At 41.5% G+C, this 230,882-nt stretch overlaps 3 protein-coding genes and 1 pseudogene across 14 annotated transcripts; 2 read left to right on the plus strand and 2 right to left on the minus strand.

Annotated features, from left to right (window-relative positions):
• Nucleotides 1–50,654: 50,654 nt before the first annotated feature.
• ZNF133 (zinc finger protein 133) lies at nucleotides 50,655–99,025 on the plus strand. 9 transcript variants are annotated; one of them, XM_049870003.1, is made up of 7 exons: nucleotides 50,655–50,816; nucleotides 61,103–61,208; nucleotides 68,533–68,947; nucleotides 77,692–77,770; nucleotides 80,230–80,356; nucleotides 80,852–80,947; nucleotides 97,096–99,024. In XM_049870003.1, exons 4-7 carry the CDS (start codon nucleotides 77,738–77,740, stop codon nucleotides 98,841–98,843), a joined length of 2,004 nt encoding a protein of 667 aa, XP_049725960.1. In that variant the 5' UTR covers nucleotides 50,655–50,816; nucleotides 61,103–61,208; nucleotides 68,533–68,947; nucleotides 77,692–77,737; the 3' UTR covers nucleotides 98,844–99,024. The 9 variants fall into 9 exon arrangements, with proteins under 9 accessions (XP_049725960.1, XP_049725962.1, XP_049725964.1 ...); XM_049870005.1 differs by lacking the exon at nucleotides 68,533–68,947; XM_049870007.1 differs by lacking the exons at nucleotides 61,103–61,208; nucleotides 68,533–68,947 and having other exon boundaries at nucleotides 97,099–99,025.
• Nucleotides 82,308–199,783, minus strand: DZANK1 (double zinc ribbon and ankyrin repeat domains 1). Of its 3 annotated transcripts, none has more exons than XM_049869997.1 (21): nucleotides 197,855–199,692; nucleotides 195,589–195,742; nucleotides 185,244–185,358; nucleotides 183,703–183,799; nucleotides 182,628–182,743; nucleotides 171,600–171,685; nucleotides 158,840–158,957; nucleotides 150,842–150,955; nucleotides 149,163–149,255; nucleotides 142,120–142,242; nucleotides 141,172–141,336; nucleotides 137,736–137,943; nucleotides 133,358–133,461; nucleotides 131,341–131,415; nucleotides 129,421–129,517; nucleotides 128,920–129,020; nucleotides 123,563–123,643; nucleotides 122,678–122,805; nucleotides 116,504–116,578; nucleotides 115,923–116,106; nucleotides 82,308–82,570 (listed from the first exon to the last, which is right to left on the minus strand). In XM_049869997.1, exons 1-20 carry the CDS (start codon nucleotides 197,961–197,963, stop codon nucleotides 115,941–115,943), a joined length of 2,325 nt encoding a protein of 774 aa, XP_049725954.1. In that variant the 5' UTR covers nucleotides 197,964–199,692; the 3' UTR covers nucleotides 82,308–82,570; nucleotides 115,923–115,940. The 3 variants fall into 3 exon arrangements, with proteins under 3 accessions (XP_049725954.1, XP_049725952.1, XP_049725953.1); XM_049869995.1 differs by lacking the exon at nucleotides 82,308–82,570 and adding an exon at nucleotides 199,734–199,783 and having other exon boundaries at nucleotides 114,786–116,106; nucleotides 197,855–197,974; XM_049869996.1 differs by lacking the exon at nucleotides 82,308–82,570 and having other exon boundaries at nucleotides 114,786–116,106; nucleotides 197,855–197,974; nucleotides 199,566–199,692.
• On the minus strand, nucleotides 108,915–109,541 carry LOC126067779 (peptidyl-prolyl cis-trans isomerase A-like; annotated as a pseudogene).
• Nucleotides 199,784–200,021: 238 nt separating the features above from the next.
• On the plus strand, nucleotides 200,022–218,925 carry POLR3F (RNA polymerase III subunit F). Of its 2 annotated transcripts, none has more exons than XM_049870013.1 (9): nucleotides 200,022–200,310; nucleotides 201,291–201,408; nucleotides 207,921–207,988; nucleotides 208,412–208,479; nucleotides 209,694–209,806; nucleotides 215,488–215,631; nucleotides 215,863–215,970; nucleotides 216,858–217,049; nucleotides 218,177–218,925. In XM_049870013.1, exons 1-9 carry the CDS (start codon nucleotides 200,249–200,251, stop codon nucleotides 218,252–218,254), a joined length of 951 nt encoding a protein of 316 aa, XP_049725970.1. In that variant the 5' UTR covers nucleotides 200,022–200,248; the 3' UTR covers nucleotides 218,255–218,925. The 2 variants fall into 2 exon arrangements, with proteins under 2 accessions (XP_049725970.1, XP_049725969.1); XM_049870012.1 differs by having other exon boundaries at nucleotides 200,217–200,649.
• The last annotated feature ends 11,957 nt before the right edge of the window (nucleotides 218,926–230,882 follow it).

Here is a 230,882-nt window from a genome sequence, read left to right on the forward strand (position 1 = left end):
AGTGCTACAGCTGCTAGCCAAAAGGCTGGCAGTTTGAATCCACCAGGTGCTCCTTGGAAACTCTATGGGGCGGTTCTACTCTGTCCTATAGGATGACTATGAGTTGGAATCAACTTGACAGCAATGGGTAATGGCCCATCCTTAATATTCCTCTTTTATTTTCCTGTACTTTTCATCTGGAATGGATTCTGAACTTCTCATTTACTTTTAAATTCACTTTTATTCCTTATACGTAAGCAGGCGTAACTATCTAGCTCCTACATATAGTTGCAAGCATTTGCTCTTGTATTATGTTTTCTAGTGTAGTCATGCCTGAGCAATTACATTTTATCACATTATTTCTTTATTAATTACTTTTCTTCTAATTCACCTTTATATTACACTTTGGATTATATATATCTATATCATACATGCATATATATAATGTGTGTGTGTATTAAAAATTATACATGTGTAGGTAGATTATAAGAAGAAGCCATTGTGGTGCAACAGTTTGAGTGCTTGGCTGCTAACTGAAAGGTTGACAGTTTGAACCCATTTAGTGGCTCCAAGGAGAAAGACCTGGTGATCTGCTTCCATAAAGATTACAGCCAAGAAAACCTTATAGGTCAGTTCTACTGTGTCAAGTGAGTCACTACGAGTTGGAACTGACTCGACAGCACCCAACAACAACAGGTAGGTTATGTTATCTTGAATTTCATTTCCAGACAGTAAAGGGGCTATATATAATATTAAGTATAATATTAAGTTGTTGCTGGGTCTGATACGGTCAAGGACTTCTGATATAAGATAAGAGCTCTCCAATATTTGAAAAAGATTTAACAAGGCCTCCTTCATGAGGTTGGCATCGACTACTCCCCAGACTCCTTAAGCAACCAGTATGATTTTGTACCGTCAGAGACTGGCAGTCAATCAACCTACAGAAAGGACTATCAAGCGTTAGAAGTTTTCATGTGAGCCCCTTCCCCCTCAAATGGTCCAGAAGCATGGCAGGAATTCTGAAACCCACATGACCATCAGGAAGTCTCAGAATTCCTCAAGGTTTTGAAGCCAAAGTTTCATTCTTTGGATAGAAATGGACAAACAATAATGGCTTCCTTGGCCCACAGTTACTTATCCTGTCCTCCACTTCCCAACACATTGGAAATATGTGCTGACCCAGGCTACAGTTGGATCAATGTCCTGAGGCGCCCTCTTAAATAGGGGTTTCATTGCTGACCACAGGAATGTGCCAGCGCCTCTTGGAGAATACCAGAATGTTAAAAGATGGTTGTAAACAGAGTGCTTCACTATAATACCCCACCCTGTACATTGACTGATATTCTTAATTCTTTTATCCTTCTGTGTCTTCATAAAATACTCCATCGTGACTTCCTTTGAAGACTTCTGGCTATAATGAAACAAAACAAAGAGACAAAGTGCACTAGAGCAGTTGCAGTGCAGTGAATTACTTTATATGGCCCTTCTAGCCATAGCCTTTACAACTTCCACCAAATGGCTGGGTGGGACTATGCAAATGAGGTGCTTGTGACCTACCAAGGGGACTGGATAGTTTGCTGATAATGTAAATAAGTTGCATGGCACCATTGTGGGGGTGGGACCATGCAAATAAAGTATAGAGAACCCTAACAAGGAGATTGGTCAGTTTTGCCATTCCACTAGGCTTAAAATGAGCCATCCCAGAGCCGGAAAGGGGGACTTCATGACCACCAAGAAAGAACAGCCAGGAGTGGATTATGTCCTTTGGACCTGGGATCCCTGCCTTGAGAACCTCCTAGACAGAGAAGGCAGAGAGAGAGCGCTGTAACAATGGAGATGGCTAGAGACAGTGAGAAGTGGAGGCAGAGAAACAGCAGCAGAAAAGGCAGCAGAACCAGGAGACCAGCAGGAGATGGATTGGTGGGATTCCCAGCTCACGGAGAGAGAAAGCTGAGCACCTTCAGGCAGGAGGCTTGCTGGCAGATAGGGTGTCTCCGGGCACTTACTGATGGAACTAAAGAGCTTTGTAATACTTGTCTGAGCAGCATAGAGGCTGAGGGACTGCGGGGCCTAGAGGCCAAGGGCTGGAGAGAGGCTGTGGGCATAGCTGAGAAGAAGCTATCCTAACCAAAGAACTGTATCCTGAGTCATTTCTGATCCTGCTGTTACTTCCCTAGTGTCATGGATTGAATTGTGTCCCCCAAAATATCTTTCAGGGACCACGGTTTCAGGGGACATCTAAGTCAATTGGCAAAATAAATTCTATTATGAAAACATTCTGCATCCCACTTTGAAGAGTGGCGTCTGGGGTCTTAAATGCTAGAAAGCGGCCATCTAAGATGCATTGATGAGTCTCAACCCACCTGGATCAAAGGAGAATGAAGAACACCAAGGACACAAGGTAATTATGAGCAAAAGAGACAGAAAGGGCCACATGAACCAGAGACTTACATCACCCTGAGACCAGAAGAACTAGATAGTGCCTGGCCACAACCGATGACTGCCCTGGCAGGGAACATGACAGAGAACCCCTGAGGGAGCAGGAGAACAGTGGGATGCAGACCCCAAATTCTCATAAAAAGACCAGGCTTAATGGTCTGACTGAGACTAGAAGGACCCCGGCAGTCATGGTCCCCAAACCTTCTGTTGGCCCAGGACAGAAACCATTCCTGGAGCCAACTCATAAGACATGGATTGGACTAGACAATGTGTTGGAGAGAGATGTTGACAAGGAGTGAGCTACTTGCATCAGGTCGACACTTGAGACTATGTTGGCATCTCCTGTCTGGAGGGGAAATGAGAGGGTAGAGGGGGTTAGAAGCTGGCAAAATGATCATGAAAAGAGTGACTGGAAGGAGGGAGCAGGCTGTCTCATTCGGGGGAGAGTAATTGGGAGTATGTAGTAAGATGTATGTAAATTTTTATGTGAGAGACTGACTTGATTTGTAAACTTTCACTTAAAGCACAATAAAAATTATTATATATATAAAAAAGAATGGATTGCGATAAACCTCACAATTACCAACAAACAGAAATAAATACTATGAGTGATAGTTAATGTTATGTGTCATTTTGGCTAGGCCGAGATTCTCAGTATTATGTACTTATCCTCCATTTAGTGATCTGACGTAGGGGAGTTTCCTTGGAGATGTGGTCTAAATCCAACATATATGGATGTTCTAGCAAAGCTCTCTCTCTCTCTCTCCCTCTCTCGATCATGCATCTGACTGGTCATCATCTGACCTCCAGTTCTTGGGATGTGAGCCAGCACCCTGCCACCTGACCTGTAGATTTTGGGATTCGCCAGCCCCTGCAACCACATGAGTCAGGAGAAGCCTCCAACCTGACACCTCACCCATAGATTTGGGACTTGCTATCCTCTAGGCAGTTATGTTGATGAGATTTATAAGGTTAGATAGTGTCTTAAGCCAATCTCTTTTGAGACTGGCTTAAGACACTATCTAATCTTGTAAATTTAAAGAGAGAAGCAGGCAGAGACATGGGAACCTCATACTACCAAGAAAGCAGTGCCAGGAGCAGAGCGTGTCCTTGGAACTCAGGGCTCCTGCACAGAGAAGCTCCTAGTTCAGGGGAAGACTGATGACAAGGACCGTTCTCTAGAGCCAACAGAGAAAGCCTTCCCCTGGAGCTGACACCCTGATTTTGGACCTCTAGCCTACTACATTGTGAGAAAATAAATTTCCCTTTGTTAAAGACATCCACTTGTGATATTTCTGTTAGAGCAGCACTAGATAGCTGAGATACCCCATAATTGAGTATTGTCTGTGAGTTCTAGGTGGTCATTGCAATGAATTATCAAACCCAGCAGAGAAGTAGAGAGTGCCATGGGAGGGAGTGTTGATGTCAAAATTGGTAAAAAGGTTGGAGAGAGGAGGTATGTCAGACTTCCTGCTCATAGGAATCAGCCTTAGACTGTTGATCTTGATTCTCCTCCCCCCTTGTGAAGTTAGAGGAGGTCAGACGCCCTTGTTGTGCCATTTTGACAGCTTGTTGCTGTTATTAGGTGCCATCAAGTCAGTTCCAACTCATAGCGACTCTGCGTACAACAGAATGAAACACTGCCTGGTCCTGTGCCATCCTCACGATTATTGCTGTGCTTGAGCTCATCATTGCAGCCATTGTGTCATTCCATCTCATTGTGGGTCTTACTCTTTTTCATCGACCCTCTACTTTACCAAGCATGATATCCTTCTCCAGGGACTGGTCCCTCCTGATAACATGTCTGAAGCACATGACATGAAGTCTCACCATCCTCACTTCTAAGGAGCATTCTAGCTGTACTTCTTCTATGACAGATTTTTTCATCCTTCTGGCAGTCCAAGGCATATTTGATATTCTTTTCCAGCTCCATCATTCAAAGGCACTGATACTTCTTTGGTCTTCCTTATTCATTGTCCAGCTTTGCATGCATATGAAGCAATTAAAAATACCACAGCTTGGGTCAGGCACACCTTAGTCCTCAAAGTGACATCCTTGCTTTTCAATACTTTAAAGAGGTCTTTTGCAGTAGATTTGCCCAATGCAATACATTGTTTATTTTTTACAATGGTGCTCACTAAAAACAATTAGATTCTCAACTGCTGTAATCATATGGCTCCATAATATCATCTCCTTCCCAGAACTAAGAATAACGTGTAGACATGATCTCATTTATCTATTCAACAAGACCATAGGTAGGTGGAGTATTATCAAACCCATTATCCCCTAGGCAGTTAAGACTGTCTCAGGATAACAAGAAAACTGACCATAAAGACGAGATCAGAAATGTAGTCCTGGAGTTTTCAGTTTTGCTCTAGACCTACTAGAACTTGTTGTCACTGGCTGCCAGCCAAATCAGACATTTATAAAAATGCATGTACACATTGCAGTCCTAATGGAAAGACAGCAATATCAATGTCTACAAAACCTAGGTGCTGGGTCACTCTCCAAAAGAAGAAGAGAGAGAAAGACTCTAATGCATTGCTACAATAGCTATGGCTAACATACATGCCAAAGCACTTTGGTTTTTCAAGCGTCACACAATGAAAATAAAAGAAAAAAAAGAAATATTAGTTTAAAATGAACAGAAGAAATCAAGAAATAGTCCTTTTCAACAAAATGGTGCAGATAAGAGAAAGAGTCTCCTTCAGGAGCCGTCTACCACCAGAGGTCTGTCAATACTTACACGTGAGCTGAAGTCAAAAGGGAAGAAATAAATTTAAATAATTTGCTTTTTAAAGACATCATATTTAATCTCTAATTAAGTGCAATCTTTTTCCCAATTGGTTCATTGTTCAGTGAGGATCAAGCAATCTGAAGTATCTGAGAGTCTTCACAGTTAACACATATACAACCACTACATGCGGTGTACTCATGATCCTATGTAATTGTCATAACTCTCTGTCCTTAATGGGAAAACATCTCAGCCTATTGTTAATCTGAGTGGGAAAGTGGTTCAGTGGTAGAATCGTCACCTTCCATACAGGAGACCTGGATTCAACTGCCAGCCATTGCACCTCACTCTCACCCATCACCTGTCTATCGTTGGAGGCTTGTGTGTTTCTATGATGCTGAACAGGTTTCAGCAGAGTTTACAGACTAAGGCAGACTAGGAAGAAAGGCCTAGGGATCTACTTCCAAAAAGTCAGCCAATGAAAACCCTATGGATCACAGTGGTCTGATCTGCAATCAATCATGGAGATGGTACAGGACCAGGCAGCTTTTTTCCATTGCGCATGGGGTCCCCGTGAGTCAAATTAGCAACATTGTTATTTTCAGGCTTATTTCCTAAATCACAAATGTTAATTAATTGAAACTATAATAGAAACATAGTTTCAAAATAAATCGAAGCCATTGCTCTAACACATTAATTTTAGTTTGGTTTCCACCTGGCCCAGTAATGCAAAGCTTTCCTAGCATATCCTTCAAGACTTTGGAGCATCTTGTGGAAAGTGAAGGAGTACTATATTGCAATAGACCACTGTTATAAAAACTCAAGAAAAAGTTTACACACAGAAAAAAATCAATCGGTGATGGTTATGAAGGAGGGAGGGGGAAACCACTAAATAGATAGTAGACAAGTGTTAACTTCAGTGAAGGGAAAGACAACACACAACGTAGAGGAAGTCAGCACAACTTCACCAAGGCAAAGGAAGACACTTAGAGGAACACAAGGACAAAAAACAAAAAAAGAGGCAACCACAGTTCTATAGCATATACAATCCTATAACAACAGTAAAAAACAAATAATAACTTACAGGCCGATACGGATGCTGAATAGAGGAAGGAGGGCATATAGGAGTATACCCGTGTACATATATGTTAGGCTGCAGATATTTTTACATACATATTTCTATGTACAGCATGTATATTCACATATTTAAGACAGCACAAAAGGGGAACAGTTATAGAAGCTTCCTAGACACATCCAAACACCTTGGGCGACAAGTTACTGGGGCTGAGGGCTGGGGACCATAGTCTTGGGGGACATCTAAGTCAACTGTCATAACGTAGTTTATAAAGAAAACATTTTACATCCTACTTTGGTGAGTAGCGTCTGGGGACTTAAAAGCTTGCGAGCGGCCATCTAAGATACATCTATTAGTACCATCCCGTCTGGAGCAAAGGAGAATAAAGAAAACCAAAGACACAAGGAAAACATTAGTCCAAAGGACTAATGGCCCATGTGAACCACAGCCTGAGCCAAGAAGAACTAGCTGGTGCCCGGCTACGACCACTGACCATTCTAACAGGGATCACAACAGAGGGTCCTGGACAGAGTGGGAGAAAATTCAATTTCACAAAAAAGACCGGACTTGCTGATCTGATAGAGACTGGAGGAACACCCAAGATTATGGCCCCCAGACACCCTTCTAACTCACAACTGAAGCCACTCCTGAAGTTCGCCTTTCAGCCGAAGATTAGGCAGGCCTATAAAACAAACACACATGAGGAACATGCTTCTTAGTTCAATCAAGTATCCAAGACCAAATGGGTAACACCTGCCCAAAAGCAAAGACAAGGCAGAAAGGGACAGGAAAATTGGACGAATGGACACAGGGGACTCAGGGTAGAAAAAGGGGAGTGCTGACACATTGCAGTTGTTGTTGTTCGGTGCCATTGAGTCGGTTCCAACTCCCAGCTACCCTATGCACAACAGAATCAAACACTGCCCAGTCCTGAGCCATCTTCACAATCGTTGTTCTGCTTGAGCTCATTGTTGCAGCCACTATGTCAATCCACCTCGTTGAGGGTCTTCCTCTTTTCCCCTGACCCTATACTCTGCCAAGCATGATATCCTTCTTCAGAGACTGATCCCTCCTGACAACATGTCCAAAGTATGTAAGATGCAGTCTCGTCATCCTTGCTTCCAAGGAGCATTCTGGTTTTACTTCTTCTAAGACAGATTTTTTCGTTCTTTTGGCAGTCCATGGTATACTCAATATTCTTCTCCAAAACCACAATTCAAAGGTGTCAATTCTTCTTCGGTCTTCCTTATTCATTGTCCAGCTTTCACATGCATATGATGTGATTGAAAATACCATGGCTTGGGTCAGGCGCAACTTAGTCTTCAGGGTGACATCTTTGCTCTTCAACACTTTAAAGAGGTCCTTTGCAGTCGATTTGCCCAATGCAATGCGCCCTTTGATTTCTTGACTGCTGCTTCCACGGCTGTTGATTGTGGATCCAAGTAAAATGAATCCCTTGACAACTTTAATCTTTTCCCCATTTATCATGATGTTGCTCATTGGTCCAGTTGTGAGGATTTTTGTTTTCTTTATGTTGAGGTGCAATCCATACTGAAGGCTGTGGTCTTTGATCTTCATTAGTAAGTGCTTCAAGTCCTCTTCACTTTCAGCAAGAAAGATTGTGTTATCTGCATAACGCAGGTTGTTAATGAGTCTTCCTCCAATCCTGATTCCCCGTTCTTCTTCACATAGTCCAGCTTTTCGGATTATTTGCTCAGCATGCAGACTGAATAGGTATGGTGAAAGAATACAACCCTGACGCACACCTTTCCTGGCTTTAAACCAATCAGTATCCCTTTGTTCAGTCTGAACAACTGCCTCTTGATCTATGTACAGGTTCCTCATGAGCACAATTAAGTGTTCTGGAATTCCCATTCTTCACAATGTTATCCATAATTTATTATGATCCACACAGTCCAGTGCCTTTGCATAGTCAATAAAACACAGGTAAACATCCTTTTGGCATTCTCTGCTTTCAGCCAGGATCCATCTGACATCAGCAATGATATCCCTGGTTCCATGTCCTCTTCTGAAACCTGCCTGAATTTCTAGCAGTTCCCTGTCGATATACTGCTGCAGCCATTTTTGAATGATCTTCAGCAAAATTTTCTTTGTGTGTGATATTAATGATATTGTTCTATAATTTCCATATCCAGTTGGACCACCTTTCTTGGGAATGGGCGTAAATATGGATCTCTTCCAGTCACTTGGCCAGGAAGCTGTCCTCCATATTTCTTGGCATAGACGAGTGAGCACCTCCAGCACTGCTTCTGTTTGTTGAAACATCTCAACTGATTTTCCATCAATTCCTGCAGCCTTGTTTTTCGCCAATGCCTTGCGAGTAGCTTGGACTTCTTCCTTCAGTACCATCAGTTCCTGATCATATGCCATCTCTTGAAATGGTTGAACATTGACTAATTCTTTTTGGTATAATGACTCTGTGTATTCCTTCCATCTTCTTTTGATGCTTCTTGTGCCATTTAATATTTTCCCCATACAATCCTTCACCATTGCAGCTAGACGCTTGAATTTATCTTCAGTTCTTTCAGCTTGAGAAACGCCAAGCGTGTTCTTCTCTTTTCATTTTCCATCTCCAGGTCTTTGCACGTGTCATTATAATACTTTACTTTGTCTTCTCAAGACACCCTTTGAAATCTTCTGTTCAGATCTTTTCCTTCATCAATTCTTCCTTTTGCTTTGGCTGCTCGATGTTTGAGAGCAAGTTTCAGAGTCTCCTCTGACATCCAACTTGGACTTTTCTTTCCTGTCTTTTCAATGACCTCTTGCTTTCTTCATATATGATGTCCTTGATGTCATTCCACAACTTGTCCGGTCTTCAGTCACTAGTGTTCAATGCATCAAATCTACTCTTCAGATGGTCTCTAAATTCAGGTGGGATATGCTCAAGGTCATATTTTGTCTCTCATGGACTTGCTCTGATTTTCTTCAGTTTCAGCTTGAATTTGCATAGGAGCAATTGATGGTCTGTTCCACAATCGGCCCCTGGCCTCGTTCTGACTGATGATATTGAGCTTTTCCATCATCTCTTTCCACAGATGTAGTCAATTTGATTTCTGGGTGTTCCATCTGGCGAGGTCCACGTGTATAGTTGCCATTTATGTTGGTGAAAGAAGGTATTTGCAATGAAGAAGTCATTGGTCTTGCAAAATTCTACCATTCAATCTCCAGCATTGTTTCTATCACCAAGACCATATTTTCCAACTATTGTGTTATGTCTGTCAGTTTTTTGTACTGTGGGGGCATGTGTGTTGCTGTGAAGCTGGAAGCTATGCCACCGGTATTCAGATACCAGCAGGGTAACCCATGGAGGACAGGTTTCAGCTGAGCTTCCAGACTAAGACAGACGAGGAAGAAGGACCCTGCAGTCTATTTCTGAAAAGCATCAGCCAGTGAAAACCTTTATGAATAGCAGTGGAATATTGTCTGATATTGTGCTGGAAGATGAGTCCCCCAGGTTGGAAGGCACTCGAAAGATGACTGGGGAAGAGCTGCCTCCTCAAAGTAGAGTCAACCTTAATGACATGGATGGAGTGAAGCTTTCGGGACCTTCATTTGCTGATGTGGCACGACTCAAAATGAGAAGAAATAGCTGCAAACATCCATTAATAACTGGAACCTGGAATGTACAAAGTATGAATCTAGGAAAATTGGAAATCGTCAAAAATGAAATGGAACACATAAACATCAATATCCTAGGCATTAGTGAGCTGAAGTGGACTGGTATTGGCCATTTTGAATCAGACAATCATATAGTCTACTATGCTGGGAATGACAGCTTGAAGGGGAATGGTGTTGCATTCATTGTCAAAAAGAGCATTTCAAGATCTATCCTGAAGTACAGCGCTGTCAGTGATAGGATAATATCAATACGCCTACAAGGAAAACCAGTTAATATGACTATTACTCAAATTTACTCACCAACCACTAGGGCCAAAGATGAAGAAATAGAAGATTTTTATCAGCGGCTGCAGTCTGAAATTGATTGAACATGCAACCAAGATGCATTGATACTTACTGGTGGTTGGAATGCGAAAGTTGGAAACAAAGAAGAAGGATCAGTAGTTGGAAAATATGGCCTTGGTGATAGAAACAATGCTGGAGATCGAATGATAGAATTTTGCAAGACACATTGCAGGGGCTGCAAAAAATGCCAGGAAACAATTTGTGTACAAATGTTTGGCAGAGAAACTAATTTGGTCTGTAAACTTTCACCTATAGCACAATAAAATTATATATATATATATATAGAAATTAAAAAAAGAAAGTGAAGGAATGCTAGTCCAGGAGTCAGGGACCTGGCTTCGAGGGCTGGCACTGTGAGATTACCTGGGTGGCTTTGTATAAATCGCAGTCCCTGTGCCTCAATTCACCATCATAAAGGAACAGGCCAAACCATTTGGACTTCTGGGGCCCCTTTCTTGAGCTTCCACCGGCTTATATGTGCATTTGCTTGATGAGACAAGAGGTAATCACTGTACGCTTTTGTTGGCCACACGTGGGGCCAGCTTGTGCCCCTCTTTGTGACGTGTACCCTAGCATCGCCAGAGAATGATCTGATTGTATGCCAACGGATTGATACCTTTCAACATCCACCACATGGCTTTGTGAATATTTCTTTGCTTAGTCTTTAGCCCAGTGAGACCATGAGTATATTGTGAGCAGGAGTGATTTCTTCCCCTTTGAGTCTGATCGGTTCAGCTAAGCAGGACCCAGTAAAGCCAGTTGCTGTCAAATCTATTCTGACTTATAACGACCCTATGTGTGTCAGAGTAGAGAACTATCCTCCATGGGGTTTTCAATGGCTGATTTTTCAGAAGTAAATTGCCAGGCATTTCTTCTGAGGCACCTCTGGGTGGACTTTAACTTCCAACCTTTCTTCCAAGGTGCCTCTAGGTGGATGTGAACCACCAACCTTCTGGTTAGCAGCTGAGTGTGTTAACCATTTGCAGCACCCAGGAACTCCAAATAGGACACAGTAAGAACCCAATAAATAGCTATTAGCTGTCTGTACATTATAGCATGTTACTGAACTAATACAAATGAACACATTTGGAGGAGCACATGTTCATCATGTTAGATGACCTTTTTTGTTTCTTAAAAAAGAAGAAAGTTCTGGAAAAAATAAATCTGTTTCCAAGCAAACAGAAAATGACTTTGACATTGCATCAATGAATTTAAGCAAGCAAAATATTTTCAGTAGAAACTTGACCTCTAAGGAGTTCAAAGTATATCTTATAAGCAAGACTAAATTAACTTTTGTAGCAATTCTGGACAAAAAAATTGAAAGAAGATATAAAATATAACTATTTAATATCTGATCCATTGTTGTGCCCATAAATCAGTACTGGAACTCTAGACTTTCAAGTAATTTAATTAGTGATTTTTTTTTCTTACTGTTTGTCTTTCTAAAGGTGATCACTTTATAGTCAAGTACAGATTCTCTTATTTTATTTTGCAAAGCCCCAGTCCAATAAAAGCCCAGAATGTCAAGTGTATAAAACAGGAAAGACTCTGGTGAATGTTTTGATTTTCAATGATCTGAGTTTTCTAGCTCTCTAAACAGTTAGTGGCCTACCAGGTGGCAGACATCTCCTCCCTTTTATCCTTAAAGCTCATCAAGTGTTGCTCAATAGTCCATGGAGTCACCTACCTACCACCTTGTTCTTATTTTTCCATTTCAAGGTCAACCAACCCTTGAGTACTTACTGTCTACTCCAGGAGCATTAGAGGATGAAATGAGACTTGTTACCTCCCCTATGGGAGCTCTTTCCCAAGGAGGGAGAAAACATATTGCAACACACTGTGAGGGGGTGGGGAAGCTTCACTTGAGCTGGACCTTGAAGAATAAGTAAGAGTTTGCCAGGGAAAGATTGGGGGTGGGGGGGAGAGGTGGTATTCTATCCACAGAGAATAAATAGGAAGGTCAGGGGCTTAAAGCTTAGTGTTTGAGGGGAATTCTACGTAGCACGAAACAGCAGGGAATACCATGGGGTGGGAGGGGAAGCAGAGAGGAAGGCGGCAGATAGTGCTTGAAACTAGGGGTGATTTGGGGTGGCCTGGAATGAAGCTGAGATTATTTTATTGGGAAGACAGTAAGGCACCACCAGAGGTTTTTAAGCAGCACCGGTAAATGGACAGAGCTTTGTTAGAATAACAGATGTGCAGAAAATTGAAAAGAGGTGAGTGAGGGGCCCTCAGAGTGGCCAGTTCCCTAGATGAGAAGCTGTTGCAGAGTTCCAGGAAGAAAGGACAAGGACCTCGTGCTTCATCCAAAGCTGTGAGGCAATGGCAACAGGGAGAACCTGGCAGATGTAAGAATCGAGAGCAGGCAGCAACGCTTGGTAACTGATTTGATGAGGGGGTTACAGGTAAGGGAGACTTCAGAACAGGCTCTAAGAAGGTGGTTAATCATTTGTGAGACTGAGAGAAGAGTAAGGAAATCGATTGAGATGGGGGGACAACAGGAGGGAGAAGAGGACTGGCAAGGCAAAGAATGGGGTGAGCTTGATACATGCTGAGTTCGTGGTGCCTTTTGGACATTCCAGCAGAGGTGTCCACCTGGCATTGGAAGACGAGTATGGAGCTCCAGAAAATTTATATGGACTGATCTTGTACTCTCCCACATATGCAGACAAATATTGGTTTTGACTCAAGAAATGGCAGAACCACTGTAATTATAAAACAATGGGGCAATACTCATTCAACAGATAGGATAAAAGCACGAAGGCTAATCTGGCACCTGAAAAAGATAGGCCCATGCCAAGCCAACTAGTGATGCTTCCTGTTGTTGTGTTTTGTGGGTGGAGGGTGGGCATTTTGTTTGCTTGTTTGTTTGGTGCAGTAATCTAGATATTAGGTGACTGTCTCCTCCCAAGAACGTACTTAATTCCTTTGGACCTGGTATAGACTTACAATCACTGGCATGAATCTCCACATCCACCTCAAGGCGAGAAGAATATGTTTTGTCACACTGGTGACAAAAGGAACGGGTTAAAAAAACAAAAAAGCAATTACAAAATAAAGTTATGCAATAGGTTGCTCTTCTGCTTCTCTCTTCTCAGAACCTGATTAGGCTGATCAGGAGGGTTATTTGATACAGTTATGCAGGGTGTACACTGAACAAAGCTAGGAGGTACAATTCACACCTTAGGCTTTGTAAAAATGAATATTATGAAAAATCTCAGGCAGAGGGTAGCAGAATGCCTTATGGAAGGGGCATCTTTTTCTAATTCACACAAAGATGCTGTCTGGGCTAGTATAAGTTCTCCCTCCTTATTAGCAAAGAGAAGGATTTTGCTGAAGACGGTTGGTTGGTGTGAAAGAACAAGAACATAATATATATTCACTTCACCCAGAAATTAAAAGGCTGACAGGAAAGGCAATCGATTCATTCTTCAGTTGCTGGAACCACACTGCAAATATCAACCTGGAATGTCTTTAGTCAAAATAAACACAATTCAAGATAAAATCAGGCTTAAAATCTTGTTGCAGTCAAATGCAATGTTCTTTTACTAAAAGAGAGTTTGTAGCATCTCCAGTTTGTGCTTACATCTTGTGGAAATGAAGAAAAAAAGCCAGAAGATATACTGCCTTGACCAGTTATTTGCCAGGATTTGTGTATCAGTTCTTGAGTAGAAGATATTCTCTTACAGGAACTTATATAACCACGAATGGCACAAATAATATTTTAATGTTGTTAAAATTCATTCCAAAAGAGTAATGAAATTCTGAAGGAGCTCTGGTGACACACTGGTTAAGTGCTTGGCTGCTAACTGGTTCAAACCCACCAGCCTCTGCAGGAGAAAGTTATGGCAAGCTGCTTCCATAAAGATTACAGCTTTGGAACCTCTATAGGGCAGTTCTACTCTGTTCTATAGGGTCACTATGAGTTGGAATTGACTCGCCAGCAACAGGTCAGGTAATGAAATATTGATAGATATTACAACATGAATGAACCTTGAAAACATTAAAAGAAAAAAAAAAAAACCTTTGCTGTAGAGTAGATTCCGACTCATAGCGACCCTACAGGACACAGTAGAACTGCCCCATAGAGTTCCCAAGGAGCAGCTGGTGGATTCAAACTGCCGACCTTTTGGTTGGCAGCGAAGCTCTTAACCACTACAACATGAGGGCTGCTTGAAAACATTATGCTGAATGAAATAGGTCAGACACAAAAGGAAAAAATATTGTACGGTGCCACATACATGAAACATCTACAATAGGCAAATGCACGGAGACCAAAGTTTATGAGTGGCTACTAGTGGTTGGGGCAGTGAGGGAATGGGAGTTATTGCTGATTGGACACTGAGTTTCCATTTGAGGTAATGTAAAACTTTTAGACATGGACAGTGGTGATGATACCACAACATTGTTGTTGTCGTTAGGTGCTGTTGAGTCAGTTCCGACTCATAGTGGCCCTGTGTTCAACAGAACGAAACACTGCTTGGTCCTGCTCCACCCTCACAATCGATTCCGTGTTTGAGACCATTGTTGTCGCCACCATGTCAATCCATCTTACTGAGGATTTTCCTGTTTTTAACTGACCCTCTACCAAATGTGATGTCCTTCTCCAGGGACTTGTACCTCCTGATAACATGTCCAAAGTATGTGAGGTGAAGTCACGCCATCCTCTCTTCTAAGGAGCATTCTGGCTGTACTTCTGCCAAGACAGATTTGTTCCTTCCTCTGGAAGTTCATGTCATATTCAATACTCTTCACCAACACCATAATTCAAAGGCATCGATTCTTCTTTGGTCTTCCTTATTCATTGTCCGGCTTTCATAGGCATATGAAGCAACCAAAACACCATGGCTTGGGTCAGGTGCACCTTAGTCCTCAGGGTGACATCTTTGCTTTTCAACACTTGAAAGAGGTCTTTTGCAGTAGATTTGTCCAGTGCAATACTTCATTTGATTTCCCAACTGCCGTTTCCATGGATGTTGACTGTGGATCCAAGTAAAATGAAATCCTTGATAACTTCAATCTTTTCTCCGTTTATCGTGATGTTGCTTATTGGTCCAGTTGTGAGGATTTAGTTTTCTTTATGTTGAAGTATAATTAATATTGAAGGCCCTAGTCTTTTATCCTCATCAGTAAGTGCTTCAAATCCTCTTCAATTTCAGTAAGCAAGGTTGTGTCATCCGCATAACGCAGGTTGTTACCAAGTCTTCCTCCAATCCTCATGCCATGTTCTTCTTCATATAGTCCAACTTCTTGGATTATTTGCTCAGCATACAGATTAAGTACGTATGGTGAAAGGATACAACCCTGACACACACCCTTCCTGATTTTAAACCACACAGTATCCCCTTGTTCAGTTGGAATGACTGCCTCTTGATTCATGTACAGGTTCCACATGAGCACAATTAAGTTTTCTGGAATTCCCATTCTTTGCAATGTTATCCATTGTTTGTTATGATCCACACAGTCAAATGCCTTTGACAGTCAACAAAACACAGGTAAACATCTTTCTCGCATTCTCAGCTTTCAGCCAGGATCCACCTGACATCAGCAGTGATATCCTGGGTTCCATATCCTCCTGAATCCTGCTTGAATTTCTGGCAGTTCCCTGTTGATATACTGCTGCAACTACTTTTGAATTATCTTCAGCAAAATTTTACTTACATATGATATTAATACTATTGTTTGACAGTTTCTACATTCTGTTGGATCACCTTTCTTTGGAATGGGCACAAATATGGATTATGCATCTCTTCCAGTCAGTTGGCCAGGTAGCTATGTTCCAAATTTCTTGGCATAGACAAGTGACCACCTCCAATGCTGTATCCATTTGTTGAAACATCTCAGCTGGTATTCTGTCAATTCCTGGAGCCTTGTTTTTTGCCAATGCCTTCAGTGAAGCTCGACTTCTTCACTCAGTGCCATTGGTTCTTGATCATATGCTACCGGTTCTTGATCATATGCTACCCCCTGAAATAACTGAACGTCAACCAGTTCTTTTTGGTACAGTGACTCTGTGTATTCCTTCCATCTTGTTTTGATGCTTCTTGTGTCATTCGATATTTTGCCCATAAAAACCAACCAAGCCCATTGCCATCGAGTCGATTCCAACTCATAGCGACTCTATAGGACAAAGTAGAACTGCCCCGTAGGGTTTCCAAGGAGCGCCTGGTGATTTGAACTGCCCACCTTCTGGTCAGCAACCGTAGCACTTAAACGCTATGCCACCAGGGTTTGTATTTTGCCTATAGAATCCTTCAATATTGCGACTTGAGGCTTGAATTTTTCCTTCAGTTCTTTCAGCCTGAGAAATGTCAACTGCATTCCTCCCGTTTGGTTTTCTAACTCCAGGCCTTTGCACACTTCATTATAAAATGTGAATGGAATTAACGTCACTGAATTGTACACTTAAAAATGGTTAAGATGGCAAACTTTTTGTTATATTTATTTTACCACAACAAAACTTTAAAAAGTTAATTCTAAAAGAAACAATAGTACTTACATTCATAATACCTGAACTTATTTATTTACTTTTAAACGTAATTACTGTCCATTGTCCTCCCTGGAAAACATAAGCTCCTGAAAGTAGAAGCTCTATCTTGTTCACTGTCAAATCCTTAGTGCCTAGAACAATGCCAAGCACATATGTAGGTGCTCAACTAATACTCATTGACTGACTGACTAAGCAAATTTACTTAGGTTCAAAAGAATTAATCAGATGAAACGAAATCAGGAACAGGGACAATCTAAAACTATAATGACAATCACTTTAATGAGGGTGACAAACATTTATTGAGTAACTACTATGTGCCAGGCTATTATTCTAATGGCCTAAATATATGGACCCACCGAATCCTCACACGACCTCATGAGACTCAGACAAACGGAGAAACTTACCCGAATCAGCCAGGTTGCAAGCAGCAGATGCAGCATTCAAACCTGGGCAGCCTGATTTTAGAACTTCTGCTGTTCACCCCAAAACATGTTTTTAGCTGCCACGATTAGTCTGAACCCTAATGTCCTTCCATCCAATTTACTACTGTGAGATTACTAAATACAGACAAACTGAGGTGGCTTTTTAATCTAACTTTCTTTTGAGAACAACGTTTATCTGTAAAAGAAAAAAAATAAAGAATGTTGTATCTGTACATTTAATTCATTTGATATGATCAGTCATTTTCTCAATTACTCCATTTTGCTGGTGGAAAAACTTCTAAACAAATAAGCAGATTCCTGCCCCGCTGAGCCACTGTTCTAGTAGTTTCATTTGATACAATAAGGTTTTAGCAAGGGAAGCATTCTTGATTAGTTCAAACATGGTGGGCGAGCATGTATTCCAAGCCTGGACTGCATTTCTGTTCCCCATCTTGAAATGCTCATACCATGCAAGCTCCAACTGGGGCAGGGCTGTGGTTTGTTAATGCTACGAACAAACAGTGGTTGGCACATAGCAGTCATTTGGTAAATATTGAACCAATGAATGAGTTTGTGCTCTGAAAATTCTGTGACAATATACATAACTTCTCTCCCCCCACACACAAAAAAGAGAGTAGTTATTTTACTCTTCCGTGTTTGATTTTAGAGCAGTAAATTTACAACGGAATTATAAGAATATGTGTTACTATTTCCATCTTCTTCAATGATATTTATACTTAAAATACAATGAAATGTTTCAATCTCACAAATATTTGCAAAGATGCAAAATTAACTGAGTCCTCGGAGTTCTTGGTTACCCATATCATCCAGGGAAAATGCTAGGCTCTAGATAAATGAACCCTGATTGTTGAGAAGGCTACCTGCTCTGGCTCCCTACCTGGAATGGGAGAAAGGACCTACAAGGAAGGGAATGGAACAATTTGTTTAGGGCGCCCTCTGCTGTTCAATTGAGATGAGGCTGTGTGGAGGACAGGGGAGAGTTTTCCAAAAGTCAAGCAGAGAGCCATAAACTTGCATCCCTGGAAAGGACCTTACAGATGGGAAAACTGAAGCTCAAAGAGGTCAAATGCTTCATCCATGGTCACATACCTGACTAAATCTCAAAAGTCGAAGAAGCTTAATTCCCCGACTCACACCTTCCATCAACAAGGTGAAGCTGAACTTGTAACCCAGTCTTTCCCACCTATTTAAAAGTTAAAAATGATTAATCATAAACCTGTTGTACCCATTTATTATGATTTATGTCTTCAACTTCCTATAATGAACTATTCACATTTGCAATACATTTTAAAAATCATTCATTGGATTTGTATCCCAAAGGCTTCCCAGGAATCAATTTCCTTAAGAACAAAAATAGTCTGGTCATTTCTTTATTTTTCTCCATAGGGCCTCATATTTTGAAGGTTTTGGTGTTCAAACAGAGCACACATTTACAGTAAAAATGTGTTTTCTCATTTGTAAAAGACACAACTGCCATGTATGCCATTGACTGATTTATTATGTGTAATTGAGGTACCTTTGTCATCTAGAGGTCTCTAGACAAGACCTGAGAGTTTACACTCATGAGGTGACTGAGGTGGGGGCTGACCAGGCCAGAAAAACCATCTCATGATATCAGCCGACCTCAGGGGAGGTGATGCCTAATAGAAAAACCCACCACTGTCGAGTCGATTCTGACTCATGGTGACCCTATAGGACAGAGAACTGGCCGATAGAGTTTCCAACGAGTGCCTGGCGGATTTGAACTGCCGACCACTTGGTTAGCGGTCGTAGCACTTAACCACTACACCACCAGGGTTTCCCATGCCTAAATAAGGAGGCCTCAGTAAAGACTCGGAACACGGAAGCTCCATGGGCTTCCTGGTTGGTGAAAGACATCAATGCATGTGGGAGGCCAGCACATCCTATGAAACATGGAAGCTTTGCTTTAGGACCTTCCCAGACCTCGCTGTATGCATCTCTTCATTTGTATTCTTTTTCCTATAATAAAACTGTAACCATAAGTGTAGCACTTTCTATGAGTTCTATCAGTTGTTCTAGAGAATTATCAAACCCAAGGGATTAGCCAGCAGGTCAGAAGTGACAGGGGCCTTGGGACCCCTGAGCTCAGAGCTGGGATCCTGGAGGTGTAGAAGGAATCCTGAATTTGTAGCCAGCAGGTCAAAGGTGAGGGTGTTATGGGGACTCCCAAGCCTGTGACAGGTATCGGAGGTCTTGGGTGAACTTGGCAGTCTGAAGGACTGTGCCCTTTACCTTGTGGGCTCTGACCCAGCTCCGGGTGGCTGGGGTCAGAGGAAATGCTGCATTGTGTAGCTGGTGTCAGAACAGAAGAGGCAGAGAAGTAAAAAGTGGGAATTTGATATTTTTCCACTCAACATGCATGCTGAAGTGTTTAGGGGTGAAATGTACTGATTCTGCAATTTACTTTGAAATACATCAAAAAATCTGAGAGGGGTGACAGGTGGCGAGGTGTGTGATCAAACAAATACATTAAAATGTTAACTGTGTGTGTGGTGGACATCTGGCTGTTCACTGTACAATTTTTTAAACTTTTCTCCTGAGTTAGCAAATTTTTATAATAAAATGTAGGCATGAAAGGATTAAGCTAGTTACAGTTGGTTATTATCTTTAAATATAACGCTATCCCATCTTATTCAACTTAACAAAGTTTGCTTTTCAATTGCCTCATATGCACGTAAAAGCCGGACAATGACAAAAGAAGACTGAAGAATTGATAGATTTGATTTTTGGTATTGGTAAAGAATACTGAATATACCAGAAGAACGGACAAATCGGTCTTAGAAGAAATAAAGCTGGAATGTTCCTTAGAAGTGAGGATGGTGAAACCACACCTGTCCTACTTTGGTCACATCATTAGGAAGACCAGTCTCCAGAAAAGGACATCTTGTTTAGTAGAGTGTCAGCGAAAACAAGGGAAACCCTCAAAGAGATGGATTTACGCAACAGCCGCAACAGTGCCATTGAGGGCAGGAAGTATGTTCATTAATTCAATAAGCCCTGTGCATGGAGTGTGGTGGGCGCTTAATTAACACGTGGTAAGAGCAGGGTCTTGAATCCAGATGGGTTCAGATTTGGGTTCTACAGCTTCCTAGCTGCATGGCCTTGGGCAAATTACGCATCAGCTCCCAGCTTTCATTTCCTCATCCATCAAAAGGGGATAATCTTCAATGGCTCTACTGAGGTCAGTGAGACAGTGTGGGTAAAACACAGTATGCTGCTATTGTTAGCTGCCGTCAAGTTGGCACAGACTCACGGTGACCCCAGGCACAGCGAGATTGGACTGTTGTGATCCGTAGGGCTTTCAGTGGCTGATTTTAGGAAGCCGATCACCAGACCTTCCTTCCTCATCTGTCTTAGTCTGGAAGCTCCTCTGAAACCTGTTCTCCGTCACAGCAACACACAAGTCTCGGGCTGTGGCTGTGCTTAAGGTGCATTGGCAGGGAATCGAATCCTGGTCTCCCACATAGAAAGCAAGAATTGTATCACTGAGCCACCAATGCCCTCAAAACAGTACATTACTCCTAAAAAGAGCTTGAAAATAGTAACCCATACCCGAGGTTGAGTCACACCTGGGTCATCAGGCCCTCTCAGAACTACTAACCCACTGCCATCAAGTCACTTCTGACTCGTAGTGACCCCATGGGGTTTCCAAAGCTGTAAATCTCTACGGAAGCAGACCGCCCTCAGAACCACTAGTGAACAAAATCTCCAAAGAATCGTTAGGTGATGACTGTTCGTTCATATCAAGACTGAGGCATCATGTCAACCCACTTCCAAGACAAACCTCGCTTGACTGCTCCTTCTGTGTGTCACTTTATCCACACCCTGAGTGTCATTTACAATGTGCTCCTGGAAGCTAACAACTCGGAGCATGGTCCCGGGAGCTCAGGCCCACTGAGTTGGAACGTGCGTTATAACAAGATGCTCGGAATATTCGTGGTTGAGAACCTCTTGTCTAGATTAGACGGTTTTTCTGGCACTTCCAGCTCTCCACTGATGATAATAAACCTTATTTGTCACCTAGAGTTACCACCTGTCTTTGACTGTCTTTTTATCTTTTGCTACAAACTACTTATTGCCCCTAATCTCTTCATTTGTCAGGATCTGATCCTCACTACTGCCAGTGTTATCATTTTAAAAAATATTTCATCATGATGCTCAGTCTTAATTATGAATATGGTCAGAAAGTTAACTTACTAAGGGACCATCTGGTGTTCTGAAAACATCAAATACATGGGTGCATGAATGCATTATTTGAATTTAAAAATTAATACATCAGTAAAATCCATTTCTCAGCAATTAGATTTTGTTATGATTTCATAAGCTCACCAATGTGCAGGATTGAGCCCAGCACCTCAACGAGGCAGGTGAGGACATTCATGTAGCTCCAATCTACCTTACTGGCCTTGTCTCCTGGCACTCCGGCCCGCCCCATCCTCCCAGCTCACGGTTCTCTACACCTGAGTAGCCCCAGTGACACTGTGATTAGCAGTTTGCACATCTGTCTCTTACTGTTACCTGGAGATGTTGTATTTTCTCTTTTAAAATAGCATTCTACTTGAATGCCAAGTGCTGAATGGAAGATGTAGAGGGAGTGCCGGAGGTAGGAAATCATAACTTTGTAACCATCACAGTAAAGGGTGATTGAGGCAAGAATCGTTAATGGGTGCCTGGTCTTAAATGTCTACCCACAGACGGTCGTAGTTACAAGGGAAAAAAACAGTAACCGTACAAGGCAGAAATCAGGCAACACTGAATGTGAGACCCTAAGAAGGACACAATTCCCCTCATGTAAGTAGTCTGACTGGGAAAACTTAATCTGAATCTAATCATGTCGAAACATCAGGCAGGCCCCAAATGAGAAACGATCAGTTATAGAAAAGAATGACCCTGTTCTTCAAAATTGTTATTGTCGTTGCATCAGTCAGGTTTCTTCAGAAAAACAGAACTAATAGTGTGTGTGTGTGTCTTACTCTGGGTTCTCTAGAGGACCAAACCAGTAAAGCATATATATAAATATATAGAAATTTACTTCGAGGAAATGGCTCCTGCAATTGTGGGGTTTGGCAAGTCCCAAACCCAAGGGCCAGGCAACAGGCTGAGGTCTTCTACTGGTTCATGTGTTTGCAACGGATGATGAACCCAAAATCTGCAGGTCAGGTGGCAGGCTGAAGGCTTCTGTTGACTCATGTCCCAAGAACCAGACATTAGGCAACAAGACACGTGGAGGATCGAGAGAGTGAAGGAGAGAGAGAGAGGGAAACAGAGAGAGAGAGACCGTTGCCAGAACGTCCATTTATATACTGGAGGTAGGCTCCACTACCAAGTGAACTCCCCTTTCAATTGATTAGCCATCAGATCACGGAATGGAAGGTGATTACATAGTATTTGCCAAACCTTTGGGAATCATGGCCTAGCCAAGTTGACACATAACATTAACCATCACAATGTGTGTGTATTTATTAGAAAAAAATGCACACACACACACACAAATACATAGATAAACAGAGATTTAAGGAATTGGCTCACAAGACTGTGGGTGTTGACAAGTCCAAAATTTGTAGGGCAGGCCAGCAGCCTAGAAACTCAGAGTTTGCTCTTTGCATCTTCCAGCTGCTTGGATGAGGACCAACCACGTTATTGAAGGTAATCTTCTTTAGCTAAAGTCAGTTGACTGTAGGAGTAAACCACATTGACAAAATACCTTCACAGCAACACCAAGATTAGAGCATTTGACTAAATTATTGGCCTCAGGTTAGTTAGCTGACACATAAAACTAACCGTCATTAGTCATAAAAGGCAAAGGAAAACTGAGGAAATGCTCCAGATTAAAGGACACTATAGACATGACAACTAAATCTGATCCTAGACTGAGCCATGTACTGAATGAGTCTTATTTACGAATTTTATCTATTCTTACTCGGGCTCTTGGTGTCATATCTAAGAATCCACTGCCAAAAGCAGGGTCATGAAGCTTTACTCCTATATTTTCTCCTAAGAGTTTTATAGTTTCAGTTCTTTTTTAAAAATAATTTATTTTATTTTTGTTGTTGCTGTTGAGAATATACACAGCAGAACATACACCAATTCAAGAGTTTCTACATGTACAACTCAGTGACAGTGATCACGTTCTTCAAGTTGTGCAGCCATTCTCACCCTCTTTTTCCAAGTTCTTTCTCTCCTTTTAACATAAACTCACTGCTTCCTAAGGTTCCCACCTCATCTTTCAAGTTACTGTTGTCAATTTGATCCCATATAGATAGATCTTAAAAGAGCATAATGCTCAAGCCATATATTCTTTACTAGCTAAGCTAAACTATCGTTTGGCTTAACTAGGGGATATTCTTGGTTTAAGGCTTAAAGATTATCTCCGGACAACAGTTTCAGGGGTTCATTCATCCTCCAAGCCTCCAGGAAATCTGGATTCCATGAGAATTTGAAATTCTGTTCTATGTTTTCCCCTTTTTGAACAGGATTCTTCTATGAGATCTTTGATCAAAATATTCAGTAATGGAAGCTGGGCATCATCAAGTTCTTCTGGACTCATGACAAATGAGGCAGTTGTTCATGGAGGCCATTAGCAACACATTCCATTTCTTCCTCCTATTCCTGACTCTCCTTTTTCCTCTGTTGCTCTAGGTGAATACAGACCTATTACTGTATTTTGGGTGGCTGCTTGCAAGCTTTTATGAGCCTAGACACCACTCAACGAACTAGGAGGTAGGGCAGAAGCACTACACATTATTAGGTCAGTTAACTGGGATGTCCCATGAAACCATGACCCTAAACCTCCAAACCAAGGAAAATCCCATGAGGAGTCTGGTTGTACGTAAGCAGCCTCAGCACCTACTCTCTTTTTCTTTTTTTTTGGTGGGGGGAGGGAGTCATTGTTGTAAATATATCTATCACACAACCTTTGCCAATTCAACTTCTTACAGGTGTACAACTTATTAACATCACTTAAAATAATCAGCCATGCAACCCTACCCTTAATCAGTGTGATTTTCCATCACTGTAAACTAAAACTCAGTACTCCATAAGCAATAACCCTCCCTCACACCACTGGTAACCATTAATAAACTTTGGTCTCTATAAATTGGCTTGTCTTTGTCCTTTTGTATAAGTGAAGTCATACAATATTTGTCCATTTGTGGTTGACTTATTTCACTGAGCATAATGTTGTCAAGCTCCATCCATACTGTAGCTTGTGTCAAGACTTCATTTCTCCTACTGGCTGGGTAGTATTCCATTGTGTGTATGTACCAGATTTTGTTTATTCGTTCATCTGTTGATGGGTACTTAGGTTGTTCCCACCTTTTGGCTATTGTGCATAGTGCTCTGTCTGAGTCTCTGCTTTCAAGTGGAATTGCTGGGCCATATGGTAGTTCTATTTTTAGTTTTTTGAGGACCTGCCATGCTGTTTTCCACAACTGTACCATTTTGCATCCCCACCAGCAATAAATAAGCATTCCAATTTCCCCACATCCTCACCAACATTTGTTATTTTCCGTTTTTTTAACTTAGACATCCTAATGGGAGTGAAATGGTATCTCACTGTGTTTTGTTTTTTATTGCAGTTTTAATTTGCAACTTTCTGGTGGCTAATGATATTGAGCATCTTTGCATGTGGTTGGTGGCCATTTGAATGTCCTCTTTGGTGAAATGTCTATTCATTTGCCCATTTTATGATTGGGTTGTCTTTTTGTTGTTAAGTTGTCTAAGTTTTATATGCAGTTTGGTTTTTAGATTCTTATTGAATATATAGTTTTTGAACATATTCTCCTAGTTGGTAGCTTTTCACTTTCTTGGTAAAGTCTTTTGATGGATAAAATTTTTTAATTTTTTTGAGGTCCCATTTTCATACTATGTCTTTTACTGTTTGTGCTTTTGTTATTACATTAGACAAGCCATTGTTAAAAGCTAGGCCCAACAGCCTTGCCCCTGCATTTTCTTCTAAGAATTTTATGGTTTTAGTTTTCACATTTAGGTCTTCAATACATTTTTAATTCGTTTTTCGTATGGCGTGAGTTATGGGTCCTGTTTCGTTTTTCTGCATGGGGAAATCCAATTTTCCCAACATCATTTATTGAAGAGACTCTTTTTTCATCATTGAATGGACTTAGCACCTATCATGGATTGAATTGTGTCCCCCCAAAATCTGTGTCAACTTGGTTAGGCCATGATTCTCAGTTTTGTGTGGTTTTCTTCCATTTTGTGATTGTAATTTTATGTTAAAGAGGATTAGGGTGGGATTGTAACACCCTGACCCAGGTCACATCCCTGATCCAATGTAGAGTGAGTTTCCCTGGGGTGTGGCCTGCACCACCTTTTATCTCTCAAGAGATAAAAAAAATACAGAAGTGAGGGGGGGCCCTTATACCACCATGAAAGCAGTGCCAGGAGCAGAGCGCATCCTTTGGACCCGGGGTCCCTGCACAGAGAAGCTCCTAGTCCTGGGGAAGATTGATGAGAAAGCTGACAGAGAGAGAAAGCCTTCCCCTGGAGCAGATACCCTGAATTTGGACTTTCAGCCTACTGTGAGGAAATAAACTTCTTTGTTAAAGCCATCCACTTGTGGTATTTCTGTTATAGCAGCACTAGATAACTAGGACGGCATCCTTGTCAAAAACCAGTTGACCGCAGATTATTTCTGGACTTTCAGTTCTATTCCATTGGTCTATGTGTCTATTGTCATATATTCTTGTGTATATATCAATGACACCTGAGATATAGTTTTAGCAGAAGTTCATGCTAGAGATGGGATGCATGCTGCAGATGCTCCTCTTGCATCTCCTTGTGATTTGTGGAAATAGTTAGGTGTTTTGAGTTCACGGGCCAGACAAGCTTTTTTGTCAGTACTGGGCTGTTTTGATTACTGCAGCTGTATCACATGTTTTAAAATCAGGAAGTGTGGCTCCTCCTACTTTGTTCTTCTCTTTCGATATTGCTTTAGCTATTTGGGGACTCTTGCCATTCCATACGAAGTTGAGGATTGGTTTTTTCCATTTCTGTACAAAAATTCTTAACTTAGACCCAAGAAGCTTTGGCCTACTGGGATCATTTAAAACGCATGGTTCTTTAACAGATTTGGCTTCAGAGAGACAACATTCAATTTAATCATCTTTTTTTTGTAAACAAGTGCTGTTGTAAATGAAAATGGTTTTCTTTGATTTTCCTTCTGTTTGGTCCTTTCTTTTCCCAAAATGATGGGATGACAAGATAAATGATAGCTAAATCATCAGGTTTTCAGTACTATACCTCCATAGGGATTTTTTATGTCATCTTCATAGGATTTTTCTTTGTTTGTATCAGAGTTGCTTCAGTTTCTTCTTGATATAGAATCATCTGGTTTGAACTGATGGGTTGGTAGCTTGCCAAATACTTAACACCCTCTTAACAATACATTTGACAGCAGCAATAATTAGGAACAGGGACAAAAGTAGTATAACTAACATTTGTAGAGAATCCTTCAACCAGCTTTTTATTTGGCCAAACCATGTCATATAAAAGAAAACTCATGATTGAATTTGTCCTACTCAGGACAACCAATTGGCTTGTTATTGAACTTTATTATTCAGAAGCATTTATCCAAATACAACAAAAGATAATAGCCAGCACACACCTTCCTGATCATTGTACAGGGCAGTGGGGCCAAACAGAGCATACTGTTCCCACTAAGCTGATGAAGCAGTTGAATTTTGTACGGCAGATCTTGGAGAGGAGGCAGCTGTGCAGAGAGGGGTTTCTATAAGTCTTTGGCTGAGGATGGGCTTGGCCTGTACAAGAAAAAACATTCAAGGATAATCAGAGAACAGCTGCTATGGTGTCTAGAGCTGCCATAACAAATTATCATAAAAAGGGTGGCTTTAAAGAACAAAGATTTATTTTCTCACAGTTCTGGAGGCTAGAAATCCATAATAGGGTCTTGGTCATGTCAATTCTTTCTGGGGACTTTGAGAAAGGAACAGTTCCATGTCTCTCTCCTGGTAGCTGCCAGAAATCTTTGCCATTCTTCTGCTGCTTATTGAAGTATCTGTCATCACATAGTATCTTTTCCCTCTGGGTTTGACTCTCTTCATATCTGCTCTCCTTTTTTGTAAGACACTACGCAGAAGGGGTTAGGATTAGGACCCGCTCTACTCCAGTGTGACCTCCTTTAACTTAACTGATAACAAAATAAAAAATGTATTTCCAAACAAGGCCAAGTTTACAGATACAGGGGTTAGGACATCAACATATCTTCTTGGGGATACAATTCAACCCATAACATAGGGGGTTCAAAAGAGAAAGCAGTGCAGGCAGTTGTAAGTTTTATGGCCCAACCAGAACATTATTAATACTTTGTCATTCAGCTGAGAAGCCAGTCCATAGGAGTAAAGACCACATTTACAGTAAGGTCTTCTCTAGATACACTGTAATAGAAACTAAAATCAAACCTTAACAATATCTGCACGGATTTAAAAACTTGGAGTCTGAGTCCTGCCAAGTTACAGGGGATTGGTGAACACTTGGAACTTCTCAAAGATCTATCCTACCAAAGCATAAAATGAAACCTACACACATTCAAAATGAGCAGCCACTAATTAAACTGCCTGACAGCAACAATAACAACAAACATACTTCAGAGGAATATCAGAGAATCCAGAGTCTTGTATCAACAATGCCCAGTATAAAAATTTTTTTTAATTACTAGATGTGTAAAAAAAAAAAAAAAAAGATGTGTAGAGAAACAGAAAAGCATGAACCATAGTTAAGTAAAAAGGCAGTCAACGGAAACAAACTCTAAAATGGCCCAGAACTGAAGAAAAAATTCAAGCTTCGAGTTGCAATATTGATGGATTCTATGGGCAAAATACCGAACGACACAGGAAACATCAAAAGATGTTGGAAGGAATCACAGAGTCACTATATCAAAAAGAATTGGTCAACGTTCAGCCATTTCAGTAGGTAGCATATGATCAAGGACCGATGGTATTAAAGGAAGAAGTCTAAGCTATACTGAAGGCATTGGCAAAAAACAAGTCTCCAGGAAATGACAGAATACCAGTTGAGATGTTTCAACAAACAGATGCAGTGCTGTAGGTGCTCATTCATCTATGCCAAGAAATTTGGAAGACAGCTACCTGGCCAACCAACTGGAAAAGATCCGTATTTGTGCCCATTCCAAAGAAAGGTGATCCAACTGAATGTGGAAACTATCAAACAATATTATTAACATCATGTGCAAGTAAAATTTTGCTGAAGATAATTCAAAAGTGGTTGCAGCAGCATATCAACAGGGAACTGCCAGAAATTCAAGTCAGATTCAGAAGAAGATGTAAAATGAGGGATATCACTGCTGATGTCAGATGGATCTTGGCTGAAAGCAGAGAATACCAGAAAAATGTTTACCTGTGTTTTATTCACTATCAAAGGAATTTGACTGTGTGAATCATAAGAAATTACAGATAACATTGTGAAGAATGGGTATTCAAGAACACTTAATTGTGCTCATGTGGAACCTACACATTAACCAAGAGGCAGTTGTTGCAAAAGAATAAGGGAACACTATGTGGTTTAAAATCAGGAAAGATGTGCTTCAAGATTGTATTCTAAATGAATAATTTATTTTATAAGGACAAGGACAAAGCTGGTTCCTATGAGGTGGAGGTTAAATATCCAACTTCTCCAAATTGCTGTACCACTCCATCATCTCTAACATCAACTACTCCTCCTTCCCCTCAGTACTCTCCCTACCATTTTTGGGTTCCACAATTCACTGCAACATCTCACAGAACTCACGGACCATATCAAGGAAATGGCTCACGTGGTTGTGGATACTGGTAAGTCCCAAATCTGTGGGTCAGGTATAGGCTTCTCCTGACCCACCTGGCTACAGAGGCTGACGAACCTAAATCAGCAGGTTGGACCACAGGATGCTGGCTCACAAGACTGTGGAAGCTGGCAAATCGGGTCAGATGATAGGCTGCCAGCCCACGGGGCTCTAGAAGCCAGCAAATCCCAGAAATCAGCAGGTCAGATGGCAGGCCTCTGGCTCAAGTCCCAAGAACTGAGGGTCAGATGATCATGAACTGGACATGGAATCCAAAGTGAGAGAGAAAGAGAGCCCCACCAGGACACCCACATATATGCCTTGGGTACAGGTCACATCCCAAGGAGGGGCATAACTTGAGTAAGGGTGGGACTTGAGTCATGCCCTCCTGCAGGCTGAGGCTCAAGATACACTCCATATCAATCTTGCCTCATTAACATGTAGAGGTTACGATTTACAATACATAAAATGAAGGATACTTAGGATAATTACATCAGATCACAAAATGGAGGACAACCATACAATACTGGGAATCATGGCCTAGCCAAGTTGACACATAACTCCAACCATCACAGACAGGATCCATATATCTTATTCACATAGTCCCCCACAATCATTGCTTGTGAGTCACAAAGACCATGCCTGGAAGGACCACATTAAGTAATTCATTGCACCTTAATCCTTTTACCATACTTATTCAATCTGTATGCTGAGCGAATAATCTGAGAAGCTGGGCTATATGAACAAGAAAGCAGCATCAGCATTGAACAAAGACTAATTAACAACTTGCGTTATGCTGACGACACAACCTTTCTTGCTGAAAGTGAAGAGGGCATGAAGCACTAAATGATGAAGATCAAAGACTACAACCTTCAGTATGGATTACACCTCAACATACAGAAAGCAAAAATCATCACAACTGAACCAATAAGAAACATCGTGATAAATAGAAGATTTAGGTTATCAGAGATCTCATTTTACTTGGGTCCACAATCAACACCCATGGAAGCAGCAGTCAAGAAATCAAATCATACATTTCATTGGGCAAATCTGCTGCAAAAGACTTCTTTAAAGTGTTAAAAAGCAAAGATGTCATCTTGAGGACTAAGGTGCACCTGACCCAAGCTATGGTGTTTTTAATTGCCTCGTATGCATATGAAAGCTGGACAAAGAATAAGGAAGACCAGAAAAGAATTGACACCTTTGAATTATGGTGTTAGTGAAGAATATTGAATATACCATGGACTGCCAGCCAAGAATGAACAAGTCTGTCTTGGAAGAAGTACAGCCAGAATGCTTCTAGAAGTGAGGATGGCAAGACTTCATCTCAGGTACTTTGCACATGTCATCAGGAGAGACAAGTCCCTGGGGCAGAAAATGTCCTTATGCTGGGTAAGGTAGAGAGAGGGTCAGCAAAAGAGAGGAAGACCCTTAACAAGATGGATTGACACAGTGGCTGCAACAATGGGCTCAAGATAGGAACAATTGTGAGGATGGTGCTCAACCTGGCAGTGTTTTGTTCTATTGTCTATCGGGTCACTATGAGTTGGAACCGACTCAACGGGACCTAACAACAAAAACAACACCACCCAACAAATGTAGGATACAGTCTTTTTTACTATTATTATTACTGTGCTTTAAGTGAGTTTACAGTTCAAGTTAGTTTCTCATACAAAAATTTATACCCACATTGTTATGTGACCCTAGTTGCTCTCCCTATAACGTAACAGGACACTCCCTTCCACCTCAGATTTCCACTGTCCTTTCAACCAGCTCCTATTCCTTTTTCCTTCTCATCTCGCCTCCGGACAGGAGCTGCTCATTTAGTCTCATTCATCTATTTGAGCTAAGAAGCACTTTCTTCGCAAATACCATTTTATATCTTGTAGTACAGTCCAATCTTTGTCTGAAGAGTTGGTTTCAGGAATGATTTCAGTTCTGGGCTACTAGAGAGTCCAGGGGCCATATCTTCTGGGGTCTCTCCAGTCTCAGTCAGACCATTATGTCTGGTCTTTTTACGAGAATTTGAGTTCTGCACCCCGCTTTTCTCCTGCTCCATCAGGGACTCTCTATTTTGTTTCCTGCCGGGGTAGTCATTGGTGGTACCCCGGAACGATCTAGTTCTTCTGGTCTCAGGCTGATGGAGTATCTGGTTTATGTGGCCCTTTCTTTCTCTTGGGCTCATATTTTCCTTGTGTCTTTGGTGTTCTTCATTCTCCTTTTCTCCAGGTGGTTTGGGACTAATTGATGTATCTTAGATGGCCACTTGCTACCTTTTAAAACAGCACTCACCAAAGTGGGATGCAGAACATTTTCCTAATAAATTTTGTTATGCCAATTGACCTAGATGTCCTCTGAAACCATGGTCCCCAGACCCCTGCCCCTGCTACTCAGTTCCTCAAAGTCTTTGGTTGTATTCAGGAAACATCTTAGATTTTGGTTTAGTCCAGTTGTGCTAACTTCCCCTGTATTGTGTTTTGTCCTTCCCTTCACCTAAGATACTTCTTATCTACTACCCTCATAACCATCAAAGAATGTCTTCTTCAGTATTTAAACCATTTCTTGAGCTCTTATAACAGTAGTCTCATACAATGATTTCTCCTTTTGCACTGACTAATTTCACTCAGCATAATGCCTTCCAGATTCACCCATGTTATGTTTCGCAGATTCATGGTTGTTCTTTATTGTTATATAGTATTCCGTTGTGTGAATATACCATAATTTGTTTATCTATGGGTACTTAGGTTGTTTCCATCTTTTTGCTATCGCGAACAGTGCTGCAGCAAACGTGGGTGCACATATATCAATTCATGTGACGGCTCTTATTCCTCTAGGATATATTCCAAGGAGTGGGATTGCTGGATCCTACAGTAGTTGTATTACTAGCTTTTTAAGGAAGCGTCAAATTGATTTCCAAAGTAGTTATGCCATTTTACATTCCCACCAGCAGTGTTCCAGACTCTCCACAATCTCTCCAACATTTATTATTTTGTTTTTTGGATTAATGCCAGCCTTGTTCGGGTGAGATGATATCTCATTGTAGTTTTGATATGCATTTCTCTAAGGGCTAATGATCCTGAGCTTTTCCTCATGTATCTATCTCTTAGCCACCTGAATGTCTTCTTTGGTGGAGTGTCTGTTCATATCTTTTGCCCATTTTTAAATTGGGTTATTTGTCTTTTTGTTGTTGAGGTTTTGCAGTATCATGTAGATTTTAGAGATCAGACGCTGATCAAATTTGTCATAGCCAAAAAATTTTCCCCAAACTGTAGGTTGTTTTTCACTCTTTTTTTTGCTTTTTACTCTTTTGGTGAAATCTTTTGATGAGCATTTTTGATTTTTAGAAGTCCCAGTTATCTAGTTTCTCTTCTAGTGTTTCTGCATTGTTAGCAATGCTTTGTATTCTGTTTATGCCACGTATTCGGGCTCCTAACATTGTCCCTATTTTTCTTCCATGATCTTTATCGTTTTAGATTTTACATTTAGGTCTTTGATCCATTTCGAGTTAGTTTTTGTGCATGGTGTGAAGTATGGGTCTTGTTTCATTTTTTTGCAGATGGATATTCAGTTATGCTGGCACCATTTGTTAAAGAGACTATCTTTTCACCAATTAACAGACTTTGGGCCTTTGTTAAAAATCAGCTGCTCATAGGTGGTTGAATTTACATCTGGATTCTCAGTTCTGTTCCATTGGTCTGTGTATCTGTTATTGTACCAGCACCAGGCTGTTTTGACTACTATGGTGGTATAATAGGTTCTAAAACCAGGTCATGTGAGGCCTCCCACTTTGTTCTTCTTCTTCAGTACTGCTTTACTTATCCAGGGCCTCTTCCTTTTCCATATTAAGTTGGTGATTTGTTTCTCCATCTCATTAAAAAATGCCATTGGAATTTGCATCGGGATTGCATCGTATCTGAAGATGGCTTTGGGTAGAATAGAAGTTTTCACACTGTTGAGTGTTCCTATCCATGAGCAAGGCACATTTTTCCACTTATGTAGCCTCTTTTGGTTTCTTGTTGTAATGTCTTGTAGTTTTCTTTGTATAGGTCTTTTACGTCTCTGGTTAGATTTATTCTAAGTATTTTCTCTTCTTGGGGGCTATTGTAAATGGTATTGATTTGGTGATTTCCTCTTTGAAGTTCTCTTTGTTGGAGTAGAGAAATCCAACTGATTTTTGTATGTTTGTCATGAATCCTGATACTTTGCTGAACTTTTCTATAGTTCCAGTAGTTTTCTTATGGATTCTTTGGGGTTTTCTGTGTATAAGATCATCATCCACAAATAGAGATGCTTTTACTTCTTCCTTACCAGTTTGGATGCCCTTTATTTTTCTTCCCTAATTGCTCTGGCTAGGACCTCCAGTACAATGTTGAATAAGAGTGGTGATAAAGGGCATCCTTGTCTGGTTCCCATTCGCAAGGAGAATGCTTTCAGGCTCTCTCCACTTTGGATGATGTTTCCTGTTGGCTTTGTATAAATGCCCTTTATTACGTTGAGGAATTTTCTTTCTATTCCTATTTTGCTGAGAATATTTATCATGAATGGATGTTGGACTTTGTCAAATGCCTTTTCTGTGTCAATTGATAAGATCATGTGGTTCTCATAATTTGTTTTAGTTATGTGATGGTTTACATTGTTTTTCTAATATTGAACCATCCCTGCATACCTGGTATGAATCCCACTTGGTCATGGTGAATTATTTTTTTGATATGTTGTTGAATTCTGTTAGCTAGAATTTTGTTGAGGATTTTTCCCTCTACGTTCACTATATTGGTCTGCAATTTTCTTTCTTTTTTTTTTCTGGTGCCTTTACCTCGTTTTGGTATCAGGGTTATGCTGGCTTCATAGAACGAGTTTGGAAGTATTCCATCCTTTTTTATGCTCTGAAATACCTTTAGTAGTAGTGGTATTAACTCTTCTTTGAAAGTTTGGTAGAATTCTCAGTGAAACTGTCAGGGCCCAGGTTTTTTTTTGTTGCGAGTTTTTAAATTACCTTTTAATCTCTTCTCTTGTTATAAGTTTATTTAGTTGTTCTACCTCTGTTTGTGTTAGTTTAGGTAGGTAATGTGTTTCTAGAAATTTGTCCATTTCCTCTAGGTTTTCAAAGTTTTCAGAGTACAATTTGTCATAGTATTCTGTTATGATTCTTTTAATTTCAGTTGTGTCTGTTGTGATGTCACCCATCTCGTTTCTTTTTTGGGCTATTTGCTTCCTCTCTTGTTTTTCTTTTGTTTAGCCAATGGTTTATCAATTTTATTGATTTTTTTTAAAGAACCAGCTTTTAGGCTGGTTAACTCTTTCCTTTGTTTTTCTGTTCTCTATTTAATTCTGCTCTAGTTTTTATTATTTGCTTTCTTTTGGTGCCTGAGGGCTTCTTTTGCTGCTGTTTGTTCTAGTTGTAGGGTTAATGTTTTGATTTTGGCCTTTTCTTCTTTTTGGATGTGTGCATTTATTGCTATAAATTGACCTCTGAGCACTGCTTTTGCTCTGTCTGAAAGGTTCTGGTAGGATGTGTTTTCATTATCATTTGATTCTGTGAATTTTATTCCATCCTTAATTTCTTCTATAACCCAGTAGTTTTTGAGCAAGGTATTGTTCAGTTTCCATGTGTTTGAGTTTTTTTTTTTTTCCTTGCTTTTTCTGCTATTGATTTCTACTTTTATGGCTTTATGGTCAGAGAAGATGCTTTGTAATATTTCGATGCTTTGGGTTCTGTTAAGGCTTACTTTATGGCCTAATACTTGGTCTACTCTGGAGAACATTCCATGTGTGTTGGAAAATAAAGTACACTTGGCTGCTGTTGAGTGGAGTGTTCTGTATATGTCTTTGAAATCGAGTTAGTTGATTGCAGCATTTAGATCTTCCATATCTTTATTGAGCTTCTTTCTGGATGTTCTGTCCTTCACCTAAAGTGGTGTGTTGAAGTATCCTACTATAATTGTGGAGCTGTCTATCTCTCTTTTCAATGCTGTTAGAGTTTATGTATTTTGGAGCCCTGTCATTGGGTGTGTAAATATTTATTATAGTTATGTCCTCCTGGTGTAAAACCCTTTAATCATTATATAGTGTCCTTCCTTATCCTTTGTGGTGGATTTTACCTTAAAGTCTATTTTGTCAGAGATTAATATTGCCACTCCTACTCTTTTTTTGATTGTTGTTTGCTTGCTATATTTTTTTCCATCCTTTGAGTTTTAGTTTGTTTTTGTCTTTAAGTCTAAGGTGTGTCTCTTATAGGCAGCATATAGGAGGATCGTGATTTTTATCCATTCTGCCACTCTCTCTTTATTGATGCATTTAGTCTATTTACATTCAGCATAATTATTGATAGGTATGAGTTTAGTGCTGTCATTTTGATGTCTTTTTTGTGCGTGTTTTGTTGACAGTTTCTTTGTTCCACTTAATTTTCTGTGCTGAGTTGCTTTATGTATTTTCATCTTTTTCACTGTTGTTGATTATGTATTTGCTGAGTCTTTATGTTTTTCTTTTTTTTATTTTGATGAGTAGGATTGTTAGTTTCCTCTGTGGTTACCTTAATATTTACCCTTATTTTTCTAAGTTTAAACCAATCTTTTATTTCTTTATATCGCCTTGACTTCCTCTCCATATAAAAGATCTCTGACTACATTTTTTAGTACGTTTTTTATTTTAATGTTGTCATCTTTTACATATTGACGTTTCTGTTTCCCTATCTTCAATGTTCTAGCTTTGATTTATTTTTGTGACTTCCCTATCTGGGTTGATATCTGGTTGCTCTGTCTTGTGTTCTAATCTTGCGTTGTTACCTGATGTTATTTTCTAACCAGAGGACTTCCTTTAGTACTTTTTGTAATTTTGGTTTGGTTTTTGCAAATTCCCTAAACTTCTCTTTATCTGGAAATGCCCTAATTTCACCATCGTATTTGAGAGACAGTTTTGCTGGACATATAAATCCTGGCTGGCAATTTTTTTTCCTTCAAGGCTTTATATATGTCATCCCATTGCCTTCTTGCCCGCATGGTTTCTGCTGGGTAGTTCAAGCTTATTCTTATTGACTGTCCTTTGTAGATGACTTTTCATTTATTCCTAGCTGATCTTAAAATTCTCTTTTTATCTTTGGTTTTGCCAAGTTTGATTATGTCTTGGTGACTTGGGATCTACCTTGTGTGGGGTTCGATGAGCATCTTGGATAGATATCTTTTCATCTTTCTCGATATCATGGAATTTTTCTGCCAACAATTCTCTCTGTATTTTCTGTTATCCGCCACCCCACCCCCCATTCTGGTACTCCAATCACTCGTAGGTTATTCCTCTTGATAGAGTCCCACATAGTTCTTAGAGTTTCTCCATTTTTTAAAATTCTTTTATCTGATTTGTCTTCAAATAAGTTGGTGTCAAGTGCTTTATCTTCAAACTCACTAATTCTGACTTCCATTGCCTCAATTCTCTCCTATGACTTTCTGTTGAGTTGTCCAGTTCTGATATTTTATTGTTAATCTTTTGGATTTCTGTTTGCTCTCTATGAATTCTTGCAGCCTGTTAATTTTTAAAAATTTTTATTGTATTCTAGACGAAGGTTTACATAACAAACTAGTTTCTCATTAAAGTTAGTACACATATTGCTGTATGACATTGGTTAACCATCCCACAACATGTCAACACTCTCCCTTCTCAACCTTACGTTCCCTATTACCAGCTTTGTTGTCTTATCTGGCCTTCTAGTCCTTGCACCGGGGGGGGTGGTGTGCCCCTTTAGTCTTGTTTTATTTTATGGGCCTGTCCAATCTTTGGCTGAAGCGTGAACCTGATGAGTGTAGCCTGCTAAATTTGTCATTGTGCTCTTCTATAATCTTCTTAAGTTCCTCTGTCGCTTTGTCTTTGTGTTCCTTGGCTTGTTCTACGTTTTGTGTGATCTCCTTCCTGATCTCTTGAAGAGTTCCTTATATTAATCTTTTGTAATCTTTTGTTACTTCCGGTAATTCCAGGAAGTTATCTTCCTCTGGAAGATTTCTTGATTCTTTGTTTTGGGAGCTTGCTGAAGCCATCATGGTCTGTCTCTTTATGTGATTTGATATTGACTGTTTTCTCTGAGCTGTCACTAAGGTATGACATTTATTTAATGTTTGCTTACTGTGTCCTTGCTTCTTGTTTTGTTTTGATATGCCCAAATAGCCTGCTTGTATGAGCTAGTTTGATTAATGGTGCCTTTGAAGCTCTGACATTCTATCATCCGGTAGTTAGATTTGTTACTAGGTATGTAAGCCCAGGAGTCCATTTACTTTTCTAGTATGGATTCAGCTCAGGCATCCTGACAGTCAGTCAGCAGGTGTGTGGTGCAGGCTCCTACTTACCGTCCTAGACAGGAAAGGGTGATTGGAGTAGGCACAGGTATCTGGGTGCAGTAGGGGGTCACACGCTGAGCAAGGCAGGGGGCTGACGGCTGTTCCTGAGTATCTGGGAGGAAATCGTGTCCTTGTTCCCTAGCCTGCATAGGTGGGTAGGTTTTTCAGCCAGAGTATGGGCACCCAGTGTGGTTGGCTGTAAGGAGTGGGAGGCACCACTTATTCCTGGATCCCTGTTGCAGGTGGCTAGGTGATGTGTGTGTAGCCATCAGTCCTCAGACCCGATGTGGGTAGGTGAGGACCCTGCTTAATGGGCAGAGCGGTGCCAAATATCACAAACCTGTCACTCTACCATATAGCTGATACAGTGAAGTTAGGCCTCAGGTATATAACCTGTTGTACTGTGCTAAAGAGGGCCTACTCTGTTGAAATGGGCCCACATAGGTCTGTGCAGGGGTGAAAGGCATTCAAAGTTCATGGACCCTTTTGCCTGTGCCTAGGCAAAAGAGCTGTACTTGCCCTGAGTTCTTGGTTTAGGGGAGCTGGCAGATTATTTTTTCCTGTTTGTTAATTTGTTCCCTCACTCTCCCAGGCTGGCCCAGGGGCCTACTTCCAGCCCAGGGGACGCACCAGTCGGTAATCACTGAAGCCTGCCCGGGACCCAGTTCAGAGTAGGGAGGGAGCTAAGAGAGAGGTTCTTCCTAAACAGAGTGTTTTTTGATCCACAGTAGGTTAGACACATGTACTTATCTTTTGTCAGTTGGGGACCACTTCTTGCTGGTTCTGGAGGGTTGAGCAGGCTCTCCGCTGCTCGGTCTCCCCCTACGTAGAAAACATGTCCCAGGCGCCACTGCTTGCCTGACTGAACTTGTCAGCCGGTCCGGCCTACAGGGTGCCAGTTCCCCCCAGGTCAAGTCTGGCAACTCCTCACTGTTTCTAAACTGTCTCTCCCTCCCCTGCCACTTGATATGACTCCTCATATTGCCTTTGATGCTCAGGGCATCTACATTGTCATATATAATCGATTCACCTGTTTTGGGGGTCTTTGTTGTAACAGGGACCACTGGAAGCATCTGACTATTCTGCCTCCTTGGCCCCACCTCTACACAGTCTTTTAAAAATGCATCTACTATGTTAATCAATACAGACCATATGCGAGGTCATCAAACAAGTCTCAATAGATTTCAAAAGACTGAAATCTTACTCAGTATGTTCTCTGAGCACATAAATGTTAAATTAGCAATTCCCATATAGTTGAATATTAACATTTTTAAGCAACTCAAGGGTCAAATAACATATCACATTGAAAGTGGAAATAATTTGAATTGAGTGAGAATGAAAATACATCAAAATCTTTGGCATGTAACTAAAAACCTGCTTAGAGGTGAACCTATCATCTTTTTAACAGAATAGAATTGGATGTCTGTACGGAGAAAAATGAACCTCAACCTTGCACCATACACAAAAATTTGAGATAGATCATAGACCTAAATATAAATGTAAAAGCTAAGAAATCTCTAAAAGATGATAACACAGAAATCTCTTTAAAAAAAAAAAAATAGAAGACATTCTTTGCACGCACACACATCTGCTGCCATCCGTCGATTCCAACTTACAGTGACTCTATAGGACGGAGCAGAACTGCTCCATAGGGTTTCCAAGGAGTAGCTGTTGGATTAGAACGGCCAACCTTTTGGTTAGAAATCAAATGTTTAAGCACTATGCAACCATGTAAGCAAAAATTTCTCAGGATAAAAATAAAGCACTAATCATAAAAGAGACGGTTTCCTAGGTGATGCAGTTTGCACTCAAAAGGTCAGCAGTTCAGATCTGCCAGGTGCTCCTTGGAAACTCTATGGGGCAGTTCTTTTCCGTCCTACAGGGTCGCTATGAGTCGGAATCAACTCGACGGCAGTGGGTGTGGCTAACCTAAGGTTGGTGGTTTGAACCCATCCAGTGGTACCATGGAAAAAAGCCCTGGTCAACTCTATGGGGCAGTTCTACTCTGTTCTATAGGGTTGCTATGAGTCGGAATTGACTCGATGACAAGGGGTTTGGTTTTTGGTTTTTAGATAAGGCCTTAGAAGAGTCCCACAAAGTGGGAGGAGTTGACCATTGAGGGTATTAGGTATTCAGCGTTATTTGGTAAATAACAGGGTAACTCCTAGGTAAGGCCTTAGAAGAGTCCCAAGAAGTAGGAGGAATTGACTGCTGAGGGCATAAAAGGCTCTAGGTTGGTGTACTAAATTAGGTTGTGTGAGTGAGTAAGGTATGTGTGTGTCTGAAGAATGGGAAATGTTCAAGGGATCCCCGATTGCAGCCCCTTAGGGATGCATCCTCACAAACTGAAAATATTTCAGGCCAAGCCCCATGAAAAAGAAAATAATTTTCCTTTGCAACACTGCCTGGCCACAATATAAATTAATAGAGGCTGACAGATGCTACAAAGTGCAGGCAGTAAATCAGCCAGGGGGAAAGACTTTCCCTGTGGGGGACTCTAGTTGGGATCAGAATACAGCCAAAGAAGGAACCACCTTGCTTATCACAGGAAGTGCCCTTTAGAAAGGTTGAAGAGGGGGTGCCTGAACAACAACAACAACAAAAACCTTAGCAAAATATATGGAATCAAACAGGAACTAACCGAAGATCCCTCAAAACTTCTGAAAAGAATTTATGAGGCTTTTAGACAGTTCACAGACATGGACCCTGAGAGTTCTGAAGACACTCGCACAGTGAATATGATTTTTATCAGGCTAAGTAAAAAAAAAAAAAAAAAAAAAGTGCCCCGGATATACAGAGAAAACTTCAAAAACTTGAGGGAGATGTGGAATTAGGGATCTCATGGCTTGTTGAGCTTGCCTACCAGGTATATTCCAATCAGGACCAGGAACAGGAACAGAGAAAAGCCCATGGATCAGAAGAGATAGCCTGCATTTCTGGCTGCCACCTTGCAGGGAAATGACTCATCTCCCAGTGGTGCAAGAAAAGGAGGGTCCCTGAGGAGAGAGAGAGACGTGAGAGGCTCCAACCCCCATTAAGCCAAGACCAGTATGCCTGGTACAAAGAGAAAGGACACTGGAAGAGAGAGCGCCCTAAATTCCTACCCAGAGGTAAGAAAAAGCCTGGGGCTGCCCAGGGCACCATGATGCTGCTGGGTGAAGACTCAGATTGAGGAGGACTGGAGGCAAGTCCCCCACCTCAGCTGCTGGTTAAAAAGAAGGTGGGGGTGGGGAACCTGTATGGTTTGTAGTAGACACCAGAGCAACCCACTCTGTCCTGACCCAGAGAAAGACAGCCTTGACGAAACAAACTGTGTTGTTCGTGAGAGTTTCAGGTAAGAGGGAGAATCCTCCCTCCCTCCAGCCTCTAACATGCTCCATACAAGGGAACACATTCTTTTCTCTACATGCCCAAGTGTCCCATTCCCCTGCTGGTAAGAGACCTGTTGTGCAAACTGCAAGGACACATTTCTTTTGATAAAGGGACCATGCAGATGCAGGTATGACAAGAGAATGGATGGCGACTATAGATGGCCCTTACCGCTGAACCACCAATTATAGCACAGAAGGACACTATCAGGGATTACTAGGGCCAGACATCAAGGATGCAGTGGTCCCACAGGTATGAGCCAAAGGTGCCAGGATGCACCAAAAACGTTCCCCCAGTGACAGTCAAGCTCCTACCCAGCATAGTTCCCCTCCCCCCTGACTTAAGCAATACCCCATCTGGGTGGAGGCCCAACAGGTACTGGAAAAAATCATCACCAGATACCTGAAACGTGGACTGCTGAGACCATCTCAGTCACAGTTCAACACTCCCATCCTGCTGGTGAAGAAGAAAAATGGAGAATACTGGTTCAGCCAGGATGTGCAAGCCATCAACAGGTAACAGCTATGGTCCACACTGTAGTTTCCAACCTGTATACCCTGCTGTCAACCTTGTCACCCACCTTCTCCAGGTTCACTGTGCTAGACCTGAGGGAAGCCTTCATTTGCATCCGAGTGGAAAAGTCAGGAAATCTTCACCTTCGAGTAGGAGGACCCAGGAGCAGGAAATAAAATAGCAGCTGTGCTGACAAGTCCTCCCACAAGATTTTAAAAATAGTTCTACTCTTTTTAGATAAGCTTTGGCCCAAGAACTGAGACAACTGACCCTGACCAATGGTGTCCTCCTCCAATACGTGGATGACCTACTTATTGCCAGTAACGGTGAGTATGACTGTCCAGAACACCACAGAAGTTTTGAATTTCTGGGAAACGCAGGGTATCAGGCGTCACAAGAAAAAGCTCAGGTCAACAAAAGGAGGTGATTTATCTGGGTTTTAAAATCAGACAGGGAGAGCGAGAACTCCTCCCCACCTGAAAAGATGCTATGTGTAGACTGGCAGCCCCTACCAAGTGGAGACAGCTCCAAGGTTTTTTTTGGAATGGCTGATTTTTGCCACATCTGGATCCCATATTTCAGACTTATTGCTAAGCTTTTATATGGAGCCTCAGATGGAAAAGACACAGACCCCTTAGAATGGACTGGGACAGAGCAACAGGCTTTCGATACCATTAAAAGAAGTTGATAGAGGCCCTGGCCTTAGGACTCCCCACCATGAATAAATCTTTTTCTTTATTTATTCTACACGAGTCCACCAAAGGGGCAGCTCGGGACTTGGAAGTGGCTGGTGGTGTACTTCTCAAAGCAGACCTGGTCACCGGAGGATGGCTGGCATGCCTTTGGACAGTAGCAGCAGCCATATTAATCATCAAAGAAGCTGAGAAACTCACCCTGGGCCAACTTCTCCAGGTAACTGTGCCCCACTCAGCTCTGACCATCTTAGATCAGAGAGGGTCACACTGGATCTCCACAGGGCAAATGGTTCAGTACCAAGTGATACTGTTTAGACAACCGAGCCAACACCCTAGAAGAAACTACCAGTTTAAACCCAGCCACCCTACTGTCTACCTTGCCAAAGCAAGAAAAGGAACATGATTGCCTAAAGACCATTGACCTGGTGTATGCCAGCTGGCCTGACCTCACTGACCAGCTGCTCCAAAACCCAGACCTTGAACTGTACACCAATGGAAGCAGTTACATGGAACTAGGAGTAAGAAAAGCTGGATATGCAGTGGTCACTTTAGAGGAGGTTCTAGAGGCTAATGTGCTTCTCCCAGGTAACTTTGCCCAGAAGGCCAAGCTCATTGCCATGCTGCAGGCCCTTAAAATCACCAAAGGTAAGGGAGTAACTATTTATACTGATTCCAAGTACACATTTGGGGTATTGTACACACATGGGACAATCTGGAAGGAAACAGAGCTCTTAACAGCAGGTGATAAAGACATTCAATATTCCAAAGACATTTTACAACTTTTACAAGCCATTCTCCTACCCACCCAAGTAGCAGTAGTACACTGCAAAGGGCATCAGAAAGGGGACACCACAGTGGCCAAGGGTAATGACAGAGCAAATGTAGCAGCAAAGAAAGCTGCAATCTAACAGAAACCTATAATAGTAGCCCTGCTAATTCCCCATTTGGAGTTACCACCACCTGACTTCCGCCCAGACTATTCTTAACAAGATAAAGACATTGCCAAGACTGGGGGTGGGAGGGCACTCTAAACAAGGCTGGTTGGCTGTACACCACCCATGGAAAGATTTTCATTCCAACAAAACTCATGCACCCTATCCTACAGAGAGCCAACCAGTCCACCCATTATGTAGTCGATGGATTATATGATTGGGTTAAGAGACATTTAACTGGACCAAAGGCCCACACTAGCATTTCAGCAGTGGTAAACAGCTGTCCCACCTACACAAAAAATAATCCCCAAAACACTGCTGAAGCACCCCAGGGGTCTACTGAACTGGGGTAATGCCTGGAGATGACTGTCAGGTAGATTTCACCAAGATGCCTCAAGATCCCAGGAATTACAAATATCTGTTAGTTTCTATTGACACCTTCACTAACTGGGTTGAAACTTTTCTTTGTGGGACTGAATAGACCACTGAGGTTGTGAAACACCTCCTGAAAGAAGTTATTCCTTGATTCGGGCTTCTCGTCTCCATTGGCAGTAACAATGGGCCTTATTTTGTGGCCTTGGAGGTGCAATTGGTGGCAACCACTCTAGACATTAACTGGAACTTACACACAGCCTGGAAACCCCAGTCCAGCAGTAAAGTAGAGCAGGCTGACAAGGCTGTAAAGAGACACCTAGCAAAGCTGTGCCAAGAGACCAAGTTGGTATGGACAAAAGTACTGCCTATAGCCTTCCTGAGAGTTCGCTCCACCTCTAGAGGCAAACCAAAACTTACTCCATTTAAGCTACTATATTCGGTTGGATCACGTTTCTTGAGAATAGGCATAAACATGGGTCTCTTCCATAGGAGCAGTTCTGCTCTGGCCTATAGGGTCACTATGAGTCAAAATCGACTCGACGACACCGGATCTGGGTTTTTTCCAGTCAGCTGGCCAGGAAGTTGTCTTCCATATTTCTCGGCATAGATGAATGAGCACCTCTAGTGCTGCATCTGTTTGTTGAAACATCTCAATTGATAGTCCATCAATTCCTGGTGCCTTGTTTTTCACCAATGCCTTCAGAGCAGCTTGGACTTCTTCCTTCAGTACCATCGGTTCCTGATCCTATGTCACCTCCTGAAATGGTTGAATATCGACTCATTCTTTTTGGTATAATGACTCTGTGTATTCCTTCCATCTTCTTTTGATGCTTCCTGCATAATTTAGTATTTTCCCCATGGAATCCTTCACTATTGCAACTCGAGGCTTGAATTTTTTCTTCAGTCCTTTCAGCTTGAGAAACACCGAGCATGTTCTTCCCTTTTGGTTTTCCATCTCCAGCTCTTTGCACACATCATTATAATACTTTACTTTGTCTTCTCAAGACACCCTTTGAAATCTTCTCTTCAGTTCTTTTACTTTATCAATTGTTCCTTTTACTTTAGCTGCTCGACGCTCAAGAGCAAGTTTCAGAGTCTCCTCTGACATCCATTTTGGTCTTTTCTTTCTTTCCTGTCTTTTCAGTGACCTCTTGCTTTCTTCATGGATGATGTCCTTGATGTCATTCCACAACTCGCCTGGTCTTCGGTCACTAGTGTTCAATGCGTCAAATCTATTCCTGAGATGGTCTCTAAATTCAGGTGGGATATACTCAAGGTCATATTTTGGCTCTCGTGGACTTATTCTGATTTTCTTCACTTTCAGCTTGAACTCGCATAGGAGCAATTGAGGGTCTGTTCCATAGTTGGCCCCTCGCCTTCATCTGACTGATATTGAGTTTTTCATTGTCTCTTTCCACAGATGTAGTCAATTTGATTTCTGTGTGTTCCATCTGGCGAGGTCCATGTGTATAGTCACTGTTTATGTTGGTGAAAGTATTTGCAATGCAGAAGTCGTTGGTCTTGCAAAATTCTATCATTTGATCTCCAGCATCATTTCTATCACCAAGGCCACATTTCCCAACTACTGATCCTTCTTCTTTGTTTCCAACTTTCGCGTTCAAATCACCAGTAATTATCAATGCATCTTGGTTGCATGTTCGATCAATTTCAGACTACAGCTGCTGACAAAAATCTTCTATTTGTTCATCTTTGGCCCTAGGGGCTGGTGCATAAATTTGAATAATGGTCATATTAACTAGTCTTCCTTGTAAAAAAAGAATTTTTTTTACAAGGATTATGGATATTATCCTAGCACCGACAGCGTTGTACTTCAGGACAGATCTTGAAACGTTCTTTCTGACGATGAATGCAACACCATTCCTCTTTGAGTTGTCATTCCCAGCATAGTAGACTAAATGATTGTCCGATTCAAAATGGCCAGTACCAGTCCATGTCAGTTCAGCAATGTCTAGGATATCTGTTTATGCATTCCATTTCATTTTTGACGATTTCCAATTTTCCTAGATTCATACTTCGTACATTCCAGGTTCCGATTATTAATGGATGTTTGCAGCTGTTTCTTCTCATTTTGAGGGAATTATATTTATGTCTATTCCCAAGAAAGGTGATCCAACCGAAAGTGGAAATTATAGAACAATATCATTAATATCACACACAAAGAAAATTTTGCTGAAGATCATTCAAAAACAGCTGCAGCAGTATATTGACAGGGAACTGCCAGAAATTCAGGCCGGTTTCAGAAGAGGACGTGGAACCAGGGATGTCATTGCTGATGTCAGATGGATCCTGGCTGAAAGCAGAGAATACCAGAAGGATGTTTACCTGTGTTTTATTGACTATGCAAAGGCATTTGACTGTGTGAATAATAACAAACTATGGATAACACTGCGAAGAATGGGAATTCCAGAACACTTAATTGTGCTCGTGAGGAACCTTTACATAGATCAAGAGGCAGTTGTTCGGACAGAACAAGGGGATAGCGATTGGTTTAAAGTCAGGAAAGGTGTATGTCAGGGTTGTATTCTTCCACCATACCTACTTAATCTGTATGCTGAACAAATAATCTGAGAAGCTGGACTGTATGAAGAAGAACAGGGCATCAGGATTGGAGGAAGGCTCATTAACAACCTGTGTTATGCAGATGACACAATCATGCTTGTTGAAAGTGAAGAGGACTTGAAGCACTTACTAATGAAGATCAAAGACCACAGCCTTCAGTATGGATTACACCTCAACATAAAGAAAACAAAAATCCTCACAACTGGACCAGTGAGCAACATCATGATAAACGGAGAAAAGACTGAAGTTGTCAAGGATTTCATTTTACTTGGATCCACAATCAACACCCACAGAAACAGCAATCAAGATATCAACAGACACATTGCATTGGGTAAATTGGCTGCAAAGGACCTCTTCAAAGTGTTGAAGAGCAAAGATGTCACCCTGAAGACTAAGGTGCGCCTGACCCAAGCCATGGTATTTTCAGTCACATCATATGCATGTGAAAGCTGGACAATGAGTAAGGAAGACCGAAGAAGAGTTGATGCTTTTGAATTGTGGTGCTAGCAAAGAATATTGAATATACCATGGACTGACAAAAGAACGAACAAATCTGTCTTGGAAGAAGTGTGGCCAGAATGCTCCCTAGAGGTAAGGATGGCGAGACTGCGTCTTACATACTTTGGACATGTTGTCAGGAAGGATCAGTCCCTGGAGAAGGACATCATGTTTCACAGAGTACAGGGTCAGCGGAAAATGCTCAACGAGGTGGATTGACACAGTGGCTGCAACGATGAGCTCAAGCATAACAACGATTGTAAGGATGGCACAGGACCGGGCAGTGTTTCGTTCTGTTGTGCATAGGGTGCTATGAGTCGGAACTGACTTGACGGCACCTAACGACAACATGGGTACCCTTTATTAAAGAACTCGAAAATGCCCAACATAGCTTGCCTTAATGATCACCAACCTCCCTCCCTCCACAAGGTTGGAGATGTTCAAGTTACCAAATACTCGCAGTCCCTTTGGGCAACACTGTCTTCTCTCTACAGATGTGCTCACCTAAGGAGCCCACCTGAGCCAGAGGTACCCCTCCATCTGTTACATCCTGGTGATTGGGTCCTTCTCACATCATGGAAAGCCAATCCCCTTCAGCAGAAGTCCTCTTGGCTACGCTGACGTCTGTCAAACTCAACCTACTCAAAGCTGGATCCACCGTACTTAAAGAAAACCACCCCACTGGATGCCAAGGAACAAAGTCGCCAGAACTATGAGAACTGGACTTATGAGCCAGTCAAGGACCTTAAGTACTTGTTTTCCCAACATCCTCCTGCATGGGTGAGATCCCCCAAATACTTTTAACACTTCTAATAACCTTGGTGTTAGTATTACATTTCCTATACCTGTATACTCTACTTGAACAAGTTAGATTGCTACAGACATTTCAGCGAGCAGAATCAACCACTAACAGGGTGATGTGATTATTCCTAGGAGCTGGCCTATGTGTAAATGCTGGATGGGATTTCAATGTTCTTAATAGGTTACACCGGGCACATACTGCAGGGGCTAACAATTGCTGGATTTGTTCACATTCCCCTTTGTATGTAGGGCAAGGTTTACCCACAATCCCTGTACCTCTTCAGCCCTTTTACTGGCTAAAAGAGGGAGCACAATTAATAAATAAAAACAAAACCCTAGACAGAGTCTAATACACCACTGTGAGGCCTGACTATCCAGCAGCTTAGTGCGTAGAGTCGCATCCTACCCATAATGCAACAGTAGGACGGTGGCCACCATGCAGTAGTACCTGTGTCTATGCTAACCAAACATGGACTAAATTCAATATTAACATCTCTTTTAAATGGGACAGCACTAGCACAGTTATGTCAGAAAAACTAGGGGACGATATAACTGATCAATGCATTACAAAAGCAGTCTTCCAATTTCCCCCTACAGCCTATTCCTTAAGACACCAAGAACTTTACTGGTTCTGTGGGCATTCAGCCTATAAGACATGGGCAGATAATCATACTGGCACATGTATGCTGGACGGGGTATGGGCAGGAGGCATACATTTACTCCCCCTAGAAGAGATTCTGTATTCCTCCAGAAGCATCCATATGTTTAAACTACAAACTATAGCTGCTACTAAGAGTGCTTGGGAAAAGATACAGAGGGTGCTACTCCCAACAATGCTTGGAGTTGGGAACAACTATGAGGACATTCACACCCTGTATCAGTTCATTAAGAATGTATCTCTGTCACTTGAGACAGTAGCCAATACCATCAAAAGCTTGACCCAGACTTTGCAGTCTGAAGTAGACTCCATTGAAATCGTGGTTCTATAAAATCAGGTTGCCTTAGATCTAGTGTTAACTTCTTACGGAGAATTTTGTATATATATATATCTCAATGCTAGCTGTTGCTCTTTAGTCAATGCATCTAGACAGACTGAACATGATCAAGTAAAGCTTAGTTCAGTAGTTAGACAACTACACAAGATCATGCAACTGCCGAACAATTAACGATGCCTTCAGATCCTAATTTTAGCTGGCTGACATCATGGTTACCCAAACTAGGGTGGTTAAAATCATTGGTTGCTTTTACAGTGTTAATAATGATCAAAGGTATATGCTCCTGCTGTTGCATACAAGGTATCCCTGCCTGTGTGTCCTGGTTTAAAAGGCCAACCGTTCAAGCCTATCTCCAATATTTGCCCCCTCCCAGAGAACATGCCAAACAATTCTGGGCCAGGCTGTATGTTCAGGATGGACACTGGCCCTGAATGACCAATGTCCAAAAAAGAAAGGGAGGAAGTAAGACACAGCCTCAAGCAGCTTGCTTGGCTCGCCCCATAACTATGCATTAGAGTCCGGGTTCCTTTGCTTGGCATGCCCCATAACTTTGCATTAGAATCCTGGTGAGGCATGAAGTTATATGTAAACCCCATTGCACCTGCATAGTAGGATTAAGAATGTTGCTGATATAACTTGCACAAACTTTCTACTTGTAAACTGCTTAAAAGTAACCTTTCCCCTTGCTCTTAAGGTACAGACTTGGTGGCAGTAGCCCCGACTGTCTACTTTCCTTGCACAATGAAATAAAGGTACCTTTCTGCTCTCCCACTTTGTTCTCTCATTTGGCTGATACAAGTGACGCCGAGCAGAACCTGGTGTTTCCACCCAGCAACAGATGGAAAGGATTTAGAAGATCCAAGTAAAGAGGAGTGGGCAACAGTATTCCAGATGAGATATGGGGTACGGGAGGTGGGAGGGAAGTACCATAAGCAAAAAAAGAGATCAAGAAAGGGACAAGGAAGAATGTTTTCAGAAAGCAGGCAATCCAGATTTCTAGGTGGAAACTCCCAATTATTAAATGCCAAGAACTCTTTCAAACATAAAACAGGAGGCTGACCAAACCAAACACATCTGTCACATGTGGACAGCTAGATGGCATCCTTGCCTATAACCCATAAAAACCCATTGTCGTCGAGTCGATTCTGACTCATAGCGACCCTAAAGGACAGAGCAGAACTGCCCCATAGGGTTTCCAAGGAGCACCTGGTGGATTCAAACTGTCAGCCTTTTGGTTAGCAGCTGTAGCACTTAACCACTACACCACCAGAGTTTCCTCCTTGCCTATATGCATGGAAAATCAGCCTAAGTGTAAGGCTGAAAACTTCCATTACTGTGGCCGGGGCAGTCTGAGACTCTGCTTTCTGCCTCGTTCAGCTCTTCATTTTGCCAACTCCCTCAGGGCAGCTCAGGCAGCCCCTCGTCCTGGAAGTCTTCCCTGGTCTCTTATCTTCAGGCCTCTGAGATTCAGCCTTCTGTGCCTTTCACCTACACCAGTCATCACTGGACACTTAAAAATGGGCATCCCTGCATTGTTACTTTGATTCTTCCATGTGTGTTAATAGTTAACTTACTGGTGAATGACTGAGTGATGGGTGGAGCAGAGAGGAATGTTCAGGAGAGGCCATTTCTCCTGGGCCAAAGCTGGGCTGAACCTACTTCGGAACAAGGCAGCCTCAGGGCAAGAGAAGGAAATGGATTTATCCTCCAACATCTAGAAAAGAATTTCAGGAAATTCTCATTCTCCCTAGCTCTCCGGGCCACGAGGACATTTTCGTGGCGTTTGAGAGGGCAAAGTTTCAGAAGGCAGACCTGAGAAAGATAAAGAGAAGTGAGACGGTGCCCAGGTGTAAACGCTCTTCCCACGAGCGAAGTGGGGCTTGCTCTCCAGCCCCCTAATTGGGGCGATCCAGAAGGCACCAGCGCAGTCCCGTTCTCAACCAGCGGCCCTAAACCAGAGAGCCAAGCTGTCAACGGGCTCGCCCCCAAGCTCTCATCTGGGGGCGAGGATCCTGTCCCCCAGGAGATGGATGAGAATTTGCCCTTAACTTTGCGGACTCCAGGGCATCCGCAGGCCGGGGCTCAGGTTGAGAGCGTGGGGTCAGAATACAGACCATGGGAGGGCTGCTCTGCCTCTCCCAGTCTCAGTCTCTCCATGGGTTTAGAGTTTACAGGATATGTGAGCTGGACGAGGCCATGCTTGCCCGGCGCTCACCCAAAGAGGGGCGCAGGTTTCCACCTCTGAAGCTGAAGACCGGGAGAACCGACACCACCGCAACTGGAACCACCGGGGTAAGGAGCGGGGTCCTGCCTCCTACGCCAGGATCCGACCCCAGAAGCCGAACAAACGCTCCCCTGTACGTCATCTTCGCGCGCCGAAGGGGTGGATCCAGCGCCGGATTCAGAAGCCACCGCAGGGCGTTCTGGGGAGTGTAGTCTTCGAGGTGGAGGCGTCAGCGGGGCACGGCAAGGAGCTTCACCCGACACCCTCTACGTGTCTTATATAGGAAGTTTAAAGAAAAAAGAGGGGACTCCTGGGGCCACAGTAGCCACTGGCCAGGAGACCGGTGCAGGTTACCCACCCCGCTCCTGAGACGGCCAATGGAACCGCCGGCCAGCAGCGCGCAGCCGCCCCCACCCAGCATCCCGGGAGGTGTGGTCCCGGCGCCCCGCGGAGGATTCTGGGTAGGGTAGTCCCGCGGCGCTGCTGGAGCAGGTCCCCAGCTGATGGCTGGACCGACCCCTTGTTCTTTGGTGGCGCTGGTGAGTGAGAGTCCCGCGGGACCCTGCCTGTAGCCCTGCCCCTCCCCGCGCGGGAAGGACGATCCTAAAGACTGGGCTGGGGGCTGAGGCTGGGGAGGGTGCGGATGGCGCGGGGTGCGGTTGGGGGGCAGTGGTGGGGACGCGCTGTCGTGGCTCAGGCCGTGCTCTCCCGGACGCCTCGTCTTGGCTGTGTGGGCGCGCCTCTCCGACGGACTGCTGGGACCGTGACGCCAGGTGCGGATGGAAGCCGGACTCCGCCCTTCCTTCTGGAGTTTTTGTGGGTTGGGAGCTGGTTTGGTTGGTCCGAAATCGCGGAACTGGGGGGTCATGTGATAAGCCCTCAGGTTTTGTGGGGTTGGTTAAGTAGGCTTTTTGGGGTCTGGTATTTCCCCGGCTAGCGGGGTCGAGGCCACCCCAAAGGCAGTGGGCCTCCGGGGTTTTAGTGGATGGGGGCTAGTAGTCTTAGTTCGGACCCAACTGTCCCCAGGGTTTGCTAGGACGGGGTGAGGGGCGTACCGGATTGGCTGAACTTGCCCTAGTTGGGCTGGGTGTGGGGTAGCCATTTTGGTTCCTGGGGTGTAAGTACTGTTAAAAATAACTAAACCTCAAAGAAATGGAAAGTTAAGGTTTATTCTGAGCAGTTCTATATGCATATAGGGAGACCATCCTGATTCCCGCCCACCACCAAAAAAAAAAATCTGGAAGTAGGCTGGTTACAATGAGGCTTATAGAGGGGAGGGAGAATAGAACGTCAACCATTGGCTAAACTTAATGTGGTTGAACCACGCCCTCCCCCTTTTACTGAGAGCTACTGATAACAGGTCGTAAGGTGGTCTCTGGCCTTCCACCCACCTGTAGCCACTATACCTTTTGAAATTTAAGGGACCTTGGCTTTGAACAGGAAAGAAAAGATAGCAACTTTGGTGAAAAAAAGCCAATGGCAGGATTGATTTTTGGTCAGGATTTTTTTACAGTTAATATTTGGTTTTGCGGGTAAGAAAAACCTTAAAATCAAAATAAGACGTCTGCTACTAATTTTTCTCTTTGACAATACTGATCTTGACCATCTCAGTCTGGCTGAGGCCTTGGAGGAGAAGGTCAGGCTTGCGGTCACTGGGCAAGTTTTTCAAAGGTCCCAGGGGCTGTCATTGAACGTAGGAGTCATAGATTTCCATATTTCTGGTGTAGCTAAGCTTTGGGGTTTTCAGTCTCATTTTAACTTATTATTTTGGAGAAATTTCAGACAGACAGAAATAGGTAGAACTCCATAGACCCATCACCTAGATTCCACACTTAACCACCTCGTGGTCAATCCTGATTCCTCTCAAAATGGGTGCACTTTGAGAATCTTTTTTTTTTTTTAATCTTTAGATGAAGGTTTACAGAACAAACTAGTATCTCATTAAATAGTACACACATTGTTGTATGACACTGGTTAACAACCGCACGACATGTCATCACTCTCCCTTCTCAACCCTGGGTTCCCTATTACCAGCTTTCCTGTTCCCTCCTGCCTCAGTCCCTGCCCCAGGGTTGCACCCCTTTAGTCTTGGTTTGTTCTATGGACCTGTTCAATCTTTGGCTGAGGGGCAAACCTCAGGAGTGGCCTCATTACTGAGCTGAAATGGTGTCCGGGGGCCGTACTCTCAGAGTTTCTCCCGTCTCTGTCAGGCCAGCAAGTCTGGTCTTTCTTTTTGAGTTAGAATTTTGTTCTACATTTTTCTCCAGCTCTGTCCGAGACCCTCTATTGTGATCCTTGTCAGAGCAGTCAGTGGTGGTAGCTGGGCACCGTCTAGTTGTACTGGACTCAGTCTGGTGGAGGCCATGGTAGATGTGGTCTGTTAGTCCTTTGGACTAATCTTTCCCATGTGTCTCTAGTTTTCTTCATTTTTCCTTGCTCCCAAAGGGGTGAGACCACTGGAGTATCCTAGATCACTGCTCACTGGCTTTTAAGACGCTACTCATCAAAGTAGAATGTAGAACATTTTTTTTATAAACTCTCTTATGCCAATTGAGCTAGATGTTCCCTGAGACCTCAGCCTAGCAATTCGGTCCCTCAGGGAGTTTGGATGTGTCTATGGAGCTACCAAGGGCTTGGTTCCCCAGTATTGTGTACTGTCTTACTCTTCACCAAAGTTACCACTTATCTTTTGTCTATTGTTTTTCCATCCCCACCCCTCCCTTCCCTTGTAACCATCAAATATTGTTTCTTTTTGTATGTAAACCTTTTCGTGAGTTTTTATAGTAGTCATCTCATACAATATTTGTCCTTTCGCCTTTGACTTATTTCACTCAGCATGATGTCCTCTAGATGCATCCATGTTATGAAATGCTTCACAGATTCATCATTGTTTTTTTATTGTTAGATAATACTCCATGGTGTGTATGTACCACAGTTTGTTTATCCGTTCATCTGTTGATTTCATCTTTTTGCTATTGTGAGCAATACTGCAGTGAACACGGGTGTACATATATCTATTCGCATGATGACTCTTATTTCTCTAGGATATATTCCTAGGAGTGGGATTGCTGGATCATATTGTTGCTGGCGCCTCTACGCCTGTAATTAAATAAAGTTCTTGTCTCTCCCTGGTCAAGAATGAGCCGGTAAAAACAGAGAATTTTCCACATGAGCAAAGCATTATTAAAGAGGCTTGCAAGCGGAGATAAGGAGGGCCTAGGTAACACTTATCCCTGTCTTGCAGAAAAGAGTACTTGCATGGGTTTTTAAAAATTCTTGAGGTGGAGGGGTGAAGATTCATGTTTATTCAGCGTCATAGGCAGGGTTTTCCAGCAAGTGGCCTGTTTTGGGCAGGGATAGGTTAACTAAGATGCACGCAAAGCAGCTTTTTTAAGATGGCTTTAAGACGACTCCCGGAGGCCTCTGGAATCTGTAACAGGATTTATTATGGGGTGTTGCACCTGTGCAGTCGCCTGTTCCCCGAGTTCAATTCCCCAGCTGCGGCTGCAGCACCTCACTGCCCCTGGTGGAAGGTCACATAGCTGTCACAGGTGGATGTTCAATGCATGTCCCTGGGGCTAGTTTCATCGGGCTCCTTCTGAAAGACAACCTTCATCTGGCTGCTTCTGAAAGACAAGTTTCCGGGCTGTCTTCTGATACCCTGCCCCATTGTCCTGGGGAATGGCTTTGTTTCTGTGCGCTGGCCCATTTCCTGTTACTTTATTACTTTAATTTGTTTATGTGAATTGCAGGTTTGGGGCCCCGTCTGTACCCTGTCTTACTCCCCACTGAGAGACTTGAAACTCATAAATCTTTATGGGAATGTTGATTGAGGTCTCTGCTTCTGTAACTTCTTCATGCTGGACTGGGGCATTATTCCTGCCTAACTGAGTAGAAGTCTCTCGCTACCTGATCTTAGTGCGCACTGTCAGGACCCTTTCTTGGGGAATCAGTTGGTAGCCTTGCACGACCAGGAGCTTGGCCCGAAATTGTTGTAATCTGGCGGATATGAACTTTACCAGAAGTTTAAACAGGCAGGGGCCAAACGTAAGTAGTAAAAAGATTGCTACCAAGGGTCTCAGGAAGGGGAGAAACCAAGCTATTGATGGGAGGTGTTGTTTTACCTGTTCCCTCATAGTTAGGGCTAACTTAGGTCGGTTATCTTGTAACTAATTTGCTTGAGCCAGCAATTCCCGAGCTTGAAGTTCTACTTCTTCTGAGGTATTAATATAGAAGGAGCAAGAGGTATTTACTATTGTGCGTACCCCTGCTTACTCATCCAGAATATGGTTCAGGGCTTGACGGTTATTGAGGACCATATTGGCTAAAGAGTCTATTGAGGTTTTTAAAGCCAAAAGGCTTTGGTCTGACTTTTCAACTACTCTTTCCAGAATAGCTGAGGTATTTTGGGCTGTGGCTGCATTGTATATTCCCCTGGTCAAGGCTCCAGACACTACAGTGGTTACCCCCACTGCTAGAGGTGCCACTGGTACCCGCCTTTTCCGGTATAAGACTCCACTGGTGCCCTGGGTAGGACTGGCTAAAGAAAGATGAGACTTGGGGTGAGCAGGCCAAGGTTATAGATGGAGGTTTTCCACAGATTCTCTTCCAGCTTGATTGCTGGAGCAACTTATTGAGTGCTACTACTGCTGTGGTGTTAAGGAGCTGTTGGATGGCATTTTTAGCTTCTGGTTTTGCATGGAGAAGACCACAGGTGGTTTTTTGTTTTTTGTTTTTCGCCCAGAGGGCAGGGCTTCCTCTGCTACATAGACTAGAGACTTAGCTGGGGCACAGTACCCTGGCGCCGGCTGAGGGGCTTGCGAGGAGATGACGATAAGTCCTCGCAAGTAAAGGGAAAAGCCAAAACGGAGGTTCGGCAGCCCAGGGTCAACTGTCTCTAGAGCAGGGATGGGCCTAGTGGGGTAGAATTGTGTAAGAGCGTTAGACGGGGCCTGGGAGAGGAACTAGGGTCGTCCAGGTGAAGAGGAACAGGCTGCTTATCTGCAGCACACCCCTGTTCGGTGGCGTCCTCTTCTGACGGGGAGCTTGGGGCCTGGGAGAGGAACTAGGGTTGTCCAGGTAGAGAGGAACAGGCTGCTCCTCTGCAGCACACCCCCGTTCGGTGGCGTCCTCTTCTGACGGGGAGCTTGGGGCCTGGGAGAGGCACGAGGGTCGTCCAGGTGAAGAGGAACAGGCTGCTTCTCTGTAGCACACCCCCGTTCGGTGGCGTCCTCTTCTGAAGGGGAGCTTTAGGGTTTCCTGTGGTTCACAGGAATGTGCTTGCCTCTCTTCTGGTGCTTCTGATGAGGTTTCTTGTCACGTGGCAGCCGTCTTTTTGAAGAGAAGCTTCTAGGCTTCTGTTGGTTCACAGGTGTGGGTGATGTTTCCTTGTCTGTCAGCTCTGTCGGCCAGCTCCTGTGGGGTACAAAGCTTAATTCTGGAATTACGAGTCCATGGAGTGATTCCTTTAAGTTTGACTGCTCACAGGGTGGTCAGCATGACCTGGAAGGGCCCCTTCCATTTCTCAGACAGCAGATCTTCAGGTCATCCTTCTTTCCAGGCTTTAAGGAGGACAGTATCTCCTGGCTTAACAGGACTAGGGGCTCCATTTTCTGGTGTGGGGAGCACATTATTACCATATTCTCTTCGGGCCTTCCGCACTTGTCCCAGGTGGGTAACATATTTAAGAAGGTGACGTCGTTCGGGATCCAGTAGTAGATCTGGTGTTAAAAAGGGCCTTCTAGACAGCATTTCATACAGACTGAGTTTTAAATCTCCCCTAGTGGCAGCCCTAATTCTCATGAGGCCTATGGGTAATAACTTAACCCAAGTTTCCTGGGTTTCTTGGCACGGCTTTGCCAGTGTCCTTTGTAGAGTCTGATTCATCTTTTCTGCTTTTCCTGAGGACTGAGGATACCAGGCTGTATGTAACTTATAATTTATGCCTAAGGCTGCGGAGAGAGCCTGGGTTATTTTTGCTACAAGTGCTGGGCCATTGTCAGATTATAAAGACCTTGGTTGTCCAAATCAGGGAATTATTTCTTTTGAAAGGAACTTTCCCACTTCTAAAGCCTTTCTGTTCTAGTGGGATAGGCTTCTACCCAGCCAGTGAAGCTATGTACAAACACCAACAGGTATCTTAGTCCTTGCTTGATGGTGTAACAGTGAAATCTTAGTCCTCCCCTGGGTACATACCCGATGTTGGACAGGTCTAGCCAGAGGTGGGGATATATGATGGCTTTGTGGGTTATTCCTCAGACAGATCTCATAACTATTGGTAATTTGTTTAACTACTTTGTGTAACCCTTTTCTGTTTATACATTTAGACAATAGTCCAAGAAGGGTGTCCCTGCCATAGTGTGTGGCACTATGAAAGGCTTTTACTATTTTCCATAATAAATACTCAGGCATGTATAATACTCCCTCATCATTCTTCATCCATTCTGTCTCATCATAAGAAAAACCCCTTTCTTTCCCTTCCTCTTCTTTTGGGTATATTTTGGCTCTAACTGGTTTAATCTGTAAGGAATGAGGGCCATTAATTCTGATGTCTCTGCCATCCTTGCAGCAGCTTTAGCGGCCAGATCAGCCTTGTGATTCCCCATTGCTTCTAGGGAGCTGTCTTTCTGGTGTCCCTTGCAATGAATTACTGCTAACTCTTCAGGCTTATTATGTACTGCTTCTAGCAGTTCTGGGATTAACTCTTTATATTTTATAGGGGAATTTCGAGCTGTTAACATTACCCTTTCTTTCCATATGGCAGCATGTGCATGAAGAACGCGGTACACAAATTTTGAATCCGTGTACACGTTCAGAGTTTTTCCTTCTCCTAATTGGAGGGCACGCACCAGGGCAGTTAGCTTAGCTTTTTGGGCTGATGTTCCTGGTGGTAAAGCCCTTGCCTCAGTAACACCAGTCTGGCTGACAATTGCATAACCTGCTTTATGGATGCCTTGTTCGACAAAGCTGCTCCCATCCATATACCACTCATCCTCTGGGTTTCCTGGGGGTTTTGCTTGGAGGTCCAGACAACTAGACTAAAAAAAAAAAAACCCATTAACTACTTCTGTGCAGTTATGAATAGGCTCAGATGCTTTCAGGTGTGGTAAAAGGGTGGCAGGGTTCAAAGTTTGGCACACCTTTAAGTTTAACCCGGGGGTATCTAGGAGGAGGGCCTCTATTGATTGAGGAATCCTGCCACCTAATAGCCAGTGACTTCCCTTGACTTCCAAGACTGCCCGTACCTAGTGGGGGGTATATACTTCAGTGAATTGTCCCAGAGTAAACTTAGAGGATTCTTTGACTAGGAGAGCAGTTGCAGCTACTGGTCGTAGGCATGCTGGCTAGCCCTTGGCCACCAAGTCTAATGGTTTGGAGAAACAGGCCACAGCTCAGGTGACCGGCCTTACACCCTGAGGAAGAACTCCTGGCCCCACCCCCTGTTTCTCATGCACATCTGGTTTGAACAACTTCGTTACATCAGGCAGTCGTAAGGCTGGGGCTTGCCCAACATTACTTTTCAGACTCTCAAATGCTTGCCAGCATTCGACTGTCAGTTCTAGGGGTGACCTCTCTTCTCCTCTTAGGGCCTTATATAATGCTTTTGCTATAAGGCCAAAGTTGTTGTTGTTGTTAGGTGCCGTTGAGTCGGTTCAGACTCGTAGTGACCCTATGCACAACAGAATGAAACACTGCCTGGTCCTGCGCCATCCTTACAATTGTTGTTATGCTTGAGCTCATTGTTGCAGCCACTGTGTCAGTCCACCTCGTTGAGGGTCTTCCTCTTTTCCGCTGACCCTGTACTCTGCCAAACATGATGCCCTTCTCCAGGGACTAATCCCTCCTGACAACATGTCCAAAGTACGTAAGACGCAGTCTCGCCATCCTTACCTCTAAGGAGCATTCTGGCCGCACTTCTTCCAAGACAGATTTGTTCATTCTTTTGGCAGTCCATGGTATATTCAATATTCTTCGCCAACAATTCAACGGCGTCAGCTCTTCTTCGGTCTTCCTTATTCATTGTCCAGCTTTCACATGCATATGATGTGACTGAAAATACCATGGCTTGGGTCAGGCGCACCTTAGTCTTCAAGGTGACATCTTTGCTCTTCAACCCTTCGAAGAGGTCCTTTGCAGCCGATTCGCCCAATGCAATGCGTCTTTTGATCTCTTGAGTGCTCCTTCCATGGCTGTTGATTGTGGATCCAAGTAAAATGAAATCCTTGACAACTTCAGTCTTTTCTCTGTTTATCATGATGTTGCTCATTGGTCCAGTTGTGAGGGTTTTTGTTTTCATTATGTTGAGGTGTAATCCATACAGATGGCTGTGGTCTTTGATCTTCATTAGTAAGTGCTTCAAGTCCTCTTCACTTTCAGCGAGCAACGTTGTGTCATCTGCATAACGCAGGTCGTTAATGAGTCTTCCTCCAATCCTGATGCCCTGTTCTTCTTCATACAGTCCAGCTTCTCGGATTATTTGTTCAGCATACAGATTAAATAGGTATGGTGAAAGAATACAACCCTGACGCACACCTTTCCTGACTTTAAACCAATCAGTATCCCCTTTTTTGGACAGAACAAGGGGATACTGAGGCCAAAGTTAGGAATCCAAATTCTGCAAAATCCAGCCATCCCCAAGTACCCCAGAAATTGTCTCCTGGTTTTGGGGGGGGGATACTTAGTGGTCACCCTCTTCTTGTCAGGGGCCAGCATTTGCTTTCCAGGCGTCAGGATAAATCCAAGATAATGCACCTGGGTTTGCAAAATTTGTGCCTTTTTCAGGGCTACCCAATATCCCCTCTTTCCCAAGAAATGTAATAAAAGGATGGTATTTGTATCTGAGGCATCTTTGGTCCTGCTGGCCAATAATAAATCATCAACATACTGTAATAATGTGCTTTCTGGCAAAGATATTTCCCTTAATTCTTTTGCCAAGGCATTTCCAAATAAATGGGATGAATCTTGGAAACCCTGGGGTAACCGAGTCCAGGAGTATTGTGTATTTTCTTGTGTGTCTGGGTCCTTCCATTCAAAGGTGAAGAGAAATTGGCATTCAGGATATAAAGGTATGCCAAAGAAGGCATCCTTCAGATCTAAGACTGTAAAATATTGGGTGTCTCCTGGGACTTGTGTTAGAAGGATGTAGGGATTGGAGACCATGGGGTGTATAAGAACTACTGCTTCATTAACTGCCCTTAAGTCTTGTACAAACCTATAGGTGCCATCCAGTTTCTTTACTGGAGGTATTGGAGCATTACAGGGTGATTGACAAGGCCTGATTAACCCATGCAGTAGGTAATGTTCTAACAAAGGTTGGATGCCAACTTGAGCTTTGGGCTTCAGTGGGTATTGTTTCCTCCGGGGGTAAGGCACTCCTGGGTTTAGTTTAATGAGTACTGGTTCTATAGCTTTTGCCTTCCCTAGTGTGGTTGTATCCCATACTGTTGGGGTCACCTGACTTAGAATGTCTAGTGGTATCTGGTCTCTCGGTTGGGGTACATTAGTTAATAACATAAGTAACTCTAGGTTCTCACTTTTGACACTTATTAAATCTGTCTCTAAATGTATTTTTGCCCCAACCTTATTCATTAGGTCCCATCCCAACAAAGCGACTGGGCATTCTGGGACATAGAGGAAAGAGTGTGTTAGGGAGTATGGTCCCATCAGACACAAGAGGAGACAAGTGAATTTCCTAATTCTGGGCTTCCCGTCTAGGCCAGTAATTACACAGTCCCACCCAGAAAGAGGGGCTATCAAGTAATTCAAAGTAGAGAAGGTGGCTCCCATGTCCAAAACAAATTCAGTCTCCTTACCTTCCACGTTGAGTATAACCCTGGGCTCTCCCATGGAGATATTGACGGTACAGTTGGGAGCTAGGCAAACTTAGGGCCCCGTCAGTGTTCGGCCTCTTCAAGACCTTCTTCTGAGAATGTTATCATTCTCCGAATGGGAGTTGTCGGTCCAGACCTTTGAAGGGGGTCAGCCGGGCATCCTGCTTTAGGGCACTCGGGACACTCCGCCTTCCAGTGGCCTCGCTTTTGACAGAACCCACACTGGTCAGGGTATATATACTTACTGGCCGCCAGGGTGGCCCAAATCCAGGCTGTCAGGGTCCTCTGGGGTTACCTCGAGGTGGGTGGCCTCGGAGAGCAATTGCCAACAAACAGGCTTTTCTCTTCATTTTTTCTTCAGATTCCTTTTTCACTTTCTCCTCGGCAGCCACGTCCCTGTTATTGAATACCTTAAAAGCCTCCTCCACCAGATGGGAGAGTGAGGTCTGGGGCCCCACTTCCAATTTTTGTAACTTCCGTCTTTTGTCTGATGAGGACTGGGAGATAAAATGCATGGCCATTAAGGCTCTCCCTTCCCTACTTTCAGGGTCAGTGTTGGTATATTTCCTAAAAGATTCAGTAAGCCTGATGAGGAATACAGCTGGATTCTCTTCTAATCCCTGAGTGACTTCTCTGTCTTTGTCATGGTTAACAGGCTTAGTGATGCACTTTTAAATCCCCTCTAATACACAAGTAACTAGATGTTTGGCTTTTTCTGATCCCACATCTGTATTGTAATCCCACCCTGGGTCTACCTCGGGAACTGCTTCCCCTCCTGGTTTAAAAATTTCATGAGTGAGATGGGGTCAATGGACACCAGCTACATACTCTCTGGCCTTTGTCAGAATTCTAGCCTTTTCATCAGAGGAACAACAATGAGTAAGTATAACCGTAACATCTCCCCAAGTTAGACTAAAGTTCAGACTACGTTTTGTGAATTCGTCTCTACGTTTTTCGGGATTTTCAAAGACACTCCGCAATTTTTCTTTACATAGGCTAAGGTCAGACACCGAGAAGGGGACATGTATCCGTGTGTTCCCCCATTCCCATCAGCTACCTGTCTTAAGGAGTACATCCCGGGGCCTTGTGTAGGAGGCAAAGGTGGGTACAATTTATTTCCCAACCTCAATCCCATAGGACAAGGTTGGCAAATTAAAGGGTTAGGTTCTGTTGGAACTGGGGTCAGTGAAGGGGATAGTTGAGTACATGTTGACGAAGGGGCGTTTTCATGAGTCCCTCGGTGTGGAGCCTTTAAATTAACTGAATTACCAGTTGAAAGGATATATGGTGGAGGCTCCAAGTTTACAGCCCCAGGGGGATCGGAAGAGGAACTCACAGTGGGTACCTCCTCCTCCACATTTGGAGGTGCAGTAGGTTTATTTGGGGTCTGGAAAGGGGGGTCCAAAAGTAAATCTCCCCCCTCTTCTGACTTTAGTAAGAAGAGTTTAATGGATTTCTCTACTTCTCTTTTAAATTTACATTTGGCTCTAAGATATGGGTCTTGATAAAGAGCCGTGAAGGCTTGTACATAAGGGATATCTCCATATTTTCCTCCTCTCCTACAAAATAGGTTCAGCTGATGGAAGGTATTATAGGAAAGACTCCCATCCCTATAGGAAAGACTCCCATCCCTAGGCCAAGTCTGCTGATCTCCTAGAGGATATTGTGGCCAAATTGTATTACAAAAAAAGATAAACTTCTTTTTCATTAATACATCTAAAGCAAAAGACCAATTGCTCAATAAGCAGCCAAGGGGTGAGTCGTGGGGGATAATAGAACCTGTACCCATCCTGTATTATGTCCTATCATTAAAGATCCTGGGGCTGGATGGAGGCCCCTAGAACAGCATCCTGGTGATTATAAGATCTGATTTGACAACCTTAGGAGCCCTAATACAAGGCATAAACAGAATGCAAAACATTACCAAAAATGATGAAGAGAAACCAGATAACTGGGAGCTCCTAAAAACCAAACACCTATGCTCATCTAAAGACTTCACCAAAAGAGTAAAAAGACCACCTACAGATTGGAAAAGAATTTTCAGCTATGACATCTCCGACTAGCGCCTGATCTCTCAAATCTATATGATTCTGTTAAAACTCAACCACAAAAAGACAAACAAACCAGTCAAGAAGTGGGCAAAGGATATGAACACGCATTTCACTAAAGAAGATAATCAGGCAGCTAACAGATACATGAGAAAATGCTCTCGATCATTAGCCATTAGAGAAATGGAAATTAAAACTACGATGAGATTCCATCTCACTCCAACAAGGCTGGCATTAATCCAAAAAACACAAAATAATAAATGTTGGAGAGGCTGCGGAGAGATTGGAACTCTTATACACTGTTGGTGGGAATGTAAAATGGTACAACCACTTTGGAAATCTATCTGGTGTTTTCTTAAAAAGTTAGAAATAGAACTACCATACAGCCCAGAAATCCCACTCCTCGGAATATACCCTAGAGAAATAAGAGCCTTCACACGAACAGATATATGCACATCCATGTTTATTGCAGCTCTGTTTACAATAGCAAAAAGCTGGAAGCAACCAAGGTGTCCATCAACGGATGAATGGTTAAATAAATTGTGGTATATTCACACAATGGAATACTACGCATCAATAAAGAACAGTGACGAATCTCTGAAACGTTTCATAACATGGAGGAACCTGGAAGGCATTATGCTGAGTGAAATTAGAGGCAAAAGGACAAATATTGTATAAGACCGCTATTATAAGATGTTGAGAAATAGTATAAACTGAGAAGAAGACATACTTTTGTGGTTACGGGGGGGGGGGGGGGAAGGAGGGAGGGAGAGGGTTTTTTACTGATTAATTAGCTGAAAAGAACTGCTTTAGGTGAAGAGAAGGACAATACTCAATACACGGAAGGTCAGCTCAACTGGACTGGACCAAAAGCAAAGAAGTTTCTGGGATAAAATGAATGCTTCAAAGGTCAGCGGACCAAGGGTGGGGGTTTGGGGACTATGGCTTAAGGGGACTTCTAAGTCAATTGGCAAAATAATTCTATTATGAAAACACTCTGCATCCCACTTTGAAATGTGGCGTCTGGGGTCTTAAATGCTAACAAGCGGCCATCTAAGATGCATCAATTGGTCTCAACCCACCTGGATCAAAGGTGAAGGAAGAACACCAAGGTCACACGATAACTGTGAGCCCAAGAGACAGAAAGGGCCACATGAACCAGAGACTTACATCATCCTGAGACCAGAAGAACTAGATGGTGCCCGGCCACAACCGATGACTGCCCTGACAGGAAGCACAACAGAGAACCCCTGAGGGAGCAGCAGATCAGTGGGATGCAGACCCCAAATTCTCATAAAAAGACCAGACTTCATGGTCTGACTGAGACTAGAGGAATCCCGGTGGACATGGTCCCCAAACCTTCTGTTGGCCCAGGACAGAAACCATTCCTGCAGACAACTCATCAGACATGGAAGGGACTGGACAGTGGGTAGGAGAGAGATGCTGATGAAGAGTGAGCTGCTTGTATCAGGTGGACACTTGAGACTGTGTTGGCATCTCCTGTCTGGAGGGGAGATAGGAGGGTAGGGAGGGTTAGAAACTGGCAAAATTGTCATGAAAGGAGAGACTGGAAGGGCTGACTCATTAGGGGGGAGTAAGTGGGAGTATGGAGTAAGGTGTATATAAGCTTATATGTGACAGACTGACTTGATTTGTAAACGTTCACTTAAAGCTCAATAAAAATTATTAAAAAAAAAAAAAAAAAAGATCTGGTCTGATCAACTCTACCCTGCTGGGTCAAGATTTTAAGCAGTTGGAGGCAAGCAGTTTTATGAAGCTACCGAGAGCTTCTAAGTCTCTTACCAAGAGCTTCTAAGTCTCTGAGGATGAGTTTTGCCCTGCGAATGGGTTATCTTTTCCAGAAAATCAAGTTTGTACCAGGTCAAAGTAGGACTGGTGGCTCTCTCCCTTTGATAGGAAATCTTAAGACAAAGACAGAGGTGGCAGATGAGACAACAAAAAGGAAGAACAAGATCTGGGAAGGAGTCAGTAAGACCTTCTGCACAAGGCTGAATACTCTGGGGCTCACACAGACAACAAGTATCAGCATGGCAAACGAGACACACTTTTTCCGAAATTTTCCACAAATAGTTACAGATCTGGGGGCCCCAGAGACAAACAGAAATTTCCGGAAAATAGTGAAGGGTTGGAAAACAAGTGGCTGGATAAAACGCCAGCTAGAGAGGAAAGGAAAGAGGAGGAAAAGGGATGGGCTGCAGTTCCCGTCAAGAGTGCACTACCAGCTGTCCAGAAATTCCCTACTCCCTGGGGTCAAAAAGAATGCTTCCCTTGGTCCCCAGGGTCAGAAAACCCATCGCACTGGGGACCCTCCATAGACCTCTCAGCATTAATTCTGGTGTGGAGCCCCCTAGTCCCTGAGGCTTAAGAAGGCGTCCCTTGGTCCCTAGGGTCGGAAAACCCATCACACTGGGGACCCTTCACCCTTCACTATTGTCTCCGGCCCCCACGGAACAAGACACCTGTCCATGGGGGATTCCCGGGTGACCTGACCGGAGCAAGTGACTCTTAATCCATCACTGGGATATCTAAGTCCTCGTTATTACGTTCCACGTTTCCAAGGAAAAACAGACAGAATAGAAAGGAAAGTTTGCTTGGGAGGAAAATGAAACTAAGATCGAGCCACAAGAAGTAAGGGGAAGAGAAGTCCTTACCAGGCAGAGAAACACGAGAAAAAATAAGTCTCGGCAGCTGCTCATTCGTCCACCGGGGTCAGGCAGTTTTCCTCTCCACTCTGCCTCAGGTCCGAAAATGAGACGCAAAGGGTCCCCTCACGTATCTCCTGGAATCTTCTGGCTGGCTTGCTTACCTCCATCTCCACTTGTGAGTCTCTTTAATAAAGCTTTCCTTGTGTGGAAAATTCTCCATGCCTTACCTGCTCATTCTTGACCACTGAGAGGCAAGAACCTTATTTAATTAGAGCTGTAGAGGTGCTGGCAACAATATGGTATTTCTGTTTCTAGCTTTCCAAGGAACCACCATATCGTTTTCCAAAAAGCTGGTATCATTTTGCATTCCCACCAGCACTGCATAAGAGTTCTGATCTCCCTGCAGCCTCTCCAACATTTGTTACTTTCTGTTTTATTGATTCATGCCAGTAATGCCAGGGTGAGATGGTATCTCATTGTGTTTTTGATTTGCATTTCTCTGATGGCTTAAGATCGTGAGCATTTCCTCATGTGCCTGTTAGCCACTTGAATGTCTTCTTTGGTGAAGTGTCTGTTCATTTCCTTTGCCCATTTTTTAATTGGATTATTTGTCTTTTTGTTGTAGAGGTGTTAGATTTTCTTGTAGATTTTAGAGATTAGGCCTTTGTCTGATTTGTAGTAGCCAAAAATTTTTTCCCAGTCTATAGGTTCTCTTTTAGCGGAGTCTTTTGTTGAGCATAAGTGTTTAATTTTTAGAAGATCCCAGTTACCTAGCTTATCCTCTGGAGCTTATGTGTTGTTGTGATTTATATCCTGTTAATGCCGTGTATTAGGGCCTCTAGTGTTGATCCTATTTTTTCTTCTATGAACTTCATAGTTTTTGGCTTTATATTTAGGTCTTTGATCCATTTTGAGTTAGTTTTTGTATGTGGTGTGACGTATGGGTCCTGTTTCATTTCTTTTGCAAATGGGCATCCAGTTTTGCCAGCACTATTTGTTAAAAAGACTGTCTTCTCCCCATTTGATGGACTTTGGGCCTTTGTCGAAGATCAGGGGACCGTAGGTGGATGGATTCACATCTGTCATTGTAACAGTACCAGGCTGTTTCGACTACCGTAGCTGTATAGTAGGTTCTGAGGTCAGGTAGTGCAAGCCTTCCTACTGTATTCTTCTTCAGTAGTGCTTTACTTATTCAGGGTCTCTTCCCTTTCCGTGTAAAATTAATGATAAGTTTTTCCTTCTCTTTAAAGAATGTTCTTGATATTTGGATCGGTATTGTATTTGTAGATTGCTTTGGGTAGAATTGTCATTTTCACAATGTTGAGTCTACCTATCTATGAGCATGGTATGTTTTTCCATTTATGTAGATCTCTTTTGGTTTCTTGCAGTAGTGTTTTGAAGTTTTCTTTGTTTAGGTCTTTTACATCCCTAGTTAGATTTGTTCCCAAGTATTTTATTTTTTTAGGTGCTGTTATAAATCATATTGTTTTCCTGATTTCCTTTTCATTGTTCTCTTTATTGGAGTATAGGAATCCAACTGATTTTTGTGTTTTATCTTGTATCCTGCTACTCTGCTGAACCTTTCTATTAGTTCCAGTAGTTTTCTCGTGCAGTCTTCTGGATTTTCTTAGTATCATCTTGTTGTTGTTGGGGGCTGTCGAGTCAGTTCGAACTCATAGCGACCCTGTGCACAACAGAACAAAACACTGCCTGGTCCTGCTCCATCCTTACAATTGTTGTTCTGCTCATTGTTGCAGCTACTGTGTCAGTCCACCTCATTGGGGGTCTTCCTCTTTTCCGCTGACCCTATACTTTGCCAAGCATGATGTCCTTCTTCAGGGACTGATCCCTCCTGACAATGTGTCCAAAGTATGTAAGATGCAGTCTTACCATCCTTGCTTCTAAGGAGCATTCTTGTACTTCTTCCAAGACAGATTTGTTCGTTCTTTTGACAGTCCATGGTATATTTAGTATTCTTTGCCAGCACCACAATTCAAAGGCATCAGTTCTTCAGTCTTCCTTATTGATTGTCCAGCTTTCACATGCATATGATGGGATTGAAAATACCTTGGCTTGGGTCAGGCGCACCTTAGTCTTCAAGGTGACGTCTTCAAGGTGACATCTTTGGTTTTCAACACTTTAAAGAGATCCTTTGCAGCAGATTTGCCCAATGCAGTGCTTTGTTTGATTTCTTGACTGCTGCTTCCATGGCTGTTGACTGTGGATCGAAGTAAAATGAAATCCTTGACAACGTCAATCTTTTCTCAGTTTATCATGATGTTGCTCATTGGTCCAGTTGTGAGGATTTTTGTTTTCTTTATGTTGTAGTGCAATCTATACTGAAGGCTGTGGTCTTTGATCTTCATTAGTAAATGCTTCAAGTCTTTTTCACTTTCAGCAATCAAGGTTGTGTCACCTGCATATTGCAGGTTGCTAATGAGCTTCCCTCCAAACCTGATGCCCCGTTCTTCAGATAGTCCAGCTTCTCATACTATTTGCTCAGCATACAGATTGAATAGGTATGGTGAAAGGATACAACCCTGATGCATACCTTTCCTGACTTTAAACCACTCAGTATCCCCTTGTTCTGTCTGAACAACTGCCTCTTGATCTATTTAAATGTTCCTCATGAGCACAATTAAGTGTTCTGGAGTTTCCATTTTTCACAGTGTTTTCTTTAATTTGTCATGATCCACACAGTCGAATGTCTTTCCAAGTATAATATCATATCATCCACAAATAGGGACAGTTTAACTTATTCCTCATCAGTTTGGATCCCCTTTATTTCTGTTTCTTGCCTTATTGCTCTGCTTAGGACTTCCAACACAATGTTAAATAGGAGTGGTGAACAGCCTTGTTCTGGTTTTCAAGGGGAACGTGCACTTTGAGAATCTTGACAGCCCACGCAGGTTTGCCATCACTGCCCTTACTATTTAAGAGCGTGGCCTTCCACAGCGAGATTTTGTCTAGGCTCTGTCACTTTATAGTTGTGTCGCCATGAGTGTTTTTCTTCAATTTTCTCATCTGTAAACTGAGAAGAGTAAATAATACCTACTTCATCTGGCTGTTGTGAGGACAGAATGAGATAAAACTCGCACAGCGTTTGGAATAGTCCCCCGTATATACTGTCGTCAGGTAAAAACATCACAAAGTTGAGTAAAGCAAAAAGAGTTTTATTCAGCATATATTCAAAAAGGCAAAAGTGGGAAGTGGACAAGCATGCTGCCGGAGCCTAATGTCTGCCCGAATCTGAGGAACGTTACAGAATCATCAGTGTATATTAACATCACAAATGGGTAAAATCACTGAAATCTTCACCTTTTCACAGATTGGCTAAAAACTGTGAGATGAATGTGATTCTACATTACTGAAGCCTGTACCAATGATTATGAAGAAAGATGAATGTCTTTCTTCATAATCATTGGTACAGGCTTCAGTAATAACAGTCAGGAGGGTCTTCGTTGGTCCAGCAAATCTTACTGTTTACTAAAAGCTAATAAAAAAAAATTAAGTGTGGGAAGTATGTAGGTCATTTTTGCTGTGTTATGATTTGTTTATGTAAAAAGTTCCCTAAAAGATGTTTTCCAAGATTGTCCTAGCTCTTGTCTTTGTACCTCAGGGCCCAGTTGATGTGTCCTTGTGGGTCCAGCTCCAGCTGGGTCACATTTTAGGACAGGGAATAATGGCTCCATATTCTACTCTGTCCTACAGGGTCACTATGAGTCGGAATCGACTCGACGGCAGTAGGAGTGGTATTATTTCCTGAATCAATACTAAGTGCTCAGCAAGTATTAACTGTTATCATTAACAACAAACCTCAAGACCCAGAGGTAAAGAGAGGATCAGCTTCGTGCTCAGTGTCAGCAGCGTGTCACCGCAGGCTGTGTTCACACCCTACACCCCAGATATCTATTCCCAGGAAGCTGCCAGCCATTTTTCTGTGGCAGGTCCATTCCTGATGTCTTTAAGGAAGAAGAACACCCACCCTGCGGTAGCTTGAGGATCTCCAGTGGCATTCCTGAACGTTTTTTTGTTGTTGTTCTGCCTCCTGTGGCCTCGCCCTGCTCAGAGAAGACTCCTGGTGGGGAAAGGGAGCACTCCTGGGCTCCTGACAGCCCGGGCTTGGGTGGGTGCCACTTACCTTGTGGGTTTCCTTTGCTGATTTTGACATCTTGTGTCCCACACTGTGCCGTCTGGGGATCACAGCCCCAGCAGGTCCCCCAGGAAACTAGACCGCTAGCGTGACAATTTTCACCGAGAATACTCCTCAGCCCTGGTGCCCTCATGCAGAAAGCCTCCATCCTTGCCCCAGCATTCCTTCTCTCAGAATTTGTTCAGAACTGTTCACTCTCAGGACTTGTCAGGTACTGAGAAAACAAAAATGGCAATAACTGCCCTTTACCGGATGATTGTTCTGTGCCAGGTGCAGGGCTTTAGAAGCGCTGCTGTATTTTATTCCTTCAACCAGCCTGCAAGAGAGGACTTGAAATCCTCATTTTACAGGGGAGGAAGCAGAACATTGGATTATATAGTTTGTACTTTTATTTGGAGAAGCCAGGAGCTAGCTGATTGTTTTGTTTTTGTTCCCCCCCTCCCCGCTTCAAAGTTTTAAGACACTTTAAAAAAACAAACCCGTTGCCGAGTCATTTCCGACTCATGATGACCCCATGTGTTACAGAGTAGAGCTGCTCCACAGTGTCTTCTTTATGGACGCTCTTGATGTTTTCTGTGAAAAATACTCAGACATACACCTTACTCAATTTTTGTTCTTACTTCATCCAGTGCCCCCGCTTACTTGTTTTCCCTGTGAGTTTGCAGCAAATCCCAAATATATCCTTTCATCTGCTAATATTTCAGTAGGCATCTCTAACTTTAAGGAGACCACAATTTAATTTTTATACCTAGCAAAATTAAGAATATTATGTTTTTTTTTAATACCTACTCCACATTTAATTTTTCCCACTTGTTAAGTCTTGATTTTTATTTTATATTATTTTTTGAATTTTCAGTCAGAACAGCCCTGGTCAGAGGCAGGAGAGGAGAAAAATCTGGAATTCGGTATGGTGATTTTCCCTGCTCCTGTCTCTCTTCTCATTTCTTCTGACCGTGCTGATGTTTGTTAATAGCTGCCACTTCCACCCCTTGGTACAAGTTGGGCCTCTGAGCTTTCCTTGCCTCTTCTTTCCACCCTCAGCACCGATTTGATTGGCTATTTTGTCCTCTCATTTCCACCTGTGTGGTACCCCTTGATTCCCTCCCTTCCCTTTGTCTCCACTCCTGTACCGCCCCAGCTTCTTGTCTCTTCTCCACCTTCCTGTCCCTCCTCGCCCCCACCTCCTGAGTTGGGCTCCTGGTATGTGAGTAATGGTCTCAGCCTGCTAGAAAGGCCACTTTCTGCTTGCCCATCTGCCTCTGTCCAAACCCCAAAGTCAGACTGCCCAGGTTCAAATGTCAGCTTCGCCATGTTCTAGCTGTGTGACTGTGAGCACACTACTTCACCTTTCCGAGTCTTTCCTCATCTGTAAAATGGGGGTCATAATGTTGTCTACCTCATAGGGATGTTGGGAGAGCTGGTTTAATGCTTGTGGTGCAGTTTGAGTGCCTGGTTCATAGTGAGTACTCGGTGAGTGTTAGCTAGGATTGTTATTACTGCTTCTAACTTTTCCACTAACCTGCCTTTCAGTGTCACCGTCTACCACCCATCCCATCACACCGTGTTTTACAGCCTCATGGAAATATATTCCAGTTTGTGCTGTTTTATTTCTCCATGCCTTTCTGCTTCAGTGTGAAGTCCTGTTGGTTGAGTTCAGATGTGATCCCATTTCAAAGTGTTCCTAGATTTCCCCAGGCTGAATTATTCTGTCTCCCTGTTAGCAGCAGAACACCTTTCAAATGATGACCTTAGAAATGCGGCCCTCAGGCTGCATCATGACTGTCCAGCTGTCCCACTGGACTGTGAAGTGGCTCTTTGAGGGTCTGAGCTTGCTCCTCTTGGGTCACTGATACAGTGCTTGGCACCCCACTCAATCAAATGAGTAGGTGATGCACTGTGAAAACACATCGTCGTCCTTGCTGATTGCGAAGGGAGATTCACAGGAGTCTACTGCAGAGTGGTGGTAGGGGAGGTGCTTGGCATTATTAAGGTAGGCCCTAAGCGCCAGGTTGGTGGATGTGGACTTGATCTGAACGCAGGGCCAACCGCCAAAGGCTTTTCAGCAGAACAGTGGCAGAATTTCCCCCTTTAGCTGCTGCCATGTATCTGCTCTAGAAAGAATTCTATAAACTGTGTCCATTACTGTCCTTTCATTTTCTTTTAAACATTGTTATAAGATTTTTTCAGCTCTCCCCACCAAAAAGTATTTTTGTCAAGGTAACCAGTGATCTCCCTGTGACCAAATGTCATGGTCAGTTCTCAGCAGTATTTTACATAGTTGCAGACTTTCTCCTTCTTAAAACATCCTTTCACTTGGTTGCTCTTGGTGTCTAGATTTTCCTTCTGTCTCATGGGCTACTCCTGTCTCCTTTGCTGGCTTCTCCTTCTCTTTCTGACTTCTCTTCCACTCCACTGTGAAAGGCCCATGTTTTTCTCCAGCTGTAATCTTTCTCTTGGTGATCCTGTCTACTCTCAAGGCTTTAAGTACCATTTTTCTGAGGTCTGCAGTTATGTATATTAAATGCATGCCATTAGTTCTTTTGCTGAAGTTTCCCGTCATGTCTTAGTTAAATGATAGTCACCTTCTAGTAGAGTCTTCACTATGAGTCAGAATTGACTCGACGGCACTGGGTTTGGTTTTTGGTTAGTAGAGTCTTCACAAAGGCCTCATGGCTGCACAATTCCCCAAGCCCTCATGTGGTGTAAAACATTCTCTCTAGCCCTTTTTACTTGAAGGATCCCTTGTCTAGATATAAAATCTTCATTTCACAATATTTTTCCTTAAGTTTCTTGTAAATGTGACTGTATTGTCGTCTTGCTTTGATTGCTGTTTTGAGGAAATCTGATGTTTTTTCTGCTAGAATTCTTTGGGTTTTGTTTATTTTCCTTTTAAAGCCTGATAAAGTTTTTATAGTTTATGTCTTAGAGTTGGAGCCCTGGTGGCACAGTGGTTAAGAGCTCGGCTGCTAATCAGAAATTGTTGAGCGTGTTTGAATCCACCAGTGATCCTTGGAAACCCTATGGAGCAGTTCTGCTCTGTCCTGTAGGGTTGCTATGAGTTGGAATCGACTCCACGGCAAAAAGTTTGGTTTTTTGGTCTTGGAGTTAATGGTTGTGTGTCAGTTTTTCCCTGGTACCCTGTGGGCCCTTTCATATTTAGATTCAGATCTTCTATTTCCAAAAAGATTCCTCGAATTATAGTTTTAAATATTCACTCCGTTCCATTGTTTTGTTTTTTTCTTCTTCAGGAACAGCAATTATATGCATTTTTTTTTTTTTTTTTTTGCCTGTTTTCTATTTCAACCACTTTGTCCTTTTATTTCTTTCTTTATCTCATTTTCATTCTCTTAAGTCGTCTTTCTGCCTTGTTTTAGTGCCCGTTATGACTCTGTTCTTCCTTGGGTATCTTGTAATTAAATGCTCATTTCTGGTACCATTTTTTCTTTTATTTCTTTCTAAAGTTCAGTGAACTCTCATTTTATTTCTTCTTCTTTTTTTTTTTTTTTTTATATATTTCCATTCCTAGTTTTTGATTCAACATGATTTTTTCGTATCCCTGAATGCTTATTTGAGGGTATGTGATTCAGCTCGGAGAGTTTTTTTATGGCTTTTTGTCACTGTGTGTGTGTGTGTGTGTGTGTGGTTTTCTTTAGCTGAATTGATTGGATTCTCATTTTCCGATTTATTTTTATATTGGTTTTTTTATGATGAAGACTACAAGTCTGCATTTCCTTGGACAGAACCATCAGGTTCCAGTGTTTTTGAGATTCTTTAGTTCAAGAACACTCTTTTGTCAACGTAGCAAAGTATGGTTTCTTTAACTGGATTGGAGAGGGAGAAGGGATTATATGACTTTTTTTTTTCCCCCTTGTTTTGCAGGATCTTGAATTTCCCCCTCTGGCTTGTTTTTCCCTTCACCTTGCAGTTTCCAAGGTTTGTCTCTCTTGCTTGTAACCCCTTTTCCCCTGAGCATTATCTTTCCAAGACTTTCAGCTCTTATCCTGCGTGCGCACTTAAGTCTATTCCCTGCAGTAAGTAAGTGGTCTGACCTATCAGTACTCCTTTTCAGTGTTTTCTCACGTAGGGTGGCCTTTTTTTTCTGATGGTTGTTTTTGATCCATTTTAAGTCTGCAATTAGTGCCCCTCTTTTCCCTTATATGTAGTCTCTCCCTCCCCCAGAGGGCCTTGTACTCCCCAAAGTTACTGCGAGGAATATGGGAGATAGCTCACTGGTTTAGGTTTTTACTTACAGGTCGTTTGAAGCTATGACGTTCTCTAGTTATGCTGAAGGTGTATGTTTCGTGTCATTCACTTCTTATGTTCCGAAGCCTAAGGTGTTTAGTGATGCTGTCTTACTTGATTGGACTCAAGCTCCTGTGGCGAGCAGTTGCTGAAATCTCTGCATCGTTTGTTCAAGCTTTCAGCTGTTATTGTTCATCTGAGTTCCTTCTTGTCTCACATTATGCTTGCATAATTCAGGATTCAGTCAAAGATTTTAGGGGGAGTTCTAAACCTGTATGTAGATTTTGGGTCTCCATCCTTTCTTGCTCCCACTTTCCTAGGTTTTTTTCATATAATTTCCAGGCATTCTGGCAGCCACTGGGACTGGGAAGTGCCCTCAGATGAAAAGCCAGTTAAGTACAGGTCTGTGCATCCCTTCTTTCAAGGGTCATATCCTCTCCAGTTTCTGACTGCTTTTGGTTGCAGTGCCTTCAGATACTTGCTTTTTATATTTTATTTAGGGTTTATAGTTATTACCAGGGGGGTTAGTTTGATAGAAGCTGGTCTGCCAGTATCAAGTGCAGTGGTTAAGTGTTCAGCTGCTCACCAAAAGGTCGGTGGTTCATATCTACCAGCCACTCCTTGGAAACCCTATGAGGCAGTTCTCTTCTGTCCTATAGGGTCGCTCAATGGGTTTGGGTTTTTTTTGTTTGTTTGGTTGTTTTTTAAAATTTTTTAATATTTTTTTTTCTAAAAACATAACTGTCTTTTCTTTCCCTCAGTTTCTGCTTTTGTTTTCTTTCTGCTTTCTATAGTTGAATGCAAATGAAAACCATGAGTTTTTGCTTATTTTTTAACCCAATACATTGGTAATTAAAAAAACTGATAGAATCACAAGTATTGTAAAAAATGTGGGAAAGAGGTACTTTCATACATGGTAGTTAGGACTGAGTCGGTATGCCCTTGAAAGGGCAGTTTGGCAGTGTAAATGTGTGGTCAGTATTAGGCCTAGTAATTCCGCTCCCTTGTGACTCATACAAAAAATACTGACGTGCAAAAAGGTGTTTTGTGTAACCTTGTTGGTAATAGAGAGACACTCTAATCTCAGTGTCAGCTGATAGAGGTATACTTGGTTAAAGAAAAATATGGTCTGCTCATAGAAACAGTACAACAGCTTTAAAAAGAATGGAGTTAGGTCTGTGAGTGTGACATGCAAATAGTCCTGAGACAGTAAATGAAAACAAGCTATAGAACAACACGGATGTTTTCCATTTGTGGGGAAATAACATTATTTGCACACATACCTAAGTATAAATGAAAATAAATAGACAAGGGTATAACTCAAAGAGCGCTAGCTAAACAGGTCACAGCAGTTACCGTGGGAAAGGGTGTGGATCTGGAACAGGGTGCAGAAAGAGAACTAAACCTCTTACTTTATAATCTTCTGCCTTCTCTGAATTCCTTCCAGGACTAACTAACCTGTTAACTACCAAAAAAAAAAAAAAACCTGTTGCCGTCATAGCGACCCTATAGGACAGAGTAGAACTGCCCCATTGGGTTTCCAAGGAGCGCCTGGTGGATTCAAACTGCTGACCTTTTGGTTAGCAGCTATAGCTCTTAACCACTACATCACCAGAGATGTTAACTACATGGGTAATTAAATACAATGAAATTAAGCAACAAAAATAAATTTCTTTTAAAAAAAAATGTCTTTTGACTTCCTTATAGATGATTTGCAGTTTTATTTTATTTCTGACCACTTCATCCTAATCATAGTATTTATTCATTTACCCTGAATTCATTATTTCAAAATTAATAAGTCAGTCTTCTGGCCGGTGTTTGCGCAGATTATTGCTCTAGGTTTCACTGGTTTTGTACTTACTACAGTGTTTTCTCTGTCCTGACTATGAATAAAAATTATATACCTTTCACTTTTCTTTTTTAGTATTTTATTATATCTTTGATGGAAGTATATACAGCAAAACATTCCCATTCAACAGTTTCTGCACACATTATTCAGCGACATTGGTTACATTCTTCACATTGCATCAGGTGATATTTTAAGAGCCACTCTGTCTTTTGGCTGATGAATGACTTCCGGGAGTGGTTTGAGTTGCAAGTTTAAAGGGTATCCTAGGGCGATAGTCTCTACTGGTCCAGTAATCTGGTATTTTTTAGGATTTTGAGTTTTGTTCTACCTTTTTTTCCCACTCGATCCAGGACCATCTATTGTGTCCCAGGTTGGAACAGTTAGTAGTGGTAGCTGGGCACCATGTAGTTCTTCTGGTCTCAAGGTAGGTGAGGCCATGGTTCTAGTAGCCTGTTAGTGCTGTAGACTAGTTTCTTCTTGAGTCTTTAATTTCCTTCTTTCCTCTTTGCTACAGATGCATAGAGGCTGTATCTTATATGGCCGTTCACAAGCTTTTAAGACCCTAGGTGCCGCCCACCAAACTAGGATGTATAACATTGTGAGCTGTGTTATGCCAATTGACCAAGTTGCCCTCCGAGACTATGGTCCTTAATCCTCAAACCCAGTAACCCTGTCCGGTGAGGTGTTTGGTTATGTCTAGGAAGCACTTATAACCATGCCCCCTATGTGCTTTTATTTTACCGTATTTTTACGCAAATAACGCGTGTCTTCTATTGCTTCTATGGTTGTTTGCCAACTGTGCCCTCCCCCGAGGAGGTATTTGCATAAGAGCTGCTATGCCAATTTTTTTAACATGTTGCTGTAAAGAAGTTAGCATAGCATGCTTACAAAAATACTTCATGGGGGGAGGGCGTGGTTGGCAAACGTACAAGGCACGCATTATTTGTGTAAAAATATGATGTATATATATACGCAGCACACGCAAAACGTGTATACATTTGCATACAGAAATACCTCTACATGCACACCCATATATTCGTATGCACTTACCAAAACCAAATGTGTTGCCCTCGAGTCGATTCAGACTCATAGCAACCCTGTAGGACAGAGTAGAACTGCCCCATGGGGTTTCCAAGTAGCAGCTGGTGGATTTGAACTGCCAACCTTTTGATTAGCAGCCGAGCTCTCAATCACTGCGCCACCGGGGCTCCCATATGTGCTTACCTATACATATATAGGAGCCCCAGTGGCTCAGTGGTTAAGTGTTCAGCTGCTAACCAAAAGGTTGGCAGTTTGAATTCAACAGCTGCTCCTTGGAAACCTATGGGACAGTTCTGCTCTGTCTTGTCGGGTTACTGTGAGTCAAAATCGACTCAACGGCAACAGGTTTGGTTTGGTTTTGGTTTACATATATGAACATACGTATCTACCTGTATAACTTCACACATATTTGCTGGTTATTACTGCAAAATTGTGTATGTTGTGGCTTTTACCAAAATTGTCCTTTATTCTTGTGTACTTCTTAGTGTCATCTTTTAACTTGGTCAAGCTGTGCTGACTTTACTCTTATTCACTATTGCCTTATGCAAGTGCCTACTATCTAGAAAGTGATTCTTCTTCCCTCTCCCTCCCATCCCTGGTAACCACCAAAGAGTGTTGCTCTCTTTATGTATATTTATTCTTGTCTTCTTTATAATACAAGATTATATAGCAGTTGTCCTTTTGTAATTGATTTATTTTACTCAGCATAATGTCCTCTAGGTTCATCCACATTATATTTTGAGAACTCATCATTATTCTTTCTGGCTGCATAGTATTCCATTGTGTATATGTACCACGGTTTGTTTATCCATTCATCTGTTGATGGGCACTTAGGTTGTTTCCATCTTTTTGCTATTGTGTCTAATGCTGCAATGAACATAACTGTCCGTATATCTGTTCATTTCAGTAGTTTAGTTCTCTAGCATATATACTTAGGAGTGAGATTGCTGGATCATAGCTTTCTTTTTCTAGCTTTTTGAGGACGTGCCATACCATTTTCCATAGTGGTTGAAGGTACTTAAGAATTTTTAAATATTTTTTTTTGTTAATGGACAATTTTCAGACGTATTCAGAAGTAAAAATAGTGTGATAAACTCATACCCAGCTTTAACAGTCATTACTGTATGATGATCTTTGTTTCATTTTTCTTTGCCCCATTTTTTTCTGAACTGTTTTTAAAGCAAATCCCATAAATCATTTTCACCCATAAATACTTCAGTATGCATTTCTTTTAAAAAAAAAAATACAGTACCATTTTTACAACAGCCAAAGTAATAATGCTACATTAATATAATTTATTGTGGAGTTACTTTTCATGTTTCCCCGACAACCTGGAAAACATCCTCTACGTTTGGTTCGTTAGGATCAGGAGAGCTTAGGGCTGAACCTGTCAAAGGCCTGGCTCTCTGGACCCTTTTCCAGGTTGCTATAAGTCGGAATTGACTCGATGGCAACAGGTTTGGTTTTGGGTTTTGGTAGAGAACAGTACTGTTACAGCCCCAAATGTGGGATGGAAAGCAGGCCTTGCTTCCCTCACAGGAGAGCATTTCCACCTGACACTCTTGTTTCTGTTTTCTTTTCACAGATCTGGCTTCTGAAATATCCTCTTTCTTTGGGGAGACCAGGAAAAAATGACCACAGGGCCCTGGAAAGCCAGGGGAGAGGTGAGTGTTTCCTGAGTTTCCATACCATCACAGGATGGACGCGTTCCTTTCTCTTGCCGTGACTACCCTTGGTACCTGGCAGAGTCCAGCTCCAGTACTTGAGGTGTGACATATCTTAACCTGCGGCCCTCCCTCAGCTTCCCTCTCTGCTCTACCTGTCACCTGGCCTTTCACCAAGGAGTTCACTGCACAACACACAGTTCCACACTGCAGCATAGAGTCTGCATGCACTTATTCATCTTCAAGACAGGTAAAGGTTGCTGCACTTCCAGCCCCCATCCTTTATTCTGCCCCTAGGTACCTTTTACCTTTTATTCCTCCCAGGTGGTCCCTCCCTGTCCTCATTGCAGGCTTCCTGTCTTCCTTTGCTAATGGCTCGCCTTTCCTGCTGCTCACAGGCCTCAGCTGGAATGCCTAGTTCTTCCATCTTCTCTTGATTCCCGCCCATCCTTCAAGACCAAGTTCCCAGGCCTTTCTAGTGAAACCTTCCCTGATATATTATAGTGACCTCTCCATTTTGAAATCCCTTGATAGAGTGATTGAAAACCCTGGCAGTACTTGGGAACTTAAAAAAAAAACTGATTTTCTGGCCCCCTCCAGAGATTGTAATATAACTGATTTGGGCTAGGGCCTAGGTTACCTGTGATTAAAAAAAAAATGTACAAGTGGTTCATATCTGCTATAAGAACAGTGGTGGGAACCACTGTCACTCTTGTTTTTGCTTTTCCATTTATGATTGTGTGTATGTTGGGCTTGGCTGGGCCTTTTGACTGCTGGTAGTGTTGGCAGGGGTGGTGTTTTAAAGCCATTCCCAAGACCACCCAGGTTAGGAAAAGGGAGCTGGCAGGTGATTTGACAGTAATGTGATGGAAGGCTGCCAAGCGGAGGGTCCCTCAGGAAGGCACACCAAAGGCTTAGTGTGAGAATCCCAGGGTCTGATACTCAAGGAGTGGTGGTGTCCTTGAGTTGCGATTACCAGAGCAAATCCCTGTGGTAACCTGAGAGACCAAGGCTGAGCAGGAAGGCTGGGCTTGGTGTGCTTGAGGAGCGATTACCAGAGCAAATCCCTGTGGTAACCTGAGAGACTGAGGCCGAGCAGGAAGGCTGGGCTTGGTGTGCGTGAGGATCGATTACCAGTGCAAATCCCTGTGGTAACCTGAGAGACTGAGGCTGAGCAGGAAGGCTGGGCTTGGTGTCCTTGAGGACCGGTTACCAGCGCAAATCCCTGTGGTAACCTGAGAGACTGAGGCTGAGCAGGAAGGCTGGGCTTGGTGTGCATGAGGACCGATTACCAGAGCAAACCCCTGTGGTAACCTGAGAGACCGAGGCTGAGCAGGAAGGCTGGGCTTGGTGTGCGTGAGGACCGATTACCTGAGCAAATCCCTGTGGTAACCTGAGAGACTGAGGCTGAGCAGGAAGGCTGGGCTTGGTGTGCGTGAGGACCGGTTACCAGCACAAATCCCTGTGGTAACCTGAGAGACTGAGGCTGAGCAGGAAGGCTAGGCTAACAGGCCAGCAGCCAGGCCTCACCACCAACCAGTTGTGGCCCTGCAGCATTTGCCTGGCGTGGTCAGATCTCTGGATTTTTCAACAGGAGCCAGGCAGCAAGTCAGGGTTTTCATGAGACACCTGCCAGCGTTTGAATGATTTAAAAAACAAAAAGTTTTAATGCACCATGAGTCAAAACAAAAGCCTATTTATGGACTGCTGGTTTTGCTGTACTTTTAAGTCAGAATGAGGATTAGGCTGACAAGGATCTTGTAATTGGGTCACCAGGATTATGTAAGTTTTGCATCTGTACCCTGTCTCAGCCAGGACACCTTACTACAGGATTCTCAACGCTGGGATTTTTATCTAGCATCACCTTCCAAAGCAGGGGTCAGCAAACTTTTTCTATAAAAGGCCAAATGATAATTATTTTAGGTGCTGTGGTCCATATCATCTCTTGCAACCACTGAACTGTGTCATTACAACGCAAAAGAAGAAGGCAGTGCGTACACAAATCGGTTTGACTGTATTCCAATAAAACTCTATTTACCAAAACAGGTGGTGGGCCAGACTTAGCCCTTTGGCCAGAATTTGTTGACCCCTATTCTAGAGTCTGGATTTCCAGGTAGCACAGAGTTTTCGTTTTATTTCTTTACTCTTGCTAAAAAATTTTTATATGTTGTTTGTTCTTCTCTCTGCCTAGGTTTTGCCCCCCAAAGTTAGGGACTCTAATTTTTACATGTATACCCCAAAATAGCCCATTCAGGACCTTGAATATAGAGGTCCACGAATGCTGAAGGCTGGATAGAGATAGACATTTAAAGGTTTTGGGACACGTGGCACTAGGGTCACAGTCAAAGGCAGAATCTAGGTATCTCACCTTCCTCCCTCAAGGCAGCCTTCTTGCCCCTCACCCTAGCCTGTGGCCAACCCTGGCTCCTGGGTGAGCAGGGCCGTGTTTTGTGTTACAGGCACACATGGCATTCAGGGATGTGGCTGTGGATTTCACTCAGGAGGAGTGGAGGCTGTTGAGCTCTGCTCAGAGGACCCTGTACAGGGAAGTAATGCTGGACAACTACAGCAACCTGGTCTCCCTGGGTAAGCATGGCTTCTCTCAGGACGCACAGTCCTGCTGCTTTGTATCTTAGCCTACGCTCGACGCTGCCATCTGGCCTTTTTGACTTTGCCTTTGCATGAGGCCCCAGAACAAAGACATTCTGTTTCTTGTTTTCCCAGGGAAGGTTAGGATCCTGTAGAGTGAAAAATGAGATAGTGTGTGTGTGTGTGCGTGTGTGCGTGCGTGCGTGCGTGTGTGTGTGTAAGTAATACTCTGCATTTCTAGGCCTCTGGGCCTCTCTTCCTAGGGTATCTTCTAAACAAAGGAGGTGTGTATCCACTCAGCATGGAATAGAATCAGTCTGCTCTCTCTTATTCTGTTCACCTTCTCCACTTATCCCTTCCACTGCTGAGAGCTTACTATTCTCAGGTCTCTCATTTCACCTTTTGAAGTTCCCGCCCAGTTTGGCTCTGAGTTCTGGAATGGGCCCTTAAGCATATAACTTACAGTCACCTTATTTTCTTTTTTGTGAGCAGGAATTCCATTTTCTAAACCAAAACTCATCACCCAGCTAGAGCAAGGAAAAGAGACCTGGAGAGAGGAGAAAAAGTGTCGACCAGCCATCTGTCCAGGTGAGTGGGGAACTCTAGAGAGATGGACACAGAGCTGTTAGCTGCTCATCTGGGAGGGAGGAGGCCTCGCTCAGGGCTAGGGAGGAAGGTGTTTAGATTGCCTGGCACTGCCTACCTTCATCCTCACTCAAGTGAGGGCTTCCCTGGTTTCTCTGGTCTCCTTTCTCCCCTGTGAAGCCTTTCGTCTTCTTGCTGGGTTTGCCTTCTCTAGCTTACTCAGTTCTTTTCCATATTTTGGGGTTCTTTTGTTGATACTATTTAAAAAAAAAACAAACAGGTAAGAATTTGGGAAAAAACTGAGTGAGCTAGAGAAAGAAGGCAAGCTCAGTGAGAGGAAGGAAGGCTAAAAAGTCAATTGAGAAGTTGAAATGGAATTCTAAAAAATTTGGGAGCTGAGGATGGTTTTTACATTTTTGAATGGTTGCATTTTAAATTGTGAACAGATAACTCTATTACTATAACTTTGACTATAAGAATCACCATGAAGCTGGTTCCTATCAGGCAGAGGTTCCGTATATCTCCACTTATTTCTGACATCAACCATCCAAGAGTACTCTTTCTCTTTACTGGGTTGGATAATTCATGGCAATGCCCACAAAACTGAGAATCACCACACCTGTAATGACAACTTTGATACAGTAGAGAAAGATACAAGCAAAGAATATAGATAGAAACGAACCTGTGCATGGGGCAGGTCTGGGAGGGGCTCTAGCACAGTGGACCTGCTTACAGCGCTCCACGACGTCTCCCCCGGCAGAAATACCTCCTGCTCCAGCAGCTCTTGATCTCCGCTCTCCTCCACTCTCCAGGTCTGCTCATTGTCTCCACCGCTTCTGACACCATCACTGCCATCCTCTACAGCTCTAAGCGTGTTACAGCTCCTTGATCCAGGTCTGGGAGGGTTTCCGGCACAGAGCTTTAATGGACGCTTTACCTTCTCGGCCAAGAAGCTCCCTGCTTAGGTCGGGCCCTAATGTTTCCATTGGTCCCTGAACTCCAGGTGGGCCTGTGCCACTCTTCTGCTGGGCCTCTTCTTCCCCACACTGCTGCCTCTGGGTCTGTTCTGGTCTTCACTCTTTCTGGTGACTTTGCAGCCCTAAGAGGGTATGGCTCGTTCCCGGGTCTCGGAGGGGTCTCAGCGCAGGGCTCCCTTGCAGGCACTTGTCAGCCAGGCTCCCCTCTATACTGTCGTCAACCAGGTGGCCCTGAAACCTCTGTTCCAGGGCTTTTTATAAGCCATTACAAGGTTGGGCCTACCTAGCCAGGTGGAGTCCAGTTGGTTCCTTCCCCAGCATCCTTTGTTCTGTAGCTGTCATTGGTATTGTTACATCTGCAGACATCATTAGCTCCCGAATATGATATTAAAATATTTGCTTTTATCACTCACATGTATTTTAAAGAAATTAAGAGGAAAAAATGTACTTCTGTATTCATCCTGTGTGTGCTCTTCATTTTTTTCCTGAATGTTTGGCTTTTCACCGGATAATCGTTTTCCTTCAGCCTGAAGGACTTCACTTAGCATTGCTTTAGGCGCAGGTGTTTTCTCTTATTTGTTGTTTTTCTGAAAATGTTTTTATTTCATCTTCTTCATTTTTGAAGGTTATTTTCACTGGACGTAGAAATCTGGATGTTATAAGAAGACCAGACTTAATGGTCTGACAGAGACTAGAGGAACCCCCAAAACTATGGCCCCCAGATGCTGTGTTAACCCCGAACTGAAACCATTCCTGAAGCCCACTCTTCAGATAAGATTAGACGGGACCGTAGAACATACAATAATGCACGTGAGGAGTGTGCTTCTTAGTTCAATCAGATACACGGGACCAAAGGAGCGGCTCGTGTCCAGAGGCAGGACGAGAAGGCAGGAAGGGACAGGAACTGATTGAATGATCACAGGGAACCAGTGGTGGGAAGGGGGAACGTGCTGTCACATTGTGGGGATTGCAACTTATGTTACAAAACAATGTGTGTATAAATTTTTATATGAGAAATTTTTTTAAAAATCTGTTTGTTGTTTTTAGGTGCCATTGAGTCGGTTCCAACTCATCACGACCCTGTGTTGTACAATAGAACGAAACACTACCAGGTCCTGCACCATCCTCACAATCATTACTATGCTTGAGCCCATTGTTGTAGCCACTGTGTCAAAGTAGAGGGTGAGCAAAAAAGAGGAAGACCCTCAACGAGGTGGACGGACATTTCAACAATTGTGAGGATGGTGCAGGACTGGGCAATGTTGCATTCTGTTATGCTTATTGTAAGGTCAGTATGAGTCGGAGCCAACTTGACGTGGCACCTAATAACAGCAACAAAATCTAGGATGTATAAATAACTCTTAAAATGCAATAAGAAGACAAACTGATCTAAAAATGGACAAATGATCCGAAAGGACACTTGACAAAGAAGACATACAAATGGCAAAAAAGCACATGAAAAGATGTTCACTCATTAATCATTGAAGTCCTGGTGGTACAGTGGTTAAAGTGATCAACTGCTAACTGGAAGGTGGGCGGTTTGAAACCACCAGTGTCTCCATGGGAGAAAGATGTGGCAGTCTGCTTCCGTAGAAGTTTACAGCCTTGGAAACCCTAAGGGGTCACTATGAGTCAGAATCCACTCGATGGCATGGGTTTGGTTTTTTGTTTTTTTTTTTCGGGGGGGAGTTTATCATTAACCATTAGCGAAATGCAAGTTGAAATCTTGGTAAGATACCACTACACCTATGCTGGAACGACTAAAAAATTAAAAAAAAATGTGAAGTACCAAGTGTTGAGGGTATGGAGCTCCTGTAACTCTTACTAAACATTGCTGACGGGAATGAAAAAATAGCATGGCCACTTTGGAAAACGGTTTGGCAGTTTCTTATAAACACTTACCATATGACAGCACTTTCATTCCTAGGTATTTACCCAGGAGAAATTGACATGTATGTCTACACAAAGACTTAGACCTAAATATTCATAATAAAAAAATACAGAAAATCTAAATACGGACTATTTAGCAGAAAATATTAAGGAGATTCTCTTTATGATTAAACACAAGATAGGACTACTCACTGTCACTATTACTGTACATGGTTCTGGAGAATCCAGGTAATAAAGAGTTTGACAAGAAACAGATGCAAGAGGCATTATCAGTGGAGTTTTTATTATTATTTGTTTATTATATGATTGTATACCTAGAAAATTCAGGAGATGCTAAAATACTATTACGACTATTGCATAGACTAGTAAGATGGCTAGATAAAAGAAGACTACATACAAATAAAAGCTAACAGTCATTGAGCGTTCTGCATATGTCAGATCACTTCTGTGAAGAAAATGAAACCTCAGTGAAGGATACAAAATGAGATATGAAGAAGGGGAAAGATAGACTTTCTTCCTGGATGAAAAGATTGATTATTTAAGGGTTTAAATATTTCCCAAATGAATATGTAAGTAAAATAATATTTTAAACAGATTCCAGTCTTGCGGAGGATAAGAGTATGAGTAGATTTACAGGTAGATTTTATAAAGTTTGCTTTACAAAATACATGAGTTTGAATAGCCAAGGCAGTATTGAAAGAGTATAATAGTGAGATGTGGCTTGCCTTCCGATCCGATCCTGTTGCCATCGAGTCGATTCTGACTCATAGCGACCATATAGGGCAGAGTAGAACTGCCCCATAGAGCTTCCATGGAGCTCCTGGTGGATTCAAACTGCTGACCTTCTGATCAGCAGCTGTAGCTGTTAACCACTATGCCACCAGGGTTTTCGTGGCTTGCCTTAATAAAAAATAATAATAATAATAATAGATAACTAAAATGTTGCAGCCACACTACAGTGAAATAAAGCAGTTTACCATTGTGACTTAACCAGACCTCTACGTCTGAAAGTCCAGAAACAGGCCTGTATCTAACCGGGAGTATCGTCATATAGTAAAAAGTGGTATTTCATACCATGATTACTTAAGAAATGCCTCTGAGAGTGAGATACCTGACTGTCCTTTAAAAAGAAATATAAATTCTTAATTTGTGTCATATCTAAAAACAATTTTTACATTGATCATATCCCACCCCCCCCCCCCAAAAAAACCCCAAACTGGTTGCCGTTGAATCTGTTCCAACTCACAGCAACCCTTTAGGATAGAGTAGAATTGCCCCAGAGGGTTTCCGAGGAGCGGCTGGTAGATTCAAACTGTCGACCTTTTGGTTAGCAAAAAAAAAAAAACCCAAACTCAGTGCCGTCGAGTTGATTCCGACTCATAGCCAAGCTCTTAACCACTGTGCTACCAGGGCTCCACTGATCATAGCTTTAACTAGAAATGTTTTACTATAAGAAACACTGGAATAAAACATTGTATGTGGAGAAATCCTTTCTTTCTGTGACATAATGGCCACAAACCATAAGGAAAAAGATACACAGGTCAAAAGTTGATAAAGCAAAAACGGGGCAATTAATAGTATAAAATACCCTCCTTACAGTCAGTAGAAAATGAGGCAACTCACATGACTGTAAATTATGGAGGAAGGAATCAAAATAGCCAATAATCACAGGTAAAAATATTTCACCTCTCTATTTAACTAAATGCAAATTAAATCAACAATGAACTGTCATTCCCCTCATCAGATTCGCACACAGTCTTAGTTATCTCATGCTGCTATAACAGAAATACCACAGGTGGATGGCTTTAACAAAGAGAAATTTATTTCTTTGCAGTAAAGTAGGCTAAAAGCCCAAATTCAGGGTGTCAACTCCAGGGGAAGGCTTTCTCTCTGCTGGCCTTCTCATCAGTCTTCCCCCAGACCAGGAGCTTCTCCACACAGGGACCCCAGGTCCAAAGGACGCACTCTGCTCCTGGCACTGCTTTCTAGGTGGTATGAGGTCCCCTGTCTTTCTGCTCACTTCCTTCTTTTATATCTCAAGAGATTGCCTCAGGACACAATCCGGTCTTATAGACTGAGTCCTGCCTCACTAACAAAACTGCTGCCCATCCTCCCTCATTAACTTTATAGAGGCAGGATTTACAACATATAGGAAAGTCCCATAATACCTGGAATCATGGCCTAGCCAAATTGATACCCGTATTTTTGGTGGGACATAATTCAATCCATGACGCACACATTGAAATGATTGCCAGCATCCCAGATACGTGAGGCTAGAGAGAAAATGGGCACACTGAAAACATTTTGATGTTCCCATAATTTAGGAGACGACTTCACAGCATTTATAAAAATTTTTAATTGTGTTTCATATATTCTGGCTAGACTACATCCACAAACTAATAATTAATCATTACATAAAACTTATATAGGGCAGTTCTGTTTATAACACCTAAACTTAACAGGCCTTGTATAGGTCTGTTAATAGGAGAATGTGTTATCTCTTACACTTTAAAGATAACTAAAACGTTATTTAACTTGTAGCATGGTATATGCAAGTGCTATGAAACCACTGAAAAGAATAGCACAGATACTTAATCATATATTATTACATGAAAAAGTTGCAAAGTAATATATGTAGGTATACAGTTTTTTGTTAAATAAATGTTTGAAATGAGTATATATCAATATGTTTATATGAACGTGGAAGTCTGTTTACCATTAACAGTGGCTACCTCTGGGGATAGAAATGGAGAGGATGGGACAGGGAGCTGCTGGGAGTTTTTCTGTTTACTGGGTATTATTTTTAAGTGGTAGAGTTAGAGATAACTTTAAGGAATTGTGGGTAAGTTTTCATTTTTAAAATTCGTTTGACAATTTTATATCTACTTCATGCACAGAGACTATCTTTTTCTAGGTAAGAAGTTTTCTTTCTTTGTTTCATTAAATTGAAAGTGGTGGTGTTAGGTGACATTGAGTCAGTTCCAACCCATAGCAACCCTGCATACAACAGATTGAAACACTGCCTGGTCCTGTGCCATCTCACAGTCATTACTATGCTTGGGCCCATTGCTGCAGCCGCTATGTCAGTCCATTTCATTGAGGGTTTTCCACTTTTTCGCTGACCCTCCATGTTATCAAGCATGGTGTCCTTCTCCAAGGACTGATCCCTCATGATAACATATCCAAAGTATATGAGATGAAGTCTCACCCTCCTTGCTTCTAAGGAGCATTCTGGCTGTACTTCTTGACAGATTTGTTCATTCTTCTGGCAGTCCATGGTGTATTCATTGTTCTTCGCTAACACCATAATTCAAAGGCATCAATTCTTCAGTCTTCTTTATTCGTTGTCTGGCTTTCACATTCTTGATTCCTTGACAGTCAGGAAATCAAAAGATGCTTTGCATTGGGTAAATCTGCTGCAAAGGATCTCTTTAAAGTGTTGAAGAGCAAAGATGTCACCTTGAAGACAGGTGCGCCTGACCCAAGCGATGGTACTTTCAATTGCATCATATGCATGTGAAAGCTGGACAATGAATAAGGAAGACCGAAGAAGAAGATGCCTTTGAATTGTGGTCTTGGTGAAGAATATTGAATACACCATGGACTGCCAAAAGAACGAACAAATCTGTCTTAGAAGAAGTACAAGCAGAATGCTCCTTAGAAGCAAGGATGGTGAGACTGCTTCTTACATACTTTGGACATGTTGTCAGGAGGCATCAGTCCCTGGAGAAGGACATCATGCTTGGCAGAGTACAGGTTCAGCGGAAAAGAGGAAGACCCTCAACGAGGTGGATTGACACAGTGGCTGCAAAAATGAGCTCAAGCATAACAACAATTGTAAGGATGGCACAGGACTGGGCAGTGTTTCGTTCTGTTGTGCATAGGGTCGCTATGAGCCGGAACCGACTCAAAGGCACTGAACAACAACAACAAGCTCTCACATGCATATGAGGTGATTGAAAATACCATAGCTTTGGTCAGGCACACCTTACTCCTCAAAGTGACATCCTTGCTTTTCAACGCTTTAAAGAGGTCTTTTGCAGCAGCTTGGGCCAACGCACTATGTCTTCTAGTTTCCTGACTGCAGCTTCCATGGGCATTGATTGTGGATCCAAGTAAAAATGTAATCATTGACAAAGTCTATCTTTTCTCCTTTTATCATGTTGTTGTTTACTGGCCCAGTTGTGAGAATCTTTGTTTTCTTTATGTTGAGGTGTAATCCATACAGAAGACTGTAGTCTTGGATCTTCATCAGTAAGTGCTTCAAGTCCTCTTCATTTTCAGCAAGCAAGGCTGTGTCACCTGGTTACGACCAGTTGTTAATGCATCTTCCTCTGATCCTAATGCCACATTCTTGTTTGTATAGTCCAGCTCCTCGGGTTATTTGCCCAGCATGCAGATTGAATAAGTATGGTGGAAGGATACGATGCTAACGCACACCTTTCCTGATTTTAAATCACACCATATCCCCTTCTACTGTTTGAACAGCTGCCTCTCGGTCTACGTGCAGATTCTTCATGAGCACAATTAAGTATTCTGGTGAATTCCCGTTCTCCACAATGTTATCCATAATTTGTTATGATCCACACAGCCAAATGCCTCTACATAGGCAATAAAACACAGGTAGACATCTTTCTGGTATTTTCTGCTTTCAGCCATGATCCATCTGACATCACCAGTGATATCCCTCGTTCTATATTGTCTTTGTATCCAGGGTGAACTTCTGGCAGTTCCCTCTTGATGTACTGCTGCAACTGCTTTTGAATAATCTTCAGCAAAATTTTACTTGTCTGTAATGTTAATGATATTACCCGAAAATTTCTGCATTCTGTTGAATTGCCTTTCTTTGGAATGGGCACAAATATGGATCTCTTTCAGTCAGTTGGCCAGATTGCTGTCTTCCAAATTTCTTGACATAGACGAGTGAGCACCTCCAGTGCTGCATCCATTTGTTGAAACATCTCAGTTGGTTTTCCGTCAATTCGTGGCACCTTGTTTTTCTTCAAGCCTTTGGTGTAGCTTCGGTACCATCGGTTCTTAATCGTATGCTACCTTCTGAAATGGTTGAATATCTGCCAATTCTTTTTGGTACAGTGACTGCGTATTCCTTTCATCTTCCTTTGATGCTTCCTGCATCATTGAATATTTTCCATGTAGAATCCCTGTAAACTCGAGGCTTGAATTTTTTCTTCAATTCTTTCAGCTTGAGAAATGCCCAGCATGTTCTTCCCTTTTGGTCTTTGCATATGTCGTTATAATACTTTGTCTTCTTGAGTTGCTCTTCAAAATCTTCTGTTCAGCTCTTTCACTTTATCATTTCTTCCGTTTGCTTTAGCTACTCAACGTTCAAGAGCAAGTTTCAGTCTTTTCAGACATCCATTTTGGTCTTTTCTTTTTTCCCTGTCTTTTTAATGACCTGTTGCTTTCTTCATCGATGAGGTCCTTGATGTCATCCCAAAACTGGTCTGGTATTCAGTCATTAGTGTTCAGTTCTTGAGATGGTGTCTAAATTAAAATGGTATGTACTCAAGGGTATACTTTTGCTCTCGTGGACTTGTTCTAATTTTCTTCAGCTTCAGCCAGAACTTGCATGTGAGCAATTGATGGTCTGTTCCACAGCCGGCCCCTGGCCTTGTTCTGAGTGATGATATGGTAGTGAGATTTTCCATCATCTGTTTCCACAGATAGTCTGTTTGATTCCTGTGTATTCCATCTGGAAAAGTCCACATGTATAAACCCATCGCCATCAAGTCAATTCCGACTCATAGCAACCCTATAGGGCAGAGTAGAACTCCCCCATAGGGTTTCCAGGGAGCAGCTGGTGGTTTCAAACTGCCAACCTTTTGGTTAGCAGCCATAGCTCTTAACCACTACACCACTAGGGTTTCCTCCACATGCATAGTCGCCGTTTACGTTGTTGAGAAAAGGTGTTTGCAATGAAAAAGTCGTTGTTCTTGCAAAATTCTGTTACGCGATCTCCGGCATCATTTCTTTCACATCAAGGCCATATTTTCCAACTACAGATCCTTCTTTTTTGTTTCCAACTTTGCATTTCCATCACCAGTAATTATCAGTGCATCTTGATTGCGTGTTTGATCAATTACAGACTGCAGAAGTTGGTAAAATTTTTCAATTTTTGACCTTAGTGGTTGACATGTAAATTTGAATAGTAGTCGTATTAACTGGCCTTCCCTGTAGGTGTATAGATCTTGAAGTGCAGATAGATCTTGAAAAGTTCTTTTTGACAATGAATGCAACACCATTTTTCAGTTTTTCATTCCTGGCATAGTAGACTGTATGATCGTCTGATTCAAAATGGCCAATACCAGTCCATTTCAGCTCACTAATGCCTAGGATATCAATGTTTATGCATTCCATCTCATTTTTGACGATATCCAATTTTCCTAGATTCATACTTCATACATTCCACATTCTGATTATTCATGGATGTTTGTGGCTGTTTCTTCTCATTTTGAGGCATGCCACATCAGCAAAGGAACGTCCCAAAAGCTTGACTCCATTAAGGTCGACTCTTCTTTGAGGAGGCGGCAGCTCTTCCCCAGTCATCTCAGTGCCTTCCAGCCTGAGGGGCTCTGCTTCTGGTACCACAGCAGACAGTGTTCACTGCTGTCCTAAGGCTCACACTGGCCAATATGTTTTCAGAAGTAGGCCACCAGGTCCTTCTTCCTAGTCTGTCTTAGTCTGGAAGCGCCGCTGAAACCTGTCCACCATGGGTGACCCTGCTAGTGTTTGAATACTGGTGGCATAACTTCCAGCATCACGGCAACATGCAAGCTCCCACAGTCCAACAAACTGACAGATGTTTGGGGGTAGCCATCCTAGTGGGAGTGAAATGGCATCTCATTGCGATTTTGTTTTGCATCTCTCTGTTGGCTAATGATGTTGAGCATCTTTACATGTGTTTCATGGCCATTTGAATACCTTTTATGGTGAAATGTCTTTTCAGGTCCTTAGACCATTTTATAATTGGGTTGTCTTTTTGTTGTTCAGTTGTCAAAGTTTTATATATATTAGATTCTTATCAGTTACATAGTTTTCAAAGATATTCTCCTGGTCGGTAGCTTGTGTTTTCACATTTTTGGTAAAGTCCTTTGATGAATAAAAAAAGTTTTTATTTTTTATGAGGCCCCATTTGTTTATTTTGTCTTTTGCTGTTTGTGCTTTTGTTATTATTGCCTCTACATTTTCTTCAAAGGATATTATGGTTTTAGTTTACACACTTAGGTCCTTAGCCCACTTTGAATTTGTTTTTGTGTATGGTGTGAGGCATGGATCCTGTTCATTTTTCAGCATGTGGAAATCCAATTTTCCCAACACCATTTATTGAAGAGACATTTTTTCCCCATCAAATGGACTTTAGACCACCCTTGTCAAAAATCAGTCGACAGTAGATCTGTGGTATGGAATTATTTCTGGACTCTCAATTCTATTCCATTGGACTATATGTCTGTTGTTATACCAGTGCCAGGCCGTTTCGATTAGCTATATAGTGTGTTTTAAAATCGGGAAGTGTGAGTCCTCCTGTATGTTCTTCTCTTTTAACATTGGTTTAGCTATTTGGGGCCTCTTGCCATTCTGTATAAAGTTGAAGATTGGTTTTTGCATTTCTGTACAAAAAAGCCGTTGGAATTTTGATAGGGATTGCATTGAATCTGGAGATTGCTTTAGGTAGCATTGACATCTTAACAATATTAAGTCTTCCAGTCCATGAACATGGAACATCTTTCCACTTTAAGTCTTTTTTAACCCTTCCAGCAGTGTTTTATAATTTTCATTGTATAAGTCCTTCATATCCCTGGTTATATTTATTCCTAGGTATTTAATATTCTCTTAGGTGCTGTTGTAAATGGAATCATTTCTCTAATTTGCCTTTCATATTTCTCATTGCTGGCGTATACAGACCCAGCTCATTTTTGTTTGTTGAACCTGTACCCTGCAACTTTGTTAAGTTCCTCTATTAGTTCTAGAAGTTTTCTTGCTGGCTCTTTGGGATTTTCTATATATAGGATCATATCATCTTTGAATAGAGATAATTTTACTTCTTTTTTCCTCATCTGGATACCTTTTATTTCTTTTTCTTTTCTTATTGCTCTGGCTAGAACTTATAATACAATATTGAATAGAAGTGAGAGCAAGCACCCTTGTATCTTATTTCAACAGGAAAGCTCTCAGTCTTTCTCCATTAAGTATAGTGTTGGTTGTTGGTTTTTCATATATGTCCTTAATCATATGGAGCAACTTTCCTTCTTTTCCAGTTTTGAGATGTTCATCAAGAAACGTTGTTGGATTTTATCAAGTGCCTTTTTTGCATCCATAGATATGATCATGTAGATCTTTGCTTTATTGATGAGGTGGTGTATTACACTGATTTATTTTCTAATGTTAAACCATCCTTTCATTCCTAGAATAAATCCCACTTGGTCATGGGATTTAAATTTATAAAGACTTGCTTTGTGACCTAACGTGTGGTCTCGTCTGGAGAACGATCCATGTGCTTTGGGGTAGAGTGTATTTTGTGCTTCTGTTTGGATGAAATATTCTGTATATGTCTATGAAGTTTGGTTGGTTAATGGTGTCACTCAACTCCTCTGTTTCCTTTTTGGTTTTCTACATATGCTGTCCAATATTGAAAGTGGTGTATTGAAGCCTCCAACTATTATTGTAGTGCTATCTATGGAGCAGTTCTTTTCTGTCCTATAGGGTTGCTATGAGTCAGAATCAACTCGACAGCAATAGATTTGGTTGTTTTTTTGTTTGTTTGTTTGTTTTTTCTTTATTTCTCCCTTCAATCCTGTCAGTGTTTGCTTTATATGTTTAGGCATTCTGATAGTGGTTGCATATATATTTTATTATTCTTAATTCTTCTTGAATTGTCCCTTTCATCACTATATAATGTCCGTCTTATCTTTTCAAACAGATTTTGACTGACAGTCTACTTTATCTGATACAAAGATTTCCACCCCAGCTCTCTTTTGATTATTATTTGAATGGAATATTTTTTTTCTCTTTTCACTTCCAGCCTATTTGACTCCTTGTGTCTAAGATGTCTCTCTTATAAACAGCATATAATTGGATCATGTGTTTTTATGTATTCTGCCACTCTCTGCCTTTGATTGTTTTGTCCATTTGCATTCACTGTAATTACTGATAAGAAGTGACTGACTTCTGCCATTTTGTTTATTCGTAATCTTGTGTCTTAAGCCTTCTTTGTTTTTGTCTTTTACTACAGCTTGCTTTTGTGTTTTGTTGGTTTATTGTGGTCATCCACTTTGGTTCCCTTCTCCATTTTTTCTGTATGTATTTTAGATATTTTCTTAGTGTTTACCATGAATATTACATTTAACAGCTTGTATTATAACATCCTAGGGTAAATTGTTATCCAACTTAACTTCAATAACATACAAGAAATTCTATAGCCACCATTTCTCTTCCCCTACCTTTTTTGTTGTTATCACTAATTATATCTTCATATTTCATGTGTCCTGTAATGTAATTTTATCCTTGCTTTCTATACATTTGTTATTAAAAAGCATGAAGGACAAAATAACTAGAATTATCAAGCATGAATACCTTATTAATAGCCTTTATACTTTTCCATGTACTTCTCTTTATTAGGGTTTTTTTTTTTTAATGTATGGATTTGAATTGCATTCTAGTGTCTTTTCACTTGCAGAACTCCCATCAGTATTTTGTGTATGGCTGGTTTGCTGGATATAACTCTCGCAGCTTCTGTTTGTCTGGGATGTCTTGAAGGGCAGTTTTGCTGGATATAGTATTTTTGCTTGACAGTTTTGTTCTTTTAGCACTTTAAATATATTATTCCATTGCCTCGTGGCCTCCAATAGTTCTGCAGAGATATTGGCTCTTACTCTTTTTGTGGATCCTTTGCATATGACTGTTTGCTTCTCTCTTACTGCTTTCAGGATTCTCTCTTTATCTTTACTTTTTGAGAGCCCAACTCTGACATGTCTCAGTGTAGATCTCTTTGGGTTTAGCCTGCTTACGGTTCTTTGAGCTTCTTGGATTTGTAGATTCATGTCCTTCGTCAGATTGAGAAAATTTTTGGTAATTATTTCTTCAAGTATTCTTTCTGTCCCTTTGTCTCTTTCCTCTGCTTCTGGATGAATTCTGGAATTCCCATGATGCGTATATTGGAGCCCTGGTGGCACAGTGTTTAAGAGCTCCGCTGTTAACGAAAAAGTAGATGGTTTGAATTCACTAGCCAACTTCTTCGAAACCCTATGGGGTAGTTCTGCTCTGTCCTATAGGTTCACTATGAGTTGGAATCAACTTGATGGCAGCGGGTTTTGGGTTTTTTTGTTGTGTTGTCCCATAATTCCATTAAAGTGTGCTCAGCCTACTAGAGACTGTTCCTGTTGCTCTCAGTCTTTGTGATTTCTACTACCTTATCCTCTAATTCGTTGATTCTTTCTAATGCTTGATTTATGTTATTAAAATCCTTCCATTTGTTTCTCATTTCACTTATTATTCCTTACAGTTACAATATTTCTGTTAGGTTTCTTTTTATCCCTTTTTTTAGGTCCTCATTTTGTTTTTACATTGTTTTCCTTATTTCTTGCAGATCTTTGTGTTTTCCCTTGACTCTTTATGTTTAATGTTGTTGGATTATATTCTTCCATTCATTATTTGTTCTTCATTGATGTGTTTTCACACCCTTCATCATGTTCATTTGGATCATTTCTCTTTGTGTGTCTAGAGATTTTCTGTTGGAGCATTGGAATTTTAAAGGGTGTTAACTTTCTCAGATCTCCGCAGTATCTCCACAGTACTTTCTGCAGTAAAGTCTTAGGCTGGCTGAATCTTTGGCCTTTGCTTATCGTTTTCTCTCCCTCTCTCTGATAGCGCCTTCTCTCTCCCTAGTTTCATTAGTATTCAGAAGTTCCAAATCTTAGTTTTTAACTTTCAGTGTCCCCAGATCATCAGAGAACACACAGTGATTACTGTCTCCATCAGCAGGCACCTCTTCTTGGGCAAGATATCACGCAGTAATCAGTCTTTCCACCAGAGGACGTCATCCTCTCCCTAGGTACTACTTCCCTCACTTCTCTCTTTCCACAATCACATTTTCAGTGAGAAAACCATATCCAGTAAGCTCCCTTCATGGCTTGGTGTTTCCCTCCCATTTTGCCCAAGGCTTCCTTACCTGCTCTGTGGGAGCTGCTTATATCTGAGCAGACATTTCAGGAGGAGGAAGGACTAGCACTCCCCAGAAAGAGCCCTGAGAGATCTGTCTTGTTGGTTTCAGAGCCCTAGTGGCCCTGTGGTGGTGGTGCCACTATAGGGAATGTTTTGTAGGAGTTCATGTTAATCCTGCAGCTAACACTTACCAGTTGAGGAGGGAGTTGTCACACACTGAAGAGACCCCCTGTGAGGTCTGCTTTGTTGCTATCAGAGCCTACCTAATATGTTGACTGATGATATAGCCTCCACTCAAGATTCCTGCCTCCTAGAACACTGCAGCCTCAGTTGGCAGTTCTCAGTGCCAACTGCCAGAGGGGAGCAGACAGATCCAAACTGACCCCCAGGGAGGCTTGTCCTGTTGGTTTCAGAGGCCTGAGCTGTGGGGTGCACAGAGAGGCCAGTAGAGTGCTGACTGTGGGTACAGACTGCACTTCAAGGGCCTTATTTAGCAGTTTGCAACAGCCTGGCAACCAACAGTTATCAGGTTGGGCTAGAATGTCATGCTGTGGTCGGATCCCCATGGAGGTCTGCTGTGGCTGTCAGAGCCCACTCCCCACTCCCCTCAGTAGATTTTTGGCTGTTAGTGCAGCCTCCACGCAAGACGCTTGCTTCCTAGCACGTGCCAGCCTCAGTCAGCAGTCCTCAGCACCAACCGGAAGTGGGAGCAGACTAACCTGAATTGACTGCCAGAGAGATTTGTCCCATTGGTTTCAGAGGCCTGAGGTATGGGATGTGCAAGGAGGTAGGTAGAGTGCTTACTTGTAAGCAGAATCCAGTGCAGGGCACCTTCTGTACCAATTTGCAGCAGCTTTGCAGCTGACAGTGTCCAAGTGGGTGAGGGGCTATCACGTTCTGAATGGACCCCCAGGGATTCTGCCTTGTTGCTGTCAGAGCCCACCCTGTAGTATGTTGGTTGTGGGTGTAACCTGTATTCAAGATGCCTGCTTCCTAGCACAGAGCAGCCTCAGTCAGCATTGCTCAACGCAGACCAAAAGGGGGAGCAGACAGACCCAAACTGACCCCCAAGAAGGTCTGTCTTATTGGTTAGAGAAGCTTGATCTAGAGGGTGTACAGGGAGGCAGGTAGTGTGTTGACTATGGGAGAAGACTTCACTGCAGGGGCCTTCTGTAACAGTTCACAGCAGCCTTGCAGCTGACAGTGTCCAGATGGAGAAGGTGCTGGCATTCTCCAGACAGAGCCCTGGGGAGGCCTGCCTTTTCAATTTTAGGACAGAAGTTTGAAGTCCTGTCTCTTCGTACAGACAAGGGATGTGGTGGTTAGGGAAGCAGGCTCTTTTGCTTGGACCACTGCTCCAGTTCACAGCTCCCAGCAACTCAGGTGGCTGGGAGGAGGGGCAGGGACAGTGGGAGATATGACTTTCCTACTCTATACAACTCATTGATTTGTTGATTCTTGCCTGCCTGCAGTTTTCCACTGCTTTCCTTTGCTGCCTGATTCAGGTCCCTCAAAGCAAGCACTGTTTCCTTGTTGCATTTGTGGGGTGGGTCATAACAATGGTTTCTGTATGCCACCATCTTCCCAGAATCCCCACACTTGATTTCTTTAACCACTGTTTTATACTGCTTCCTATTGTAGGGGTTCTCCAGACAGGATCACTGCTCTCTTAATCCATCCCTTTGTCCTCATAGGGAAATAGGGAAAGACATAAAGACATTTGTACATGGATTATACAGTTAGCTGTCTGTCAGGCAAAGCAAATACTTGTGCGCATGGTTTCTCTCAGTGTGAGTGGCTATGGGTTAGAAGATAATTGCAGTAAGGGGAAAACATGGCTGCACGTTACCCCTATCTACAGAGCCAAAACTGCTTGTGATCCTTCTTTGAACACGTTTATAGTGTATTAGAACAGGTCTTACAAGTAGGTTTTCTGGATTGGGATGGAATAGAAAAATAGGTCACAAAAAGGAAGTCTTGATTGGGATAGCATTTCAGTTAAGCATTTTGAAGAACAGAGGATCCAGTCTCACTATCAGACAAAGCAGAATTGCTTCAGTTGCCCAACCAAAAATTAAGTTCTAACTCAAACCTTTCTCTCTGCAGCAGAACCAAAGCCAGAAATCCAGCCCTGTCCTTTCTGCCCTCCGGATTTCTCCAGTCAGAAATTCCACATGCAACGTGTACTATGCAGTCCTCCCCCTTGGATGTTCACGTGCTTGTGTGCTGAAAATCACATCCAGCTGAGGGGTTCCTGCCCAGGGGAACAGAAGAAACAGCAGCAAACCTGTGATGAAAGTTCCTGGAGTGATAAATCAAAAGGTCAAGAGAGAGAAGGTGCCAGACCTATGTTTGGAAGGACAAAGAAAAGGACTTCAGGAACATTCTCCAGGCTACCCCAAAGGCAGCAAGTCAACTCTAGGAATGGCATCAGAGGTGTGGAAATAGAGACCAGACCAGCTCAGAGGGGGATCCCTGAGGAAACAGACAAATTATTGAAGAGGATAGAAGTCTTAGGGTTTGGAACAGTCAACTGTGGAGAGTGTGGACTAGGCTTCAGCAAGATGACAAACCTACTTAGTCACCAGAGGATACACTCAGGGGAGAAGCCTTATGTGTGTGGGGTGTGTGAGAAGGGCTTTAGTCTAAAGAAAAGCCTTGCCAGACACCAGAAAGCACATTCAGGGGAGAAACCTATTGTGTGCAGGGAGTGTGGGCGAGGATTTAACCGGAAATCAACACTCATCATACATGAGAGGACACACTCGGGTGAAAAGCCTTATATGTGCAGTGAGTGTGGGCGAGGCTTTAGTCAAAAGTCAAACCTTATCATACACCAGAGGACACACTCAGGGGAGAAGCCTTACGTGTGCAGGGAGTGTGGGAAAGGCTTTAGCCAGAAATCAGCTGTCGTTAGACACCAGAGGACACACTCAGAGGAGAAGACCATTGTGTGTGGTGATTGTGGACTAGGCTTTAGTGATAGGTCAAACCTCATCTCACACCAGAGGACACATTCAGGGGAGAAGCCTTATGCTTGCAAGGAATGTGGACGATGCTTTAGACAAAGGACAACCCTAGTCAATCACCAGAGGACACACTCAAAGGAGAAGCCTTATGTGTGTGGGGTGTGTGGGCACAGTTTTAGCCAGAATTCAACCCTAATCTCACACAGGAGGACACACACAGGGGAGAAGCCTTATGTGTGCGGAGTGTGTGGACGAGGCTTTAGTCTGAAGTCACACCTCACCAGACATCAGAACATACACTCAGGTGATAAGCCCATTGTGTGCAAGGATTGTGGGCGAGGCTTCAGCCAGCAATCAAATCTCATCAGACACCAGAGGACACACTCAGGGGAGAAGCCAATGGTATGTGAAGATTGTGGGCGAGGTTTCAGCCAGAAGTCAAACCTAATTGCACACCAGAGGACACATTCAGGGGAAAAGCCTTATGTGTGCAGGGAATGTGGGAGAGGCTTCAGCCACCAGGCAGGTCTCATCAGGCACAAGAGGAAACACTCAAGGGACAAGCCTTATACATGCAGGCAATGTGGACTTGGTTTTAGCAATAAGTCAACTTTAATTACACATAAGCGGTTTCATTCAGAAGACAAGCCTTGTGCGTGCAGAGAATGCGGTCAAGATTTTACCCAAAAGTCACACCTCCTGTTGCATCAGATGACTCACAAGGGAGAGAAGCCTTACATGTACAGGACATATGGGCAAGGCTTTAACCAAAAGTCCCACCTCAGCAGACCCAGGAGGATAAAGCCTGTCCATCACAAGTCCCCATTCCAAGCTGACTTGGAGACTTGTTCAGGGCAATCTTCTGTCCCCTTGCACTCCCTTTGAAAGTAAAGATGACATCGTGGACTAAGTGGTCAAAATTTTTACACTTTCATGAAATGGAGTAGAAAAATGCATTCCTTAAGTGTTCAAAGGACATTTGACTTAGTTTACTTTCTCTGCACTAAGTCTTTTCCATGTTTTGTGGCCTTTTGTTTTAATAAACTTTGCTTCTTTACAAATCTGTGTACCTCATTCACTTAAAAAAAAAAATAGGTAATAAGTATTGGTACAGATGTCTTCAACTCTTAAGCCCTGTGTTGCTCACGGTTCAGTTTCTTCGAAGACAAGAACTGATCTAAGGTCTCTTAGCCAACACTCTCAGTAGTTCTCCAGTTCACAGGGCTAAAGATATTTAACCATGTTTAAAGATTTTCCACCATATTGCTTTCATTTTGTTCCGGTCCAAAGTGGTTTTGTTCACAAGAGAAAAGGCCTTCGTTGAAGACCGAGCAAGATGGCAGAGTAGGCAGTTCCAAGTTCTTGTCTCCACACACAGTCTGGCAGAACCAACTATGTCAGAACTCTGGAAATCATTCAAGGGTTTACAGCAACCAAGACAGCACTGACTCAAGAAAAAGACAAATTCAAAATGGTAGGAAATCTTTATGGCATTTTTACTTGCCTGTGCTTCCACCTTCTGGGCATGGCAGCAGTCTTAAAGTAGTGGTAGCCTGTGTTTTCCGAGAAAGACCATGGTCTCTGGCTCCGGAAGAGCAGAACACACCTTATATGCAAATTGTTGCATGTTTCTGTTCTAACCTGTCCGGGGGCTACATGAAGGACTGATGCAAGGCACTCATCTCTGTTTTGCCTAACTCAGAACTCAGCCTGGAAAAACAGTGGGTGTTGCTTGGAAACACTGCATTTTAAAGTAACCCACAGACGCCTGGGGCGAGATAATGGTTGAAAACTGCAAAACATGGCCAAACGTGAGAACAAAACCGGGAGAATTTCTTTGGGAAATTAAGACATTAAAAAGAGCCTGTGTATAAGGGAGAACTTAGAAGGCTACATACATGCCCAGGGCAACACCCTACAGTTTAACCTCACCGATGGCTAGGCTTTAGTGTATGCCTGGGTAAGTTGAAGGAGTACCTCAACACAGTCAATCTGCAAACACTGGGAGAGGTGGTTTTCTTTGTTTTGTTTTTTCCCCCTTAGCTCCTGGTGTTCAAAGAAATCTATCAAAACTCCACCTGAGCCAATAACCACTCAAAAAATGCTCAAGTCATTAGTGAAATGCAAATCAAAACCACAGTGAGATACCACGTCACACCCGCTAGGTTGGCTATTATTATCAGAAAAACTGAAACTAATAAGTGTTGGCCGAGATGTGGGGAAATTGGAAGACTCGTGCATTGCTGGTGGGATTAGGATTGGAGGAAGACATTAACAACCTGTGATATACAGATAACAATCTTGGTTACTGAAAGTGAATAGGATTTGAAGCACTTACTGATGAAGATCAAAGACAGCAGCCTTCAGTATGAATTACACCTCAACAAAGAGAACACAAAAATCTTCACAACTGGACCAATAAACAACATAATGATAAATGGAGAAAATATTGAAGTTATCAAGGATTTAATTTTGGATCCATAGTCAACACCCATGGAAGCAGCAGTGAAGAAATCAAGTGATGTGTTGGACAAATCTGCTGCAAAAGACCTCTTTAAAGTGTTAAAAAGCAAAGATACCACTTTGAGGACTAAGTGTACCTGACCCAAACCATGATATTTTCGGTCACCTCATATGCATGTAAAACCTGGACAGTGAATAAGAAGACCAAAGAAGAATTGATGCCTTTGAATTGTGGTGTTGGCAAAGAATAGTGAATATATCACAGACTGCCAAAAGAATGAACAAAGCTGTCTTGGAAGAAGTACAGCCAGAATGCTCCTTAGAAGCAAATCAGGACATGTTATCAGGAGGGAGCCATCCCTGGTGAAGGACATCATGCTTGGTAGAATGTCATTGAAAAAGAGAAGATCCTCAGTGAGATGGACTGACACAGTGGCTGCAACAATGAGCTGAAACATAGCAACAATTGTGAGGAAGGCACAGGACCTAGCAGTGTTTCATTCTGTTGTACATAGGGTAGCTATGAGTCAGAACCAACTAAATGGCACCTAACAACAACAATTCCTGAGAATCTAGGAAGCCATGCATATGGATAGGGCTGTGAGCACCCTCAGAAAAGCCCTGAGAATGCCTCAGGGCATTCACCTATGGCTGACTTTGAGGTTCTGCACAAATAGGAAGTGAAGGCTAAGGCAGAGTTGTAAACCAACTGGATCAGTGTTGAAGGCAATTTCCAATAAACACACAGAGCAACTGAAAGATTTATTGGTTCCAGGTGTTTCAGGAAATCTCTGCCCAATCATTAGCTGACCATGAAGCTAACTGAGTAGAGACTCCAGTGGCTACACATGACAAACACTTTACAGAATTATTTTGGGAAAGTCACCAAAAAAAAAAAGAAACTAGTACCAAAAATATTATAACAACAAACCCTAGGGGAGGGGGGAATCTGATTTCTAGAGCCTCCATATTATTATTATTTTTTCTTTTTTTTTTATTAACTTTTATTGAGCTTCAAGTGAACGTTTACAAATCAAGTCAGACTGTCACATATAAGTTTATATACACCTTACTCTGTACTCCCACTTGCTCTCCCCATAATGATTCAGCCCTTCCAGTCTCTCGTTTCGTAACATTTTTGCCAGCTTCCAACTCTCTCTATCCTCCCATCCCCCCTCCAGACAGGAGATGTCAACACAGTCTCAAGTGTCCATCTGATATAATTCACTCTTCATCAGCATCTCTCTCCTACCCACTGTCCAGTCCCTTTCATGTCTGATGAGTTGTCTTCGGGAATGGTTCCTGTCCTGGGCCAACAGAAGGTTTGGGGACCATGACCGCCGGGATTCTTCTAGTCTCAGTCAGACCATTAAGTATGGTCTTTTTGTGACAATTTGGAGTCTGCATCCCACTCATCTCTTGCTTGCTCAGGGGTCCTCTGTTAGGCTCCCTGTCAGGGCAGTCATTGATTGTGGCCCGGCACCAACTAGTTTTTCTGGTCTCAGGATGATGTAGGTCACTGGTTCATGTGGCTCTTCCTGTCTCATGGGCTCATAGTTATCATGTGACCTTGGTGTTCTTCCTTCACCTTTGATCCAGGTGGGTTGAGACCAATTGATGCATCTTAGATGGCCACTTGTTAGCATTTAAGACCCCAGACGCCACATTTCAAAGTGGGATGCAGAATGTTTTCATAATAGAATTATTTTGCCAATTGACTTAGAAGTCCCCTTAAACCATGGTCCCCAAACCCCCACCCTTGGTCCGCTGACCTTTGAAGCATTCGGTTTGTCCCGGAAACTTCTTTGCTTTTGGTCCAGTCCAGTTGAGCTGACCTTCCATGTATTGAGTATTGTCCTTCCCTTCACCTAAAACAGTTCTTATCTACTAATTAATCAGTAAAAAACCCTCTCCCATCCTCCCTCCCTCCCCACCTCATAACCACAAAAGTATGTGTTCTTCTCAAGTTTACTATTTCTCAAGACCTTATAATAGTGGTCTTATACAATATTTGTCCTTTTGCCTCTGACTAATTTCGCTCAGCATAATGCCTTCCAGGTTCCTCCATGTTATGAAATGTTTCACAGATGCGTCACTGTTCTTTATCGATGCGTAGTGTTCCATTGTGTGAATATACCACAATTTATTTACCCATTCATCCGTTGATGGACACCTTGGTTGCTTCCAGCTTTTTGCTATTGTAAACAGAGCTGCAATAAACATGGGTGTGCATATATCTGTTTGTGTGAAGGCTCTTGTTTCTCTAGGGTATATTCCGAGGAGTGGGATTTCTGGGTTGTATGGTAGTTCTATTTCTAACTGTTTAAGATAACGCCAGATAGATTTCCAAAGTGGTTGTGCCATTTTACATTCCCACCAGCAGTGTATAAGAGTTCCAATCTCTCCGCAGCCTCTCCAACATTTATTATTTTGTGTTTTTTGGATTAATGCCAGCCTTGTTGGAGTGAGATGGAATCTCATCGTAGTTTTAATCTGCATTTCTCTAATGGCTAATGATCGAGAGCATTTTCTCATGTATCTGTTAGCTGCCTGAATATCTTCTTTAGTGAAGTGTGTGTTCATATCCTTTGCCCACTTCTTGATTGGGTTGTTTGTCTTTTTGTGGTTGAGTTTTGACAGAATCATGTAGATTTTAGAGATCAGGTGCTGGTCGGAGATGTCATAGCTGAAAATTCTTTCCCAGTCTGTAGGCGGTCTTTTTACTCTTTTGGTGAAGTCTTTAGATGAGCATAGGTGTTTGATTTTTAGGAGCTCCCAGTTATCGGGTTTCTCTTCGTCATTTTTGGTAATGTTTTGTATTCTGTTTATGCCTTGTATTAGGGCTCCTAAGGTCCCTATTTTTTCTTCCATGATCTTTATCGTTTTAGTCTTTATGTTTAGGTCTTTGATCCACTTGGAGTCAGTTTTTGTGCATGGTGTGAGGTATGGGTCCTGTTTCATTTTTTTGCAAATGGATATCCAGTTATGCCAGCACCATTTGTTAAAAAGACTATCTTTTCCCCAATTAACTGACACTGGGCCTTTGTCAAATATCAGCTGCTCATACGTGGATGGATTTATATCTGGGTTCTCAATTCTGTTCCATTGGTCTATGTGCCTGTTGTCGTACCAGTACCAGGCTGTTTTGACTACTGTGGCTGTATAATAGGTTCTGAAGTCAGGTAGAGTGAGGCCTCCCGCTTTCTTCTTTTTCAGTAACGCTTTGCTAATCCGAGGCTTCTTTCCCTTCCATATGAAATTGGTGATTTGTTTCTCTATCACCTTAAGAAATGACATTGGAATTTGGATCGGAAGTGCATTGTATGTATAGATGGCTTTTGGTAGAATAGACATTTTTACTATGTTAAGTCTTCCTATCCATGAGCAAGGTATGTTTTTCCACTTAAGTATGTCCTTTTGAATTTCTTGTAGTAGAGCTTTGTAGTTTTCTTTGTATAGGTCTTTTACATCCTTGGTGAGATTTATTCCTAAGTATTTTATCTTCTTGGGGGCTACTGTGAATGGTATTGATTTGGTTGTTTCCTCTTCAGTGTTCTTTTTGTTGATGTAGAGGAATCCAAGTGATTTTTGTATGTTTATTTTATAATCTGAGACTCTGCCAAACTCTTCTATTAGTTTCAGTAGTTTTCTGGAGGATTCCTTAGGGTTTTCTCCGTATATAATCATGTCATCTGCAAATAGTGATAACTTTACTTCCTCCTTGCCAATCCGGATACCTTTTATTTCTTTGTCTAGCCTAATTGCCCTGGCTAGGACTTCAGCACGATGTTGAATAAGAGCGGTGATAAAGGGCATCCTTGTCTGGTTCCCGTTCTCAAGGGAAATGCTTTCAGGTTCTCTCCATTTAGAGTGATATTGGCTGTTGGCTTTGCATAGATGCCCTTTATTATGTTGAGGAATTTTCCTTCAATTCCTATTTTGGTAAGAGTTTTTATCATAAATGGGTGTTGGACTTCGTCAAATGCCTTTTCTGCATCAATTGATAAGATCATGTGGTTTTTGTCTTTTGTTTTATTTATGTGATGGATTACATTAATGGTTTTTCTGATATTAAACCAGCCTTGCATACCTGGTATAAATCCCACTTGATCATGGTGAATTATTTTTTTGATGTGTTGTTGGATTCTATTGGCTAGAATTTTGTTGAGGATTTTTGCATCTATGTTCATGAGGGATATAGGTCTATAATTTTCCTTTTTTTGTAATGTCTTTACCTGGTTTTGGTATCAGGGAGATGGTGGCTTCATAGAATGAGTTGGGTAGTATTCCGTCACTTTCTATGCTTTGAAATACCTTTAGTAGTAGTGGTGTTAACTCTTCTCTGAAAGTTTGGTAGAACTCTGCAGTATAGCCATCCGCCCCAGGGCTTTTTTTTGTTGGGAGTTTTTTGATTTCCGTTTCAATCTCTTTTTTAGTTATGGGTCTATTTAGTTGTTCTAATTCTGATTGTGTTAGTTTAGGTAGGTAGTGTTTTTCCAGGAATTCATCCATTTCTTCTAGGTTTGCAAATTTGTTAGAGTACAATTTTTTGTAATAATCTGATATGATTCTTTTAATTTCAGTTGGGTCTGTTGTGATGTGGCCCTTCTCGTTTCTTATTCGGGTTATTTGTTTCCTTTCCTGTATTTCTTTAGTCAGTCTGGCCAATGGTTTATCAATTTTGTTAATTTTTCCGAAGAACCAGCTTTGTTAATTCTTTCAATTGTTTTTCTGTTCTCTAATTCATTTAGTTCAGCTCTAATTTTTATTATTTGTTTTCTTCTGGTGCGTGATGGATTCTTTTGTTGCTCACTTTCTATTTGTTCAAGTTGTAGGGACAGTTCTCTGATTTTGGCTCTTTGTTCTTTTTGTATGTGTGCATTTATCGATATAAATATCGATATAAATTGTTCTTTTTGTATGTGTGCATTTATCGATATAAATTGGCCTCTGAGCACTGCTTTTGCTGTGTCCCAGAGGTTTTGATAGGAAGTATTTTCATTCTCGTTGCATTCTATGAATTTCCTTATTCCCTCCTTGATGTCTTCTATAACCCAGTCTTTTTTCAGGAGGGTATTGTTCAGTTTCCAAGTATTTGATTTCTTTTCCCTAATTTTTCTGTTATTGATTTCCATTTTTATGGCCTTGTGGTCTGAGAAGATGCTTTGTAATATTTCGATGTTTTGGATTCTGCAAAGGTTTGTTTTATGACCTAATATGTGGTCTATTCTAGAGAATGTTCCATGTGCGCTAGAAAAAAAAGTATACTTTGCCGCAGTTGGGTGGAGAGTTCTGTATAAGTCAATGAGGTCAAGTTGGTTGATTGTTGTAATTAGGTCTTCCGTGTCTCTATTGAGCTTCTTACTGGATGTCCTGTCCTTCTCCGAAAGTGGTGTGTTGAAGTCTCCTACTATAATTGTGGAGGTGTCTATCTCACTTTTCAGTTCTGTTAAAATTTGATTTATGTATCTTGCAGCCCTGTCATTGGGTGCATAAATATTTAATATGGTTATGTCTTCCTGATCGATTGTCCCTTTTATCATCATGTAGTGTTCTTCTTTATCCTTTGTGGTGGATTTAAGTCTAAAGTCTATTTTGTCAGAAATTAATATTGCTACTCGTCTTCTTTTTTGCTTATTGTTTGCTTGATATATTTTTTTCCATCCTTTGAGTTTTAGTTTCTTTGTGTCTCTAAGTCTAAGGTGTGTCTCTTGTAGGCAGCATATAAACGGATCATGTTTCTTTATCCAGTCCGAGACTCTCTGTCTCTTTATTGGTGCATTTAATCCATTTACATTGAGCGTAATTATAGATAAATAAGTGTTTAGTGTTGTCATTTTGATGCCTTTTTATGTGTGTTGTTGACAATTTCATTTTTCCTCATACTTCTTTGTGCTGAGACGTTTTTCTTAGTAAATTGTGAGATCCTCATTTTCGTAGTGTTTGACTTTATGTTTGTTGAGTCGTTATGTTTTTCTTGGCTTTTATCTTGAGTTATGGAGTTGTTATACCTCTTTGTGGTTACCTTATTATTTACCCCTATTTTTCTAAGTAAAAACCTAACTTGTATTGTTCTGTATCGCCTTGTATCACTCTCCATATGGCAGTTCTATGCCACCTGTATTTAGTCCCTCTTTTTGATTATTGTGATCTTTTACATATTGACTTCAGTGATTCCCTGTTAGGAGCATTTTTTTTTTAATTAATCTTAATTTGTTTTTGTGATTTCTCTATTTGAGTTGATATCAGGATGTTCTGTTTTGTGACCTTGTGTTGTGCTGGTATCTGATATTATTGGTTTTCTGACCAAACAATATCCTTTAGTATTTCTTGTAGCTTTGGTTTGGTTTTTGCAAATTCTCTAAGCTTGTGTTTATCTGTAAATATCTTAATTTCTCCTTCATATTTCAGAGAGAGTTTTGCTGGATATATGATCCTTGGTTGGCAGTTTTTCTCCTTCAGTGTTCTGTATATGTTGTCCCATTCCCTTCTTGCCTGCATGGTTTCTGCTGAGTAGTCTGAACTTATTCTTATTGATCCTCCCTTGAAGGAAACCTTTCTTTTCTCCCTGGCTGCTTTTAAAATTTTCTCTTTATCTTTGGTTTTGGCAAGTTTGATGATAATATGTCTTGGTGTTTTTCTTTTTGGATCAATCTTAAATGGGGTTCGATGAGCATCTTGGATAGATATCCTTTCGTCTTTCATGATGTTAGGGAAGTTTTCTGTCAGGAGATCTTCAACTATTTTCTCTGTGTTTTCTGTCCTCCCTCCCTGTTCTGGGACTCCAATCACACGCAAGTTATCCTTCTTGATAGAGTCCCACATGATTCTTAGGGTTTCTTCATTTTTTTAATTCTTCTATCTGATTTTTTTTCAGCTATGTTGGTGTTAATTCCCTGGTCGTCCAGATTTCCCAGTCTGCATTCTAATTGCTCGAGTCTGCTCCTCTGACTTCCTATTGCGTTGTCTAATTCTGTAATTTTATTGTTAATCTTTTGGATTTCTACATGCTGTCTCTCTATGGATTCTTGCAACTTATTAATTTTTCCACTATGTTCTTGAATAATCTTTTTGAGTTCTTCAACTGTTTTATCAGTGTGTTCCTTGGCTTTTTCTGCAGTTTTCTGAGTCTGGCTGTGCCCAGGAAAAGTAGGAGACTTCCCAGTTTCTTGTAAAATTCCAGCCTGAAATATCTGTGCCTTTTGTCTTGTCCTTTATGGTCAAGTGAAGGAGCAGGAGTGAGCAGAGAAGGAACAGTTGGGCCCATGTCTTTTATGGAGAGGAAATCTTCAAGAAGTTTGGGACTGGAGCATTGGCAAGAAACTGGGAAAATCTTTTCAATTTTGTAGTTCGCCAAGGTTAAAGCAGAAACCTGAGTATGATGAGTTAAAAACAGACAAGAGGAAAAAGCAAGTAATGTGAGTTCTTGGGACTCTGTGAAGAGAAGAATTGGAGAAAAATGAAAAATGATGCTGGATATACTCCAGAAAGGAGAGGGTTACCTTCATGGCACCATGCCCAGTACACCTAAAGCTGGATCCCTGGTACCAGCTAGAGAAGCCACATCACTGGATCATAGCCAAAGAAAAGTCCCTGTCCACAGGGAAGTCAGTACATACTAAAGTGTTTGTGCTCCTAGTATCCGGGTTGTGAGACCCCGAATGTAGTGACTTTGAGGTATACAGTTACATGAGACAGGTGGTTCTGGGACACTATGTGCATGGTGACTTAAGGGTTAAGTAGGCATCTGCGGGTGATCTGTAAATCAGCCACACAAATACCACCTTAAACAAACATGGTTTAATTTACAGATGGCTGAAAGCACCTCAGTTTGGGGAAATCCTTAAACATAAGGATTTGCTACCTAATATCCTTATGCCATTTTCAGCATCTCTATTGAGCAGTTTTCAGAGTAAAGAACCTCAGACTGATGACCTTATTTCCAAGGCAGCTCCTTCTTTGTCACTGCAGCATAATGTCAATTCCTTTTCTCCATGTTTTCACTATAACACAACCCTAAATTGTGTTTTATTGACTATGCAAAGGCATTCAACTGTGTGGATCATAACAAATTATGGGTAACATTGCAAAGAATGGGAATTCCAGAACACTTACATATTTTACGCAAATAACCCATGCTGTTTGTTTTTGTAAGCACACTATGCTAATTTTTTTACATGTTGGCAAACAAACATAGAAGGTGCACCTTATTTGCATAGAAATACGCTAATTGTGCTCATGCAAAACCTGTAGATAGACCAAGAGGCAGTCACTCAAACAGAACAGGGGGATACTGCATGGTTTAAAATCAGGAAAGCTGTGCTTCAGGGTTGCATTCTTTCACCATACTTATTCAATCTGTATTTTGAGCATATAATCCGAGAAGCTGGGCTGTATGAAGAAGAACACAGCATCAGGATTGGAAGAAAACTAACAACCCACAATATGCAGGTGACACAACATTGCTTGCTGAAAATGAAGAGGATTACAGGATATTGCAAGTACACTGAGGGTAGAAGGGTGATCCCTCAAGCTACAGAAGGCATTTCTGGTGGTTAAGATAAAACATGAAATACAGATCAAATTTATTAGAGTTGTTCACAGTCAGCAATGATGATCTTCTTGCTGGTCTTGCCGTTCCTGGACCCAAGGTGCTTCATGCCTTCTTTCACCTTGCCAAGGACCACATGCTTGCCATCCAACCATTCAGTCTTAGCAGTGCAGATAAAAAACTGGGAACCATTTGCACGTGGGTACAGCATTTGCCATGGACAGGCTGCCGGGATCTGTATGCTTCAAGATGAAGTTCTCATCATGAAACTTCTCCCTGTAGGTGGACTTGCCGCCAGTGCCATTATGGCATGTTAAGTCACCACCCTGGCACATAAACCCAGGAATAATTCTGTGAAAGCAGGGAACTTTATAACCAACGCTTTCTCCCTAGTGCTCAGAAAGCAAAAGTTTTCTGCTGTCTGTGGAGCTTTTATTTGCAAACAGGTGGATCGAAATACACGGTGGGGTTGACCACGGCTGGGAGCAGCAGGACCAGATAAGGATGCAGATTTGGGTGGGCAGTGTCTGCAAAGCCTGAAATTGTCAACTCTTGAGGGAAATTTTGGCAATATTTTTCAATTTTCAAAATAGGCAAACCCTTAAATCCAGTAATTAGATATCTGTAAACTGACACATGACTAGGGATGTTGATTGTTGTTGCTGTTAGGTACCATCGGGTCTATTTCCACTCATCATGACCCTATGTGACAAAGTAGAACTGCCCCATTGGGTTTTCTAGGTTGTGGCTGCTAACTGAAAGGTAAGTGGTTCGAACCCACCAGCTGCTCCGGAGAGAAAAAATGTGATGATCTGCTTCGTAAAGATTTACAGCCTTGAAAACCCGGTGGTAGAGGTTCTCCTCTGTCCTATATAGTCACTATGAGTCAGAATCCACTCAAGGGCAACAGGAATCTCTACAGGAGCAGACCGCCAGGTCTTTCTCCCAAGGAACAGCTGGTGGGTTCCAGTTACCAACCTTTCGTTTAGGAGCCAAGCACTTAGCTGTTGCACAACCAGGGCTCCTTGGAATGTCGATTAGCTCTGTTAAATCTGTTAAAACAACGATGATTTAGCCAAACTTTGTAATATTTAAAAACACTTAAAAAGAACTAAGTTAATCTACAAATAATGGAAAGATCCTTAAGATGTATAAATGAATCAAATCATTTACAAAATAATATATGTAGTATTTAATTTGATGAGAAAACTATATATTTTATCTGGGCCTAAATTATTAAAAAAAAAAACTTTCCAAAGGCTACACATAGACTGTTAACAGTGGCTAATGCTGGGAATTATGGCAGCCCAGGAAAGGGACTTCCCTTTTTTGCATAGTAAAATGTTGTTTTTTAATTTTTGCAATAAAAATTTTATTTCAGTATCATACATAAAATAAAAACTAAAAAATTAACTAGTATTATGTATGTAATTAAAACATTCTATTAAAACTAGTGAATTTCTAGAATAGCCTTGATTAAAAAACAAAAGGAAAATAACAGGTCTTGGTGAGGATGTGGATAAATTGGAAACTTTGGAAACTTCATCCGTTGCTGGCAGGAAAGCAAAATGGTACAGCTGCTGTGGAAGACAGTGTGGCAGGTCCTCAAAAGTTAAGCATAGAACTACCATATGACTCAGCCAGCAATCCCAATCCTAGACATGTACCCAAATGAATTGAAAGCAGGAACACAAATGGAAACCTGTACACCAAGGTTCACTGCAGCACTACTCACAATTGCCAAAAGGTGGGAACAACCTAAATGCTCAACAGATGAACAAAATGTGTTACATATATACAATGGAATATTATTCAACCATAAAGAGAAACGAAGTCCTAGTACATGCCACAATATAGATAGCCTTGAAACCACCATGCTGAGTGAAATAAGTTAGTCACGAAAGGATAAATCCACTAGGATCTCACCTATATGGAAGGGGCAAATATATAGAAACCAGAGCTTACTAGTGGCCAACAGGGGTAGGAGGCAGAAGCAAAGAGGGAGTCATTGCTTAGGGGGCACCGAGTTTCTCTTAATGGTGGTGGAGTACTTTGGAAAAGGACGGCAATAATGTCTGCACAACCTGATGGATGCAGTCAATGTCAACGAATTGTCCGTGTAAAAGCTGTTGAATTGCCAAATGTTTTACTATGTTACTTTTATCACAATTTCAAAAACTTATTAAAAAACTAGTGACTTGATATCCCTACTAACAGAAATATAGCAGGTAAAATGTATGTAGTATAATAAAACATTTTCGATATTTTATTAAAAGAATAGAGACAAAGTAAAAAGGAAAACTGAGTCAATTCCATTAGGTAAACAATGTCCCACATCGACACCTTTCCCCTGAGAAAGGGAGATCACAAGGTGTGGGAAGGGAGGCCCGATGGGGTGGGGGGCATGCCTGAGAAGTGGGGGGTATGGGAAAATGAGGAGGAGACTTGGGGTCAGGCAAGGGTTTGTGGGAAATGGATGGAAAAAAGCAGCTGAGGGGGAGAAAGTAAAGAAGGAGATGAGGGAAGAAAAACGAGATGGAAGAGGAGAGAAAAGGAACTGTGTTTCACTGGCCATTCAGATAAGAAACTGGTAGGTTTCAGAAGCATTCCCAAGGAATATCCAAATATTTTGCCTTTGCATTACCCAGAGCAGATGCTGACAGATTTAGGGAACTAAATATATTTATTCAGATGCTGAGTGTATGTGTCAAGCTAAGTACGTATTCCAGGTTGAATTCCCAGTACTCCATTCACCCCAGGCATGGATCTTCAACAGCACCGGGAGCAGAAGAAAGGAGCGGCCCCCAGGCCACTCCTCTCTCTCATCAGGAATGCTGCTGCCCTGGCCATGGCTCTGGGCTCCCAGGCCCCCTCTTCTTTTTGTGGGACACAATGCCCAGCAGTTCAGAGCATCTGTGTGTACATTCAAGAAGGCGAACACCCACCGAGAGATCCAAGGTGTATGTGGCCCTTTGGCCCTCCTATTGGGGTCTAAGTGAAAGGCGGGGGACAGCACAGAATGGACGTTTCACCTCACCTGATGCTCCTACAAGGCCACATGCCCTTGGAAAGTCCCAAACGGGCACTGTTTGAATTGACTTGAGGAACCAAGCTGTGGGTAAAAATCCAAGGAACCCTCTTAATGTTTTACTTGGTCAGGGTAGGAATCCAAGAAACCCTCTTTATGTTTTATTTGCCCAGGAAAAAGCAGAAACCTAGCTCAGAGGCGGTCAAAGAAGGTGGCAAGAAGGAAGTGATGTGAACCCTTGAGGCCCTGCCTCTGAAGAGACGACTTGGAGACAACTGGAAGAAAATGACTCTGTGAATTTTCCCAGCAAGAGAGAACTTTTCTCTGAATGGGCAGGCTGGCCAGAGCCAGGGGCAGATTATCCAATAGGCAAGGTAAGCACGGTGCTTCTCTTTCTCACCAGATCATGTGTAGTGAACGATTTCACATTTTTTTCACCACAGCAAAGATTTGGCTTCTAGGTATGGCTGGCATCTGTCTCTCTCCCAACCCTACAGCACCTTCCTACACAATCAAAACCTCTTTTCAACTTTACAATCCCTGACGAGGGCGGATGACCCAGTAAGTAAGGTAAAAAAAAAAAAAGGGTAAGCACAGGCTTACTTGTGCTTGCTTACTAATCTGCAGTGAACAATTTTTGATGTAGTGAAACCTGTGTGAAATTGTTCACTACAGATGATCTAGTAAGCACCGTGCTTACCTTACCTATCGGATAATGGGCCCCTGGTCAGAGCCCCTGAGCCAAGTCCTGCCACAGGCTCTGAGGAGGCACTCTTTGTGGTTTGCAGACATGGCGAAGCCACCCTGACAGAGATGCAGGCTTCAGACTGCGCGTCTGTGCTTCTAGGACCCAGCAGCATGGGGCTGAGAATGCAATGACCTCCATCCAGGTATATTATCACACAAGGTAGGGGGCTCTAAGACGGGGGTAGCCACTCACCACATGAAGCAATTGACCACTTAAAATGTAGTGAGTCTAAATGAAGATGTGTGCAAATGTAAAATGCATACCAGATTTCAAAGAATTAGTATAAAAAATGTAAAATACCTGAAATATCACATTACTAAGGTTTACCTTGAGGGAGACCCTCAGTGAGATGGATTGACACAACAGTTGCAACAACGGACTCACACGTAGCAGCGATCACGAAGCCGGTGCAGGACCGGGCAACGTCTTGCTGTACGTGGGGTCGCCGTGAGTCAGGGCCAACTCGATGGCAGCTAACGACGGCAACAATTTTTATACTGATCACATGTTGAAATAACATTGTGGTGATACCGGAATAAATAAAGGTAAAATTAATTTCACCGGTTTCTTTGTACTTTTTAATGTGGCTATCAGAAAATTTAAAATTACCTATGTGGTTTGCATTATATTTCTATTGGACCGTGGTCCTCTAAACACAAAGATACTCTGATTCTAGAGAATATGAAGAACTTCCTCCCAATAAATAAGAAAAATATGAAGTGCTCAATTGACCAATGAACACATGGAAGCTTGCGCATCTCAATGGTAAGGAAAGAACGATAAACTCCAGGTGACTGGAGTGCTCTAGGGACATGGGACAAAGCCACAAAGCAGGAACAGTCCCTCCAAGAAGAGCGACCAGACCTCAGGAAGAGGCAGCAGGGGTGCCAGATCCAGGAAGGACATGGAGCCCAAGCCATTAACCACTGGGCAGTTGCTGTCACCTCCATGGCCCTAGGCTGAGAGCCACTGAAAACAGCCGAGCAGGTCCTGAAGCCCTGAGCACCAACCACAGGGCCTGAGCTGAGTTTCCAGGTGAGGGTTCAAAGGTCAGGGTCTCTCCTGCTCTCCCTGGCGTGCACATGCTGGCTCACCTGTGGGTGTGGGCTCACCTGTGGGTGTGGGCTCACCTGTGGGTGTCGGCAGCAGCAGGGCCATAGCACCTCCAGCTCCTCCACATTCAGGGTGAGGGACTAACTGTGGCAAACAGAGGTACACATCCATACCCCCTTGGAAAGACTGGAAGCCTCACCCTTGGGAATGCAGTCAGCACACAGCCTCCAGCCACTAGCAACTTCAGGGTCTGCCTGGGGGTGCTCACTTCAGGTCCCACCCTGTGTTCTTGGATCTTAAATATCACACTGCCATCAGGTTTAGTCTCATTTTAAATGAGGTTTGATCTGAAGGAGTAAAATTCAAGAGTAGTGATTTGCACAGGCCTTGGGTGTTAAGAGAAAGCAAAGAACCCTAAGATGAGGTGTCAAGGGGTCGCAGTATGGATTCCTATCTGGCAAGCAGACACTAGGAGGACCTCTTGGGTACACAGGCAGGACACTCCACCACCGAGTATGGAAAACCCAAGAAACATTGACTACATGGTGCCTGCACTCAAGTTCTGAAATTTACCCCCAAGAGACCCAAGAGGGTTGTTTGTGGAACCCACGGGTCCACAGGGCCTTCTCTGCTCCCTGAGGTCTGGGGTAATTGTCTGGAACTCCATACCCCCTCCTGGACCTGCAGTTCCGGAGCCTGTGGTGTGTGGGCCGCATCAGGTGCCCTACACTCACCTTCAGCACATGATGAAACTGCTTCACCCCACCTTCCAAATCTCATGCAGTTTCTCTCGAAGCCAACCATAAACCAAACCACACAGGAAAGAGAATTCTGGGAAAGGTACACAGTTCCAGCTTAGGTAAACTGACGCAGTGCAAACAACCACAGACAACCAAACCAGACGATCGTGCTGCACTGGTCTCTCTGAACTAGTAAAAATGCAACGGCCTCCCTTCTTGCAGACTAAGATGCAGGCTCCCTTCCGCTTCAGGGAGGGAAACCCCAGAGCTGGCCATCTGCTTAACTTCCATTGCCTTTGTCCCTGTTCTCCCTACTGAAAACCCGAACCTAGTGCCGTCGAGTTCTGACTCATAGTGACCCTACAGGACAGAGTAGAACTGCTCCATAGAGTTTCCAAGGAGCGCCTGGTGGACTCAAACTGCTGACCCTTTGTTTAGCAGCTGTAGCACTTAACCACTACGCCACCAGGGTTTCCCTCTCCCTACTGAAGGCCACGCCATCTGGGGGAATGAAGTGCAGGCAATAATAGTATTAACTGTCACAATAAGTCTATTATTTATTGTGCTAAAGCCCCATGTGTCACACGCTTACATCCATTAACGGAAGCAGTTTAGGGCCTCCACAACTAGTGTTACCACCCAAAGAATGAAATGAAGATCGGAAAAGGGAATAAGTCAAAATTACGACATATTCCTGCAAATGGTTTATTCAAAGCTACTGGGTTAACCAAAGAACAAACTGTAACAAATAGGAATACTAAGGAATTCAATATAAGACAGGGTTTTAAAAAAAAAAAAAGTTTAATTTTTATGTACTATTTTGAACCACCTACAAGATCCATTAAGCAAAAGGAACAAGCTGCAGGACAGTGTTGGTTTGCTACTATTTATGCTAAAAGAGGGAAAAGAATGTATGTATCTATATTTTCTGTATATTCTATAGGTAGGTATTTCTTTATACTCCTGTACTCTCTCTGGGAAGACACAGATGACACTGGTGTCACTGGTGGCCTCTGAGGAGGGGAATTAGGTGGCTATGGGGCAGGAATGAGAGGGAGACTTTTCACTGTATAATAGTTTATACCTTTTAGCTTTGAATGATATGCAATTATTATCTATTGAAAAATAAATTAAAACTTAAGAAGAACATTCTGAAAAAAAAAACAACAACAAACAATAAACCATTAAAAAGCAAATATTGAGCTCATCACAATCCAAGGTATGCTGGGAAATGCCCATGTGGTTTTGGCGGCTTACACCACTGTCATATCATTAAAAAAAAAAAATCACATTAGTTCCTCTCAACTTCAATTCTCAAATACATGTTTCAGAAAGAAAGGCACAAAAGAAAGCCAGAGCTGGGTGGTTTCTCAGAGGATACCTGTGGTGGTCCTCAGGTCTAACAGTCATCCAGGCTGAGGCTTCTGGACTGGACAAATTGGTCCAGGGGCCCTTGGCCAAGCTTAGCAGCGAAGAAGGAGATGATGAGGTCATCCCCCATCTCCAGAGCCAGGTCATATGCTGTCTGGCCTTTCGTGTTCTTCTTTTGGATGCTTGCGTTGCATCTGTGAAGGAAATGGACATGAGCTGAAGGACTCGGGTACTTGAACCTGAGGGCCTGATTCTTCTCTGCAACAGAGACCGGTCTGGACACCTCCCAGGCTGACCTCCCAAAACTGTCCCCAGGAGGCCACCATGACCTCAGTTTTTGGGGTGTTTCTACCCTGAGACCTTTTGAGGGCTCTGTGATTTCAAAATGATCAATCACTAGCCCTGGTATTGGTTCCCTTTGCATCAAAGTCTAGAAATGAGTGTGTTTAATGAGGGCAACATTGTCATTGTGCTTTTAAAAGCCCTCAGTGTCCCATGAACTATGGTGTGATGGTAGCCTGTGTCACAGGGACTGACCAGTGGGGCTCACTGTGGCCCTCAAATGTGTTCCCAAAAGGCCAGGGAACATACCCCAGTAAAGCAGCAATGCACTTCCTTCCTTCCAGGCCAAGCAGAGTTGCTTCATGAAGAGCTGTATTTCTGAGCCTGTTTAGGGGAAAGAAAATCATTCTTGGTTAAATCCTTGGTAGCATCACTGGGAAACTGGAGAGGGAGCATGGGATCAAAGGGAGCCTTGGTTTCACCCAATCACCTACTGAACTAACCTGGAAAAACCTCTGCAGTCTTCCCTCTCTGCCCCTTTTCTTGGAGACATACAGTGATAGTGGGTAAGATTTGAGACTAGATAGTTCATCTGTACTACTATGATGGCTTGTATGTTGCTGTGATTCTGGGAGCTATACAAGTATTTTAAGTATCAGCAGGGTCACCCGTAATGGACAGATTTCGGTGTAGCTTCCAGACTAAGACTAGGAAGAAATACATAGCCATCTACTTCCAAAAATTCTGACTCACTTGCTTTGGACATGTCATCAGGAGGGATCAACTGCTAGAGGAGGACAACATGTGTGGTGAAGTACAGGGCCAGGGACAGCATGGGAGACTGATGGGTAAGGTTGTACGTCAAATTGGCTGGACCATAATTCTCAGTTTTTTGGCAGTTATGAAATGATGTAATCATCTTCCGTGATGTGATCTGATGTGATCAACCAATCAGTTGTAAGGGGAGTTTCTTTGGGGGTGTGGCCTGCATCCAATACATATATGGATGTTGTGGCAAAGCTCACTTGCTTGCTCTAGGTCTGGCAACCGGCTCATCATCATCTGATCACTGGTTATTGGGACTTGAGACAGCTGCCTGCCATACTGCCAGCCAATCTTGGAATCTGTCATCTTCTGCAGCCTGCTGTCTGACCTGCTGATCTTGGGTTCATCAGCCCCCGCAGCTACGTGAGTCAGGAGAAGCCTCTGGCCTGATGCCTGACCCACAGACCTGGGATTTATCAACCTCTACAACCATGTGAGCTATTTCCTAGGGATAAACATCTCTCCCTCTCTTTCTCTACATATTATATATATATATAGACAGAGAAAGTCCACGAGAGCCAACCTATGACCTTGAGTATATCCCACATGAATTTAGAAACCATCTCAAGAATATATTTGACGCACTGAACATTAATGACCAAAGATAAAACGAGTTGCAGAATGACATCAAGGACATCATACATGGAGAAAGCAGAGGTCATTAAAAGAACAGGAAAAAAAGAAAAGATCAAAACGCATGTCAAAACAGACTCTGAAACTTGCTCTTGAATGCAGAGTATCTAAAGCAAATGGAAGAAAGGAAGAAATAAAGGAGCTGAACAGAAGATTTCAAAGGGCGGCTCGAGAAGACAGTATCAAAATGAAACGTGCACAGACCTGGAGTTAGAAAACCAAAAGGAAAAACACTCTCAGCATTTCTCAAGCTGAAAGAATTGAAGAAAAAATTCAAGCCTTGAATTACAATACTGAATGATTCTACTGAGAAAATACTGAACGATGCAAGAAACATCAAAAGAAGGTAGAAGGAATACACAGAGTCACTGTACCAAAAAGAATTGGTCGATGTTCAACCATTTCAGGAGGAAGCATATGATCAAGAGCTGATGGTACAAAAGGAAGAAGTCCAAGCTGCACTGAAGGCATTGATGAAAAACAAAGCTCCAGGAACTGATGGAATACCAACTGAGATGTTTGAACAAATGGATGCAGCACTGGAGGTGCTCACTCATCTATGCCAAGAAATTTGGAAGACAGCTACCTAGCCAACAAACTGGAAAAGATCCATATTTGTGTCCATTCCAAAGAAATATGATCCAACTGAATGCGGAAATTATCAAACAATATCATTAATATCTCATGCAAGTAAAATTTTGCTGAAGATCATTCAAAAGCAGTTGCAGCAGTATATTGACATGGAACTGCCAGAAATTGAAGCTGGATTCAGAAGAGGACGTGGAATGAGAGATATCATTGCTGATATCAAACAGATCATCGCAGAAAGCAGAGAATACCAGAAATACATTTTAGTGACTATGCAAAGGCATTCTACTGTGTGGATCATAACAAATCATGGGTGACGCTCCAAAGAATGGGGACTCCACAGACTTAACTGTGCTCATGAGGAACCTGTAATAGATCACGAGGCAGTTGTTTGTATAGAACAAGGGGATACTGCATGGCTTAAAACCAGGACAGGTGTGCATCGGGGTTGTATCCTTTCATCACACTTATTCAGTCTGTATGCTGAACAAATAATCTGAGAAGCTGGACTACATGAAGAAGAACCGGGCATCAGGATTGGAGGAAGACTAAGAACCTGCGTTATGCAGATGGCACAGCCGTGCTTGCTGAAAGTGAAGAGGACTTGAGGCACTTACTGATGAAGATCAAAGACCACAGTCTTCAGGATGGGTTACAACTCAACATAAAGAAAACAAAAGCCCCCACAACTGGACCAATAAGCAACAACATGATGAAAGGAGAAAAGACTGAAGTTGTCAAGGATTTCATTTAACTTGTATCCACAATCAACACCCACAGAAGCAGCAGTCAAGAAATCAAACAATGTATTGCATTAGGCAAATCTGTTCAAAAGCAAAGATGTCACTTTAAGGACTAAAGTGTTCCTGACTTTATGGTGTTTTCAACTGCCTCATGTCTTAGTTATCTAATGCTGCTATAACAGAAACAGCACAAGTGAATGGCTTTAACAAAGAGAAATTTATTTCTTCGCAGTAAAGTAGGCTGAAAATCCAAATTTAAGGTGTCCGCTCCAGGGGGCTTTCTCTCTCTGTTGGCCTTCTCATCAATCTTCCCCCCGAAATAGGAGCTTCTCTGCACAGGAACCCCAGGTCCAAAGGGTGCACTCTGTTCCTGGCACTGCTTTCTTAGTGGTATGAGGTGCCCCTGTCTCTCTGCTGGCTCCTGTCTTTTATATCTCAAGAGATTGTCTCAAGACACAATCCAATCTTGTACGTTAAGTCCTGCCTCACTAATACAATAGCCGCCCATCCTCCCTCATTAACATCATGGAGGCAGGATTTACAACATACAGGAAAATCACACAATACTGGGAATCATGGCTCAGCCAATTGATACAAATATTTTTGGGGGGACATAATTCAATCCATGACACCTCATATGCATGTGAAAGCTAGACAATGAATAAGGAAGACTGAAGAAGAATTGATGCCTTTGAATGATGGTGCTGGTGAAGAATATTGAATATACCATGGACTGCCAGAAGAATGAACAAATCTGTCTTGGAAGAAGTACAGCAAGAATGCTCTTTAGAAGCAAGGAGGGTGAGACTTCACCTCACGTCCTTTAGACATGTTATCAGGAGGGACCAGTCTCTGGAGAAAGATATCATGCTTGGTAAAGTAGTCAGCTAGCAAAAAAGAGGAAGACCGTCAACAAGATGGACTGACGCAGTGGTTGCAACAGTGGGCTCAAGCATAACAATGATTGCGAGGACGGTGCCAGACTGGGCAGTTTCATTATGTTGTACTTAGGGTAGCTACTAGTCAGAACCAATTTGACAGCAACTAACAACAACAACCATGTTCCCCGTCATCCTAAAGCAGCTGGCTTGATAGATGGTGCTATTTCTCCCATAGCCAGGATTCACTGGTCCAGGAATCAAGGGGTGGAAATGGAAGTGGCACCACTCACTATAACCCACTCATAAAATTTTTGCTTCCTGTCCCTGTGACCCTATGCTCTGTGGGTCTAGAGGTCTTATTTCCAAACAGAGGAATGTTCCCACCTAGAGACACATCACTGATTCCAGTGAAGTAAAGGAGGGCCTCTATTGTCCAAAAGCTAACAGCCCACTTCTCTTTTTCCTCGCCTCATGGAGACCTTGAATCTGTTTCTGCAGTCTGCTAGTAAGAGGCATCGGCTTTGGAGGAGGATATGTATTTCTCCACAGCAGCTCTCTTTCTGTTGAATATGTCACTCTGGTAGGAATGACACAAACAGAGGAAGCAGAAACACTAGTGAAGGGCTTTCTGTCACCACCCCTACACACACATTACTTAATGAAACTTTTCTTGTCCGGAGACCACTTAGTCTCCTTCTCTTTGCAGCCAACCATGGTTGGGGTAGGAGAGAGCATTGCAACCCTTGTTTGCTGAGGAACACCACACCACGCTGAGCCTCTTCTCCAGGAACACCAGACCTCCGGACAGCTATGCAATAAGACAGATGGAGCCTCAAGGTTGTGCTCCTGATCTACAGAAGCCCAGCTGTGGGGCAGAGGCCATGCTGACCTAGGTCTAAACACTTGAAACTAACAGATATAAGCCAGGCTTAGCAGAATTTGGCTCTCAGTGGAAACATCCACTTTCCTCTATTGGCATACACTGGAAAGGAAGAAAAGATCTCTGTGCTCTCTTTTAGGGGAGGGCCTTCAATCTAGCTTTCATTTCCTCCTTACCCATGTGAGCTAAATACTACTAATAGTAACTACGAGTAACAAAGGGCTATTATGCACCAGGTAGACAGACAGGTATAACCACCGTGTCAGACTGGTAGAAAAGCAATGCAATCGCATGTGGATAAATGTAAATTTGTAGAGTGGTGCTGACGCAAACATGGAAACTGAGGGACATCAAAGCAAGATAGGTAATCTGTCTGATGTCCTGAGTAGCTTCATCCTCTTTGCTGGACTTTTCAGGAAGACAGGACTTATCATACTTAAGCTTCAATTCAAAATATACTGAAGGGGACTGTGTTGGCATCTGCTGTCCGGAGGGGAGATGGGAGGGTAGAGAGGGTTAGAAACTGGCAAAACGGTCACGAAAGGAGAGACTGGAAGGAGGAAGCGGGCTGACTCATTAGGGGGAGAGTAAATGGGAGTACGTAGTAAGGTGTATATAAGTTTATATGTGACAGACTGACTTGATTTGTAAACTTTCACTTAAAGCACAATAAAAATTATTAAAAAAAATATATACTCGAGGGATTTTTCTATCAACCACAAAACATTATGCTTAAATGTTATAAGCAAAACTTGCCTGGATTATAAATATATAAAGTATATCTTAACATAAAACAAGGCAACATCATTTTTATTAACGATGATGGTAATTCACGTCACTCTTGTGCGACAGTGAAGGAGTTGACAGTATGATGAACGTAAACTCTAAGAAACTTGAGAAAGGAAATGCCTGCCATCAAATCTTTACTCCTATAAAAATGAAACTAAAGAAAGGGACTGAGGGGAGGTAGTATCTACTTATATAGCTGTCCTGTTGGGCAAAAACTTATGAAATTGATCATAAAAAATGAACAGGTATATATTTTGCATGAAAACACTGGAGCAAATTTCAAAACAGAGAAAACCAGAGGTAAAGCTCTCTAAATCCCAGCCGCTGTGGTGCTGACATACTCAGCAGCACCTCTCACTGGCCTGCCCGACCTTGTCTTAGTGATAGTTAGGAGGTGGTTGTACCAGAAGTCTGAGATATCACTGGAAGGCTATTTCAGCAACTTGGTCAACAGGATATAAGCAGTTATTCATTTCAAAACTGAATGGCCCAGATTTTAGGAACTTTCTGTCCCAGGTCTCCAAAGTAGTTTGCAAGAGAACAATAAAATCACAAAGCTGGGACAGGAGGTCATGAGGCAGGACAGGGCCAAGGCTGGAAAAGTAAGGAACGAAACATCCAACATGACCGATGCCTCTCCCCGCTTTGTCTCTCAGTGGGGAACCGCGGCACCAGGTGATGGTGGTGAACTTGGATGTACCCGGCCTCCTCCCCAATAGTATAACAACCCAGAAATGACTATATTACGTTTTCTTTCTACATCAACTTCATGGGCGTATTTCCACAGGGAACAACTGGGGCCTTTCTTCTCTTAGTACATCCTGACAGCTTAGGTCACGATGAAAGCATTTCTTAACATCCCAGGGACTAAGGATGTGCTGCCCCCAACAATGTAGATAACAAAATGTATCATCATTTATAAAAGCTGCTAAACTTGGCAAAGCAACAGTCAATTCTTTTGTTTGACTCAAATTTAGAAATTGGAAACAAATAAGCCTCTTAAGAAGGCTGAAGTGGATGGAAACGGTTCTCGGGTGGTCCTAACTGAACAGGCACATGCAGACTGACTCTGCAGCAGGGAAGCCCTGTGAGTTTCCAGCTGCCTGCGACGGGCCGGAGCTCTCCTTCCAACGCCTGCACTTACAGTCCCGACTGCTGGTCGACGTGTGCTCCTCTCTGCGCGAGAATCGGAATCGCTGCGTGGTGCTTGTTCATAACAGCGACGGTGATGACAGGCCGGTCTTCACTATCACTGCAGTTAGGATCTGCTCCCTGCAACATACGGAAGAGGAAAAGCTCGCCACAAAACCTTGCTCTCAACAGCAGCCAATCACCATCCTATTAAGTGTAAAAACCAGTGTGTTGCGCTTAATAGTTAAAGTTCTTACGGAACTAAACCGCTTTTAGATCAAAGGAGAAGAGAAACAGAAACCCTAAGTTGTTGTTAGTTGCTGTGAGTCAACTCCGTGGCTTTATCCATAAAAGAACAAAACACTGCCCGTTCCGGCACCATCTTCATGATCCTTGGTATGCTCACGTCTATTGTTGTGGCTACTATGTCAATCCATCTCACTGAGTGAAACCCTTAGACTCAGCCTATGATGGAGAGAGCTGCCAAATCACCCAGGCAATAAAGCTGCTTCCCACATCAGGAGGCAGAGACACCCCTGACAACCTTGCTTCTTTAGGAACACCAGGCCAAAGGTCACATGAGGTCACATGAGTCGCAGACAAGAAATTATATCCATTTTCATACATGCTGGAAACCCTGGTGGTGTAGTGGTTAAGAGCTAAAGCTGCTAACCAAAAGGTTGGCGGTTCAAATCCACCAAGCGCTCCTTGGAACCCTATGGGGCAGTTCTATTCTCTCCTATAGGGTCACTATGAGTCGGAATCCACTCTATAGCAATCGGTTTTTTTGCTTTTGGTTTTATACATGTTACTTGGGCCCACTTTTCTGCCTATTTTCTTTGCTATAAAAACTAGTAACAGGTAAGAATACAAGGCTCTTTCTTTTGGTTACACTTACTTCATCAAGCAGCTGTTCAATAACAGAGACTCTTCCTCCCCCTGCAGGTCCGACTTCCTTCAGCAAGTGTCTGTTTTCAGGCTGGAGAATTACAGAATGTGGTCATTTCCATGGTCTCAAAATCGTTCACAGTCAAGTCTCACTTGCAGAGGGCCAGCCCACTAGGCAAATGTTTCCTCTCCAAGGATACGGCCACATTCTCAGTTGTCTTCTGAGCCACAGGGACAGGCAAGCATGAGTGTGAGTATGAATGTGCGTATGCATGTGTGTGGTCTTCAACATCCAGCAGCAACCTTAGAGTCCCTGGGTGATGCAAACAGTTAATGTGCTGAGCTGCTAACTGCAAGGTGGGAGCCTACCCAGAGGTGCCTTGGAAGAAAGGCCTGGCAATCTACTTCCAAAAAATCTGCCACTGAAAATCCTATGAAGCATAGCTCTACTGTGACACACGTGGGATCGCCACAAGCCAAAGTCAACTCTCCTGCACTTGGTAACTGGTAATGTAGCTCTGGCTGATCTCTGCAGCCCTGACTTGGGGAAGAACACCACACTGATGTTGTTTTAAGTTATTAAAGACAGGGATGCGGTGAGAATCCCCACACTAGTTCTATTATGAATATTTCCAGGCAAAGCTACCAGGTGAATCCTGAAACACTCTGTAGAGTGCTCAGTATCAGCCTGAATATGACAGCTCAGAAAATGTGCTCACCCAAGGAGGGAACCAATAAAGTTGACCTCTTGTTTAGAAGGAAAGCTCACATTTATCATTAGAGACCTAAAGAATTTATTATCATTTACATTTTCAAAATGCTATAAAATTATTTTGATAATTCTACATTAAATCTAAATTCATGTTTATTTATAAAGACTTTCTAAGTGCTGGTTGCTGAAAGACTGAAGGAAGCAATCAGGAAAGCTAGAGCCATTAGTTTTAGTTATGTTCCTGCCACTGGATTCTAGCGTTAAGTGTAGGGTGGTCAGGGGACCCACCACTGCCTTGTTTCTGAAGTAGAAATAATACCTACCTCCCCCTCCCCCGGCTCCCTAGGAAGCCATGTGGATGCGGGTGTCAGTCAAGGACTCTAAGCCTGTTGGAAGACGGTGTCAGGGCCAGGCTGTGGCCTCCCTGCTCTAGGGCGGGGTGCCTCAGAACAAGGTACTTTAATCATTAATCCACAGACAGTGTTGTAAGGGGCCCCTATTTATGCTGAATTTCATTCTTTAGGGGGAAATGTACTACCATATACCAGAATGTCAACCTCGTGAGTTCTGAGACCTTTGTCTCTTTAGTTAATGTTTGTTTGTTTGAAATGGAGAGAAGAAACGAATTTCTTGAGCACTGTGGTGGTTGTCTTTGTTTACGCCCAATATAAGAACCCTATTTGGAAAGGGTTCCACCTTTTGGAAAGTGCCCACATTACTTTTCCAGGCTGTCTTGCATCTATGGCCTCTAGATATGTGACCTATGTCTGGGTTCTCAGTAGACTTTGAATAACGTTTTATTTTTAAAATATAGATCATGCCTGGTATATATTTCCTCAAAATGATCACTGAATGACTGAATTAATGTTTTAGCTTTTGATACTTATTGAAAAATGCAAATGAGATAACAAAGGCACACAACAATGGAGGGATTCACGTCACATACAGAGTAAGAGGGTAGAGGCTCTAAAATTGTAAATTGTTATTAAGTTCATGGAACTCCATATACCTCTTAGGGTCGTAACAATATTTCAAACTAGAGGAAGGTAGAGAGTGCTAGGAATCACAAGCAATAAAAGTTAAAACAGCAAAAAGGAAAATAAATAAATGGGCCCTCAGAAAAATTAAAAACTTGTTCATCAAAAGACTTTAACAAAAAAACTGAACAGACAAGCTACTGACTGGGAGAATATCTTCAAAAACCATACATCTGATAAAATCTAATAACAAAAATATAAATACAACTTCAACAACTTAACAACAAAAAGACAAATAACCCAATCATAAATGGCCAAAGGACTTGAACAGACATTTCACCAAAGAGGACATTCAAATGGCCAGCAGACATATGAAAAGATGCTCAGTGTCATTAGCCTTCAGAGAGATGCAAATCAAAACCGCAATGAGATTCCATTTCAGTCCCAATAGGATGGTTAGGATTAAAAGTAATAATATTAATAAATGTTGGGGAGGATGTGGGGAAATTGGAACACTTATCGATTACTGATGGGAATGTAAAATGGTACAGCCATTTTGGAAAACACTGTGGCAGTTCCTCAAAAAACTAAAAATAGAATTACCATATGATCCAACAATTCCACTCCTGGGTGTTCACCCAACAGACTTGAAAGCAGAGACTCAAAAAGAGACTTGTACATCAATGCTCACTGCGGCACTATTCACAATAGCCAAAAGGTGGCAACAATCTAAATGCCCATAAGCAGATGAATGGCTAAACGAAATGTGGTACTACATACAGTGAAATACTACTCAGCCAGCAGGAGAAACGAAGTCTTGATACATGCTACAGTATAGACGGAGCTTGAAGACATTTTGCTGAGTCAAAGAAGTCAATTATAAAAAGGACGAATATTGTATGACCTCGCTTACATAAAAAGACAAGAAAAGGCAAATGAATAGAGACCAAAGTTTATCAGTGGTTACCAGGAGTGGGAGGGAGGAGGAAAAGCGGGGTTATTGGTGATGGAAAAATTGGATTGATTAAGGGTAGGGTTGCACAGCCAATTATTAAAACTGCTGTCAACAAGTTGTATACCTGTAAAAAGTTCAGTTGCCAAAAGTTGTGTGATAGATACATTTACAATGATAAAAAAAAAAAAAGAGTAGCTGTTTAGGCTGCTTATGTACAATCAAACACCTCATGGGATTTGGTTCTTTGATTTGGATGTTTAGGGTCCTGGTTTCACGGGACATCCCAGTTAATTGGCCTAATATTGTGTTTAGTGTTCTGTTCTACCTCCTAGTTCTCATTGTGAAGTGCCTGGGGTCTTAAAAGCTTGCAAGCAGCCATCCAATGCACAACAATTGGTCTCTATTCACCTGGAACAACAGAGGAAGAAAAGATACTCAGGGATAGGAGGAGGATATGGAATGTGGGGCTAACTGCCTCCATGAACAACTGCCTCCTTCGTCATAAGTTCAGAAGAACTGGATGGTGCCCAGCTACCATTTCTGAACATTTTGATCAAAGGTTCCATAGAAAAATCCTGATCAGTAGGGGGGAAATGCAGAATAGAATTTCAAATTCTCATGGACTCTCAGAGCTGAGGAGGGTGGATGAAACCCTGAAACTATTGCCCCAAGATAATCTTTAAACTGTAAACCAAAAATATCCCCTGAAGTCATCTTAAAACTGAACAATGGTTTAGCTTAACTAGTAAAACAGGTCTGCCTTGAGCATTGTGCTCTTTTAAGAACTATCTATATGGAATCAAATTGAGGACAGCAACTCAAAAGATTAGATAGGAACTTTAGGGGGCAGTGAAGTCAAGGTTCATGAGAGGGGAATAACTCAGAGAAGGAGAGTGAGAAGGGTTATACAACTGGAAGAATGTAGTCAATGCCATTAAACTGTACATGTAGAAACCATTGAACTGGTGTATGTTTTGCTGTGTATATTCTCAATAACAACAAAATAATTAAAATTTATAGAAAAAAACTTAAGATAATTCTAAGGTCTTCAACCCAAATTCACTGGTGTTTATCGCATGCAAAGTATGTGGTGGGAAAAAACAAGATGAAGAACAGATTCCTTGCCTTCAGAGAAATCATGATGCAAGTCAGAAGGCTGATATGCACACCACTAAGGAAGCTTTAGGCACAGTGATTAAAATGCTCAGCTGCTAACCAAAAAGTCAGCAGTTCAAACCCACCAGCTGCTCCATGGGAGAAAGATGTGGCAAACTGCTTCCATAAAGATTTACAGCCTTGGAAACCTGCAGCAGTTCTACTCTGTCCTATAGGGTTGCCATCAGTTGGAGTAGACTTCACAGAAGTGGGTTTGGTTTTAAGGAAGCTGAAGGTGGAGGAAAAGAACTGACATGGTACCCCATCTTCATCTCAGGCTAGGAGACAAGGCTTTGGGGCTTGTTCCTAATTGCATCTGTTTGTCATACTGCAGCCAAAAAGAACTAACTAGAAAGTGAGGTGGTGAACTAGACAAGGACATCCACGATTTCTTTCTCCAAAGCTCCGACTGAAATTGTTCATATATTTTTAAAAAGAAAACTCTAACAGCTTGGGACACTCTGAAAGTGTAACATCAGTGGACCAGAAATTTTGAAGAATCTCAAGAATATTGAAAGTAAATGAAATCTGACTGATATGGAAATCAAAGAAAAACCAGCTGAAGACACCAGAGTTAGGAGTGTTTTCTGGAGAAGCTCAAAGTTAATCAACAAGGAAGGCAGTGGTTAGATATAAGCTGAACACATGAATGCATTATTAAAGGGCTTTATTGTGAATGGCCCTGGTGGCACAGTGGTTAAGAACTACAGCTAGCAGTTCAAATCCACCAGCTGCTCCCTGGAAACCCTATGGGGCAGTTCTGCTCTGTCCTATAGAAAAAAGTTTTATAAGGTTACTATAAATTGGAATTGACTTGACGGCAATGGGTTTATTGTGAATAATAAGATAGCTGTTGACCTCTCCTTCTCGCCAATGCAAAAAGGGCAGGAAACTCTTGCTCCTTCCTTAAATCCTGATAACTATTTTTCAGAAAGTATGTGGTTTGCATGACAAAGGTTTCTATTGGGAGCACTGAGGATGAAAAAGGAAGGAAGGCAAAGCCAGACTGCCATAACAGACACAGGGGAGAGTGTGGAGGGAAAAGATAGAAGGACAGCTCCACCCAGGAATGAAATACACTAGAGCATTTCACACCACCAGTGCCACTACCACCTCCAGAGTGACAATTTAGGGTACCCCATGGCTTTCTCCACGCTCCCTGCCCACATATCCTCCAGGGAAGTCTGCCCAACAGCATGCCAGGTCCACCCACACAGGCCACATGCCCATCTGGACACCCATGCCAGGCACCTGTACTACTCAGACTATTCCTTCATTTGTCAACATGATCAGACAACCAAGGACCATTGCATATTTGAGGCAAACCAAAAACATAAAAAAGAAGGAACAAAATGAGCAGAGAGAAATGACCCCAGAGGAAACAGAAGTAATTCAAGAATTCTTGAGCTATCTGGGAGGATTCTGCCCACAGAAAATAAAAATACACTGTTATTAAAAAAAAAAAAAAAAAGGAAAAACAGAAAATAAGACAGTATTTTTCCATTAAAAAAAAAAGTGAAAATAAAACAAATAGACCCGCTGAAGAAGACAGCTACAAGTACACATACTCTAAGCTGTTCTTTCTTCTCTTGAAATTTTTTGGCCTTGAAGTTCTTTGTCCTCTTGGCTTTTTCAGTGGTATCTGAGGGACTCTGGCTGTAGTCACTCACTGAAATGACAAAAAGTTGAAGTCCAAAGTGATGCTGCCTCCCACTGCCCATAGATAAAGAACTACTCTGCTTTAATGCCACTCAAGGAGACTTTGAGATATTTCTATTTAATTAAAACTGGTCGGAAGGACTCCTGGAGCTATTTCCCTCAGTCCAGGAACTAGAGGAAAGGTGAGAGTAGAAGGGATTGACATTTTCAGGCCCAAAAGAGTACCCCCAAGTGAATCTGCCCAGGTCCTGTGACAGACTTGAAAGTCTTGCCCCAACTTCAGGGAAGCCAGAGGAATAAAATGGCTGGAACATAAAAATGTGTGGTTGGGCTAGCAAACTTTAAGTGATTCTCTATTGTCCTTGCAAGTCCATCAATTGTTTAAAAATCCCCAGAGGGGAACAACTCACCCGAGCTGGATCTGCTGCTGAACAGCCCATTACCACCCTCGGTGACACTGCTCAGAAAGTGGTCACTGAAATCCACCACCTTGTTGAAGTCAAGGTTCTGGCCAATGACAAAATTCAAGCACCACAAGTGATGGAGAGGCTGCTGTGTCTCAACAGAAAGAATTCTCTCCCTGTCCACCTGTTCCTCTTTTGTCAATGACATATCTATCTACCCAGTCAAGCCTGAAACCCCAACACCCTTCCTGACATCCTTCTCACCTCACCATGACATTTTGTCCGTTTTGCCTTTTAAACAGCACTTCAGTCCGGCCCCTTCTCTAAGTCACTACGGTTGCAGCCCCTCGTCTCACGTGAGGACCACTCCAACAGCCTTCCAACAAGTTTCTGCCAGCCCACCTTCCATCTGGCTGCCCTGTCACCTTTGTACAATTTTTAACCAACTGTAGCCCTCCCCTGCTTAAAACTCTTCAATGTCTTGGAATTAGGGTAGCAGGATGGGGTGTCTCCAGGCTGCAGAGTTTGAATCCTGGTTCTGTCACCTTCTTGACCTCAGAAGAAAAAATTTGCTTAATTTCTCTGAGCCTTGGTTTCCTCACCTGCAGAATGGAAATATTACGACCTATCTCAGAGGGATGTTGTGAAAGTGAAATGAAAGAAAATAAAAATAGGTGCTATGAAATGAGCCCAACTTGGAATTCTGTACCCACCTGGACTGGTTCCCCAGCTGGCATCCTGCCCCACCCCATGCAGCTGTCCTCCTGCCATGGGAAAGCTTCTGCTATTCCCCAGACACTAAAACACGCATCTAAGAAAGAAGACATTCAACCTGGGGACAATTCCTCCCCGTCTGCTTGATAGACAGTGTGTCATAGATGCTGTCGGTACCCCACCCAGTCCCCCCTTCCAGTCAGGATATCCAACCCAGGTGCTAACTGCTCATGGCTGACCATCTTCTCCAGGGACCTGCCCTCAGTAGATGTGTGCTGCCTTGCTCTAGAGGTTATGGCCCTTCCTCCTCTTGCCTCATGCACAGACAACTTCGTGGAGTTACTTGTGCTCCAGAGCTCCCCATGGATGTGGCTAAAGCTAGGCTGCTCAAGATACAGCCTCACACACATTCCCCACTTTGTCCTGCTTCTCTCCCTCCCTCCCTTAACCTGAGAGCATCTCCGTGGCCCAGGTTCTGCTCTAAACATAGCATTTAGTGCTTGAATGGGCTTCAAAGCACTTTCATGTCCATTATCCCATTTGATACTCCCATCTCTTTTCTGAGTTAGACAGGGCCCTGTATCTATCCTAATTTCATAGACACTTTTACAACCCTACAGAGCACATAGCCAGGGCCTAATAAGTGTTTGCTCCCCTCCTTTTCCTTGACTTCTTTACCCATCTTAACAACCCATTAATTATTCTTTTGCATATTCTGACTTCTTGTCCAATAAAACTAAAGCTGCAGACATCAATCACACACTTACAAGCCCTGTGGCAATGCTCCAGCCACCAAATAAGAGAGCAGATCAAGAGAGACGTGGCCAAAAGTTTGATTTATTTTATATAAGGCAAATAGGCCAAAGCCCATATCAACAAACATTTTATCAGTCTTTCCCCAAATCAATTGTATCACAGACATGCCGTCAGACTTCAGTGAGTACTAATAAGCCTGAGAACTATAGGACCAATACGGTGAGTGATAATTCCAGTTCTTGATGTATTTTTACATGCCTAAAAGCTGCCTTCTTTGATACTTCACTATATTACTTATTCAATTTATGAAATTCCTTGCCTATAGTTTTTTATAGTCAAGTTTCAGAATAACCAAAACTTCTTTCCTTGGATTAGACATCATTTCTATAAACTGTAAGCCACAATTTACTAGTTCAGTTAATTCTCAAATGAATAATTTCTGAGGATTTTACTTACCTTGCTTGAGACTTTAATATAATTCAGCCTGATGCTAACCTCACAACCATCTTCATGGACAGTAGCAGAGGTAAGCTTTTAAAAAAGAATTAAAAAGAATTCACAACCATGGGTGTGGGACTCATCAACTTGAGCAACAATCTAGAAAATCTGAGGTGTTAAGTGCTAATTAAATATTTAATTAACATGAAAGAGGGCAGGAGAGAGGACAGAGAAACAAAAACTAGATGAAATAAATAGAAAAGAAATACCATAATGGCAGACTCAAATCCAGCCATATCAATAATTCTATTAATTATAAACTAAATACTCCAATAAAAGAGTAGAGATTGTCAAATTAGATTAGAAAGCAAGACCCACATTTACGCTTTCTATAAGAGATACATTTTAAGTTTTAATCATAAGTGGGTATGGGAGGGAGGCCTTGGCAATTAGGGAACAAGTATCACAGTTGAACAGCTTTTTCTACGAGTAGTGGTAAGAATTTAGATTAAACCAGAAGTTAGTAAATGTTTTTGGTAAAGGGACAGATAGCAATGTTTTAGGTTTTGTGGGCCATATGGTCTCTGTTACTAATACTCAACTTTGCTATTTAGCACAAAAGCAGACACAGACAATAAGTAAATGATTGGGTGTAGCTGTGATCCAATAAAACTTTATTTACGGAACTGGTCAGCAGGCTAGATTTGCCCTGCAGGCCATAGTTTACAGACTCCTGGATTAGACCAAAGAGTTTATAAATCATCAAAATAGATTATCAAAGAAAATTGAGCAATACTTGACAAAAAATAGTTCCATGTTGGCCTATTTGGTGGCAGAGGAGTGGACAGGCAGATTTGAAAAGGTTCCTACTAGTCTCATGACAAACAGAGGAAAGGCTTCTCTCACAAAGCTTGTCTCTTTACAGTGATAGTGTAGTTCCAGAGAAAGGGCATGGGGTTTAGGGTCCAACAGACCTGGCTTCAAGTCCTGAATTCCCCCAAAACCCAGCAGTGCAGTCTTGGGCAAGTCATCAAACCTCTCTGAGCCTCAGTTTTCCTGTGTGTCAAATAAGGCTTGTTCTGATGATCTACTGCAGTGTAAAAAAACACTCCAAACTTAGTGGCATTAAAGAACACCCATTTTATTATGCTCATGGATTCAGATAGGGCAGAAGCCTCACATATCTGAGGCTTCAGCTGGAAAGACACAAGTGGTGAGGGGGTGGCTCGATGTTCAGGGCTGGAATTATCTTGTCTCATCATTTTATGCCTGACACCTGAGCTGGAATGAATGAAGACTGGGTTCAGCTGGGGCAGCATACTGGTGCACCCACATGTAGCCATTCCGTGTGGCTTGGGCCTCTCACAGCAGGGTGGCTGGGTTCCAAGATGGAGCTTCTCAAGAGGGAGCATCTGGAGATGAGTGTACCAGCAGGACGAAGATGCTTGGCCTTATAGGACCCAGCCTTGGAAGCCACACAGCATCACTTCTGCCATAATTTATTAGTTAGAATGGTCACGGCCCACCCAGATTCAAGGGAAGGACATAGATTCAACCTTTTGAAGGCAAGACTGTCAAAGAATTTGTGGCCATTTTTTAAACTGCCACAAATATAATACTCCTACCTTGTAGGTTTGTTATGAGGGCGAGATGATGAATACTATATAGATACTGAGTACACTGTTAAACGGCAATCATGATGATTATTATTGCTGTTAACAGAGTATATGATTTAAGTGCACAATTTGGCTGGACTAAACTCTTCCAGGCCTTTTAGCTCTGACCATCAGAATTTCCATAACATATGCCCTCTAAGCATGAGGCGTTCAGAATCTTACTGTCTCAGGTCAAGTGCTCCAGAAGCAGACCCTGAGACAACGCTCACAATGACAAGGGGGGACTAGTAAGAAAGCGTGGAAAGCAGTGCAGATAAAACAAAGAAGCAAGCAAGGGTGCAATTTCAGGCAAAGCCCCGGGGGTTGGGGGACGCTTCAGCCTGATCCCACAGAAGCGCTCTGGACTCAGAGTTTCCCACCTTTCCCATCCTGGGTTCTGCAATTAAGGTCCGGAATTCAGGGTTGTTCTGAGCATAAGACCTGAGATGAGCAGAGATATGATCCAACTGTTTTCTCCAATATCCTAAAGGAAGAAGAGACACCCACACTCAGCCACGTGGATGATTCTTCTGCAGCTGAGAAAGAAAACGATCGCATGGAGTGTGCATTCTCAGAGAGGTTATTTTCCACCGCCAAGCTTTGTGATTATTTTACTTCTTGAACCTCAACTATGTACTGGGTCAAGTTCCATTGTTGCTATCAGGTTCATTTTATACATAACTAATCACAGAATGCAGTCCCTGGCGGGTGCAAACGGTTACTCACTCAACTACTAGCCAAAAGGTTGGTGGTTCGAACCCACCTAAAGCCACCTCAGAAAACAGGCCTGGTGATCTGCTTCTCAAAAGTCACAGCGTTGAAAACCTGCACAATTCTACTCTGCACACACAGGGTCACCATGAGTTGGAACTAACTCGACAGCAACTAACATTAACACTAATCACAGAATATCATAGATTCTCAAAAGGACATATTTTGATTGCCCCACATGGAGTCTTTTTTTTTTTTAAATGAACCATATTGAGATATAACTTACATAATAAAATGCACCTATTTTAAATGCAGAGTTTGAGGTTTGGCAAATGTATGCACCTATGTAAGTACCATCCCAATCGACATACAGAACATTTCCATCACTCAGAAAGTTCCCTTGTGCTCCCATGAAGTCCACAAACACCAAAACCAAACCTGTTGCCGTCGAGTCGATTCCAACTCATACACAGACCTATAGTACAGAGTAGAACTGCTCCATAGGGTTTCCAAGGAGCAGCTGGTGGATTTGAACTGCTGACCTTTTGGTTAGCAGCTGAGCTCTTAACCATTGTGTCACCAGGGCTTCATGAAATCCACACAGGACTTTAAACACATCTGAATTAGTTGCTAACCATTTAAAGCTTGGAGTCCTCTGGTGACGGAAATGGTTAAGCGCTCAACTACTAGATGAAAGATTGGCAGTTTGAACAAACCCAGAGGTACCTTGGAAGACAGGCCTGATGAACTGCTTCCGAAAGGTCACAGCCTTGAAAACCCTACAGAACAGTTCTACTCTGTACACACGGCGTCACCATGAGTCAGAATGGATTTAATGACAACTAACAACAACATTTAAAGCTCGTAGGATTTTACATGAAAGTCTGAATTTCTGGTTTCTTATGTACAACTAGAAGATGTGGCCTGCCTGGCTGCACAGGCTTGGCTGAGCTGGAGGAAGAGCTGACCTCTTTGGGCAGGGCATAGCCCTCACCCACAGCCCCTGTAAGTAAAGCTTTCCGCCTTTACTTGCCTGCTCTGCCCAGGGGCCATGAGTCTGAAAATCCATATCAAATCATTTTTCCAATGAGCACAGTCTCAGCACATACCTGAGAGCAATTGGGTAGCTTTTTTAAGGTCACTTGGCATGATTTAGTGGAAAGAGCATATGAATTGGAGTTCAAACAGAACCACATTTAATCTACCATTTATTAGTTTAGTGAACTTGAGCCAGACATTTAATCTCCCTAAGCCTCATTTCCCTTACCTATAAAATAGGACTAAGACCTCCTACCTAATGTGTTGTTATGAGATTAAATAAAAGAGCCTGAGTGTCTTAGTTTGGGTTCCCCTGAGTGCAGAGCCTGAGAGAAAGACTTACGACAGGTGACTTATTTGGATGGTGATCCTGGGAAGCACAAGAGGTGGAGTAGAGACAGTGAGACAGGGAAGGGAGCAAAGTCACTGAGGAATATGTTAAACTAGTTACTACTGTGGACAGCTGGGGCTCAGTAAAAACCAATACATAAAAATCAATTATATGTCTATACACTGCCAGTGAACAATGTGAATAATGAAATTAAGAAAACAATTCCATTTATGACACTCAACTGCCATCAAGTTGATTCTGATTTACAGTGACCCTACAGGACAGAACAGAACTGCCCCGTAGGGTTTCCAAGAAGGGGCTGGTGAATTTGAACTGCCGACCTTTTGGTTAGCAGCTGAACACTTAACTACTATGCCACCAGGGCTCCCCATTTATGACAGCATCAAAAAAAAAACATAAAAAACAAAAAACTTAGGAATAAATTTAACAAAAGAAAATTGAGAAGTACAAAATTATGGAAAGAAATTGAAGAAGATCTAAATAAATGAAAAGACACCCCATTTTCAAGATTGTTTTAGCTATTCTGGGTTCCCTGCATTTCTATATGAATTTTAGGACCAACTTGTCAATTTCTACAAAGAAGCCAGCTGGGATTATGATATTGAATTTGTAGATAAATTTGGGGAATACTGCCCTCTTAGTAATATTAAGCCACTGAACCACTAATGCCCTCAATGAGAATGGCTGTAGGACTCTGTCATGCAGAGTGAGCAGAAAGTCAAGCCTGCCCACAGCTCCAGTAAGGAACAAGGAAAGGTTATCCCACAGGGTCAGTGGAAACAGTTGCATTGCAAGTTGTGCTTGTTCAATGCACCAGGTAATAAATAAATGAAAGAGAATGTGGGGAGACAAAATGGGCAAGTTCCTGCTGTGTCAGCCATTTGAGGATTCTTCCAGAATGCCCCCAGTAAGTACTGCTCATGTACCATGTCATGTGACCACCCCCAACTAAAAGGGAAGCCAGAAAATGTGGTTTTAGTATGCACAGAGCCATCCCAAAATGAACAGAGGGCTCTGTTTGTAAGGAGCAGGTGTGAAAGGACACTGGGCAGCAAACAGCAATCTCCCCCACAGATCACGTCTATTCTGCTTACAGGGTCTATTGCCCATGGTAGATCTTAGTAATGCGCTAACTGGAAACAGGAAGAAATGGGATGTACATACCATTGCTCCTTAGTGTACCTTGGAAGCATCTTTTAAACACCTGCTTTCAATTACAAAGTCCCTCCAAACTTGCCCTCTAAAAAGACAAAACATGCTGGCTTGTCAGAGATTGACTGTGGCTTCATCACTGCGCCCACCCCTCCTGACTTTACATCCATCCTTCCCCTCTAAGAGTCTGAATCTGCATCTCCATTTCTTGAGTCTGTTGCAACAAGAGTGAGAAATGCCCTCAAGACCACATAATGCCACAGCTATAAAAATAAGTCAGTTGCATTTCTGAAACAGCAATTTTTATAGGAACAGTATCTCACTGATATTTGGGTCAGCGTGCTATTTGGGGGCATCCATTGTGTTACTGCTCATTTCAGAAGGTTTTTGTAGAAGCTGACAGGCTGATTTGAAAATTTATATGGAAAGATAAAGGGCCTAGAAACAGCCAAAACAACTTTGAAAAAGAACAGAACTTACACTACCTGATTTCAAGACCTATTAGAAAGCTACAATAATTAAGCAATGTAGTATTGGTGTAAAAGTAGACAAAGAGATCAATGGAACAGAACGGAGTCCAAAAATTAACCCACACGTACATGGTCAACTGATTTTTGACAAAGGTGCCAATGCAGCTCAATGGGGGAAAGAATAACATTTTCAACAGATGATACTGGAACAATGAAATAGCCAAATGCAGAAAACTGAACCTCGACCATTACCCCAAGCCATATACAAAATTAACTTGAAATAGATCACAGACTAAATGTAAGAGTTAAAATATAGAACTTCCAGAAGAAAACAAAGCATAAAATCGTAGTGACCTTAGATTTGGCATAGATTTCTTAACCATGTCACACAACACGCAAAGTACGAAAAAAAAAAATTAATAAGTTGGAATTTATTCAAATAAAAAGGCTTTTGTCTTCAAAATATATTGAGCTAATAGCCCTGCTGGTTCTGACTGGGCGCCTGGCGGTGCCCATCTGGTCATTCCCAGCCACAGAAGGGCAAGTTTCTGACTCTGCTCGGGGGCAAGTTGAACACTTTGGCACTTGTACGTTTGAGACAGAGGAAAGGGACAACGGTGCAGTAAGAGATAATAGCATGGGCCGTACACGATGAAACTGCTGAATGGGTGTACGCTCTGCTGTGTATATTCTCAACAAAACCAAATTATTAAAAAAAAAGAGACACAGCAGATGGCAATAATGACAACAGACTCATGACATTTCTACCGTAATACAAGCAGGCAGTATGCACTGTGTGATTTATGAGGTACAAAACAGGGCTGTGGGCTAAGATGTCACCGCGCTGGAAGCTTTAAGAAGAGCTATTATTCGAACACATAATTACTTGGAAAAAAGACCAATAAAATAAAGTCACTTTTCATACACACACAAAAAAACTCAAAGGAAGAAGAAAGTGAAGAAGTCATTTTGTTTTGTTTTGAGAAAAAGAATGAGCTCCCTCCTGATCCCAAGAAATTGAGTTTTTCCCATCACCTCTTCCCGGGCTGATGGCTGTGAGGATAGGTCTATGGTCACTCATCTTCGCCCGCCTTTGTTCTTGAGAAGTCAGCTCCAGTTCCTTCTTTGCTAGTAGCTTGCTGGATGGGTAGAACAGGCCAACTGTCTGTGTGCCGACATCCTTCTTAGTCCCAGCATCAGATCTAGGCACAAGAACACTCAGGGACTGCCAGGCAGAGCGGGGCTACAAGCAAGGCAGAAAACATAAAAAAATGGAATATAATTTAATGAATTCTCTAGTTTGCTCATAGAAAAGAATGCTAATCAGAAGTAGAATTATCTCCTAGAAAACTTCACATTGAACTAAAAAGGGATTTTCCAGCCCTTGCCTCATGTTCCTTACTTCTGTATTCACTAGAAACTTCCAATATGATCCATAAAGCCAGTCCCATTCCTGTGACGTTTATTATCTCAAATCCAGCAAATCACCTGATGTTCCCTGTCCTAAGTGAGGCCTGGAAGATATCAACCCTCTCAGCTCTACCCTTCAATGGAGCATAGACGCCACTCCCCATCCAGATTCACCCACTGGGCACCAACATTTTCTCTGAGATGCTCTCCTGCATCTGGACCTGGGGGCCTGGCAGGGATACCACGTAAGACTGTGTAGGTTGTGCACTGCACAAAGGAACCACATCTCAAGGGACATCATTCACATGGTGGACATCATATATTTTACATTTATTGGGACAATTTTCTGGTAGGTAAAAGAAAATGTCTAACAAATTAGTGTATTACGGTCAATTTCCAACAGATGGCGGTCAAGTGTCTAGAGGAAAGGGTACCTTTGTCTCATTAGCACAAAGGTGCATATGGGATAGCGGCAGTCCCTGAATCCATGAATCTTTCAACCTGGGCTAAGAAGACCATGTTGTTGTTGTTGTTGTTGTTAGGTGCCGTCGAGTCAATTCCGGCTTATAGCAACGCTATAAGACGGCGTAGAACTGCTCCACAGGGTTTCAAGGAGCAGCTGGTGGATCTAAACTGCCCTTGAGTTCCCTAAAAATGTATGCAAATGTCTAAATTCATGAAGGGTAAGGATCAGGGCAAAGCTGGTTCCTATAGGACAGAGGTCAGACACGCCTCTGCTTTCCAGCTTCTTCACCATTTCTGACACCAGCCATTCCCCCAAACACCACCATCTACTCTGAAGGGTTCGACGAATCACTGCAATGGCCACACAGAACTCACAGACCATACTCACAGTTATGTGATGTATTAAGAAAGTAACAGGCTACAACTTGGGATCAGTATCAACTTGGAAGTAACAGGAAAAAGTTGGAATCAGGATCAGGAAGTACATGGGTAAGGTCTAGAAGGCTCCCCTGAAGTGAAGAGCACATCCCTCCTTTCTTCAGTGCAGGACAGCATTCTCAGCTGCTCTCAGCTGTGCAAGCAGGCCCCTTCAGCCGTGCACGCCGACCTTCTCAGCCACGTAAGCAGGCCCCCTTGGTCATGCAGGTCCTTTCTAGGCTGTGCAGGCCTCCTTGCCTCTGGCCGCCCTGCCAGAAGCTGCTAACTGGACCAGCTCATAGTCAGTGTAACAGCTGGCTCAGCTGCTTCTCTTCCAGCAGCAGCTCTCTGCCATTGCTGCCAGCTCTGCCATAGGGTCCCTTCTGGGCCTCTTGCTGTCTTCACAGTTATAGTCCTTGACCCATATTATAGCTCTTTTAGGAAGTACTCCTCAAAGAAAACCCCGGGAAAAAACTGCTCCACTCCAGGCTCTTCTGGGTCTTGAAGTTGCCCCCTCGCCTCTAAAAACCTCTGTGGGCCCTCCCTCCTCTTCTCTTTATAAGCTTCATTGTAACTAGCCCACATGGCCCTCCGAGCAGGACCACAAACCGACCAATCCCCCTGGTGGACCGCCAAGTCGCTCCATCCTATGGGGTGGTTTTACACACCACCTTTTTGACTAGTAAACCAACCAATCCAGTTAAGGTGAGTAAAACAGACTAGTCACAGGGCAGGCTGTAGCATAAAACCAAATCCGCTGCTGTCAAGTCAGTTTCAAGTCACAGCATAGGGCCAGATGAAAGTATCAAACCATCGAGTTGTTTACAGTTTACCCTGAAATGGCAATTAACCTGGGAAATCCCCTGGTCAAAAATAACAAACCTTCTGGGACTGAAAACTACCTGAGAGCCCCTACCCCAAGTTGCTTCTCCAAAGATCTAGGGTTTAGCTGTTTTTCCAAACCGAGGCAAAAGTCCACATAAAAGAACTCATTTCAGCACTGTGCATATGCACTCTCTCTGATAATTATCACCCTTCAAATTCTTAAAATGAAGTGATAAGGAGAACCCTGAAAAATCTTTATCTAGCTTAGAAAAATTCACGAAAATACTAAGGAAAAGCCAGTTACAGCTTAAGTGCTGAAAAAAACCTTGTGAGGTTTTCCTCAAACTACGCCCAGCTGTTACAAACGGCAAAAGCAATCTTACATACCTGGTGAAGTCTTTCTAAAATATAAAAGAGCATGAGGAAAAGTTCTCAGAATGCTACAAAATAAGTTCAAGAGAAGGGAAGCACATTCCGTCCCACGTGTTTTGAATCTACTTCTCCCGAGAGACATGCCCCTTGCTTTGCAAATACAGTTGGACCTCAATCGACTACAGATAAATGCATATCCAGATTTTTGATTTCTGAAGAAATCATTCAGGTGTTTAAAATCTAAACCAGCTGAGTTTATTTACACACTTCATTGAAAGTCCACGTGAAAGATGTCAAAGAAAAAAATTAGTAACAAAAGAAAAAAATCTTACTCTGATTTTAAGGGTTTTTTTCTAACCTAGGAACTTATAAATATCTGACCTAAAATTGATCTTGCCTGCAGCTTCGCTGGCCCAAAGATGCTAAATCAACTTCGCAGCCTGGTTATAACAAACACTATAACAAGGAAAATAACAAAACCATTACCTTTATGATTTAAAAGACAGGAGGCTTAATTTAAATTTCAAACGGTCTCATGGCTATAGGTGGGTGGGTTGCCAAATTTTTAGCAGCCAGCCCAGAGACCACCTAGTAACCTGGTAACAGCTGACCTCAGTAAAAAGGGGAGGGCAGGGTTCAATCAGTCATGTTAAGATTAGCCAGTGGTTATCTTCTATTCTTCTCCCTCCTCTTCTCTTCATAAACTTCATTAGAACTAGCCCACATGGAGCCATTTTTTTTTTTTTATTGTTTTTAGATTCAGAATGGTCTCCTTATATGCATATAGAATAGCTACTTGGAATAACCCTTAAGTTTCAATTTCTTTGAGTTTTTTTGTTTGTTTGTTGTTTTAAACAATGGTCTAAGTGTTTTGGCTCTCTTTCCCAAGGAATCCCAAGGCCTGGGTTGATTCACAGAGTACACAAATTCAGGGTCACATTCTCTTCTAGGGCACTAGCTCTTACCATGGTGGAGGCCTCACCTTAGAAAAAGGGCAGAGTTCTCCAGTAGCTCGGGCCACGCTGTTTTCCAAGCTTAGTCTTGTCAAGGACTCCAAAGAAATGCCACAGGAGCCACAAAATCGAGCAGATGGGTAATTGCTAGCTCCACATTTAAGACAAACAGAATAGCAAGTGGAAATACCAGGCTAGAAGATAGGAAACATTTTCTATTTTTATGAATAATAATGATATTTTCCCATAGAATCATATTTTTCCCAAACCATATAAACTCTAGTCATAAATATAACATGCTCATACACTCTGACCCAGCAATTCCAACTTCTAGAATTTATTCTACATAGGGACAATACACAAAGAAGTATATTCAAGTCCATTCCCTGAAGCATCGTGCTATTGGAAGAAATAACTGGAAAAAACCTAAATGTCCAGAATATAGAACTGCCTAAGTCTATCATGGTGCATCCAGACAATGGAATATTATAAAGCCACTGAAAACAATGAGATTTTAAAAAGATATATTGCTAGGTGAAAATAACTGGATCAGTGTTCATATTAAGCTACCAGTTTACTGATAAATGCACGGATTATCTGAAGGACCACCACAAAAACTGGGTCACAGTGATTGCTTCCGGGAAGGGGAACTGTGGGCCTGGGATGAGAAGGGAGACGAACCCTTCATAGAGACCCTTTGCATTATTTGCATGGTACATATTTAGATAGCTTTTTTTTTTTTTTTTTAAAGAGGCCAGTAAGCAGACAATTCATAAAAGAAGAAATGCCAATAGTGTGAAAAGGTTCAACCTCAAAGGAATGCAAATCAAAACAATTATGAGAGACCATTCTCAAAGAGAATTCATTATGTCCAGATTCTTAGGTAAATAAGTAAGTCCCCAAATCTTCAAGGCCACAGAAGAGGACCTTGGATTTCTCTGGGGGAGTGGTGAGGTACTCAGTTCTAAGACACCCACCTTGGTTCCACACCAGTTGCAGAAGCAAGCCTCCCGGTGATTCTGGCGACCACATTTGGAACAGGAAAAGGTCTCTGCTTTCTGAGTGGATGGGGTAGTGGGTTTATCACCACTGCACATCGACTGGGGAACAAAACAGCATTTACAGGCAGGATCAATACTCTATTCTCCAATCTCCCCAATCCAAAAAGAACAAAATCCAAGTCAATGCAAGCCCCAGGAATATAGCAGCTTTTGCACAAATGGGTAAAATGATGGGTTTCATCAATTAATAAATTAGTTCCAAGAACACTCATTCCTTCACAGAGACTCAATAGAATTAGTGCCCCTCACAACTTGATATTCCTCAGCGTCTTTAATACCAAAGGTAGCACGTCTACTGTCCATTTAATATAAAAAGATTAGTAAGTAAAGGATGGAAAAACAGCTGAGTTCCAAAGGTTTCACAATTGAGGTTTATTTTCTATCCCTTAGTGTTCTGAGATTTTCTCATTCCTCAAACCTGGATGATAGCTGCTGCCACCTGATCACCTACTATGTGCAGGTACTACTCTGAGCATTGCGCCTGTTCCCTCACCTCAATCTGCACAACAAACCCGTGAGGCAGGTGCCATCATCATCCCCACTTTACTGAGAAGGAAAACTGAGGCACAGAGAGGATAAATTAAATTGGTGGCTAACCCAGTATTTGAATCCAGGCCATCTGACTCCAAAGCTTCTCTTATCCATGACTCTGTGCAGCCTCTTCAATACAATAGCTTCCTTACAGGACTGTTGAATGGTTTCAGATGACTAACGGCAACATGAAAGGAAGCTTAGAACAGGGCCAAAGTCCCTGTGTCAGTTTCCTATCCTTCCCATCTTGCTTTCTACTAGACCTTGATTTCTCTGAAGGAAAAGATTATAATTTCAAATTTTTTCCCACTAGTCCAACTTGGCATATGGGTGGAAGTGATTCAAATAGATATTGAATCAATAAATTAATTAAGAGTGTACTGGAGTCCTGGTGGCACAGTGGTTAAGAGCTAGGCTGCTAACCAAAAGGTCAGCAGTTCAAATCCACCAGCTGCTCCTTGGAAACCCCACGGGGCAGTTCTACTCTGTCCTATAAGGTCGCCATGAGTTGGAAATGACTTGACGGCAACGGGTTTGGTTTGGTTTTGTACTGTACATATTTCATGTGCAATTATAAGAATGTGCATACTGGGAAAAATATTTTCTAAGGAGAATTTTTTTCTCTCAAAGACGGATATTTTAGTTAACTTCATTTGTCTACCTATGTCCTATTTACTTCAGGGTCTGTTCTATTATCCTAAAACAGACATCTATCCAGAAAGAGACCAATCAGTCCCCATCATCCACCAAAACCCAAGAAAGGAGGGCCCTCTTTGTGTACCCTTACCCTCACCCCATTTCTGTGAAACTAGAAGGAGACCTTGGGATAAGTCAAAGGAAAAATCCTTTGCAAACTTTTGCTTCAGACATTACATTTTAATTTATCCTATTGTTAAATTAAGGTTTTAATATACAATTTTTGCTGACCTAGACTTCTAAATATAAACCTTCAGACCTTTCATTTACAGTTAGCTACAGCTGTTAACCAAAAAAGGCTGGCAGTCCGAATCCACCAGCTGCTCCTTGGAAACCCTAGGGGCAGTTCTACTCTGTCCTGTAGAGTCACCATGAGTCAGAATTGACTTGATGGTGACGGGTTTGGTTTTCGGTTTACGGTTCAAGTAGATTTTTAATACACTGCTTTAAAGAAAGAAAAGTCATCTTACCCCATCACATTAATGCTGCTAAACAAAGAAAAGACATAAAGCTATCAGACTGAACATGCACTGTTACTTCCACAGCACTTCATGATAAATACTCTCACTGTGACATCTAAACTCTGATGTACCATTCATAAAAATATAATTAAAAAAAAATAATGACTTCTAAGAATTGTTCCTAAAGCAGTTTTGCTGAGGGATGAGACCCAGCTATAATGATACAACTAACAGTTAATAACATCAATTTAAATTATTTTACTATTTATACCAGAAATCCAGCGGCCTGGGGAAAGGATATGTAAGAAAGTAAACCTTTTTCTTGGCAATTTCTTTAGGTTTATCAGCAAGGTTATTTCAAGAATTCCATAAGTGCCGCATTTTTCATTTTTTTATACTTTCTAAATCTCCCTATCTTTCTCTCTGGCATTGCCTTGAAATATTACAAAATGTAATCTCATGATGGGGAAGTGATATAAAGTCATAAACCACCTAAGTCAAACAGACAAACACAGTCGATCCTCATTATTCGTGAATTCTGTATTCATGAAGCCACCTCCTTGATAAAAATCATGGTGTATTTGGGGACGTTCCTTTTCCAAACATGCACAGAGCAGGAAAAGGTAAAACAAAGCTTGTTTGGTAGACACTGACTCAGTTTTTGCAAGGACATTATATAACCATAACTACCGTGACTAAGGACAATAGACTATATCACCAAAGATCACCCCGAAATTACATTAGATTTTATTTGGGAATATATTGTTTTCTTACTAAACTGGCCAACTCATTAGTATGTTTTTAGTCCCGGTCCTGAAAAATAAACACATATTATGTACCGGAATTAAAAAAAAAAAAAAAAAGCTAATCAGGCTTTCCTTGTGGCAATGATGGAGTAAGACTATACGGAAAAACTCCTGGACAGATTAAAAAAAAAAGAAAACTATAAAATCTGGAGGCACTGGGAATTGAACAGAGGCAGACAAGCCCTTTTACAAAAATAAAGTAAGGAGGAGGGGAGTTATTCCAAGTTAGCTTCTATCTTTGTGCTTTTAGCCTAGAGCAGTCTATGCAGTGCATGTAAAGTGAGAAAAACAGCAATATTTCTCACCAGGGGAACCAGAAAACTGAGGCTGGGGAATCTTTGGCTGCTGAGAAGGTAGAACTCCCAGAAAGAAAAGAAACAAAAAGGTTGTTATAGATTGAATTCTGTCCCCTACCCCCCAAAATGTGTGTCCACTTGTCTAGTCCATGATTCACCGTATTGTATAATCGTCCACCATTTTGTCATCTGATGTGATTTTCCTACGTGTTGTAAATTCTGCTTCTATGATATTAACGAGGCAGGCTTAGTGGCAGTTATGTTAATGAGGCAGGACTTATTCTACAAGATTAGGTTGTGTCTGAAGTCAATCTCTTTTGAGATACAGAAGAGAGAAGCAACCAGAGAGACATGGGGACATCATATCACCAAGAAAGCAGCGCTGGGAGCACAGCACGTCTTTTGGACCCAGGGTTCCTGTGCAGAGAAGCTCCTAGACCAGGGGAAGACTGATGACAATAATCTTCCTCCAGAGCTGACAGAGAAAGAAAGCCTTCCCCTGGAGCTGACACCCTGAATTTGGGCTTCTAGCCTACTAGAGTAAGAGAACAAACTTCTGTTTGTTGAAGCCATCCACCTGTGATATTTCTGTTATAGCAGCATTAGATAACTAAGACAGAGGGGATCCCCAAATTTTGTGTGCTCGTATTTCTTACTAAACGCTGAAATACACCTGTACAGAATAGATTCAAGGCAGCTCAGTTAAAGACAAAATATCTGAACACAGATCACACTTTCTACCCGTTATTCTAAAAATAAACCCCAGTTTTGGGTTCTTTGAATGTTAATTAATTTTAGGTTGTATCCTGGATATTATGAATATTAAGTTGTGGCACTTCTGGGTTCTGTCATTTTTCTCTGGTGAGTAATGGGTCTATATCCGAGAAACTTGACTATATGAAAAAGAATGTGGCATCAGGATTGGAGGAAGACTCATTAACAACCTGCAATATGCACATGACACAACCTTGCTTGCTGAAGGCGGAGAGGACTTGAAGCACTTACTGATGAAGATCAAAGACCACAGCCTTCAGTATGGATTACACCTCAACATAAAGAAAACAAAAATCCTCACAACTGGACCAATAAGCAACATCATAATAAACGGAAAAGAGATTGAAATTGTCAAGAATTACTTGACAATTTCAATCTCTTTTCCATTTATTATTACTCGAATCTACAATCAACACCCCTGGAAGCAGCAGTCAAGAAATCAAACGACACATTGCATTGGACAAATCTGCTGCAAAGGACCTCTTTAAAGTGGTAAAAAACAAAGATGCCACCTTGAAGACTGAAGTGTGCTTGAACCAAGCCATGGTGTTTTTTCAGTTGCATCACATGCATATGAAAGCTGGACAATGAATCAGGAAGACTAAAAAAGAACTGATGCCTTTGAATTATGGTGCTGGCAAATATACCATGGGCTGCCAGAAGAACAAACAAATCTATCTGGGAAGAAGTACAGCCAGAATGCTCCTCAGAAGGGAGGATGGAGAGACTTTGTCTCAAGTACTTTGGACATGTTATCAGGAGGGATCAGTCCCTGAAGAAGGACATCATGCTTAATAAAGGGTCAGTGAAAAACAGGAAGACCCTCAACGAGATGGACTGGCACAGTGTCTGCAACAATCGGCTCAAACATAGCAATAATTATGAGGATGGTGCAGGATCAGATAGTATTTCATTCTGTTGTACATGGGGTCTCTATGAGTTGGAACCGACTCAATGGCACCTAACAACAACAATATGCTTTGCTACGTATATTCTTAGTAACAAAATTAAAAAACTCCAATACGAAAACAAATATGGAATTTTAAAAAGCATTCAATTAACCCAAAAGGGCAATTTTGAACTGAATTATCATGAAAATATAACATATCTAAATTTGTGAGATGCTGCTAACATAGTTCTTAGAAATTCATATTCTGCTTATACTAGAAAAGAAAAAGCGCCCCGGTAGCACAATGGTTAAGTGCCTTGGCAGCTAACCAAAAGGTCAGAGGTTCAAACCCACCTGCTGCTCTGTGGGAGAGAAGACCTGGCAATCTGCTTCTACAAAGATTATAGCCTAGGAAACCCTATGGGGTAGTTCTACTCTGTCATATAGGGTCACTATGAGTTGGAACTGACTTGACAGCAATGATCACATCATTAGAAAAGAAAATTTTAAAATCAATGATCTGAGTTCTTACCATAAGAAATTGGAAAAAGGAAATCAAATTAAACCCAAAGCAAACAGAAGGAAATAATAAAAAGTAGAAATCAATGAAATAGGAGACAAACAAAAAATAGAGAAAAATCAATAAACCAGAAGCTGGTTCTTTGAAAAGATCAATAATTATTGGTAAGTCTCTAGATGGGCTGAAGAGAGAAAGAGAAATTACCAATGTCAAAAATGAAAGAGGGGATATTATTACAAACTCTACAGCTATTAAAATGATAAAAAATGATTATCATTAACAAAATGCCTGACACTACCAAACACTGGTGAAGTAGAGAAATTAGGACCCTCTAGAATTAAAAAAAAAAAATTTATTATTTTTTTTTAATTCTAGAGGGTCTTTTAGGGACCTAGAAATTAGGACCCGTAGAAATGCAAAATGGTGCAGCCGCTTCGGAAAACAGTATGGCTGAACTTGTAAATGTGAACTTCCAATATAAGCCTGCAATCTCATTCTTAGGTATTTACCCAAGAGAATGAAAATCATGTCCACACAAATACTCGTATGTGATTACCCATAGCAGCATTATTCATCATAGCCCAAAATGAAAACAACCCAAATGTCTATTAACTAGTGAATGGATAAACGAGTTGTGATACATTCATACTGTGGACTACTATTCAACAATCAAAATGAAATATTAACACATGTAACAACATCTCAAAAACATGCTAAGTGAAGGAAATCAAACACACTCCGTAAACGAGTGACAGAAGAGATCAGTGTATTCTGGGGCTAACTGATCAGGGGAGGGGCTCGTCTGCAAAGGGTCCTGAGAAAACTTTTTAGGCTAATAGTACTGTTCCATATCTTTACTGTGGTGGTAGTTATATGATTTATATATTACCAACATCCATTAAACTGCATAATTGAAATAGGTGAGTTTTATTATATATAAATTAATGTTTTTATGCAAATAACATGTGTCTTCTATGTTCGTTTGCCAACTGCAGCCCTTCCCCTCATGAGGTATTTTCATAAACACCGCTACATCAGTTTTTTATGTGTTGCTGCAAAAAAATTAGCACAGTGTATTTATGAAAATATCTCACCAGGGGAAGCCTCTGTTGGCAAACATAGAAGGCATACGTTATTTGCATAAAATTATGGTATATGCAATAAAGCTAGGAACAAAAGGAGTCTTTTCAAATCAGACAGTCTTAGGCTGTCGGTGATTAGAGACAATCTTGAAAGATATCTTGTCCAAATCCTCATTTGACACTGTGCTAACCATACTAATCATCACACATTTGTCCAGTTTCCCAAAGAATTTCTCAGGGATGACAGCAAATCCTTCACACAGTCTAAAATACATTTAGTAGCCCCAAAGAAGCAATTTTTTTTTCTTCTAAGTTGGCGAGTAAATGCCAACTTCTTTTCAGTAATGTTAGGCCAGGGGGAAAGTTGACCAGAAGTAATTTTAAAAGCCTCCTCTTCATTGGAAACAGTTTATAAACATAAATAGATCATCTAAGATGCACCCATGCACTATATTTAAATTGCACATACTCCTGCTCATTCATTCTAACACTCAGAATAGGCTGGCAGGAAACCCAAGATATGGGTGATCGCCATGATCTCAACATCAAAAAGCAGCACGCCTGCACGGTCAAAGAAGACATAACTGTAAATGTAATGTGATGGGTGGGCTCCCCACTGGCTACTGCCAGCTTCCCATGAAAATTATTGAACAAAATTGTAAGACATTGCCAAATTTATTCAATCTCCTTGAAGTCAAGACTTCGAAAACATTTTGTTTTGATAAATAAAGCCCTCTCCACATATGCAAATGTTGTTTTTAGTTTGCCAAGAGAAGCTTTTTGGTCTCTCACCACTGTTGCACTCTCTCACCCATCCCAGACTGTATTTCTTTCTGTTCAACATTTTTAACATTGAACATGTAGCATTCATTAAATGTAGGCTCTGCACAGGCAGTCAACCTACCTCGTGTGACGAAGGCAGGCCCCCCTCACAGGTAACACAGTATCTCAGGTGAGCAGGGTTCCCTGTGCCACAGGCTTGGCAGATTACCTTCTCCTGGAAAACAGAGAATCAGAAGTTCGTGTTGCTCTGAGCAAACAACTGTGCAAAGAAGTCATTAAGCCGTCTTTTCACCAATTGGCCAGCTACAGACTCTGTTATAACACCCAGATCCTGGAGTACTGGATTGATTTAGGACTTACTACAAATAAATAGTGGCTGACATAGCTTTAAAAAGAAACAAAAACGGAAATAAATAAACCAACTGAAAAACAACATTCATTTTGGCCTTGAAAGGCAAATTGAAAATTTTGCATTGACTGCGTGTGAGGTTTGTTTTTCTTAATGTGGAAAACCTGATTATCAGTAGGCTGTCTATTTCATGGTTTGAACAGTAAACAGAAGGGCCCAAGACCAGCAGCAGCCTAAGTATTTTCAAGTAGCCTGCTTCTTGGACTGGTGTTTACTCCCATACGACTTTATGTTAAACATGAATTTAGGTTTGCTCTATAGTTCCTCACTTAGAAATGGAAGGAGTGGAAAGATTGCCCTACAAAATGGTTTCTTACAAAGTTAAGCATAGGCATACCATTCGATCCAACAATTGTGCCTCTGGGTATTTACCCAAGTGAGATGAAAATGTATGTCAACAAACAAACATGCACTCAAATGTTTATAGCAGCTGTAGTCATAATTGGAAACCCTGATTGCATAGCGGTTAAGTGCTACAGCTGCTAACCAAAAGGTCAGCAGTTCGAATCCACCAGGCACTCCTTGGAAACTCTGTGGGGCAGTCTTACTCTCTCCTATAGGGGCGCTATGAGTCGGAATCGACTTGATGGCAACAAGTTTGGTGTTTTTGGTTTTATTCCTAATTGCCAAAAATTGGAAGCAACCAAGATGTCCTTCAGTAGGTGAATGGACAAGCAAACTGTGGTATGTATATCCACACAATGGAGTATTATTCAGAGAATAATAGAAATGAGCTATCAAGACATGAAAGAACCTTAAACGCATACTGCTAAGTCAAAGAAGCCAGTCTGAAAAGGCTAGATACTATGCAATTTCAACTACATTCTAGAAAAGGCAAAACTATGTTGTTGCTATTGGTTGCCGTGAAGTTGTCAGTCAATTCCAACTCATGGAAACCCTATAGATCAGTGGTTGCTAGGGGCTCAGGGGGAGGAAGGAACTGGTGGAGTCTAGGGCAGTTTTAGGGCAATGAAAATATTCTGTGTGATACTATAGTCAGGGACACATGACATTAAGCATTTTTAAAACCCATAAGCCTGTACAACACAAAAAATGAATTCTAATGTGAACCATGGACTCCATTTAATAATAACATATCAATACTGGTTCAGCAATTTTAACAAATGTACCAAATGTTAATAGGAGAAACAATATGCAGGGAGGAAGGAGTGAGAACTCTACTTTCTGCTCAATTTTTCTATAGACCTAAAACTGCTCTAAAAATAAAGTCTATTAAATTAAAAAAAAAAAGATGGGGGAATGGTAAGTGTAACCGTTCAAGTCAGGAACATGGAGCTAAATTTCAGTACAGAAAAAAGGAAGAAAGGAAAGGACGAGAGAGAGAAGGAGAGGGAGGGAGGGTGGGTGAGAGAGAAATTGCATTTGTTTACCTTCAAATGGAGACTGGCCTGTGGCTGCAGCTGCAGAGTGAGGGGGGCATCACACACCACACAGATGGAAGTGTTCATGGGTACCATGCTTCCACATTCCACACATAAGCCCATCTGCACAAAGGAAGAGGTCAGGTTTGTCTTCAGATGCAAAAACTGAAGATATAAGTAGATCTTAGAATGTAAGATTTAATTTACTTTTATAAAATAACCTTTAAAATAATTACTGGCATTATTATTTTATTCCTATTAAGAGTAAAAACATATTTCAGCATGATGGAGTAAGGAGGTCAACAAATCCTCTCCCCAGAAAACAATTTAAAAATTGGATAAAACTGTCAAAAAACAACCATTTCAGTATCCTAAAAGTTAGCCAAAGACATACAACAAATTGAAAAGTTTCTACAAACTACTAAATTTCAGATAAGAACACTTAGTCTCTGGTTCTTGCCTGGGCTGCTCCCATCCTCCCCTAACTTTATCAGCAGGTAGTTCCTCCAGGACAGGGCAGGCTGTGAAACCAGCAGTCTGTGACTGCTGATGTACAGGCTCACTTGATTTGGACCCTTGTTAGTTAAAGTGATGATCTCAGTACCAAATGTTAACAGGAGAAACAATATGCAGGGAGCAGGGAGTGAGAACTCTGTACTTTCTGCACAATTTTTCTATAAACCTAAAACTGCTCTAAAAATAAAGCCTATTAAATTAAAAAAAAAAAAAACACGGAGGACCAGTGCTTCCACTAGCTTGAGACTGTGGTCCTGTTTGGGCACAGGTGACCCTGGGCCTAAAAATAAAAACAAGAAAGAAAAAAGAAAAAGCTGACATCAGTGGCCAAAACGTTGCAGGAGAGACAGACATCCAAGCAAACAACAAAACAGAACAACGTTCAAAAGAAAAAGTCAGAATCCAGAGTTGCTAAAATATATCATTGAATATGTCCAGTATTCAAGAAAAAATAAGAAGACATACAAAAAACAAGAAAGTGTGATCTGTATTTGGGAGGGGAGAAACAGTCAATAGAAATTGTCTCTGAGTATCCCCAGATGTTGGATTTAGCATATAAAGACTTCAAGGCAGCTATTATAATAAAAATGTTCAGAAAACTAAAAGAAACCATGCTTAAAAACTTAAAGGAAAGTATGATGACAAAGATCCAACAAATATGTGTGGTTTTGGTTGTGGCTGTGGAGTCGATTCTGACTCGTGTGACTCCATATTACATAATCTCAGGAAAGAGGTAGAAATTAAAAAAAAAAAAAAAAAATTTAAGAGCCAAATTGAAACTCCGGAGTTGAAAAGTAAAAAACAAACAAAAACTGTAATAAAAAATTTGCCAGAGGGGTTCAACAGCAGATTGGAGATGACAGAAGAATCAGTAAACTTGACTATAATTCAACAGAAATTCCAATCTGACGAACAGAGAGAAAAAAGATTGAAAGTAAACAGACCATAAAAGGCCTATGAGACAAACCATGCCTACCAACATATATTTAGTAGATATCACAGAAGACGGGATAAAAGGGAAGAAAAGAATTTGAAGAAATAAAGGCTGGAAACTCCCCACATTTGATGTAAAACATTAATCTACAGATTCAATAAACTCAGCCAACCCCAAGAAAGATAAACACAAAGAGATTCACACTTAGACACATTACTGTCAAACTGCTGAATATCAAAGACAAAGAGAAAATATTGAAAGTAACAGGAGGAAAACTACTCACACATACACGGGGACAAGAATTTGATTGCCTTTTTTTATCAAAAACAATGGAGGCTAGAAAACGCCAGAATAGCATACTCAAAAGGTTGAAATAGAATTCTATAACCAAACAAGAATTCTATAACCAGCAAAATAACCCTTTAAAAATGAAGGTAAATAAACACATTCTCAGATAAACAAAGAGAGAAACTGCTTGCAGACCTTCCCTACAAGAAATATTAAAGAAGTCCTTCAAGGCTGAAAGGAAATGACATCAGATGATAACTTGAGTTCACAGGAAGAAATGAAGAGACCAGATGTAGTAAATATGTGGGTAAACACAAACAATGCTTTAAATATTTTTTCTCCTAATTTCTTTAAATGATAAAGTTTATGACATACATAGATATAATATCTACAATATATCTTACGTAAAAGATGAAGAAATGGGGACGAAAGGAGATATACTGGAGAAAAGTTTCCAATTAAATTAAATTGTTCTGAAATAGACTGTGATAAATTAAGGTGCATGCAATCCCTAGAGCAACATTTACAAAGTAACTTTTAAAAAACAGTAAAAAAAAAAAAAAAATTTATTGTGTACATAAGCCCTGCACATCAGCAGTCACAAAGCCTCTCCTGCCCTGGAGAAACTACCACACTAATAACTAATAACAGAGGAACTGAAACGGCACATTAAAAATTCTGTATTTAACACAAAGAAATCACGTAAAGTAGGAAAAGAAGCACAAAAAAGACCTGAGACAAATAGAAAACAAATAGCAAAATGGCATGTTTACCATACTAACAGCCCTATCAATAATGGCAGTAAGCGTAAATAGATGAAAGGACATACTCAAAAGGCAGAGATTGTCAGATTGGATAAAAATACACTGTCTACTAGAGACAAACTTTATATTCCATGATATAACTAGGTTGAAAGCAACAAAAAAAACCAAACCCAGTGCTGTCGAGTTGATTCCAGCTCATAGTGACCCTATAAGACAGAGTAAAACTGCCCCATAAAGTTTCCAAGGAGCGCCTGGCAGATTTGAACTGCCGACCCTTTGGTTAGCAGCCATACCACTTAACCACTACGCCACCAGGGTTTCCGGTTGAAAGCAAAGGCAGTGAAAAAGATACACAATGCAAACAGTGACCATAAGAAAGCTGCAGTGGCTATGTAAATATCATAGAAAATGGACTTTAAGAAATATTACTAGAGTCAAAGTGTGGCATTTTGTAATGATAAAAGGGAATAATCCCAAGAAGATATAGAAATTATAAATGCATACAAACCTAACAACATACCCCCCAAATACATGAAGCAAAAACTATGAGTTAGACTTCTGGTGAGACTATCACTTGACCACCATAAGCCCCAAATTTTACTGGTGGCATTTTGAGTCACCAAGAACTGCAGTCAATTCAGAATAAGTGTCTAGTAATCCCCTCGAAGTTTGGGCATTTCTTTTCCCCCAACGCACAGTCACTCTAGTAATGGCTATAAGTTCCTTTGGGAAAGGCTTAAAGGACAATTTATCATATGTACTTGCAATGCTGCAGGTCCTTCCTCAAGGAGACCCAATCTCCCATTTAATTAACGGGCTCTGTGAATTGACTTAGGTCTGGAAACTTGGTGAGAAACTGCGATGCTCCACTATGGTGACTCAAGTCATGTTTCTGGCTACAAGACCTACTGTTTTGTTTTGTGTTTATATAGATGGAGCAATACTCTAGTAGGCTGCCCATCTATTTAGTTCCTAGGAACACCACGATCAGATTCTGGTCACCCATACGTCACTGGTGCCCTTTAGGGTAGATGCATCCACCATGTCTTTGGCAGTTAAGTGCTGGCACTTGACATCTGCTACTCTCATCAACCCCACAGAAATCAGGGAGCCCACCTCAATGACGGCATTCCCTATTTCTGGCCTACAAAGGAAAGCAGCCACAGAGCTTTCAAAGGGTGTAGGCGCTCCCCTCACTAATTTATTCCTCATTGTCTTAGTAAAGGAAGTGTCTTATGGGCCTTCTTGTGGAATGTAGTTAGGGACTGGCAGTGCAGGATAAGCATTAAGTCTACTCTAACAGTCCCACCTTCCTAAGCCTTTGGACTCCCTCCTCCATGTGATGCAGGGAAGCTCTGGTATCTGAATATCATTAAACATAGGCCACTATTCAGTCCAGATTTTAGTCAACCAACCAAGTAACCTGTTACAGCCACTTTCTGCTACATTAGCTAACATATTCAATCCAGAATCTCCAGAAGGTACACATGTATCAGTGAATTTGGCTCCATTTAGTATTATATTCTGCCCTCTTTGGTTAAAATCTACTCCTCGGTTAAAATATATATTAGCAAAATCTTCCTCTTCTTTTGGTACGTAAGCTATTTCCTCCTGGACCATAGCGTACACCTAGAGCATGCTGGGGCTGAATCCTAGTTATGCTCGGGGATGGTAATGGCGGATCTTGAGGAGAATGAGCACCCCTTTCAAGGCATCTGCCCCAGGGGAGGTTATCACAGAGAACTCAAGAAAAAGAAGACTAGGGTTCTCAGACAGGAGGGCAAGCTACTTCCACCGGCAAAGGAGTCTCAAATGACTTAAAGGGTCAAGATTGTCAGTTTCATCTGGGTCCAGCCAGATATCTCCATTCCAAGTGTCAGGATCTTCTCACAATAACGCTCTAATTTTCACATAAGAAATTTGGTGATAAGGTAAATTCAGCTGATACTATAAATCCTTAACATACACAATTAAATTTTGTGTCTGCTTTCAGTAATACAACCCTGGAGCTACAAAAAACAGACTCTTTTTGGGTTCTTATGGAAGCTGTCTGACTCTCAGACCATGAATAAAGGTCCTGAGATTGTCATTTTCTTTATGAAAATGCTCCAGTGTACCCAAGAAAACACTTCCCACACCACAGCCATCATTAGTGCCAAACCGTCAAGTGCAGCAGCTACTTGGTCTCCCAACACACTTGCTTCTGTTGCCACCTCATCACAATCATTCATAGGTGATAGCTTGATTAACTGGGATGCTACTTCATGCCCTGGATTACTAGTATCCCATTTCCCACTGGCAAAGACTCAGCGCTGCTCTCGATCAAAGGGCAAGACCAAACTGCTTTCAAAATCCTATCTATTTCCTAGGACCACTCCTGATACCAGTCCTCTACCTGTCAGATTCTGATCAGTAGACAAAAATCACATAGTAATTTGAACAGGAGAAGTTTAATATAAATAATTATTGACTATGAACAGGGCATTAACAACTTAAGGGTAATGCAGATTCTAAAGAATGCAGGAATACCAAATAAGAGGATCACTGGTTGGTGGAGCAGTTCACTGAGGTGACACAGCCCAGGGCAGCAAGCAAAACATTTGCCCAATGAGGTCCAATAAACCAGAAAAATAAAACCAAACCTGTGGCTGTCAAGTCGATTCCAACTCATAGCGACCCTATAGGACAGAGCATAACTGCCCCATAGGGTTTCCAAGGCTGTAAATCCTTATGGAGTAGAGTGTCACACCTTTCTCCTACAGAGCAGTTGGTGGGTTTGAACTGATGACCTATCAGTTAGCAGCGAAGTGCTTAACCGCTGCACCATCAGGGCTCCTAGGGTCCAGTGAAACTTGTCAGGAAATCTCCCTCTGGGGTGCTGGAAGAACGAAAGCTACCTGCGGGAATGTTGCTGAAACTTGCTAGGAAGACACTCATTCAGGTGTCTAAGAAACCATCTGGGAAGCTGGCTGGGGTACCAGTAGAACTCACTGAGAAGTTATCCCTGGAAATGCCACTAAAATTTACTGGGGTTCAGCGCAACTGGGTGTCCTCCAGATTAGCTGAGCACCCAGGAGCAAAAGGAGAGGAAGGCGAGAAGCCCATTGCTCATTCAGTGTTTCTCCAGCAGTAGTGTACCTCTACTGATAAAAACAACATCAAGTCAGCTGCCCAATGAGAAATGTTTAAAGGGTCCTGCCCCAGGCAGGGCAATAAAGGGTAGATTTGGAGCTGAGAGGCACACCTCCGTATCTTCCTACTAAGATCTTGAGTGTCTTGGGTCTAGGAGTAGGATCATACCCCTCTGAATCCCAGTGGCTCAGCTGAGAGCAGGACATAGCAAGAACTCAGTAAATGGTTGTTAGTTCAAATTAAAAAGCTGTTTATATATCATAGCATGTTACACTAACATAAATAAACGTAATTATGGGGGCAATAGAGATATTTCAAAGCTCATCATTTTAAATATTTATAATCTACAACAACATTTTCTTCCTGTAAAAACAACGTAAGTTCTAAAAATCTTTTTCCAGGCATTGGAAAATAACTTTGACATTGTTATTGTTAGTTGCCATTGGGTTGATTCTGGCTCATGGATGTGTGCAGAGTAGAACTGCTCCACAGGGTTTTCAAGGCTGTGATCTTTTGGAACCAGACTACCAAGCCTGTCTTCCAAGGCACCTCTGGGTGGGTTCGAGCTGCCAACCTTTTGCTAGTAACTGCATACTTAACTGTTTGCGCCATCCAGCCACCTTAACTTTGACATTACATCAATGAAAATAAGCAGGGAAAAGTCAAACTAATGAGACCCACTCATATTTTCTGTAGTATCTTCTTCAAGGAGATCAAAGGATATCATAGAAGTCAACAAAATTAACTTCTATGCCAATCTTGAGCAACACATTGGAGGAAGATAAAAAAACATCTATTTAGTATAATATCTGACCGCTTGTTTGACAGTATAAATCAATTCTAAAACTCTGGACTTTGAACTCATTGAATTAGTGATTTTTTCCTTAGTGATTATCTTTTTAAAGACAGTCATTTTTCAATCAATATCACAGATCCTTTTATTTCATTTTCATAAACCCCAATCCAAAAAACCCAAAAATGTCAAGTGCATAAAAAATGAACATGTTTTGGTGAAAGTTTTGAGTTTCAGCAAGCCAAATGCATTTTCTAAGTTATAATATTCGTGGTAGGGCGATATCAATTATTACCTACACTTATTCAGCCAAAGCTTCTTAATAGATATACCGATCAATCTATAGTTTATACAAACAGCTTCTTTGCACATAATAATGTATCTTATGGATATATAGACTGTAATTAGTACTTCTCTCCATTTATTTCTAGAATGTATCTCCTTACTATACCTTGGTTATGAACCAAAACCAAAAAACCAAACCCATTGCCATCAAGTTGATTCAGACTCATAGCGACCCTACAGGACAGAGTAGAACTGCTCCACAGAGTTATGAACAGAAATATCAAATGGGTAGGAAATGAGTAGGAAATATTTACCCATGCATGCATGCCTCATTAAAACAAGAAGATTTCAACCTTTTTTCTGAGTCCATGCTTCTGCAAGGCTATACAAAAAAAATGGCACTGCAAATACATTTTTCCATTCCTAAGTTGGAATCTGGATCAGAAGAAATTAATCTACCAGTATTTGTGTTTTGCATGTGCCAGACACTGTGCTGGATGACACCTCAACATAAAGAAAACAAAAATCCTCACGACTGGCCCAACAAGCAACATCATGATAAATGGGGAAAAGGCTGAAATTGTCAAGGATCTCATTTTGCTCGGATCCACAATTAACACCCGCGGAAGCAGCAGTCAAGAAATCAAAAGATGCGTTGCATTGGGCAAATCTGCTGCAAAAGATCTCTTTAAAGTGTTGAATAGCAAAGATGTCACCTTGAGGACTAAGATGCGCCTGACCCAAGCCAGGGTCTTTTCAATCGCTTCCTATGCATGTGAAAGCTGGGTGATGAATAAAGAAGACCAAAGAAGAACTTTGAATTGTGATGTTGCAGAGGAACACTGAATATACCATGGACTGCCAAAAGAATAAACAAATCTGTCTCGGAAGAACTACAGCCAGAATGCTCCTTAGAGGCAAGGATGATGAAACTATGTCTCACATACTTTGGACATGTTGTCAGGAGGGAGCAGTCCCTGGAGAAGGACATCATGCTTGGTAAAGTAGAGGGTCAGTAAAGAAGAGGAAGACCCTCAATGAGAGGGACTGACACAGTGGCTGCAACAATGGGCTTAAGCATAACAATGACTGTCAGGATGGCGCAGGACCAGGCAGTGTTTGGTTCTGTTATACACAGGGTCACTATGAGTCAGAACCGATTTGATGGCACCTAACAACAACAACAACAACAACAACAACAACAACAACAACAACAACAACAAGACACTGTGCTACTGCTGCAAATAAAGATCAGATAAACCATTGAAAGATGTCGTAAGGATCCTGCTGCTCACCTGAGCTCCTTCCGGAGGTGGGAGACGGCAGCCAGATATGGGCGGGACAGGAGAGCCACATTCTTGACAGAAGCGAGCAAAAGGGTCAGATGGACGAGGGGCCAGGCAGTGGGCACACCTACAACAAAACAGATTCCTGATTGGCCATGTTCTAATGGGTCCACATTACAAAGACTAGTGAGAACCTAAAAGTGTTCAAACATTTTAAAAAACAAAACAAAAGGCAGTCCACTCACAAAGGCTATGGAACTAGTTTAAGGCAGGAAATGCTTCTCTAGGTCATTTTATTACTGAACAGCCTCACAGCTGGAATCATGTTGCCCATCACCTGTAGTATGGGCCCATCCCACTTCCTGACTGGAGCAGGAAGTTATCAGTAACCCTGACCCCATGTCTTAGGGGGGGTCTGGCTCATCCTATCACATTAGATTTGGTATGTGTGAGGATGCACCCTGAGAATTCCAGCAATTTATACACTGCACTTTTCTAACTTTCTGCCTGACAGTAGAACCCAGTATGAGTGGCAGATCATTTTGTCTGACACTCTGGAGGCTTGATGTCACTCAATCTGTGCTTTTGTCTTTGCCCAGGAATATCTGGCCCCCTTTCATAGGTAGTTGGAGCCCAATCATTTAGCCTCCAGCTGCTTATCTGAGTTCTGACTATCAGCCAATGTGAATGGATTCCTCGATTGGTTTTCCTGTAAATAACATTGTGGTTTTTTTTTTTTTAACCTGTGCTTTTCTAGGCAGGTCGGGCCCCTTATTCTGTGATTTAGCTATTTGAACTGCTCCTCAGCTCCTATTATGTTTGGATACCGTGCACTGGATTGTGTGGTTGCCTATACCAGTCTCCACCATGGCCTCCCAACCACCACCAGCCTTCATAGTTGAGTTCACTTCCCATACTCTTTATCCCATTCTGTCCTTCTTCACCAGACCATATTACCAAGGTTTCAGCATGCCTCCTTCCTGGACCCACCAGGGCAAAAACAGACTCTTCCTTTCTACTCCCAAAGCTCATGAAGTGTTGCTCAACAGTCCAAGGAATAACCTATCTCATTGTTCTTATTTTTCCATTCGTTCAACAAACCCCTGTGGATCTAAGTGTCAGTCAGCTCTGAGGAAAGCAGAGGATGAAAAGAGATTTAATACCTTCTCTGGGATAGCTCAGATTGGTGGGACCATAACCATGGAAAACATGTTGCAAAACACCATGATAAATATTAAGACAGGTGTTAAAATATACTATGAATACCAAAAGGATGGTAAAGGATAGAGAAACTTCAGAAAAGACATGGCATAAGCTAGGCATTAAAGTATGAATAAAGAGTTTGCTGGAAGGTAAAAGGGATAGATGGAATTCAACCCATGGAAAACAGTAGGGAAAGTGGCTTGAAGCAAGAACGTTGGGGAAGTTCTAAGCAGCCTGAGGGATTTCTCCTTCCAGGTAAGATGAGTAAAAGGGACCAGATTTACTCTCCCACCTGAAACAACAACAAAAGCAAGAACCACAAAAATATTTTAAAAACAGCTTTCGGACACTGAACGAAGGCAGCGCAGGACAGTGAATCACGAGAAAGAGGAAACAGCCAACATGAGTCAGATAGTCATGCTGCTTATTGTGAGAAGTTTTGGGGTACAGAGATGAGGAGCTCTGAGTTGAGGACACAGAGCTGGGAATCCAAGGAGGTCGAAGCAGATAGATTTTTTTCAGGAAAGAATACCAGAGTAGGGCTACAAAAAGAGCATCAGAAATCTGCAGAGGGTCACCCTCCTGTCTGAACCGGGTACTGATCAGTGCACGTGTGTGAAAAAACTACTCAAGGCCAGAAAGCAATCACCAAACGGGAACAAAGGAAACGACCCCAAAGCTCACTTAGAGCTGGGAAGTTTATGTTCGCATGAGCCAAAGTGGAAAGACAAGGGCAATGGGTATAGTCAGAAGGGCACTTTTTTTCCCAGTAAATATGCTGCCTTGGTTCCACTGTTATGGATTAATTGTGTCCCCCTGAAATTTGTGTGTCAACTTGGTTAGTCCATGATTCCCAGTATTGTGTGACTGTCCACCATTTTGTTATCTGATATGATTTTCCTATTGTTGTATATCCTACCTTTATGATGTTAATGAGGCGGGACTCAATCTACAACATTAAGTTGTGTCTTAAGTCAATCTCTTTTGAGATATAAAAGGGAATTGAGCAGAGAGACAGGGGCACCTCATACCACCAAGAAACAAGAACCAGGAAAATGACGCATCCTTTGGACCTGGGGTCCCTGTGCTGAGAACCTCCTCGGCCAGGGAAGATTGATGACAAGGACCCTTCCCCAGAGCCGACAGAGAAAGAAAGTCTTCCCCTGGAGCTGGTACCCTGAATTCAGACTTCTAGCCTCCTAGACTGTGAAAGAATAATTTCACTTTGTTAAAGCCAACCACTTTGTGGCATTTCTGTTATAGTGGCACCAGATAACCAAGACACCCATCTAACAAAGCATAAAAGCAACCTTGAAAGAATCAAACTGTTTCCAAGTAACTTAAGTGCATTCCAAACAAACCTCACATATCGTTGCAGGAATAGGAAAGTACACAAGACCTACCTAGGTAAAATTCCCAGTGTCTGGCATCCAATCAAAACTTACCAGGCAAGCAAAGGAACAGAAAATTACAACCCATAATGAGAAGAAAAATCCATCAGTAAAAACAGAACCAAAAATGTCAAAGGTAAAAGAATTAGTAGACAAGGATATTAACAGTTATAACTATATTCCATACCTTCAAGAAGGCAAAGTAAAGTATGAGCATGTTAAGGAGAGGCATGAAGGATATAAAAAAAAAAAAAAAAAAATTGAAGTTGTACACATTAAAAAAAAAAAAAACCATGTCTGAGATGAAAAATATACTGCATGGAGCACTGTTTACAATAGCAAAAAGATGGAAGCAACCAAAGTGTCCATCAATGAATAAATGGATAAATAAATTATGGTACATTCACACAATGGAATACTACACATCGATTAAGAACAATGATGAATCGGTGAAACATTTCATAACATGGAGGAATCTGGAAGGCATTATGCTGAGTGAAATTAGTCAGTTCCAAAAGGAAAAATATTGTATGAGACCACTAATATAAGAATTCAAGAAATAGTTTAAACAGACAAGAAAATATTCTTTGACGGTTACAAGAGTGGGGAGGGAAGGAGGCAGAGGGGTATTCATTAATTAGATAGTAGACAAGAACTAGTTTAGGTGAAGGGAAAGACAACACAATACAGGAGAGGTCAGCACAACTGGACTAAGCCAAAAGCAAAGAAGTTTCCTGAATAAACCAAACGCTTCCAAGGCCAGGGTAGCAGGCATGGGGGCTTAGGGACCATGGTTTCAGGGGACATCTAGGTCAATTGGCATAATAATATCTATTAAGAAAACACTCTGCATCCCACTTTGGAGAGTGGCATCTGGGGTCTTAAACGCTAGCAAGCAGCCATTTAAGATGCATCAGTCGGTCTCAGCCCACCTGGAGCAAAGGAGAATGAAGAACACCACAGACACATGGTAATTGTGACCCAAGAGAGAGAAATGGCCATATAAATCAGACACTACATCAGCCTAAGACCAGAACTAGATGGTGCCTGGCTACAACTGATGACTGCCTTGACAGGGAACACAACAGAGAATCCCTGAAGAACCAGGAGAGCAGTGGGATGCAGACCTCAAATTCTCATAAAAAGACCAGACTTAATGTCCCCGGAGGTTATGGTTCCCAGACCTTCTGTTAGCCCAAGACTGAGCCACTCCCAAAGCCAACTCTCCAGACAGGGATTGGACTGGACTATAAGATAGAAAATGATACTGGTGAGGAGTGAGCTTCTTGGTTCAAGTAGACACATGAGACTATGTGGTCAGCTCCTGTCTGGAGGAGACATGAGAGGGCAGAGGTGGGCAGAAGCTGGATGAATGGACACAGAAATATAAGATTAGAGAGAAGGAGTATGCTGTCTCATTGGGGGAGAGCAACTAATTTTTTATTAGCAAGGTGTATATAAATTTTTGTATGAGAGACTGACTTGATTTGTAAACTTTCACTTAAAGCACAATAAAAATTTTTTAAAAAATACACTGTATGGGATTAACAACTGATGAGACATGGCAGAATGACAGATGAGTGAACCTGAAGCATAACAATAGAAACCCCTCAAAATGAAACAGAGAAAAGAGACTGAAAAAAAAAAAATGATCAGAGTATCAGTACGCTGTGGGAAAACTTAAAGCAGCCTTCTATACATCTAATTGGAGTTCCTAAGGAAGAGGACAAAGAAAGGGGAACAGAAAAATATTTGAAGAAAAAATAATGAACAAAAAATTTCCAAATTTGGTCAAAATTATGAGCCCACAGATGCAAAAAGCTCAATGAACTCCAAGCACAAAAAATATAAAGAAAACTACGCCATGGCATATCATAAGCAAATTGCCTAAAACCAGTAATAAAGTAACACAAGAGGGCTTAAGTGTTGTTGTATGCTGTCTAGCTGATTCCAACTCGTAGCAATCCTATAGGACAAAATAGAACTTTCCCATAGGGTTTCCTAGGCAGAAATCTTTACAGGAGCAGATCACTAGGTCTTCTATTCCATGGAGCCACTGGTAGATTTGAACCACCGACCTTTCAGTTAGCAGCTGAGCACTATTAGGATTCCTAGGGGTAAAGATGGAAACCCTGGTGGCGTAGTAGTTAAGTGCTACAGCTGCTAACCAAGAGGTCGGCAATTTGAATCCACCAGGCATTCCTTGGAAACTCTACGGGGCAGCCCTACTCTGTCCCTCAGGGTTGCTATGAGTCGGAATCGACTCAACGGCAGGGGGTTTAGGAATAAAGATAAAATCTTTTTTTTTTTTTTAATAGTGCTTTAGGTGAAGGTTTACAGAGCAAATTAGTTTCTCATTAAACAATTAATATATACATTATTTTGTGACATTGGTTACCAACCCTGTGACATGTCAACGCTGTCCCCTTTTCAATCTTGGGTTCCCCATTTCCATTCATCTAGCTTTCCTGTCACCTCCTGCCCTCTCGTCCTTGCCTCTGAGCTGGTGTGCTCATTTAGTCTTGTATACATGGTTGAACAACATGTATTACTGTTTGTTTTATATGCCTGTCTAATCTTTGGCTGAAGGGTGAACTTCAGGAGTGACTTCAGTACTGAGTTAAAAGGGTGTCTGGGGGCCATACTCTCAAGGTTTCTCCAGTCTCTGTTAGTCTAGTAAGTCTGTTTTTTTTTTTTTTTTTTTTTAGTGAATTTAAATTTTGTTCTACGTTTCTCTCCAGCTCTGTCCGGGACCCTCTATTGTGATCCCTGTCAGAGCAGGTGGTGGTGGTAGCCGGGCACCATCTAGTTGTGCTTAACTCAGTCTGGTGGAGGCTGTGATAGTTGTGGTCCATTAGTCCTTTGGACTAATCCTTCCCTTGTGTCCCATTTTCTTCACTCTCCTTTGCTCTAGATGGGGTGAGATCAGTAGAGTGTCTTAGATGGTCACTCTTAAAAGACCCCAGGTGTTAATCACCACAGTCGGATGTAGAACATTTTCTTTATAACCCATGTTATGCCAATTGAGCTAGATGTTTCCCAAGACCATGGTCCCCAGCCCTCAGCCCAGTAACTCAGTCTCTCAGGGAGTTTGGATGTGTCTATGAAGCTTTTCTGACTTTGCCTTGGTCAAGTTGTGCTGACTTCCCCAGTATTGTGTACTGTCTTACCCTTTACCAAAGTTACCACTTATCTACAGTCTTAGTTAGTAAAGATAGAATTTTAATCTTAAAAAGTAGCCACACTTCTGGGGTCTTAAACGCTAGCAAGCAGCCATCTAAGATGCATCAATTGGTCTCAACCCACTTGGATCAAAGGAGAATGAAGAACACCAAGGACATAAGGTGATTACGAGCCCAAGAGACAGAAAGGGCCACATAACCAGCGACTACATCATCCTGAGACCAGAAGAACTAGATGGTGCCTGGCCACAACCGATGACTGCCCTGACAGGGAACACAACAGAGAACCCCTGAGGGAGCAGGAGAGCAGTGGGATGCAGACCCCAAATTCTCATAAGACCAGACTTAATGGTCTGACTGAGACTGGAAGGACTCCAGTGGTCATGGCCCCCAGACCTTCTGTTGGCCCAGGACAGGAACCATTCCTGAAGCCAACTCTTCAGACATGGATTGGACTGGACAATGGGTTGGAGAGGGATGTTGGTGAGGAGTGAGCTTCTTGGATCAGGTGGACACTTGAGACTATGTTGGCATCTCCTGCCTGGAGGGGAGATGAGAGGGTTGAGGGGGTTAGAAGCTGGTGAAAAGGACACAAAAAGAGAGAGTGGAGGGAGAGAGCGGGCTGTCTCATTAGGGGGAGGGTAATTGGGAGTGTGTAGCAAGGTGTATATGGGTTTTTGTGTGAGAGGCTGACTTGATTCGTAAACTTACACTTAGAGCACAATAAAAATTATTAAAAAAAAAAAAGTAGCCACAGACAAAAAGATACATTATGCACAAAAAACAAAGATAAGAACGACAGTACACTCTCAACAGAAACCATACAAACCAGAATACACTGGAAGATCATCTCTAAAGTAATGGAAAAAAAAAAAAAACAAACCCTAGAATTCTATACCCAGCAAAATGAAGGGAAAGTAAAAACTTTATTGGACATACAAAAGCCCAAATAATTCCTTACTAGCAGATCTGCACTACCAAAAAAAAAAAAAAATGTTAAAAGAAGTTCTTCAGGCAGAAGGAAAATACCAGATAGAAACCTGGATCTACAAAAAGTAATGGAGAGCATCAGAAATAGTAAATATGTGGGTAAATATAAAAGTTGGATTTTCTTAATTAAAAAATCTTGAAAAAAACAATCGATTGGGTCCTGAAACAGTTAAGCATAGAATTACCATATGTCTTCGTTATCTAGCGCTGCTATAACAGAAATATCACAAGTGGATGACTTTAGCAAACAGAAATTTATTCTCTCATAGTCTAGAAGGTTAGCAGTCCAAATTCACGATACCAGTTCCAGGGAAAGGCTTTCTCTCTGTCGGGTCTGGGGAAAGGTCCTAGTCATCAGTCTTCCTCTGCGTCTAGGAGTTTCTCAGCACAGGAATCCCAGGTCCAAAGGACACGCTCTGCTCCTAGCTCTTCTTTCTTGGTAGTAGAAGGTCCCTCTCCTCTCTAATCAATTCTCTCTTTTATATCATGGAAGAGACTGACTCAAGACACAGCCTAATCCCGTAGATTGTGTCCTGCCTCATTAACATAACTGCCTCTAATCCTGCTTCATTAACATCATAGAGGTTAGGATTTACAACACACAGGATAATCATGTCAGATCACAAAATGGTGGACAACCACACGATGCTGGGAACCATGGACTAACCAAGTTGATACGCATTTTAGGGGGACAAAATTCAATCCATAACACCATATTGATCCAGCAACTTCACTCCTGAGTACATACCCCAGAAGAGCAGGGACTTAAGCAGGTACCTTGTACACCAGTGTTCTGAGCAGCATTATTCTCAACAGCCGAAAAGTGGAAACTACCCAAGCGTCCATCAACAGGTGAGTGGCTAAACAAAATGTGGTGTACATGTATATATACATGTATACATATATTGGAACATTATTCTGCCATAAAAAGGAATGGAGTTCTAATTCATGCAATGACATGGATGAATCTTGAAAACTTATGCTAAGCGCAATAAGCCAGATGCAAAAGGACAAACATTGTATGATCCCATTCGTATAAAATATCTAGAAGAGACAAACGCATACAGACAGAGGCTGATATGTAGTTACCATGGGCTGCGGGAAGGAGATGGGGTGTTATTACTTAATGGGTACAGAGTTTCTGTTTGGAAAAAAGTTTTAGGAACAAATAGTGGTGAAGGTTTCACTACACTGTAAGTGTGATTAATACCAATGGATCGTACACTTGAAATCGGTTAAAAAGGCAAATTTTATGTTGTGTATATTTTAACTACAATTTTTAAAAATGATTGTTTAAAGTAAAAGTAATAATGTTTTGTGAGGTTCCTAATATGTGTAGAAGTAAAAACAGAACAACAATAGTACAAAGGCTGTTGTTTTTCAGTTATCAGAAGCATACTATCATAAGGGTCTTATACTATACATGAAATGATATAATATTACCTCGAGGTAAACTGTGATAAGTTAAGGATGTATACTATATACTGTAAAGCAACCACTTAAAATAAATTATAGCTTATAAATCAACAAAGAAGGTAAAATGGAATCATAAAACATACCCCATTAATCCAAAGAAGGCAGAAAAAAGAAAGGGCAACAAAGAATAGATAAGATAAATAAAAATAGCATGATAGTTGACTTAAAATCAAACATAAATAATCACATAAACATAACTACTCTAAAAAGCTCAATTAAAATGCAGACATTGTCAGGAATTATTTTAAAAAGACCTAATTACATGCTGCTTAAAAGAAACCAACGTTAAATACACAAACAGGTTAAAAGGAAAAGGATGAAAAAAGATCTGCCATGCAAACACTAACCCAAAGAGAGCAGAGTGGACACGACCATCAATGTAACCTAACTGTACATGTGAAGATTGCTGAAATGTAAAATGTTTTGTTACTTATGTATTTACCACGATGAAAAGTATTTTTTAAAAAAGAAAAGAAAGCAGGAGTGGCTACATTAATACCAGACAAAGTAAATTTCTGAGCAAAAACTATTACCAGGGTTAAAGAAAGTTGTCTCATAATGATAAAGGGGTCAAGTCAGCACGAGGACTTAAGAATCCAAAAGCGTTATGCATTTAATATCAGAGCTTCAGATTATATGAAGCAAGAGATGATAGAAATGCAAGGATAAAGAATTCATCGCTATAGTCATCAATTTCAGCATCACTTATACAATACACAGAAGATCAATAAAGACAGAGAACACTTGAATAGGGCTGTCAGTCAACCTAATTGGCATTTAAAGAACACTCACCTCAGGAGAACACACATTCTTTTAAAGTGCACGTGGAGCATTTACCATCAAGTCATACAATACATGCCCTCTGACAAAAAAGAAATTAAATTTGAAATAAATACCAAAAGGATACACAGAAATTCCCTAAGTATTTGGAAATTTAACAGAACACTTTTAAATAATGCATAGGCCAAAAAATCAGTGATGAACTATTTTTAGCCGAGTGAAAATGAAAACACAACATCAAAATTTGGAGGCTGCAGCTAAAGCAGTACTGGGGGAAATGTATAGCTCCAAATACCTGTATTAGAAAATAAGAAAAGCTTCAAATCAATTATGTCACTCTCCACACTAAATAAACTAGAAAAAGAAGAGCAAATGAAACTCCAAGTTCACTCAAAAATAAATATATAAGCCTGAATAGACTTATATCTATAAAAGAAATTGAATATGTAGTCAAAAATCTTCCCTGAAGGAAAACTCAAGACCTCAATGATTTCACTGGTAAACAAACCAAACATGTAAGGAAAAAATAATATTAATTCTACACAAACTCTCGGAAAATTGGGGAAGAGAGAATATTTCCCAACTCATTCAATGAAGCCAGTTATTCTGATACTAAAATCAGACAAAGACATTACAAGACAAGAAAACTACAAACATCTCTCACACATATACATACAAAAAATTCTTAACATTTTAGCAAATCAAATGCAAGAATATATAAAATAGATAATACTTCAGGTGGGATTTATCTCAGGAACGCAAGGTTGGTTTAATATCGGAAAATCAATCACTATAATTCACCATCTGAGCTGAAAATGAAAAACTATATAAAAATCTTGATAGATTGAGAAAATGATTTGGACAATACCCAACATCTATTCCTGATTTTTAAAGAATGTTCTTAGCATACTGGAATTGGAGAAAATTTCCTCAACCTGATAAAGGTTATTGACAAAACACCTACAGCTAATATCATATTTAATGTTGAAATATGGACTGCTTTCTCCCAGGATCAGGAATAAGGCCAGGATGGCCACTCTCACCGCTTGTATTCAAAATAGTACTAGAGGTTCTGGTCAGTGCAACATGTCAAGAAAAAGAAAGAAAATGAATCTATATTGGAAGGAAGGAATAAAACAGCTGTCTTTATTTGAAGGTGACCTGATCACCTCTACAGGAAATCCTAAGGAATCTACAAAACAAAGCGAATAGAATACATGAGTTTAGCAAGGTTTCAGGATAGAAGCCATAACTCGTTGCTGTGGAGTCCATTCCGACTCATAGTGACCCTACAGTAAAGAGGAGAACTTCCCCATAGGGTTTCCAAGGCTGTAAATCTTTATGGAAGCAGACTGCCACATCTTTCTCCCTTGTGGAAAGGTTGGTAAGCTTGAACTGTTGAACTTTTGGTTAGCAGCTGAGCACTTAACTGCTGCGCCACCAGGGTTCCTTCAGGATACAAGGCCTCTACACAAATATCAATTGTATTTTATATTCTAGCAAGAAATAACCAGAAATTGAAATTAAAAAAAAAATACCACTTAAGGAAAAAAAAAAAAACATGAAATAATAAGTTTGACAAAAGATGTATAAAGTCTCTATGCAACATTGCTGAAAGAATTAAAGAAGACCTAACTAAATGGTGAGATATACCATTTCCATAAATTGTAATGATTCAATGTTGTTAATATGTCAATTCTCCCTAAATTGATTTATAGAGTCAATGTAATCCCAAACAAAACTCCAGCAGATTTTTCATAAAAACTGACAAGTTGATAATTAAAATCTATTTGAAAATGTAAAGAACCTGGAACAGCCAGGATATCTTTTAAAAGAGCAACGAAGTTGGAGGATTTGTAATACTTATTTTAAAGACATATAAAGCTACAGTAATCAAGGCAATGTGGTAGTGACCAGACAAATATAAATGGAAAAAAAGATGAAGTCCAGAAATAGACCCAGACAATTATTGTGCATTGATTTTCAAATATTCCAAACCTAATCAATGGGGAAAGGATAATCTTTTTAACAAATGGTGCTGGAATAATTGGATAGCCACATGTGAAAATATGAACTGCAACCTTCCCTTTACACCATATATAAAAATTAATTAAAAATAGATCACAGACATAAATGTAAGAGATAAAACTGTAAAGTTTCTAGAAGAAAACACGGGAGAAAATCTTAGCTATCTTAGGTTTGGAAAAGATTTCTTTAATATGACAAAATAAGCATGAAGCATAAAAGAAAAATAAATAAATTGGACTTCAATAAAATGAAAAACTTCAGCTCTTTAAAAAATACTGTTAAGAAAATGAAAACCAGAGACTGGGAGAAAATATTTGCAAAACATACTTCTGACTGCACTATTCTGTAATGCAAAGATATATAATCTAATTTGTAAAAAGGGCGAAAAGTCTGAACAGGCACCTTACCAAAGGAAATGTATGGTCGGTAAATGGGCAAATTAAAAGATGCTCAACATCATTAATCGCTAAGGAAATACAAACTAAAACCACAATGAGAAATCACTATAATCTCACTAAAATGGCCAAAACCAAAAATGCTGGCGAGGAGGGAGAGGAAGTAGAATTCATATATACTCCTGGTGAGAATCTAAAATGGTACAAATACTCTGGAGAGCAGTCTGGCAGTTTTTTAAAAAGTTAAACATATACCTGCCATATAACCAGCCATTCCACTCCCAGGCATTTACCCCACGGAAACGAAAACTTATGTTCATGCAGCAACTTGTACACAAATGTTCACCGCAGAGCTTTATCTTTAAGAGCCAAAAACTGGAAACCAAATCTCCAGCCATAGATGAACAGGTAGATAAACTGGAACACTACTCAGAAACAAAGAGAAATAATTGTTTGATACATGCAACAACACGGATTAATCTCAAAATAATTGTGCTGAGTGAACGAGCCTGGTAAAAAGGTACATACTAAATTTATATATGGAATCAAATGCAAACTAACCTCCAGTGACAAGAAGCCAATTAATAATTGCCTGGAGATGGGGGGGACATAGGGAGGTTTTACAAAAGGGTTCAGCACAGTTTTACTCCATCATTATCAGAAGGAGGTGTTTTGTTTTTTAAATGATTAAGGTCTCTAGGTGGTGCAAATGATTTGCACTGGACTGCTAAGCTAAGGGAGCTCTGGTGGCACAGTGGTTAAGCACTCAGCTGCCAACCAAAAGATTGGCAGCTCGAATCCACCGGCCACTCCTTGGAAACCCTATGGGGCAGTTCTACTCTGGAATGGACTCCGTGGCAACAGGTTTGTTTTTTTTCTTTTTTGGTATTGCTTAGCTAAAAGTTGCTGGTTTGAACACACACAGCAATATCTCAGAAGAAAAGGCCTGCTGTCTGCTTCTGTTAAGATTGCAGCCAAAAAAGCCTTTCTCTTTAACACATGGGGTCGCCATGAGTTGGAATCGACTCAACCGCAACTAATGACAACAATAATGTAGGAAACTTTTGGTGATGGATTTGTTCATTTCCTTGATTTCATGGTTTTATATATATATATATATATATACATATATGTCAATTGTACTCTTCAAATACTTGCAGCTTATTGTATGTCAATTGTACCTTAGAAAGCTATGCAAATTTAATTTTCTTTTTTAAAGTTGGGAATAGGCAAACACCATCACCATGTTCCAACCTTACATTCCCTTTGACCACAATTGGTCTTAGGAGGATTTAAGAAATAGTAAAGAGAATGCAATACTTACTTGAGAAAATCTGTGTCTCTTTGAATTCTCATGATCTCCGTGCTTGTCAAACTCTTCTGGCCATTTATGTGTGCAAAACTAGAGAACTGAAAATAAGGATATATATATATACACTTAAAGACAAAGCAATATAAAGACTACAGTACAGTAAAATTTCATTAAAAATGCAGTGTGATGTTTGTCTATCATCTCTAGCATCCACCTTTTAGAAACCATCATGGGGAAGGTAATAAATGATTATTATTCCAGAGCCCAAAATTGAAGACATTACTTAGAGTGATATTATAATTAGATACGTATATTTCATTAAATAGGAGTCTCTGGGAGGCACAAACTACTAAGCACTTGACTATTAGCCAAAAGATTGGTAGTTTGAACCCATTCAGAGGACCCTGGGAAGACAGGCCAGGCAATCTGTTTTCAAAAGATCACAGCCTTGAAAACCCTATGGAGGAGCTCTGCTCTACACGCATGGGGTGGCTGTGAGTCGCGATCAGCTCGAAGGCAACTAACAACATTTCATTAAATACAAGAGTTCACAACAAAAGATACCTAGACTTCCCACCAGACAGACCAGGTTTTGAATTAAAAACCTAAGCTAGCATCCATTTTTCTCAAAGATTATATCCCTGGGAAACTCAAAAGAACACTCACCTATAAGAGAAGCAGCAATTGTCTACTGTTGTCTAGAAACACTTAACTCACATTGATAAACGTTTATTTTAGCAACCTCTATGTATGGGAGCCCTGGTGGCGCAGTGGTTAAGAGCTCAGTTGCTAAACAAAAGGTCAGCAGTTCAAATCCAGGAACTGCTCCTTGGAAACCCTATGGGGCAGTTCTCTGTTCTATAGGATCGCTATGAGTCAGAATCAACTCAATGGCAACATGTATTCTTTTTCTTCTCTTTTCTTTTTATGTACCAGGCACTGTACTTGAGGAAGGGATAGGGATTAAGATAAGTGTTACATGATCCCTGCCCTCAAGGAGCTGAACTCTTGTACATACAAAACAACACTGTAATACAATAGAATAAATATTGTAGCAAAGTTGTGTTCAGACTCTTCAGAACCTAGAGGAGGAATAATGGAATTTACTTGCTCAAGGGAGAAGGGCTTTACAAGAAGGTAATATCTGAGCTGCGCCTTGAAGAGTAAAGAGAAGTCTGCAGGGACAGATGGAGAAAGGGAATTCCATGCAGAGGAAACACAACTGCAAAGGCACAGTGGCAGTGCATGGCGTCTCCTGGGACTCAAGAGTGGTTTGATGTGATCTAGCAGTCTGAGGCACAGGAGAATGAGGTGAGAAGGGAAGGTTGGAGAAAGAATGTAAAGGGGAGAAGCTAACACTTATGGAGGGTCTAATGTGCCTGGTGGCCCTGGTGGCACAGTGTTTAAGAGCTCAAGCTACTAACTAAAAGGTTGGTAGTTCAGATCCACCAGCCACTCCTTGGAAACCCTATGGGGCAGTTCTACTCTGTCTTATAGGGTTGCCATGAGTTGGCATCAACTCAACATCACACAACAATGTGCCTGGCATTTTGTAACCTCAACATTTCACAGTGACCCTATGAGGTGATATTATTTTCATTTTATTCTATTTTGTAACAGTTTGTTTTGCTATAATTTCAGATTTATGGAAAATTGCAAGGATAGTAGAAATAGTTCCTGTACATCCCACTTGACCAATTATTATTTACATTGACATTCTGCCCCATTTCCTTGATCAGTCTCTAAGTCTCCCGAATCATGTGAGAGTAAGCTGCAGTCGCAATGTCCCTTAACCCCTAAATACTCTGGTGTGATTTCTTAGGAACAAAGATGTTTTCTTACATAACAGTACAATTATCAAAATTATGAAAGCTAACACTGACCCAATCCTATTATCTAATCTACAGGCCTTTTCCAAATTTTACTAATTGTTCGAACAATGTCCTTTGGAGCTACATATAAAATCTAGTCTAGTATCACATTTTGCATTTAGTTGCTATGTTTCTTTTGTCTCCTTTAATCTGAAACAGTTCCTCAGTCTTTTTTTATCTTCCGTGTCTTTGACAAACCAGTTATTTTGTAGACTCACTCTTTTTCCCCCTCAATGTCTGTAATCTTATGGAAGTAGATTGCCAGGCCTTTCTTCTGCACCACTGCCACGTGGGTTCAAACTGTTGACCTTTCAGTTAGTAGTCAAACGCAAACCATGTGCACTGCCCAGGGATCTTTGTAGGATCTCTTTTGATTTGATTTTGTCTGATGTCCCCTAGTAACTGGACTCAGTCATGCATTCTGGCATGAATGGCAGAGAAATGATGTTGTGTCCATCTCAGTGCATCACATCAAGGCATGTATAATCCCCATTTTGTGATGAGGATGCTGAGGCTCAAAAGCGTTGAGTTACTTGTTTGAGGTCACATCAATAGTAAATAGATTTCCCCAACCAAAATTTCAATAGCATTCTTTACAGAAATGGAAAAACCAATCCTCAACTTTATGTGGAATGGCAAGAGGCCCTGAATAGCTACAGCAATGTTGAAGGAGAAGAACAAAGTAGGAGGACTCACACTTCCTAATTTTAAAACATACTACACAGCTGCAGTAGTCAAAACAACCTAGTACTGGTATAACAGACACATGGACCAATGGGATAGGCTTGAGAGTCCAGAAATAATCCCACACATCTATGGTCAACTGATTCCTGACAAGGGTGCTAAGTCCGTTCAATGGGGAAAGAAGAGTCTCTTCAAAGAATGGTGTTGGGAAAATTGGATTTCCATATGCAGAAAAATGAAACAGGATCCATGCCTCACACCGTACACAAAAACAAATTCAAAATTCACTAAGGAACAAAATGTGTAAACTAGAACCATAAAATTCTTAAAAGAAAATGCAGAGGCAACGTTGTTAGGCCTAGCTTCTAACAATGGGTTATCTGATAAAATAACAAAAGCACAAATGGTAAAAGACAAAATAAACACATGGGACCTCATAAAAATAAAAAACTTTTGTTCATCAAAAGACTTTACCTAAAAAAGTGAAAAGACAAGCTACCAACTGGGAGAATATCTTCAAAAACCATATATCCAATAAGAATCTAACAACCAAAATACATATAAAACTTCGACAACTTAACAACAAAAAAACAAATAACCCAATCATAAAATGGACAAAGGACTTGCACAGACATTTCACCAAAGAGGACATTGAAAAGTGGTAAGAAGACACATGAAAAGATACTCAGCAAGATTAGCCTTCAGAGAAATGTGAATCAAAATCACAATGAGATATTACTTCACCCCCACTAGGATGGCTAAAAAAACTGAAAATAACAAATGTTGGTGAGGATGTGGGGGAAATTGGAACCCTTATCCACTGCTGGTGGGAATGCAAAATGGTATAGCTGCTGTGGAAAGCAGTGTGATGGTTCCTCAAAAACCTAAAAATAGAACTATCATACGACCCAGCAATTCCACTCCTACGTATATACCCAAAAGACTTGAAAGCAGAGACTCAAACAGATACTTGTACAGCAGTGTTCATTGTGGCACTATCCACAATAGCCAAAAGGTAGAAACAACCTAGATGCCCATCAACAGATGAATGGATAAACAAAATGTATACATACATACAATGGAATACTACTCAACCAGTAAATGACATCCTGATACATGCTACAATACAGATGGAGCTTGAAGACATTATGCTGAGTGAAATAAGTCAATCACAAAATGACAAACATTATATGGCCTCACTTATATAAAAAAACAAGAACAGGCAAATGTATACAGACTAAAGTTTATTAGTGGCTACCGGGGCAAAAAGAAGGGCGAAGGGGTGCTTCTTGCTTATGGAGTACTGAGTTTCAGTTTACGGTGACTGAAAAATCTCATTGGTTAGGGTTAGGATTGCATAGCTGATTAATGCAATTGCTGTCAATAAGTTATACACCTGTAAAAAGTTGAATTTGCAAAAAAAAAAAAAAGTAAGTAAACTCCGACTCAAGCCTACCTGAGTGACAGACTGCTTGTCTACCACAATGCCTATTCTGCAGGTCATAGGAAGCAGTCAGAGGTTTTTCTTGCTTTTTTTTCAGTCAGAGGTTTTTAGTTGCTTTTGTCACAGATCTAACATGGCCTAGACCAGAAGTTGTAAAGTGGCGGCCCATTGGCCAAATCTGATCTGCCACTGAGTTTTGCTTGGTCCATATATGTTGGTGCATGCAGTGTTTCAAATTTGAATTAATTGTCAAAATGTAAAATTAGGTTCCTATGCATAAAGATACAGGTTCCTGGGTTCTCTTGCAAATTCAACAAATATGGCAACACTGAGCCTATAGTCCTTCTTGTCAATGGTTAGCTGCAGTTGAGTAAAGATGACCCCTTTAGCTGGCTGTGGCATTCCACGTTTCCAGAGAACCCACAACCCTTGTATCCCAACACCAAAACCAGGTGACAGCTGTCACTTATCTTCTACCCAGTCTGCATCACACATTAACTCTGCTTACTAACCCACCCAGATGCGTAGCTCATAAACACCTTGGCTCCCTGGTAGTTACTGACATGTAACACACACCAGTGTGGTTAATTCTGATATTTGCTGAAGTACGTTTCAGATGGGATTCAGTTGAAATATTGAGAAGAATATGTCACTAATACGAACAAAAAGAATGGAAGAAAGAGTTTTGCAGTCCTTTTCTGGCCTCCCCGGCTTTCCGAACCCTAGTCATATTCTCCAATCTTTGGCTTTGCTCCCATGTTCCTAGTTTCTTGAGATTCTGAAACTTGGGATCTTTACATATTGTTTTACTCTATCTTTCCTTTCAAAACAACTCTTCTTTTTTTTTTTTTTATTGTACTTTAGATGAAGGTTTACAAAACAAACTGGTTTCTCATCAAATAGTACACACATTGTTCTATGACATTGATTAAAAACCCCATGACATGTCAACACTCTTCCTTCTCAACCCTGGGCTCCCAATTACCAGCTTTCCTGTTCCCTCCTGCCTTCCAGTCCCTTCCCCAGGGCTGGTGCACCCCTTTAGTCTTGTTTTGTTCCATGGGTCTGTTCAATCTTTGGCTGAAGGGTGAACCTCAGGAGTGACCTCATTACTGAGCTGAAAGGGTATCCAGGGGCCACACTCTCAGGGTTTCTACAGTCTCTGTCAGCAAGTCTGGTCTTTATGAGTTAAGAGTTTTGTTCTACATTTTTTCTCCAGCTCTGTCCGGGACCCTCTATTGTGATTCTTGTCAGAGCAGTCCGTGGTGGTGGCCAGGCATCATCTAGTTTTACTAGACTCAGTCTAGTAGAGGCCGTGGTAGATATGGTCCATTAGTCCTGTGGACTAATCTTTCCCTTGTATCTTAATTTTCTTCATTCTTCCTTGCTCCCAAAGGGGTGAGGCCCATGGAGTACCCTAGATGGCTGCTCACAGGCTTTTAAGACCCCAGACACTACTTATCAAAGTAGAATGTAGAACATATTCTTTATAAACTATGTCATGCCAATTGAGCCAGATGTTTCCCAAGATCATGGCCCCCACATCTCTCAGCCCAGCAATTCGGTCCCTCAGGAAGTTTGGACGTGTCTATGTACCTACCATGACCTTTGCCTTATACAGGTTGTGCTGGCTTCCCCAGTATTGCATACTGTCTTAGCCTTCGCCGAAGTTTCTACTTATCTATTGTCTATTAAGTGTTTTTCCATCCCCATCCCTCCCCTCCCTCATAACCATCAACGATTGTTTGTTTTTGTGTGTAAACCTTTTCAGCAGTTTTTACAGTAGTGGTCTCATACAATATTTGTCCTTTTGTGATTGACTTACTTCACTCAGCACAATGCCTGCCAGATTCATCCATGTTATGAGACGCTTCACAGATTCACCGTTCTTTATCATTGCGTAATACTCCATTGTGTGTATGTACCAGTTTGTTTATCCATTCATCTGTTGATGGACATCTAGATTGTTTCTATCTTTTTTGCTATTATGAACAATGCTGCAGTGAACGTTGGTATGCATATGTCTACTTGTGTGATGACTCTTATGTCTCTAGGATATATTGCTAGGAGTGGGACTGCTGGATCATATGGTATCTCCATTTCTAGCTTTCTAAGGAAGTGCTACATCGTTTTCCAAAATGGTCATATCATTTTGCATTTCTACCAGCAGCACATGAGAGTTCCAATCTCCCTGCAGCCTCTCCAACATTTGCTATTTCCTGTTTTATTGATTCGTGCCAGTAATGCTAGGGTGAGTTGGTATCTCATTGTGGTTTTGATTTGCATTTCTCTAATGGCTAGGGATCGTGAGCATTTCTTCACGTGTCTGTTGGCCACTTGAGTGTCTTCTTTGGTGAAGTGTATGTTCATTTCCTTTGCCCATTTTTTGACTGTATTATTTGTCTTTTTATTGTAGAGGCGTTGGATTTTCTTATAGATTTTAGAGATTAGACCTTTGTCAGATTTTTCACAGCCAAAATCTCTTTTCCTAGTCTGTAGGTCCTCTTTTTTTTCTCTTGGCAAAGTCTTTTGATGAACGCAAGTGTTTAATTTTTAGAAGATCCCAGTTATCTAGCTTATCCTCTGGAGCTTGTGTGTTGTTGGTTGTGGTTTGTATCCTGTTAATGCCATGTATTAGGGCCTCTAGCGTTGATTCTACATTTTTTTCTATGAACCTCACTGTTTTTGGCTTTATATTTAGGTCTTTGATTCATTTTGAGTTAGTTTTTGTATATGGTGTGAGGTACGGGTCCTGTTTCATTTTTCTGCAGATGGACATCCCGTTTTGCCAGCACCATTTGTTAAAACGACTGTCTTTTCCCCATTTGATAGACTTTGGGCCCTTGTCGAAGATCAGGGGACCACAGGTGGATGGATTCATACCTGGGTTCTTAATTCTGTTCCACTGGTCACTGTACTAGTACCAGGCCATTATGACTACCGTAGCTGTACAGTAGGTTCTGAGTACAGGTAGTGCAAGTCCTCCTACTTTATTCTTCTTCTTCAATACTGCTTTACCTATACGGGGCTTCTTACCTTTCCATATAAAGTTAATGATAAGTTTTTCTACTTCTTTAAAGAATTTGTTGGTATTTGGATCGGGATTGCATCGTATTTGTAAAGCACTTTGGGTAGAACTGTCATTTTCACAATGTTGAGCCGACCTATCTATGAGCATGGTATGTTTTTCTATTTATGTAGGTCTCTTTTGGTTTCTCGCAATAGCGTTTTGTAGTTTTCTTTGTACAGGGCTTTTACATCCCTGGTTAGATTTATTCCCAAGTATTTTATTTTTTTAGGGGCTATTATAAATGGTATGGGTCGCTATGAGTCAGAATCGACTCAATGGCACTGGGCTTTTGGGCATAAATGGTACTGTTTTCCTGATTTCTTTTCACTGTTCTCTTTATTAATATATACGAATTCAACTGACTTTTGTACATTTTTCTTGTATCCCACTACTCTGCTGAATCTTTCTATTAGTTCCAGTAGTTTTCTTGTGGAGTCTTTTGGGTTTTCTGTGTACAGTATCACATTACCCACAAATAGGGAGAGTTTAACTTCTTCATTACCAATTTGGATGCCCTTTATTTCTGGGAAACAACAACTATTAAACAACTCTGTGGGCAAGGTAATCCAAATATTCATGCATACACAAAAAATAACTTTCTAGACCCATTACAGGAGGCCCCAGGTGACAAAAGTGGTTAAGTGCTCAGCTATTAACCAAAAGGTTGATGATTCCATCCAGAGGAGCCTCAGAAGAAAGGCTTGGAGGTCTATTTCCAGAAGATCATAGCCATTGAAAACCCTATGGAAGGCAGCTCTACTCTGATTCCATGAGTTGGAATCCATTCCATGGCAACTGGTTTGGTTTTTTTGGTTTAGACCTATTACAGGTAGTTACGGACCCATGAGTGTTTTTCTGAAAATAGTAGTAATTTGTTTTGTATTGTTATGGACTGAATTGTGTCCCTCCAAAGATATGATGACATACTAACCCTAAACCTGTGAATGTGACCCTGTCTGGAAACAGGGTTTTCTTTTGTTATGTTAATGAAGCCATACCAGAGTAGGGTGGATCCTAAACCTAATCCCTTCTGAATGGTATCTTATAAAAAGGGAAAATGGACACAGAGCAATACACATATGGGAAGAGATTGTGAGGACTCATCTACAAGCCAAAGTACACCAAGAAGTGTCCAGGGATACTTACAAAGAAGGACCCTTCCCTAGAGTTGACACGTTGACTTGGACTTTAGGTTCTAAAATTGTATGACAACAAATTTCTGTTCTTTAAAGCCACCCAGTTGTGGTATTTTTGTTACGGCAATACCAGGAAACTAAGAAATGTATCATATAACAAAATCATACATCGTCAACATATATCACTCATTCTTTAAACAGTTGTAGAAGCCCTAGAGCAAACTTGTGATCTTGAAGTTATTTCCTGCCTATGTTCACTCAATCTATGGTAGAGAACTCTCATGAAGCCTGGAATTTATAAATAAGCTTATAATTCATACACTGGAGGCTTGAGATATACGTTGTGGTACTACAAAAAAAGAAATTCCCCCCAATTTTTTTCCTGAAGAGTAGTAATCTTATTGGGCTACGCTGAGGTACACCGCTCACAGGAGTTGAGTGTGCTCATTGGTTCACTGGCTAACCAAGTAATTATTATTTCCCAAAGGAAGGGCAATCTTCTATTGTAGTTTCATTTAGTGGGGTTTGCAAACAGGTCTTATGGGGTCTATGGTCCTCTGACTGGGCTTTGTGGTCCTCCAGAAAATACAGTGATAGGCAGATCAAAGAAGCCAGGAGGTCAGGGTGAGTCACACCACACATTAAAGAAGGGAAATGAAGGTAAAGGCTTGAGTTGGAATAAGGCTTCTAGGCCAGTGATTCTCAGACTGGGCTGATCGTCAAAGTTGTCCACGGTTTCCAGCCTAGGCCTATGGAATCAGGTCATCTAGGAGGATTGCAGGAGGTGGTATCTGGGAATCCGTACATATATTTAATGTCTCCCCCATCAGCCCGGGTGATTCTAATGTGCAACCAGGTTTGGGATCCATGTTCTTTGCCTTCTTTATACTTGATGGTTAAGTGTGAATGGCCTTGGAATCACGGGTCCAAGAAGCATTTGTGGCTGGATAGGAAGTCTGAAGTCTTGTGACTCCAAGTGTACTCCGCTTAGGGCTCAGATCAGAGGAGAACGTCAAGGGTTCCTGGATTGCCCTTACATGCCCCCAAATCAAAATGCTATAACAGTAATAGTAGGCAACTAGTGTAAGGAAATCTTTCTTGTGCTATGTTAGTTAGAATGCACTGATATGGATTTTAGTAAGGTCACCGATCACCTCCATCTTGTTAAATCCAGTGGGCAATTTTCTGTCTTTCTTTAATTTGAATATTTAGTACTATTTGACATAGGCGACCACTCGCTTCTCCTTGAAACCTTTTCTTCTCTTGGCTTTTATGGCACCACATTCTTCCAGTTTTCTTCCTACTTCTCAGGCTCCTCCTCTTCTGTTCAACCTCTAAGCTGAGGGTTTTGTCTTGTACCACTTTCTGTTCATTTTCTACACACCCTTGGCAGGTGATCTCATTCAGTCCAAAGCTTTAAATACTACCTATATACTGAATGTTTCCAAATATATAGCTCCATCCCTGACCTCTCCCCTGAGTTTGAACTTACATATACAGCAGTCCACCTGACATCCCCACTTGCACGTCTAATGAGCCCCTGCAAGCTTGCTCCTCCTAAATCTTCCCCATCTCAGTTAATGGGAGCAGCATCTCCAGATGCCCAGCCAAAATCCTAAGAGCCATCCCTGACTCCTCCACTCCCCCCATCCCATCCATGCGATCCTTCAGCGGTCGGCTTGGCCTCCAAAATATATCTGGACTCCAACCACCTCCTATCTTTACCACCACTACAACCTTGGTCCAAGCTACCATTATCTCTTACCTGGAGGCAAAAATCTTTTAACTGATGTTTATCCTCTTACCTCTCTACAGTCTAATCTCCATACGATGGCCAAAAGGAAAAATTTAAATGTAAATGAGATCATGTCTTGCCCTCCAAATGGGTTCCCTTTACCCTTTAGAATTAAATCCAAACACCTTACACTAGGACTCAAAACCCTACTTCTCTGATTTTCAACCATGCTTGCCCATTAGAATCACCTGGGGTACATTAAAAAAAATCTTTAAACCCCACATCAGATCAATTAAATCAGAATTTCTGAGGTCAGGTCTCAATGATTGGTTTGAAGCTCCTCAGGCAATTCTCATATGCAGTTGTGTCTGAGAACCATACCTTTAGCTGCTCTGGCCCCAGCCTACATCTCCCACGTCATCTCCTACCTTGCTCACCATGCTCCAACCACATCGGCCTCCTTGCCATCCCTCACTTTTCTGTACTTGCTGTTACTGCTGCCAGAATGCTTTTTCTCAAGATCTGTGTGGGGCTGGCTTCTGTTCATCCTGAAGGTTTAATCAAATGTCACCTCTTCAAGGAAGTCTTTTCCTCTTTCTGTAATCTAAAACCACTCTTGTCCACTCCCCACGGCCATTCTCTTTCCCAGGGGTTCCCAAACTTGAGTGTGCATCAGGAGGACTAATTAAAACACAGATTATTGGGCCCAACCCCAAAGTCTCTGATTCAGTAGGTCTGAAGTAGGGCCTGAGGATTTGCATTTCTAATGAGCTGCCACATGATGCCGATGCTACTGGTCTAGGAATAGCACTTTGAGGACCACTGCTCTATCCCATTATCCAGTTTTATTTTTTTTCATGATACTTACTACTATTTAAAAATGTTCGCTTATTTCATGTTTATTATTTGCCTACCCCTAACCCCAATAAAAATGTAAGCTCCATGACTGCTGGGCCTTTCTCACGCAACACAATATCCCCAGTATGGGAACAGTGCCTGGCACATGGTGAAAGGCTGGGAGGCACTGCATTAAAGTGTTTCATTGGAAGCATTAAAAATATGGAAGTATTTGTATCCTAGAGATTTTCCTTGGAAGTTACCTGGGACTGGCGGGTGGGTGGTCTAGAACCTGATTTTTCACGGATTTCCAGTGGACTCTCTGAGAAGCGAAGACCTTTCAAAATTTTAGGGTCAGTTCTTTCACCTATCTCAAGGCCTAAAATTAGATTAAAAACATTGTTCTGTAAAAACATATATATATAAAGTCATGCAAGTATGTCCTCACAGTTGGGAACATCTTAATAAGGGACCACTGTCACCACATTCTTTCCCTAGAAGTAACACTTACATAATGGTCTCCTGCTCAGCACATTAGCACTGAGAAAGAAAAAGATTATCCCAGGCTGAGAAGTAAAAATCTGCCCTGCTACATTCTACAACATTCCATATCCAGCTGGGAAAACAGATAAATTCAACTGCAAGGTTAGCAGGAAACATTATTTCTCCGAAGGGCACATTGTAGCTTCAAAATGTCACAGCAACTCCCTCTTTGAGTGACTACTACTTCCTTACCAAGAAACCTTGTTAACTAAAATCACAGACTACCAGAAATTTTGCTGTTTGAAATCACATCAGTAAGAAGGAAATAGCCCACTCTTGCCTGGAGGATCTAAGTCATGCCAACACAGAGAAGCAGCCTCAATTTTCAAGTCTGATGCAGAGCTTCAGATAAGAGATTTCTGAACACGATCTTCCACATTTATCTTAACTTCGTAGTTTCCAAGATCACAGAACCCTGGGTCCCCTCTGCGGCCCAGGGCTTCACACAGAGCCCTGATTTTCTTTGAGCCCTATCAAAACTCTGCTTTCATTTAAGTTTCACCCAAACTCCACGCTGCTCCAAATCCTATAACTCTATCTTTTGCTTTGTTTGATGAGCTGTCTTGTGGTTCCTTTGCTGTATGGTCTCGTTGCTGCAAGGAGTCAATAAATCTGACTGTCGTACTGCTTGATCTTAAGCTGTTTGAGCTAGAACACTGCTAAAACTCCAATGACAGTTGAATTTCCTCTTCCAGTGTTTCTTATTGCAACACTTTCTCAGACAAGAAAACAAGCAGGGAACCTGTTCAGTGGGTTTAGAATACTAAGCCTTTTCTTTGTTCTATAATTTCATACCTGGAAATTTTCTAAGGTTAACATTCCAGTCAGGTTTCTTTTCACCATTCTTATCTTTCGTTCTTGGTTTTGATCCAACAAACCCATTTTTCAATTCCTAGGAATGAAGAGATTGCATATCAATCACTTGATTATATCCACGCAGAATGTGAAAATTAAAGGTTATGTGGTGGAGACAGTGTCACAGCATTCATTTCTTCCTTGAAAGGGTTTACGGTAGTTTTTAATAAGTGGCCTTTGCTTAATCTTACTCTAGAAGAACACAACTCTGTACCTTGGCTGCTTGACCGGCAGCATGACGGGCTGGTCAGTCCCACCAGGTCAAACGACCAAGACAGGAGCAAGTGGCATCACATACAGGCGGGATGGGAGTCTGAGTAATAACAGAGGTGCCACCAGACCCAGAGGGCAAAGAAAGGGTGGAATCAGGTCAAGATAGGACTTATGTGCACTACTACTGCCTACATAGTCCTTAAATGCTCTTCCGACTGGACTTTATTCTCCACAGACTTAGTCCCTCATGCCTGCTTCAAGCTTGACTGCCTGCTGATACATGTAGGCTCAGGCTCTGCTGACTTCCCCTTCCTCATAGATACTTGCTTTTATCATTCTTGAGCCCCACACTATGCCTACACCCACTGCTTTGGTCCCACAGCCTCCTCTCTGGCCTCAGGTCCACCCTTGGGCTCAAGTGGCTCCCAGACGAGCTTCTTCTGTTACCCTCAACAAGACACCCATGACTGGGGCCTCTTCTTTGGTTGCCTTACCATCGGTCAGCCCATCCTCTTGCCCTGTTCCTTGGGTCTATCTCACTGATGCCCACAATTCAGGGACTGAAGTTTCAAGTATCCTTCTTAGATAGGTCTGGTTCACTCTCCAAAGAGGTGAGGCATTGCAGCCATTCAGGAGTGAAGATTTCAATGTAACAGAAGGCTACACCCACTGAGGGCTTCTACTAGTTGTGATGCATCTATTCAACAAATACACACTCATATATTACCTCCCCCTGTGCAAGGCAAGGAATATGGCAGACATTCTCTAAGCCACCTGGGAGCTTGCAGTGCATGAGAAAGACAGACCCAGAAGAAAGCAATCAAAAATTCAAAGCATTTTATAAAAGAAGGTGGCCCAGGAGTTAGGGGTGTGGTGATAGGACACAGAACAAATAATTTAGTTTAGCTGGACTATATGTAAGAGAGTCATAGGCAAAGCAAGAGAGGCCAACTGAGGACAGAAACTTCCTACTTGGGATGCCGGGCTGAAGGTTTCTGCTTTTTTCAGTAGGTAAGGGGGAATCACTGAAGATACTGGAGCATAGGCAGTAATGCTGGCGAGGAATTCAAATTTGCAGGGTCGGGGAGGGACTGAACAAAGGGTTGGGATCAGTAAAGATACTTTGCAATGGCTGAGACTGACTTCAGTTATAAAGACCTGGTTGTGAACTGAAGTGGTTAAATAAAGGGAAGATGTGACCACTGAGGAAGAAGGAACCAAGAAAGTGAAAGTGGTGTCTGTGTGAATGTATTAGTTTTATCACTTGCCTGCTTTGAAGAATCTTTGAGAACATTTTCAACACTGTCTTCAGAAGAGACGGTATCTGGTCGTTCATAGTCTACCTGAAACACCTTCGTTACAATGCCACTCTGTCTGCAGTCTCTGAAAATTATTTAAAAAGAAAAAAAAATGTAGTTTAGACAAAGAATCAAAGAGAAGGTGGCTACCTGGAGCAAAGGAGAATGAAGAACACCAAGAACACAAGGTAATTACGAGCCCAAGAGATAGAAAGGGCCACAAAAACCAGAGGCTACGTCAGCCTGAGACCAGAAGAACTGGATGGTACCCAGCTACAACCGATGACTGCCCTGACAGGGAACATAACAGAGAACCCCTGAGGGAGTAGGAGAGCAGTGGGATCCAGACCCCAAATTCTTGTAAAAAGACCAGACTTAATGGTCTGACTGAGACCTGAAGGACCCCAGTGGTCATGGCCCCCAGACCTTCTATTAGCCCAGGACAGGAACCATTCCGAAAGCCAACTCTTCAGACAGGGATTGGACTGGACAATGGGATAGAAAAAGATGCTAGTGAAGAATGAACTTCTTGGATCAAGTAGACACTTGAGACAATGTTGGCATCTCCTATCTGGAGAAGAGATGAGAGGGCAGAGGGGGTCAGAAGCTGGTGGAATGGACACGAACAGATAGAGTGGAGGGAAGGAGCGGGCTGTCTCATTAGGGGGAGAGCAATTAGGAGTATATAGCAAGGTGTACATAAATCTTCATATGAGAGACTGACTTGATTTGTAAGCTTTCACTTAAAGCACAATAAAAATTAAAAAAAAAAAAGAAGGTGGCTAACAATTAAGATGACTCTATTAAAGTCCCTTGGTCTAGCTACTAAACTTATCATATTTTAAATTGGAGAAATTACAACCCAATTCCCACAGTCTTTCCCTACCTTATTCTCATTTTGATTGTCTATGGCTGTGTAACAAACCACACCCAAAACAACATAGTCTTAAAATACAAATCTGTACATATATGCGGGTTAACTGGGCTCGGCTAGGTAGCTCTTGTTTGAGATCTCTCATGTGGTTCAGTCAGTTGTCAGCTGGGGCTAGAATCAAATGAAGGCTCAACTGGGCTGGACATCCACAAGGACCCCTCCACTCATATATGTGAAGCCCAGGCTGGGATAGCTGAAACAGCTGGGGGCTCGCCAGTCTCTCTCTCTGTCCCTCTCTTTTGGGCTACCTTGGGTTATCTTCAGTTCTGAGGAATCACATTACCCAAATCTCGGGGTAGTTGGACCTGCTATGTGACAGCTAGCTTCCACCAGTGTTTATGTCCCAAAAGACCAAAACAGAAATTGCCATGCTTCTTGTGATCTAGCCTCAGAAGTCCTCAGTGTCACTTCTGAATTATTCTGTTGGTCAAAAGTAAGCCTTGCTTATTAAACAAGATAGCAGTTCCAAGGCGTAAGTAGTCCAGAGCTGGTATGGTGCCATGGTGGCAGGGGCGTGGTGTTGAGTTTCTATCTTGTTTCTCCACCATCCCTAGGATGTTGCTCTTGGCTGACCACACATACACATGCCAGCCAGCAGGAAGCGGGGCCCACCCTCCCCTTTAAGGGCACAATCCAGAAGTTGCACACATCACTTCTACACACATTTTGCAGGCCATAACTTGGTGACATGGCTCTACCTAGCTGCAAGGAGGATTGGAAAATGCCTTTCTTCTAGGTAACTATGTGTCCAGGTAAAAATCACATATTATTAAAGAAGAAGGGAAAAGCAGATATTGAGGGACAGCCAGCAGCCTACGCCAAACCATCATGGCAGCAGTCAGTGTATTGGACACATTTAACTCTCACCCCTGCGAAAGTTTACGGCACAAATTAGTCTCTCATTCAAAGATTTATGCACAAATTATTTCATGACGTTGGTTGCAATCCCTGAAATGTGTCAGCATTCTTCCCCCTTTGTACCCTGGGCTCCCGTGTCCATTCATCCAGTTTTCCTGTGCCTTCCTGTCTTTTCATCTCTGCTTTTGGGCAAGTGTTGCCCATTTGGTCTTATATATTTGATTGAACTAAGAAGCATGTTCCTCATGTGTGTTATTGTTTGTTTTATATGCCTGTCTAATTTTTGGCTGAAAGGTGGACTTCAAGAGTGACTTTGGTTCTGAGTTAGCAGGGTGTCCAAGGGCCATAGTCCTGGGGTTCCTCCAGTTTCTCTCAGACCAGTAAATCTGGTCTTTTTTTGTGAATTTGAATTTTGTTCTACATTTTTTTTCCTGCTCTGTCTGGGACCCTCTATTGTGACCCCTGTCACAGCAGTCATTGGTGTTAGCCAGGCACCATCTAGTTCTTCTGGGCTCAGGCCGGTGGAGGCTATGTTCATGTGGTCCATTAGTCCTTTGGACTAATATTTTCCTTGTGTCTTTGGTTTTTATCATTCTCCTTTGCTCTAGACGGGATGGGACCAATAGATGTATCTCAGATGGCCGTTCACAAGCTTTTAAGACCCCAGATGCTACTCACTAAAGTAGGATGTAGAACACTTTCTTTATAATCTATGTTATGCCGATTTACCTAGATATCCCCTGAGACTATCTATAGTCCCCAGCCTTCAGCCCCAGTAACTCAAGGTGTATAGATGAGCCCAGGAAGCTTCTATGACGTTGCCTTGGTCAAGTTGTGCTGATTTCCCCTATAATGTGTTGTCGTCTTTCCCTTCACCAAAGCTAACACTTGTCTACTACCTAGTTAGCGATTTCCCCTCCCTACCCTTCCCCTCCCTCATAACCATCAAAGTTTTTTTTTTTTTCCCCACTAACTAGACAACTGATAAGTGGTAACTTTACTGAAGGGTAAGACAGTACACAATACTGGGGAAGTCTGCGCAACTTGACCAAGGCAAGGTTATTGAAGCTTTATAGCCACATCCAAACTCCCTGAGGGACTGAATTACTGGGCTGAGGGCTAGGGACCATAGTCTCTGGGGACATCTAACTCAACTGGCATAACATCGTTTATAAACAAAATGTTCCACAACCTACTTTAGTGAGTAGTGTCTGGGGTCTTAAAAGCCTGTGAGCAGCCATCTAGATACTCCACTGATCCCATCCTGTCTGAAGCAAGGGAGAATGAAGAAAACCAAAGGCACAAGGGAAAGATTAGTCCAAAGAACTAATGAACCATAACTACCAGAGCCTCCAACAGACTGAGTCCAGCACAACTAGATACTGCCTGGCTACTACCACTGACTGCTCTGACAGGGATCACAACAGAGGGTCCTGAACAGAGCTGGAGAAAAATGTAGAAAAAAATTCTAACTCACAAAAAAAGACCAGACTTGCTGGTCTGACATAGGCTAGAGAAGTTCTGAGAGTATGGCTCCCAAACGTCCTTTTAACTCAGTACTGAAGTCACTCCTGAAGTTCACCCTTCAGCCAAAGATTAGACAGGCCCATAAAACAAAATGAGACTAAATGGCACATCAGCCCAGGGGCAAGAACGATAAGGCAGAAAGGGACAGGAAAGCTGGTAACAGGGAACCCAAGGTTGAGAAGCGGAGAGTATTGACATGTCATGGGGTTGGCAACCAATGTCACAAAACAATATGTGTATTGTTTAATAAGAAACTAATTTGCTCTTTTGAAAGCACAATAAAAAAACAGATTGTTTTTTTTCTGTGTTAACACAGAAAAAAACAATTGTATTTACAATCGTGGTCTCATGCAATATTTGTCTTTTTGTGACTGGCTTATTTCACTCAGCATAATGCCTTCCAGATTCATCAGTGTTGTGAGATATTTCCAGGATTCATCATTGTTCTTTATTTTTGCATAGTATTTCATTGTGTGTATGTACCATAGTTTGTTTATCCATTCATCTGTTGATAGGCATTTAGATTGTTTCCATCTTTTTGCTATTGTGAATAATGCTGCAGTGAACATGGGTGTGCATATGTCTATTTGTGTGACGGCTCTTATTTTTCTAGGATATATTCCTAGGAGTATGACTGCTGGATCGTATGATATTTCCATTTCTAGCTTTTTAAGTAGGCGCCATATCGTTTTCCATAGTGGTTGTACCATTTAACATTCCCACCAGCAGTGCAGAAGAGTTCCAATCTCCCTGAAACCTACCTCCCCACCATTTGTTATTTTCTGGTTTTCTTTTTTTTTTTTGATTAGTGCCAGTAATGTTGGGGTGAGATGGTATCTCATTGCAGTTTTGATCTGCATTTCTCTAATGGCTAGTGATCGAGAAGATTTCTTCGTATGTCTGTTAGCTGCCTGAATGTCTTCTTTGGTGAAGTGTCTGTTATCCTTTGCCTATTTTTAAAGTGGATTATTTGTCTTTTTGTTGTGGAGGTGTTGGATTTTCTTAAAGATTTTAGAGATTAGACCTTTGTCAGATATGTCATAGCCAAAAATGTCTTCCCAATCTGTAGATGCTCTTCTTACTCTTTTGGTGAAGTTTTTCGATGAACAAAATGTTTAATTTTTAGAAGATCCCAGTTATGTAGTTGATCTTCAGTGTTTGTGTATTGTTAGTTACAGTATGTAATCTATTTATGCTGTATATCAGGCCCCTAGCATTGACCCTAGTTTTTTTTCCATAATCTTCATACTTTTTAGTTTTATATTCAGGTCTTTGATTCATTTTGAATTAGTTTTTGTGTATGGTGTGAGGTATGGGTCCTGTTTTATTTTTTTTTACAGGTGGCCATCCAGTTTTGCCAGCACCATTTGTTAAAAAGACTGTCTTTTTCCCATTTAATGGACTTTGGGCCTTTGTCAAAGATCAGGTGACTATAGGTGGGTGGATTTACATCTGGCTTCTCAATTCTGTTCCATTGCTCAGTGTGTCTGTAGTTGTATCGGTACCAGGCTGTTTTGACTACCGTAGCTACATAGTAGGTTCTGAGGTCAAGTAGTGTTAGACTTCCTACTTTGTTCTTCCTCTTCAATAATGCTTTACTTATCCGGAGCCTCTAACCTTTCCATTTAAAGTGAATGGTTAGTTTTTCCATCATTAAAGAACGCTCTTGGTATTTGGATAGGGATTGCATTGTATTTGTAGTTGGCTTTGGGTATCATTTAATTTCTTGACTGCTGCTTTCACTGGTATTGTTTGTAGATCCAAGACAAATGAAATCTTTGACAACTTCAGTATTTTCTCCATTTATCATGATGTTGTTTATTGGTCTAGATGTGAGGGGTTTTTTTTCTTTATATTGTGTAATGCATATTGAAGGCCGTGGTCTTTGATCTTCATCAGTGCTTCAAGTCCTCTTCGATTTCAGCAAGCAACGTTGTGTCATCTGCATACTAAAGGTTGTTCATGAGTCTTCCTCCAATCCTGATACTGTGTTCTTCTTCAGATAGTCCAGCATTCAGATTATTCGCTAAGCATACACATTGAATAAGTATGGTGAAAGGATACAATCTTGATGCACACCTTTCCTGATTTTGACCCACACAGTATCCCCTTGCTCAGTTCAAACACCTGCCTCTTGGTCTATGTACAGGGTCCTCATGAGCACAATTAAGTGTTCTAGAATTCCCATTCTTCACAATCTTATCCATAATTTGTTATGCTCAACATAGTAGAATGCCTTTGCATAGTCAATAAAACACAGGTAAACATCTTCCTGGTACTCTCTGCTTTTAGCCAAAATTCAACTGACATCAGCTATGATATCCCTCATACTACGTCCTCTTCTGAATCCAGTTTGAATTTCTGGTGATTCCCCACCAAAGTACTGGGCTGCAACAGTTTTTGAATTACCTTCAGCAAAATTTTATCTATGTGTGATATCAATGATAGTGTTTGATGACCTCCATATTCTGTTGTATCACCCTTCTCTGGAATGGGCACAAATATGGATCTCTTCTAGTTGGTTGGCCAGGTAGCTATCTTCCAAACTTTTTGGCATAGATAAGTGAGCACTTCCAGTGTTGCATGCATTTGTTGAAACATCTCAGTTGGTATTCCATCAATTCCCAGACCCTTGTTTTTACCAATGCCTTTAGCACAGCTTGGACTTCTGCCTTCAATATCATCGGTTCCTGATCATATACTACCTCCTGAAGTGGCTGCAAGTCGAACAATTCTTCTCGGTACAGTGACTTCATGTATTCTTTCCATCTTCTTTTGATGCTTCCTGCATCATTCAATATCATGACCACAGAATCCTTCGACACTGCAACTCGAGGCTTGTATTTTTCCCTCAGTCCTTTCAGCTTAAAAAATGCCGAGCGTGTTCTTCCATTTTGGTTTGCTAACTCCGGGTCTTTATATGTTTCATTATAATACTTTGTCTTCTGGAGCTGCCCTTTGAAATCTTCTGTTCAGCTCTTTTACTTCATCACTTCTTCCATTCTTTTTAGCTACTCAACATTCAAGAGCAAGCTTCAGAGTCTCTTCTGACACCCATTTTTGTTTTTTCTTTTTTTCTTATCTTTTTAACGACCTTTTGCTTTCTTTATGAATGATGTCCTTGATGTCATCCCAAAACTGGTCTGGTCTTCGGTCATTAGTGTTCAATATATAAATCTGCTCTTGATATGCTCTCTAAATTTAGGTGGGATATACTCAAGGTTGTACTTTGGCTCTTGCAGACTTGTTTTAATTTTCTTCAGCTTCAACCTGCATATGAGCAATTGATGGTCTATACTGCAGTCAGCCTGTGGCCTTGTTCTGGCTGACAATATTGAGCTTCTCCATTGTCTCATACCACAGATGTAGTTGATTTGATTATTCTGTATTCCATCTGGCAAGATTCACACATATAGTCACTCTTTACATTGTTGAAAAAAGGTATATCTGACGAATAAGTCGTTGTTCTTGCCAAATTCTATCATGCAATCTCTGGCATCGTTTCAATCACCAAGGCCATATTTTCCAACTAGCAAAGCTTTTCTTCGTTTCCAACTTTTACATTACAATCACCAATAATTATCAATGAATCACGATTGCATGTTTAATCAATTTCAGACTGCAGAAGTTGGTAAAAAATTTAAATTTTTTCATCTTTGGCATTAGTGGTTGGTACATGAATTTGAATAGCAGTCGTATTAACTGGTCCTCATTGTAGGCAGATGGATATTATCGTAACACTGGCAGCACTGTACTTCAGGATAGATCTTGAAATGTTCTTTTTGACAATGAATGTGATGTCATTTTTCTTCCTCTTTCCTGACATAGTAGACTATATGATTATTTGATTCAAAATGTCCAATACCAGCCCATTTCAGCTCACTAATGCCTAGGATATCAATCTTTAAGCATTCCATTTCATTTTTGATGGCTTCCCATTTTCCCAGATTAACAGTTCGTACATTCTACATTCCTATTATTAATCGATGTTTGCAGCTGTTTCTTGTCATTTTGAGTTGTGCCACATCAGGAAATGAAGGTCCCGAAAGCTTGACTTCATCCACTTCATTAAGGTCGACCCTACCTTGAGGAAGTAGCTTTTCCCCAGGCTTTTTTGATCGCCTTCCAATCTGAAAGGTTTATCTTCCCGTACTATATCAATGTTCCCCTGCTATTCATAAGGTTTTTACTGGCCAACTTTTTTTAGAAGTAGACCACCAGATCCTTCTTTCTAGTCTGTCTTAGTCTGGAATCTCCCCTAAAACCTGTTCATCCTGTTGGTATTTAAATTGATATCAACTTCCAGTGTTGCATGCATTTGTTGAAACATCTCAGTTGGTATTCCATCAATTCCCATGTGGTGACAACACCCATGCCACCACAGTACAACAAACTGACAGGTGACTGATGGACTTTTTACTTTAAGGTTGAATAAAAATCTTCATTGGTAACTGTATATAATTAATCGGCAATTTCTCTTTACCTGGTTTCATGATTATTTATTTTTAGGGTAATGTTCATTGTTAAATTTTGCAAGCTACCCAAAATTATCAAGAAGAAAACAAAAGAAAAATGATCTTACCAGAGGCAATTACTACTAAAGTAGCCTGGTGGTGCAGTGGTTAAGCACTTGGTTGCTAATTAAAAGGTCGGCAGTTCAAATTCACCATATTTCTCTCCGGGAGAAATATGTGGGAGTCTACTCCTGTAGAAATTTACAGCCTTGGAAATCCTATGGGGCAGTTTTACCCTGTTGTGTGGGGTCCCTATGAGTCTAAATCAACTTGACAGCACTGGGCTCAGTTTTTTAATTACACCTGTTGTAGAGAAACAACTTTCATCAATAAAGAGATTTTATTATGACATACCAGCAAACAAAATGGGAAACTGGCTGCAAGCCCTCAGGCATAAACTGACTAAAATCTAAAAAAGTACAACCTATAAGTGTTTTTTATGCAATTTTGACAGATGCTGATTCATTATAAGCAAATTACTTACAGACTATGATTGGTTAAAAACAAAGAACTAAGATCAAGATTGGGTGATCTTCCCTTGTTTTCATTTTCTAACAATGTGGTCTCTTAGCTCAGGTGTCCTGTGTCTGCCATATGATGGTTGTTTTTTATTTGTTACGTGTGGGCTACGTATGATACTAGGTAGATCTTTAACTCACTTCCTGGGATAAACTGTTGTTTAGTTTTTAGTAAGCTCATCCACTGTCCATTGAACTGGTAAGAGCACTCTGTCCCCCTTCTTTGATGTAGTTCTCTATTGTTTCAAGCTTTTCAGGTTCTAACAAACAAGCTGGCCTTTCGTGGTTATGGCCTGCTGTGGTTAGGTTAACCCTTTGTTACCACTAAAGTTTGGTATGTTTTCTTCCAGTTTTTACATATTTTAAACATAGTTAAAACAATTTAGTATAATCTTGTATCCTAATATTTTTCACTTATTATATTGTAAATATTTTCCTATGTCATTCAAAATTACTTAAACATAATTTTTCCTCTTAATGTATTAATGACCTTCAGTTGGTAACAATCTTGTTTAAAAAATCCATTTTCTTATTTATGAAACTAATTACTTTAAGTACTTAAAAAAAGACTTGAACGAAACAGAATAATTTCCATAAAGAACTAGTTTACTGCAAATCTACACAAGCCCTAATCTTTCCGTGTCGAAGACTCAAACATCTTTCTGTACAAATGTTTTCCTTAGCTGAGCATCTCTGAAATACTGGCACTTAATGGGCATGGAGAGGGGTGATGGTGAGAGGCATAAAGAATAACCTTATTTTTTTCCCGCTCTTCTGAAAGCTTTATTAACTCTTTCGAACTACAGCTTGTCATTAAATCTCCACATTTTACTGCTAACTGCAGCTTCTCAAGCAGCCTGCCTTGCGGCACGAGGCTGCAGAGTATTTCATTTGTTAATTTTTAATGATTTTTGAGATGAATTGTTTAGACAGAAGTGGCCTGAAAGTGGAAAAAACATGCAAATTCTCATCTTTGATAAAGAATAATAAAGTGTAAGAGGGGTTGTTTTGCTTCGTTTTTATCTTACTATTTGTTTTGATTTTCAGATGCCAAAGTGTAGAATTTGTAGCTCTCCTCAAAAAGCCAGGGGCCTGGAGAGCCAGCCAGGTATTCGGTTCCAGGCTTAAAATGTCCCCAAAAATGTGGCCAAACCTGTCTTGTTGGACAAAACAGTTCTCTATCAACGTCACAAGATTTGTTAAACATTTATTTTTTTCTCTACAATGCACAGTGAAAGTTGCCAAATTAAAAGGTGTTTCTATACTTAAATGGGGAAAAAGTAATTGAGAAGGAATCAGAGGACAAAGCATAAAGTACCTAATATTTAACCAAAAAAAAAAAAACCAAAAACCAAAAAACCAAAGCCACCACCACTGAGTCAATTTTGACTCATAGCGACCCTACAGGACAACGTAGAACTGGCCCATAGGATTTCCAAGGCTGTAAATCTTTAGGGAAGCCAGACTGCGATATCTTTCTCCCGCAGAGCTGCTGGTGGGTTCCAACCTCTGATATTTTGGTTTGCAGCCAAGCACTTTAACCACTGTGTCATCAGGGCCCACTAGCTAATGTCCAGTAAGCTGAAATATGGTAGTTTTGAAGGCCAATAAAGTCAGTACAAATAAAGCAGAGATTGATGGCTGCTTCCAGGGGAATAAAAGAACCATCCACTAAACATGATATTTTTTTTTCCAGAATCAGATGAAACCCTAAAAAGGCTCTTTCTTTCCCAACCCCTAATATGGAATTAAAAATAAAAACTATTAGTATACATAACACTTCACTGAACTGTACATGCACACGTTATGGTGCACAAATAAAAGACAAATAAAACACAGAAGTTATGTACATGCTGAGATTAAAGTAATCCGGCACTGATTTTCATAGGAAGAAATAAGTAAAATTAAAACATAATGTCATTCCATTATGCTAAAAAGTCATTTAATCACTGTTATTGACTTACTTAGAAACTGCAATAGCTTTAACTTGTATTTTTCCATCAGGCAAAGTAATAGGTTTTGTATACTTATATGTATTATTTTCACCGTAACCGATTCTCTTTAGAAATTCAGGTTTGCTGCCATCCAGGGTATAATATATGTTGACATCTGGGGTGTCTGAAAAATATAAAACAGGATAACTGTAATTGGTTCAAAAGTAGCCAGTCCCTGAGGTATGCCTATACGTCAGTTATTTATGGAAAATTTATACATCTATTATTTATATTATAAAAATGAGTAACAATAATTAAATTCTTCCTCTATTCCATGCATTGTACTTTGTTATGTTTTATTTGGACTTGGTAAATGATTCCTACATTTTTTGGGGAAAAATTTTAAAGATAATAAATTCATATGATTCAAATGATATCTTGAGTATCCCCAAGTGCGCATCAGTATATATGTACATATTCTTACTTCTCACTCTCTTTTTACACCAATTGTGGCACACCACATCCTGTTCCACACACTTCATTTTTCATTTTAGATTATACCTTGGATATTGTTCTATATGGGCACATAAAGGGCCTCCTCATGCTTTTGTATGGCTGCACCATATTCTCTTGTATGAAAGAACTATAAATTAATCAACCCTCATTTAGGCTTTCTTTTTCTTTTCTTTCTTCTGGCCATTACAAGAATTATAACGAATATCCTTGTAAAGAGCTCCTTTTGTAAGCACAGCTGTAAAACAAATATGCGGAAGTAGTACTGCAGGGTCCAAAGATATGTGCATTTGCAACTTTGATTAATATCACCAAACTGCCCTCCACTGAGGAGGAAACAATTACATTCCCACGGGAAATGCATGGAAGTGCCTGCTTACCCACAGTCCACCCAAATAGTGTTATCGATTTTTCTTTTTACCAATCTCCTAGGCAAACAACAAAAAGTAGTATCTTGTAGTTTTAACTCACAATTCTCGTATATTGAGTAAGATTCATTCATTCATTCAACAAATATTTGCTGAGTACCTAGTATGTGCCAGGCACCGTTCTAGGAGAGACACACAAACAATAAACCAACAAACAATGCATACTGTCAGGCGGTGAATAAATGCTATGAAGGAAGGTAAGGGGGACAAGGTCTACTCAGAAAGCAGGTGAAGAGATGTGTAGAAGTATCTTTTCATATGCTTAAGAGGCACCTATATGTTCTTTCCTATAAAATGTCTTTTCACATCCTTTGCCCATTTTCCTATTGGGTTATTCTTCTTTTTGTTATTGAATTGTGGAAATGTTTTGTTTATTAGAACTTTTCAATATTAGAACATTTGGATACCTTATCATTCTTATCATCATTTATCAACAACCACTCCACTTCTCCTAAGACTTACATGCATATATATTGAAGTTTTATTTTTGCTTGAGAATTTTAAAAAATCACATTAGCCTTTGAAATAAAGCCGGACATAGTATAATGTAGCATATTGTTAACTGCAACTCTAGGTCTAGGAAGCACAGGGCTTATAACATAAATACAGATAAAAAGTTTTTATATGTTTCAGCTATTAAAATATACAGTTGGAATTTCGAAGACTTTTTAATAAGGGCATTCGTCCACGTTTTATCTATAAAACTTTCCCTTTTCCTTATGTTAATTGTTTGTGTGTGCGTGTGCAGAAAGAGCCTGAAGACTAAATATTACCAGGAAATATATTTGCCACTTTATTTCTATAATAATATTTAAGATTTATTTTGGCATCACTACGTGCCAGGCCTTGTGCATCTCACGTATATTTCAACTCATTTAATCTTCACAGCAGCTCTAACTGGTAGATGTCATTATCCATATCTTACAGGGAAGAAGCTGAGACTGAGAATGGCTAAGTAATGTGTCTAAGGTCATTAGAAACTGTCATGCCAGGGGTCAGTCCCCAACATGTCTAAATTGCAAGCAGGTCAAATTTATTATTCTAGCAAAATAATGGGCATCCTGGGAAAGTTTGGGGTTCGACTGGGACATCTTACCTTAGCTGAGGTAAGCTGAGGCATAGCTGCAACATGTACTTACCCCAAAGAAAGGTTGGTCAAAGCCAACTATTTTAATCTAAGTATACATGACTCTATTAGCTATCAAAATATCACACTGTTCCAAATTTTGGAAGATTTACAAATTTCCCAAGGTACTGACTATAGAGAGCATGCAAAGAAGTAAGTGAAGAACCAGGTAAGTGTAAAGAGTATGACAATGTTATTTTAAATGATTTCAAATACATTTGATTCCTACCCGATTTCATTTCCAAAAGTGTATTGTTATCAATTTCATGTTTGGCTTTTCCGGGCGGAGGCACTCGCAGTGGTATGATCTGAGGGACACACACTGAACCAGCAGTCATTTTTTTCCTTACTTTAAAAAAAGAAAGTGGATAAAAGTAAATTCCAACGTGTATCTATATTTGAACAAAAAAGTGGAAGAAAAGCACTTCATTTAGAGTGCAGCATAACTAGTAACAAAAAAAAAAAAGAGAGAGAGAGAGAGAGAAACAGAGACTACTGTTAATACAAATATTGAACCAGTTGCCATCAGGTCAATTCCAAACCATGGGGACCCAGTGTGTGTCAGGGTAGAACTGTGCTCTACAGAGTTTTCAGAAGTAGACCACCAGGCCCTTCTTTGTCGAACCACCAGTCTTCAGTTAGCAGCTGAGGGATTTAACCATGTCTCTCCTACAAATATTAGTCAATTTTCAATTGAAGTAGTTATTACGCTTCAGCTGTATTTTTGCTGTTGAAGTCTTGTGTGGAGCTTTGATTATCTGAACACTCACCTCACTTCTGGGAAAAGAACACGAATCAACAGGACCGAGGGATGCGCAAATTAAAGGAATCAGGCAGAACAGAGACCATCACTAATGATCTGCCCTGAGTTCCCACTTGATCATCATCACCTGTTCCAGCCTCCTGTAAGTGTACAACCTCTCTCAGCTTTGGGACGAGTCATCACAGCAGAGGAACAGAAATTAAATCTGTATGTAGCACGAAATGTTAATTTAGAACCAACTCCTTGGGAAAAGCCAGGTCTTTAGCGCTACAGTTGTCACCACAGTGGTTCTTGCACTTCAAAGCTGTAAGGAAACTTTAGAAGGACTGTAGAGTATAAGCTGAAAGGAACTTGGCATGGATATTAACGGTTACCAACAAACACAATCTTCCATTCCGTCTATTGTACTAGCTACAAATATGGAAGCCTTACTGATCTTTTTCCTAGGGGAAAGTGTCATAATTTTTAAAAAATGAGGTTTCAGAAGATAAAACCAATCTCCATATCACAGCAACCATCTACAGCTATGCAATGCCTTCTGAAAATTCAATGATTGTGGCTACATCCAGATTACTTGATTATAATTTATATATTCGATTATAATCTATATATTCATTCAATTTTTACAGCCCACTTCTTGCACCCTCAGTTGATTATTCAGTTTTCTGTGTCCTTATGTAAACTTATTTATCAATTTGTGGTTAGGCATTTAGGCTATTTTTAGTTGCTTTTTACTTCTGGTGGTTGCGGAAGCTGCTCTGAATATCTTTGTAGCCCAAGTTTTGACACAGGCTCTATTACCAAAAGTGGGATAAATAAATTTAAGGGTGAACTTAATGCTCCAGGTTGGAGGCCAAGAATTTAAACCGCAGATATTGACAGCAGAGTAATAGTCCCTACAGAAGTGCTGCAGGGCTTGCGGGGCTTGCCCATCACCATATTTCCATTCAAGTAAGATGCAGTTAAAATAAAAATAGTTGAGAAATCAGTTCAAAATACAACTAGTTCGAGAGGAAGTCATTCGCGTGCCGCCACAGCAGCTGCCCTTGGGAGGCTGGGGCGCCCAGCAGGCCCCACGTGAAAGAGACCCAAAAGGACGCCGACCAGCGAAACCCAAACAGCAGCGCTGAGTCAACAGCACCCAACACCCAACTCCCTCGCCGCCCGGATCCAGTACCCTGCAAGGTCCCCGCCCCCGTCCGTCAGCTGCAGCCGAGGACGCCCGCATCCTTTCGGCGGGAGTGAGGAAGGTCCTCCTGCTCCTCCTCCTCCTCGGGCCACCCAGCCCCCGTTCGGGCCCCACCGAGGGACCTCCACCGCCCCCAGCCCGTCTCTGCTCTCTCACCTCCTCGCTCCCGCTCCGCGGCGGCGACCCGGGTTACCACCGACGCCGCAAGCCGCGCCCCGCCCACTGAGAGCGAGGCAGGTGATTGGCGGAAAGCTCGCTCCCTAGTAACCAGCTCCGCCCCCGCAGCGGGGCCTCCACGGGGTGCGCCCCTCCCGCGCCTTTGCCGGGGCTTTACTTAGGCGTCCGGGTATATGCCTTCACGGAGGCTGGAAAGTGCTAAAAGCTGATGTCGCCACGTAGAATGGAGGAACCAGTCTCGTTCGTCCGACAGGCATGACCATTCGGTAAAGCAAGCAGAGCGTAACAAACGTAGAGGCGCCGGCGAGCGAGGCGGCGCAGGCGTGACTTGGCCGCCTAAAGCCGACCGACGAGCAAGGACTGGCTGCGACACGAGGAAGAAGGCCCCTTGTCCCCCGGCGGGGAGCTGTCCACCGTCGGTCCCCGGGTTCGTGGGCGTTTTCTTCGGCGACTCAGTGCTCGTCTTCCCCGCACGGGCCCGGATCTGCTCCCTCATGGCTGAGGTGAAGGTGAAGGTGCAGCCGCCCGACGCGGATCCGGTCGAAATAGAAAACAGGTAAAGCAAGTCTAGGTTCCGGGATCCATGAGCACACGTGAAGGGGCTTGCGGGGGTCTGGACCCTCCCCTCCCGCCCCGGATACCAGAACTCTTAAGTTCAAAACGAGCTTGACAGCTTGCAACTCTGTGTAGCTGACTTTGCCCTGATGCTGTTTGCGAAGTTGGGATGATGCCTTCCTTCCTACGTTACGGTGATCAGTGCCAGAAAGGACACCCTCTGGGTTCGGCTGTAATGCTTGGGGATACGTGCACCGATCCAGGATCTGTCTTGTCACTAAGGGAACTCCCGGAGCAGAACGTTCGAGCGCAGCGAGGGCTGCACTTTGTGATTACTTCGGTGCGTTATTGAACTTAAGATCTCAGGACACCTAAAGTCTGTCCTAGTTTTACATTCTCTGGCAGCGCACTGCTGTTTTTAGATTTTATAGTTTCATAAGACCCTCAACTTTCCCAAACGGTTATATATAACACAGATGTGATGAGCCTGTGATGAAGTTAAGATTTGGGTTTACGTTTGTTTGGTAAGGATAATCCCCCAAATAGTTCACAGTTATGGTACGATGCCATAACAAGTTTTGGCTTCCCACCACAAGTGTCTGGAGTTGCCTTCTCTTTACAGGCTTATGGCTATCGAATGCACTACAACTTAATTTTGTCACAGTTATTCCATCTGAGAAAATTGAAGCCTCAGCTTTTTTTTCCCCCCGTGTTTTCATTTAACTTTCATTCTATTTTAAAGTTGAAATAAGTGAGGGAAAGAAGTACTCCCCTTAAACAACAACAATAATGTAAATGTGTATTTAGAAAGCATGTGTCTGAATTTCTTACATGATTTGATTTGGAATCATTATAGAAACAGATTATCTGCCAAAAGTGGGAAAAAAAAAAGGACAATTTCAAACCATCCTGCTTGTATTTCCCCTCCTGCCTCTTGAAACAGGCAAACATGCATAATATCATTAACGCCTTTGTTCCTAGGATTATAGAGTTATGTCACCAGTTCCCTCATGGAATCACAGACCAAGTAATTCAGAATGAAATGCCTCATATAGAAGCCCAGCAGCGGGCAGTGGCCATCAATAGACTGTTGTCCATGGTAAGATGAATTCAAACTCATGCATGTAATTACTTACCTGTCATGGTTGTCAATACTTCCTGTTATGTAGCCATAAAATCAGAAGGTGTGTTCGGTTGTAACTGATACAACTACAAACCGTAAAACAGCACAGGCTACCTAAAGTGAGGGAAGAAGAAATTATAGGTTATTTTTTGGGGAGGGGTTACAAGAGGAATGAAAATAAGTAGTACTTTGTTATTTTTTTTTTAACTATTGTATTTTTTAATCTAATCGTCACTAAGGTACATAAGGACGTGAAAGCATAATAGTCTGTGCTCACCTTCTGTCTGCTTCTTACTCCTATTGTTGGGCCCTTCCTTCCAGCTTTCACAGAGCCAGTTCATCAGGGTATCAATCTTACCCTGGGCATTTCAGGAAACAGAAATGAGCCCAGTTGCATCTCAGTAGTCTTGAGCCTTTGGAAAGAAGTGCTGCCTCAGGCTCCAGTGAGGTAGCAGAGGGTTGTTTCAGTAAAGCCCTTCTCCCTGCCCTTACCTCTTTTTCTGTCCTCCTTAAGAACCTGGGACCCTAATGCTGCTCTCCTCCAACTGTCCAGAATCACCCCACCTACTAGTACCCAGTGCTCTAAGTCTACCTGTTTCTTCTCCCATTTTTCTATCATCAAAACTCCCATTTCCTGCGAGCATTTTTATTGGATTTTTAAGGACTGTGGATATGGAGACAGGTGAGCCTTCTGTTAAATCAGTCCCTTCAACCTTCTACTTCAAGGGTGGACAAACTTTTTCTGTAAAGTGCCAGACAGTAAATATTTTAAACTCTGTGGGCCGTGTGGTTTCTGTCACAACTACTGATTCTATGGTTTTAGCAAGTAGCCATGGATAAATCATAAACAAATGCATATGGCAGTATCCCAGTTAAACTGTAATTACAAGTTCTAGCCCAAGGGAAGAGGAATGTTGGTATTTTTAGTCAATTCTCCATGAAGGTCTTCAGCTCCAGGAAAGGTAGAGGGAGAGCTTCTGGGAGGTTGTGGCAGTGGATGGGGGCTGCAGAGATGGCGAAAGACAGGAAGGTGCTAAGGATCATTCTCAGGAAGGAAAGAGCTGAGAGGGTGATCAAAGGACAAAAAGAACATTTCCCACTGCCACAACCTCCTCTAATTTCACAAGGGGGAAGGAGAATCAAGGTGTTGAGCCCAAGGCTGATTCTTATGAGGCAGAGGTCAGACATGTCTTCTGTCTCTGCCATCTTTGCCAATTGTGATACCAACTGTCCCTCCCACAGCACTTTTTACTTCTCTGCTGAGTTCAACAATTCATTGCGGTGGCCCACAGAACTCACAGATAATACTCAAAATTATGGGGTTTATTAAGGAAGTAACAGGTTACAATTCAGGTTCAGGAATGCTCAGAATACAGTTCTTTCATCAGGACAACGTTTTCTTAGCCATGCCCACAGGCACGCCTCTCTCTGGCCCCTCGGCCTCTGTTCTGCTCAGGCAAATGTTACAAAGCTCTTTTAGCTCTGCAGATAAGTGCACAAAGGCACCGCACTCTACCAGTAAGCCTCGGTCCAAAATCACTAGCTTCACTAAGTACCCAGAGGCACTCAGCTTTCTTGCTCCATGAGCTAGGAAGCCCACCATGCCTTCTCTTGCTGGCCTTCTGCTGCTGCCGTTTCTCTGCCACCACTTCTCGCCATCTTCAGTGTTACAGCTTGCTTTCGCATGTTCTCTCTCTCTCTGTCTCTCTGTTCCTGGCTCTTCCTTGGTGGTGGTGAGATCCTCTCCTCTTGCCCCTGGGATGGCTCATTTTAAGCCTAGCAGGATGGCAAAACAGATCAATCCCTGGTGGCCACAATTACCTTATTTCCACAGTCCCACCCAATCACTTGGGTGGGAGTTATAAGACTATGGTAGGAAAGGCCACACAAAAGCAACCCATTGTAGGGCAGGCCATCCCCTGGCTTTCCTAGCCTTGGTTCTTTTATTCTTGGAGGTTAACTTCCCCCTCCCAATCATTTTACCAGTCCAAAACTGTCATTAACAATTAGTCCTTCAGTAGGGCAAAAGAATCCTAAAGGTGAGATTACTCAGTTACCAGCCATTCAGGTCTACTGCAGTTGTTCATCTGATCTGGTCCCACCAAAAAACCTACTGCTGTCGAATCGATTCCAACTCATAGCGACCCTATAGGACAGAGTAGAACTGCCCCATAGAGTTTCCAAGGAGTACCTGGCGGATTTGAACTGCCAACCTCTTGGTTAATAGCTGTAGCACTTAACCGCTATGCCACCAGGGTTTCCCTGACCTAGTCAGGTTCTCCAAAAGTCATGTCGGCTTCACCCTTTCTACTGTCTGATAAAATTTAACTGAGAAGATTATTCCTTTTCTCTGAGCCTCACAAGGTATTAGCAGGGCAAAACCTTTAAGGGACTTTAGATTCAGCCACCGTACACCCCCTTAGTCCACTCTCTTACACTTACAGCTTCTACAATTACAGTTCTTACCAAACCAAACCCACTGTCACTAAGTCGATTCTGACTCACAGCGACCATATAGGACAGAGTAGAACTGCCCCACAGAGTTTCCAAGGAGCGCCTGGTGGATTCAAACTGCTGACCCTTGGGTTAGCAGCCATAGCACTTAACCACTACGCCACCAAGGCTTCCGTGGTTCTTATAGTCACAGTTAACCCTGTTAACAGTTAACACAACTGAATCCTATAATCCTGTCAGGATCTTCCCCCACTTCAACTCATGAATGCACCCAGGTGATCACCACAGGCGAGCATACGAAACTGTCTGCTCGCCTGCTCCCTTTAACTTTCAGTCCTGGAAGGGGGTTCCCTTGGGCGCTGACTTCTTAAACGAGAATGAGTATTTTTCTTGTTTTCCGTAGGATTTATTAAGCAACTTCCGAAGTGTTCTGGTGAGACACTTGATATGTTACTTATACACTTGAGTGAAAAAAAAAGAAAGATGGGGGCAATTTGTGACCCATGATGTGCCCAGGCATGGTGGCCAGCACCTCTTCCTGCTCTTGGCTGGACCAGTGCTGTCCCCTAACTGCTGTTCCACATTCTTGATTCTTTGGGTTTTACCTGTGGCAGCAGACAGGGAGAGGAACAGCTGTTCAGTTCCTCTCCAGTCCCTCTCTCAGCGTGACATCTGCATCACAACCGAGTGCTCACCTCAGAACAGGAGACGGGTGTGACCCAGAAAAGCTCATTCAATATCAGAATGTACACTTGTGCAGTAGAGAATTAACCTTGCCCCAAAAGAGGTCTGGCCTTTGCCCTTAACTCCTAGGACGTGATCTGTAAGCCCCTGGGATGTCCTCCCTGAGAAGAGTGTCTTTGTTTACCTGGGGGCCTTGGGCCACACTAGGGATGGTCTCTGCTAACAATGTGATTTATGTATGGTACAGGCTTGGGGCCACAGTGGTATCAGCTCGACTTCTTGAGGAGCTGGAGACTAAAGGTCAAACACATGAGTGGTCAGCCATGTATTTGAGACTGAGCCCCAATAAAAAGTCTGGATACCAAGGCCCAGGTGAGCTTCCCTGATTGGCAATAAACTGTGTGTATGGTCACACATCATTGCCGGGAGGAGTTAGTGCTGTCCACGACTCCACTGGGAGAAGACAACTGGAAGGTTCTGCTTGTAACTTTCCTGTACTCTTACCCGTGTGCTTTTTTTCCTTGGCTGATTTTAATCTCTATCCTTTTGCTGTAATAAACTGTAACCATGAGTATAGCAGCTGTCAGTGAATACTGTGAGTCTTTCTAGTGAAGCATCAAGCCTGAGGGTGGTCTTGGAGACTCCTAAACTTGCAATTGGTTCCATAAGTGAGGGTGGCACTGGGAATTCCCAAACTTTGCAATACTTTAGTATTTAGAGGTGAAAAAAAAATCTCTGTAATACAAAGTAGAGAAGGTAAAGTAATACCAGAGCTGTCCTGGCTGGTGGGATGTGTAGAAGATGGGAAGTGATGCAGTGACTTTCACCTGTACCCTCTCCAGGTGTATCAGAGTTTCCCAGTGCTTTGGGCCCAAGATTTTTATATTTCTCAGAAGTGGACATGGGGTAATAAAGTTTAAGAATTACCATCTTAGAATCCTAGATTTAAGACTCAAATTGGAAGGTCACCTACATCAGTATCTACCAGAGTTTGATGCCCAGGCTGGACCAGTCCCCATACTCAACGAGAGGATGCTCACCCGGAAGCTCGGTTGATCAGGTTATCTCCCATCAGCTTCTCAGGGGCCCCTCTCTGAAAACTGTGGGGTGAGAAGCAGGGCCTCACTTGTCTCAAAGTTTCATCCCTTAAAATCAGCTAGGCGGAAGCAAATGTAAGACTGGAGCTGGTCCACACAGGAGCCTCCATTCTGGCATGGATTTGAAGCACACTGGTTTCCATCATAAGCAATCCAGAACTGCATGGTCCTCTCCATGCTCATGAAGATCTCCCTGGTTTCCTCAGATGAGTACTGTTCCTCCTTGCACTCTCTCTCCCATAACCCTGATCTCAGTTTTTCCAAGAATGAGTTGGCTCACCTTTGCCTGTATAAGATGCTGTTGGCCTCCTCCTAGTTTATGAAAAGATTATGGGGTTTATTAGGGAAGTAACAGGTTACAGTTCAGGCTCAGGAACACTCAGGATACTTTTCTTCCATCAGGACAGCCTCTTCTCAGCTGTGCCCACAGGCAGGCCTCTCCTGGCCATTTGCATCTTGGCCCAGCCTCTGCCCTGCTCAGGCAAGTGTTACAAAGCTCTTTTAGCTCTGCCAGTAAGTGCCCAGAGGCCTCTAACTCCACTGATGAGCCTCGGCCCAAGGCGCTCAGCTCTAGTTTCATGGATTAGCAAACCTAGCTCCACCAGTTGCCCAGAGACACCCTACTATGCCAGCAAGCCTTCTGCCTGAAGGCACTTAACTTTCTCACTCCATGGGCTGGGCAGCCCGCAACACCGGCTCCTGCCAGTCTTCTGGCTGTGCTGCCTCTGCAGCTGACGTTTCTCTGCTGCCACTTCTTGCTGTCTTCAGTGTTACCCCTCTTTCTCTCTCTCTGTCTCCTGGTTCCAGGAGCTTCTCAGTGCAGGTATCCCAGGTCCAAAGGACACACTCTGCTCCTGCATCTTCTTCCTTGGTGGTGGTGAGATCCTCTCCTTTTGCCTCTGGGATGGCTCATTTTAAGTTTATTGAGATGGCAGAACTGACCATCCCCTTGGTGGGCCACAATTACTCATTTCCACAGTCCCACCCAGTCACCTCTGTGGGAGTTACAAGACCATGGCGAGAAAGTCCACACAAAGGTCGTCCATCACAGCACTGAACCCTCAGTTTGGGCCGCAGCCTCTTCTCCAAGTGCCCATCCCACCCTTTGCTTACATCTGTCTTGACACTGACCAGGTGGTATTGAAATTAGCTAGGTGTTTCCCCTTTAGAATTCATATTTGTCCCCCTAACAGCTATCACAAAACTTGGCATGGTACAGGTGTTCACTAGGTGTTCATAGCCTCCAAATTGAGGTTTGTGGTCTGATTTTGGCACTTAGTGGGGTCAGGGTAGGGAGAGAGGGCATTGCTGTTCATCCATATGTAAATACAGCCATTTCCAAGTCTTCTGTCTGCCTTGTCTTAATTCATGGGAATGGGGGCTTTTCTCAGCCGTGGCTTCCAAGAATGGCCAGAAGCCCAGTGGTAGTGGCCACTGGGTTCTGCTACATTAAGGCCCAAGGACATTTAGAAGCATGTAGGAATGTGCTTTGTTTCACTCTTGATTTATTATATAAAAATGATACTACTGCTGGCCTTTCGTTCTTCAGTTGACCTTTCTGCCTAATTTTCATGTAATACGGTAAAAATTATATATATCATTAAATGTCACTATTCACTCTGTGAATTTTACTTAATGATTATGCTATAGAATATTTATGCGTATTTATCCTTTATTTGAACCTTGTATTTGTGTGAATTCTATTTCTGTTTTTACTATATATGTATTTACTGAATTTGGATTTATTTGAATTTTGATTTTTTACTTACAATTCTAAAGCTGGAAACCACGGTGGCATAGGGGTTAAGTGCCATGGCTGCTAACCAAAAGGTCGGCAGCTCGAATTTACCAGGTGCCCCTTGGAAACTCTATGGGGCAATTCTACTCTGACCTGTAGGGTGGCTACGAGTCGGAGTCAACTCGATGGCAACGGATCTGGCTTTTTGGGTTTATTCTAAAGCTGCTCATTTAAAATAATTTATGCATTGATCATATAACCAAGCAAGAATCTAGAAGAAATTGCTAGGTATTAATATTTTGAAAAATGATGGATAAAGAGCTAAGTTTTGAAAAATACATTGGATGTGATACATAGGCAAAACCTTAAGTCTCAGGCAAGGAACTGACATAATTGTGGGAGTAGAATGTTTTAGTCTGTGATAAAAATATTATAGTATGCATTAACATTTGATACTGGATTTGATATATTTTCAAAATAATTGACTGCTGTTTTCTATAAAAAAACAACCCTAGGGCCAGTTGGATCTCTTACGGAGCAATACGGGCCTTCTGTATAGAGTAAAAGACTCTCAGAATGCTGGGTAAGCACCTATTTTTTTTTTTTAAGGAAGTTTTAATGATTACAAAAGTAATGTATGTGTTGGAAAAGAAGCCAATACAAAATCGCATAATGTAAACCTGTGTCATCCCCGCCCCCTTTCATGAGTCCCATTTCCTAGAGATAACCACTCTTAATCTCTTTTTCTTTTCTTTTCTTTTTTTAAACAAAAATTGGATCATGCTATCCATACTGTTTTGTACCTTGTTTTTTTCACTTACTATCTGTTGGACATCTTTTCATGTTGGTACATACAGATCTGTCTCATTCTTTTTAAGGTAAGCACTTGTTTTGGTAAATAAGTCAATTTGGTGACATTGTCTGCTTGTTCATTTGAGTAGTCATGTAGATTGATAGACTAATCTGTACCCCTTTGCCTTTTTAATTCTTCTTTATTTCCTTGCAGTAAAATGAAGGGATCAGATAACCAAGAAAAACTAGTATATCAAATCATAGAGGATGCAGGAAATAAAGGTAAGCGTGTGAAGGGACCAGAGAGGAATTGAAATCTGGCTTTCCAAGGTATTGATGAGTATGTTGCGTCTGCTGCCATTTGTGTCAAAATGCGAGGAAGAGAATATAGCATATGTATGCTTGAAGGACCCCAGAGTGATGCAGTTGTTGCTTCAAGGGAGGCAGGAACTAGACAGCTGTGGCCAGAGATGGAAAGAGACTTCTGGATTCTGGACCTCATAAATGTATTGTCTGTTCAAAATAAATAAATTAAAACTTAGGTTTTTTTAATCCTAACTTTTTAACTATATGACTTTGGACAAATGACTTAAACTTTGTGGGCCTTGGTTTCTTGACCTTCTCTGTTAATTGTGGATAATAGTATCTCTTTGGTTGTTCTATGAGAATGAAGTATAACACAGATAAACTGCCTAGAACGGTATGGTATGTCTGACGTATCAGATGGTATCAACAGCTCCTTAGTTCCCCTGCTGTCCCCCTTTAGAACGATTTCTGAATTACTGCTATTACCGTTTAGGATCTATTTGACTCATTGATATTAGCTTGAACAATTATGATGTGATCTTAAATTGTACACTTAATTCTTATATTCATGAGAATTAAATTAACATCTGAAAAATACGAGAAAGCCATTCTCAATTAAAAAAAATTTCTTTGTCATGTCTCTACATTGGGAAGAAAATATAGCGAGGTATTTTTTCATAAAATTCCCTGTTCATATTCAACAGCACTTTCTTCTTTGAGGGAAAAAATCATAGCTTCTGACGAAGGGCTTTTAGTAGCTGTAAGAACCACAGCTTTTCTTATTCCATCTCACAGGTATACCTGTTGCTGTCGAGTCAATTCTGACTCATAAGGACCCTATAGGACAGAGTAGAACTGCCCCGTAGGGTTTCCAAGGAGCAGCTGGTAGATTTGAACAGCTGACCTTTTGATTAGCAGCCAAGCTCTTAACCACTGCACCACCAGGGCTCCTCTGACAGGTATGGTATTGTAATAAATAATGGGTATACGTGAGTCAGAACTGACTTGGTGGCACCTAACAACAACAACAACATACATGCGCATAGTTGCTCACCTGAAGGTTTTCTTGCTTCCAGTTGAGGGTGGCCACTGACCTGACCCAAATCTAAGCTTGTTTCTCACGTTTACATCTAAAGTGAAAATATCAGAGAACAGAGACTGTGGTGTTCAACTTATTTACTTTCTTATAGGAATATGGAGCAGAGATATCCGGTACAAAAGTAACTTGCCACTAACAGAAATCAACAAAATTCTAAAGAATTTGGAAAGCAAAAAGCTTATCAAAGCTGTTAAGTCTGTGGCAGTGAGTAGCTTTCTCTTTTTTCCCCAAATATTCACATCAATGTTTGTTGCTCCAAATGTGTTAGGGGTTTTTATTGTTCTTTAAGCTATGTCATGATTGGAAACAAATGGTTGAAACAGGTTTTTTAAAATTTAGTTCATTTTGGATTGGTTTTTAGATTCTATGTAGATTTGTCACTGCCTCGTGATGTTTTACCCACTCAGAAATCTAAAGTATTTTACTCTCTTCAGTGAAGAATTTTTGGAGTCAGGAGCATTTTTCCGAACTCAGTGGCATGTAAAATGATTTATTCTCACATATTAACTTGCTTATTCAACAAAAACTTACTGAGCATTTGCTATGTGCTGGGCACTGTTGTAGGTGCATGGGATAAACCAGTGAACAAGTCAAAGATCCCTGCCCTGATGGAGCGTCTGTTCCGGTGCTTGGTGTTTCTCCTCTTCTCATCCCGCACTGCCCCGTCACCTCCTTCATGTGCTCCCTGATCCAGAGCTGCTCCTTCAGTGACATCAGCTGCTGACCTCTGAGCTCTAGACTGAAGTCTGGTGCTTCCAGATTTCAGCATATAAGAATTAGATGTTTATCAGTGACTTATATATCAAATTATATTTATTTTTTACTACTTTCCTAATTTAGAATATTATTTCCCTTCCGTATTTTCTAATGGAAATTTTCAAATATATACAAAGGTAGAGAAAATGATATTATGAACCCCCAAGTCCCCATCACTTAGCTTGATTTTCCTTCTATACCTTTTTTTTAATAAGAGCTTTATTAAGATATAATTTATACACTGTAAAATTCATCCTTTTAAAGTATACAATTCAGTGGTTTTTGATATAGTCACAGAATTGTACAACCATCACCACCATGTTCCAGATCCTAGTTCATGAAGTATCAGTACCTCATTCCTTTTTATTACAGAATAAAATTCTGTTTTAAGTATATACATTTTTGTTTATCCATTTGTCAGTAGATGGACTTCTCCATCTTTTCAAGGGTTGAAATGATCTTAGTTAGATCTTAATGTAAAGTGCAAAACTGTAAAACTTCCTGAAGCAAACATAGAAAATCTGCACGACCTGGGGTTTGATGGTGAGTTTTTAAATACGACACTATAAGTACAATCCATGAAATGAAAAAATGGTGAGTTGGGCTTTATTAAAATGTAAAACGTCTGCTCTGCAAAAGATGCTGACAAGATAATAAAAAGATAAGTTGGGTACTAGGAGAAGATATTTGCAAACACCTATGTGGTAAAGGACTTGTATCTAAAATATACAAAGAACTGTTAAAACTCAACAATGAGAAAACAACCCAAGTTGTTGAATTAGTGTATGTTGTGCTATGTATATTCCCAACAACAAGAAGTAAATTACTAAAACAACAACAAAAAACAATTAAAAATGAGCAAAAGCTCTGAACAGAAACCTCACCAAAGAAGATATTGTTCCTAGTTGCCACTGAGTTGATTCTGAGTCACATTGACCCTGTGGGTGCAGGTAGAACTCCACCCTGTGGTTTCCAAGGCTGCGACCTTTTGGAAGCAGATCGCCAGGCCTGTCTCCTGAGGTGCCTCTGGGTGGTTCTGACTGCCAACCTTGCGGCTTAACCATTTCTGCCACCCAAGGACTCCAGAGAAGGTATACTACTGACCAATCAGGATATGAAGAAATGCTCAACATTATTTTTCATTATTTAAGTGCAGATTAAAACAACAAGGAGATACCACTGCACACCTGTTAAAAAATCCAAAAAACTGAATACCTGCTGCTGGCAATTTGCAGGGCAACAGAAATTCTCATTCGTTGCTGGTGGGAATGCAAATTGAGCATAATTCCCACAGCTTAAGTGTGGGCTGCACTTTCAGCCAGGCGATCAAGGCTCACATCAATAGTGATAAGGTGTGTTGATGGTATGTATAATGTCTTAATATGATGTGACGAGAGGCACTTTAGCTCTGTGGTCTTCCTCCCAAAAACGCATTGTTGTTGTTGATTGTTAGGTGCTGTCGAGTCGGTTCTGACTCATAGCGGCCCTGTGTACAACAGAACAAAACACTGCCCGGTCCTGTGCCATCCCCACAATTGTTGCTATGCTTGAGCCCATCATTGCAGCCACTGCATCATTCTATCTCACTGAGAGCCTTCCTCTTTTCCGCTGACCCTGTACTTTACCAAACATGATGTCCTTCTCTAGGGACTGATCCCTTCTGACAACATGTCCACGGAATGTGAGACGTAATCTCACCATCCTTGCTTCTGCGGAGATTCTGGCTGTGCTTCTTTCAAGACGGATTTGTTCATTCTTTTGGCAGTCCTTGGTATATTCAATATTTTTCACCAGCACCACAATTCAAAACCATCAATTATTCTGTCTTCCTTATTCATTGTCCAGCTTTCACGTGCCTGTGAGGCAATTGAAAACACCGTGGCTTGGGTTAGTCTTCAAGGTGACGTTTTTGCTTTTTAACACTTTAAAGAGGTCTTTTGCAGCAGATTTACCGAATGCAATGAGTCATTTGACTTCTTGACTGCTGCTTCTGTGAGTGTTGATTGTGGATCCAAGTAAAATAAAATCTTTGACAACTTCAGTCTTTATCATGATGTTGCTTACTGGTCCAGCTTTGAGGATTTTTGTTTTCTTTATGTTGAGGTGTGATCCATATTGAAGGCTGTGGTCTTTGGTCTTCATCAGAAAGTGCTATAAGTCCTTTTCACTTTCAGCAAGCAGTGTTGTGTTATCTGCATATTGCAGGTTGTTAATGAGTCTTCCTCTAATCCTGATGCCTGTTCTTCATAAAGTCCAGCTTCTTAGATTATTTGTTCAGCGAACAGATTGAATAAGTATGGTGAGAGGATACAACCCTGAAGCACACCTTTCCTGACTTTAAACCATGCAGTATCCCTTTGTTCTATTCAAACGACTGCCTCTTGAGCTATGTACAAGTTCCTCATGAGCACAATTAAATGTTCTGGGATTCCCATTCTTTGCAATGTTATCTGTAATTTTTTATGATCCACACAGTCGAATGCCTTTGGCATAGTCAATAAAACACAGGCAGACATCCTTCTGGTATTCTTTGCTTTCAGCTAGGATCCATCTGACGTCAGCAGTGGTATCCCTGGTTCCACGTCCTCTTCTGAATCCAGCTTGAATTTCTGGCAGTTCTCTGTATACATAGTGCTACAGCCACTTTTGAATGATCTTCAGCAAAATTTTCCTTGTGTGTGATGTTAATGATATTGCTCAATAATTTCCACATTCTGTTGGGTCACCTTTCTTTGGAATAGGCATAAATATGGATTTCTTCCAGTTGGCCAGGTAGCCGTCTTCCAAATTTCTTAACATAGACGAGTGAGCATTTCAGTGCTGCATCTGTTTGTTGAAACATCTCAATTGGTATTCCATCAATTTCTGGAGCCTTGTTTTTCCCAATGCCTTTGGTGCAACTTGGACTTCCTCCTTCAGTACCATCAGTTCCTGATCATACACCACCTCCTGAAATGGTAGAACGTCAACCAGTCCTTTTTGTATGATGACTCTGTGTGTTCTTTCCACCTTCTTTAGATGCTTCCTGCATCACGTAATATTTTCCCCATATAATCCTCAATATTGTAACTTGAGGCTTGAATTTTTTCCTCAATTCTTTCAGCTTGAGAAATGCTAAGTGTTTTTCCCTTTTGGTTTTCTAACTCCAGGTCTTTGCACATGTTATTATAATACTTTGTCTTCTCGAGCCACCCTTTGAAATCTTCTGTTCAGCTCTTTTACTGCATCATTTCTTTCATTTGCTTTAGCTACTTGACGTTCAAGAACAAGTTTCAGAGTCTCGTCTGATATCCATTTTGGTCTTTTGGCCTGTCAGTTTGTGTCATACTGTGGGGGCTTGTGTGTGGGTGTGATGCTAGAAGCTATGCCACCAGTATTCAGGTACCAGCAGGGTCTACTCACGGCGGACAGGTTTCAGCTGAGCTCCCAGACAAAGACAGACTAGGAAAAAGGACCCAGCAGTCTACATCTGAAAAGATTTAGCCAGTGAAACGCTTATGAATAGCAGCAGAACATTGTTTGATGTCATGCTGGAAGATGAGCACCTCCGGTTGGAGGGCACTTAAAAGACGACTGGGGAAGAGCTGCCTCCTCAAAGTAGAGTCAGTCTTAATGACGTGGATGGCATCAAGCTTTTGGGACCTTCATTTGCGGATGTGGCACAACTCAAAATGAGAAGAAACAGCTGTGAGCATCTGTTAATAATAGGAATGAGGGGTGTAGGAAATATGAATCTAGTAAATTGGAAGTCATCAAAAATGAAATGGAACACATAAAGATCAATATCCTAGGCATTAGTGAGCTGAAATGGGGTGGTATTGGCCATTTTGAATCAGACAGTCATATGGTCTACTATGCCAGCAATGACAAATGGAAGACGAAGGGCTTTGCAGTCATTGTCAAAAAGAACATTTCAAGATCTATCCTAAACTATAATGCTGTCAGTGATAGGATAATATCCCTACGCCTACAAGGAAGACCAGTTAATATGACTGTTATTCAAATTTACGCACCAACCACTAAGGCCAAAGATGAAGAAACTGGAGGTGTTTACCAGCTTCTGCAGTCTGAAATTAATTGAACATGCCATCAGGATACATTGATAGTTACTGGTGATTGGAACGGGAAAGCTGGAAACAAAGTAGAAGGGTCAGTAGTTGGAAAATATGGCCTTGGTGATAGAAATGATGTCAGAGGATGTATGATAGAATATTGCAAGACCAATGACTTCTTTGTTGCAAATACCTTTTTCAACAAAGTAAATGGCGACTATACACACGGACCTCGCTGCATGGAATACACAATAATCAAATCAAGTACATCTGTGGAAAGAGACAATGGAGAAGCTCAATTATCAGTTAGAACAAGGCTAGGTGCCCACTGTGGGAACAGACCATCAATTGCTCATATGCAAGTTCAAGTTGAAGCTGAAGAAAATCAGAACAAGTCCATGAGAGCCAAAGTACGACCTTGAATATATCCCACCTGAATTTAGAGACCATTTCAAGAATAGATTTGACGCATTGAGCACTAATGACCAAAGACCAGACAAGTTGTGGAATGACATCAAGGACATCATACATGAAGAAAGCAAGAGGTCATTAAAAAGACAGGAAAAAAAAAAAAAAAACCCACACATTATTGCAATCTAATCATTAGAAAAACATCAATCAAGTCCCAATTGAGGGATGTTCTAGAAAATACCTGACCGGTAATTTTCAAAACCAACAAGGCCATCATAAATAAGAAAAGTCTGAGAAATTGTCACAACCAAGAGGAGCCTACAGAGAGGTGACGGTTAAACGTAATATGCTATCCTGGATAGGACCCTGGAACGGAAAAACAAGATTGAAAAAAAACTGAGGGAATTTGAATAAAGTATAGAAGTGAGTAATAATAATGTATTAATGCCGAGTCACTGATTCTGACTAATGTACCATGCTTAATGTAGGATGTTAATAACAGGGGCAACTGGGTGTGGGATATACAGGAACTCACTGTGCTATCTTCACAGTTTTTCTGTATGTCTAAAACTGTTCTAAAATAGAGTTTATTTAAAAAAAAAAGTAACCTTAGTTTTTGGAGACTGTTATATTCAAAACACATAAGCTTTGCATGTTCTTTCTTAGGCCTCTAAAAAGAAGGTGTATATGCTGTATAACCTACAGCCAGACCGGTCTGTGACAGGTGGAGCCTGGTACAGTGACCAGGATTTTGAATCTGAATTTGTAGAAGTGCTTAACCAACAGTGTTTTAAATTCCTACAAACCAAGGTAAGGCAAAAGAGAGGAAACACCACTGTGAATTGTTTTAAAAAAATTTCTTCATAAACAATGTTTAATCTTGTTTCATGTGTCAGTCATATTTTATAGGAATTGAAAATACTGAAACTGGAAATTTTAATAAACAAAATATGTTCTGCTTTTGGTTTGACTGTGTAAACTGTAATCAGAAAACACTTACCAGTAGTCTTACTGCGATTTCTCACGCCTCTATCTCTATAGGCAGAAACAGCACGAGAAAGCAAACAGAATCCGATGATACAAAGAAATAGTTCATTTGCTTCATCACATGAAGTGTGGAAATATATCTGTGAATTGGGGATCAGTAAGGTCAGAAGTCCATTTCTAACCTGTTAATATAATTTTCATCTTTTCTTTACTCTTAATCATTGGAGTGTAGTTTACAGTGTATCCCACACATATTTGCCCCAGAACCCTTTTTCCAAGTGATACCTGTGAATGTTCTACAGACCCATTTTGTGAGAATACATTTTAAGCATTTGGCAAAGGCAGTCGTTGCCAGTGGGCACTGTCTGAACTGTTCTTAAGCTTGGAACTTAAGAGCAGCAGACTGGAGGCCTGACAGTGCATCTCACTACCAAGATTCCTGTCTGTTCTTGACTTTCTCAGGAATGTTTCAACATACGTGCAGAACATCAGTTGTCATTTATTGGCATTTTCCTGCTTACTAGATGTAAGTGGTGGTATCAGCAGCTTATTTGGAGGCCTATCGATGGCACTAGTTTTTTTTTTTTTTTTTTTTTATACCTAAGGCCACTGTGCCGGATGCTTTCTATGATCAGCAAAGAAGCTTTAGTGGCCACATGGACAAATCCTTTTCATTTCCTGGGCCCTAGATTTCTCATTTATAAAACCTAGGAACTTGGACCATTTGATCTTTATAGTACCTTTTTGCTCCAGCATTCTGTAAATCTCCGTCAAAGTCTTGTCAAAGAAGTGTTACTGTATAAGACTGCTAGATTTTACTTAGGAGGGAGAAGACATCAGAAGGCGTCAGACTCACCTCGAGGTTAGAGTTGTCCCTTACCTTCTCAGTGATTTGTGCTAACTTGACCATCGCTCAGCTTCTTTGTGCTTTAGTTAGATTATTCCTCTCTAGCATGATGCTTCCGCATTTCACCCTGTACTGTTTGTAACACCATCCAAAGATGGCTCCTTGTCCTTTTTGTGTCCTCTCTAATGCATCCCTTTTTTAGGTAGAGTTGTCCATGGAGGACATTGAAACCATCCTGAACACACTCATTTATGATGGGAAAGTGGAGATGACCATCATCGCTGCAAAAGAAGGCACAGTTGGCAGTGTAGATGGACACATGAAACTGTATAGGGCAGTCAGTCCAATCATACCACCCACAGGCTTGGTCCGGGCCCCCTGTGGACTCTGCCCGGTGAGTTCAAGTGGTTTTAAGACACCAAGTGCAAATGCCATATAATATAACAAAGCAACCACACCCAGCTTTCTTCCAACTCTTAGGGTTGGCCGAGAGCTGCTCAAACTTCTGCATAACCATAATGAACTGACCTTAACTGACTAAGTCATTGCCTTGTGTTCTTTCTTGGAGTAACCAGGTTAAGGAAATTTGCATTTTCTGCTCTTGGCCCTGAAATGGATATTTTTTTTTGATGAGGGCTAATTATTTAATCCAAGCAGGGAAGGAAATGATTTGTTGAGTACCTACTGTGGGCCAGAAATGTTCTTGATAATTCTGATTCAAGGTCTCATTTAAATTATCACTACGTCCCTAAGAGCTAGTGGTGTTACCTCCCGGGAGAGTGAGGGAACCAAGGCTTAGGAATACTTAAGAGCATACAGATCAGAAGTAACCAGGATTCAAACCCAGAGATAATGTCCTTTCCCCTGCAGGCTGCCTCACTCTTCATGCTTTCATTCCACAGATAGTTTATGATTGCTGACCATGTGCTATAGGCACTGAGGATACAGCAGTGAGCAAGAGACTCTGCCCCAGCTTTCGTGGCATTTGTGTTCTTGGGTGCTAGTCAGTGCTTCATTTCACTAAAACTGTACTGGCCCTTGTCTGTATGCCTAAGCTCTCAGTGCCATGGTTGGAACTGCTAGGAAAAAGGCTGCATGTTGAGAATCCTGTTTAGCACTCTTCTCAAAAAGGAAAGTAGCTAAACATGAAATGTTTGGTTAGTCAAATGAGGTCATTCATTTTCGTAGGTCTCCCTTGTATGTTACCTGCTGATTCCCTTTCACCCAAGGAGCAGTGGACATGGTCATCTTAATGCTACAGTAAAAGGGCCTCTCCTCACTGACTTCATGATCGCCGAGCAGGTCCTATTACAGGACTCTTAAATATAGTCCTAATCCCTTTCAGTTTGGAATCTTTTTTTTTTTGTTAATATTACTTTAAATAAATTGTTGGGTCTTGGATATCTTGTTAACAGAAATTTTAGTTGTAGTTGAGAGTTGATTTAAGACTATACCTGTAATGTAATAGTTTAAAAACTTCAGTTTGATCTTAAACTGTTTTTTGTTTGTTTGTTTTTAAAGGTTTTTGACGACTGCCATGAAGGTGGTGAGATTTCACCATCTAACTGTATTTACATGACAGAGTGGCTCCAATTTTAATAGAGAGCTATAAACTTTACTGACATTTTGCAAATAAAGTTACTTTGGGAGTAAAGGATTTCATTCATGATGGGGCATCCAAGTCCCTTGAAAGCAGACTTCACAATGATGGATACAGACTTGCTGCCACAAAAACGTATCTTGTTATTTATGAAGACTGAATTCATGTTGGTAGAGCAGCCAATAGAATATGAAGCAGATAAGGTTAGTAGTGAAAACCATTCTTTTTTCAATCAATAAAATACTCTGAAGCTCTGGAGAACCACATCTTAAAGCTTTCAAGAAATTTGGTAATGGCTAGAGCTTAAAATGCCGATTTCAAAGTTATTTATAAGGACTTCATTGTTTGTTTTTCTATTTGTTTTCTATTTTACTCAGTGATTACACTGAGAAGAAATTAAGAGTAGTGGCGGCGGGAATGGCAAGGGCCGTCCGTGCCAACTGGGGACGTGGCTGTGGGGAGAGTAGAAGGAACATCCCTTTTCCATACGGTATTAATTCCTTTTTATGTCAGAAGTGTTCCTTCAGAGGATTATGCCACCGTACTTACCTCAAACTGTGATGACGACGTTGCCAAGGGTGTGTTTTCAGTATGTAAATATTAATTATCATTCTCACACTAAAAGGAGTGTTTTTATTGCTCTTTGTTTCATAAAGTCTCATAAGTTTTACTCTGTGGCTCAGCTGCATTATTTCCTGGAATTTCTTCCTACATTCTTACTTAATGTCTAATCATTTAACTAACACTTAAAATAATCCACTGCTTGACCTTAGATTCCTTTTTCCTTCCCTATTCTTTTCTAAACATCATGCCGTAATACATCCAGACTGCATGCAAACTGGTTAGAAAGCCATTATAATTTTCCTCAGTTTTCATTGCACTCTCAGTTCCAATCTTTAGCCATGTAGCAAACACTATGTTTATCTGACATATTGTTGCACAGAAGTTGGCTTTAGGAGTTTTTATGATCTTGGCTGTTGTATTTTCACTTTGTAGTTCCTCTTAAAGGTTTCTGTATCCAGGTCAAAAGCATGGGACCAGTAGGAAGGGATTCATGCTCGGGTACCACTGAGGCCTGTGTTTCAAAGCTAGTTTGGAGATACCCTAAGGGGACAACATCAGAAGTTCTATTTTGAAATAAGTAGGATCAGTAAAATAAAATTCAGCTCAGTAACCGGAATTTAAGAATCATAAATTCTGTGGCCAGCTCTTTAAAATGATCATTTGATGGTACTAGCTCTTTGAAATGAAGATCATATTGCATTAGGTGTGTATAAGATACAGAAGAATCTGGGAGCTTGAAACCACAGAGGGATTTTCTTCTACTCCCAGTGGGAGGTGGAATGGCGAAGAACAATGTCTCTCCTTCCTGTGACCTTCCCATCACAGAGATGGGCTACTTAACAGAGTCTTCATAAGGAAGTTGAATCTGGAGGAGCCTTAGAAGTAGGGAGAAGGAGTGAGTTTATGTTTTAAATAAAGACTTGGCATTATGTCTTCATAACCAGAAATTAGTTTTAAAGCTTACAACCAGTGGCTAAAACATCAAAGTTCTACTTGCCTCATCTGAATAAAGAGAACTTTCAAACTTTTTTCCCATAGCATGTTTTTCATTCTGAATATTAACCGATGGAGAAAAGAAACAATAATTTCGAAATACAGCACCTCTGATGTAGAGTTAAATGGATTGTTTATCTTAGAGGAGTAAATTGTGACCAAAAAAAAAAATTATGGGGACTCTAGACTTATCAACACCAAAAAATCATTTTAAGTCCCACGCCTTAGAGTTTGATTTCCATTCAGCAGTAGGTATTTTGGTCACCTGAGAATGGATATTCCCTAAAGTATGATGAGGCCCATCTATGCTTAATAATGATCCGTAGAGAATAAAACATAGAATCAAGGAGCCCATGGTTCAGTGGTTTTAAATGAAATGTTTATGTGGGATTCTTCCATGTAACTGCTCTGATCTTAGTTTGGAGAGAAATGAATTCTGTAGACCCCTAATTCTGATGGTCAGCTAAGCAAACTAATCAAACAAGTAATTTCAGACCACCTTTACTTTGAACTGTTATCATTACTAGACACTGGGTGAAGGAAGAATATAAAATACGTGCCCTAGGCCAGTATTACCCATTAGAACTTTTTACAGTGATGGGGATATTCTGTACCTGCCGTCTAACACCGTGGCCACGAGTCACATGTGGCCGCTGAGCATTCAAAATGTGGTGTGGCTAGTGCGAAGGAAAAACTGAATTTTTAATTTTATAGTGACCTGTGTCTGGTGGCTACCACACTGGGTAAAAAAAATAAAAATTTTTTAGCATGGGCTAAATCTTAATTACTACTATAGGAAAGATGATTATCAGAATTATTTCTCAATTGTATATATTTATTTTTGTCTGGAAAGGAGACTAACAAAGTATTGTAAGCTTAGAAGTTTGAGGTTTTTTTCAAAAGGACTCAAGAAAACAGGGCAGAGAGTAAGTAAAGCAATTACCAATTCCAAATAATTCAAAAAGAATCAAATGTTGATTATAGGCTTGGCTAGATCAATGTTAAACAGCCTCTTTATGAAAATTATTACTCAACTGATTTATCTAATTTGTTTTTCACTAACTTGTCAAATAAAGGTCACTTTAAATCTTTTTTTTTTTTAATAATATTTTATTGTGTTATCAGTGAAGGTTTACATAGCAGTTTAGGTTCCCATTGAACAGGTTCTGCACAAGTTGTTTAGTGACACTGGTTACATTCTTCACAATGCACTAACATCCTCGTTTTCGTTTTGGTGGCTCTGTTTCCATTAATCTCATTTCCCTGCTCCCTTACATTCTCATCTTTGTTTTAAAGTAATTGATTTTTTTTTTTAATTGTACTTTAGATGAAAGCTTACAGAACAAACTAGTTTCTCGTTAAACAGTACACATATTGTTTTATGACATTGGTAACAACCCCACAACATGTCATCACTCTCCCTTCTCAACCTTGGGTTCCCTATTACCAACTTTCCTGTCCCCTCCTGCCTTCTAGTCCTTGCCCCTGGGCTGGTGTACCCCTTTAGTCTCATTTTGTTTTATGGGCCTGTCCAATCTTTGGCTGAAGGGTGAACCTCAGGAGTGACTTCATTACTGAGCTGAAAGCGTGTCCGGGGGCCATACTCTCAGGGTTTCTCTAGTCTCTGCTCAGGCCAGCAACTCTGGTCTTTCTGAGTTAGAATTTTGTTCTGCACTTTTCTGCAGCTCTATCTGGGACCCTCTGTTGTGACCCCTGTTAGAGCACTCAGTAGTGGTAGCAAGGCAAGATCTAGTTGTATAATTGGTGATTTTTTTAAAGGAGGACAGTACTTACAGGTGATATTTTTTATTTTGTGAGCCAGTCTGTTCTTGAGGTACGACCTGACCTTGGGTTAGTTTCAGTTCGAGGTTTAAAGAGTATCTCAGGGCAATAGTCTTGGGAGTCCTCTAGTTTCAACCAGTCCAGTAAGTCTATTTTGTTTGGTTGGATTTTTTAGGCATTTGAGGTTCTGTTCCACATTTTTCTTCCATTCTATCAGCGTCCATCTATTGTGGCTTTGATTAGAATAGTCAGTAGATAAGGCCATGGTTTGTATAGACCATTTGTTCGGTAGACTAGTTTCTCCCTTAAATCTTTGGTTTTCTTCTTTCTCTTTCGCTCTAAACAAGTAGAGATCAGTAGTATTTTTTTTGTGTGTGTGTGTGTGTGTGATAGACTTAATTTGCTCAACCTAATGTTCTTCAGGTTCATCCATGTTCCAAGATGTTTTGTGAACTTGTTTTTATCACTGAGTATATTTCATTGTATGTATGTACCACATTTTACTTACCCATTCATCTATTGACGGGCAAGTAGGTTGTTTCCATCTTTTTGCTGTTGTGAATAGTGCTTTGGTAAACATAGGTGTGCGTGTCCGTTCATGTCACTTCTATTGAATCCCTAGAATGTATACCTAAGAGTGGAATTGCTGGGTCATATGACAGCTCAACCAGTTTTTTGAGGAACCACCAGACTGTTTTCCACAACAGCTGTACCATTTTGCAATCCCAGTACCAGTTGATAAGGGTTCCAATTTCTCCACATCCCCTTCAATACTTGTTATTTTCTTTTTTTTAATTTTAGCCATCCTAATTTTTTTTTTTTTTTAGTGGGAGTGAAATGGTATTTCATTGAGGTTCTGATTTGCATTTCTCTGATGGCTAATGATGTTGAGCATCTTTTCATGTGTCTGTTGGCCATTTGAATATCCTCTTTGGTGAAGTGTCTGTTTATGTCTTTTGCCCAGTTTTTGATTGGGTTGTTTGTGTTTTTGTTGTTACGTTGTAGAAGCTTCCTATATATTTTAGATATTTGACGCTTATCAGTAATATCGTGCCCAAAGATTTTTTTGCCAGTTTGTAGGTTGTCTCTACTCTTTTGATAAAGTCTTTGGATGAACATAAGTATTTAACTTTTATGAGGTCCCAGTTATCTGTTTTGTTTTCTGTTGTTCGTGCATTCGTTGCAGTGTTTGATAATCTATTGTTGAAAAAAATTAGGCCCCAAAGCTTTGCTCCTATGTTTTCTACCAAGAATTTTATGCTTTTAGATTTAACATTTGGGTCTTTGATCCATTTTGAATTGGTTTCTGTGTATGGTGTGAGGTATGGATCTTGTTTCATTTTTCTGCATGTGGAAATCCAGTTTTGCCAGCACCATTTATTGAAGAGACTGTTGCTTCCCCATTGAATGGATTTGGCTCCCTTGTCAAAATCAGTTGACCATAGATTTTTGGATTTATTTCTAGATTGTCAGTTCTTTTCCATTTGTCTATGTGTCTATCATTAAACCGGTACCATGCTGTTTTGCTTACTGTAGTTGTGTAATATGTTTTGAAGTCAGAAAGTGTGAGGCCTCCTACTTCGTTCTTCAAAATTGCTTTGGCTATTTGTGGTCTCTTGTCTTTCCATGTAAAACTGAGGCCTGCGTTGTATCTATATATAGATCACTAGGATAATACTGACATCTTGACTATGTTGTCTTCTAATCGATGAGCACAGAATGTATTTCCACCTATTTAGGTCTTCTTTAGTCTTTTACGGAAACCCTGGTGGTGTAGTGGTTAAGTGCTACGGCTGCTAACCAAAGGGTTGGCAGTTCGAATCCACCAGGTGCTCCTTGGAAACTCCATGAGGCAGTTCTACTCTGTCCTATAGGGTCGCTATGAGTTGGACTTGACAGCACTGGGTTTGTTTTTTGTTTTTTTTTTTGGTTTTAGTCTTTTACAGCATGTTTTATACTTTCCATTGTATTAGTCTTTCACATCCCTGGGTAAGTTTATTCTTAGATATTTTATTCTCTTAGATGTTATTGTAGATGGAGTTTTTCTCAGTCTCCTTTTCAGATTTCTCAGTGCTGGATTGCTGGTGTATAGAAACCCACCTGATTTTTTTATGTTGACCTTGTGTCCAGCAACGTTGTTAAATTCCAGTATTAGTTCTCGAAACTTTGTAGTACATTCTTTGGGATTTCTTATATGTAGGATCATGTCCTCTGTGAATAGAGATAGTTTTACTTCTTCTTTTCCCTTTTATTTTTCTTGCCTTTTTGCCCTGACTAGGACTTCCAGTACAGTATTGAAGAGGAGAAGCAAGAATGGGCATCCTTGTCTTGTTCCTATTTTTAAGGGGAGAGTTCTCCATCGAATATGACGTTGGCTGTTGGTTTTTCATAAATGCCCTTAATCACGTTGAGGAGCTTCCCTTTTATTCCTATCTTTTTAAGAGTTTTATAATCAAGAAAGTGTGCTGGATTTTATCAGATGCCTTTGCTGCATTGACTGAGATGATTGTGTGGGTCTTTTCCTTTGTTCTGTTAATATGGTATATTACACCAAATGATTTTCTAATGTTGAACCTGCCTTGCTTTTCTGGAATAAATCCCACTTTATCATGGTGTATAATTCTTTTAATATGCTATAGGATTCTGTTTACTAATATTTTGTTGAAAATGTTGGCATCTATAGGATGTTGGTCTGTAGTTTTCTTATGGTATCTTTGTCTGGTTTTGGTACTAGGGTGATAACTGGCTTCATAAGAAGTTAGGGTGTATTCCTTCTCCCTCTATTTTTGGAAGAGTTTGGACAGGATTGGTATCAGTTCTCTAAATAGTGGATACAATTCCCCAGGGAAGCCATCTCGCCCTGAACTTTTCTTTTTTGGGAGTCTTTTTATTACTGATTCAATCTCTGAGTTTGTTATAGGTCTGTTGAGGTCTTCTACTTCCTTTTGAGTCAATTTATGTAGGTTATGTGTCTCAAGGAATTTGTCCGTTTCATCAAAGTTACTGATTTTGTTGGAGTACAGTTGTTCATAGTATTCTGTTATCCCTTTTGCTTCAATTGGGTCAGTTGTAATATCTCCACTGTCATTTCTTACTTTGGTTATTTGTGTCTTCTGTTTCTTTGTAACCCTAGCAAATGGTTTGTCAATTTTATTTATCTTTTCAAAAAAACAATTTCTAGATTTGATTCTCCCTACTGTTTTCCTGTTTTCTCTTTCACTTATTTCTGCTCTGATCTTTATTATTTATTTTCTTCTAGTAGATTTGGGTTTAGTTTGCTCTTCTTCTTCTAGTTCCTCAAGCTACAGGATCAAACTATTTGAGTTCTTTCTTTTTTTTTTTTTGCATGGCAATCCAAATAATTGAACTACTAATGCTAAGTTAAGTTATACAAAATTGCACGACTTTAATTAAGGCTTTTAGTTTACATTTGACCCCCTCAAAGTAGTTGTAACATTGGGTTGGTCAGTTTAAATACTGTGGCTCCCTGTTGGGTAGACAAACAATCTTTACACCCAAACATTAATGCACAGAAGGAACAACGCATTGTTAAATAAAACAGCAGTAGTTACTGCAGCAAAGTCCCTTTAAGATGTTGTAGGTTTAACAAAGTTGGAATGCTGGCACTGTTGAATTGGCAACAGTTTTTCAGACCTGGCTCAGAGCTACAATGCATTTAGTGTATTAAAGCAGCTGATGTGACGACTTTTTGCGGGCCTTCCCAGGCGCAGGAGTTTTTCTGTTAATTTGCCGCAGTAGGTCATAAAAGATCTCATTAACATTTGTTTTTGACTTTGCAGAAGATTCTAAGAATGCACAGTAGTTCCACTATCATGCTAGATTTTGACCTTGTTCCTTTCCTACAGCTCTTTCATCTTCTAAGTCCCACTTATTTCCAACCAGAATCACTGGAATACCATCAGTGTCTTCAACTCAAAGAATTTGTTCTCTCAGATCTTGCAGATCATTAAAAGTGGACCATGTTAGGGAGCAGGAGAGCAGTGGGATGCAGACCCCAAATTCTCACAAGACCAGACTTAATGGTCTGACTGAGACTGGAAGGACCCCAGTGGTCATGGCCCCCAGACCTTCTGTTGGCCCAGGACAGGAACCATTCCAGAAGCCAACTCTTCAGACATGGATTGGACTGGACAATGGGTTGGAGAGGGATGCTGGTGAGGCATGAGCTTCTTGGATCAGGTGGACACTTGAGACCCATCTCCTGCCTGGAGGGGAGATGAGAGGGTGGAGGGGATTAGTAGCTGGTGAAATGGACACGAAAAGAGAGTGGAGGGAGAGAGCAGCCTGTCTCATTAGGGGGAGAGTAAATGGGAGTGTGTAGCAAGGTGTATATGGGTTTTTGTGTGAGAGACTGACTTGATTTGTAAATTTTCACTTAAAGCACAATAAAAATTATTAAAAAAAGAAAAAAAAAAGTGGACCATGCTGTGATGGAATAAACTAATGCAAAGCCTTGTCCATTTTTCATGTACGAATCCCTCATTGCTGTAAATTGTTCCATTCCTGCAGTCTCCAAGGTTTCAGGCACACACTGTTGTGCATCTACTTCAACTTGCATTGTTTAATTTCCATGAACTCGCATGTTTTCTAGTTTTACTTCTGCTGTTAATTTCTGTCGCTTTGAGTCAGAATCGACTTGACGGCACTGGGTTTGGTTTTTTGTTTTTGTTAATTTCTAATATTATTTTGTGGTCAGAGACAATATATAATTTCAGTCTTTTAAAATTTGTTGAGACTTGTTTTATGGCCTACTACATTGTCTATTCTGGAAAATGATCCATGTACACAGGAGAAAAATGTGTATTGTTCTGATGAAGGGGTGTTCTATATATGTCCATTAGGTCTGATTGGCTTATGGTATTAAGTCCTTTATGTCCTTACTTATAATCTTTTAAGATGTTCTGTCCAGAACTGAAAGTGGTGTATTGACATCCCCAGCTACGATTGTGGAGTCGTCTTTTACTCCTTTGATATCAGTCAATATTCGTTTCATATTGCGCAGTGGTTAAAGTGCTCAGCTGCCAACCAAAAGGCCAGTGGTTCAAACCCACCAGTCACTATGTGAAGAAGATGTGGTGGTTTTTCTGTGAAGATTTCAGCCTTTGAAACCTATGGGGAGTTCTCCTCTTTGCTGTCGGGTCACTATGAGTCAGAATCAACTTGACTGCAATGGATTTTGGGGGGTTTTGATGTTAGGTGCATATATACTTAAAATTGTTATGTCTTCTTACGAATTGACCCTTTTGTTGTTATGTAATGTCCTTTACTTCTTACAATAGATTCTAATTTAAAGACTATTTTCTCTGGTATCAGTATGGCCACCCCTGCTCTCTTGTGGTTACTAGTAGCATGGAATATTCTTTTCCATCCTTTTATTTTCAGTCTATTTGTATCTTTGTTTCTAAGGTGTATCTCTTGTAGGCACACCCTAGATCATGGTTTTTTAATCCAGTCTGTCACTATGTCTTTTGAATGGGGAGTTTAGACCATTTACATTTAATTACTAAAAATGAAATACCTCCTTCATTCTGTGATTGTTTTTTGTGTGTCTTACATCTTTATCCCATTATTTCCATATTTGTTATTTTTTGTGTTTTGCTGCTTTTTTGGTGTTGAGTCTTTTTGATTTCTTCTTCCTGTGTATCTTCTCTATGTTATTTACCTAGTGGTTAGCACACATATTACATTGAACAACTTACAATTCTAACAACTTATTTCAACATTTAACGTACAAATAAGTGTCATGGATTGAACTATGTCCCCCCAAAATATCTGTCAACTTGGCTAGGTCATGATTCCCAGTATTGTGTGATTGTCTTACCATTTTGTCATCTGATTTTCCTGTGTGTTGTAAATTCTGTCACTATGATGTAATGAGATGGATTAGTGACAGTTATATTGATGAGACCTACAAGATTAGATGGTATCTTAAGCCAGCCTCTTTTGAGATATAAAAGAGAGAAGCGAGCAGAGAGACATAGGGATCTCAGACCACCAAGAAGGCAGTGTTGGGAGCAAAGCGTGTCATTGGGAGCTGAGGTTCTTGTGCTGAGATGCTCTCAGACCAAGGGAAGACTGATGACAAGTACCTTCCTCGAGGGCCAACAGAGAGAAAGCCTTCTCCTGGAGCAGGCGCCCTGAATTCAGACTTCTAGCCTACTGGACTGTGAGAATAAACTTCCCTTTGTTAAAGCCATCCACTTGTGGTATTTCTGTTACAGCAGCTATAGATGACTAACATAAGTAACATACATTAACATTCTAAATTCTACTCGTGATTTGCTCTTCCTTTCCGCCTTTCTGCTGTTGTCTCCAGTTACATCCCTGTAGATCCTATATCTGATAGGTTTAGTTTGTATTTATTATGCACTTGATGTTATATTGCTTGTGGAACTTTACTGAATTTACTTACTGAAAACATGGTATACTCGGTCCTTGTATTTGTCCATGTTGTTACCTTTTTTGTAGATTTCTCCCTCCCTTCCCCTTTCCCATGTGCAGGTTCAAGTATTTATTGTTCTTTCCTTTCCATATGAAGGACTTCCTTAAGCAATACTTGTGGAGCAGGTCTGGTAGTAACAACTCCCCAGAGCTTCTGTTTATTTGGCAATGTCTTGATTTCCCCCTCATTTTTGAATGACAAGTTTACTGGGTAAAGATTTCTTGGCTGACAGTTGTTTTCCTTCAGTACTTGGTATATGTCACTCCATTGTCTTCTGCCTTCCAGGGTTTCTGAGGAGAAAGGCCACACGAATTCTCATGAAGCACCCTTGATATATGGTGCCTTTCTCTTGCATGCAGAATTCTCTCCTTTTCTTTGGTTTTTAAGAATTCTGTTACAACGTGTCTTGTTGTAGACCTCTTTGCAGTCCTTCTCCTTGGAGTTCACCTAGCTTCCTGGATTTGCAGGCTCAATGACTTATTCAGGTGTGGGAAATTCTCTGTGATTATCTCATATAAAATTCTTTGTGTCTATTTTACTATCTTGTTATTCTGAAATTCCAAAAATCCTAATATTGGATTCCTTAATTGAATCCCACAATTCCATTTGGTTTTGTTAACTTTTATCTGTTCTTGTTTCTCTTGAAACTTGATAATTTCGGTTATCCTGTCTTCTAGTTTACTTACTCGGTCTTCTGTCTGAATTTGTTGTTGAATGTTTCTCTTGTATTTTCTAATTCATTTTATTCTTCAATTCCAAGATTTTTTTTCCCCAAACTCCTTAATGAGTTTCTCATTTTGTTTTATGATTTCCATTAGTTTTCTGTGTTCACTGCTTTCTTTTAACATATTTAACATTGTCGTCTCAAGGTCTTCTATTTTTCCCATTACCTGGTCTCCACAGAAATTTCTGCTTCTTCATGGTTTTCTTTTGATTGGGCCATCTTCTCCTGTGATCTTGTATGTTTTATAACTTTTTGTTGAACATGGGGCATTTTAAAATCTTTATATGATAATCTGGGACTCAATTTTTTTTTTCCTGCATTTTTTTTATTACTTATTCCACCTTCTTCCCCTAAATTCCACTAGAGTACACTCTGGCCCTTTGGTTCTTCTAGCACTAACTGAGTCTAAAGTATTTTATGTATTTATTTTGTTAATATAGGGTTCTCTGGAATCACAGGTTTTAGGCATTTTGTAAAATTTTGAGTTTCTGGGTCCTGACTCTAGGTGGTTTTCCCTGAGATGGCTGACATTACTGGGGTGTGAAGTTTTCTTTGAGATCTGTAAGGTAGATATGTCTTTTCCTACAGGACTGCAACACTGTGGTGGGCTTCCCTCTAGTATATCTGTGTAGGTGGGGCATGTCTTTTCCTCTGTGGCTAATTGCACTAGCAGGGAGGGGGCTTTTCCACTGGCCATGAGCGGATGAGTAGAAGGGGTGGAGTGTGGCTTTCCTGAGGCAGGATGGAGGTAATGCTTTATGTCGTTACTGCACAAGCAGTCCCGAGCAGCCTCTCCAATGTGCGTGGTTGTTAGGTAGGTGGCCAGTTGTTTCTCACTGGGTTGCCTGTTTGATGTACTTTTCTCATCCTGGCCTGCAAGTGGGTCACCTGTATGTTCTGTGGCTCTGGGTCCTAATGCCCACGTCTTTGGTCTCAGCGAGACTCAAAAGCACTCACCTGGAGGCGGAGCCAAGATGGCGGACTAGGCAGACGCTACCTCGGATCCCTCTTACAACAAAGACACGGAAAAACAAGTGAATCAATCACATACATAACAATCTACGAACCCTGAACAACAAACACAGATTTAGAGACGGAGAACTAACTAATACGGGGAAGCAGCGATTGTTTCCAGAGCCTGGAGCCAGCGTACCAGTCAGGTATGGCACAAGCACAGAGAGCGGCTCCACCCCCCTGAACTAACCCCGGGAGGGGGACCAGCCGGTTCCATGGGCGGCATGGGACGCAGCCGGTAGGAGAAGTCCCCGGGAGGCAGTGACTGGTCTTGGAGCAGAAAGAGCAGCGTCCGAGCCAGGGAACTGTCCCGCAGGGATTTGGACTGGACGCAGGTACGGCATAAACACGGAGAGTTGCTCCACCCCCCTGAACTAACCCCAGGAAGGGGACCAGCTGGGTCGCGCGGGCGGCTTGGGACGCAGCTGGTAGGAGAAGTCCCTGGGAGGCAGCGACTGGTATTGGAGCGGGGAGAACAGCGTCCCAGCCGGGACACTCGGTTACGGCACAAGAACGGGGACCTGCTCCACCCATCTGAACTAACCCCGGGAGGAGGCCCAACTGGTTCTCGGGGCGGCATGGCCACGCGGCTGGAGGAACAAGAAGTCCCCGGGAGGCAGTGACTGATTTTGGAGTCGAGAGTGCACTGTCCCAGTAGGGGAGCCTTGACGCTGGGCGTGGGGCTGGAAGCGGAGGATCTGACCGTGAGTCCAGCGGGCCAGACCCCCCGGGGGCAATCTCCACACAGCCAGCACACATAGGCGACGCGCCCCGCAGGAGTCTCAGATATAATAGTCATTCCAAGCAAGACAAGCAACTCTGGCTATATTCTGAGGTGCTACTCTCCTATCTCTCTGTTCCCTCCCCCACCCTCCCCAGGCGGCTTCATTAACATCTGAATAGCCTGAGCCAGAGGGAGAACTCTGATAGGGATCTGACTGCATTTTTTTTTAGCGGATTTTCTGGAAAAACTAGTTTCCCACTGATGGCTCGGAGACAACAATCCATATCAAACCACTTAAAGAAGCAGACCATGACAGCTTCTCCAACCCCCCAAACAAAAGAATCAAAATCTTTCCCAAATGAA

This window comes from Elephas maximus, chromosome 25, assembly GCF_024166365.1.
Source record: "Elephas maximus indicus isolate mEleMax1 chromosome 25, mEleMax1 primary haplotype, whole genome shotgun sequence".
NCBI classification, from domain to species: domain Eukaryota; kingdom Metazoa; phylum Chordata; class Mammalia; order Proboscidea; family Elephantidae; genus Elephas; species Elephas maximus.

Bases quoted from the DNA above. Each gene is read 5' to 3' on its own strand.
- ZNF133 (XM_049870003.1), top strand. From the start codon at position 77,738: ATGACCACAGGGCCCTGGAAAGCCAGGGGAGAG. The intron at 77,771-80,229 runs GTGAGTGTTTCC...TTTGTGTTACAG, and splicing joins CCTGGAAAGCCAGGGGAGAG to GCACACATGGCATTCAGGGA. The intron at 80,357-80,851 runs GTAAGCATGGCT...TTTTGTGAGCAG, and splicing joins CAGCAACCTGGTCTCCCTGG to GAATTCCATTTTCTAAACCA.
- DZANK1 (XM_049869997.1), bottom strand. From the start codon at position 197,963: ATGACTGCTGGTTCAGTGTGTGTCCCTCAGATCATACCACTGCGAGTG. The intron at 183,800-185,243 runs GCAAGTGATAAA...CTTCATTCCTAG, and splicing joins TCAAAGATTCTTCAAAGCAG to GAATTGAAAAATGGGTTTGT. The intron at 182,744-183,702 runs GTATGAAATTAT...ATCTAATTTTAG, and splicing joins TAACCTTAGAAAATTTCCAG to GCCTTGAGATAGGTGAAAGA.
- POLR3F (XM_049870013.1), top strand. From the start codon at position 200,249: ATGGCTGAGGTGAAGGTGAAGGTGCAGCCGCCCGACGCGGATCCGGTC. The intron at 200,311-201,290 runs GTAAAGCAAGTC...CTTTGTTCCTAG, and splicing joins CCGGTCGAAATAGAAAACAG to GATTATAGAGTTATGTCACC. The intron at 215,971-216,857 runs GTCAGAAGTCCA...TCCCTTTTTTAG, and splicing joins GTGAATTGGGGATCAGTAAG to GTAGAGTTGTCCATGGAGGA.